Here is a 204,718-nt window from a genome sequence, read left to right on the forward strand (position 1 = left end):
CTAGGGGAAACACAAGTATAAATTTTGGCAGGGTAGGAGTCATCTTCGGCTAAGACAATTTTATTTTTCAAATAACATGGTTTGCCTGCGGAATGGGTTGTCTTTGGATGTTGTGGAGACAGTAAATTTGAATGAGTTTAAAATAAAACTTGATAACGATGTGAATTATAAAAGTTTACTTAAACTTTTTTTAATTTAATAATTTTAGTTTGGCTTAGAGGGTGGGGCAGCCGAAATGATCCAATAGGTCCCTTGGTGTCCCTGAATATTATCACATTTAGACCATACTTACTGCAATAAAATAACATTTAGTGTACACTTACTGAAGTAACACATGAAATGTATATATAGACTATATTTTGAGTGTGGACTAAATGTTATACATTACTATTTGGAGGGTATATTCAATGTATAACATTTAGTCTACACTTCCTGAAGTACTGCATAAAATCTAGTCTACACATACAACAGTAAACATTGAGTCTACAGTAACGTATAACATTTATTCAACTAGCAGCAAGGGAACCAGCAGGGATTGTTTGTTTTTGTTTTTTGAATTTCGTACAAAGCTACTTGAGGGCTATCTGCGTTAGCCGTCCCTAATTTTGCAGTGTAAGACTAAAGGGAAGGCAGCTAGTCATCACCACTCACCGCCAACTCTTGGGCTACTTTTACCAACGAATAGTGGGATTGACCGTCACTTATAACGCCCCCATGGCTGAAAAGGCGAGCATGTTTGGTGCGACGGACATGCGAACCCGCGACTCTCAGATTACGAGTCGCACGCCTTAACCCACCTGACCATGCCGGTCAGTTGTATTTTAACACCATGTATATCTAGCAGTGATGTGTATTAATTAACTCTTCAGTTAAATGCATGCTGACATTAAAGTATTCTGAAAGACTTAGACCACTTACGCCGAGTCTGTCTTTTCCAATATTATTTTTAAAATAAAATAAACCTTGTAGAACAGACAAATCTTTATATATTATCAAAAAACTGAACATGGTTAAAATTAAATAACAACAAACATAAACACCTTTCAAAATTATATATCGATGATAAAGTTTTTGTTGGTATTCTATTTTTCTTTCATTACATTGGAATTGTCTTGAGGTATGAAGGATACAGTGGTAAAGTGTAGCTTATGTATTCCTTAGAACAAAGATCACGAACTGTCACGTTCTTGAGTCTATGAGATTCAAGTCGTATGTGAACGTTCTCTAATATATATGTCATTCTACAGACGCATTGAAATGGAAATTCAGACGCAACAAGTTTACCAAAGTAACAATGTGTTTTCTCAACATCAGGGCACGCAACAAGCTTACCAAAGTAACAATGTGTTTTCCCAAAATCAGGGCACGCAACAAGCTTTCCAAAGTAACAATGTGTTTTCCCAAGATCATGGCACGCAACAAGCTTACCAAAGTAACAATGTGTTTTCCCAACATCAGGGCACGCAACAAGCTTACCAAAGTAACAATGTGTTTTCTCGACATCAGGGCACTGCATCAGAAACTAAACAAAATATAAACGTATTATTTTAAATTAAATTGTAATTTTATTTCATTGACTGATGAGCTAAAATTTAAGTTCAAAGTGAACCAACTGACAAATGTCGCTGTTATATGTGTAACTCTTATGATGCCAAGACAGAAAGAGAGAAAAAAAATTCAAAAACTATTTTTGGGAAATATAAGATACAGTGTTCATTAGTTCATTAGGAATTTATTGTAATAAATTAAAATCAGTGACTTGGTCTGTTGATATTCAACAAAGAAAATTCCATTAAAATAATTATATTGTTTTAATTTAATCCCAATTAATGATTTTTTCTCAGGAAAGTAAAATTGTTTAAGAATTTTCAAAGATATTCTTTGTTCCAAGTAACTGTGAAATTGTATCTCAGGACGGCTGGTATGGGTATTAACACTTTTACTAATAAAGCAGAAAACAACTTTTCGAACTTCTTAGACCATCTTCATTATTCACTCACAGTGCTAAAAAATCCAGGAGGGAAACGCACAACATTACTTTCGAAAAGAAAAAAGTCTAAGGCAGTTGCATTATATTACGAAAAGAGTTCACTATGTGTCTAGTAAGAATATGATGAAATATTCTATTTTCTAATTACTCACTAGGTTGATATGCTATGGAAAGTTTTCTCTGCGTTAAAGCTGCAATTAACGTGTATTTCGTTGGGTCTTCTTATGATTATCACAACTCACCCTTAATCCGTAATTTATAAATCGTGAATCAGGTGTAGCTCACTGGGGTTATCAAATTAAACACGAGCGGAACAGTCTAAAACGACACCTGTTGGTATAGATTCTAAACATCCCAATACAAAAATAGAACGAGAAAATTGGTGAACATTACACGTGAGTCACGTAACGATGCACATAAATATGATGGATTAGTAGCGAATGAAACCATGTCCTGATACTTCCTGGTCAATAGAGATTGAAGTCGACCCCTGACTCTTTTTACATGATTTCTCTTTCAACGAAATCAGTTTGCTTTCTGCTTAAACCGTAAAAAACCTTGATAATTCTTTTTTACATCTCAGTTACATTATCATCATGTTAGTATTCAAACAACCACAACAATAGATGTTGACAGGGCCAACTGGGTGGTGAGGGTGCATTTGTTAAGTTTTGAAACTTGTTTTCATGTGCCTGCCAATCAGTCCACCCTCATCTTAAGGTTGCAAATTATATATACAAAGTAAGTACTCAAGCCATATTTCACTTCTGGTAGGAGTTACTTTTGTCTAATTTTATTTTATTTTATTACAGAAGTGGCTCGGGTCTGAGAAAGCCTGGTTGTTACTGATACTGACTCTGGTATTTATAGATGTTGATACCACTTAAGGTTGTTTATATTGCATGTTGTCTAGCTATTCATTCAGTTGCAAGTTGACTAGACACCTTTATTGTTAAACCATAAATATTTACACACAAAAATGTAATAAGTAGTTTATCTATGAGAAATTTGTTCTTACGCTGTAAACATTTTTATGAAGTATTTGGTTTGGTTTGGTTTTTGGAATTTCGCACAAAGCTACTCGAGGGCTATTTGTGCTAGCCGTCCCTAATTTTGCAGTGTAAGACTAGAGGGAAGACAGATAGTCATCACCACCCACCGCCAACTCTTGGGCTACTCTTTTACCAACGAATAGTGGGATTGACCGTTACATTATAACGCCCCCACGGCTGGGAGGGCGAGCGTTTTGGCGCGACGCGGGCGCGAACCCGCGACCCTCGGATTACGAGTCGCACGCCTTACGCGCTTGGCGATGACAGGCCATTTTATGAGTAATACTATTTTTTTATTTTTGAAATTCTGGTGCAAATAACTGATAACTAATCGTGGAATTTCAAACAAAATTAAGACAGTTTTATTTTTGTTACAGGGTGGTTGCCCATTAGAATGTGTTACCTTTGGATGTTGTAGAAACATTCTTAATTTTGAAATTATTATTAAACTTTTTACACTTTAAAACTTCTAGCTATCTGATCTTTCCTGTACATCCACTTATCAATATATTCTCTCATTAATATGCAAGTGAAGTTTCTAACCTATAATTTTGTGAAGAAACTGTTTAACAGCCTCAAAGTCGGGCTGAATTCGATCCTGTACACGAGAAAGACTTTGGCAACTTTGGGAAATAACAAATAATAAACTGTGCATAAAATGTCAGAGGGCGCTTTTTTCGTTTTTAGCTACCAAATATACGATATTTCAAAAACGTTTGGATTACTGATATAATTATTATGTTCATGCTAACTTTAGGTCACATCAGTAGTAGAAACAGAAACAATTGTTTGTTTGTTTGTTTTGGAATTTCGCACAAAGCTACTCGAGGGCTATCTGTGCTAGCCGTCCCTAATTTAGCAGTGTAAGACTAGAGGGAAGGCAGCTAGTCATCACCACCCACCGCCAACTCTTGGGCTACTCTTTTACCAACGAATAGTGGGATTGACCGTCACATTATACACCCCCACGGCTGGGAGGGCGAGCATGTTTAGCGCGACGGGGGCGCGAACCCGCGACCCTCGGATTACGAGTCGCACGCCTTACGCGCTAGGCCATGCCGGGCCAACAGAAACAAATATGACGTATTACTAACAGGTAAGTGAATTAGTTCTCTTATGGAAAGCGTATGATTTATATATTCTAATCTTATCTAACACTAAACACCATAAGTGAAAATATTATACGATGTACAATGGTATAAATACCATTCGTAAACCCAGATGATAGATGAACTTAAAAGATATATTCTCGGAACTCAGTTCACGTATATAACCTAGAACCTATGTAATATAACTTATATAAAAATGTTATATACCCATAATTACTCTGCTTCATCCACAAACTTTTCTACTCTTTCGTAATGTTTGTGGTTATTTCGCCTTCCAGTTGACGCAGTTGAGATGATAAATTTATATAGGTGAATTTTAAAATCCCAATTTTTCAGTTGATGAGGATGCAGGTTTCATTATTAAATAAATATCTGAGCTACTTAATACTTAGTGCTGTACATGAACTTACAATTTCTGATGATTAATTGTTATTATAGATATACGAACATTAACGTGATAAATATCTAAAAGAATTGTAATATCAGAAATACTTAATTAACTGAATTCCGCGCTATTTAAACTTGTTCTGTCTTAATAGATGACGCAAAAGTTTCTTTCTCGTACAGAATCTGGACTCTTCGAGATTTTCTGCAGTTGGTCAGATAACGTTATTTTGCGAAGTGACTGTGCATATTTTTGTGTTTATGTTTTCCAATGCATTGTGGTAAGTTACTGTAAATATGACTGAAATACTGATTAAAATAGCTTCAATGAAAAATTAATTTTTCTTGTTTCAGAAAATATTTTAGTGTGGTAAAAATAAGAGATTAACCTAAGTAATTGTACTGCACAGACGCAAGATGGCAGATTACCTGCTTTATCCGTCGCTACACAATAGCCAAACACTAAGCCTAGCTCTAACTTATAAGGAATGTACAACAATTTTTTTTCTCTTTAGAATTTTCTTCATTGATAATACCATACGTATAATAAAGTACATATAATATCTCAGATTATTTCATTTCCTACATGAAACAAATGATAAGTTTATTAAAAAGAATAGCTCTCCCCTACTAATTTTATTTGACTTGCCGCCATTAAGGAATCCAAAACTTAAATATGGCGCAATTGCAAACGCTATTGGTGTTCGACACGTGCCTTAGATCCATTATTGCGACGGTTACTGAAGTGTTCGTAATCAGCTGTTGTTGTTTTTTTTGTTCTTTTTAAGTTTAAACAAATCACTTGCGGGGCCCAAGATGTAAACAACAGAAAAGAAAAAAAAAACACTTTTAAGAATGTGATGATTCCTCCATATTAGCACTTGCAACAAATTTCTACATCAACGTTGATAAAATTTTTAAAGTCAGTAAATAACAGTATAAAGGTACTGTAAATAAGGTACTGTGTGTCAGTACAAACACTTGAAGTTGAAACAAGAAAAATATTGGCAACCTAAACTATTGCAATTAGTGTAATTGGAAAACACTTGAGATAAATACAAAAGACATTTTCATTTAAACAAGTTATTTAACTAATTAATGTTTTCCAATTTATTTTAATATATTTAATTAAAATTGGAATTTATTAGCAAGTATAATAATCATTAAATTTTGTTTGTTATGCCATAACATTTTATTCCTGTTTACATTTGTTAACTTTATTTCAGAGAAAAGCCACATGTGGCTATTTCGTATGTCCACCTCCGATAATTGAGACCGCCTATTTTAGCGTTCTAACTTTATATACTTACTGCCTTTCCACTGGTTGAGGATGTCCCTGTGCCTCTGGTTGCTAAATATTATTATTTCTAGGTTATAGTTAGATTTCATATTTAAGTGAAATAACACTGGTGTACATATTACAGTCAAATTAAATCATCTATATTGTTTATTGGTGTTATTCTTTTGTAGTTTCATAATAAAGAAATGCTGTCGATCAGAAACATTCAAAGAAGGTCACAAGGATGGAAAAGAAATAATAAATCCACTTTTAAAACAGAACTCTGCCAATAAATCGAATAAACATCTAAAGAACAATAGTAAACCACATCACAATATAAAAAATAAACCAAGAAAAATACAGAATTTTCATCTGCCTCAAGTAAGTAGTGTGATGACAGAAAATGTCATCATATTATACTTTTCCATATCTCGAAGTGGCACAGCGGGATGTCTGAGGACTTACAACGCTAGAAACCGGGTCTCGAGAGTCGTGATAGGTAAAACACAGATAGATCACTGTGCTTAATTTCAAATAAACAAACGTAAGAATAATGTAATATACCTTCAGTCACGTATGTTAACTTACTTTCTATATATTTTTATGCTTGTGTTCTTCATGAAGTTTAGACTCCGTTATAAACATAATGTGTTAAGGTTATAAACTTTACTCTCTAATCTTTCACCTTAAAATAAAGTTTCAATTTGATGGCACGGTATCACTTTTTAGATGGAAATTGTAGACGGTTTGAATGGACACCTAATGATAACTACCTTCTCGAAACGTTGTATATATAATACAGGTTTCTTCTTTATTACTACAGCAGGTTCCAAACATGCACGAAATTTTTGTACTCACTTGACCCTGTTTATGCGTCATGTGTTTCCACAGTAAGTGCACAATTTACACAGCTACTGTTGAATCTTAACCAAGTTTGGTGTACAGCTTTCCTTTATAACAACAATCACTTTGTGTCATGTCTCTTAATAACAAATGTTATAACCTGACATTGTTGTAAGTCTATAAACTGAAGGTACATAATGAAATGTACAGACAACAAAAGTGGAAAAATTACACATTTTGTACTGTTTTAATATTTGGAAAGATATTTCTAACTTGACCATTTTAAAACACTTCCAATTGTATTGAAGTTGTTTTAAATGACAGCACTAAGCCTGCAACAGGGAGAGTTTTCTAAGTATTTACAGTGGTACCTCGGTTCTTGAACGACTCCCTTTTCCAAAAATTCGGTTTTCAAACATATTGTTTGAGAAAAAAATGTCTCGGTAGTCGAACATAAACTCGGTTCCCGAACCAAGCTGTCGTGGCCTGAACCCCCGAAATAACCCGACTGATTACCCAAACGACCCTTCGACCATTTTCGGCCCACGCCAAGCTTGCCCAAAACATTTTACCCGCACCTGTCATTCAGTCCACACCCCCGCTAAAACCTGCTGTGAACGTTCTCGTTTTTCTTTTTGTTTTTTTCTGTTGTTTTTCTAAATATTCTGATTAAATAAGCCATCATGGTGTCAAAGAAGGAAAATAAAAGCAGCAAACCAAAAAGAAAAGTTGTTAGAGCCACAATAGAGGTGAAAAAATATCTCATAGCGAAGTATGAGAGTGGTGTTCGCGTGTCTGATCTTGCTACACAGTTTGGTATGGTGAAGTCTACAGTCTGCACCATACTGAAAAATAAAGAGGTCAACAAAGTAGCTGATGTTGCAAAAGGAGTGACAGTGCTTACGAAACAGAGGTCGCAAACAATGGAAGAGGTAGAAAAACTGTTGTTGATTTGGGTAAACGAAAAACAGTTAGCTAGTCATAGCATTTCTGAAATCATCATTTGTGAGAAAGCAAAGCAGTTGCATGCTGACCTCCTGAAAAACACTCGTGGAACGAGTATTGATACAAGTGACGAGTTTAAGGCTAGTATGGGGTGTTTTGAGACATTTAGGAAGAGAAGTGGTATACATAGTGTGGTGAGACATGGGGAGGGTGCCAGGCAGAGACAAACCTCATTAGACAAGATTTTAGTGAGAAATAAGTCCAGTGAATCTCAAGCAGGTTGTAGCGGTTCAAAGAGACAGAAAAGAGAAAGAACCCCAGAAGAAGAGTTACCTGACGTTTTTATGGAAGGTGATTTCCCTTCCAAACAATAATAATCCTCCTACTTTCCACGTTCCTCACCACCTTCACTTACGCCATCAGCTCTCCTCAGCACAGGTAAAGTGCAGTTAAATTTGCATTTATTGTGTTTATAGTTTTTGTGGTTGACTTTATGCATGTAAGTATTATTATACAGGTATATATAAGTAATATTTTTACTTAAAATACTTAATAATGCGTAATTTTTGGAGGTCTGTAACGGATTAATTTAATTTACAGTATTTGTTATGGGAAAAATTGATTCGGTTTTCGAACAACCTTCTGGAACGGATTAAGTTCGAGAACAGAGGTACCACTGTGTAATAGTACTTTATTGTTGTTGTTCTTGTTCTTTTTCATTGCGTGAAAATTTGAATTTTATTATGAACCCCAGCATCTAGTTTCAGTTCATAAAGCAAATAATAGGAGTTGACTAGTACTTCACAACTCACCCAATTATAGAAAATTCTTTATTCGTATTTGCTGTTTAAAAAATCCGACATTTGCGAAATTGTTTTTGTTAGGACAATTGCAGGACTTTGATGTATCTTATCTAATATCCAAAAACCCGTTTCGTCATGCCAAATTTCGAAACAGCAGAAATTCGTCAACGAATTTACATTTATGTTAGCTAGGAAGTATTGGATTCTTTTACGGTGTACAAAAAGTTTAAATATGTTTGATTTCATTTTTTATAAAGCATCATTATTATCGTGTTCTTCTTCCTCTTGCGTCTTAATTCAAATCTATATTCTCGATGTTGATAAATATCGCAGCGCCATCTCGTGGCTAAACAACTTCCAGACAAACCTTCAATGTTAAAATATTGAAATGAAAAAGCAGTCACAGATTAAGGACCTCTGGTGGAACTCAGTAGTAAGACCGAGTGCTTATTACTCTAAGACTAGTTTTAATACTTGTGGCGAGTACAGTCAGATAGCCCATTTTGTAGCTTTCTGATAAAAACAAACAAATAAACCTAGAGGAAACTTACTGCCCTACAATTTTCTCAATATTTACAGTAAGCTTATTAAAATATAATCACACAATTTAACATTCTCAAAAGTAAAGATGTAAATACCGAAATCCTTTTTCATTTCAATTTCTTCTGTTATTTACTGCTTTTGAAATTGTCATATTTTTAATATCACTTTTGTTTACATTGTGTTCTCATTAGTACAAGAGGAATGTGACATTTTCCACAGACTATCCCCAAAATCACTAAAGTTGTAAATATTTTGATATATATAAGATAAACATTCCCCCATCCGTTTTACTTATTAAAAATTAATCATGGAGCCAATTAGTTTGTTTAAAATTTGGATATTTAAATAGAAATGTTGATTGAAGACGTGTTATTTTAACTGATATCCATTAAATTGATATAAACCAGTTATCAGTTGTTGCATTGTATTAATTTTCTATATAATGGTATTTAACGTTAACTTATTATGATTCTTGTTGTTTTTAGGAAGAAACAAAGAAAAAAAAGAAATCCACCAAATATAAAGCTTACCGACCTCCATATTATAAAAAATTGAAATATAAATTTAAGCAACTACCAATAACAGATTCCGATAGTCCATAGAACCAAACTGAAGATCTTTTCCATCCTCGACGATTTTCTCTACCAATTAGAGAGACTGGAGCTCGATTTATGTTTTCTTGTCCCGGATTTTTAGAAATTTCCCCTGGATGAAAAAAGTTAAAATAAAGCGTATGTTAACAGAAAAAAAGAAATATAAAACAACATAGTATATAAATTTGGCTGGTTTTACCCCGTTAAAAATTCCATGTTTGTTTTAAAGAAAGTGATTATAACGATATTGTAGACGCACATGTTGGGGAGGGAATAATTGGAAATTAAAAAAAATATATAATAAAAACAAACACCATTATTATATTATATAATATTATATACTTTCATTTGTTTTATAAAGATAGATGGGTGTTCCTATATACATAGTGTTATTACAGGTTTAGATACTCCTGATGGGCAGACGCAGATTGTCTATTATGTATGTGTGTGCTTAATTTTAAACAGAAAATAAGCAAATAGTTTTATATATGATTTACATGCACAGATTTGCATTTATAACGTTTCATACGTATAGCACTTGTTATTAACTTATTGCTTTACATTTCTACAATTAATATATTACATAACGTGTGTTTGTAATAAACGAAAACAAACACGTACAAAAATTTAAAAAAATGCTGCACCAATCAAATGCTCCACAGGGTAGAGACTGTAATGTTTGATATAAAATGTACTGTAGGTTTTGAAAGTGACTGCTGAAGTAGGATACACATTGCAGTGGAGATACACTGTCTATTAGTCTTAACTTCTGTTCGACAATCTCTCATGAAGAAATTCATAGATAACAAAATGAAATAGAAATTAGGAGAGCAAGACGTGGGTACTCAAGCCCAGAACACCCTACATCTATATCACCCTTCACTACCTGCAGACACTTGTGGAAAGCAAAGAAGAAGAAAATGAAAATAATAATATACTACCACTTGAAAGTAAGATAAACGTACTTCCTGAAGTAGGCATTATAGCTCCCTTATGGTGGTAAGGCACTAATTAGTAGCCCAGTAGACAAATTATACTGGTATAAAAGGATCCAACCAGTTATCTAAACTAACTAGTATAACTCCCAACTACCACACATTAAGTCCACTATAAAATCTAATTTTCAGCCATTGTAGAAAATAAGAAGTTAATTTGCATATACCTTGGGCGAAGTTGTTTAAATGGCTTTATTAATAACTAAAAGTACTTATCACAATCAGTAAAATATCCTCAATTTTTACTTATTTATATATTTTAATACATTTTATTTAATATTATATTTAATGAAGACTTGTTTAGATGCTCAAACGTATTTGTCAGAATCTGTTATTCATGAAATTTAATGTATCATAAAGTAGTAGGTTAGACATATTATTATCTGACATTTGTGTTATTGAAGTTCAGTTTTGTACTTAGTTACGTTTAGTGAAAATGTAGATAGAAATAAGATGGAGTTGACCTTTAGAACAAAAACTTTAGAGTGTAATTGTGAAGTGGAAATTTATAGTGAGTGTAGTGTCACATTACTCTGCATTCGATTAACTTTTATGTTGCTACGAAATAGTATGACATAATTCTGCAAACAAAATAAAATCATAACCTATATCTCCAGTATGTAACTTTATTAAGGCAATATTTCGCTCTTGTAAGAGTTATGGATATCCTACAAGTTCACCAACTGAGTTAAGTTTAATTGGAACACTGTCATTCGTGAATCGAACATTAATAAACGTTTCTAAAAAGCTCATATTACAATAAAATAATATTAAACATTTTACAACGTATATCGTTGAGATTAAAAACATTCGGAACATGGATTAAGATTAGAGAGATGTTATCGGAAAAAGAAACAACAATGAAAAGGAATTGGGAAACGTAAATCTTAAACCTTATTTAATAAATAGTCACGAAATATTGAACAATATAATTACATTCTGGATATTTAGGTCGTAATTTTACTTACGTTTATGGAAATGTCTCATAATAAATTCCTGTAAGGCAACAATAATGGTGTAGTTCCGGATGTTGTCACTAAAGGATATTTTATAGATTTTAATATATTGAACTTTGAAGTACTCTCTATATACATTCATGAAATAGAAATACATGTTCAGATAATGTTTTATGTATGTTTTAATAAAACATGATGAAATAATACCAATAAAAATATAAATAAGTGTCTAAGTATGTAACGTATTGTATTCTAAATCCAACTATGTTAATAGTTTACTTATCGGTTTACACATGCTATTTATATAGTATTGTTATAAGTTCAAATTGATATTGTTTTAATATAATACGAACTTTCTACACTAGCGTATGAATGTTTGATTAACGAATTGCCGAGTTCCAATTTAGATTTAACTGGATTAATGAACTTGAAGTATATCGGTAGTTCTGTAACAGTAAAATATTGATATAGGTCGTGATTATATTTACATTTGTAGAAGTATCTCATAATAAGTTCCACTTTATGTTAAACAAAATTAAGACATAATTATTTAACTAATAATATGTATATGGTATGAATTACAGTATATTAGATATACTGAAACCTGCAAAATATAAATTAATACATTCATGAAAACATTAAAAGCTTATATTTACATTTATGTCAGAATCATAACTGTTTTATAGAATTGTACCTTTCATAAAACGTCTAATTACAGCGATTTGTTTCATTAGTGACTTTTTATCTTACCTGAGAAGAACTTTGAATCACGATGACAACATTAACGTAAATACAGACAATAAATTGTTTATATGTTAATTTATACTCGTATTTTAGGTGTACTAACAAACATGATTATTTTTATGACACCTGCAGAATTCGTTATTTTAACATTATCTACAATATATATAATTTGTTGTTACCTTAGTAATGAAACAATAAGTTTCTGTATATTTACTACGTTGAAAGATTGAGAAACTTTAAAGAAACACTCGTGTATTTCAGTTTGATAAACATGAAGTTTCCTGAAACAGACATCTTCACTTTGTGATTTGGTTCATTTGCATTTACTAACAAAAGATGTCAGTGTTACCTAGTGTATTGTAAAGGAAACAAATATAACAGAGTAGTAAACATTGTAACACAACATATTTATAACATTTACACTTGGCACTGGAAAGTTTATAACTTCACAGTTAAAAATTTTTGTCTTAATGAGATCTTTAAACTTGAATGTTTATATCTAAATCTATATATTGTGCTTTGTTTCTAGAAAGATAGCTCTTTTTTCTAGAGCGAACTCTGGACTTGTACAGCTGTGTCTAAAATATCTTGATCATTTGGTAGAAAAATGTCATTTATATATCTTTACGTTTAACTAACGTCTAAAGCTGTGGTGATTTTTTTTTCAACTTATCATAGACACTGAATTTAAAACCATACAATAAAAAATTATTTTCTAATTGCTAGATGGAAATAAAGTTATCCTCAATAGATTCCATCAAGGAACATAGGGCCGCAATCGCTTGCGAATTCTTCAACAGGTATTTAAGGGAGTAGGTTGTTAGCCCGCTGGACCGAGCCGTCCCTAATTTAGTAGGGTAAGACTAGAGGAAAAGGCAGCTAGTCATCACCACCCACCGCCAACTCTTGGGCTACTCTTTTACCAACGAATAGTTGGATTGACCGTCACATAATAACGCCCCACGGCTGGGGGAGAGAGCATGTTTAGCGCGACGCGGGCTCGAACCCGCGACCCTCGGATTACGAGTCGCACGCCTTACGCGATCGGCCATGCCAGGCCCTAAAAATATCACGTAGACAACAACATTAGATCGAATAAGAAAATGAAGATCACAATTTTATAATTGAAGTTAATTGTAATGTATTTTGGCAACTAGATCATGTTACCTTTTGTTTTATTGAATAATCACACCTCTAATTTTAAAGCATACATAATTATATAAGAAAACATATTAACACTCTTTATTAGGGTTAAGTACAGTATTTGTAATTTTTTTCAGTACTACTGAATCAACTATATCAACTATATTCAGTACTATGTCAACTACTGTACCATTGAAGAGTAAAATCAATATCTACAGATCAATATGGAATTAAAACTTTCTTCCAGATTTTCTGTTAATTGAAGTGATTTTTAATTAATTTTTCAAATTATTTTAGCTGTTATTATGTTTGTTTGAATTAAGTACAAAGTAAATAGATTTAGTAAAACTTGCATATAAACTGTCGAGTGAGTAAACACATCGAACAACTTAAACTCAGATGTTAAACAATTTAACAAGGTAAACTCATTCATGTACATGGTAAAACCTCACATTAAGTTAACATCTCCTAAACTGTAACCAGTAGTGGGTAGGACAAGCACTTGTTTAAAGCACTTGGCTCGCAATTTGAGGGTCGTAGGCTCGATTCCCCGTCCCACCAAACATATTCGCCCCATTCAGCTGTACTGATGTTATTATATGATAGTTAATCCCACTATTGGTTGGAAAAAGAGAATATTTATTTATTGTCACATATTATATTTCTATAGTTTATCTCGGACGAGTCTCCGATTTGCCATGTTACCCACCACGGGTATCAAAACCCGGATTTTAGCGTTATAAGTCCGCAGACATGCCGCTAAGCCACTGGGGTGCAGCTATTGTTAATTATTGAATGATTTATAACATTGTTTTCTATTTTATGATTTTCATTTATTCACAAAACTGTTTTCACCAGTTGTTCTTGATTTTTAATAAACTTCCTACATTACTTTACTTATTTCTTAATTATCAACCAGACTATTTTACTTTTTCCTGATCTTTTCTATATTCTTAGTGTTTGCATGATGTTTAACAATATTACTTTGTGATAGTGAACTTATCTCAAAATATTCATTCAGAGATTCTGACTACTTCCTATCTGCATAATTTGTGTTGTACAATTTATAGAAACTCTCAAGTTAATCATAAGATGTACAAACATTTACTAAAAGAGTATTCTGAAATTTAACACCTATATCTTGGAAAATGTACAGAAGTACAGTGGAGCGTCGTTAAGCCGCGGTATTTGGGGGGTCAACCTGCTTAACCGCGGCTTAAACTTTTGTGACTGAAAAGCCGAAGTCGCCAACAGCTCCGCCGAGGAGTCTCATCCGGGCCATTGCGTGATCATTATATCGGATTATCGAATTAAAAATAATACTTTAATTATTGATCACTTTTTTCACGGATTTACCGTGTATGGAGAGGTGTGATTCGGTAACAATGACGGTCTCCATAAAGCTGACATAGAGAGCGGATAAGGTAGATTAACGGTCGATTTCTATTGTAATATATTTTATTTATTTCCCAAATTAAAGCAAATCCTTTTTAAATATCCCCTTGAAGTTATAAAGCCAGGATTAAATTCGTAAGCCGCGTTTTTACACGTTCTTAAATTAGCGGCGAGTATCAGGTATAATCCTAGCGATAATCCTCGCTCACATCGCTCACAAGACTTGCTACAGCGGCTTAAGCGATTTACCATAGAAAACACCCAAATACTAAATAAAGAAACAAACATAAACAAATGCAAAATTAAAGAAGCCATATTTATACAATGACTCAAGCCCAAAATAAACCAGTACAAAGGAACACCTTTATACCTATATTAATAAATATAATCCAACATCTAAGCACGCCTTCTACATTCCTACACTCAATTACACAACAGCCTTCAAACATGTGGTCAGCTATCAGTCAGTAACTCTTTCTTTCTTTGTGAACCTGACAACTGAAGAAGGACGAAACCTTGTTTGCTCCTCTACATGGAGCTTTCTGTACCCATACCAGCTGTGTTTACGTATATATATTTCTCTACAAGTGGGTTTTCTTGTCATCATGGACTAACTCAGTTCAGAATGTTTACTTTCTTGTAAAAGCGATGGCGAGAGTACTGAGGAAAGAAAACTTTATGATTCTGTTTAGCTATACAAGTTTTGTACATAGAGATACTAGTAAAGAATAAGAGTAAACCATTGCTGATAAGGAGACATCTGGATAGAATTGATAAAGTTTTTTAATTCGGATAAGTATGATAAACTGTGAACTAATTTGTGAATGAATGGTATCCTAAAATACCAGAGAATGAATTAAAGACCTGGTTAAAGATCATTTGATAAGTCAATTAAACATTATTTTAGTGCTTGTAGTAATTATTTGAATCCCATTCCAATATTAAAAGTAATTTTTAATCCAAACAAATGTTTGTTAATTTTTATTTTTTTTGCAGTTCTATCAACATTTCATAAATTTTTAAGGGGTTCAAAATAATCTTTGACTTTTTTAAGAGGGTTACTGGCCTGTTCTGTTTTGTGGATGGATCCATGTGATTAAACTACAGACAAAGGTTCCGTAAGTGTGTGGAACATGGTTAAAAATTGAATAAATTCATGGAGAACTTCTTTATGTCCACACACATTACAATAACTTACACAATATATATTACAAAAAGTACTTGTGGATCTTAAACAAGATCTAATCCTTTTGTCCACCTTGATATATTCAAAGTTTCTACTCCATAGAGAAGTAGTTAATCAGTACTATCTACTAATTATTCTGTGTGAATTAAAGTGAACTTTAAACAAGAACATTAAATTATATCTTAATCTGACTTCTAGTAGTTAACAAAGTCTTTTGGATTCTGTTTAGTTTGTTATGTATTTTATTTTATCTTATTTCTTTAGACATGTAGATGGATTAATTAACTGGTGAGTCCAACCTTCTTGTGTCTGAAGTTAAAGAGAAAGTGTTGTTGAGCTGTTTGAAAGAGATTTATGTTAATATTTGTGTAAGTACTAAATATAATAATAGTTAGCATTATTCTTTTATGGTTAACATAAAAAGGTATAAATTAAAAAATGTATTTCACTGTAATAATGAAATACTTCGGTTGATAGTTGCCTGTCCCTTAATATACAATGTATACCCACACATTAATATTTACATATATCCAGATATGAGTATATAGAACAGTACATTGCTAGGATCGTTAAACACCTGTATGAGTCCATTAATATGTATACCCACACAGTAATATTTACATATATCCAGATATGAGTATATAGAACAGTACATTGCTAGGATTGTTAAACACCTGTATAAGTCCATTAATATGTACACCAACACATTAATATTTACATATATCCAGATTTGAGTATATAGAACAGTACATTGCTAGGATTGTTAAACACCTGTATGAGTCCATTAATATGTACACCAACACATTAATATTTACATATATCCAGATTTGAGTATATAGAACAGGACTATGCTAGGATTGTTAAACACCTGTATGAGTCCATTAATATGTATACCAACACATTAATATTTACATATATCCAGATTTGAGTATATAGAACAGGACATTGCTAGGATTGTTAAACACCTGTATGAGTCCATTAATATGTATACCCACACATTAATATTTACATATATCCAGATTTGAGTATATAGAACAGGACATTGCTAGGATTGTTAAACACCTGTATGAGTCCATTAATATGTATACCCACACAGTAATATTTACATACATCCAGATTTGAGTATATAGAACAGTACATTGCTAGGATTGTTAAACACCTGTGTGAGTCCATTAATATGTATACCCACACATTAATATTTACATATATCCAGATTTGAGTATATAGAACAGGACATTGCTAGGATTGTTAAACACCTGTATGAGTCCATTAATATGTACACCAACACATTAATATTTACATATATCCAGATATGAGTATATAGAACAGTACATTGCTAGGATTGTTAAACACCTGTATGAGTCCACTAATATGTATACCAACACATTAATATTTACATATATCCAGATATGAGTATATAGAACAGTACATTGCTAGGATTGTTAAACACCTGTATGAGTCCATTAATATGTATACCCACACAGTAATATTTACATACATCCAGATTTGAGTATATAGAACAGGACATTGCTAGGATTGTTAAACACCTGTATGAGTCCATTAATATGTATACCCACACATTAATATTTACATATATCCAGATATGAGTATATAGAACAGGACATTGCTAGGATTGTTAAACACCTGTATGAGTCCATTGATATGTATACCCACACATTAATATTTACATATATCCAGATATGAGTATATAGAACAGTACATTGCTAGGATTGTTAAACACCTGTATGAGTCCATTAATATGTATACCCACACATTAATATTTGCAATGTATACCCACACATTAATATTTACATATATCCAGATATGAGTATATGGAACAGCACATTGCTAGGATTGTTAAACACCTGTATGAGTTTATTAATATGTATACCCACACAGTAATATTTACATATATCCAGATATGAGTATATAGAACAGCACATTGCTAGGATTGTTAAACACCTGTATGAGTCCATTAATATGTATACCCACACATTAATATTTACATATATCCAGATATGAGTATATAGAACAGGACATTGCTAGGATTGTTAAACACCTGTATGAGTCCATTAATATGTATACCCACACATTAATATTTACATATATCCAGATATGAGTATATAGAACAATACATTGCTAGGATTGTTAAACACCTGTATGAGTCCATTAATATGTATACCCACACATTAATATTTACATATATCCAGATATGAGTATATAGAACAGTACATTGCTAGGATTGTTAAACACCTGTATGAGTCCATTAATATGTATACCCACACATTAATATTTACATATATCCAGATATGAGTATATAGAACAGTACATTGCTAGGATTGTTAAACACCTGTATGAGTCCATTAATATGTATACCCACACATTAATATTTACATATATCCAGATATGAGTATATAGAACAGTACATTGCTAGGATTGTTATATTTATTCAATCATCATTTACAGGTCAGTGAACTTAGCTTTGATATAAATAACGATACAAGAAGTATGATAGTCAACATTGAACAGTGTTTAATGTTATCTTGTAATAAGTTCTCTAGAAATTATGAAATTTCTACATAAAGAAAGAAATCAGTAAATATGTGTTTCAACATATATTTGTAAACTTTAGATTAATAAGTTAAGAATTTTTATGTGGTATATAAAACTTTATCAACAGGTTTTTAGTACATATAGACACTGGAAAGGTTACATGTTGACAGGTGAATGTAGCTGGATAAAGGAACCGTATCAGTAGATTTGTTATATTGAGCAGAAAAAAATTATGTCAGATATGATCTGTGTCTGACATAATTAAGCTGAAAATATTTAATATTTGATCACGATATATACTTTTGGAAAGTTTAACATTATTTGTTTTTATGCAGGAAACATTAACAGTTCTAAACTAAATCATCATCGTTTGAAATTTGTAAGCAGCTTTTAATACATGTTACTGTAAATAATGAGTAACAGTTGTGTAGTTCTGATATATAGTTTATAAAATACAGATGCACGTACTACATGAGGGTATATGTGTATATTTTATAAATTATCTAGCTGTAAAAGGTAATGTTTATAAGGGGTGTTACTGTATCTGAATTATTAAGATAACAGAAATAGTAATTATTTTAGCCATAATGAAGGATACATTTTAAGTATATTAAACATTAATGAGAGAGTCTTCAAAAGTTGTTGTATTTGTGACTGTATACAATAATTGTTTTTTATTCTTTAGTCATCAGCTGTACATCTCTAGGAAGCATACAGAATGTTTGATGGTACTCTACAAGTAAGTGTATAAACTAGTTAGACAAAATATAATTCTGATCTAATATTATAAAGATGTTATACATCCATTGTTGGTTGCTTAAATACTATAAAGCTCTCCAAGATGGTAAGAAAAACAAGTTTACATTAGGTTAACATTTCCATAAGTTGTTGCTGATAGAGATGTGTAATAATTGCTTCTAAATTCTGTACACAAGTTCACAGTATGTGTTGACTTCTGATAGTGTTAATTTCTGTAGTTGTAAACATGTTCTTATAAATGTTTATGTTCATTTATGTTACATTTTGGTTGTTCTTTAGTTTCTTTCACATTTCAAATTACTCATTCTAATTTCCATTGTTAGGTAAGCTTCATGCAATGAGCCATTATATGTGTGTAGTTTTTATTAACATTAGAAAATTAAGAGTAATTGATTATATTATGTAACAGTAAGAGTATTTTTAAACCAGTATTGAAACACCCAAACATACCTATATTATAGTTGAATCTGTCAGGTTGTCAAATGATCTTTTCTTTAACAGTATTCCCAGTAGATATTTATACTTACTAATAATTGTGATGTGATATGAATAATGAGTAAAATCTGTAAACAAGACTGAGAACCAGAGTCAGTTTACCATTTTAAGTTTAATTAACACAATATCTGTGAGAACTGTAATCAGGTGTTTTCAGTTACTCTGAGTAGGTTTTATTTCATTGTTTCAGTTTCACATGCTTGTTACCAGAAACTTAATGTATAATAAACTGACTACATCATAAAAAGATATCATAAAATAACTTTACTAAATTCATTTAACAATACATGTTAGATTTGTTAATTTAACACACTAACTACTTATTTTCAGCTAATACTGATTATATAGTTTTGTATACAGGAAATGATAAAAAACAATAGATAGTGTGGGTATTTACAATGGAACTAAGATAATAGTCATAAATCACTGTAACTGTTGTGTGTTTTAAGAAAAGTAACTGAAATTTAAAGATTTATTTATAAATAGTAATAATATATATACATGTGTAATGTATTAGAACTGAATGTGATTGTATTATACAAAATACTGGTCCTCTAAAACAAAGGAAAAAGTTGTACTTATTAAAGGTCAGTTTTATACTGTTTTATATCAGCTGTAGTTGCATATAACTCACTGATTAGAAAATTTTGAAATTGAATTAAATAAAATATTCTGACATATTTTTTAAACCATGGTACAAAAACATAGCTTATGAATATCTTACATGTACACATTTCTTTATTCTTTTTTTCATGTTTATCATTGTACATACATGAATTTCTGGTGTGACTTGATGTGAATATCATGTTTTCTGTTGATTTTAGGTGTTTTTTTTATTTTTAAAGTTCCATTTTTCTATCTGGATATTGCAATAGATTGGTGATTTATAAACTTGTTTGTTCGCGAACCATTTTAATTTTGTTTCCTTTCTCAGGAACCTTTCATATGGCTCTTCTAATAACCACCTGAATGGAGCTTAAGAATTAAAGATTGAGAATTTGCAATAGATAACAGAGTGAAAAATTTTATAGTTTAAAAAACAACTCTCAAAACTGAGATTCTTCAGTACTTGGTTTTTAATTATATTTTTGTTCTACAGAATCTTCTATCTTTTGTGATAATATAACTGTAGCTCTATATGTTTATAGGACATGCACTTTTCTTGACCGATGGTCAGGATTACCTGTTTATGGATCAATCGAAAAACGTCATTTAACATATTTACAATCAAAACATACAACTGTACTGGTATCACGCAGAATGTAAACCTGTATAATTTTTTCCAGGTCATGAAAAGCCAGGTGATTAATGTTGCAGCTAAAGTATTGTCCACAACAAAAAACTGAACACAAAAATATTGACTTGAGATAAACGTGGGGTAAAAAGTAGATCTTTAAAGAACTATAGATAAAGTTCCTTCTGTATTTATGTGTAACTCCTTGTAATGCAAACTAAGAAACAACTTTATTCCGAATATGGTGATGATAAACTAGAATTCCGAATTCTTCGAGAGTTCTCAATTTATAAATGTATTCATACACTTATAACTCGGATTTATAAAGTTGAATGTCTAACTAATTGATTGATGGTTAATTGTGGATTTAGACCTTTGGTAGGAAAAGGTTTTTTTTTTAATCCAATGCTAACTTAGTGTATTTGTTGCTACAAAATATTTAGAATCATCATCAAACAGGCCATTATTATAAGAGGTGTTCAAATCATTTTGCCCCCCTATCCTAGTGGCTCAACAAGAAGTTAGCAAGCTTACCAATGCTAGAAATCGAATTTCACTATCGATTGTGCAGCTGTACGCTAAACAATCGACTGACCAACCAATCGAATCATTTTGTAAATATGAAGTTGTGGTTGTAACTTCTTTTTTCGTCTTTCTGTAACTAGGTTTTCGTGTGTTCTGTGCTGCACTTTTATAATTCGATTCCGAACAAACAGTAAGCCAGTGTAAGCACTGTATCGTAATGAATTGTGCATTCTCACATAAGATATAAGATTTTCTAATATACACACAGTTAAAATGAAGTTGGCTGTTCTTTGTAAATTTCAAGAAAGATTACTGGAAAGCAAACATTCCATATTATTATGAGCAATACTGGTATAAGACAGAGGCTAAGATGAGTTCTGGTGAGCTAATTATAAAGTTAATACGCACAAAGCGCCATAAAGTTTAGTAGTGGATAAGCGTATAATGACTTACGCATGCGTACTAATGATGGTTCACTCATGCTAAAATTACCAGCCTTAAATAATTACTTTTAAAGTAGTTAAATCAGCTCAAATGTTACACAGGTGACTTGATAACAATTTAAACCTATATAATCAGTACTCTAGCTGACATGTAGTTTGATAATGTTACGAAGTTTTAATGAACAGCCGTGGTTTTCAAGGGTTTTGTAAATGTCAGCGTGTTTGAATGTTTTTCAAGGAGTGTGCAATCAGTAGTAAGGTGTTCATTCACCAACCTCTTCAGTTGATTATCCAAACTTTTTAATTTGACTTGTAAGTAGGGTAACAAAAATGGCATCAACTCTTTTTCACATAGTTTTAGATGACTAAAGTACACCTTTCAACCCTAGTAACCAACAGCAGTTGATTTAGCAGATTTTCGTATTTAAAAAGCTTCCTAGCTTTTGAATTTTGACAGTTACAGGTGGCGACAGCTGTTAACGGATATGGCTGTAACCTTGACCCTCCAAAAGCTAATCACTTCTGAGTTATAAATCCTGTTGACACACACACACACACATAAATAAACACACTGGAATGAAAACATTACCTTCATCAACTTCAATGACAGATGTAATAATTGATTTAAACCCCAAGAAGTAACTTTCTATTTGCGGAGCAAATGGAATTCTGTAACGTTTCTTGTGTACAGGGAAACGTTTTGTTCACAACTTTGACTGAGGGTTTAAATGAAGAATCAGTACAGGATAAGATGTCAGTAATTTGGAATGTCTATGACAAACCAGTATTTTATCTTTCCGTCTATGTCCACAGATTTATCTGCTCTTTCATTAGTCTTTTTGACATAGAAACAATTTTGGATATTCCCGACACATAATATCCAGGTATTTTCAGTTACCTAGTTTTTATTGTTTAATATTGAAAGTACACAAAATTTAGATGTTTTCTAAAAGGCCGGGTGCACAGTGTCAGACTCGTTATTTTTCGTAATCTAGTCGAAGTTAAAGAACTGGTACAAAAACTATTAACTTGACCCAGATGAGTTCTATATAACCACCTTTACTTGGTTGGCAGTATTTAATGTGGGTAGATATTGTTCTGTACTTAAAGAGAAACGACTTACTTATTAGATTGTTTGATAACATTTACCAGATCTGTTAGTGTTAGGCCTAGATTGTGTGTTTGTTTGGGTAATTTCGCCCAAAGCTACACATGTGCTATTCACGCTAGCCGTCTCTAATTTACTAGTTTAAGACTAAAGGGCAGGCAGATGAGTATCACCACCCACAGCCAACTCTTGGGCTAGTTTTTTACCAACTAACACTGAGACTGATCTTCACATAATAACGCCACCACGGCTGAAAGGACCAGCATGTTTCGTGTGACAGGGATTCGAACCAGTCACTTTCATAATACAAATCGAGCACCCTAGCCACCATGCTATTCCGGGCTGTTACACCTAGAACCTAGTTCTAATTGTTTAACGTCGCAACGCTTGAATTCTAACATAACAGCACATTCAACTTTATATTTTATAGATCATATACTAGTAAACGTTTTAATGCAGGGGTTCCCAACCTTTTGGCACTCGCGACCCCTTACCTAAAAGTTTGAAACCCATGTGACCCCCAACTTAGGGCTTACTATCAGCAGCTAAATTTTTCTTTTATTTTCTGTGAAGAGGAGGGAAAGAAACATCTAAAAAAATATTTAAAAATTCTGTAATTATTTATAAATAAGTGATGTTGTAAGTATATACAACTGTGAGTGGTTGGAAAAGTCAAGTGATGTTGTTGTAAGTACATACAACACTGAGTTGTTGGAAGAGTCAAGTTATGTTGTTAGTATATACGACAGTGAGAAGTGGGAAGAGTGAAGTGAAGTTGTTTTTAGTATGTTCAATAATAAGGGTTGGAAGAGCTGGGTGATGTTGTTGTAAGTGTGTAGAACAGTAAGGGTTGGAAGAGTTGAATAATGTTGTTGTAATTGTGTAGAACAGTAAGAGTTGGAAGAGGTGGGTGATGTTGTTGTAAGTATGTAGAACAGTAAGGGTTGGAAGAGTTGAATAATGTTGTTGTAAGTATGTAGAACAGTAAGGGTTGGAAGAGTCAAGTGTTGTTGTTGTAAGTATGTAGAACAGTAAGGGTTGGAAGAGTCAAGTGTTGTTGTTGTAAGTATATAGAACAGTAAGGGTTGGAAGAGTTGAATAATGTTGTTGTAAGTATATAGAACAGTGAGTGGTTAGAAGGATCAAGTTATGTTGTACAAGTAAATAATTTTCCAACATTTGATTTTACTACATTGTTCTCCACAATTCTATTAAAAGCTTCATTTTCCGTTATAAATTCATTAATTGATCATGTGTATTATTCTTCCATATTACCGGAAGAAAGAAAATGTAGCTCCAAACGCATAAATGATATAGTGTTTTGGAGTTTATAATAATTATAAAATTTTTTAGTTCCTTTGGGTGCTGTCTATCCTACTTGTATTGCAAATTTATTTATTTATTTTTAGGAGAAAAGGTTTATTGAACAATACATAAGTCCAGGCATTTTTGCTTTAACTTACAGGTATATGGATAATTTAATTAGTTTAAAAAATCCTGAGATAAATAATGTAATTAACACTATTCATGCAGTAGAATAGAAATTGAAAATACTTCAATATCTAACATACAGACACATTATTTAGAGTTAGAAATTAAAATAATTGATAATAATATGAAGTTAAAATATTTTACTATTTACAATTATTCAGATTTCATAAAATTTGTAATAAATTACATTTTACTATTGATGTTGAATTATTGATGCGAAAATTAATATTTAATGAAATCAGTAAAGAAACTAAATAAACTTATTAATATGTTCTGTGATGAATATAAGAATGTATTAAATAAATATAAAAAAGTAAAAATTAAGGAAAGTTTAATGAAACTTTGTTATAAGTACCTTTAGTTATTAATAAGGTTACTGAAACAACTTGGGCCTTCTTTTATGCAGATGAACACCTTAACACGTATAAATGTTTGTTTAGAGTATGAAAACTGGTAGTTACAGTGGATGGTGGTTGAGAGTTATACTAGTTATTTTCGGTAACTGGTTGTGTCACTTTATACTAGTATAACTTGTCTACTAGGCTACTAATTAGTTCCTTACCATTATATTGGGAGCTGCCAATATCAGGAAGTGAGTTTGTCTTACTTACCTCCTGGTGGTGGTATCTTATTTTTGTTTTTCTTCTTCTTTACTTTGGGGAGTAGTTACTTTCCCAGAACTATTTGCAGGTAGTGAGGGATGATACAGATGTGGGATATTATGGGCTTGAATGCCCACATCTCACTCTCCTAATTTGAGTTTATTTTGATTATTTTAATGTTTATGAATTTCTTCATGTGAGACTGGCAAGTAGAGGTTAAGACTGACAGACAGTGTTTCCCCACCACAATGTGGATTCTACGTCATCAGTCACCTTCAAAATCTAGGATACATTTTATATTTCATATTATAGCTTGTACCCTGGGGATCCTTTTAATTGGTTCAGCGTCTTTGATTTTTGTTCGGACTAATTTTTGTTTATTATAAATATATGTAATATATAACAAATAATATACAATATATTAATTATAGAAATGTAAACTAATGTGTTATCGATAAGTGCTATACATATGAAACATTATAAATATAAAACTATGCCATGCAAATTAAATAGAAAACTGTTTATTTTTGTTTAAAGTTAACTACACAATGGGCTATTTGTGGCTGCTCATCACGCCTATCTAAATGTATTTTCTAACATTGTAAGTCCACAGAAATACAGAAGTGAAAGCCATAATCATATCATATTACGTATGAAATGAGTTAGTAACACAATGGCGTCTCTTATTGATTCTGTTTCTTTTGGACAACATATATGATGACAGTCAATCTTTTCTAGTTTCTTACCAGCACCATCTTTAGAAGTTGCTATTGCTGCTTCATATTGATATTTCTGCTGTTGCTTGTTAGTAATGGAGTTCTATTCCTTTGCAATGTTCCATATTTTACAACAAATATAACATTTCGTTTCCAATTTGTCTGTTAACCCTATGTCACCTTTTTGAAATGATAATATATATAAATTAATACAAACGTATGTACAAAAATTATTTACACTATGAAATATCACAGTTGTGTCCTATACTCAAAATAATTATCTTTTTTTGTGAAAGACCCACTTAGACTGATTCAGTTACTTTAGAATATAATTAACAGTATAAACTATTTTATCTAGTCTTATCACAGTACTATCAGTGAATTATTTACTTACAGTACCACAAGGGTTACCACAGTTGTATCCTAACTTTAAATAATTGTCATCTTCTCATAAAATTCCACAGAGAAAGGTTCAATTAATATAGATTCCCTTTTACAATACAAATTATTATCTTTATTAAACTTTGAAACTAACTTTATCATATCGCCCGATATGGTTAATTATTCTTACACCAGCTAACTTCACGTTTTCTTTCTGGGCCCGGTATGGCCAGGTGGTTAAGGCGTTCGAATCGTAATCTGAGAATAGCGGGTTCGAATCCCTGTCGCATCAAGCCTGCTTGCCTTTTCATCCGTGAGGGTGTTATAATGTGACGGTCAATCCCGTTATTCGTTGGTAAAATAGTAGCCCAAAAGTTGGTGGTGGGACTAAATTAGGGACGACTAGTGCAGACCTCGTGTAGCTTTGCGTAAAATTCAAATACAATGAAGATTAGAGTGTAAAGTTTATAACCTTAATACATTATATTTATAACGGTGTCTAAACTTCATGCAGAACACCAGCATAAAAATGTATAGAAAGTAAGTAAATATATGTGATTGAAGATATATTACATTATTGTTATGTTTGTTTATTTCAAGTTAAGCACAGTGATCTATGTGTGCTTTACCCACCACAACTGACAGTCAATCTTTTCTAGTTTCTCACCAGCACTATCTTTGGAAGTTGCTCCAGTTGTTTTATTCTGACATTTCTTCTGTTGCTTATTGGTAATGGACTCTCATTACTTTGCAATGTTCCTTATTTTATAACAAATATAACATATTTTTCTTATTTGTTTGTTAAACCCCTATCACATTTCGTAGACTCCGGTTTCTAGTCAGCTACAACCTTGTTTTGACATAATATATTCAAAATAAGACAAGCTTATTTAGAGAAATTCTTTACACTCTGAAATATAACAGTTTTATATAAAATTCTAAATATTTATCTTTTCTTGTCAAAGATCCTCTATTTTTCTCTAATCTTAAACAGTATTATCTGAAAATAATGGGTTACCATAGGTGTATCCTAACTTTAACTAATTGTCTTCTTTGCGTCAAAATCCACACAGAGGGATTCACTTAATACAGAACCCCCTTTAACTACACAAATTATTAAATTTATCTCTACTAAACTCTGAAATTCACTTCATCATATCTTCTGATATGGTTAATTACTCTAATTGTTTGTTTGTTTTGAATTTCGCTCAAAGCTACTCGAGGGCTATCTGCGCTAGCCATCCCTAATTTAGTAGTGTTAGACTAGAGGAAAGGCACCCACCATCAACTCTTGGGCTACTCTTTTACCAACGAATAGTGGGATTGACCGTAACATTATAACGCCCAAACGGCTGAAAAGACGAAAATGTTTGGTACGACGGGGATGCGGACCCGCGACCCTCAGTTTACGAGTCGCACGCCTGAACCCACCTGGCCATGACGGGCCAGTTACTCTCCTCCCGGCTAACTTTATATTTTCTTTCATTAACTAACTTTCCGATAGAACTGCACTTTTACTCAACCTAACTTGCACTCGCAAGGTAGCCTCTTTATTTATCAATTGTTCACTGAGGGTTTAAACTTTCTGTAAGCGACTTGTTGACGTTGTAGTGTAACAATACATATAAGACAAAAGTACAGAAGAATTCAGTAATTTGGTATAAATAATTGACTCACACTCTCACATGCACGAATCATACCATATTATACAACCAAACTTAAATAATACACTTTAACACTTCTTATGAAAACCAAAAAACACATATTAGCTCACCAAATAGAATGAATAATAACTCTTAAATTAAACAGTTTTGTTTTTTTAAAAAATGTTTGTTATAAAGTTGAAATCATTCCCACTCCTACATGTGTTTTTGCACTATCGTTATAATTTATGCAGCTTATGTAAAAAAATAATCACTTTGTTTGAAACAAACATGCACTTTTTAACGCGGTAAAAATGCCATTTTTATATTCTGTGCAAATTTTTATTTTCTATTTAAATATATTTTAATTTTTTCATCGATGTGAACGATAAAACGAACTCCAGTCTCTTTAATTAGTGGAGAAAATCGTCCGAGGATGGAAAAGATCTTCATGTTGGTTTTATGAACTGTCGGAATCTGTTATTGGTAGTTGTTTAAATTTATATTTCAATTCTTTGTAATACGGTGGTCTGTAAGCTTTATATTTGGTGAATTCCTTTTTTTCTTTGTTTCTTCCTAAAAACAACAAGAATCATAATAAGTTGACGTTAAATACCATTATATAGAAAATTAATACAATGCAACAACTGAGAACTGGTTTATATCAATTTAATGGATATAAGTTAAAATAACACGTCTTCAATCAACATTTCTATTTAAATATTCATATTTTAAACAAACTAATTGGCTCCATGATTAATTTTTAATTAGTAAAATGGGGGGGGGAATGCTTATCTTGTATATATCAAAATATTTACAACTTTAATGATTTTGGAAATAGTCTGTGGAAAATGTCACATTCCTCTTGTACTAATGAGAACAAAAATGTAAACAATTATTTATAAGTGATATTAAAAATATGAGAATTTCAAAAGCAATAAATAACAGAAGAAATTGAAATGAAAAAGGATTTCGGTATTTACATCTTTACGTTTGAGAATGTTAAATTGTGTGATTATATTTTAATTAGCTTACTGTAAATATTGAGACAATTGTGGGGCAGTAAGTTTCCTCTAGGTTTATTTGTTTGTTTTTATCAGAAAGCTACAAAATGGGCTATCTGACTGTACTCGCCACGAACATTAAAACTAGTCTTAGAGCAATAAGCAGTCGGTCTTACTACTGAGTTCCACCGAGTTCCACCAGAAGTCCTTAATCTATGACTGCTTTTTCATTTCAATATCTTAACATTGAAGGTTTGTCTGGAAGTTGTTTAGCTACGAGATGGCGCTGCGATATTTATCAACATCGAGAATATAGATTTGAATTAAGACGCAAGAGGAAGAAGAATACGATAATAATGATGCTTTATAAAAAATGAAATGAAACATTTCTGTGGACCATGCTGTCATTTGAAACAGCTTCAGTATAATTGGAAGTGTTTTAAAATGGCCAGGTTAGAAACATCTTCAAATATCTTTCCAAATATTAAAACAGTAGAAAATGTGTAATTTTTCCACTTTTGTTGTCTGTACATTTCATTATGTACTTTCAGTTTGTAGACTAACAACAATATCAGGTTATAACATTTGTTGTTAAGAGACATGACACAAAGTGGTTGTTGTTACAGAGGGAAGCTGTACACCAAACTTGGTTAAGATTCAACAGTAGCTGTGTAAATTGTGCACTTACTGTGGAAACACATGATGCATAAACAGGGTCAAGTGAGTATAAAAATTTCGTGCATGTTTGGAAACTGCTGTAATAATAAAGAAGAAACCTGTATTATATATACAACGTTTCGAGAAGGTAGTTATCATTAGGTGTCCATTCAAACCGTCTACAATTTCCATCTAAAAAGTGATACCGTGCCATCAAATTGAAACTTTATTTTAAGGTGAAAGATTAGAGAGTAAAGTTTATAACCTTAACACATTATGTTTATAACGGAGTCTAAATTTCATGAAGAACACAAGCATGAAAATGTATAGAAAGTAAGTTAACATACGTGACTGAAGGTATATTACATTATTCTTACGTTTGTTTATTTGAAATTAAGCACAGTGATCTATCTGTGTTTTACCTATCACGACTCTCGAGACCCGGTTTCTAGCGTTGTAAGTCCTCAGACATCCCGCTGTGCCACTTCGAGATATGGAAAAGTATAATATGATGACATTTTCTATCACACTACTTACTTGAGGCAGGTGAAAATTCTGCATTTTTCTTGGTTTATTTTTTATATTGTGGTGTGGTTTACTATTGTTCTTTAGATGTTTATTCGATTTATCGGCAGAGTTCTGTTTTAAAAGTGGATTTATTATCTCTTTTCCATCCTTGTGACCTTCTTTGAATGTTTCTGATCGACAGAATTTCTTTATTATGAAACTACAAAAAAAACCCACCAATAAACACATCAGTGTTATTTCAATTAAAAATGAAATTTCATTATAATCTAGAAATAATAATATTTAGCAATGAGAGGCATAAGAGCATCATCAACAAGTGGAAAGGCAGTAAGTATATAAAGTTAGAATACTAAAATAGGCGTGTTCAATTCCCTGCAATGGACAAATAGCTTCCTATGGCTTTTCTCTAAAATAATGTTAACAAATGTAAAGAAAATTTAAATATTATAACTCAAGAGGGAAAATTTAGTAATTATCGTACTTGCTAATAAATTCATTTTAATTAAATATCATATTAAAATAAGTTGGAAATCATTAATTGACTAAAGAATTTGTTTGAATGGAGATGCCTTTTAAATTTATTTCAAGTGTTTTACAATTAATCTAATTGTAATAGTTTAGGTTGCAAATATTTTACACGTTTCAACTTCAAATATTTGAACTGACACACAGTACCTTATTGTATTTACATATAAAACAGATTGAACAATAACATACTTAAAAGGAATGTTTTTTTATCAGAAGAACTTGTACTATTGTAAAAAGTGTTCCATAGTTTAAGTTCTAAATGATTTTCCACACTTAAAGTACAGTTTATTGTAAAATAATGATGCTCGTTTCCCTTATATATTTCTTGTTACTGCAAGTGTTTGTAACGTTTTAATTATTGATTATTTTAGTTAAAAGCAAAATAATTAATATTCTTTTAATTTTTGAGCCACTTTAAATTCATAATTAAGTATATAAACAAATGGTTAAACTATTATTACCTTAGAAATTATATTAAGATCTATTCAACTAGACATAAAAATATTATTTTTTCTTACTTTAAACAAATTATTAAAGGTTATTCCTGCTGCAGCAATCACGATAGGAATCGGGTTTTCTAATATTGAACCTACTGAAATGGAAATATATACAAGTTATAAAGAAAGTGAGTTAAGTGCAATTTGTTTTTGTTATATAATAGTATTGAAGGAGGTTACGTTTTGGTTTTTTTTTTGGTATACCTACAGTGAAAATAACAAGGTAATTACAGCGTTCTGAGTTACTGGAATCAAAAAAGTTCCACTGTCTATTCAAACGCGGATAAGTTTTAATAGGTATGGATAAAACAGTACGGGTAAGAAAGTGTAAACTATCCGGTTAGATTTACTTTCTTCCTTGATAATCCAAGTAAAAATATTTACTTGTCATATCTGATGACATCCAAATACACTGACTGTATTTTCATATCAGAACAGGATGATCATTTGATGCGTCACATGACTGAACACAATTATTTCAGATATACTTATAACAAGACAAAGGGCAAGAGTAACGTGTTCTCAGACTTTCAAAGATGCATGATTGTCGATACTGACATACGAACAATTTGTAAACTGAATACTGTTCAACGAAATCTGTAATTAGTGTCTACATGAACTACAAACGAAAGAGAATATATTGGAAAACTTTCTGTAACAATTGAAAGGGAAAGTGCGTGGACAGTCTTTTTGTTGTAAACAAATCTAAAACTCTGCTTTAGTCAACCAGTTTTTCTAAAATAATTAAAGTTTGAATAATACAACAATACTAGGAAGAGGAAAATACTTATGGCATACAATTATTGGTCCAAAAACTTACTTCAGACAACAGAAAAGCTCAAACTGTGAACAGTGAATTAGTGGAAATGATAGACGTGGTTTGGTGAATCATGTTTTACCTAAGTTGCTATGACTGGTGAAATGGTAAGATATTTATTATTTAGAATAGAAAATAATGTCCACAATGTACTGGAATATTATAAGAGATCGGGTCTTCACACATTACTACATTTTTTACCTTCATGAATAAGGGATTGAAGAAATTTAATGGGAAGAAAGAACAACACGCGTCAACACAAACATCGTCACAGTAATATTTTTCCATCACGACATTTTGTCACCAACCTTTCTACACATATCGTTTTAAGTTAAGGGTAAGTTTTGAAAAATCTTATTTGTAGTATAACTTACTTTTGCTTGGAGAAGGAACATACGTCTCTTCCTTGGTTCCTGGTTGACATGGATCTAAGAAAAAAGCTCTAGATGAAAATAGTGTTAAATTTGACAATTAATAATAAATTATAGGATGAAGTATATAATTAATAATTCACTGCTTAGTTTGTTCAAAACAGTTTCTCGTTTTGTGATTTAATTAATAATTAGAAGTCACAAATACTTCTTACACATACGCTTTGAAGGGAAGCACAACTTACAACAAAGGTTAAGTCTCATCGCGAATCCATCAGGACATTGTCTCTCTTTATTAGGTTGTACGTATGCTAAAATTAAGTATAGAATGGTTCATAGTTCAAGTATTGTTAGTATAAGAAATACTACTTTGCACTGTTTGTTTGGAATTTAGCATAAAACTGCATCATGGGCTACCTATGCTTTACCCATCACGGATATCGAAACCCGGTTTCTAACATTGAAAGTCCGCACACATATTACTGTGCCACTGGGGGAATGGTTGACCTGATATGATACTGATGTTATTTTACCGAAGTTCTAGAAGTCGATAAATATATTTTAAGTCCATAAATTATTATAAACTACTTTTCTTCATGAAAGCTCATAAATTGAAAATCCTGTTCGGTGTAAACAAAATCTAATAAATTTAGTTCATGGTTTATCTTGCTCTTTATCAATTGTATCGTAAGTAACAGAAGGTTTCAACCCTATATTTTCATAATTAGCGATAAGTAATGATTTACAATGTTAAAGTAAGGGTTCGATTTCCCTTCAGTAGTCATAGCGGATATCGGGTTTAGTTTGCTGTAAGAAAAACGCATATTTTCATAATTTAAAGAATGTAACGTGATTGGAAGGTAAAAATAAAGTGAAGCTTGAGAAAGAACTTGATTCAAAAAAATTAAAATTATTTATGAAATTTTGTGTGTATTCTGTTTTACGGAATAGCGAGTAAACAACATGCAGAGCTGTATTTATTATAGAACTTTGTCTTTTTCATTAATATATTACATGTTTAATATTAACTTCCAACAAATGAAGATATCTATCCAAATCAAAATTAAATATATGTTCAGTAATAGATATATAGTTAATAAAATAAGCTCTTCAAACTTTCGATTTAAAATGATTAGAATGTATTATTTCATCACTTAGATGTGAAAAGTGGCTAAATAATGGCCACAGAACACTGGAACTTGGCTGTGTGTTTGTTACAAAAGAAACATTTTTCTGGTGTAATGTAGCATTTTGTAATTTCAATATGAAAAATATATAACGTGACTGGTAGGAAAAATAAACTCAAATATTAGAAAAAAGATATTCCAAAAATATCAAAATTATTTACGAAATCGTGAGTTTATCCTCTTTTACGGAATAGAAAGTAAACAGGATCTGGCATGGCCAGATGGTTAAGGCAATCGACTCGAAATCCGAGGGTCGCGGGTTCGAAATACTGTCATACAAAACATGTTCGCCTTTTCTATTGTGGGGCCGTTATAGTGTTACGGTCAATCCCACTATTCATTGATAAAAGAGTAGCCCAAGAGTTGGCGGTGGGCGGTGATGACTAGTTGCCTTCCATCTAATCTTACACTGCTAAATTAGGGACAGATAGCCCTCGTGTAGCTCTACACGAAATGCAAACCAAACAAAAGGAGCAAATTCATCAGACTCACAATATATATACTATTATTTTGTATAAAATATTATTTTTCCAGTATTTCACCTGTATACTGTATTAGACCTGTTGTATAGTGTTAATTTCGAACGTTTTGTGTTTGATATTCCTTTTTAATGTCAATCATTCTAGTCTTTTAAATTTTAGAATTACCAGTGGAAGATCGTCCCAGCCCCATACATCGTGACTACTGGTTGAAAGTTAACAAATTCACACAATGGGCTATTTGTGCTCTGGTCATCACGGGTATCGAAACCAATTTTCTAGCTAATATTTGTTTTGCATTAGCTGTTTTATTGTGTTAAAAGTTTCCTTTTTTATTTTCGATCAATCAAGCATCGGCCCGGCATGGCCAAGCTTGTTAAGGCGTGCGACTCGTAATCTGAGAGTCGCGGGTTCGCATCCCCGTCACATGCTCACCCTTTCAGTCGTGGGGGCGTTATAATGTGACGGTTAATCTCACTATTCGTTGATAAAAGAGTAGCCCAAGAGTCGGCGGTGGGTGGTGATGACTAGCTGCCTTCCCTCTAGTCTTACACTGCTAAATTAGGGACGGCTAGCACAGATAACCCTCGAGTAGCTTTGTGCAAAATTCAAAAACAAACACTCAAGCATTGGTTAATCGAGTTATCAAAGTTTTATGGTTAGATTTAATTGGTTTCAACATGGAATTAACTTACCTTTGGAAATTATTTCTGAGTACTTTTCCTGTTAGATGTACGTTCTTTGTTTTACTTAAATCCATTTTAGCTTAGTTTAAATCCTTTACAAGCTATTCCTTTTTTGCTTTTGACATTAAGAATTACAATAGATCTCACTACAAACATAAACCCAATGTGTTTTCCTATCGTCATGAATATACCTCATTAAATAATCTCAGGAAATTAAATCAAATGCTCACAAACTGCTTGACCTCAGAGTTGTTTATAATATTAAGTTTGCAGATTGAAACACTACTTAGTGAAATATTCAATCAAGTGACGTTGTGTAAAAAAAACAACTGTAAAAATGAAAACAGGAACAATGTGTAAAATACAAACTTTATTTTAACAATGACTAATATTAAATGACTACTTATTTGTCAAGTTGCCCTCAACAGAAATAAAACATATATAACAACAGTAACTTTGTAGAGAAAATACTTGACTCATTATAAATTTTAAGGGCAGTGTTAATGTCATTTACAATAATTTAATATTTCTGTTCAAAACTGTGAATTAGTACTAACAAACAATTTATTTCACAATTTTTTGTGGGTACTGTAATATTAAATTCTCTTTCAGTATTAGATTCACATATAATTACTTTGTTCTGCCACTGTATCTAATGACCTTTCAGTAGTGTGTTTAGTAAGTGGAGAATTTAACATTTTGTTTTTTGTTATGTGCATAAGTCTTTTGTACATGAACTCATTATTTTATGTTATATTTAATTGTATCAATACATTTCTATTCATATATATATGCAAAAACGGCTCGTTTGGGTTGAGAAAATATTTTACGTAGAAGATCGAACAACGTTTCGACCTTCTTCGGTCATCGTCAGGTTCACAAACGAACCGTTTTTACACATATATATTTCTCTACAAGTGGGTTTTCTCGACATCACTGATTACATTTCTATTCAATTGACATCTAAGTTCAATAACATATATAATATTTTTAATACTAGGAAGTATTTCTTAATTTCATTCATTGTTTTGTTTTTTTAAATAGGAATAAAGTAATATTTACCGAATGCGTTGATGGTTTGATTAGTTATACATTACTGTACACAGTACTATTAGTAACGGTTATCTTGTGGACTAGAACACCGAGGAACGTGAGAATGTTATCGACTTAAGTTGTATAGAAAATTGAATACTGTTAAACTGACTGTCGAGATGAGAATGAAAAGTTTCGAATACTTCAAGTCGATAATTCCAGTTGTTGCAAGAAGACTCAAAGTATATACATTTTCTTTCATTATCATACAGTAATTTTCAATAACTGTGGTTATTAGAATTTAATGCTACAGGTAAATGTTCCTGGTTTCATCTAAATAAAGAACTTAAACATCTTGAGGTTTCCAGGAATAATTGTTATCCAAATGAAATAATTCAACGTGTGTTATATGGTTCATCTGTCTCCACTACTAACGAATCAGAAAATGTAACAAACACAACAAAAGGAAATAAACAACACCACAAACGTATCTTCCTTACATACTAGGCCTAGAATAATAAGCAAACTTAACATCATCACAGTTTTCTGAAGTTCTCCTACACTGAGGGAACACAGTTCCCGTTATACTGTAGGTAAGGTATTAAAAACTATACTATAAACACATCAACTATAGCTTTAGTGTTCACAAAAACAACCATATAATAGACCTAAAATGTAAAAATAATAGAAGAAAACACAAAATAGTGAAAAATCAAAGAAGCTCTTGCCATCCAAGCACAAGATAGTGGACTGTAAGTTGGTATTAATCAAAACAACGGCCAACAGTTACTCTGTACTGCGAGGACACCAATAATTTGTTTTAGTTTCGACATAAAATTAAGCCTTTTACAACACAATTTATTGTTTTAAGTATCAAAAATTTCCTTGTATTTACTTTTCTATGTTACATGTATATTTTTTTCTTATGTTTAGAATATTAACGTAATCGGTTTGTCTGCTATATTCATTATAATTATATATGGTTTTTAACCTTAGTACTGGATGTCAGTTATTGTTATGATTAGTAGTTAGATACCTATTTTAAAGCACTGTTCATTGTTTAACATATTTTTATCACTCATTATATTGTAACTAGATAACGGCTCCAGTAAGAGGACCGAAAGCTCACAAGTAAAAGTGTTTCAATGTAGAAAAAAAATTATGCATATTAATTTACTTACGTTAGAAATTATTTGGAGCTAATAAATCAAATTATTTTGCTGGTGGTCGTTCTAATGATTGGAAGCATACAGAACAGCTTTGTACATGTATGAAAATAGCGAAAATCATCGAAATATAATGATTTTATTGATAATGTGTACCCAAGGAAACAGCAAGGTTGACACTGACCTGGTCAAACAGCATGTTGTATACGATAAAAGTATTCTACAATAAATACTAGTTCTTATAAATTTTTCTAATCAAGTGTGAATTTTCATTTCAAGGAAGATTATTGGATCGTCTAACATTAGTAATTACTTGGTTGTACTAAAATTATTAGCTCGCTACGATACATTTCTTTCACAACACGCTAATCGTATTTGTCATCAACTATTTGAAAATAATTTATTTTTCTATTTGGACAATATTTGTTTAAGAATACATTGAATGAATTAAAATAATCAAAATTCTTCCAGCTCTCTGTTAATTCCACTCTCGACCCAGATCGTACTGAAAGCAATGACTAGAGATGAAATCTTAAAAAAAAAGATTCTGATATTGAAGAAGCAGTAATTGATGAACTATGCCATTTTTATAAAATTTTTATAAACTAATATAGCATTGAAAGAACCAAGTAAAACTCTACAAGGATTCGAAATGTGTATGTACAGTCTTTTTAATTACACGATTTGAGAGACTCATTTCCCAATACTGATGTTGTTTTACGTTTATCTTATGAAGTGAAACAGCTCACGAGAACGTTTATTTTCTGAAGCTAATAATGTATCAAAACAAACCATCTTAATATACTACCACTTCTGTTGTCCTTCAAACTACAAAGTTTAATGACATTATTTCTGACTAGATATGCATTTAGCTATGATGGTGGAATTACTTAATATATCTAAACAAACGTTATACAAAAAAGTTTGAACCATTAGAAACTACAGTAACTAAGGACCTTTTCAAACGTAAAGAGCAGTATAAGATAAAGTAAATAGAGGTGCTTATTGTGCAGAAACAGATAAACAGACAGACAGATATACATATAGAGACAGATAACTGTATAGATAGAGAGACACCTAAATGTGTTGTATAAACAGAGGATTGAAGTCAACGAAAGACAGATATACAAGGTAAACAGAGAGCTGTACTGATAGAGGTTTTGTTCTTGAATTAAGTAAAGACCTACACAAAGAGGTATCTGTGCTCTGTCTGCCACGAGTATCAAACTCGATTTATACCATTACAAGTCTGAAGATATACCGCTGTGCCACTGGGGGTCGTACTGATAAAGGGACGGCCATATATTTTGTATAAACGGAGAAATGGAATGAAAGAAGGACAAATATCCAAAATAGATATCAAGACAAAACCGTACTTACAGAGAGAGATAGCCAAATATGTTTTATAAACAAAAATATAGAGTGGCAGACAGATAGACTTACAAGATATATATAATCACTCGGTATGCAAGTTATTGTATAATGGCAGGCGGAGAGTTATTACGGAGATTATTTAATGTGACGGTAGAAGGAGAGTTATGTAGAGCAATTATTTAGAATGTATATAAAGGAAGATGAGAAGTTATGTGCAGCGATTAATTAAAGTGTATCACAAGGGATGAATGAGATAATACAAAATGTATCATGTGTGATATTAAATTCAGAATAACATACAGTAGTTATTTAAAGTGTATTCGGTTTGGTATAAGACTGGGATTTATTTACAGAGGTTATTCAACGAGTATCATATTTTAAGGCAGGTGGAGAGTTATGTGTAGTTATTATTTACAGATATTATTCAACGAGTTTATAATGTGTAATAGAATACAAAGAATTGTGTGCAGTTATTATTAAAAGAGTATCATGTGTGATGGAAGATAGAGAGATCTGTACAGTAATTATATTATATAATGTGTATATTGTGTGATGGCAGATATAAAGTAACGTACAGTGATTTTTACTGGTACCAGATTATGCTGAATACATATATTTTAAAGTAAAATTATTGTTGTGTGTTTTTTTTTTTTGGGGGGGGGTGACTTCTTCAATCTCTTAATACCTCAAACATAACATTTGTCCAATTATTTGAAGAACAATAAAATATTACATTGCTAAAATTAATCAAGACGAGAAAATATGTTTGTTGTTTTAATTAACCCCAAATTTTAATATTGGAAGTCTGTAAACTTGTGGCTGACCTAGCACGCTGCTACTTACGTGTAGTAACACGTTGTCGTTTTTAAGTAAACGTATTTTTCACACAGATGAACCCCTAAATACCTCTATTTTGATAAAGAGGTTAGTGGTGTCATAGAATATTACAATGATTTTTATACACGTGGACGTTTAATATAAGTAAAAATAGAATAAAGAACTTTATTATCCATTTACGATTTACTCCAATAAAGATAAAATTAAAAGCCTTAATCATCGCTTAATTCGCAGAATATTCAGCATTTGGATAATTAGAATAATCCGGCTTTTCTTGCAAGAGACACGTTAGATGTTTGAGTTTTAAGATTTTCAAAACTAGTGTTAAATTAGGTGTAAAAATATTTTCTTTAAGAAGTAACATTCAATCAAACATTCCGTTAATAAGAGTGTGGTTGTAGGTAGTGGTGACTTGCAACTCTTCTCCAAGTCTGTCAATTCAAAAACAACTAAACAAGTCTTATGCAGACACATGTATATAATGCCATCTATCAATATATGTTTCACTGTTGTTTTGCATGAAAAGTAAAATATACATACCATCAGTGGGAAGCGAAAAATATATACATAGCACCTGTAATTTACGTTCATATATACATATATGATATTAAATAATTTAATACTTTTTTCGTAATGGTATAATTATTTAGGATAAAATGGGAAATAAAATAAAATAATAACGTAATATTATATTTACAGACAAAGAGGACCTATTGGTCCGTCTCAGGTGTCACATCCTCTAAACAATTCCAAATAAAGATATTGCCAGTCTTTATCAAGACCCTTTTCTTTCATGACGCTGTTTTATTTATTCCCATCCACGTTATATTTATAATTCTAATTACGAAAAATCACATTCATTATTTTTTATTTATCATAATTAAATCCTATCTACCATTTATTTGGACAACTTACTAAATGATTTAAATCCTTTTGTAAGGCAGCAGCAGCATCTTCACAGCTAACAACACATAAGATCTTGATATCATCAACAAATTTAATACTTTATTGAACATTCTTTCATGTAGGTCATTGATGTATATCAAAAAAGCAATGTTTCGTAAGACAGCCCTGAGGTACACCACTTGTAACATTACTCCAGTTTGACTGAACTTCATTTATAAAAACCCTCTGCTTTATTCCGTCAAGCCACTCTTCTATCACATGAGTTAAATTATCTCCCACACCTGCCGAGATAAGTTCCTTTCAAGCATTTTATGTGTCACTTTATCAAATGCTTTCTGAAAATCCAGATACAACAAATTTACACTCTTATCTAGATATGCAGTAACATTTTGAAAAGATCTGCAAGGCAAGATGTTTCCTCAGTGAAACCGTGTTGAAAATTCAATAACATTCTGTACTTTGTTAAATGATTTTGCAAAATATTTTTATGAGAATTTTCACAACTGATGTAACACTAATAAGTATAATTACTGGAAAACTGCTAGTACCTCACCTGAAGATAGAAGAGATTAATTAATTTCCAATCTTTTGGTACTTGTCCACTATTCGAAAACTTACAAAAATTGTGCAAGTGGTTCACATATCCAATCTTTGACCTCCTATAAAATCATTGGGGAAATATTATCTTTCCCAAGAGCATTATCATTCTTTAAACTTCTCAATTTTATTTCAACAAGCTCAGGATTAATCCGGTTGTCTTCTTCAACTTTGTTTTCAACTATTATTGTTCAATATGAGGAGTACTGATGTCTTCATTGGTAAAAACAGAATGAAAAGCAGAATTTAATAACGTAGCTCTTTCGTAATCATCAGATACCAGATTTCCTTTATATTCCCTCAAGTGTGCTATCCCTATTGTAACATTTTGTTTACCCCTAATGTACTTTAAAATACCCTTGCTGTTAATGTTTTCAGACAAACGTTTTTCATAGATCCTTTTGGACATTCTAATTTCATATTTGACAAACTTTCTTGATCTTCTAAATCTTCTATGATAACAGTCAATTTAAAGTTCCTAAATTTATAATGATTTTCTTTAATTTTATTAAAAGAGTTTATAAAGCATTCTAACGTATGGTTTATCTCAAGTTTTTATTGATGTATAGGAGACCGGCAGAAGGAAAAACATGACGTACAAGAATAAAGAAAAACGATACATGTTTATATTCTGTTTAACATGATGTTCAACTGAAATATTTAATGATACTTAAAACGTCCAACAAACAACCACTTGATATAGAAAATTGTTTACAGTACAAATATAAGGTTATCAGATAGATGGAAAATTGTAGTTGGTTTTGAGAGCGATATTTTTGTTGTTTGTTTGTTTGTATTGAATGTTTTTTAGATTGTTCAAGGAAGAAGGCTAACTATCTTAAAATAACTGTAACGTTGTTGCGTTATGAGCTGTGACAACTAGTGTTATATTTTTCCTTTTTAATTCACACATTACAGCTGTTGTACTTGATTGTTTGTTTGTTTATTTTTTAATTTTGCGCAAAGCTACATGAGGGCTATCTGTGCTAGCCATCCCAAAAAGATTTGAATCCCCGTCACACCAAACTTGCTCGCACTTTCAGCCGTGGATTCAAATCTTCGACTCTCGGATTACGACTCGAGTGTCTTAACCACCTGGCCATGCCGGGCCCGTACTGCTTGATACAAGTCATTTTTCGATTAGCTGAAGATAAAATTGTTCCGATAGGGACCGCTAGGCGGAGATAGGCATAAGACGCATTTATTTGACCAAGGCAGAGAGTGTTCTGCCCACTACTTGTTTCGTACCACTATGGAGAATTTATCTCAATTTGACCCTATCATTGAATTACCTTTACATTTCAAAAGTAATTTCCTGATACACTAAATATAATAGATATCGGAAAAGGTTAGTTTTGTTTTCTATATCTCATTCTTATCCGTCATGTTGACGAAAAACACATTCATAATATTCTACGTTATGTACAAATATAATTCAAATAATAAGTCTTTGTATTATTCACGATGTCAGAAAAAACACGTAAGTTCAATAAGTGTTGGTACAAAATGGTAAAAAGCATTCTTTATATAAAGTACCGTATATAATGACGAGTTATACGTGGACTTGACAGACTCTGAGGTTTCAATATAAACTCGTACGTCTTTACGTTTTAAAGGTTGCCTGAAGTAAGTACGGCGTACAAGGTATGGAATGTTTGTTTAAGGAACACATTATATTGAAATATCAAAAGTTTTTATTTATTTATTTATGATGGCTAAAGAAAGATAGCCCTAATGAAGTTCTAATTTGTGATTCATAATTATGCTATAAAATGTTCAACGCATACACACAATGAAGATGTAAGTATTCGATTACATTAAGCTAAATGTCTGGCATAAATTAAAATTTATGGAACTGTGGCCTTTTCTAGTTTGTTTTCCGGAAAATGTAGATGCCAACAATCCTATATCTTTTAAGCATAAAATCACACGATTGCTGTTATTAACAAATACATAAGTATGTGGCAATCGTTGTGTAAGTAAATGATGTTACTTCATTGAATTAAAAATCTTGTAATACAGTTATAACAAAAATGTAGGTTCCATCCGGAATCTCAAAGATGGCTTCTTACCAGGAAACGCTTTCAGACGCAAAAAATACCATCAGGAATTTTATGAGAGTCCATAAACTAAGTATTTCAAACTTGGACAGCATCATGGAAACAATAGCAGTGAAGATTGAAGCGGTAGTAATTAATTTACATAACGAAACTCGTGGTGGTTTATTTATAGATTATATGTATTTGAAGTGTGAATGTTTCTTTGTTTTAAGCACAAAGTTGTACAATGGGCTACCTGCATTGTGTCTTATATAGGGATCGAATCTCTAATTTCAGCGTTATAATTTCTCATACCTACCTCTGAACCAGCGGAGTGAACCAATATAAATTAGACTCCAAATATTATATAGAATGAGAATCTTATGGATGACACTGTTAAAGTTTTTTTTAACATTTCTCTTTATTTTAAATTTAATGATATCAACAAACGCAGTCAGAATGTACAAAAAATATACACGGTCAGAAGTATGAGATTCATTACTGAGGTATTTTGCTGATCTCTGTATGAAATAAAAATGGACTTAATGGATAAGGTTGCACTAGCGCATCAAATTATTTTAAAATTAATATTCGTAGCTCAATACTTTATACCTTAAATAACTGTATAATTGTAGTGGTTACTGTGCTGATACCATGAAACTGAAGTTTAATGATTTTTAGTTCTGTTACCATAAAAAAAAACTTGGGTGCTCTTTAAGAGTGACGGCCAAAGCAAACAATTTTTTCAGACATTGATTGGTTTAAATGTTGGCAGTAGATTCTTTCGCCTTATTCTGTCAGTTTAAAATAAAGGATGTCTATACCAACGGAATACGTTCGTTGTGAAAGAAAGTGCTAAGTTTTGGCAAAATAAACGTGTTAAAACCTTGTATTTGTGTACATATATCATATAACTTCTTCATCGTCCACTGTTTACAGGTTTTTTATGTTTTGGAAAAAAAATAACTTTAACAGAAACTAAGCGATTCTTTCTCAAGTCTTATGATATCATTATTTAGACACATGAATTTTGGTTTAAGACTTTAGTTCCCTATCAACTACTAAATGTGTTACTTAAACTAACTTGGTTAATTCTGTTATACTATTTCCTACTGTAATTGTTGTACATTATTCGAGAAGATCAAGTTAAAGATTGACATCTTAGTTCCTGTGTTATGTGATCTTCTCTGACATGTATTAACTCATATCTGATAGTTATAAATATATTGGACATTCATTTAATTTCTCAATCATGACTATGTTTAGTTCAATGAGTTCATTATAGTAACTTTTTTCAGTTGTTAAGAATATCATTTATTTTTACAATTGTCTCTAGTGATTTACATTCATCTTTAGCTCCTTTAAATTATCTGTAGTTACAATACAGAATAAGAATTTTCGAGTACTTATTACTACATTATTGAACCTTCTCTTTTGCCTCCTTATATCAGAAATATATACACTGCTGGCCAAAATCTTAAGGCCACTGAACATAAAGAAAAAATATGCATTTTGCGTTGTTAGACTCAACCACTTATTTGCGCAGAGCTTCAAAAGATAAACATAAAAAAGTGAAAATTAAAAAAAACTCTTTTTAGCATTTAATAGGGAAAATGTGAACACTACGAAAGTACCTAAACATTAGCTTTCAAAAGTTTAAAACCATACCAAAAAGAAGTCCTAAACAGGGTAGGAAATGGCCAACAAGAGGTCTCAGTATTGTATGTTTGTTTGTTTTGAATTTCGCGCAAAGCTAGACGAGGGCTATCTGCGCTAGCCGTCTCTAATTTAGCAGTATAAGACTGGAAAGCAGGCAGCTAGTCATCACCACCCACCGCCAACTCTTGTACTACACTTTTACCAACGAATAGTGGAATTGACCGAAACATTATAATGCCCCAACTCTTGGGCTGCTCTTTTACTAATGAATAGTGGGATTGACCGAGCATATTTGGTGCGACGGGGATTCGATTTCGCGACCCTCAGATTACGAGTCGAACACCTTAACACACCTGGCCATGCCGGGCCCCGTTTCATAGTTAAATTTAACTTGTATGGAATTAATATATCATTTAAGTTCGTAGGAATTTTTCTTAGAAAAACCCACGTTGTGATTTTATGTTTGTCGCTATCATCAATGTGGCATGATATTAATTGAAAATTTTAACTTTTCAATTCATGTTAGCATAGATGGGAAACAATAATATCTACATTTATGAAATTTGTTGCTCTTGTTTCCACATGAAGTATTAAACTACAATTCAGTCACCTCAAATCAGAGAATACTATCATGAATACCCTGTCCCTCACTGATGACGTATAGGGTCAATTAGTTATGATTAATGAGGATGGCTCACAAGTACTGGCGCTCACGAAGCCTCCGAAAAAACCGTTTGGGTTTTTTATAGCTTGTGGTATATCAGAAACTCCAATGGTAAGCAGTTTTTTTGTTTATATCAATAGGAGGTTGAAATCCACCTGGAAGAGTTACCAGTTTTAACAGTTCGCACCGATATACAGTAGGGGTATTGCCTGTCAGTCAGTCAGTAGACTCTAAAATGATGTCAAATGGTGTAATTAAGAAAATTTAGAACTTTCCTAGAATAAACGTTGTTGTTATTTTTAATTTAATTATTCAGCTTAGAAAATATTTAACTAAGTAATGAGGCAAATATAGTTTATTTTAGGGAAAAGTAAAAATTACCACGTATTTATTAAATAGTTTATTTATAGATAGTTTAAATGTTTTGAAACAGTGAATTTTTATCTTAATGTTTTTGAATTATTCTTATTAGTTTTAACCAGTAAGCTAAAGAAAAAGGAAGGGCTTGTTTTACTACTAATAGACATAAAACATGAGAAGATATGAGATAACTACATATTTACGTCTACATAGCTATAACTCGCTTTTCCTTTTGTCTTACCAATTTTCGTTGACTCTGTTTTTATAATTTTTCATCTGTTGCTATTGTTTTTTTTATGTCAAAATAGTTCAACAATATTTACACAAAAATCAATGTAATTACTTTTATGGTTCATTTGTTATAAACATTTAATTGTCAATTTGTTAATATTAAATGTTAAAGTGTATTATGGAAAAAAACCTTTTTTGTACTGGTAACTGTCGAATGCTTAACGAAAATAAAATAATTTGATTCAAGAAGGATTTAAATTGGTTAAAACGATCTAAAACGTGATTATATTGATAGTTTCAGGAATCTTCGTGTCTCGAATGAGACTCAGAAACCATGACTTTGATCTTTGGATTATTAAGTACAGGAGACGAAATTTTAGAAGCAGATGGCGTGAATGTCAAACAAAAGGATATTACAGAAGTGAACAGCATAATAATAATAAAAAACAGAATATTCCTGACAACCTCACCATATTGTACTTGAAAGGAGTTTGAAAATGGAACCGCCATCTGCAAGTTATTCTCTATAAATTTGTCTTCTAATGTTATTTTTGTTATAATTCATATTATCTGTGTGTTTATATATGTGATGCATTAAAACTGATGATATAAAACAGCGAGTTAAGATAAACTTGATTGTATTCTTAATTTTATAATAAGTAATTCACAAAACTCTGTGTTGAATTTTTTAATGAATAAGTGGCATCTCCTGCAGAATAGCTATAGAAGAATCAATCCAGAAAGAAATATAGATTCTTTATAAAGCTACTCTGAATCTAGAAGTGTTTCCGCGCCTGTGGCCTGTTTGTTTAAACACAGAAATTGCCTTTAGATAATAAGTTGAAGCATCTTCAGAACACATTGATACCGTTGTGTCGCTAAAACCTTTCCCGTCTGACACCATGATCTGTCAGATTCTCTTTTTTTAATTTCAACTTTACTCCTTCCTTATAATAAATACAACAGAACTAGAACGAACTACATTATCGACTTGGCTAATCTACCCGAAGAAAGTTAAGAAAAGTTTTATCCTTCATAAGATTTGTTGTAGGTCCATATTATTATTTTACAACTATGAAACGCATTTGCAATACGTTCAAAGGTTTGGTTGGTTTTTCGCACAAAGCTACACCAGAGTTATCTGCTTAGCCGTCCCTAATTTAGCAGTGTAAGACTAGAGGGAAGGCAATTAGTCATCACCACCCACCCTCAACTCTTGAGCTATTACCACCGAATAGTGGAATTGATTGAGAACTTATTACACTTTCACTTTCGAAAGTGCGAGCATGTTTAATGTGACAGTAATTCGAAATCGCGACTCTCGGATCACGAGTCGAGCGTCCTAACCACCTGGCCATATCAATCTCTCAAAGGTTTGGACAGGATAAGACTGCAGCATATGTTACGTGGTTGGCATAGAAACCAATGTTGAAAAAATAAAACAAAACTGAAGTTTGTAAGATTGTTTATTTTTTGAATTTCGCACAAAGCTACTCAAGGGCTATCTGTACTAGCCGTTCCTGATTTAGCAGTGTAAGACTAGAGGGAAGGCAGCTAGTCATCACCACCCACCGCCAACTCTTGGGCTACTCTTTTACCAACAAATAGTGGGATTGGCCGTCACATTATAACGCCCCCACGGCTGACAGGGCGAGCATGTTTGGCGTGATGAGGATGCGAACCCGCGACTCTCAGATTACGAGTCGCACGCCTTAACACGCTTGGCCATGCCAGGCCAGTTTGTAAGAAAGACTTGTTTATACGTAAATATAAATATAAACCTTAAAAAGTTCGTAATATAAAACAATGTATAGAAAAACTTGTATTTAACTTTTAGCCCCAACGACAACTTCTAGATTTTTGTTGTTTGTTAAATATATTATTTGTACGACTTAATTTTAATCTGTTTTTAAACCTTTTCTTAAGTAGTATCTATCTTTGTGTAATAGTTAAAAAAGATATTAGGCCTACGTTGTTACATAGAAACAGTCCATTGTAATGCGAATAATTTTTTGATATAATATAAAAACACAGGCGTAGTAAAATGACTTTTTCCTTTTCGTGTTTATCATAAGAGAAATTGATCAAAATTGACTTCCTATCTGAATATATATTTTTATGTTTTGGGTATATGAATATTTTTCGTCAAACAAGAATGTGAAATACACTCAAATCGTCAATCTATGTTAAGATGTAATGTTCATAGATGCGCTTCCATGGTAACTTTGTATTAGCTGAGTTGCATATTCAGATATGTTTTAATATAACGTATTTATACATGTAGAAGTTTATTGCAGTCAGGTAAACGTTTAGTTAACATATTCGATGAGTTATTGTTAATATAGGTTCTCCAGGTGGGTCAACAGTAAGTTTACATAGTTAACACCATAAAATCTCGGTTCCGATTCCCCAGTGAGAGAGTATAAAGCCCATTCTGTAGCTTTGCGCTAAAACAATGACGATAACAAGAACTTAAATATAAATTAAAATCAGTCACAACATAATAAGTTATTAGGACTCATCAGGAAATGGTTTTAACAGAAGCGGAACTGAATACCTACATAAATATTTGTACCAGTATATAATCACGTATTCTGCAATAGGCGAAAAAAATAGATGAGAACTCTGAAATTTTGTAGTTTTAGAAGTATATTATAGAAATAAAAAGAACAACGTCAAACATTAACTTGTATACAATATCGTCAAAGAGGTACAATAATAAAAAAAAATATCTATCTTTCTAGACCCACGTAGGAACAACCTCTTGAATTGATCCACTTCCTAAACATAGTATATCAAAATTCAGCTGCACACTATAAATTTAGAGTTTTCAATTCACAATAGATGTATGATTACAGAAGTCCACTGTTCAAAATTCAGCTACACCAAAACTTGTGAAGTAACAAGACTTACAAATGTTACAAACATTTAACATTTATTCATAAGTTTATAAACTCTTCAGTGTCAAAACAACAACAACCTATGACAACTTACAATAAAACCCCAAAACTTATACGTAGGTTCATAATCTCTTCCAAATCTCTGTCTCAAAGGTCCACTTAAACTAAACTAAACTCAAAATCGACACTGTTTTCTTTGTCTCGTTATATTCTGAGAAGATCTTTCTATAAAGGCACCAAACATAAAGAAGTCCGTCAACTAAAAACCTTTATATAAAAAAGAAAAATTGTTTAGCTCATTCTGTGTCGGCATTTAAGTCCTTAAAAGACCGAGGTTTTTACGTTTAAAGTATCGATATTTAAGTTTTGTTGACCTGGGAGGATCAGGTTCGAGAAATCTCTTCCGCCCTCCGTCCTACATTAATATCTCTTGAATATTTATTTAATTACTACAAGAGGGACAGAATTTAACCAGTACACGTTTTCATTCTGAGCTCTTTCAGGGTCATTTCCACGTAATTATGTTAATATTGTTGTGTTAAATACACTTTCAGTTTATTTGATTATTTGGAACTCCACACTACACGAACTGTTCCAATTATACTTTTCACATTTTCCAATACTTTTAAATTTCGGCAAGATTATTTACATAGAAACAGCGAGAATTATAGAACTAGGGGACACAGATATAGAGTCAGTCAAGGAGAAGCCATTTCCGCCTAAAACAATTTTATTTTTCAAGTAGCGTGATTGGCCACTATATTATATCATATTATTTTTATTCTTCATCGGTATTCCATTCATGTTTTAGATCAGGTTCACCATAGACCTCTGACTCTCTCACTGGAATCGTTATTTTGTTTGCGCTGTAATTGAATCCCAGATAATAACCTTGTTACTGTGTTGTTGAATTACTCACAGTGTGTTAAATTTTGTCCACTGTTTGCACATTTAATTAACATGTCATTTTTGTGTCACGTCCAGTTTATTTTGTTACGTTTGCTGTTTTTAATTATCGGTATTTGGGTTTTTTGGGTAGACCTGGAAGGATCAGGTACAATCTTGACCTCTTTTTCCCAAACTTTTGGTGTTATTAATAATTTTATGTTTCGGGCAACTGTTACATGTAGAACGCAAGATAAAAGAGGATATTACTTTCACAAATGTTCATTGATATGAATTCAAAATTCCTATCAGGGCTATGTGCATTTACATTCGAACGTTCATCATTTCACTGCGACACACTCCCTGTAAAAATAGTCCATATATTCTAATATCTTTCATTTTGTTGGCTTATTTTAAATGCATTTACATAAATACCATTTTAATTCACTATATGATGAAACAACAAAATGATGAGTTATCAAAGTTTAGCAACAGTTGGTATATTAATAACCTTATAATAAATATTTAAGGGTAAAACGTACTTAGGCACATTTTCATAATGTTTACAGATAACATTTCGTTTTTACGGAAGGCTGTTTTTTTGTTTTTTTTCTGAAGTACGTGAATGGTACGCTTAGAAGTCTATCATGGAGTGGTTGTATGTTTGCATATTTATGTGGGAATTTAGACTTTGTTGAGCGGGAAGCTTTATATGCGCAAGTATTCCAGTTTGTTCTTTATTTGTTTTTAAAGTTTAATTTTAATTGTCTGATCAAATCTTAATGGCAATGATAAATATAACTTGAATTACAGTTTTAATTTATTTCAAATTTTGACTCTGATTCGACTCCCCAATTTATTACGTCACGTATTATTATTTATTTCTGATGAGACTCCGATTTATTATATTACGTATGTTAAGGTAATAACCGAAAATTTTAATTTGAATTCAGAAGTTAATTAAATGTTATTAGTATCGTATTTATTATATTTGCCAACAAGATTGGTACACACAATTTTATCTCTCAACATAAATATATCTTAATATACAAACAAAAACAATACAATCTATGATAAAAGTTATTGTTAATAGTTATTACAAACGATGATTTATATACGAAAACTTTACAATCATACAGACAATACTGAGTCTTATATCTGGTCTAGTACTAAATAGTTTATCGATGACCCAGGCCCATGACAAGCAAATTAATTCTGAGTTGATACTGTCACACCTCGCTTTAGTTAGCTAGCTTGCTCTTATTTGGCCTTATACCCTTACAATGTGACTTTTCTGGTGGAGATATTTAATGTCCTTCTAGAAATAATAACGTCCGAAGTAATACACTGAAGTTGAACGGTTTGTAATGTTAACAATCTATAAACGTTTGTTCCTGGTCCAATTCTATAGTTTTTCCGATTAATAGGCGTTAATTATAATTATAGGTTGTGAAGCCTTTAGCACACTGACTTTAGCTGTTCAATAATAACAATCATCATCTCTCTTGGCGCTTCGCTTTTATACGAATCACGCAAAACTCTAGAACGTTCACCAAAGTTCGCTTGGCAACAATACTGCCAATCACCAAAATTACATACACATCTAGTACACTGTTGGTTCTTATGCTCAAGAATCTTCTACAAATTTCGAGAACAGGTGGTCTTCCGCAAGATTCAGTTAAGAATATACGTCACATGAAAAAAAAAGAGAAAACTATACATCAACAAGCGTAGGGACTGAAATAAATGTACAACAGAAATTCTTTTACAAAACAAACAAACTAAGTAAGGCATATTTGTTAGCTGTGGCCTCTTGTAAAAACAAAAATAATTATTTATAAAAATAGTGAAAGACTTAGCATACATAAAACATAAACCATTGCAGTAAATCTCGTTATATACACGAGTGATAATTGTGAACCTAAATCTATACTAAACACATGTATACAGTCAGTACAACTCAATACTATTTTTTACATTCTTTAGGAAACCCAGTAAACCTTGATGTAAACACGCGCTGTTAATATTAATGAAATAAATTGGATGTTTCAAACAAAAGGAATTTTGTATGATTGTTATTCTTTCACGGAAAGACATTTCTTTCACCCTTTTAAAGTTAAAAATAAACACAAAAATGGAAAATTAAGAAGTCAAGTTTTTTAACACTGTAGCATTTCCTACTTGGTAAATATGGAATAAAATATGTAGCATGTATTATAAGCTTGAAGAGAAATGTTAAATATGTATATAGTTTTATTTCGTTATATGAGATTAACTAATCTCAAACTATACTCTTCAAAAAAAAACGCAAAAGGCAAAGTATGAGACAAATTGTTAACAAGTTTATTCCGGGTAGTTCTATATGACATGTGTGAAACTTTGCACATTCACTGCTGAACATCCACAGTCTGCAAAGGCGAAGTCCACGCTCACTAGGTGAAGTTTAACGTCACTCAACGTCAATAACAAGTATACCCCCCCGTGAGCATCAATAACTGCTTGGCATCTCCTGCCCATGGAAGCGATGAGATGACGAATCGCATTCTGTGCAATGGCTGTCCACTCAGCCTGTAAAGCTGCTGCAAGCTGAGGTAGAGTCTGCGGTTGAGGTTGTCGCCGTGGCAGACGTCGGTCCAACTCGTCCCAAAGATGTTCGATGGGGTTTAAATCTGGTGATCTGGAGGGCCAGGGAAAAACGTTGATGTTGTGGTGTCTCAAGAAGACAGTGGTGAGTCCGGCTGTGTGAGGACGGGCGTTGTCATGTTGAAAAATGTCGTTGACGTTCACCATGATGGGTTGCACATGGAGCCTAAGAATCTCGTCGACGTATTGTTGAGCCGTAAGATTCCTTCGAATGTGCAAAAGGTCTGTTCTGGCATTGTAGGCGATGGCAGCTTACATCATGTCGCTGCCACCACCAAATCTGTCAACATCCTGCACACAGTTTGCTGCAAAACGTTCACCTCGGCGATGGTAAACACGGGTTCTTTCATCCTGCCTACGAAGCATAAAACGTGATTTATCGCTGAACCAAACATGCCTCCATCGTCGATGAGGCCATACCCGATGTGCCCGAGTCCACTGCAGCCGTGTTTGACGATGTTGCTGGGTGAGGATGACGCCTCTGACTGGACGTCGAGGTCGGATTCCTGCATCTCGTAGACGGTTGCGTACGGTCTGATCGGAAATCCTACGCAGCCCTGTTATGGTTGAGGCAGTAGATGTCGCAGTGGTGGTCCTATCCCGAAGGTGACGTAACCGGATGTTGCGATCTTGTGCGGACGTGGTCACACGAGGTCTGCCAGATCGTGGACAGTCACGAGTTGATCCATGTTGTTGGTGACGATTCCATAGCCTTGTGATGGTGCTTGGGTGGACATTCACAGCTCTGGCAACATCTGATCGAGATTCGCCTGCTTCCAAGCGACCAATGGCGTTGTGCTTTAGTCAGTCTTGGCGTAACTGTATTGCGTGTCGGTGGCTTAACACTGAGCTATGGAAACCGAGAACCTGTCACTTTTATAGGGATTTTGCACATGTTGCACTTGCAGAACATGCAGATCTCTCAAACAAATTTATTGGACACGCATGCGTTTTGGCGAAAAAATCCGATGTTTTCCTCCGTTTTTAAAGTGCACAACTTTTATTGTCATTTTGATCTGACAATCAGTGCCTTAACACGTGTAACATCACATACTCTGAGCTTGTAATGTTATTACATATATTTCTCTTTAAAATAACAAAAATATCCCTTTTGCGTTTCTTGTTTTGAAGAGTATATATAGAAAAACACCTTTTATAAAACCGTCTTAAACTAGAGTAAATTTAACTGAAACTTTTTAAATATAACATAATTCGTTATAGCTTTCTTATGAGAAGCTATTTTATACAAGACAAAGATGATTTATGGACCCACAAAATGTTAAAAAAATGTGAATAATGAAAGATAATTGTTGAAGAGCACCTGGAACAAAAGGAAACGGAAAGTTGTGTCAACGACTTCATGAAGACGTGATTACTGTGGAGATTTTTTTACGACAGTATAAGACACTATCTTGTAATTTAAAAGTCAATTAGTTTAAACATTGATGTAAAATGTAGCACAAACATTATTATAAAACCTAATAACATGACTTATAATTGAGTTACGAGATAACATTGAACATAAATCTTGACTAAACCATTATACAAAATTGTTGAATCTTGCGCACATTTTTCATTAGGTAGTAAGATTCAGTCGTAACAGTTTTAGGAATCTAAAATCCTTGATGAAAAATACAATGGGACTATTTTTAAAATACATTCGGTATTTAACACTCAATCATTTAGTGTGATGTATTCAGTAATATTATTATCATTTTATTGAAACTAATACATTTGATTATCTTTTTTTATTCTTAAATAACAAATAAAACAAATAAGAAGTTAATAAGCTAATTTTTCCGTATGATATTTTTTAAAAATGTATTAATATTTTATAGTAAGCTTCATAAGTTCGAAAATAAATGTTAAATAAATGTGTGATATTGTGATTAATTTGAATATTCTCAAAAAAGTTTATATTCCTCTTCATAATAAAAATAATTATTAGTTTGGGTGAACTTTATTATTTAAATAGATCATAGCCTAACTTTGATAGAATTATAGTTCATTATTTTACTCGTAGAAAACTATACTGTTTTAACAGTTTATTTGGAGTTCGTTATTAAAGAATATGTATGTAAAATAAATATAGTTTCTTCAATACAAACTATTTACTAACTAAAGTTACAAAATGACAGATAATATAATTTGTCTTTTAATTCGTGATTTCATGATTTTAAAATTTTCTAATATCTTAAACTGCTAACCAGATTTAAACGAAAAGACAATTATTTCTTGACTTTGTACATAACATGTACCACTAGTTTCTTCTTATATTATCATCTGAGGGTTGAGCTAACTGAAGTAGAACCAGCGGAAGACTTTTGAAAGAAATATAACGGTCGGCAGATCTGAGTAAAAAATTTGGGAACGGAATGTTTCACATATTTCCTACACATGTTAAAAATACAGGTGCGGTAACTATCCAATATCAATCAAAACGTTCTGTCTGTCTGTCTATGAAGGTATTTCCTCCTAAATGAGTTGATCCATCCAGACTAAACTTGATATACTAACTGAATCCAACGGTAAACAAAATTAATATTAACCTTTTTCTAAATGTTGAAATATTAAAAGATTTTTTGGATTAAATATTATATCATTATAGCATTGGTTATTGCAAATAGTTGAGTTCGAACAAAACTGATAGTGTAACAAATTTCTAGAAGTCAAGGATTGCAAATAAAATTTTCGGTATTTTACCTTGTTTCCCATAATAACTACAGTAACACAATATCAAGCAATAATGCGGAGAGAAAAGATATTGTTACTTTTCACGTGTACCACTCTTTCTTCGTTTACATCATTTATCTTCAAATTTATACTAGAGACTGATTGATTATTATAAAATTTTATGCATTAAAAGTACAAAGATAGTAGAAATCTTGACCACATCTCTACTGTAAAGAGGGCTGCTTTGAACAAGAAGTGACGCAACTACAATGCTATTTTTTTTAAGTTTGTCGGCTCGAGTTACAATAACGGGCCTGGCATGGCCAAGCGCGTAAGGCGTGCGACTCGTAATCCGAGGGTCGTGGGTTCGCGCTCGCGTCGCGCTAAACATGCTTGCCCTCCCAGTCGTGGGGGCGTATAATGTGACAGTCACTTCCACTATTCGTTGGTAAAAGAGTAGCCTAAGAGTTGGCGGTGGGTGGTGATGAATATCTGCCTTCCCTCTAGTCTTACACTGCTAAATTAGGGACGGCTAGCACAGATAGCCCTCGTGTAGCTTTGTGCGAAATTTCAAAAAAACAAAACAAAGTTGCAACAATGTTCTTAGAGAAAAAATGCGATTGAAAATTCTCGCACCCTTTTTTTCCTAACTTGTTTCTGTTTTCCGTGTTTTTATTGTATTTAGCACAAAGCTACACAATAGGCTATCTGTGCTCTGCCCACCACGGGTATCAAAACCCGGTTTTTAGCGTTGTAAGTCCGCGGACATACCGCTGAGCCACTGGGAGACCCGTATTTTTAAGATAATAAAGATGAAGAATGTAGTCTCCTTAAAATAAGTTGTAATTTTTTAAGAAAATAATTAAAGTGCAATAAAAGTATTTCAAAGAGAAAACCTATTATATACTGAGAATATCTACATTGATACGTGACAAGATATACACAGAGGTAACTAATTTTTTGCTTCACAGTTTGTAATAATTATTTCAAGGTCATCTGTTGTTCGTCTACGTGAATGATGAAGATAACTTCAAATACTCGTACAGATATATTGTTGTATTGTTTAATTAGAAATTGAATCAACATCACACAAAACTATTGCATTTAACTAATATAGGAATACTTTAAACATATGTTAACAGACACATTAAAACGTGCTTTGAAAAGTATTTATATTGTTATCATATCGAATCGAAGTTTATCATGTTACAAAAATAAACAAAATATTCATATAAAAGACATATAAGAACAGTGTTTAAAAAGATTGTGCTAAAATTTAAGTTTGTAGCAGAAAGAAATAAAAAATAATAAATAGATAGCTAAATATTTCAAAATTAATACAATTAGAACAGGAGTGGATGTAACCTAGAGTTATTTACCTTTTTACAATAAAACACTTTTAGTTATTTGGAATCATGGGTGCGTTATAAGACTGAACTGCCAACCTCACTATTCAGATTGGTAGTAGAAACCCAAGAGTTTGAGCACAAAGTTAGGGACGCTTATGGTCAGGTAAACTCTATCTAGAGCTGCACGAAATGATTAAAACAACATAATTTCCAAATCGTTCAGCAAAAACAAAATTTTAATGGAAATTTGTCCTCACAACATAAACACTAACCATCCTTTGATCCCTAGTTGTTTCTCTTTGTGTTCTCTAAACATACATTGTATCAACTGTCATCGTCACTTCGTGTTGGACGTCAATGGGGAGTCTGTTTGTTTGTTTGTTTGTTTTAATTTCGCACAAAGCTACTCGAGGGCTATCTGTGCTAGCCGTCCCTAATTTAGCAGTGTAAGACTAGAGGGAAGGCAGCTAGTCATCACCACCCACCGCTAACTTTTGGGCTTCTCTTTTACCAACGAATAGTGGGATTGACCGTCACATTATACGCCCCCATGGCTGGGAGGGCGAGCATGTTTAGCGCGACTCCGGCGCGAACCCTCGGATTACGAGTCGCACGCCTTACGCGCTTGGTCATGCCAGGCCCAATGGGGAGTCACCTTTCACCTCTGCTTTGTTTAGTTTCGAGTTTCATCTTGTAGAAATTGTCTTATTACAATTACAAAAGTACCATTTTTATCAGACTGTACCTGACATTATCTTATCCTGAATGAGTATATTCTGGCGAAAAGTGCTAAACAAAGGTTGGATATGTCTAAATCTTAACAGTAATCGATCTGGTATCTTATCCCGAGGAACAAATGAACAAAATGTGTTTAAATTATCAAACTACAATAAACTGCTATTGTTATGTCACACAGCTAACGTACAACAGCTGATATAATCACATATTCTTAAATATTTATTACGCACATTTTAAAAGTTGCATATTAGCATTGTTGTGAAGATTATTTTACCAGGCTATTTGTCACGGTTCAAGTTTCATAGAAAAGTGAAGCAGTCGTAATCAAGTAAGTTGAAGCAATAACAGAAAAAAAATATCTACATAATAACATTTTTCACAGAATAAATTACAGCGGATTAGAACCACCATATAAATGTTTACATTTCTTTATTAGACATGAAATTTACTGCTGAGAAATATCTTCGTTGAATATCAAAACACCTTAGTAGACTGGGTTACATCATATAAAGTTCTAGTCGAAAGTTGTATATTAGACATGAGTTCTTTCAGGGTACAACGGATTAATTAGTAGGAACCAAGTCATATTGTTTTGCACGTTTAATAGTTGTGCATTAAAAGTAACTTTGAACAATAACAATGAGAGAAAGTTCCAAATATAGCTCTTGTATTTTTGTTTCATATGTAAAACCTGTTAGGTTTAAACACCCGTAATTCACACAACACAGGTAATTCATTGCACAGCTTTGAGCTCACAGACAAACAAACAAATCAAAGTTTAAAATCTTATGTATCGTTAAAGACATGAAACCGAACAATAATATTTTAAAAAGGATAATAGCCCAGTTACTTTTAAAATATACAATCAAATATGTAATCAAATTGGTAATTATAGCCCACATGCTTCAATATCACTTTGTTAAACTACAAAAGTTTATTGTAGAAATTATTTTGTTATACCTGCAGATAAGTTCATTATTATATATTTTTTTCATAAACAGATACTGTTAGCTTCTTTTTTTTTTCTGTCTCATTTGGTTTTTCTTAAGATAAGACTTACGACATCTAGTGGAAGAATTTGATTTATCCACGGATGAACTTTAACTCTTCACTGCAAAATCTAATCATTTTACGAACTTCTTGAACATTCTATATTAATTTTACCTTTACATTATATTTATGGACTGACGACGAGATTATTCTTAAACCATTACATTTACAAAAACTTGCTTTACATGATCGAACTCCTTAATTTATTCTAATCTCTAATATAGTACTTTATGTCATAAACACAATACTGATCTTATGCGATCTTTAAAATATTTTAACAAAATATCAGTTCACAAATTTCATTCACAATAATATACCTAAAGATAGTTTCAAAATTAATAACTTATTAAGTTATTCAACTTTTGACTCATATCATCAGATGTTTATGAGCATATGTGTTTGTTTAGTTACAAAAATGTAACATATTTCAAATTGTTCAATAATTAAAAATAATCTTTAAGGGAAGAAAAACAGAAACTTTCAAACAATAATAAAATAAGATATTCAGGTTTTGCAGGCAAGATAGAATTCAGTTACTTTGTCTGGATATTAGAACATTTATCAATTTTAATACGAAGTAAATTATGAAGTTATTTTTAGAGTTGGTGTTGTAGGGACTTTCAGAACAATTTATTTATAATTCTCGAAAAAGATTTAAACTCAAAACAGTTAACGAAAATCTTTAAATAAACGTGTTGGAAACAAGACATAGATTTAGTTTCTTCGTAAGAGCTTTCTTCTGAAAACTGTTTTCCAAAGACATTCGTCAAAAATAATTATTAGAATTTTGTTTAAAATTAGCGATATTTGAACAATATCTTCTCAATATGTATTTAAAAGACATCCATGAACTTTCTTTTATTATGAAGTTAGATCACTTTGGAAAACGAACTTCACTAACGTTCAAGTGAACCATAATGCTTCAGAAGATAGAAATATTATGTACCTGCATATGTTTAACGGGAACTTTTCTAAGAGGTTTTTTGTGGCAGGAGAAACATCTGATGCTTTCCGGTATATCTTAAAGGACATCTTGGATGTTTTACCCACGACAATGCGGAGAATGGTTAATCTTGTTAAAGAAAGGTTGAAAAGTCAGTTTTATTGAATTTAAGAATATTTACAATTCACTTTTTTTCCTAAGCTAAGCAGATACGGGTATTCTGAAGTATTGGGTCTGTTTCATGAAATTTAAATTATTTTATTATATATTAGTTTCAGAATATGAAGATTAGATTTAATTGTTAACACATAAACAAGCGTATTTATCAATGGATAAGTTTATGTATATAATTAAACGTTAAAATAACGATAACGGCAATTAATGGAAAATAATTTGTAAGATCTACATAATGGATAAATGTGAAATCCTAAAGATAAATGAAAAATTAGAATTAAACTCTAGATAAAAGAAAAGGTGGAACGTATTTAAATTTCAACTGTTGATGTAAGCTAAAGGTACATTTACGTCATCTGGAAACAAGACATGTGTCAACTCAACAATGTCCACAGACTGTGAAGATTTTGAGGCTATGTTGAGAGTACTGAGAAACTAATTAGATAAGGTAAGTCATTAAAATATTTTTATGTAATTTATTGTTTCTTTTATTATATTTATCTCAAATTATATTAACGATTGATTAGAAAACAGAAATTTGATAATTTTTTCTTTACTGAAGATTATCCAATGCCGTGGATATAACAATGATAAACCACAGGATTTCAACCAATCTTGATATCAGTATAGTGTAGGATTTGGTACACTGAACGAAGATATTTGGGTTGATTAGTATGATTTTTGTTACAAATGGAATGTTTATGTGTGGAAAAAATCATACACGTAATGCCTTCTAACAACAGAGCGTAATTTTATAGAAAACTGTACTTCTGTATTAACTACTCTTATATAACATCTCATGGTAAACCTAGAAGGAAAAATTCTCAGAAACAAATATCTCTTTGTAATATGTGGTGGAAAGTTAAATATCTTAAAAGTTTAATATTAATATAATGAATATACTGATACTGTAATTATCAAGCTATTTTTGGGAACACTTTGACTGTGTAGTTTACATTCATCTGTACTTTTAACAAGAACTTGCTGTTAAAATTACGGTTAAATCCATTATTTAGGATGTTGGCTAATTTTGTCACATTTAACAAAAATACTTGTTGTAAAGTGAGAAAAATTGTTTTATTTTATACATAATTCTTTTTAATCTTATAATTATTAAAATATTTTACATTTTATACGTGTGTACAAAAATAAGTTGTTCATTATCCAAGTTTTACTTCAGATAAATATTGAATCACCAGAGAAATATCATTACAACTTATTGTCCTAATTATCTGTACCAACATTTGACAAACGTTTGTGTGTCTGTATCTGTTATACCTGGTGAACCTCTGGGTTAATTTTCCCAAAGCTAGTATGTCCCCATACTGATATGAGATATCAGGGTTAATGTTAGACCTGTCTATGCAACGCACAGAGCACCTGTATCCTCTCCATACTTTGAACGGGTACGCCAGCTACTACTCTAGAATTGTAGATTGTCCCATTTGTAGAGCTCTGGATTTTGGCGCTTACGAGCTGGCAATGAATCCGTATGATAGAAACAAATAATACAAGCCATAAAAAGCATAGTCCCTCGCAAAACAATCACCCCGAACATTAATTTGGTAACTAATCCCTGAAATACATAATACTAGAAAAAAGAAACATCCGTCATTATTCATAAAAACACGTGACTATACCCTTAAACATGCCATTAATAAAGCGAATAACAAAGTCCACAAACTCATTAAAATTCAGTAACTGAATAACTGGATCGTAGTTTATAAATCAATTGATTTTGCGAAATCTAACCCGCGGTCTTCTGGCGTAAATTTAAAATCGTAAGTAACAGAAACAGTTTATCAGCCAACATTACTTATAACAACACCACGATACCCACAGATGACGATAAAGCCAAACTCTTAACATTCAGCACACCCAGTTAACCCACCTTTGACAGACAATATTACACTTTCATCACTAATAGTGTCAACAGTAATAATTAACTATATACGTCGTCATTTCCTGTCAATATAATAGGCTGTCTAAACCAGCACACCCATAATACCATGTGCTCATCACAACTTAATCAGAAACCTTTCTGACAAGATTCTAGATCACCTAGTAGCCCAATGTATTTATCTCTATCATGCGGTCATTATCCGTCAATCTAGAAATCCGCAACAATAAAAGTAATTCCCCAAAAAGACGCAAACCTTAATTTACCAAACGGCCATAGACCCATTAACCTTCTTAACGCATTAGGCAAACTGACGGAAAATCATTTCTAAATTCGTAATGCACTTTCTAGAAAGTAATAATATTATAATCAATATTCAAAATGCCAGCAGAAACCAAATACAAACAACTGACCATCTGGTTAGAATAATCGAGTCGGAATATAAAGGATTTAACAGCAAACACACAACAATAACATCAAGCAGGCCTTTGACTTCTAGGTTCAAAATATATAAATATAATGTACCGTAAATGAGTTGTTATCTAGTTTTCTCACGAACAGAACCGCTAAAGTTAAAAGGAACAACCTCATTGCTGACTTTGTCCTGTTAAAAGCGCGAGTTCTACAAGGTTCCGTTCTCGGTCCGCTACTACATATCCTATTTGTAAGTCATATTATAATGAAACTCTTCTTACATGACTCTGGAAAATCTTTTTCTTACCGATATGCATCCCCTAACTTCGCAATTTCTTTTATTCTATGTACATGTAGGTTTGCAATAAGGGTCGCGATTTTCCCGTTTTACCTCCGTTTCTCGTCACAGAGAACTTTATTTTCTCCATTCTTAGGGTGAATATATGACGTCATGAATACGTCTCACGCTGATCTAATTCACTGGCACCATCTATATAATTATAATAATACTGTCTGTTGTATCCATGCAAGTACTTCGCAGAGTGTGGATAAATGAGTGTTTTTGTGGGTGTTTTTTTACCACTGCTTCGCTCCTGTTGATGTATCTTCACAAAAACATACGATTTCACATTTTGTATTTTGCTCACTTTTTCAGCCGTGGAGTGTTATAATGTGACGGTCAATCCATTATTCATTGGTAAAAGAGTTGCATAAGAGTTGGTGGTGGGTGATGATAAATAACTGCCTTCCATCTAGTCATGCATTGATAAATTAGGAACGGCTAGCGCAGATAGCCCTTGTGTAGCTTTGCGCGAAATTCAAAACAAACTGTATTACAGTCTGGAGTTCGTCACGTGGTCCATTAACATTCTTATTCATTAATGCAATAAGTGGAGAGTACCTAAGACACAACCCATAGCGTTTCACAGAAGGATAGAAAAACACACACAAAAAAACTCAGAAAAATTAAACTCATAATGTATAACATCTCTATCACACTTAAAAAAACGGCCAGACTTCCAGAAATGACTTTCAACTCACGCATTATCTGGGACACGTGGTCTAACAATGCCCTAAACAACACCAGAAAAATATTAGCATACTTACGCCGCATCGGAGCATGAACAAAGGGTCCGACAGTGTCTCTGTCTTGACAGTATATAGTGTTTATTAGACCACTATACGAATATGGACGCCTGATACCATACACAACAAAATACGTCAGCATTAACACACAGCTATTGAAACACTTTCAGACTACCAGCCTATACGTCAGCGATATCACCGATGTACCAATAATAAAAAAACAAATCCAAAAACTTGTCCAGAAATATTACATTAAAGCAAACACACGAAATATTTCGTTAGACCAAAACCTTCCAGACACTAGCAGCTACACGGGTAACCTACATATCACCATTAAGTTATATAAAATCACAATAACAAAGTTTCTAACAATATATACCAATAACTTATATCAGTCTTATATCTCCGGCACGGGTCAGGTGGAATACACGTCCGGTTAGTGTTGGTCCTTCTTTAAGTCCAACAGATTAATTATAATCCCACTTCAATTTAACATCTTCACTTTCATTAAATCAGTTAATTACATATAAACTTTTATCTTTTCAACCAGTCTGCACCTCTCTGTTCAACTTCTCAGCAACTAATGTCACCACCAGGTGGATGATAAAAATAAGAGCTTCTACCACGGCTTCCATTTGACGGTCTTATCATGGTTGTCTCGGCGGCTTCGGTCCGGCATCTTACAATGTCTTATTCCGTTTCTCAACAGTAAACTCACTGAATACAATCAAAATTAAGCCCAAATGCTTTTCCGTATAACGTTTAGCTTAAGCATTTTTACCGTACGGGACGAAGAGAAACAAAAGTTTCTGAACATTCCGGGTTATCTTTCCCGTCCCAAACTTTCTTAGAGACTTGAAAGATCTTAAACCTAAGTTAGGGGGACGGATTGGATTAGTCCTGCATATTAACCCGTGGATGACAGTCAGTCAGTCCCTTAGCATGAATGTGGGTGATAGGGTGATGCTTATAGACTGTCATTCTGTCAAAATTAGGGACGGTGACAGATAAGAGTTCCAGCTTTGCAACAAATAAAAGTGTAAATTCGTCCTGATCATCAAGTCAGACCCAAATTATAATATGATAGACAAAGTTAATTTTTATTTTTACAATCGAAGTTTGTGTTTGAATTTCGCGCAAAGCTACACGATAACTATCTACGCTAGCCGTCCCTAATTTAACTGTATAAGACTAGAGGGAAAGCAGCTAGTTATCACCACCCACCACCAACTCTTGGGCTACTCTTTCACCAACGAATAGTGGGATTCATTGTTATGATATAACACCCTCACAGCTGAAAGGGTGAGCATGTTTGATGTGACAGGGGGTAAGATTACGAGTCGAACATCTGACCACCTGGCTATGCCCGGCCTTTACAATAGAAAGATCGTAAATTGTGTATTTGTGTTATAATGTCTTAGACGGTTAATTTTCATGTTCATTTTTCATGATTTTGAAGGAGCTTTTACAAACAAAAATTATTTAGTCTTATTCTTATATAATGGATGATAAGTTTGGTTTTTGGAATTTCGCGCAAAGCTACTCGAGGGCTATCTGCGCTAGCCGTCCCTAATTTAGCAGTGTAAGACTAGAAGGAAGGCAGCTAGTCATCACCACCCACCACCAACTCTTGAGCTACTCTTTTACCAACGAATAGTGGGATTGACTGTCACATATTAACGCCCCACGGCTGAAAGGGCGAGCATGTTTGGCGCGACGGGGACGCAAACCCACATCCTCAGATTACGAGTCGCACGCCTTAACACGCTTGGCCATGCCGGGCCTAATAGATGATAAATTCAGTTAGTTGTCACCATGTACTAAGTATATGAAAGTATCAAAAGTTGGTTCATTATTTGGAAAATATTTAACCAACATGCGAAATTCTGCTTCATAACCTGTTACTTTAAGAATATACAGTGTTATATCCATTGTTCGTGATCTCAACGTGGAAGAATTGTAGAGCTGCAAGAGCAAGGTCTCTCTCAACGTACCATCGCTGGTGAGATTGGGCGTAGTAAAACTGCTGTTGCAAATTTCTTAAAAGACCCTGAGGGATACGGAACGAGAATTTCAAGTGGTCGGCCCAAGAAAATTTCGCCGGCGTTGAGCAGAAGGATTCGACGAGTTGTCCGACAAGACACCAGCCGATTGTCGAACCAGATTAAGGCCCTTACGGACGCAGAATGAAGCTCAAGAACGATAAGACAGCATATACAGGAAAAAGGCTTTTAAAACCGTAAACTTTTTCAAAGGCCACGCCTTCTTCCACACCACGAAACAGCTCGGTTAAACTTTGCTGAGAAGCACCAAACATGGGACGTAGAAAAGTGGACGAAGGTTTTGTTCTCTGATGAGAAAAAATTTAACCTTGATAGTCCAGATAGCTTCCAACGTTACTGGCACGATAAGGATATCCCACCGGAAACATTTTCTACATGATACAGTGGAGGAGGTTCCATAATGATCTGGAGTGCTTTCTCCTTCCATAGAAGAATGGAGCTTCTGGTTATACAGGGGCGTCAAAGAGCAGCTGGCTACATTGGCATGATGGAGAGAGCATCCTTATTGACTGAAGGTCCTCACTTGTGTGGAAATGACTGGATCTTTCAGCAGGACAACGCTGCAATCTACAATGCCAGCAGTACAAAATGACTTTTTCATGGCAAATAACGTGATTCTTTTGGACCATCCAGCATGTTTGCCCGAACTGAACCCCATTAGATATGTTTGGGGGTGAATGGCAAGGGAAGTCTATAGAAATGGACATCAGTTGCAAACAGTGCATGATCTTCGTGAAGCCATCTTCATCACTTGGAATAACATTCCAGCCAGCTTTCTGCAAACTCTTATATCGACCATGCCAAAGCAAATGTTTGAAGTTATTCGCAATGACGGCCGTGCAACTCACTACTGAGATCTCTTGTTGGGCATTTTCTACCCTGCTTAGGACTTCTTTTTGGCATGGTCTTAAACTTTTGACCAGGTAGTGTTTAGGCTAATTTCTTAGTGTTCACATATTTCCTATTAAATGCTGAAAAGGGTTTTTTTCCCCTTTTCTTATTTTCATTTTTCAAAGCTCTACTCAAATAAGTGGTTGAGTCTAACAACCCAAAATGCATATTTTTTCCTTATGTTTATTGGCCTTAAGATTTTGAGCAACAGTGTATATACATGCATTTACTCAAGAGTAAAAAAATGAACCAATCTTTCAGGGATAAGTAAATTTAAATAAATAAAGATCTTTATACTAAGAAGATGCAATTCAAAGAATGAACATAAATTTTGAGAAATAATATAAAATAAAGGAAAACAATCTAACGTGTTTCAATAACAATTCAGGTTGGCAATATTTGAAGATTTCAGGTTATTACTAAATTCGTATGTTATATCAATAATCTAAGATAATGTTCATCAATATAATAAAAAAGTATATTACAAAGGCGGATAGGTAGATGGAAATGTACCAACAATTAAGTTAATGTATCTACATCTAAATAGTAGTCGTAATGTATGAAAATAAGAAGAAAAACAGCTTTTCGTATTCTCTATACCATTTTACTTTTACAGGTTTCTGTTATTGTTTAATCTTTAATACGAAACACTTTTAACACATTTCAGTAATTACAACCAAGTCTAAAGAAACAAACCTAGTGTTCTTAATAAAATGTTGAAACAAACTAATCATTTTGTAGTATATAAAATAAAAATAACATTTTATTTCAATAGTATAATAATTGCCCACCTCAGTAGGCTGTAATCCTGGAAGTTATATGGGGCTTAGTTTTATAGTGTTAACGTGACTTTCAGTATATAGTATGTTTAAACCTCGCAAAATATTGTGTTTCAAAATAGTTACCGGAAATCTTTAAATACATGTTTTGGCAACAAGATGTAGTTTTAGTTCCTCTGTAAAGGATTTTTCTGCAAACTGTTTACAAAGACAGTCATTAATCAATACTTCTCAGAACCTTGTTTAAAATGAGTGATGTTTGAATGATATTTTTATATACAAGATAAGTATTTAAAGGATATTCATGAGCATCTTCGTATCACTGGATATTATAAACCTACATCATTAACGTTTTACTGAGCAGAAAAACCATGAATAGTTGCAGAAATAAAAAGGTTATGTTCCATCTGATTTGTATATGGTTAACTGGAATACTTTTAACAGTGTCAGTAGAAGGAAAAACTTCTGATGTTTCCCGCTATGACTTGAAGGACATCTTAGATGCTTTACCTACAACTGTATGGGGAATGGTGAATCTGGTTAAGGAAAAGTTGAAAGGTTAGTTTTTAGTCTTAAAGAGTATTTGTTATTCTCTTTTCTACTTAAGCTAAACAAATACGTTTGTATATTTTGAGAAGTCCTAAACCAAAAGATGAATTATAATAAACTATAGATAAAAGGTGAAACATGTTTTAAATTCGTCTATTGATATAATTTAAAGATATATTGCCGCCACCTGAAAACAAGACTTCTGCCAACACAACAATGTTTACAGACTGTGCAGATTTGAGGCATGAAGGTTATGCTGAAAGTAACCGGGTCTACACTATCTGGCCACGGTTCTTAAATGAACCAATTAAGGTTGTATGTGACATGGACACGGAAGGTGGTGGATGGACGGTAGGAGTGTTTTCTACATTTGTAAACTTCTTGTTAACAGCTGAAAATTTTTTTCCACTATTTTATTCAGATAGAGGTGTTGCACAAAAATAATTAGATAAACTTAACATATATAATATTGAAAAATTAATTATCTAAGGAAACGTAGAAAGCAGTTGTTTGTTTGTTAAACCAAATTTACCTTGAAATATCTGCTTTGTCCACCACGGGTAATCGAGCTCTAAGTTTCAGCGTTTTAAGTTCGTAAACTTACCACTGTTCCACAAGGCTACACTTTGAAAGTTAAACAAAAAAGAAAGTTGAAATATTTTATATAGATATCGTTTTTATTAAACTATGCCTGGTATAGCAAGGTGGTTAGAGCACTTAACTCGTGATTTGCTGCTTAAGAGCTCAAAACCCCATCCAACGAAATATGCTCGCCCTTTCAGCCGTAGGGCGTCATATATGCGGTAAATTCCAATATTAGTTGATAAAAGAATGGCCCAAGAGTTGGTGCTGAGAAGTAATTATCTTTGATAAACTACTAACTCTGATAGTCCTCCTGTAGTATTCCACAAATTTCAAAGTAAATCTTTCTAAATATTTTCGTTTGTTTTTTTTGTAAACTTGAAGAACTATTTTTGATTTATAGAGGATCTCTTGGTTTATGTTGTACAACTTTCTCTTATAAAACTAGTGAACACCCCTTTGCGCAAACTTCAAACTAATAATCCGAAAATAATTAGTTTCGCTTGGTTGTAGCATTAAATATTTTATACTTATGTTCAATATACTTAACTTTAAATGTATTCAATAGTGTCTAAATGCTAAATCACAATGTATTTTCGCTATTAAAGATAATACAACGTCGCGGATACTACGACGATAAACCCCAGGATTTCAATCAATCTTGGTATCACTACAGTGTTGGATTTGGATCACTGAACGAAGATTTTTGGCTCGGTTTGTATGCTTTTTAAACCAAAGAATATTTAAAGGTGGGAAATAGAATGCACATAAAGCAAATTATTTCTTTTACTTAGACAAAGTGGAGTTTTAAACAAAACAGTATTTTGTCTCTGTCGTTTAACTAATAAACAGTATACATCAAGAAGTAAAACATATGTTGTTGGTGTTTCTTAGTCAAATTTGTGTTCTAAACTTGACTGACCTTATTAAAACAATTCTTCATGTTTACTTTATGTAATATATTTACTTCATGAACGGCTGTTTCGTTTTTTACTAACTCTTGTTAAGATAAACTATCAAAATTCGTGAAATTATTAATGTTTCAGAATAATTTCAATATACATTTATGTTTAAGGAAATGACAATATATATGCTTTGACAAATCATAAAGATGTGGAGCTTAGAGTGGATTTAGAAGATTTCTCAGGGAAAACAGTCTATGCTAAGTTTTCACATTTTCTTGTAATGAGTGAGAGAAGAAAATATCAGATGTTTCTTGGTGCCTATAGTGGTAATGCAGGTAAGAATATGTTTTAAATTGTATTTCTACATTAACACTTTTTCGAAGTAAAAAATATCCCTAGCTCCAGTTTATTATAATTATTTCCAACATTTCGAAAACTACAGTTCTATGGTTGAGCGGAATAAACACTTTACAGGAATCATTATGTTAGATATTGAACATTAACGTTTTACTTTCTTGAACATTTCCTGTACTGGTAATCATTGTTGTAATACTAGAGAAAGTAAATATTTCATAAACCCAAACTTTGCACGTAAGCTATGTGTACGACAGTTGTTCGAACAGTTCGTAGCCTAATTTAAAACAAAATTGGGGTGTATAATTTTTGTCATAAGTATTAATATTGAACCATTTAATAGGTGAACAACACGTGACACATAACTTAATCAGCTATGGGTTTCTAAAGAAAAGAAGTGATCAGAATTAAACTTCAAGGAGAATATTGATCTTCTTAACATGTTCAAGTACTTTGTTGAAAAGTAAATATCACCATAGAAATTTTCCAGAAAATGGATGCAGCATTAGAAGAGAATTCTCTGGCATACTCATCTGTGAAAATGCGTTATGTTAAGTTGAAGTGAAGATGAACCAAGGTCAAATACATAGCGGTATAGTGGCTCATAGAATGACTTTAAGTTTTTCTCAACACAAACTTTTGTCTACCAACCGATTTAATTGTTGTCACGGCTATTGATAATTCCAGTTGTTAATTTTTATATTTATGAAAAACCTAAATTACAAGTTTTTTTTTAAGCACAAAGCTACACCAGGGGCTACCCGTGCCCACCACGGGTATCGAAACCCGGATTGTGGCGTTGTAAGTCCGCAGATATACCGCTGAGCCACTGGGAGACAAGTTATAATTTTCAGTTTTAGCTTTTCAGATAATATGTAGTCTATGAAAGTCTTAGCTATGTGCGGTATTTTGCGGCTTATAACACTTAAACAAACACACTAAAAACCCTTATAACACAAAAAAAAAAACTCATTAAATCACCTTTATATCGAAGGTCTGTGTTTAGCTTACGCTAGCCTAGGCCTAGCCTAAATCTATTTCGAATGGCATCATACTGATACCTTTTGTGTTACTTTTTTTTATCTGTTAATTATTAAGCAATGCTATAGGTCTATTTCTACCATCCTTCAGTAAATTTTAGAAATTTGGATTCATGACAACACCATGCACGATGAATTTTAATAAGAGGTATAAATATAATTTCGCCAAAATACACAGCAACAGAGCTTTAGAGGGGGAATTTTTGCCCTCCAAGAAAATGATTAGACTAAGAGGGCAAATTGAGGGCCACTCAGAATAGCAAATATAATTTTTGTAAGAAACCAGCAAGGTGACCAAAACTAGAAAAAAAGGTTAAGGATTGTGTAATGAATGAAAGGAAGCATAGTAATTCTGTGTCGACAAAAACATTAATGAATGAGCTAGAACCAGGAACACACTAAACGGATTAACGATTGTTCAGTAACTCCAAGCTGGTGTTACAGATTCATGAAACGACATGGACTGGCCATAGGAACCCGCACACGGATCACCCAGAGGATGTCAGATGAATATGAAAGCAAGAGCGTAGAATTCCATAAATTTGTTTTCAATTATGAGGTAAGTCAAGTTGGAAATACAGACATAGTTCTCTGATCTGTGACGTCCTTTTGAATAAGACCGTGGACATGCTTGGTACAAAAACCGTGACTATTAAGACATTTGGGAGTGAAAAAGTCACAATAGAGCAGTTCTGTTTTGTTGATGGAACAAAACTCCTACCATTTCTGAATTTTAAGCGAAAAACCTTTGCCAAAGGACAAAATTATGGCAGGAATTTTTCTTCGCGTTCACCAGAAAGGTGGATGGATGAAGACGGAGTCAAATTCTGGCTTGAAAACGTTTGGGAATGAAGACCAGGCATAGGAAACCAGCTCTATTAGTATGGGACCAGGTTAGGGCTCATAAAACTAAAACCAAGGTGATAGAGAGAAAGTATAGAAAATAAAAACACACATTTCTGTCATTCCAAGAGACCTGATATCCCAACTACAACCACTGGATGTATCTATTAATAAGCTTTTCAAAGCTTTTATGAGAGACGAATGGAGTCAGTGGATGGAGGGCACACATGGATTTACACTCACTGGCCGTAAGCAAAAAATAAAATAAAATTATAGAAGTGTGCCACATGGTTAAAACTGCTTTAGAAGCAGTTAAGACAGATACAATTATTATGTTCTTCAATAAATGTGGTATCAGTAATTCAATGGATGGTACAGAAGATGACCTATTTGAGTGGAGCGAGAGTACTGATGATTCTGAAGGTATTGATGACTTTGATAGTAATTGTTGAAAAGATGAAGAAAGTGGTTATTTTTCTGGGTTCGAAGGTGAGTGAAGACTTAAATCTATTTCCCATTATTCCGAAAATTGTCGTATTTTGAAATTTATTTCAGTATTGGTGTTATCTATGTGTTTTATTATTAAATATTATTGTTTGGACAATAAAGAGTTGTTAAATATAGGTGTGGATTTTAACGAAACATTTAAAAGTTGGGCTTTGTTGATGTAAGTATTACTTGTTATTCTGTCTCAAACGTTTCTTCTGAATATTACCTTACAAAATTTGGATGCGTCTTATAAGCCGTAAAATATGATATGTTCAATGTTATTTTAAAATTATTTCATATTCTAGATTATTGGGACACATTATATCCAACTGGCAGATTGTTATGCTTTCACTAGACAATGTTAGTAATTACTTTTGTGTATGATTCGCAGGTGATTCACTAAAATATCACAACGGCTCACGTTTCTCGACCAAAGATCAAGACAACGACGAAAATTCAAAAAGTTGTTCCACCGGATATGGAGGACATGGTGGATGGTGGTTTAAAAGTTGTGTCCAGAGCACCTTAAACGGTATTTACCACAAGACTGCAAAAGCTACAAAATCTTGGGTGGGAATCGCTTGGAATACTTTTGGTGGTTCAGCTGCTTCTCTGAAAAGAACAGAGATGAAAATCAGACCATCGTATTTTGTTATTCCTCATTGAATTTGTCTTGTTTGAGAAAAATTAAAATTATTATTGAAATACAAATGATGTATGTTCTCTTTTTGGTCTGAATTTTGAAACTAAACCATATGTGAACTTTATATTTCTCTCCATATGCAGAATAAAACAATCAATTAGCAGAATTTTCAATTAATTATTATCATCAAATTCTACACTACATGATACGTTGATCTAAGATTCACAGTTGTGACCACGTGGAATTTGGTGAAAGTAACTTGACTAATGACTCTGTTTTCCATATTGTTTTTATTGTTGGCAACAATACTCAACTATTGGTGTATACAAACTTTACACAGCAGCCGTAATGTTATGATTCTATGAAATTTATAAAGTTTATTATAATTTACTTTTGATGGTTTCTAAATGTGACTTTATTCAAAATAATAATCTTAATGGGTTTTTCTTTTCAAAGACCCAGAAAATAGGAATAGTTTAATTATTCAAGAGAATTTATATATGTGTTTGTGTGTTACACAATATTTAAAGTAATAATAAATAGAGTAGCTAAAAATCAAAAGAATGTAGTTATTAGAGAAAGATTTTAATGAAACATATTAGTTTTAATTAAGAAAGGTTCAGAAGGTGAGATTCTCAGTCTTGGTAGAATTTCTAGTTTCTGGAATTTATTTCGATTTTGCTTAAAGTTTCTTGTTATTTTGAAATAAATAAATCTATTCATCATCAATTTTCTGTATAATAGGAATCTAAGCACAAGCGTCAGTCTAACTGGTAGCAATGTCTAGAAATAGTTATGCTACATAATGGAATATTTGGGTATGAGGATAAGAACAGTGACAGTAAAGCTACAAATATGAAGGAGTTTAATTTTAATGATTCATTTTACAACAGGGAAAATAAGGGTTTGAGCGATATATTTCTTGTATTTGACATTGCTGATTTCGTATACTGTTATTGTTACTACATATAGTTACTAGTACCAGACAGAACAAAAATATTTAACATAAAATCCTCTAATTACATACAGATGAAAATATATTTCAAACAGAGAAAGAAATCTGAAGAACTATTTTAGGTTAAACACGTCGTTTCGTTATGTCTATTATAGTCATAAGTCTAAGTAATTCTGCCTAAAGAATAATTAATTAAACAAGCTTGCTAATTACTCAAAGACAGTAAATCATGTTACTTCTCTTCGTAGTTGCAAGATGCATTTTCTGTTTTGTGCAAAAACGGCTCTCTCAGTAGGTTTAAAAGTCATATTTGATCTCCATCTTCACATCAAAATTACTGTAATTTAGTATGTTTAGTCTGTTAACAAAAACATAAATAAATTAATTTCAAGTCATTTTATTATTAACCACGTCCATTAGTGTTTACAAATGTATAAAGGTACATAACACTTACCTGGTATAGCAATATGTCTCAAAACATTCAAGTAGTAGCGACATGGAAACTGTATCATTTGAAATTCAATCTTATCTAGCACTGCTGTCATTTCACTCGGTACAATTGGATACAAAGGGGTATAGCTTTGTTTTTTCACTGCGGAGCACACAAGGCTAATTTAATAATGCAACATGCAGTTAACGCTTACGAATATGTTCGAGATTATGTCCAGTGAACTTGGCGTCTTGCTTCAGAGGTCAGGTAAATACAAGACAATCTTTGAAAATATTGTATCATTAGACAGCCACAATGGTTTAGTTAAATACATCAGCCCACTGTATCCAACACGCTGGTTGTGCCGCCTATCTGCAATTACATGTGCTAATGATCACTACAGTGACATTGTTGATTCTTTGTCTGAATTAGCAAATGTAAAATCAGATGTAGCAGTGAAAGCACGAGGTTTGCTGGACAGATTTGACAAAGGAAAGATAGTTTTAGGATTGTTGATGGCTCAGCATCCATTAGCTGCATTAGAGGAACTAAACCGTGCATTCCAAGCAAAATCAGCGACAGTGTCTGGCATGATTGAAGCATCTGCAATGACAATTGAGCAATTGCGGGTATTATGAACAGAGGAAAATTACAACAAGATATTTGATGAAGCTGAAAAAAAGGTAACTTCCCTAGATCTGGTGCCTATTGAACTACCACGCATTCGCAGATCCCCCAGAAGGATCACAGGTTATGGCTCAGCACACCATTCTGCAACAGTTAGAGATTACTGCAGAAGCCAATATTTTGAATTTGTGGACACAGTCATGGAACATCTGACCACTAGATTCAATGCAGACAACAATGACTTGAGGCAATATCTGGCACTTGAGAACATGATCATATCTAGCAAGACTGACAACTCGGTTATAAACTTCTATCCAGAAATTTCTGCACAACGGCTCGAGTTTCAGTTGCCCATGTTCAAAGGAACAACAAAAGCAGTATCTCTGAAAGGTGCGAAGGATGCTTACTGTAAAATGCATGAAACAAGCCAGCAGATGTTTAGTGAAGTGTTTCTTCTCATGAAAATTTTGCTTGTATGTCCAACATCCAGCTGCGAATGTGAACGCAGCTTTTCTGCATTAAGACGGTTAAAGAAAGATCAACTATGTCTCAGTGCCGCCTCAACCATGTGGCAAATTGTCACACTCACAAAGATGAGGTCGACAAGATAAATATAGATTATCACAAAGGAGGTCTATGTTTGGGAACATATAGACCAGAGGACTAAATGAATCTTACTTCAATGAAAAGTATGAATAATTTTGTGCTACATTGTATTGATGTGTAATTTTCAAGAGTTCGCAAAGACATTTTAATTATTTTTATCAAACAACATGAACAGTTTTTCAGTAGATATAAACTTATCAAGGGTAATTACTAATTTTATTAATATTTGAAAACGTAATTCATGCAATGAAAGTTATTAGTAACCTTGTCAAGTATAATGGCCATCTTTTATACTGTGCAGTGTGTAGGAATAAATTCATGTGGCAGTTAATTTGTGACACATTTGTCTTTATTCTATTAACATTTTGAAAACTGTTCACAACACCTCACTTATACAAACCTACATGGAAACCTTGAAGTATCGTGGCAACAAGATTACTCTGTGACTGCATGTTTACAGCTTTCAGGTTCACGTAATCAGAGATCAGCAATTTGCAAATTTAACAGTCCACATAAGTGGTTGCAAAAATCATCCCTCCCCCATCGCGTGTAAAAAATCTACGCCCCTGGATAAGTCAGTACTGTATAATAGAAACTGATGATTATAAAATCCGAGTGAACAAAGATACTGGTGACTTAATATTCTATAAATTTGATATTTCTGATACCGGTATACACAAAGTGCACTGTCAAGAAGGTGCGGGATAAAAGTACAGAAACCACTCATTTCTTGGATGGTAAATACTTATAAGAATCAAATTTGGTAGTGTTTAGAAATTAGAAAACTTTGAATTATGAACTGGATTCTATCCATTTTTACTATAAATTATGCAAAGTATTACGAGTTTGATATTTGTTTAATGATTATATATTAATTTTTCAAAACTCATGAAATCGCCTTTTCAACTACCTACATACAGTTCACTGCTATTGTTTCTGCTCTAAGCCTGAGGTCTCATGTTGAAAATCAAACTTGTCTGAAGATATAAATTTATCATCACGAAATAGATATTAGTTAATTATTATTATATACAATAACTAAATATGTGCATATATATGGAGAAATTTACATAATTAATAAAATTAGACATTCCGTGAAGCCAGAAAACGATATAACATTATGTTAGAAATTGAAAAGGTTTTGTTGTTTTCTTTACAAGTCATACAAAAAATAATTTAAAAAATTCTAAAGTGCTGAGTGTTTCCGTAATGTTTTCCTTAATCGTTTGTGAAAATACTGAAATAACAAAATGCCAATTACAAGAGAAAAATGTTTCTTTTCTCACAAACAGTCAAATTTCAGTATTCTGCGACATTGTTTAGCTCGTCCTATCGACTCGTCTTGTAAATTCAGCGGCCTTGGGTTACCGCTTCAGCAAGCTCATTTCTCGTAGTATTCGGGTTATGCGCTTTTCGTGACTCATTCTTAGGTAAGTGTCGTAGCAAACGTACGTTTCACTATATTTTGTTTGTGCGTTCTTGAACCAGTACAATACTTTTCTCACAGCGTTCTGTGTTTTACATTTTCAGATCCTGTTTTCTTTCACCCATCGTTATGACTGCTTTTAAAAAAAGAAAAGTGGACTCTGAGTGTCAATGAAGAATGAGGAGAAAAGTACTTCTTTGTGGAAACAAAAAACAGAAAGCTACTTGTGTGATATGTACTGAAAGTGTTGCCGTTTTGAAAGAGTACAATCTTCGGCGTCACTATGAAACAAAGCATCTATCAACATATTTGAAATTTTCAGGAAAGTTCCGTTCTGAGAAATTTGAATCCATGAAACATGTTTTTGAATCTTAAAAGAATCTCTTCACGAGAAAGTTTGCTGACAATGAATCTGTCACTCATACAAGTTACAAAATAGTGCATAGGATGGCAGAGCGAGGAAAACCTTTTACTGACGACAACTTCATCAAATAGTGTATGACGGAAGCAGCAAATGAGCTGTGTCCTGAAAAAGACAATTTCTTTGAAAGTATCAGCCTTTCAGCAACTTCAGTTGCACGGAGAGCAGAAGAACTTGGAGAGAACATCGCATCACAGATACGCCAAAAAGCTAGAAACTTCCTATGGTATTCTCTGGCACTGGATGAGTCAACTGGTCTCTCGAGTACACACAACTTCTCGTGTTCATTCGTGGAGTTAATTTGGACTTTCAGATCACGGAAGAGTTGGCATCAGATTGCAGCATGCACGGAAGAACAACTGGAGAAGACATTTTCATGGAAGTGCATAAAACTTTGCAAGGCTATAGCCTTCAGTGGAATCAGCTTAGAGGTGTAACAGTTGATGGAGGAAAAAACATGGCTGGAGTAAAGAAGGGTCTGGTGGGGCTGATCAGGAAACAGTTGGAAGATCTTCAACTCCCAAGCGCTCTGTTCATACACTGCATCATACATCAGCAAGCACTCTGTGGAAAAGACTTAAATATTTCATGCGTACTGAAACCAGTCATTTCTGAGTGAACTTCATTCGCGGTCATGCACTTAATCATCGCCAGTTCAAGGTGTTTCTTGAGCAAATTGATTCGGATTTCTGTGACTTGCCTTATCACACGGCGGTGAGGTGGCTCAGCTGCGGTAAAGTCTTGTTTCGTTTTTATAAGCTGGGAAGAGAAATAGATATACACATTTAACAATATTTGTTACATGCATTAAAATGAAACAAACGTAGATATTAAAATCAATGTATAAGAGTAAATCCGTTACACTGGTCAACAAAATAACGTAATATTTACCTATTAATCTTAAATAAAAAACACGTCTATTTTACCTTTTCTTATAAACATAAACTAACATATACTAAAGTCACACTTCAATAAGCCTCTACCACTTCATTATAAAGATAATCTAATCAAATTTTGTGTGTATCATGCTTAAAATATTAAAATTACCTTTTCAGCTCTTTTGAAAGTACAGCAAAATTTATGATAAATTAATTAATTTACCAAAACGTTCGTAAAATCTAATATTGAAGAAAAATGGTAAAACAACTATACATTTATTTGCAAATACATTTTCATGTTCCAAACCTGCCAGTCAAATCAAACGGAAATTGAATGGCATTGCAAAGAAATTTTATCCAGAAATTGAGCCAACATGTGTTTAATTCCCAATCGGATTAAAATTTTTCTCACTAAAAGGTAATATTTGTTTGTGTTTATTTTAGCGCAAAACTACAAAATGGATTATCTGTATTGCGTCCACCGAGAGGAGTCTGATTTCGAATTTTAATGTTGTAAGTCTGTAAACTTATTGCTGTTCCAGCGAGGAGCTAATGTTTATATTTTTCAATGATTCTTTGTGACTTGTGAATTATTTTGCCCGTCATGTGAAGATGCTTATATCAGTTCCAAAATAAAAAGACAATGCTAGCCAGAGATCCGCAATTAAAGTTCGGAACCCAGACTATCTTTTAATTTATCAGCTTTTTCACAGAATTAAATATTAAATAAGGGTGGTATGATATATATATATAAAAGAGTTCAGAATTTCGAGATCTAAAGATAATTCACAAATTGTTCAACGTGCGCTAACTCATTGTTATACGGTGGTATCTCAAAGTGGGTTCAAAATAACTGGAAATGCAGAGAACGAGGCACTGCGTAGAATAAAAGAAATTATTCTCATTTGACACAAGAAGCCCATAAGCCCAGCATGGCCAGGTGAATTAAGCATTCGACTCGTAATCCGAGGGTCGCAGGTTCGAATCCCCGTCGTACCAAACATGCTCGTCCTTTCAGCCGTGGGGCGTTATAATGTTAGGTCAATCCCACTATTAGTTGGTAAAAGAGTAGTCCAAGAGTTGGCGGTGGGTGGTGATGACTAGCTGCCTTCCCTCTAGTCTTACACTGCTAAATTAGAGACGGTTAACGCAGATAGCCCTCGGGTAGCTTTACGCGAAATTAAAAAAACAAACACAAGAAGCTAGCTTTAAACGAACATAAGAATGCTACAAAAATTGTAATCTTAAAATATATTAATGTTTACAAATGTTGGCAACTCTTTCAGAAGTAAAAACGATATTTAACAAGTAGTAAAAAAAAGATTTTTGTAAAGTTGTAAAATAAATTATGTGGAGATGACAGCAATGTTCCCTTTAATTTTTTCAATCCATGTGCGGAATGAATTTTTTCATGGACACCATTATCAAGGAAATGTGCGCTATCAGTTTGTTTAGGTAATGCAATTTTTAGACCATCGACCCAATTGAATTATTAGGTCGCTTTGCAATGCTACCAGTTATTGGGCTTTAGGCCTCTCAACTGCCAAGGTACTTGGCCATCAACGTGTTGAGACTTCTCGCCATTACTGAGGATGTGCGCGCCATTTGATTGTTTGTCGTGCGGCCACACAGCTGACAGGGAACACTGAACGGCAATGCCAAAAATAATGCAAACAAGAATATGGGAATGATACACAGATCACTCCTTCGTAACTTTCATTATTAAAAGTTAATGTAACACTGTAAAATGCACACAAAATGGGTACGAGGTCGGTCAATTTGACGGAGGGAGAATCTGTAATAATAAAAACATATTTTGACTCAACTTGTTTGTTTTCTACGTAAATTCTGGGCTCTTAGATACACTATACAGATACCTACCGTGATATGACCATTATTATTATAAACAAACTGCATACCAACAGTCAGGAATATTTAAATTCCAGCTGCAGTAACATTAAAGTCAAATATGCACTTTTCCACATTGTAATTAATAATCAGGGGGTTCGATTCCCCTCGGTGGACTCAGCAGATAGCCCAATGTGGCTTTGCTATAAGTAAACACAGACACACATTAAATTTTAATATTGAAAGTGATGTAGAAATAGTAATATATAAATGTATCATAATCATATTCTTGTTTGCATTCTTAGCGCTGCTGTCCCTATCATTTACAAAATGTTTATTACTTCTTTTGTGACGTCTTTAACTGACTGCAAATAAATATATTCTATGAATTTGTGCAATAACATTTAATATTATGTGTATTAGCTTTTTTATTCCTTCACTTCGTACGTGATATAGGGATTGGTTCCCTAAAACCATCGATTGTATAGTGTACAAAGCATTAAGTATTATATATGTTACAGTCATCTAATATTAATCTAATTACTGTTATACCCTTTATTTAATTTTCATATTTCGGTAAACTAACCGAAACCTAACTTCAAGAGGTACACTAAAATTACGATTAAAAACATACACTACCTATAACGACTAAGGAATGACATCATGCACTGCCCAGGAACACAGAGAGTGGACTTAGGTTTATAGTGATGTTAGCGATAAAGTAGTGAGAGAGTTATCTCGATTCAAACAAGAAAAATAAAGATGAACAATTTGGTTGTTTGGTCAGTTTTTTTTTTTTGGTTGCTACTTTAGTGATTGTTTATTTCGTATATTTTGGGCTTGTTGGGTAAAGAAAGAAATGGAAGTGAGTGGCAATCATCATTTAAAATAAAACTTTTTACCATTGCTGATTTTTAGCATACATATTTTTATTATACCTACACATTGAGTAACTTGGCTATTCATACGTATACAGTCTACTGACTATATGATACAATTACTACTCCTAGGTCTGTAAAGCTTCAACGTTGTTGCTAGGATAAACAACCTAGAAAAACTTTGAACTTTATTTAATGATAAAAAATTATTTATTCATGACTGTGATGTTTAACTTTTCTTACGAAAGTTTTAATCAAGACAGGGAAACCTTGTCAATCAGTAATAATCACCTTTGTCGGAAATTATAGTCCAAAGTTCTCTTTCATCTTGGAACTTTCAGTGTGACCCTCAGACAAAATAGTTAACTACATGATTGTTGCCTTATAAATAGGAACAATGGAAAGTCGAGATTATGTATAATACACTTTCGCTTCAATGTACATCACAACGATTGTATTATTTGTTGTTGATATACACTAAATGCAGTGCTCTTATTTTTAATCGTGGTTTCTTAAGCAATATCTATAATACTTTTTATTCGATTACTTATCACTTCAAAATCAAATCTGTGACCTGTGACACACAAAGACCCTAGAAAAAGGCGTAGCAAAAAGCAAGTTATACATATATATATGTATATTTATGATACAGTTTGTCTCTTAAAATATGATTTCAACTTGCACTAAGATTCTTAAGAACGTATGAAAACTAGTTGCTTTTCTGTCATAACTTTCTCGAATAGTTTATTTCGATGAATTATTGAAAATGAAGAATCATTTTTTAAATATGTAATCGTAATTAAAGTCGAACAGTTGAAAATTGTAACTAGTTTTAGAATAATGTATGATAGGAACTAATATGTTTTTATGAAGTTTAAGTAAGTTATGTGTTTAAGATGTAGTTAGACCTACAGAGTATCTGGTACATGAGTGTAAATGTAGTTATATGGGGACTACTAATAACACTATGTAGCACATTTTGTTCGTGTATATTATGTTATTTCTTAATTTCTTATGTTGTGAAAATACAGAACATGACCATTATTCCCTTCAAACTTTGCTTTTGTGACCTGGACAATGAAATTTAGAAATTAACCTATTTTCTATGTAAAAACGGGCAAATTTGAACATTTTCATTTACATAAGGTCTGAATAAAACAACAAATGAATCAAGATTTGCATGTATTTATACTAAAGTTATACAAATATGTTTAGAAGTGAGTAGTTTTTCGAGATTTGCGACTGTAATGTAAGTCACTTTCGAGTAGCAGCCCCCAGATATAGTCGCCCATCACGTTTTCGTTATACGCTCCTTGATAGCGGCGTTCAAAGTCCAGTATATCTTGGTGGAAGCGCTCGCCTTGCTCCTCTGAGTATGCTCCCATGTTCTCCTTGAATGTATCAAGATGAGCGTCAAGGATATGAACTTTCAGGGACATCCTGCAGCCCATTTTGCCGTAGTTCTTCACCAGAGCCTCAACCAGTTCCACATAATTTTCGGCCTTGTTGCCCAAGAAGCCCCTAATCACTGCGACAAAGCTGCCCCAAACTTCTTTCCTTCCTACTGAGCTTCTTGGGGAATTCTGTGCACTCCAGTATCTTCTTTGTTTGTGGTCCAACGAAGACACCACCTTTGACCTTTTCCTCAGACAGCTTAGGGAAGAAGTCTCGAAGGTACTTGAAGGCTGCAGACTCCTTATCAAGAGCTGTGAAAAACTGTTTCATAAGACCCAATTTTATGTGCAATGGTGGGAACACCTTCTGGAGGTCCACTAGTGGCTCACACTTGACATTGTGCCTCCCTACAGAGAACTCGGTCCGTTGTGGCCAGAGCTTCCTGTTATAGTGCATTGCAGTGTCATTGCTGTCCCAAAGGCAAAGATAACAGGGAAACTTGGTAAAGCCTCCTTGGAGACCCATCAGGAATGCCACCATTTTAAAGTCTCCGATAACCTCCCAGCCATACTCATCATACTTCAAGGCTTCTAGCAAGGTCTTGACGCTGTTGTATTCCTCTTTGAGGTGCAATGAATGAGCCAGGGGAAGAGACGGATACTTATTCTCGTTATGGAGCAGCATAGCTTTGAGGCTTCTGGATGAGCTACCAATGAAGATGCGTCACTCGTTCGGGTTACAGTTTGTTTGTTTTGGAATTTCGCACAAAGCTACTCGAGGGCTATCTGTGCTAGCCGTCCCTAATTTTGCAGTGTAAGACTAGAGGGAAGGCAGCTAGTCATCACCATCCACCGCCAACTCTTGGTCTACTCTTTTACCAACGAATAGTGGGATTGACCGTCACATTATACGCCCCCACGGCTGGGAGGGCGAGCATGTTTGGTATGAGGGGGATTCGAACACGCGACCCTCCGCTTACGAGTCGAGTACTTTAACCACTTGGTCTTGCTGGGCCTACAAAAAGGAATTGAATATGCAGAATTTAGACGTTTATGCATATTATATTTTCTTACTGCATGTCAGTTATTCTGAAATATTTCGTTTACTTCTAAATATATATATATGAGCAGTTTTCTCATGGCTAGTTGTCATGAAAAACGTTGTTGTCGTTTTAGTTAATTTTGATTTCGTAATTCTCTTGGGAATAGATAACACCTGGTGGTATAACTGTAAAGCTGCACCTTTTGCATATACACCAATAGAAGTGTCCTTGAATGATAAATCAGATTTCACAAAGTAACGCGAGATTTAGACAATCTGGAACGTGTTGAGAAGTTTGTCTTCAAATATTAGAGTCGACCTGACAGATTCACTGCTCCCTTAAAAGCGTCTTTCTAGCGTCGACGCTACTACAGACAGAATTTTGATACCAATAACAAGTGTTTTCATTGCATTTCACCAGTATATTTCTAATCGTAGAGTTAGTGAAACTTGTGTTACTTCGTAACATATGTTTACAAACTTCTCGTTCTATGCGTGGTTTACGCCACTTACCTAATTTGATCTTTAATCCACAAATTAGTATACCTGAAAATACTATACATAAAAAAGTAATCTTAACTTCTCAAGAAGAAAAAGGGACCTGTTTCTTATGAAAATAAAAAAAAAATACTAGTTATCTTATACAGTTACGGAGATCATTTTAATATCATTCATGAAAAAAAGCTTGTTTATGAACTGTTATGAAGCTATAATTTATACAACTAAGCTGCAATCAATGTATTGCCCTTATTTCTTGTACGAAGTCAAATAGAACAAATTTTGTTGTTAAGTATAGTAGATAAGAGTTTTTACTCACAGAGGCTGCTATCCGTAGTCTATATACAAACACAACCAGATATTTGAAATGTCAAACACAAAACTAGAGTAGATAACCTTGAGATAATAGTATTACAAAGTTTCGATCACAGCTGTCAGAAGCATATTTTATCTTTCGCTATTTCTCTTATGTTAAAAACCAAATTTGTAACATTGAGTGAACATCAAATAAGGCAGTTACTGAGAATTTATTTTGAAAAGGAGTAACGGTCGTTACGTATTACGATTTCAAATAACCGGAAATTTTAATTTAAATTTAGAAGTTAATTAAATGTCAATGTACATCAAATTTATGATATTTGCCGACACGATTGATACACATAATTTTCTTTTTTAACACAAATATATTTTAATTTACAAACTATAATACAATTTATAAAAACAGTTATTACAAATAGTGATATTTGTACAAGAGTTTTACAAACTTACAAACAATAGTGTCTCGTATCTGATCTGAAACTGAATATTTAACGACGGTTCAGGGAGAGCGAATTAATTCTAATTTATACGCAAACGTTTTACAAATTTACAAACAATATTGAGTACTCTATCCGGTCTGAAACTGAATACTTTGTCGACGGTTTACGCGATGCAAATTACTTTTATGTTTAAAAGCTTCGTCTGACGGGAATGCTAGCTATTCTTCACACGTGAGTTTTTCCCGGCGAAAATATCTAATGTTCTCGTAGACATACTAACGTTCGAAGGTAATTCTCTGAGGTAAAACGGTTTATAAGTTTCGAAATTATAAACGTTCGTGATCAAATTCTGCAGTTTTTACGATTGGTAACTGTTAGTCACAGTCATAGCTTTCGGGTCTTTTTGTATATTGACTGCAGCGACCAAACAACATTGTTGCCTCTTGGCGTGTCAATTTATAAAGTTTAAGGTGGTGTTCTATAAAATTCAGTTGGCCCAACAACAATGCTATATACGTATATATATATATACATTGTTGACTGTTAAGCTTAATAATCTTATACAAATTTAGAGAACAGGCGGGACTTTCACAATACACATTTAATAATATACGTTACTTTCATTTCTAATATTTATTAAACTGAAACAAACAAATATATTAAAATAAATGTATAGGAGTAAATCCGTTATAAAACCAATTTATTAATTTCTATTCGTTTGGAGGAAACATTATTTACTAGCCTGGTCAAACCTATGACATTATTTCTCTAGAAACCGAACGAGAAATATCCCAACGTTAAGAAAAATGCACATTCGTCACTCAAGGATCTTGAATCCAAGGTTATTCTTTTGTGCCTCTAATCTTCCTCACTTTCTGATGGCGTCCTTGACATCTGTCAGGTGCCTGTTTGTACTTCTTTCTTTGCTTTTTTAACGATTTAAGTTAGGCCAGTATTTCACTGGAATTATTAACTGATTCTTTAAATGCATCTGGCAAACACTAATACTATTATTTAATTTCTACACTGACAAAAATCCCAAATATCCACAATTTCTAAAGTGTAATTGTGACTTATTTTAAATTAATTTTCTGTTTATACTTTTACGTATTTAGTCAAATTTCTTGCGCATTAAAAACTAAAATTTACTAAACTGTCTTTTTCTTTACTGACTAATTTTTAAAGAAAAAACTGACTTTTGTGGAATGTTTTTCATAACAATTTCCCCACTTGTATCACAACGAAGTATTATAATTTATCTCGGACGAGAATCTGATTTATTATGTTACGTATTATAATTTAACTCGGAAGAGTCTCCGATTTATTATATTATAGACACGACGTATATTTTAAAGAACCAAAAATTTTAATTTTTCTCTCGACTGCTTGAAGCACACGTACGTTTTTCACCAACGACAATATCTAATATCCTCTTAGGAATACTAACGTCCGAAGTTAATTATCTAAAGTTGAACGGTTCGTAATGTTTAAAATCTATAAATGTTCCTGGTCAAATTCTGTAGTTGTTCCATTAATAAGCTTTTCCATAATAAGAGCTCCCATGGTATGTAGTACACTGACTGCAGCTGACCGACAGTATTATATTAGTGTCTCCTGGCGCCTTGTGATTGTTTTTGGTTTTTTTATGTACTCATTAGGCAAGATTTTCGAAAGTTCATGAATGTTCAAAGACACGCTAGTACTTTCGTAAAACGTATATTGTTGATTCTTATTCTCGAGAATATTCTATAAATTTGGAAAACAAGAGGGACTTGCGCAATACACCTCCAACAATACACATCACATGCATCACACTAAATCAAACGCATATATTAAAATAAATATATAATGGTAAATCTCTTACAGTCAGTAAACACTTAAACGACGTCACATAAGAAACGCTTAACAATGTAATTTGTACTGTCGTGACGTCAGTAGAACGTGCGCGTGCAATGAATCACGAGAAGAATTATGTATAATATACGAATTTCAAAAGCAAGGAATTAAAATATTTGTTTCTCTTAATTTATGTTTTATCTTTTATTGCAACAGAATGCTTTCGAAAACCCAGTAAACATATAATCTTTGAAGAAACGTCCCATGGTGAGGCAGTGGTAAGTCTACGGACTTCAGCTTATTCCGTACCGGGATTTAAATTTTACAAGACCAAGGAGGGTCAGGTGTGTATGACCTCTTTCTCCCTCCTGTGCTATGGTTTAACGTTGCTGTTGAATGTGGGCATTGATACGACAGGAAGGTCAGAGTAGACCTGACTTACTTCGACACCTTCCAGAACAATGTCCATTCTTGTGTTGTGTATACTAATATTCGGTATTATAATGTTCTGCACTAAGCGAAGGGTTCAGCGTATAACAAACAACACAATTCACCACTTCTAATACTAATTCAAGAACATTCTACATGAACTACCCTTTAAATATTTCCATCTAAGTCTAAAACTAACGCAAGTTTTTGGATTGGTATCCGATCGCCTGGTTAATTCCTTATTTTTAAAATATATGTTAACAGACAAGTGTATCGATACTTAGGCCTACTTCTACTGTGTATGTCGTAGCGATCTAGCTCACATTAATTAGTAGGTCGTTCTTTTGCATATCTTTCGTAAAAGTAATTCAAAAAAATATGCAAGGATCTATCAGTGATGATTTGTACGTTCACGTAGTTGAACATAAATTGGAATATGTGGTACGGGGAATTTTATATACTGTAGTAAGCAGGCCTGACGAGAGGGGGGTCACAGTCCCGGGGGAAATATGGGATAAACAATAATGTACTATTATTTTAATACACTTAGAGAAAAGTCGCAGTACTGTGGGAAAACGCTTTGCCTAAAAAAAATACCATTTTATCCAAAATGTGTAAATTCTCAACACGTTTGGCTTCCACCCACCAGAAAAATTCTTCATACACCCATAAAAATGAAGACTTCCAAAAGGGGCCCGGGAACATAATTCTTCTCTGAGTCCAACCTGCCTCTCGACGCCCCTGGTAGTAAGTAGCGAGTTTTGTATCGATTGTAGGTCACTAACATGTTTGGGTACTATGTTTGTCCATGCGGGGGCATGCGTGTTCTATAACAGGACGTAAATATGTTTTATATAGTTTGATAACATTGCCTGATGAAGTTCTATATTTTTACCAGTTAGATTCTTTGCATAATTTTTACGTTTCACAATTTTTGTTAATATATTATTTATATATTAACCCACATTAATAGAGAAGTGTTCCATTCGTATATAGTTTCGGTGGGTCATTTGCATATCTTGTCTGTTTTGTGAAAACTACTAATTGATTTTTGGGAACACATTTCCAGACCGCAACATTGTCTGCGAATTGCGATGAGAATCCTAAATTTGGGTATACGGACTTACAACGCTAAAATCCGGGGTTTGTTTTTTCGCATTGCAAACAACATGACTATATTTTAAATCAAGATTTACATAAGATAGATCTATTGTGTGTATACATCTATATTATACAACCATCATCGTGTTAAATATTTGCATTAAAACGTACACTAAATGCTCAGGATCAAGTTCATAGCACGTTATGCTGCCACTAAGTACACTGAAATTATATAACTCGCACAAGTATTATTCCTATAAAGACTAACATTATGAAAAAGCAATTTATTTTTATTATTCTTTTTTTATTTTTTTTTTGCTGTTTGTTTGTGCACAGCCACCCAATGGATTCATGCAGCGTCCATTCCAAGTTGAAACCCAAAAACCTTCGAAGGTCACGAACGGCAAGCGTGTTTTTCTACCTTTTCGCTGTCTTTCATTTTCTAAGCCTAACAGCTTAAGACTAGTTTATAGCAGTCATAAGTGTATTTGTGTAAGTTTAACAATTACGTGAGTACTCACTCTGAAAATCTTTTTTTTCGTTTCACTTCAATATCAAGCAAAATGTGCAACTTAAACGTACATATTTCATAAAACTTGAGAGGCCTAAGAGGTCTCTCGGTAACGTAAATATTACACGAAACAACACATAACTATATTACCTTTGTGCATATAATCACAGCGTCGTTTCTCATTTCAAGAATACTGATATGAACGAAAAAACGCATATTAATATAAAGAAACTGCGCAGAAAAAATATAATGCATACTTCTTTCAAATCAAAGATTTGTATGGCAGTCCGAATTATATATTCCAATTTTACTTATACATGTATCAGGACAAATACTGATTTTGTCAGTTGTTGCCGATCGTAATACCGTCCATCAACAAATAACAAAACCTATTGTTTAGTTTTCTCATCGTAGGCACAGGATAATTTTTGTGTTTGATTCTTGAAATAATTGTTTTACAAAATTTGATAGAAAATAACGAATGTAGTTATTTGGTCAAAAGTATGGGTCGTCGTATACAGTGTATGCTTTTACAACTGAAATAAAATTTTGTAGAAAAAGGTATCTTGTAAAAATTGTAACTCTCAAGTTGCCAACATTTTGTGTGATGTCAATATAAAACTAGTAATTTTACAATGGGAGCAGTATTGTTACAAGAACAACACATAAAATAACACAAAACTGCTTACTTGAGCAAGGCAGTGAATGTCACAAAAAAAAGATATTGTATAACTCAGATAGACTACGCGTATCATTCAAGCCCCGAGTTATTTCCACATAATCCACAAAATATAACTTACACTGTAAGCAAAAAAGGTCCATAGAAAAGAAAGTACAAACAGCAACAGCAGTATTGTGGATTCAAGCACCATTTGGTAGAGTTCTTGTTGAGCTGCTTGGGTCCTCTGCTATAGAGTAACTATGGAAATACGTAAATCATGGTTGTAATGAACGATTGCACTAATAGATCAAAAGCATATACAGCTCTTAACCAGAAAGCAGAAACTCCAGTAAGGAAACTTGTTAATGAATTAGTTTCAAGATTTTAGGCACCTATGGAACTTTAAATCAGATGTGGCAGATTCTTGGAATAAAACATATCAAAGCAACAGCCTTTCACTCATCTTCTAATTGCATGGTGGAAAGATACAACTATACTGTTAAACCAATTAGGTGCTTATGTACATAACCATCTGAAAATATGGGGTTAAGACCTCGCACCTGTTCTGTTTTAGTTACTAGGTTTCTTGTTTTTCTGTAAAAGTTAGTTTAATTAGACATGCATCTAATAGTTTATACTGAAATATTATAACTGAAGTTGGTCCTAGATTCAGTTGTGGGGTTAGTGTTAAATCATTGTTTGTACATTTATGTTTACTACTTGTGTCAAAGTAAATGTAGCCTGTAGAAGCATCAAAAAGAAATTACTTTATCATTACATGGATGGGGGCTCAAATTATTTTTACCAAATAATCCAAACTCATCTGTCCAACAACAGAATGTTATAACAATAAATATTGTGCCTGATCAGTCCTGGGAATAGATGAAAAGTCTTGTTGGCATTGAATATAGCAGATATAACACAATTTACATGTGCTTTCACTCGTGGGTTCTTACAATTACTAATGAGGATTTTTTCCATTGACACTGTGATTTCCTTAATCTGTTCTGACACCAAGACTAGCTTGATGGTTTGCCAGTTCTTGTTGATTAAAATAATGTTGATTAATAAACAAAGTAATAAATATAAATAACTAATTGGTATAAAATTTAAAATAAGTAACATTGTGTTATTAGTTCTAGCCCTAATAATCTGACTAGTGGGAAAACTTGTGCTTTACGCATGAAGCGTTTTTTTTATTGTGGTATTTGAATGCACAAAGTTAATAAAATAAAAAGGCAGTGCTGTGTATTCAAAGCAATTAAAACAGTTAAGTGAGCTGTCAAAATTACTCATGTAAGAGATTAGGTAGACAAAGTTCTGAACAAATCTGACTGCTGTGAAGGACATTTCAATAAATATAAATAAAACCTACTAAATGTCTAGTACGAAAAAGACACTTTGAGCTGAGTGGTTTGTTAAAAAATGATAAAACAATCAATTCTTATAGTAAGAGACAGAAGATACACATATGTTGTCTGGTTAACAGGGGAAAGTATTAAAGCTCAGTAAGGAAATGGTACTGCTACTCTAAGATCTTAAAAAACAATGAAAACATTCACATAGAAGACCTTGAAACACAGTCACCACTATCTAATATGAAGCTCTGAGGGATGACGCATCCATTCCCCAAAAACCACCACTTGACCACAAATGTTTACATGTGAACTGGACTAAGTTGGTGAAATAATGTTTTTTTTCATCAATCTTATATTTAACACATTAATTAGGGTAAGGATTTATTATCACTAGCAAACAAACAAAATCACACCTCTACAGCCCAACAGTTCAAGTAATCACAGCATCAGTAGAAGAAACAAGTAATTATTGATAAAACTTCTGTTGGCCTTCATTGAAGAAGGTCAGGGCAACAACTAGAGATCAAAGGACAGGGAAAAGTATGACCATGCCCGATGACCCTACAAGGAGAACTAGTAAAACCTTTTAGTAGTTTTAGCTACTTAATTTTCAAAGACTTTAACAAATATTTGTTTCAAAATGATACTAATTGAAATGCATCATTTTCCTATTCTTTCCAGAAGGGTAACTCAATGAAAAATAAATATACTGTATAAATGTTACACCAAATCATTACACCTAACGAGAAGAAATATGTTCAAGTTTTCTGGATTATTACAGTATTAGTTGCTATAACGTGTGTTGTGAACATTAAATCAGTAACTTATATTAATTACTTATCAGATAAGTTATTTAAAAATTATTATTATAAAACTGTTTAATTTGTAATATTTACAAATTTCATCTTTAATCAGTGATACAGGTCCATACCATGTGTTTTCTACCCCTTATTGTAGTTTGTATATTTTGTAATAGATTTTCTGCATTTCCAGTTTTGTTCTAAGGTTTCTCAAGTAGAGATCAACTCCATTTAACGGTACAGATTTATTAATTAGTAATTAACTTTGTTTCAGGAAGAGTAACATATGACATCCAGAAATAGAAAGATGTTTCTCAGTGAATTTTTAAACCCTTAGCTCACAGTGTACAAGATTTATGTGTGGATGACATATTTCTATGCAAACCTGGCTTTTTAAGTGCTACATGACTATTATATGAAGCCAGTTTTGTCACTGTAAGAGGACTTTAAACTTTTTTGACCAAGTCTTAAACTCAAACTTGTATTTCCAGGATAACCTTTGTTACAAGTCAGACTCATGTAACTAGTAAAACCTACTAGAGAAAAGTTTTAGTTTTTTTGTTGTTTTTTTTATATAAGTTTAATTTTAGATTTTGTTTCAGTAGTAATTTGGCATTGGTTTTGCTCAGCTTGCAAAGAGAAACAGTAACAAGTTTAATTTCTACTGACTTTGCATTTGGTTCATTTTTGAGTACAGTGTTTGTTAGAACATATACAGTTTTAAATATTAGTTTTGACCTTTAAATTTTGCTTAACAATAAGTTTGAGGATTTTGCGTTTATTTTTAGTTTAGAGATTTTAATTAAAAGGAGAGTACAATGAATATGTAAGAACCTTGAATAGCGGTTTTAGTTTGTTTTTTTGTTCTCTTGTTAATTAACCTCACTGCCACAAACACACCCACATTTTGTTTTTATAAATAAATATTTTTGTTCTGTATGTATTGTTTGGCTTCTTCCAGTCAAACCAAATTGGAAATTAGAAAGAAACTCTGTACTCGCCACCATCTGATATCCTACAAACCTACAATTAGTTGCACTCTTACATTTTAAATCAACACTTCCTGATAACCTAAACTGTTACAGATAGGTACTAAACTGTGACTATGGAAGAAACAACTGCTGAAAAAAATGCATGCAAACCAACTGCTAGTTGAACAAAAATGTTTACACCATCAAATACAATTTTGGTTGTTTTCAGTATTATTTTTTAATTATTTCAGTAAATTATTTGTCCAAATCTGTGATAAACTAGATTTTAGACATTATTTTAAAAAAGCATCAACATCAATATAATCAAATAATTCTATCTTCAAATTTAAACAAATCAATGTTAGTGTACTACATACAGGTACACTGTAATGGCAGTGAATTATAACTTATTTTTAATAAAATTATTATAAAAACCTCCCATTACAACACCAGCTGTCATGCCAACCAAGCCACCTGACAGAGCTCCATGTCCCATTGCTACTCCAAGACCAGTTCCTCCTAGTCCACCTAATATTGACAAGCGGTCAACTGTTACTTGACCCTCATTATAACGCAATCTGTAGCAACGATCAAATATACCATCCTGTTCTAAATTTCTGACCCGTCCATAAGTCATGAGAGGTCCTACAACTAAGCCAGTAGCTGCCCCATATTTGCCACCATTCAAAGCTGCTTGTCGTAGATTTCCCACAGAACGATGACCTCTGACTACTGCCACTAGTGGGCCAATAATACCCATTCCTAAAATGGTGAAAGCTTGCACATCCTTCATGGTTATGTGAATGCCTAGTTCAAAGGATGGGTAAGGAATGTTCTGCATCTCCTCATCAGTTAGCTTCATGCCCAGAAGGTTCTTGAACCATGATGAACTCATGTTATTTTCTCTGCATAATTAAAAGTTAACTCATTATATTTACTTAAATTTATTCATATAAATCTTACTGAAATGAGTAGCTCAAACTGACCTCAAAGCACAAATATACTCTGAAAATATCAATTTATTTAACTAAAAACTCTGATGCTACTAATTTTCTTCTAAACTATTCAGTAATCATTATTCACAAGATAACTTTTCTTGTTTTTACTTAAATGCCATAACTGCAAATTTTGGTTAGAAAACAACAAACAGCTCAATTCATTTGTGGACTAAGCTATTTATCAATGAGTCATACAGGTTTCTAATACTTTCAACCCAAATCAAAGAAATGAGGCTTCACAAAAAACAAACAAAAAAATAACAACCTAGTCTTCGTTTTCAATTTATATATGTTGCGAGTTATTTATGATGGACTAATTTTTCAACTCTCTTTCAGTGTCAAGTGAAGAGTCAACAAGAACCTTACTTTTTTTTTTTTAATCAAAGTATTCAAATTTGATGTCCACAGATAAAAGCATCTACTTTTAAGAAGAAATAACCAACAATACATCTATATATATAACATACATGAAGTACAAGGTAGATTTAATAGGAATTTGACCTACTTGCAATTCCTATTATATTTTTACTAATTAGTTAATCCTAAATCATTCTATGCATAACATTACAGAAGAATGATCATACTATAGTAAATCAGGTCATTATGAATTTATCAAGAAGCTAACCAAATACTCTTCTATGGATTAAGGTCCTGTAAGCAATTTATAAAGACTACACTTACAAGTCACCCATCTTCAAGATATTTTCAATTTCACCTTATTATTTTTGTTACTGGCTTTAAACCTTCATAAAATTAATATGCCACAAAAAATTTAATATTTTCAGATTTGTAACAAAAGTCAAAATTTTAAACTTTTCAATTATGGCAACAATTTCTAATAGAAAGATAATTAAAGCTACATTTTCACATCCATAAAATTTGCATACCTTAACAGCCTTTTCAATAATTATCAAGTTCAAATGCCAGAATATGAAAAGAGAAAAACTATTAAGAAAATAAAAGCACCAAAATGCGATAAAAGACAATGTCTAACGCTATATATTATACAAAATACTAAAATTTTCCATGATCCTTAACAATCTGACAAGCGCGTTTAAGAAAATAACTAATTAATAAATATTTGGAAGGCAAGGCTACGTTAAGTGATCATTATTATATTCATTCTAAATGGTTGAATATCGATAAGGGTATCCTTGTTTGCTCAATGGTCCCTAAACGCCCCATACTTGAAATATTAGCACATAAATGTTATCTTTTTAGTAGTGGTGTCACAATCACTTGGTTATTACAAACACATTCGAACCTTTCCTGGTACAAAATGATCCCGTTGCTACTTAAACTCGAAACTATACTTCCATGTTTTACTTCATAGCTAGTTATATTTATATTACCAAAATTCGATTTCAGCCAAACTGTGGTTAAACTTATTTACTTAAACGAGAAATACTACATTAGGATAAGAAGGTATAAAACAAATGGCATACCTGTATACAGTATACCCTCACCTATTCGCGGTTCCCCATTCGCGGGTTAGGCTCTTAACCCTATCGCATCGTATGCCGGTATACCAGGCTAACGTCATAAAAAACGAATGCTCGGTAAACCGGGTTTTTGTAGGTCAGAGACTAAAAGCGCTTTTCGAGGGTATGTCTGTATTTACTCTCTCAAGCAGTTTTATCGATTGACGTCTTTATCGAACAATTATTACTGAATTGTACTGTACTGTATTATTATTACCTGAACTGTGAGTACTGTATTTATCTGTCTAAGTTTGCCTTTAAATTTGTTCCACTTTCTGTCAATTCTAATACATGTGTTGTACGCATAGAAAATGACTTTACGGTACAGTAATACAGTATGGGTAACTATACTATGTACGTTTCTTTTTTGATTAAAATATTGTTGCAGTACAAAATTAAAATGTGTTTACATTATCATTACTACATTAGTGAAATACATGACTGCATGCAATATTACTACATTATTACTGTATTAATGAGTAAGAGTGTCTTTAGAAAGTGTCTGGGAAGCATTTAGTACCGTATATAATCTCATACATAGAAGTTTTAAAACTGCATCCAATATTCGCGGTTTTTCGCTATTCGCGGGGGTTAAAGAACGTAACCCCCGCGTATAGCGAGGGAATACTGTAAACCGAAATTCCTATGTGAGAAACAGCACAAACAAAGATTACGATGTTTTACATCACGCGAGAAGTACATAAATTACATGCGTGAAGAACTACTTTTTATCTCGTTCTGTATATATGAACTAAGGCGGTAATTTTAATAAGTTAGCTAATCTGAATTATTTCTTTATTTTTTTTTATTCAATAACTGGCTAATATATAAAATGCTTTCCTTTTAATATACGAGTGAATAACCAAAACTCAATCCTATAAACGACGTAGACTCCGGAGCCGAGGGCTGCTCAGGTTTTAGCGTGTCAAACTGTTTATCCAAGTTTGCGTCCCATTACCGCTAAAGAAAAACAAAACAGAGCTCTACACTATGAATATGAGGCCCAAGAAAATTTCAAAAACCAGTTTTAAATACATAGAGAGGAAATTTGAAAGCTTTTACCAATTAAATGTCTTGAATTACCATAAAAGTAATCTCAGAATGGTAAAATATTCTGAAACAGATATATTTGAGATAACTCAAATTTCAACTGAAATGCTTGTTTTGGAGTATGCTTTTAAAGTTTTAGTTTTACTATTTAAAAATCATAACAGCTTTGACCATAAATATAAATGAATCTCTTAAAAACTTTATCCAGTGATAACCACCTTTCATTTTATAAGCGTATATTAATATATTGTCCCCTAATTTCAGATATGCATTCTTCAGTTTTAATCAAGCTTATTTATTGCTATTGCCAGTTTCATAACAAGGGTAATGAAATGTAAAGGAAAAAACATTTTACTTTTTTTTCTGCTAGATAGACGTACAAAACAACAAAGAAACACGAATTATTACTTTACCATAGTTTCCAAAATTTATGATATAAACCTTGTCGATGTTCAAATTATTTTAACAATACGTCAGATTACAATAATTATGAAAACATTTATTTTTGTAATGTTTAAACATCTGTCTTGTTTTATATTAAAATCATAATTAATCATTTACGTAATGTACAGTAATTAACCATGAATTAATACTACTGTTACTAGAAATAAACGTTCTTTTACTGCTATTACACCAAATTTATTTTTCTTAATTTATAATGTTGTTTATCTCTACTAGTAGTATTAAAATGCCTTCTGTGCACTACAGAAATTAAACTGTGAAGTAATTTCAACATATGTCACAGATGAAAATGGAATCTGATGTTTTCCACCTTAATAAAAACCTTGGCTTAATCTATTCACATTTATTTATTCCAATAATTTTGTATGAGGTCTTCCGCAATTATTAGCTTTCCACAAGTATAAACAATGTGTTTATGGGAAAGGAGAGAATTTCTTACAGTTTTTTCTTCTGAGATTTTTTATTCCTTCCAGGTCCACGAAATTTTATTAGAGAAATAACAGATCACGTTTTCATACAAGTGTTTTCAACTTTTTGTAAAAGTACATCCGAGAAACATTATTTAATACTTAACGTTCTTAACTACTCTGATATAAACAACGAAATTTCAAGGATACGTTTTTTAACACCATATCACTCCTACCCTTTGAACTACCTATAAGAGATTGATAGTAAGTTGCATTTTTCATAGTGTTTTTGATATTACTGTTCAGTTACAATGTAAATAAAGTGATGTGTTGAAATTTAAAGATGTAAAATTAATTTTTTCCGTGTAATTTTTACGTATTTTGTATATAATCAGATGTCGGATGTATTACAGATCTTATATATAAACCTTATGAATTTATGAAACATTCAGCTACAGAATGTGGTTGTACTCGCGAATACTTATCTTGGCCAAACGCCAAAATACGTTACTTGCAAGGGATCGAAGAATGTAGAAGGTGCGCTAATTTAGTTAAAATAAATAACTACGGACGACAAGTTTAGGTTCACTTTTACTAATCAGCTACAGGGGATAGCTGTTTCGCAAATTTATATTTATACATTTATTTCAATTTCATTGCATTTAGAAAACATGTTTTATTTTTAAAAATGAAAGTCAAAAATATAAAATACTTTAACGAGTACTTTCGAAATAAAAGGGAGACCTTTCTTTTATTATAGTTTTACTTTTAATACAGAAAGGCCCATCTTTCGAAAACATTTGAGTTACAGTTTTCTATTTTCGCCTTAATCTTATAAGTTAATGTATAATGTATTTAGCTGTATTTTGTAATAAGATCAGTCATCTATATGGGCAGAAGAAAAACACGATCGGGATAAACGTACTTGTAATGTAAAATACGTTTGAGGTTTTTATGCTAATTATTCCTAATATTAATAATAAATGAATAATATCACGATAAAGAGTAACTTCATATTCCTCTAAAATACAAATATACTTACCAAAACGGATAAAGCACGCAACGACAATAAAGAAAATGTGGAAAATACATACAATATCAGTATTTTTCTATTCTTAAAATTTAAGCTAACCCCAAAACTATACAGTAACGAACAACCATAAACTGATAACACTAACCTTAATCTGACGTTTAAGTTTATCTGAACTAAACGGTTAGAGTCGCCCACATCCGTTGTTGCTAACCCCAACTGGTAAAGTATGTAATATGTCTGAGCTTGTCATTGGTCTGTTTTGCTATTCAATCACTTTTACCGCCATTTTATAATTTTCATTTTTCAGTACTGACATACATTTATAAATTGATCTACCAAATGCTTAACACTTATGTCTTAATCTGAGAAAGTAGGTTCATTATGACTCATTATTCAGTTATAAATCAAACATGAGTTATTTAAATTAACAGTAAATGGTCAAATTCTTAACTTAAGATTAAAATCACACATATCCGAAACTAGTTTTACGGAGAAAAATTTACACGATTTTTCAACGATTAACAACAGACAAAAAACAACTGGTCATAAAATGTGAATGGATGACTTTGTGTTTTTGAAACATGTTCTTCTAAAGCTGTGGAATAATTACTTGGCAGGAGTGATTACTGTAATAGCTATATTGACCAATGTCAAGCATCAAACAGAAATATCTGTTATGCCAAGGTTGTGATAGGTAAACATACGGTTTCCGTCATTTGTTTACACCTGAACGATAGCTACTACAGCCCCACTGTAATCTGTGAAAATTAAATAAAAAAACAACAAAAAACATCTGTTTTCATTCAGATTTTCCGTAAGAAAGATAATTACTTACCTGATCTCATCGATCAGTCCATGTATCACATGATGCTTTGTTTATTGTCAGAAATACAAAATACTTTAAGAAAATCGTCAGTGCCTCACTTCTTCTGAGATCGATTCCAGGGACAGAATTCAATAAGGCGTTCCAGATATACAATATTCTGACATTTCTATTTCCTCAGTTTGCGGTCGCAACGATAGTTTGTTTGTTTTTTGGAATTTCGCACAAAGCTACTCGAGGGCTATCTGTGCTAGCCGTCCCTAATTTAGCAGTGTAAGACTAGAGGGAAGGCAGCTAGTCATCACCACCCACCGCCAACTCTTGGGCTACTCTTTTACCAACGAATAGTGGGATTGACCGTCACATTATAACGCCCCCATGGCTGGGAGGGCGAGAAAACTCATAAACCTACGCAACATCGGCGAAAGGCCGATGTCGAGGGAAGGACTTCTCTAAGATGTAACTTCTCTTTCATACAATCAATCGTCTCTAATCAGTAAAGCTCGTCATGGCCAGGTGGGTTAAAGTGTTGGACGCGTAATCCGAGGGTTGCGGTTTCGAATCCCCGTCGCACCAAACATGCTCGCCCTTTCAGCCTTGGGGCCGTTATAATGTAACGGTCAATTCCACTGTTTGTTGATAAAAGAGTAGCACAAGAGTTAGCGGTGATGACCAGCTGCCTTCCTTCTAGTCTTACACTGCGAACTCAGGGACGGCTAGCGCAGATAGCCTTTGCGTAGCTTTGCGCGAAATTCAAAACAAACCAATCAGTAACTAATTTTTTCTATTGGTCGTAAGTATTTCAACTCATGGTCTAAAAACCGTTTCTTCAGGAAAGGATTAGTTAGTTGATTGTTGGTAAAAGCAAAGTTACGTAATAGGATATCTATGCTCTGACCACAACAGGTATCAAAATCAAATTTTATGGTGTCGTAAGCCTGAATATTTGCCGCTGAACTATTGAGAAGGAGGACTTTAAGGTTAGATAAAGTTAAAAAGGGTGACCAGATTTCCAAACCTAAAAAACCCATACAGCTTAGCCCGTGTTCCCTGATTTCAGAATTGTTATTAAAATTTTGAACTAATTTAATTTACTTTAAATTTATTGAATTCTTCCAAAACATTTCCAAATATATTAACACTAACATCGTTTTTGAAATAGTTTAAAGAATTTTTCTGGTGTTATATAAACATACACATACACAAAGAGAGTAAAATAATCATCCCATATGTCAAAGAAATATTTAATTATTCAGCTTATTCAATTTATCTTAAAATAGTATAATTCATACCTGCATTCATTTAAGATTCCACATTTTTTTTTAAATTACTTGTATTTTTGTTCGTAGTTTATACACAAAGCGACACAAAGGGATATCAAAAACTCGGTTCCTAGTGTTGCAAGTCTCCAGACATACAATTGTGGCACCAGAGGCTTTTAATATATTACTTTTGGGTTTTAGCATTACTTTGAAACTCTTTAGGCATATTTGTGTTAGGAACGAATGCAATGTAGAAATTCTGTTTTTTTATTAGATAGCCATAAAAATTAGTACATGACTGTGTAATGTGTATTTTGACGATGAGCGCTGTTTTAATCAACCGTGCCCACATTTAGAACTGGGTTTCTCACCACGCAAAGACAGAGCTTCGAAAGTTTGACAGCAGGAGAGTACGTGTTACAAAAACGAAAAAGCCAAATATAGACAGTTTGATGCCTTTTAAATTAAATTGGGACATTTTGAGCGTTCCAAGAACTTTTGTCAGGACACTGGAAAATACAAAATATGGAGTGCTTCAGCAAAACCAGAACGTTTTATCACCCATTAAAGAATGAAGCCTTATAAGGCTTCGTAATTCAAAAATTAAAATGTGTGTTTTTCTTGTAGCAAAGTCACATGATGTTAATTAGAAAGTACAGGGAAATACAATCGTAAGAAGAAAAGTCTAAATGGTTAATTTATTTATTTCTGGTGTACCTGCTACAAACTTATATTTTGTGACGTGTTCCGGGCCTGGCATGGCCTAGCGCGTTAAGACGTGCGCTTCATAATCTGAGGGTCGCGGGTTCGCGCCCGAGTCGTGCCAAGCATGCTCGACCTCCCAGCCGTGGGGGCGTTATAATGTGACAGTCAATCCCACTATTCGTTGGTAAAAGAGTAGCCCAAGAGTTGGCGAACGGTGGTGATGACTAGCTGCCTTCCCTCTAGTCTTACACTGCTAAATTAGGGACGGCTAGCACAGATAGCCCTCGAGTAGCTTTGTGCGAAATTCTAAAAACAAACAACAGTGACGTGTCCCATCATCATCTATATTTTTTGTGCTGCCATCTGTTAGAGGGTGCTTCAGATAACAAGTAGTACAAGTTCACGCCCGAAACTCAACTTTACTCTAGTGCAAAATTCTGTTTTTATCATACATTTTAGTTACAACAAAGTTTACTCTTTCAGTATCATTCTCATTTCATATACATATTGTTTACCATGTAATTGAAAACAACAACAACGTTTATATTTTAAATATATATGTACATTGCTGGTCAAAATCTTAAGGCCAATAAACATAAAGAAAAAAATATGCATTTTGCCTTGTTAGACTCAACTACCAATTTGAGTAGAGCTTTGAAAGATAAAAATAAGAAAAGGGAAAATAAAAATTAAAACCTTTTTCAGCATTCAATAGGAAAAATGTGAACACAATGAAATTAGTCTAAATACTAGCTGGTCAAAAGTTTAAGACCATACTGAAACGAAGCGGTAATCAGTAAACACGTAATAAAATTTAGTCATTTGTGTTCAAGCATTAACGTTGTCAACATCTCCTGTGTTACATTGGGTAAAAACATGGTAAAGACTAAAAAGTTGACAGAGTTTGAATCTGGCAGAATTGTCAACCTGCAAAAGCAAGCTCACTCTTAATGTGCCATCTCTGGTGAGATTGGGCGTAATAAAACTGCTGTTGCAAATTTCTTAAAAGACCCTGAGGGATACCTAACGAGAATTTCAAGTGATCGGCCCAAGAAAATTTCGCCGGGGTTGAGCAGGATTCGACGGGTTGTCCGGCAAGACACCAGCCGATCGCCGAACCAGATTAAGGCCCTTACGGACGCAGAATGCAGCTCAAGAACAATAAGACAGCATCTACGAGAGAAAGTCTTTAAAAGCCGTAAACGTATTCAAAGGCCACGCCTTCTTCCACACCACTAAACAGCTCGGTTAAACTTTGCTGAAAGCATCAAACATGGGATGTAGAAAAGTAGATGGTTTTGTTCTCTGATGAGAAGAAATTTAACCTGGATGGCATGTTGGAGAGAGCATCCTTATTGACTAAAGGCCCTCGCTTATGTGGAAATGACTGGATCTTTCAGCAGGACAACGCTGCAATCTACAATGCCAGCAGTACAAAATGACTTTTTCATGGCAAATAACGTGATTCTTTTGGACCATCCAGCATGTTCGCCCGAACTGAGCCACATTGAAAATGTTTGGGGGTGGGTGGCAAGGAAGTCTATAGAAATGGACGTCAATTCCAAACAGTGCATAATCTTCGTGAAGCCATCTTCACCACTTCGAGTAACATTCCAGCCAGCCTTCTGCAAACGCTTATATCGACCATGCCAAAGCGAATGTTTGAAGTTATTCGCAATAACGGCCGTGCAACTCACTACCGAGACCTCTTGTTGGGCATTTTCTACCCTGCTTAGGACTTCTTTTTGGTATGGTCTTAAAATTTTGACCAGCTAGTATTTAGGCCAATTTCATAGTGTTCACATTTTTCTTATTAAATACTAAAACGTTTTTTTATTTTTATTTTCCCTTTTCTTATTTTCGTCTTTCGAAGCTCTACTCAAATAAGTGGTTGAGTCAAACAACGCAAAATGCATACTTTTTCTTTATGTTCATTGGCTAAAAGTGTGCAGACACCCGACCATCACACCCATATGTACTTGTTGAGCATCTCATTCCAAAACCATGGGCGTTAATATGAAGTTGGTCCCCATTTGCTGCTATAACAGCCTCCACTCTTCTGGGAAGGTTTTTCACTAGATCTTGGAACATGGTTGCGGGCGTTCGCTCCTATTTAGCCACAAGAACATTAGTGAGGTCGGACACTGAGGTTGGGCGAGAAGGCCTGGCTCGCAGTTGGCGTTCCAATTCATCCCAAAGCTGTTCGATGGGGGTTGAGGTCAGGGTTCTGTGCAGGCCAATCAAGTTCTTCCACACCACCCTCGGTAAAAAATGTCTTTATGGACCTCGTTTTGTGCACGAGGCCATTGTCATGCTGAAACAAAAAGGGCTTTCCTCAAACTGCTCCCACAAAGTTAGAAGCTCACAATTCTCTAGAATGTCATTGTATGCTGTAACATCAAGATTTCCTTTCACTAGAACTAAAGAGCCTAGCCAAAACCATGAAAAATAGCCCTTGACCATCATCCCTCCTCCACAGTTTAAATGTTTCCATTCAGACAGTCAGCGTTCTCCTGGCATCTGCCAAATCCAGATTTGTCCATCAGACTGCCAGATAGTGAATGTTAGTTTTATTTTCATCACTGGTTAAACATATATATTTACTGTAATTAATTTCATTTATTTTACACATTTTTTAAAATTAGGACTATTTTGAATTGTGCATTTTAGTTATTTTATTGGCCACATACTAATTTATATAAAAAGATGAAAAAGAATGCTTGTGTAGTCAAGAAAAGAGCTTGATAAAGTTTAGTTTTTGTTGGATACCTTCTTCTTCTAAAGTTTTTAAAGTTAGCTCTCAAGGTCAAACTATTGATGATAGCAGTAGCTATGTTACATTTTCTATATTTTTGTTAAAAGTCATAACTCTTGATGCAAGAAAAAAATTGTTTTCAATCTATAATGCATGGAAACATTTAATTTTATCAATTTGAAAAACTTCTATATGCAACCTGTATCACACTATTCAGGCATAGTTTTAAAATTTAACCACAAAGGCACATGTAAAATATTGTATGTTTAAATAACTTAATTATAAATGGTTTCTTCAGTAAGATAAATGAATTCTCCTAAGATTGTTTAGAGATACTTGCAGGTTCTCACTTTTGGTTCTCTTTCGTTTTCAAGAAGGATACATTATAAAGAAAAAGTTACCATACCACATATTACTGAACCTACAGAATGCTACAGATGGTTAAATTGGAAAGTTTTTGAGCTGTACAGAAAGTTGTTGTAAGTCCTCAAATACAAGGGTCCCACAGCTTTTAAACCAACTGCAAGTTTCTTAAATTAATCCTTTTTTTGCAGATAAACAAAAAATAGCATTTTTTAGATCTTATAAGTGAAAGTAAAGAAAAATATGTTATAATAAATCAATCACACTATATATGTCATATCAAGCACTGACAAGGCCTCTGGACCACAGCTCGTCAGGCTAGACATAGTAGTGACATTGATTGTGTTGTGAAATACCCTTTGCAGATGATCATCTTTATTTACAATACAAACAGAACCATGATGAAAGATAATTGAAAGAAATTTAAAAACTGAGAACTTAGACAAAACACTATAATCATAGCTTTTATTAAAATGAATGAAAACACAATGGATAAAATACAAGATTTTAATTACATAAAATGTTCTCAAATCACAAAATGTATTTTTCACGCATCACTTAGAAACTGTAACATGTACAACTCATTCAACACCATTTGAACTTATTCAATTCCAAAAAAATTATTGATGGCATCAATGATGTCAGCTTTCTTGGTTCCTGCTTTGATTCCATGTTTTTTACAGAATTCTTTCAGTACGTTTACTGTCAATCGACCCAGCTAAATAGGGAAAAAGAAAACTTTAACAACTACTGTTATAAAAATTTTAGAGTTATAAACACATGTTAATTAAATAAAATCAATCCAATGCTGGTTAAATGTACATTGAGCTCACAACAAAATATAAAACTTCACAAAAATACTGAAAAGGCACTCAAAATGTTTTATCATGCTATAAGAAATTTTAACAGTATTTACTATATTACCAATACCACACAAATGTGTTAAGTCAAACTACAAGTACTACGTAATTCACAACATTACCTGACCAGCATCAGCCTCGTGTTTAATGTCCACATTGATGAGCTCTTCTGACTTTGCTCGCTTAGCACCACCACCAGTTGATGCACCCTAAAAAAACATGCACACGTATGTAAAACCATAGAAATATTGTTAAGCACATCATGCCACAGTAGAAGGACTAGATTTTATGTAAGGTTTTTCCTATGTTGTTGTTTTTTTTCATCTCCTCGTTTGTAAAAGTTTACATGGCTGTTTAATGCTTAAAACTGCATAAATACTTCCACATATATTCAGAGTATTTGTGTCTATATGTCTTAAATATTTCCTTTTCAGTGTAACTTAATGGAATGAACAACAAACAAATATTTTGATAGTGTCAAGCAAGGCTAGGAGGTTATAAATGATAATACCACACAACTATCACATTTAAGGTTTTATGTGCTTCTCTGTCTGTTTCCTGACTGAATAAGTCCACACAGAGACCTGGAACCCTTTGCCAGTAAACAGATATTTATCAAGTATTAGGACTTAGTGGCTGAAAAAATTCAATGAAAATAATACAATGTTAAAAAGAAAAACCATTATTTAACAGTATACAATAAACATTTTAAAATGTGACTGTCCTAAAATAAAATAAAACACTTAGTCTATAATTTAAAGTGTAAATATAAAAATAAACCTGAACTTTAAGTGAGTAAAACACTTTTCAGTCTCAGGTGTTTTTTTTAAATACAGTACATATACAATATTTTTTCAATCTCATTTTTTTTAATCTTTATACAGTAAGTACATATAAGACTTCTAATTTTTAATATCTTGGGTAATTCATGGGAACAACATGGCTATTCCACTTCTGTAACATTAAACAAACTATTAGAATGACATTATATGGCAGACATTCCATAAGAAAAGCAAAATTTTACTTTCATGTAATCTTGGTTAGAAATTATTTTACAATGGAAATATACACTTCATAAAAATAATATCTATCAAATACTAATTGGCTTATAAATAAAGAAAGAAATACACCATTTTGTAGAGGAACATACAATTTAATAATATGCCACTGCATCAGTTGCCAGTGATACCAGTATTTTGTTCCACAATAATGTCTGCTTGTTTAGAATTAAGCACAAAGCTACATGATGGGCTATCTGTGCTCTGCCCACCACAGGTATTGAAACTCAGGTTTTAGTGGTGTGAGTGTGCAGACATACCACTGTGCCACTGGGGAATGCCACAATAGGGATACTAATTGTAGTATTATGATACTACCCAAAAAAACAAACATAAGTAGATCAACAACAAAAAACATTTAAAATAACAAAAACAGTTATGCTGAAATTCACAGTAACTAGAAACAGAGCAAATTTTGTTATAAGATGAAATTACAAATTTAAAATATTTGTCCACATGCATTCACAAAAAAAAATAAATAATTACCAAAAATCCATGAAATAAGCTAAGTTTCATTACATTTGAAAACAGTTTAAGCAAACAATGCATAGCTCATTTTATGTCTTTTAACATGATATAGTATAAGGTTGTTTGAATATCAGCAGGGGTTTTACATGAAACACAAAAATATGCATAATTTCTTGTCGTAGGCATGCCTGGTAATTCAGTTATCTCCCTTTCTTTTGTAACTTCATGGTGGGTCGCAGACTTTCAAGCCAAGGTTTTGATTCCTCTTCTTGTCTGGCTCATCTATCTTTTCATCAATTTTTTTCTGTTTCCATAGCTCGAGTTGGATCACTGGTGTAATTTTGAATATGCTTGACTTCTTACTGATTTGAAAAAAGTGTCATTAAAATGTGAGAAAAGATAAGATGCAAGACTGAGAATGTTTTACTAGTCCATAACCTCATACTCCCATTTCAAATTATTTTTTCTTCATTTATCCTGATATGCTGTCCATATCAATACATATGTGTAAATAAGTCGTCTTAGAGGAGAAACAGAACAAAAGAGTGGAACGTTTCTTTCTACATAAGTGAGTGTTAAAAAGAAAAGGGGTCGTTTGTGTGTGTGGGGAACAGCTGCAAAGTGTAACACTTTTTGTCTGTATTTACTGAAGTAAAGCCATGAACTAGTAATCTCATCAATTACCCTATGAGCAGAAATTAATATTAATAAGTGTCATGTAAATTAACTGGTTAATCAAAATTATGATTAAATCAATTGATCAAAATTAGTATTTTCAGTTACTACCATTTTAAACTATTCCAACAACTGACTAATCTAAATTAAAATTATATTGACTGTAATAGAAATAATCAACATAAAGTTACTAAGGCTATCTGCAACTACCACTAATGATGGCTAGGGGAAAAGCATAAACCTAGCACTAACAACCATTAGCTGTTTTTTCTTGCAGTTGGCTGCTGACAAGAAGGAAGACCAACCTCTCTGACAGACCCATTGCCAATTATTCTTTTTTTTGCTATATACACACACACCATGGTTCGAGGAACATTGTGTTATTGAGTAATGGGACTGATTAATATATTAACACCCAGATCTACTATTGATGAGATAACAGTCATTTTCATTCCTGCACCATGCAACAGTCTATGCTTGTATTTTTGAGAATATCTTGTTAATCTAAAAGAGTAGTAATTCACTTCTCTCGCAGTTATGGGTTATCCTACAGTCAGTGAGGGTGACAGTGTTGACAAACATCAACATAAAATTCATGTCTGACCAGTCAAGAGCTGGCTAGTTGAAATGGTGACCTTTATTTGAGCTGTTGGCATAGCATAAATAATCTAGTACAGCTGTTTCTTATACGTGAAAGTAATGGTTACATATTATATTAATAAAAAGTTTGTGTGTTTGTCTATTCTCACATGTTTAAAATCCTCATTATTTATACAAATAATACACTTGCATTTGTTTGCTTAGAACTTTTCTATGAAACAATACAATTACCCAATTACTCCTATGTCCAAGTAGTGCAGGTTGCATATTAACTTTGCAATGCAATAAGTATGGTACATCAAAGCACAATGTCATTACCAACACATGATTACTAGCTTCAGTTTCAAGCTTAGTTTTTTCATATGCAAGGTATTTCATTTTATATAAACAGCATTTAACCCATGTGTTATTTCCAGAAAGAAAAAAAAAAACCAAAAAAATATTACACTAAATACAATTTCTATGGACTTTCTCAACTTATTTAGGTATAAAATACATCTGGATAGGTCCTTCAAAACTATATGTTTATCACTTTACTTTAAAATAATTTAGCTTTGATTCATTCAGTAGAATGCTATGAACACTTTTTAACTACTTCATTTTGGTGTTTCTTTGTATCAGTTCATAACACTGTGTGACACACTGAACACTTGTCCTTTTTTACACTCTGTGTGCTATATAAATATCATTATTTTACTGTCTACTTTACACGCATTTTTATTAATAAAGTTTTGTCTGTGTAAGATTGTTTCTCTGACTTCATAACATTTTTTAAAAACCAGACCAGGATTTATTGATCTAACACATAATGCCTGTCAGAAATTGATGCTAAAATGGTGCAGATGGAAATTACCACAAATGTTTTGTGGGTTGTGGCTAGTATTTCTAATATTCCTTATATACATAAAAAAAAAAGATGCTGATGTGGGAAACACTAACCTTGGACTTTGGTTAATACTCTACCTGCTTCCTTTTACCAGTATTTTCTTCCTGTAATCCACCAGGAAATAGAGCTTTAAATTCTTCTATTAATGTTCCTGCTCTGTTTTCAATGGCTTCTTGGTCAGGCACTTATAAACAAAATTTTCTTAATTAATTGTTTGGAAACAATAAGAAATGAAGAACTCAGTATCTGATGGGTCATGCCATCTAAAATACAGTACTTAGTTGATTTTTGTATGAATTTTGTTATCTATTACACTGTAGTATTCAGCTGGTCATAGTGTACATGTTACTAATCATACAGCGTTATTCAACTGGTCATAAGTGTACACGATATCTATCATACTGTGGTATTCAGTTGATCATAATGTACATGATATCTATCATATTGTTGTATTCAGTTGGGCATGGTGTGCATATTATCTACTATACTGTAGCATTCAGCTGGTCATAGTGTACGTTATCTATCATACTGCAGTATTCAGCTAACTTCTCATGGTGTACATGTTACAGTACTCACCTGGTCATTAGTTGGTTGATTTGGCATTTTATGGTACAAAGCAACTAGACTATCTGCACCAAATGTCCAGTAAAAAGTTAAAAGTAAAGTAAAAGTATTAAAATTCAAAAAAGAATCAAGATACAACAAGACAAAGTTCAATTATTGAATTAAAAACTTAAACAGCATGAAATCCAATTTTCACATCTAATGTACAGCAGTAAGAGAAAAACTACAGTAACACAAGTTGTAAAGGACTTTCTTTAGTATAATTTTAATTATTACAACTCACCAGGATGACTAATGGGTAAATTCAAACATCAGCATTAGTCACCTGAAGTTGGCCTTTCCACTCCTTGTTGAGTTATTTGATGTTAGGGCCATTTTCTAATTTCATATCAAACTAGTTGTATTTCAAAAAGGAAACATAAAAAAAGGTCTAATTTATGAATTAAAAACTTTATATAGGTTAAAAAGGTCAATGGATTTTAATAAACTAAAAACATTTCTAAGATGGACAGTGTCCCATGACTGATGACACTGTCTAACATTATGGACAAACCTTGGGACAGAACATGTTTAAAATGGTTCCGTTGTTGAGATTTGTGACGATGGAAGGAAAATGAAATGTGGCTTATTGTGACCTATGTGTTACACAGGCTGCACACTAGTGCATCAGTTCCAGATAAAAGAAAATGATGAGTAAAAAAAACTGTGACCAATGCGTAGTCTAATTAGAACAACTTCCTCTTTCTGATTCTTACGGAAGAAGGACAGCCAAAGTCCAATATAGGGTTTTATTTGGAAAAGCTTGTTATCACTTTGCTCACTCCAAGTCAACTGCTAGCTGGCATGGAGCTGAGCCTTGAATACAGGACCATAGTCCATGAATGGAACAGGCACAGTAATAGTAGTGATAGTGCCAGAACAGATAGATTTAGCTGCAGTGTCAGCAAGCTCATTCCTGTGAATACCAACATGGCCTGGTATCCAGGAAAACTGTAAAGAAGTAGATGTTAAAGAAGAATGGGCCAGTCAGTTTTGAATATTGGTGAGAAGAGGGCATGAACTAATGTGAAGTGATTTCAGGGCCAGTAGAGAACTAAGTGAGTCAGTATAAATCACAGATGATCACTGTGTATATATCACTATCATATTATACTATTCAGCTGGTCATAGTGCATGTGTCACCTATCATACTGTTGTAATCAGCTTGTAATAGTATGTGTTATCTATGATACAGTATTATTCTGATGGTCATAGTGTCTATGTGATCTACCATACTGTGCTATTCAGCTGGTCGTAGTGTACGTTATCTATCATATTGCACTATTCAGCTGGTCATAGTGTGCATGTTATCTATCATACTGTACTATTCAGCTGGTCATAGTGTATGCATTATCTATCATACTGTGGTCATATGGTATATCCCCAATTGCCTTTGAATGCAAGAGGAGTTCACTATGTTGAGATGTGGATGTTTCCACCAATAGGTCACCAGATTGATTTCAGGGCCAGTAGAGAACTAAGTGAGTCAGTATAAATCGTGCACTTTGAGTACTGCTTAGCTTCTATGTGATCCAGGACATGAGAAATGGCATACAGTTCAGCAGTGAAAACAAGCTGTAGAGAGGATTCTGCACACAACCACCAAACCACAACAAACCATGATGTCTTTAAGTGACTGAACTGACACTGGAAACATCGGAGAGGGTTTGAAATGTATGGCTGTATTCTGCAATTAAGATAACCTGACTTGATGGTGGCGGGTAGACATGGTGACGTAAATGTGAGAATGAGGACACTGGTTGGCATAATAATTCTGACACAGGGATGTTCTTCAAATCCTTCTCAACAATAACTCCTTGTGATGAATTCAAAGTAGCATGAGGTGTAACCTCATTTGGTATATCCCCAATTGCCTTTGAATGCAAGCGGAGTTCACTGTGTTGAGATGTGGATGTTTCCACCAATATGTCACCAGATTGAAGCTTCTTTACTGACTTTGAATAGCCCGCAAGTCCCTTCTGAATGAAAAAGGGAAACATTTGCCCTAAAGGTTTGTTTGAAAGTGAATGCAATATAAGAAAATGAGGTACAACAGGTGGTACAGATGGTGAGAATTGCTGCACAGAATCTTCAAGACATGGTTGTTTACCTATAAATTGTTTTTTCACTATTTTAAGATTTTTAATTAGAGTATCCATAATAAAGAAAGGGAAATTTCGGTGCCCATTCACCCCACCCACCATGGAGCCCTACAAAGGAACACATTAGCAGCAACACCAGGATTTCATGAGCATAATACCCAAACACCAGCATCAGATAGAATGTCAACAACACCTGATGAGAACATCCAACACTAGTACTTGGTTGACCCTAGCCCGAGTGAACCAGTAGATTGACCCAACGATGGCCACCACAAGAACGACTGTATACAGGAATCGAGGCCAAAGTGGTGTGTTAAAGTTGCACCCCTCAACCACCAGGATCCTCTCCTCCTCTTCACGGGTTACATTGGACGGCAAACACGTGGGTGGATGTTTAGATCCCAGAGAAGGAAAACTGAAGGAACAGAACCTTCCCTGGAAGGTCCCCCTCACCACATATAGGAATCCACACCAAGGGGTATTCATCTGGTCATAGTTTATATGTTATCTATCATATTGTAGTATTCAGCTGGTCATAGCCTACATGTTATCTATCATACTGTAGTATTCAGATGATCACTGTGTATATGTCACTATCATATTATAGTATTCAGCTGGTCATAGTGCATGTGTCACCTATTATACTGTGGTAATCAGCTTGTAATAGTGTATGTGTTATCTATGGTACTGTATTATTCTGATGGTCATAGTGTGTATGTGATCTACCATTCTGTGCTATTGAACTGGTCGTAGTGTACATTATCTATCATATTGCACTATTCAGCTGGTCATAGTGTGCATGTTATCTATCATACTGCACTATTCAGCTGGTCATATTGTACATGTTATCTATCATATTGCACTATTCAGCTGGTCATAGTGTACATGTTATCTATCATATTGTACTATTCAGCTGGTCATACTGTATTTGTTATCTATCACACTGTGGTATTCAGCTGGTCATAGTGTATATGTTATCTATCATACTGTAGTATTCAGCTAGTCATAGTGCATGTGTCATCTATCATAATGTGGTAATCAGCTTGTAATAGTGTATGTGTCATCTATGATACTGTATTATTCTGATGGTCATAGTGTGTATGTGATCTACCATACTGTGCTATTGAGCTGGTCGTAGTGTACATTATCTATCATATTGCACTATTCAGCTGGTTGTAGTGTACGGTATCTATCATATTGCACTATTCAACTGGTCACAGTGTGCATGTTGTCTATCATATTGTACTATTCAGCTGGTCAGTGTATGTGTTATCTATCATACTGTGGTATTCAGCTGGTCATAGTGAATTTGTTATCTATCATACTGTAGTATTCAGCTGGTCGTAGTGTACGAGTTATCTATCATACTGTAGTATTCAGCTGGTCGTAGTGTACGAGTTATCTATCATATTGCACTATTCAGCTGGTCATAGTGTGCATGTTGTCTATCATATTGTACTATTCAGCTGGTCAGTGTATGTGTTATCTATCATACTGTGGTATTCAGCTGGTCATAGTGAATTTGTTATCTATCATACTGTAGTATTCAGCTGGTCGTAGTAACGAGTTATCTATCATACTGTAGTATTCAGATGATCAATGTGTATGTCACTATCATATTATACTATTCAACTGGTCATAGTGCATGTGTCACCTATTATACTGTGATAATCAGATTGTAATAGTGTATGTGTTATCTATGATACTGTATTATTCTCATGGTCATAGTGTGTATGTGATCCACCATACTGTGCTATTGAGCTGATCATAGTGCACGCCATCTATCATATTGCACTATTCAGCTGGTCATAGTGTGCATGTTGTCTATCATATTGTACTATTCAGCTGGTCAGAGTGTATGTATTATCTATCATACTGTGGTATTCAGCTGGTCATAGTGAATTTGTTATCTATCATACTGTAGTATTCACCTGGTCGTAGTGTACTAGTTATCTATCATATTGCACTATTCAGCTGGTCATAGTGTGCATGTTGTCTATCATATTGTACTATTCAGCTGGTCAGTGTATGTGTTACCTATCATACTGTGGTATTCAGCTGGTCATAGTGAATTTGTTATCTATCATACTGTAGTATTCAGATGATCACTGTGTATATGTCACTATCATATTATACTATTCAACTGGTCATAGGGCATGTGTCACCTATTATACTGTGATAATCAGCTTGTAATAGTGTATGTGTTATCTATGATACTGTATTATCCTGATGGTCATAGTGTGTATGTGATCTACCATACTGTGCTATTGAGCTGATCGTACTGTATGTTATCTATCATATTGTTCTATTCAGCTGGTCAGAGTGTATGTGTTATCTATCATACTGTGGTATTCAGTTGGTCAGAGTGTATGTGTTATCTATCATACTGTGGTATTCAGCTGGTCATAGTGTATTTCTTATCTATCATACTGTAGTATTAAGCTGGTTATAGTGTAATGAGGTATCTATCATACTGTAGTATTCAGATGATCACTGTGTGTATGTCACTATCATATTATAGTATTCGGCTGGTCATAGTGTATATGTTATCTATCATACTGTAGTATTCAGCTTGTAACAGTGTATGTGTTATCTATGGTACTGTATTATTATGATGGTCATAGCGTGTATGTTATCTATCATACTACACTACTCAGCTGGTCATAGTGTGCATGTTATCTATCATACTGTACTATTCAGCTGGTCATACTGTATGCATTATCTATCACACTGTGGTATTCAGCTGGTCAGTGTATATGATATCTATCATACTGTAGTATTCAGATGACCACTGTGTATACGTCACTATCATATTCTAGTATAGAGCTGGTCATATTGCATGTGTCATCTATCATACTGTAGTATTCAGATGATCACTGTGTATGTGTTACTATCATATAGTATTGAGCTGGTCATAGTGCATGTGTCATCTATCATACTGTGGTAATCAGCTTGTTATAGTGTATGTGTCATCTATGATACTGTATTATTCTGATGGTCATAGTGTGTATGTGATCTACCATACTGTGCTATTGAGCTGGTCGTAGTGTACATTATCTATCATATTGCACTATTCAGCTGGTTGTAGTGTACGGTATCTATCATATTGCACTATTCAACTGGTCACAGTGTGCATGTTGTCTATCATATTGTACTATTCAGCTGGTCAGTGTATGTGTTATCTATCACACTGTGGTATTCAGCTGGTCAGTGTATGTGTTATCTATCACACTGTGGTATTCAGCTGGTCAGTGTATGTGTTATCTATCACACTGTGGTATTCAGCTGGTCATAGTGTATGTGTTATCTATCATACTGTGGTATTCAGCTGGTCATAGTGAATTTGTTATTTATTATACTGTAGTATTCAGCTGGTCGTAGTGAATTTGTTATCTATTATACTGTAGTATTCAGCTGGTCGTAGTGTACGAGTTATCTATCATATTGCACTATTCAGCTGGTCATAGTGTGCATGTTGTCTATCATATTGTACTATTCAGCTGGTCAGTGTATGTGTTATCTATCATACTGTGGTATTCAGCTGGTCATAGTGAATTTGTTATCTATCATACTGTAGTATTCAGCTGGTCGTAGTGTACGAGTTATCTATCATACTGTAGTATTCAGATGATCAATGTGTATGTCACTATCATATTATACTATTCAACTGGTCATAGTGCATGTGTCACCTATTATACTGTGATAATCAGATTGTAATAGTGTATGTGTTATCTATGATACTGTATTATTCTCATGGTCATAGTGTGTATGTGATCCACCATACTGTGCTATTGAGCTGATCATAGTGCACGTCATCTATCATATTGCACTATTCAGCTGGTCATAGTGTGCATGTTGTCTATCATATTGTACTATTCAGCTGGTCAGAGTGTATGTATTATCTATCATACTGTGGTATTCAGCTGGTCATAGTGAATTTGTTATCTATCATACTGTAGTATTCACCTGGTCGTAGTGTACGAGTTATCTATCATATTGCACTATTCAGCTGGTCATAGTGTGCATGTTGTCTATCATATTGTACTATTCAGCTGGTCAGTGTATGTGTTACCTATCATACTGTGGTATTCAGCTGGTCATAGTGAATTTGTTATCTATCATACTGTAGTATTCAGCTGGTCGTAGTTACGAGTTATCTATCATACTGTAGTATTCAGATGATCACTGTGTATATGTCACTATCATATTATACTATTCAACTGGTCATAGGGCATGTGTCACCTATTATACTGTGATAATCAGCTTGTAATAGTGTATGTGTTATCTATGATACTGTATTATCCTGATGGTCATAGTGTGTATGTGATCTACCATACTGTGCTATTGAGCTGATCGTACTGTATGTTATCTATCATATTGTTCTATTCAGCTGGTCAGAGTGTATGTGTTATCTATCATACTGTGGTATTCAGTTGGTCAGAGTGTATGTGTTATCTATCATACTGTGGTATTCAGCTGGTCATAGTGTATTTCTTATCTATCATACTGTAGTATTAAGCTGGTTATAGTGTACGAGGTATCTATCATACTGTAGTATTCAGATGATCACTGTGTGTATGTCACTATCATATTATAGTATTCGGCTGGTCATAGTGTATATGTTATCTATCATACTGTAGTATTCAGCTTGTAACAGTGTATGTGTTATCTATGGTACTGTATTATTATGATGGTCATAGCGTGTATGTTATCTATCATACTACACTATTCAGCTGGTCATAGTGTGCATGTTATCTATCATACTGTACTATTCAGCTGGTCATACTGTATGCATTATCTATCACACTGTGGTATTCAGCTGGTCAGTGTATATGATATCTATCATACTGTAGTATTCAGATGACCACTGTGTATACGTCACTATCATATTCTAGTATAGAGCTGGTCATATTGCATGTGTCATCTATCATACTGTAGTATTCAGATGATCACTGTGTATGTGTTACTATCATATAGTATTGAGCTGGTCATAGTGCATGTGTCATCTATCATACTGTGGTAATCAGCTTGTTATAGTGTATGTGTCATCTATGATACTGTATTATTCTGATGGTCATAGTGTGTATGTGATCTACCATACTGTGCTATTGAGCTGGTCGTAGTGTACATTATCTATCATATTGCACTATTCAGCTGGTTGTAGTGTGCGGTATCTATCATATTGCACTATTCAACTGGTCACAGTGTGCATGTTGTCTATCATATTGTACTATTCAGCTGGTCAGTGTATGTGTTATCTATCACACTGTGGTATTCAGCTGGTCAGTGTATGTGTTATCTATCACACTGTGGTATTCAGCTGGTCAGTGTATGTGTTATCTATCACACTGTGGTATTCAGCAGGTCATAGTGTATGTGTTATCTATCATACTGTGGTATTCAGCTGGTCATAGTGAATTTGTTATCTATTATACTGTAGTATTCAGCTGGTCGTAGTGAATTTGTTATCTATTATACTGTAGTATTCAGCTGGTCGTAGTGTAATGCAGTTATCTATCATATTGCACTATTCAGCTGGTCATAGTGTGCATGTTGTCTATCATATTGTACTATTCAGCTGGTCAGTGTATGTGTTATCTATCATACTGTGGTATTCAGCTGGTCATAGTGAATTTGTTATCTATCATACTGTAGTATTCAGCTGGTCGTAGTAATTAATGCGAGTTATCTATCATACTGTAGTATTCAGATGATCAATGTGTATGTCACTATCATATTATACTATTCAACTGGTCATAGTGCATGTGTCACCTATTATACTGTGATAATCAGATTGTAATAGTGTATGTGTTATCTATGATACTGTATTATTCTCATGGTCATAGTGTGTATGTGATCCACCATACTGTGCTATTGAGCTGATCATAGTGCACGTCATCTATCATATTGCACTATTCAGCTGGTCATAGTGTGCATGTTGTCTATCATATTGTACTATTCAGCTGGTCAGAGTGTATGTATTATCTATCATACTGTGGTATTCAGCTGGTCATAGTGAATTTGTTATCTATCATACTGTAGTATTCACCTGGTCGTAGTGTACGAGTTATCTATCATATTGCACTATTCAGCTGGTCATAGTGTGCATGTTGTCTATCATATTGTACTATTCAGCTGGTCAGTGTATGTGTTACCTATCATACTGTGGTATTCAGCTGGTCATAGTGAATTTGTTATCTATCATACTGTAGTATTCAGATGATCACTGTGTATATGTCACTATCATATTATACTATTCAACTGGTCATAGGGCATGTGTCACCTATTATACTGTGATAATCAGCTTGTAATAGTGTATGTGTTATCTATGATACTGTATTATCCTGATGGTCATAGTGTGTATGTGATCTACCATACTGTGCTATTGAGCTGATCGTACTGTATGTTATCTATCATATTGTTCTATTCAGCTGGTCAGAGTGTATGTGTTATCTATCATACTGTGGTATTCAGCTGGTCAGAGTGTATGTGTTATCTATCATACTGTGGTATTCAGCTGGTCATAGTGTATTTCTTATCTATCATACTGTAGTATTAAGCTGGTTATAGTGTACGAGGTATCTATCATACTGTAGTATTCAGATGATCACTGTGTGTATGTCACTATCATATTATAGTATTCGGCTGGTCATAGTGTATGTGTTATCTATCATACTGTAGTATTCAGCTTGTAACAGTGTATGTGTTATCTATGGTACTGTATTATTATGATGGTCATAGCGTGTATGTTATCTATCATACTACACTATTCAGCTGGTCATAGTGTGCATGTTATCTATCATACTGTACTATTCAGCTGGTCATACTGTATGCATTATCTATCACACTGTGGTATTCAGCTGGTCAGTGTATATGATATCTATCATACTGTAGTATTCAGATGACCACTGTGTATACGTCACTATCATATTCTAGTATAGAGCTGGTCATATTGCATGTGTCATCTATCATACTGTAGTATTCAGATGATCACTGTGTATGTGTTACTATCATATAGTATTGAGCTGGTCATAGTGCATGTGTCATCTATCATACTGTGGTAATCAGCTTGTTATAGTGTATGTGTTATCTATGACACTGTATTATTCTGATGGTCATAGTGAGATCTACCATACTGTGCTATTCAGCTGGTCGTAGTGTACGTTATCTATCATATTGTACTATTCAGCTGGTCAGAGTGTATGTGTTATCTATCATACTGTGGTGTTCAGCTGGTCATAGTGTATTTGTTATCTATCATACTGTAGTATTAAGTTGGTCATAGTGTACGAGTTATCTATCATACTGTAGTATTCAGATGATCACTGTGTGTATGTCACTATCATATTGTAGTATTCAGCCGATCATAGTGTATGTGTTATCTATCATACTGTGGTAATCAGATTGTTATAGTGTATGTGTTATCTATGACACTGTATTATTCTGATGGTCATAGCGTGTATGTGATCTACCATACTATGCTATTCAGCTGGTCGTAGTGTACATTATCTATCATATTGCACTATTCAGCTGGTCATAGTGTGCATGTTATCTATCATATTGTACTATTCAGCTGGTCATAGTGTGCATGTTATCTATCATATTGTACTATTCAGCTGGTCATAGTGTGCATGTTATCTATCATATTGTACTATTCAGCTGGTCATACTGTATGCGTTATCTATCACACTGTGGTATTCAGCTGGTCATAGTGTATATGTTATCTATCATACTGTAGTATTCAGCTAGTCATAGTGCATGTGTCATCTATCATACTGTGGTAATCAGCTTGTAATAGTGTATGTGTCATCTATGATACTGTATTATTCTGATGGTCATAGTGTGTATGTAATCCACCATACTGTGCTATTGAGCTGATCGTAATGTACGTCATCTATCATATTGCACTATTCAGCTGGTCATAGTGTGCATGTTGTCTATCATATTGTACTATTCAGCTGGTCAGAGTGTATGTATTATCTATCATACTGTGGTATTCAGCTGGTCATAGTGAATTTGTTATCTATCATACTGTAGTATTCAGCTGGTCGTGTAATTATCGCGAGTTATCTATCATATTGCACTATTCAGCTGGTCATAGTGTGCATGTTGTCTATCATATTGTACTATTCAGCTGGTCAGTGTATGTGTTATCTATCATACTGTGGTATTCAGCTGGACATAGTGAATTTGTTATCTATCATACTGTAGTATTCAGCTGGTCGTAGTGTACAAGTTATCTATCATACTGTAGTATTCAGATGATCACTGTGTATATGTCACTATCATATTATACTATTCAACTGGTCATAGTGCATGTGTCACCTATTATACTGTGATAATCAGATTGTAAGAGTGTATGTGTTATCTATGATACTGTATTATCGTGATGGTCATAGTGTGTATGTGATCCACCATACTGTGCTATTGAGCTGGTCGTAGTGTACATTATCTATCATTTTGCACTATTCAGCTGGTTGTAGTGTACGGTATCTATCATATTGCACTATTCAGCTGGTCACAGTGTGCATGTTGTCTATCATATTGTACTATTCAGCTGGTCAGAGTGTATGTGTTATCTATCATACTGTAGTATTCATCTGGTAATAGTGTACGAGTTATCTATCATACTGTAGTATTCAGATGATCACTGTGTATATGTCACTATCATATTATAGTATTCGGCTGGTCATAGCGTGTGTTATCTATCATACTGTGGTAATCAGATTGTAATAGTGTATGTGTTATCTATGATAATGTATTATTCTGATGGTCATAGTGTGTATGTAATCCACCATACTGTGCTATTGAGCTGATCGTAGTGTACGTCATCTATCATATTGCACTATTCAGCTGGTCATAGTGTGCATGTTGTCTATCATATTGTACTATTCAGCTGGTCAGAGTGTATGTGTTATCTATCATACTGTGGTATTCAGCTGGTCATAGTGAATTTGTTATCTATCATACTGTAGTATTCAGCTGGTCGTAGTGTACGAGTTATCTATCATATTGCACTATTCAGCTGGTCATAGTGTGCATGTTGTCTATCATATTGTACTATTCAGCTGGTCAGTGTATGTGTTATCTATCATACTGTGGTATTCAGCTGGTCATAGTGAATTTGTTATCTATCATACTGTAGTATTCAGCTGGTCGTAGTGTACAAGTTATCTATCATACTGTAGTATTCAGATGGTCACTGTGTATATGTCACTATCATATTATACTATTCAACTGGTCATAGTGCATGTGTCACCTATTATACTGTGATAATCAGATTGTAAGAGTGTATGTGTTATCTATGATACTGTATTATCCTGATGGTCATAGTGTGTATGTGATCTACCATACTGTGCTATTGAGCTGATCATAGTGTATGTTATCTATCATATTGTTCTATTCAGCTGGTCAGAGTGTATGTGTTATCTATCATACTGTGGTATTCAGCTGGTCAGAGTGTACGTGTTATCTATCATACTGTGGTATTCAGCTGCTCATAGTGTATTTGTTATGTATCATACTGTAGTATTAAGCTGGTCAGAGTGTACGAGTTATCTATCATACTGTAGTATTCAGATGATCACTGTGTGTATGTCACTATCATATTATAGTATTTGGCTGGTCGTAGTGTATGTGTTTTCTGTAATACTGTAGTATTCAGCTGGTCATAGTGTACGAGTTATGTCATACTGTAGTATTCAGCTGGTCATAGTGTACGAGTTATGTCATACTGTAGTATTCAGCTGGTCATAGTGTACGAGTTATGTCATACTGTAGTATTCAGCTGGTCATAGTGTACGAGTTATGTCATACTGTAATATGCAGATGATCTCTGTGTATATGTCACTATCATATTATAGTACTCAGCCAGATGATCACTGTGTGTATGTCACTATCATATTATAGTATTCGGCTGGTCGTAGTGTATGTTATCTATAATACTGTAGTATTCAGCTGGTCATAGTGTACGAGTTATCTGTCATACTGTAGTATTCAGATGATCTCTGTGTATATGTCACTATCATATTATAGTACTCAGCCAGTCATAGTGTATATGTTATCTATCATACTGTAGTATTTAGCTTGTAACAGTGTATGTGTTATCTATGGTACTGTATTATTCTGATGGTCATGGTATGTATGTGATCTACCATAGCTGATATGTGATCAGCTGGTCGTAGTGTACATTATCTATCATATTGCACAATTCAGCTGGTCATAGTGTGCATGTTATCTATCACATTGTACTATTCAACTGGTCATAGTGTATGCATTATCTATCATACTGTGGTATTCAGCTGGTCATAGTGTACATGTTATTTATCATATTGTAGTAATCAGGTGGTTATAGTGTACTTGTTATCTATCATACTGTAGAATTCAGCTGGTCATAGTGTACATGTTATATATCATTGTTATCTCATGTTACAGTATTCAGCTGGTCATGGTGTGTGTGTTCTCTAATTTTGTTGTATTGAGCTGGTAACAGTGTACGTGTTTTCCATCACATTGTAGTACTCAACTGGTTAGTGTATGGGTGTTCTTAACTACTGCTTGTTTCATTCACCAATACAACATATTTGATCAGTTCTTTTTTCATTTAATTTTATAATACACTGTATGCAAAACTAACCTTTTAACAGTAAGATAAAGTTGTTTTTATGTATTTTACCTCTTATAATAAAACAAATATTTACAATTATATCAGCCTAAACCCAAACACACGCACAGATATACATAACTGATACTGATGTGTTCCATACTAATTAGTCATTTATGAGTATTTTTTATGATACCACACAGTGTGTTGTAATTTATTGTATATTGACAGTATTGATATTTTTAATATGGGTAATTTATCTTTATTATACAGATCAACTTTTATCTACACATGGATACATTTAGTCTAGTACTTTATAACATTTCATTCATTTTTCAAACATCACAGATATATAACTTTAAAACAATTAACAGCAGTGTACAAAAATCATATTGGATACTTGTATTTTCATTATTTAAAGATTAATCAGTCTTTAGTTTTCACTGTTAAACAATATGCATACACCTTATTTCAGTTACAAAACATTATCTTGTTAGAAGTTTCAAATGAAACATAAAACGTAGACACATTATAAATACATTTATTTCTGAAACAATGTAGCAAACTTCAAATAACACTGATATTTTACTCTAAGATGTAAAACTTCACTAATATATTGAACATAATTAAATGAAAAGTGCTTGAAACTGTTTTCTGAAACTAGTCAGATTAGTTGGTTAGTTGTTTGGCATTTTATGATGCAAAGCAACTAGGCTATCTATGATAAACAACTGATAAAAAAATAAAATTCATAAAAATAAATCATGTTAAAACAAAGTCTAATTTTTGAATTAAAAACTTAAGTTGCATTAAAAAGGCCAATGGCCCTTAAAAAAACTAAAAACTTTTGTAAGTTGAACAGTGTCACCATTGCCACTGATACTGCCCAGCATCAGGGGTAAATCATGGGACTAATTGTCTAAAATGGTTCAGTTGTTGAGTCGTAATGACAGCAAAATGTGGACTATTGTAACATCAGTGTCACACTGACCAACAAACCATACAATGGTGCATCAGTCTTAGATAAAAGAAAACGATGAGTTAAAAAAAACTGTGACCAACGTGTAGTTTAGTTAGAACAACTTCTTCCCTATCCTTAGACAACCAAAGTCCAATAGAGGTTTATATTGGAAAAGTTTGTTTTCATGTTGCTCACTCCAAGTCAACTGCCAACTGGCACAGAGCCAAGACTTGTATACAGGACCATAGTCCATGTATGGAACAGCCACAGCAGTGATAGTGCCACAGCTGACAAACTTATCTATGCTGTGAGTGACCTGATTCCCACAAATACCAACATAGCATGGGATCCAGAAGAACTGGATAGAAGTTTGTTTTTGAATTTTGTGCAAAGCTACTCGAGGGCTATCTGCAACTGGATAGAAGTAGATGATAAAGAGAAATTGGAAAGTTAGTTTTGAATATTGGCGTGAACAGGGTGAGATCTAACGTGAAGCAATTCCAGGGCCAGTAGGGAGCTAAGTAAGTCAGTATAATTAGTACAATTTGAGTACTGCTTAGCTTCTATGTGATCCAGGGCAAGAGAAATGGAGTACACTCCAGCAGTGAACATAGAAACTATAGAGGGGATTCAGTACAACTACCAGACCACAACATGGCAGAGCTCACAGAGTCACCTGATTTTGAACCATCCATATAAATGGGAATGGAAGGATGGTTTGAAAGATGTTTAGCAAATAGAAGATGGTACTTCCAATCAGGAGTATCTGCTTTTCTCAGATGAATTAAATAAAGGTCACATTCGGGGATGGTAATAAGCCATGGTGGGATGGACTGACCAGTGGATACACTGACCAATTCATCCAACTGTGTGTGGATACAAAGGCCAAAAAAACAATGGAAGATCGTCTGTTCTAAAAAAGCATGGTCCAATGTGAAAGGAAAACACAACCCCATGTGGGACACTGTGATAAGGATCAAAGTTTCAAAGCAAACAGTATAGACAGTGGCAAATGGAGGAAGTGTAAAGGAGGTTCATGAGACTGTGTACAAGCTCAGAACTGGGGAAGTGCAAAAAGCCCTGGTGCAAAGCCGAAGTCCCTGATGATGAATGGGGTCCAGCATCTACAAAGCTGAGATCCTGGCAAGGCCATAGACCAGTGATCTATAGTCTAGCTTTGATTGAATAAGAGCATGATACATCTTCAGCACAGAACATCACTCCACTCCCCAAGTAGTGGAAGAGAGGACACAGAGGATGTTCAGTGTTTTTGCACATTTGACTAGAAGCTGTTTGATGTGTGATATAAAGGTCAGCTTAAAGTCAAAAATAAGCCCCAAGAACTTTGTCTCAGGGACCATGAATGGCACAACTTCACCAACATGGTGAATACCCCATTGGCAACAAAAGTGCATACAAACAGTATTAGAGAGAGAAGTTAAAACTGTTTGCTGTGGTCCAATCCAGTAAATTATTGAGGGCAAGTCTGTAGCTGCCACTCAATGTAACTAATGTTCGACAACTGACATGAGATGTGAAAGTTAACAAACACCCTTGTGCAAATTAATTGAAACAAATGGTTATTTTACAATATTTTCAGCATGGCAGCTGGTGTAGGCTCACTGGACCCGCTGATTTCTTTTAATAGTCATTTTTTTTTAGAAAGGTGGCGTCATTAGCTGTGTTTTGCAGTATAGTCGATCTATTTTTGGGATATATGATGAAATTTTGAGGAATATTATGTCATTTGAAATTGCTTTGGAAGGGCATGGAGACCACTCAAAAAACAACTTCTTACCAACTCAATGAGCAAAAAACGGTATCAATGGGGTCCAAAACACAAGAACTGGATGCAAGAACAATGGAGGAAGGTGTTATTCAGTGATGAGACTCACTTCTTCGTACAGAGTCAAAGAAGTCTGCATGTTCACAGATCTCCAGGTGAGAAACTTCGAGAATCTCACATCAATATGTTCGTAAAACATCTCTTGAAGGAGATGTTTGGGGGCTTTTTCAGCTACTATGGCATCAGAGGCTTACATATCATATAAGGTATGATGCGAGGACCACAGTACATCGAAGTTTTGCAGAGAAGAGTCGTTCCAGAATTGAAAAAGAGATTTCCAGATGGATCTGGCATTTTTCAGCAAGATCTGGCTCCGTGCCACACATCAAAATTTGTAAAGAATTTTATTATGACTACCATGCAAATAAAGATGCTGGACTGGCCTGGAAACTCTCTGGACTTAAATCCTTTTGAAAATCTTTGGGCAATTTATAAAGAAAGACTTTGGGAAAAGACTGTACTACGAAAGATAAGCTAATTGAGGCCATAATTGAGGTGTGGTACCGCAATCCAAAAATTAGTAAAGATTGCAGTCAACTCGTGGACTCGATGCCAAAACAGATAAATGATATTCTGAAAAATAAGGCGGTCATATCATGTATTAATTTGTGAGTAATTTTTGGATTCTCAGAAATAAAACGTAAAAAACTGAGAAAAACGTAATTTTCCATCTTGTTTTAATTAATTTGGACAAGGGCATAGATCCAATTTGCAACAGTAAGAAGGAGTTTTTCAGTGATAGCATTAATCTTTATGCTGAAAAGTGCAACACTCAAAACAAGCCCTGAGGGACTGAAAGTTCCTGTAGAAAAGAATGGGAATGTGTTGAACTTTTATGAACTCGGAATTGCCTGTCGATTAAAATTTTTGTTATAAAAATGGGCAAATGACCACGTAACTGATACAAATGAAAGTTTTGCAAAATGCCATACTTCCATACTGTATCATAAGCCTTTTCAAGGTCAAAAAATAATGATACAAAATATTGTCGTTTGAGAGAGGCTTTTCTGATTGATATTTCAAGTCGAATCAGGTGGTCCACAGTGGAGCACTGTTATCAGAACCCACACTGGGTGGGCAAGAGAAGGTTGTTTGATTCAAGAAAACAAACAAGATGAGTAATAACCATCCTCTCCGAGGTTTTTACAGAGACAGCTCATCAAAGCAACTGGACGGTAATTTGAAGGAATCTTGGGATCCTTCTCAGGCTTAGAGAAAGATAGGACAACAGTCTGGTGCCATGCATCAGGAAAAACATTTTCCTGCCAGATGAAGTAGAAAACGAGAGAAATAGCAAGAAAAGCAGGAGAGAGATGGTGCAGCATCTTGTAGTGTATACCAACAGGCCCAACTAATAAAGAACCAGTTTGAAGGTGTGATTGTAGTCATAGAGATGACCAGCTCTAAAGGAAAGAGGTGACTGCTGTGCCTGAGTCTTGATGGTTAAGAAGGTAGAGGATGAAGCAGAAATGCTTGATACCCAGCAAAAGCTTTCACTGAGAGTACCGGTGATGCTCTGGGCATCAGTTACTTCATGGCCATCAAAGAGCAATATCAAAAGGAGGGTGGAATTACACTATCCGCTGACCTTCCACCAAATCTTGTCCCATATAACTTTGGAACTGGTGGTAAAAGAGAAACTTGTTGGAAATTTAATTCCAAGATTCCTTCTAGCTTTGATGTCTTACCTGTGGAGCAAGTGCACAGGCCCACTGAAAAGCGATTCAGTTTGAGAGGCATCCCAAACCCATTTTTGATCCTTCCGTGCCATGTGGCAGAGAGGATTCTACTACAGACCAGGGTGGTAAGAATCAATCAGTGCTTTTATGTCATCCAGATTAGAATGTAAAGCTCAAAAGTTCCAGTGTACAAAAGTGGCCACTTTTACTCATGTGTAAGCAAACTGGTTGGAAAGCATTTCAATTTTCAAGCATATCTTTTTTCTCTTTATTCAAGGGAGATTACCTACCTTTATGGATCTTGCTCTGGGTCGACTGGACAGGTCTCTGTCATTGGAAGAAGATTCCAGCAACTGAGAGCATGAATGAATGATTGTTCTGCATCTCGGGGCTGGAGAAGAAGATGGACCCAAGGAAATGCCCGTACCCGGAACCAAAAGAAGTGGATCTGGGGGTCTGCTGGAATGCATGATAGGGACAGAAATGGGTGTTGACATTGATTCATCAACTTTTTTAACCATGGAGGTCAAAAGACTTTTCACATAGTTTGAAAACAATTCTTTTTTAGGCATAGAGAGATCCATTTGCACTTCCACATCCAAGATGGAGTGGTGGCTAGTAACTTTCGAGCCTTGGGGTAAGAAATGTTTTGAATCTTTTTCAAACTCTGTATCTCTTTCTCTTCTACCCACCTTGGGCATGAATGAAAATAAGATGGGAGAGAGACACTGCAATTAATGAAGGTCTATTTCACACTCACAGGCTCGTGGTCCTTGCCACCACAATGAATACACATTAAGGAACCACGACACAATGTCTTTGAGTGACCAAACTGCTGAATTGGAAACACCTGAGAGGATTCAAAATATATGGCCTGTACCTTGCAATTACGATAACCTACCTTGATGATGGCAGGTGGACGTGGTGATATAAATGTCAAAATTAGAACATTGGACAGCATAATAATTCCTCTTTGCAAGTGGAGATATGCCTCACTGCAGAACTTCCTTGGGTGAAGAAACAAGCGAGGATCTCTGAATCCGGGGATATTCTTCAAATCCCTCTCAACAATAACTCCTTGTGATGAATCCAAAGTAGCATGGGGAATAACCTCAATGGATATATCCCCAATGGCCTTCAAATGTTTAGGAGTGGATGTTTCCATCAATATGTCACCTGAATGAAGCTTTTTTGACTGACTTAGGAGAGCTAGCAAGTCCCTCTAATCCCTTCTGAATAAAAAAGGGAGACATTTGCCCGAAAGGTTTGTTTAATAAAGAATATAAGAAAATGAGTTACAGGTGTTGAAAAAGTTGAAAATTGCTGTTCAGAATCTTCAAGACAGTCAATTACCTATAAACTGTTTTTTCACTATTTTATTTGGAGGATCCATAATAAAAAAATAATGTTTCAGAGTCCACTAACCCCACCCACCATGAAGCTCTATGAGGGGATGCACAACAATGTCAAACAAGGACACTGTAGCAATACCAGGGTTTTGTGAGCACTATACCCAAACACCAACATCACATACAATGTCCACAACACCTGTTGAGAACATCCAACACTGGTACTTGGTTAGCCCTAGCTCAAGTATACCAGCTGATTGACCCTGTGGGGAACCACCCCAAAGCCTCCTGTTTACAGGAATTCAAGGCCAAAGTGGTTTATTATGGTTGAACCCATCAACCACCAGGATCCAATTCATCCCTTCACGGGTCGCCATGCAAGGCAAACACATGAATGGATGTTTAAATCTCAGAGAAGGTAAGCTGAAAGAACAGAACCTTCTCTGGGAGGTACTCTCACCATGTACAGGAATCCACACTGAGAGGAAACTAGTCAGCACAGGTAAAACAATATTAACTTTTCACTAGAAAACATAATTCCATAAGAATATTAAACAGAGAGGGAAAGAAAAAATCTACATTTACTATAAACATCACTGTTTATAAAACCAATCAGCAGATTTGGAACAAGGTTAACATTTTGTTGAACAACATAAAATCTACATTTACTATAAACTCAATTGTTTATAAAACTAATCAGCAGGTTTGGAATAAGGTTAAATTTTTATTAGACAACTAGTATTAACTTTCTAGCCATGTTAAATAGAACAAAAAGTGAAAGTAAAATTTAAAAAATATTATTAAAGAGGTATGGGCAAATACAGTACATCTCCATAACGTAATCCCTACACAGCCGACTTGGATATCAGAAGAACCAGAAACAGTTTGCATCATTTCTTGGGACCTGCAAGAAGATATCTTTGTAGCAAATCCCATGTAAATTGGTCAAAATATGGTGAAGTAATTGTCAAACCTAAATTATACTTTTCGTGGCATCTTTAATCCTATAATTACTAAAGATAAGTTCACCATTTTTATTTTTGTTCATCTGTAATACTCATGGGAAAGTTTTTTGTACCATATCTCATGTAAATTAGTCAAAATATGGCCAAGTAATTAACAAAAAACCTCATAACTATTATTTTTTTTTGTAAGATCTGTTCCTTTCCTCCCCAAAGACTTAAAATAAGCAAACTTATTTTATTTCAACATGGTGGGCACATTAAAATTTGTATTTGTGCCAATTTTCATCTTAATTACAGGAGCTAAAATATATATTTTTCAGTTGTTTTACCTCTGACCTTTATAATTCTTAAAAAGCCTAAATCAAAAAAATGAAAAAAATGTTGAGGCATACTGGACCAATGCACAACTCAACCAAGTTTCAAGTCAGTCTTCTGAGAAATGAAGTGGCAGTTGACTGAGAAGTGTTTGGAAGAAAGAAAGAAATATAAAAACAGCATGTCTCTCATGAGAGACATAATAATCTAAAGATAATCAGATTATTAGAAATAATGTTAACTTTTTACTAGAAAACTATATTGAAAACATTAAAGTCTCTTCATGATGATATGATACAAGTAAATATACTACACTCACTTGTGTGGTCTTCCATATCATCAGGTTTATCCCTGTCTAAGGCCAAGGCTTCAATATTACGCCAATGTTTCTGAATAGCTGTAAATAAAGGGTAGCAATCTATGATTGTATTCTCCAGTTTGAGATTGGATACACTTATCTAAGAAAATTACAATATAGAGCTAAAAACCTTTAAACAGATAAAGTTGTGGAAAACTTCCCCAAAAGAGACATTTCTGGAGCTGGAAACCAACTGAGCTAACTTCAAGAAAATCTCTTGTAATGGAACTTTAACTGAGGAGAATGGCCACAATAAAATATATCATTTTGAATTTTTAAAAAAAAAGACTATAAGAAGAGAGTATTTGACTTTTGAAAAAATATATACATAGTATATTCAATTGACTTTCTTTCTACAATTGGCTTTTGGTTATGGAAAAACTGCTATTAACCAATACTGATAACTGGGAAACCTAACCCTAACATATTAATGTCTGTATGATTTGCAAGAAACATTCTTAATTATACTGTACATAAATCTGTATATAATTTAAAAAATACATAAAAAATTTTCAACCCAAACCAGCCATTTTTAGCATATATAGTGAGGATAACACTATATTGGTTTAAAATTAGAGACAGTGTATCCCCACAGTGTGTGTTCTGGTAATTTCATTCATTTTGCTTATGCAGTGTTATATTTTTGTAAAGGCTTGTTTTAAATTTGTTTAGTTCTCCACCTATGAATAATTTTTTTTTTTTAAAGTATTTAAGCCTAACTTAGTAACTATAATTTTCAGTTCATATTCTATATTCTTCCTTATCTTTATTTCAACTGTCAAAGACAAGGTTGAACATTTCTCTGCCATTAACAAATACAATTGGGCTTTTTTTTTTTTTTAAAGTAGACCAGGTCAAATAGTTCAATTTCATTTAAATTAACAAAGTTCAAATATTTCACTGCCACATTTTTCTTAACATTTTTATTGGGTGTAAATGAGTAAAATCACAATTTGGACAACATAGTCCTACATTTAATCACAGTTAAGCCAACATATAACTTTAGATGCAAGGTATTTATAGGTGTCTTGGTTTACCTTTTGGGTAATAACTACAGATAATAAAACGAGCTTGAAGCAAGAGAGAAGACTGAATATAATGTTAAAGTAAAAAGCAAAGCCAGTGGTTTATGGAAGATGTTTCTGAATAACAGAAAAAGGGAATTAAATTATTTATCTTATGTTGAAAAGACTATTCTAAACTGAGAGCATATTATGTGAAGGAAAAATGTCATTATTCTCAGTGTACTGTTGCCACTTGCATAACTGAAAGAAAGGAGGACATTCCTCTAGATATTTCTGACCTTAGATGCATCATTTTTGCTAACAATAATAGATATAAGATCAAAACTAGGTCTCCAACAACATTACTCAAAAGAAAGCTTAAAAACATTCAAGTGGTAGACATGCCCAATGGCAAATGAAAATAAACGAGTAGTTTACTAGGTAGATTACTGATACATGAAAGTCCACCAGCTCTCCCAACATACAACTATTTGATAAATTTTGGAAATTTCAGTGAACTAAACAGTTTACCTTTCTAAACTATGAGAGAAAATATAGTCTTTTCAAAGTACTATGTACTATCTTCAAATTAAATTTGGTACTATTACATTAGTGTGGATTTTAAAAAAAAACTTGTAAATTACTTTACGCTGGATTGTGTATTTACATATTTTTAATATTCATTTAATTAGTTTAGATATACTACAATATCCTTTAACAAAAGCACTCAGTTACAATAAGTTAAAATAGAATTACTGACAATGATATTACTATAAATTAATAAAATCAGATGCAATGCTTTTTAACCACTATTATACATCAGACCAACAAATGTTAGTAATCAATTATTTACTTAAATACAAAATGGGAAATTAATGCATACACAGTGTAAAATGGTCCTCAAAATCTCATTGGACACTTAATAATTTTAAAGATGCACCAAACTGAAACTAAAAACACTGTAGTAATTGTTCCATATATAATAAATAAATCAACATTTTTTGGTTTAAAAAGTGAAATGTACTCTGCACATCAATCAAGTAGTAGCAGACGTAAGGCAGGAATATGGCAGACTTTTAATACATGAAGTTGGTAAGTGTTCTGAAAGTGCATATATCCAAAAAATTTGAGTACAGTTTTTAGTTAACTGTTTAAGCTGAGGGAGAAATAAGGTAACTTTTGAAGTATCACTTTTGTTTTCTAACACTGAAGAAGTTTTCAATTTTATGTATTGTTTTTCATTGTTAAAAAGTTCAGGTTTCCAAGTTGTTTATAATATTTGCAGAGGGAAGCACATTATGCTAGGAGACTTGTATACACAAGACAAAAATTTGTAAGCATAATGAAATATTTTAATACAAACATGTTTTGACACAGCACCAGTTTGCTTCCTTCAGGTGTGATACAAGTCCAAATTGAGGTTTATGCAAAGAACAAAAACGTTTCTTGGGAATATGGGTGAAAGAATGTAACAACAGGGTGTTATCATGTGATGACAATAAATTGTGAGAGTTATTACCTATAGGAAGATCAGAGGAAGGGAAACTTAGTTGGATAAACTTTGTAAAAATTTGTTAATGTCACCTGTTTTCATAATCTCATCACTTTGAAGATTATCTTGTTCTATTTCACATTTTGGTTTGCGTAATAGGGATATTTTCTTGCAAATAATCCTAGGACTGGTTTCAAATTGATGACATGTTGTGACAGATTTTTCAAAATCCCCTCTAAGCAAATGACTTTAGTGCTCTTTTTGTCTCATTCTGAAAGAGAGCTCGTGCAATATATTTATTACCACATTTATATTCTATGTTACACATACCTTGTTTTAAGGTGGGTAATAAAACAGTTACGTGAAGGGTTATATACAATTTTTACTTTAGGTTTTTAGTTGTTAAATAAGTGGTTATTTCAGTAGAGATTTCAGAAGCAAAAGAAAATTAGACAAACTTGTTATGATTTATATTATCTAATAAGGGAAAGGATGGGATTAGTGCAGAATTTTGTGATTTTTTAGTTTGATAAAAATTCTGTTTATGATACCTGGGCTGAAACCCTTAGACACAACAACATTTTTGAAGTAATTAAGTTAAATTTGTAAGTCCATATTGTGAGTACATAATTTTATTACATGGTTTATGAGAGTTCAGTATACAGAAATTCTTTGTGGTAGATATGTGGTAAAGTAAGTGTTGTTGACACAGTAGTTAGTTAGGCTGGTAAGATGGTTTATAATATTAGGATCAAGGTTAGTTCATTTCAGTTTGGCTTTTAAACAGATTAGGGTCTGTTCTACAAGTACAGAAATGAAGAGATTTTATGTCAAAGGATAATAAAATGTATTCTTTTTCTAGGTTTTGTTTTTCTTATATTGTTTGCAAAATCTTCAGAATTTTGGAAGGAGAGAAAGTTAGTAAATTTTTAAAATAACAATCTAGCAACATTTTGTACAGGTGAGTTTATTCTAGATCATTATGGTGTATTCTCCTTGTGTATTTTTGGAAGAACATAGATATAGGGGGAGGGTAATGCGAGAATGCTGGTAAAAACTTTACTAGTAGGGTCATTTCTTAGTAACATGTGTGAGCCATCATTTAGTAGTGTTGATTCCTTGTGTGTAATGGGATTTATCAATGACAATCACATAGCTACCTTTGTCTTCTTTAGTTATGTGTATTTTACTGTTAGACTGTTAGATTAGCTTTAAGCTTATTCTCCTTACATTTTGATAGGGTAGAAAATACATTGGTGGTAATTTTTTTCAGCTTGATTAGAGTTTAAGGTTGTTGATGTTAATTTCAGTGGTACATAATATTTGTTCAGTTGGTATAGAACTATGCTTAACAGCAAAATTTAAACCAAATTTTGAGATACACATTTGCTCACTACTTAATGGTTCCCTCGAAAGGTTTACAACAGATGGCAGAAATATTAATGCAGATTGTTTACTTCTCTTTTCTGCTTTTCTTTTTGAAACATTTCTTGGTTCCTCTCCTCTTTTGTAGTTTTTGAATAGAAGATTAACCAGGAAAACCATACACAAATAAGTTCATACATGCAGCTCCACATATAGCATGCTTAAATTCTAAAAACATTCCTAAGTATAAGGCACATTTTTTTTGTTTACTTGTATACATAATATGTTTGAATTTTAAAAGTAGTCTTAACTACAAGGTACAACTTACCTTGAAAATCACACTAAAATATTGAACTTAAAAAGTGTGCAACAAACACTTACTCCATTACTATAAACAACTTATGTTAAGTTCAATACTGTCATTATTACTTCAATTATTCAAATTCATTACACTATATACTCTGATGGTTCTAAATCACTCACAATATGATAGTAAAACCTGAATATTACAGTACAGTCTCACAATTTGAGAAACACAATGTACCCAACAATGAAAAAAGTATTACATTACATACTTAATTGAAATATGTGAGAATGCATTGCTGCTAACTACTTTACACTGTTCACATCAACAAATCTGACTAACATTTGGACACTAAAAACTTTAAAATGTCAGTGTTATCATACAAACATTTAATACATATTTTAGTCGAAGTAAAATCCACTTTTATTGCTCTGTTTGGCCAATTTAGACACAATTTATCCTTTTTGATGTCCGACTTTCATAAATGCGATACATTTTTCACACACACATCCTAACATCACCTGATAGCTAATATACATATTGATTTATCATGTATGTGCTTCTCAAATTTAAGCTACAGACATTTGTGGAAAATAAATTGTAACATTTTAACATTAATACTTTTAATATCTGTAACACTAATCTTAGATAACGTTATTACTATTTCAGTTACAAGTTCATTTAGAATTTTCTTATTAAATTTACTGAAATTTAAAATCCCAAGTTTCTTCTTTATTTTTCAGCTCTGATAAGTAATTTGTTGAATGTTAGTTGTTCATTACAGTGTAATATCATATTTTATTAGTCTTAAAATCATACCAAAAATCTATTTGAGCAGAAATTTAGAATATTTTGTACTTTATTATTGAGAATATAGCAAGTCACATTTTTCAGTACTTAACAAGTTTGTTATTTAGTAAAAACACTTTGCCACAACTTACTTCCTCTAGGAGAATAACGTTTGCAAACTTCCAAACAACTTACCTAATGAAACACCTAAGAAGTAAACAATATAATGGATGTAAAACTGCCAATAAATATTGCAGTAACTGAATAATGGACTGATTTTTGCCAGTACCATTCATCATATAACTTCAGCATGAAGAAGTTAAAAACACAGCATTAAAAATATGGTATGTATTAAATAGACATAAAAATGAGATCTGATTGTGTTAAACAGAACCATCTCTGAGGTGTTTATCATTTTAACACCTACCACAGGAGTCAGCCTGGCATCTTGATGTGGATCCATAAAATGAGGCATTCCAGAAAGGGTTGGGTCATTCTGATTGGACAAAAAGAAGATATTTGGTAGTGTTTTTGAGGTCCAGGTTGCTGGAAAGGACTTGTTACTGGACCCAAGACCACAAGAGCCAATAAAGAGAAGTTAACTTGTGAATGTAAAACAAAACTATGTAGCAATAAAACATGCTTGAGATATTCTAAATGTAGTTGTGTATGTGATGGTTTAAGTGCAACAATTAGAGTAAACAATGGGTCCAGGTGATACAAGGAAAAACAATTGTTTGAAAATATCTTAATAAATTTGACATAATACTGAATTTGTCAATTGGTTACTACATTGATTGCAAGACATGAAACAACAAGCACAACAGTACTGTTATGTTCCAAAAAGGAAGATTAGAACCATATTTAATAAATCATTAGTTTCAATATTTTATGAAACTAACAGCACAGTGAAACCCAAAGATGCAGTGTGGAAGCAGATGCACAATACAAGATTTCTGTAGTAATTCTCACATTAAAAATCACATTTTTTCAATGAAGAGTAAATATATGAAGGATAATATAATGCCAAGTGTGGTACCACTACAGCGTAATCCATATAGATTTAATCATTTCATATTTCTCTTAATATTTAGTATTTGTTTTCATTTTAAAAGTTGCACCAAGCCTTATCTTTTGAGACATGTCAAAATAACTCTAAATCATCTGTTTCTGGCAAGATCCCCCCCCATCGATCATCCTAGGCTTAGGTAGTACAAGATGGTGGGCTGACTTGCACGGCACGAGCTAAGAGTATTGTGGAGCAAACAAAAACAGTGCAAGTGTTTAAAGTGAAGAAAACATACACTAAACTCAGCATAGTTTTTAATTTTTTGAAGAATTTCTGAGCTGAGCACAGTTTTGTGTATTACCTGGATTGTCAAAGTTTTCAGGATGGTATCTAAACTTCAGTTTTTTGATAATTTCCTTAGCTTTATCAATCATATGCTCAGAGGGTTCTTGTTTACTTTCCAAGTTCAGCTTTCGGAGATCCTCTGAAAATGGAAGAAATACCAGCTGAAACCCTGGCGGTATGTCTTGGACTCCTACTTCATCTTTCTCTTCTTTCTGTCACAAAATAATTGTTAAAATTACTAAGAGCCAATGAATTATCTTCAACAAGAGCATGAAAATTCCAATGTTTTTGTAAGGCAGCATTACCCACTTGTATGGGTTTAAAATACCCACAAAATACTTATTAGTCATTCAGTCCTCTGACATGAGCATGTCAACTTCAGGCATATCAGTCATTTGTCTACTGAAGACATGCATAAAATATTTTGAAAGCCAAAATTTTACCAACAATGATGTTATTTAACAATATACTACTCTGTAGCCTCACTACAATGTGCTCCAAAGAGACAAATATCATGAGACCATGTTATAAGTGAGACCACATTATGGTGACATCCTTTCAAAAGCACCAAGCCAATATAATTGGCTGAAACCATTAAATATTTATGAGGCTGCCATCTCATTGGTTTTCTCTAAATCTAACTATATTAGATTATTAAAATACATTATCAAAACAACAATAAATGTGAACTGATAATCCAGCGGTTAATAAATAATACAGTGTTTTGAATATTGAATATCATATTTGTTTAAAATCATATTTTTACATAAAGTGCAACATGAAATGAGAAAGTTTGACAGTAAAGTTTCATTTGGCAATAAGTATTATATGACAGAAGTTAGCCATTTGTGATGCATTTATATTTTAACATTTTGTGAAAAAGACTGGAAATGTGTTCTGAAAGAATAAATTTAAATTTAAATTTTGGGGTCTAAGAAGGACTTGCATTATTCCAAGTTCTGTGCTATAGTGAACTAAGGACTTGTTTTATACCAATTTCTGTGCTGTAGTGAACTGCTTCATAGTGGGCTTCCAGTGTATCCAATTTCTGTTTTATGTTTATTTTTTGCTATAATAAGAAAAACAAAACAAGCATAGATGCAAATAGTTAACATTATTCAAAAGGAACAGACCATTTCTAACATTTTTAGTGAATGCAAGAATGATCAAGGTATTTAAACAAAAACAATGTCAGACTAAACTTGCAGAGATTAAACCTGGATAAGAAAAGATAAAATGCATTTATTATGTTGTTGGGAAAATGGTAAGAAAGTTTGTTCACTTTTACAATACAAAGTTGGATGAGCCATTGAATTAAAAAAACAACAGATAAATAAGGGCCCAAACAGATCATCAGACAAACTACACATCTTAATGCAAGTTTAAAATATCATACCTGTGGAACTAAGGCCACCAATCTTGGAGGTGTGTTCTTTCGTGGAATGTATCGGCAGATGATCACCTTTTCTCGTTCTAAACAACACTGCAGTAAAGATGAAAATAATCTTGTACTACCAGATATGCTTTTCTCATCAGGATAAATAAACTGGCCTGGTCGGATATGGTGATGAAACTTTAATGACGATTTTGGCTTGAAGCCAATCAGCATCAGTCCTTTAAACGATATAAGACAAATAACATTAACATATCAATAATAAACATAGCTTTAACATATTAACTACAGCTTTACACAAACTGATATGCCACATTACATACAAGTTTAAAGTTTCAATTAAGTTTTCAGGGCTTAATAATTCATAAGATAGCTTATTCTTTAGAATTTGATTAACTCTGACTACAGGTAGGTGCATTGCACCTACTACATGATCACAAAAGCAACCATGATAAAAGTTACACTATAGCTTTTGATAATGTATGTGCATCTTCATGAAATTTTGCAGACTATCAATAGACACTGCAAGGCCTTTTCACAAAATAACAGATATTTTAATTAAAGATTTACTTATGAATGTTTTCGGAATGTTGGCTGGAAGTGCAAAGTTATTTTAAGATTAAAAATCTTTCTTTTATCTAAAAATTGCCAATTTTAATTTACCTAATTTACAAAACTCCTAAATAAACAGCTAGGAAGATTAAACTACTAATGTAATCTTACACAATATCAAGAAAGTCTTTTACAAAACATGAAGGCAGAGATGTTGAACTTCACAATATAAATACTTTAAAACTTAATGAAAATTACATATTAGCTGTCACTGGAAATTAGTGTGAGCAACACATATTAATATAGTCTAACCTATATAAAATGTATTTTTATTTGCTCAGTCACATTGTTTATATTATCACACAACATAGCAACAATGACTGTGAATTTACATTTAATTATTTTGTTAATAAGTATAATAAGAACTCCAACCTAGCACGTACAGTTGAGCAAAAATATAATGAAGCTTTAGGAATGACTAAAGATTTTTTATTTCAGGCACAATTAGTTATAGTTATTGTGAACATTAATTGGTAAATAATAAGTGCAGTAGACCAGTGTCTTATTTTTACATAAATTTATAATAAAGTTACTGTAAAGTGTTTGTTTTGTGAATATCATGCAAAGCTACATGAGGACCATCTATGCTTGCCATCCCTAATTTAGCAGTGTAAGACCAGAGTGAAGGCAGCTAGTTATCACCACCCACTTCCAACTCTTGGGCTACTTTTTACCAATGAATAGTGGGATTGACCGTCACATTATAATGCTCTCATGACCGAAAGAGCAAACATGTTTGGAGTGATAAGGATTCAAACACACAACCCTTAGATTACACGTCAAGTGCCCTAAATACCTGGCCAGGCCAGGCCTACTGTAAAGTGAATGTAAATGTATTACATTCCAGTTTAGATTTTCAATACCTAATGCAGTACATATCTAAATAGTTATGGTGTATAAACTTACATCAGTGTACAGCATAGATAGCTTTTAGGATGAGTACTTTGCATATTTATGCTATTTTGATTGCCATTGGTGCAGAATAACCATTCGACTGCATACCAGTTCTTGAAAAAAAAGAAAAAAAGGTATACAATCTAATTTTTATGTGCCACCCTTTAAAATAAATGATGTTGTAACAATAAATCATGATCATAACCAAAACAATCTGAACAGTAATTTTGCTTATTTGGATATACAAAGGAATGTGACTGGCTGCATTATGACATCATTTCATTTTGCAACAGATTTCATTCCATTGATGTTATGGAATATTGATGACTGAAAATGTTGGACAAAAATGAAAGGTCCAAAGATGGTCAAGTAGTAGTTAATTTTCAAAAAATTACCAATTTCCCCATCAATGATGCAAAAACAGAAATAAAGAAAAATGGCACAGAGAAGATGACTGCAATGCAAGTTTTTTCAGTGAATGAGTAGATATTCACAGTACACACAAAAATGAAACAAATTACAATGACTGAATTTATGGTTTCTTCAAATAAATAAGTTATTTGTTGTGCTTTTATGACTCATGACTGATACTGACTTCATTATGTGGATGACCACTTTCTGAAAATCAATGAGATTCGGCCCACTTGAGAAAAATCTTAGAAGTAACAATAAGTATACTTGTGAAGTCAATGTTAACAATACATACATAAAATACATTTCATCAACAGAAAACAAGCATAAAGTTTTATGATTATTTCATGTGAAGAAATCTTCAACTCTTCATTAGTGATTTATTATAACTGGTCTGTTTGAGTGTTGATATATAATTTAGACATGCCCACATTAACACTGTACAGGCACAAAAATAATAACTATTCCCAGTCATTTCCACATGCTTAAAAAGTGTTGATTATTTATAAGAAAATATACTGAATATCACAATAGAAATTAATTTTTCCTATTTTGAGACTTGAATGTTACTTACATATGCCTAATTTTGTTATGTCAATGTTCATTATAATTTTGAAAATATTACATTTTCCTCATGGACAGCTAATTGTTTTCTTACCAAATAGTTGTTATAGCTATGACTTCGATATATACACTTGTTACAAAAGTTTTAAACTGTATGAATTTTAACCATCAACTTCAACACACGTGAGGACTTATGGTGATTGGTTCAGCTCTAAATCCAAAACTCAACCATTGAAAGCCAACATACATGAAGGAGTAGGATGAGAGATCACAATAAAAAAAGTGAAATGCATTTATGTGATCACACTACATGTATAAGGACATCACATTGATTGATTCAGCTCTGAATCCAAAATTAAACTGCTGTGAACTGATTTTTGTGCAGTGGGTAGGATGAGGAATCCCAATCATAATGACACAGCATGCTAAAGCTTCATTCCCTAAAAAAAATTTATGCAGTAATGAAGCACCCATTTTCTACAGCAGTAGAAAACCACAGCCCTACTCCAAACTGGTTGGATGACTGGTTTGGTGTTTTATGACACAAAGCAACTAGGCTATCTGCACCAAATATCTGGGAAAAAGTTTAAATTAAAGTATTAACATTCATAAGAGGAAATTAAGGTGAAACAAGTCAAAGTTTAATTTTAAAATTAAAAATATAAATAGCATTAAATCAAAATTACATCTAGTCTACAGCAGTAAGAGAAAAACTACAGTAACACAAGTTGTAAAGGACTTTCTGTAGCATAATTGTAATTATCATAATTCGCCAGGATGACTAACGGGTATGTTCAAAAATCAGCATTAGTCACCTGAAGTTGGCCTTTCCAGTCCTGGTTTTGAGTTATTTGACATTATGCCCATTTTCAGAAACTAAAGTAATACAAATTTTAAAAGACTTCTAGCAAAAATTTAATTATCACAACTTGCCAGGATGACTAACGGGTGGTTCAAACAGCAGCGTTAGTCACGTGAAGTTAGCCTTTCCAGTTCTGGTTTCGAGTTATTTGATGTTATGGCCATTTTTTAATTTCAAATCAAACAAGATGTACTTTGATTCTTAGAAGGGAATCATAAAAAAAAAGTGTTTAATGTACATATTAAAGACTTAAATAGCACTAAAAAGATTAATGGCTTTTAAAAACTAAAAACATTTCTAATGTGGACAATGTCACCATCCACAAAAACACTAACGTTATGGATAAACATTGGGACAGAACATTTTTAAAATGGTGCTGTCTTTGAGAGTCCTAACAATGGCAAGACAGTAAAACCTGGCTTAATGTGACCTGAGTGTTACACAGACAACAGATTGGTGCATTAGTCCCAGATAAAAGAAAACAATGAGTTAAAAAACTGTGGCCAATGAGTAGTTTAGTTAGAACAACTTTCTCTTTCTGATCCTTATTAAAGCAAGACAGCCAAAGTCCAATAGAAGGTTTTATTTGGAAAAGCTTGTTTTCACATTGCTCACTCCAAGTTGACTGCCAACTGGCACAGAGCTGAGCCTTGAATACAGGACCATAGTCCATGTATGAAACAGGAACAGAAGTGATAGTGCCAGAGCAGACAGATTTAGCTGTGGTATTGGGAAACTCGTTCCTGCAAATACCAACGTGGTAAGTATCTAGAAAAACTGGATAGAAGTAGATGTTAAAGAGAAATAGGCCAATCGGTTTTGAATATCGGCAAGAACAGGGAGTGAACTAATGTGAAGCGATTCCAAGGCCAGTAGAGAACTAAGCAAATCAGTATAAATAGTGCAATTTGAGTACTGCTAAGCTTCTATGTGATCCAGAGCAAGAGAAATGGAGTACAGTTCAGCAAAAGGGAGTTGTTCAAAGATGGCATTAATTTTTACACTGAAAAGTGTGACACTCAAAATACAGCCCTGATGGACTCCAAGTTCCTGTAGAAGAGAAAGTGTTGAACCCACAAAAAATTGGAATCGCCTATCCATTAAAAAATGTTTAATAAAAATGGGCAAATGACCACGTAACCCATAAAAACCAAGGTCTCGCAAAATATCATACCTCCATGCTTTATCATAAGCCTTTTCAAGGTCAAAGAATATTGTACAAGATGTCTTTTGAGAAAGGCTCCTCTGGTTGATGTTTAAAGTTGAATCAGGTGGTCCATAGTGGAGCACTGTTGTCGGAACCGACACTGGGTGGGCAAGAGGAGATTGTTCAATTGGGCAAGTCTTTGTTGTTGGAAGAGGATTCCAGTGACAGAGAGTATGAACGAATGATCATTTTGCATCTTGAGGTGGGAGAAGAAAATATACCTGAGGAAATACCCATACCCAAAACCAAAGGAAGTGGATCTTGCAGTTTGTTGGAATGTAGGTTTGGGACAGAGATGGGTGTTGAAGTTGATTCATTGAGAAAAACTCTTTTTGGAAGCACAAAGAGATCTGTCTGCACTCCCACTGTGGTAGAGAAACAAAGTGCAGCAGCATACGTTCGACACAAAGTGGTGAACAGCAACTTTTGAGCCTCAGGATAAGTAATGTTTTGAATTGTTTTCAAATGCTGTACCTTTTTTTCTTCCAATCATTTAAGCCAAGAACGTAAGTAGGATGGGTGACAGCCATTGCACTTGATGCAATGAGAGTTCATTTCACACTCATAGACATCATGGTCCTTGCCACTGCAACGAGCACACATCAAGGAACCACAACATGACGTCTTTGAGTGACCAAACTACTGACACTGGAAATATCTGAGAGGGTTTGGAATGTATGGCCATACCTTGCAATTAAAATAACCTGCCTTGATGGTGGCAAGTGCACGTGGAGATATGCCTCACTGCAGAAACTCCTTGAGTGGAGAAACTAGCAAGAATCTCTGACTCAGAGATATTCTTCAAATCCCTCTCAATAATAACTCCTCGTGACGTATTCAAAGTAGCATGAGGCATAATCTCAATAGGTATATCCCCAATTGTCTTTGAATGCAAAAGGTATTCACTGTGTTGAGATGTGGATGTTTCCATTAATATGTCACTAGAGTGAAGCTTCTTTACTGACTCTGGAGAGCCAGCAGGTCCCTCTAGTCCCTTTTGAATGAAAAAGGAAGACATTTGCCCTAAAGGTTTGTCTGAACGAGAAAGTAGTACAAGAAAATGAGGTACAGGTGTTACAGATGTTGAAGATTGCTGCTCAGAATCTTCAAGATGTAGTCATTTACCTATGGACTGTTTTTCATTATTTTATTTAAGTTTTTTTTGGAAGATCCATAATAAAAAAGAGAATATTTCGGTGCCCACTGACCCCACCCACCATGGAGCCCAACAATGTTAAACAAGGACACAGCAGCAACACCAGGCTGTTGTGAGCACTATACCCAAACACCAACATCAGATACAATGTCCACAACACCTGTTGAGAACACTGAACACTGGAACTCGGTTGACCCTAACTCGAGTGGACCAGCCGACTGACCCAAGAGGGGCCACCCCAAGGCTGCCTGTCTATAGGAATTCAAGGCCAAAGTGGTGTGTTAGGGTTGGACCCCTCAACCACCAGGATCCTCTCCTCCCCTTCATGGGTTGCCACGCATGGCAAACATGTGAGTGGATGTTTAGATCCCAGAGGAGGTAACCAGAAAGAACAGAACCTTCCCTTGGAGGTACCCTCACCACATACAGGAATCTGCACCAAGGGGACTCCAAACTGAATGGAGTCTTTATCATTTATGTTGTATGTATATCTCATCCATGACACTTCCACTTTTCACTACCCCAGTGGCAATGGACAGTATTAAGCAATCTCTTGCTCCATCGGAGGAAATACAGAGAGATAGTGCAATGGGTGACCACAAAAACCCTACACTGAAAAGCAGACCATACCACATAAATCAAGGGCTGTGTAGGAGGGAAAACTTTTGGCATGCAAAAAACCTCTTCGTAAATAGATGACAGCAGTGAATGAAAATTGCTATGTATGTGAGCAGGACTTTGCCAGAAATTCAATTTTGATCATTTTCAGAAAGAGTAAAAGCAATATTTCTAAACATCTGAAAATAATTTCTTTTTTGGTTGGTGTCATTAAAATCTTCTTGAACAATGTTAAATATGTTTTATTGAACATATTCTTAAGTAAAAAATAGCCATTTGGAACATCTTAAAGGCCTTAAGTTTCCACTGTGATTCCCAAACATCTACACCTTTTTTCTCACCCTGTACATAGCCAATCTTCTCTTGCACCACAATCTTCAAATCTATTCAAAGCCTCTAGTCAAAAAGGGTAAGACAATATACACCAATGAATCACTCACAATTGGGTACAATTCATAAACAAAAGAAAAAATACTGGAAAACAAAGTAATCAGTTAATCTTTAAAATCTCAGAAAGGAAGTTCACTATCATTCTTTTCCTCAAATAACAAGTCTTATTACATATTATTGTAAACAATAATAATATTACACATTTACTTATGACATATTACTCAAAAGTCTAATTGTATTCACTACAATAATAGATTGATTTGTTAAAAAAGACCAACCAGTATATGAAAATATTTTCATCTACTGACATTCATACTTACCTGGATCATCAAAATGTTTTATCTGATTAATATCATCTATTTCCATAAAAATTTTCTGGCCACCATATTCTTGGTACTTTTTCATATCAGATGGCATTAGTATTTCCCCATTATCCTACAAAACACAAAAAAAAATGTTTAAAATGTGTCCTTTAGCTTTTTCATTGATACTAAATTAGAATGTGCACCTAGCACAAAAATTATGTTTTTATTTTTCTGTACGAGAAGCCAAATGAAAAACTGCAAAAGAAATGTTTGTTGAATTTTCCAAAATGCTTCTCAAAAGCTATTCTGTATTAGCCCACTCTTAGGAGAAGGCAACTAGTCAACCTATCAACCACAAACTCTTGGGCTACTTTTCACTGATGAATAGGAGGAGTAACTATTACATTATTGCTCCCATACGGCTGAAAGAGACAGAAGTTTATGCTACAGATTTTGATTCTAGCTACCTAACCAACAGTCAATGCAAGCTCAGTAGTAGTAGGACATGAATGCTTATATTTTTGAATATGAATAATTATAATTTTTTATCTTTTAACACAAACACTTACACCCTTGTGCAAATTAATTGAAACAAATGGTCATTTTACAATATTTTCAGCATGGTGGCCGAGTGTAGGCTCGCTGGACCTGCTGATTTCCTTTAATAGTCATTTTTTCACACAGACGGCATCATTAGCTGTGTTTTGCAGTACAAATGATCTATTTTTGGGATAGATGACAAAAATTTGAAGAATATTACGTCATTCGAAATTGTGTTAGAAGGGCAAGGAGACCAGTCAAAAAACAACTTCTTACCAACTCAATGAAAAAAAAAACGGTATTAATGGGGTTTGAAATACAAGAACTGGATGCAAGAACAATGGAGGAAGGTGTTATTCAGTGATGATACTCATTTCTTCGTACAGAATCAAAGAAGTCTGCATGTTCACAGATCTCCAGGTGAGAAACCGAGAATCTCACATCAATCAGTTCATAAAACATCCCTTGAAGAAGATGTTTTGGGGCTTTTTCAGCTTATATGGCATCGGAGGCTTACATATTGTAGAAGTTATGATGCGAGGACCACAGTACATTGAAGTTTTACAGAGAAGAGTCGTTCCAGAATTGAAAAAGAGATTTCCAGATGGATTTGGCATTTTTTCAGCAAGATCTGGCTCCGTGCCACACATCGAAACTTGTGAAGAATTTTATAACTAGAATGCAAATAAAGGTGCTGGACTAGGCCTGGAAACTCTCCAGACTTACATCCTATTGAAAATCTTTGGGCAATGTGTAAAGAAAGACTTCGGGAAAAAGACTATACTATGAAAGATTAGCTAATTGATGTGTTGCACCGTGATCCAAAAATTAGTAAAAATTGCAGTCAACCCGTGGACTCGATGCGAAAGCAGATTAATGATCTTCTGAAAAATAAAGATGGTCATATCATGTATTAATTTGCGAGTAATTTTTGCATTCTCAGAAATAAAACGCAAAAAATTAAAAAAATCATAATTTTCCGTCTTGTTTCAATTAATTTGCACAAGGGTGTAATCTTCAAGTCCATGATTCAAATATTAGAACAAAAAAATTATAAAATAACAGTAAAAAATAATAACTTATCGAAAGAAAAATTTCAATATTACATTGATATTCTGTAACTCACAGAAAAAAAGAACTTCAAATTATTAGGGCCTTATAAAACTTATTTCTGCAATCTTGAACAATGGTAAAAATATTAGTTTCATTTAAACAGACTTTTAAGTGAAGATTTAGTCCCAGGTTTCATGACAAATGCAACTAATTTTCTACTGCACTGTCAACTTATGAAGTCACATTATTATCCCATGTGGTGAAGATGAAAAAAAACCATGAAATCATGCACAATCCATTTTGCTGTCTTGATAACCTGTTTTTCTTGCCATTAAGGAAGTCAGCCTGAGGAAACAGACATAGGCAATGCGGTGCACCATACAGCAAACAGGTTTAGTTTGGCTTATTTTGAATTTTACACAAAGGTACACAAGGGGTATCTGCACTAGCCATCTCTAACTTAGCAATTATGGACTAGAGGGAAGGCAGCTAGTCAACACAACTCACCACCAACTCTTAGGCTACTCTTTTACCAATGAATAGTGGAATTGAATATCACATTGTAATGCACTCATGGCTGAAAGGACAAGCATGTTTGGTTCAAAAATGTTTCATATCTGCAGAATGCAAGTTAAGCACCCTAATCACCAGGCAGCAGACAGGAAAAGTTCAATGGTATATCACACAAACATAGGCAAGAGAGAACAATAAAAGATCCATTTAAGGGGTCAATATTTCCACTTTCATTATCATGAATACAAAACATTTTGGATGAAATATTCCAACACTGACAATATGGAAGCTAAGTGTTTCTTGTTTTCTTTTTATTCTGATAAAGTAAGTATTTGAAACATTTTTTTTTACTGCAACTGGAATTATATGAATTATAAACCATTGTTTCTGTGATTAGAACTGCTTAATAGAGGATTTAGAAAAAATTGTTTAAACCAGTTCAAGCATGCAAATTAGATAGATTAACTTACACACTAAATTGAGATTTTCACTTTAGTCAAAAACTTCTAATAACAATTAAAGATATATACAAGTACTACAGTCTAACACAAAGGTTTAAATTAAAAATAAAAGTTTACAGAAATTTTTATATAGATTAACTAGACTGATAGTCTAGAGATAACTGCTCTAACAGTAAGTAAATGTCTCTGAAAATCTAACATATTGCATCAACCTTGATATCAGTCATGCTTCCTGCATATTATTTGTGATAAGATGTTCCAATTATTGAAGTACTTTTCAAATGTCACATTTAAATTATTCATAGTTTGAAAAAGCTATTCAAAATTTTCTCTCAAAAGTTCATAAAATAGCTACATAAGAATTAAAATAGGAGGAGTCAGAAGCTAGTAAAGAATAAGGTGTTTAAAGTTACATTCTACTACTCACCTCTGCATAAGTTTTGGTCATATTTCGTAATTCTGCATTGTTACTTTTTGCCAGTTTTACTGCATAAGGTTTGGTTGTTGCACGAACTAAGTTGTAAACATTTACTGCTAGTTCAATGTGTTTTCCAAGATTTAGAGTTAAGTGTCCCAAAGATCGCTTTTTGTGATCTTTTATTCGAACTCTACAAAGAAAAAATGCAATAAATACAAGTACAGATTAAGATGTCTTTAACTCTTATCATATACCATTTATTTTTAAGTGGATAATTTTTATAAAACATGCTTACAGCATAATTTCCAAAGTGCAAATGAACCATTAAAGACAACAAAAGTCAAACTTCAAGAGTTCATTTCAGCAAGGCTGAAAACACAACCTCTGTTGTAGTTGTTTTATCCCACAAATGCACTGCCCATACTTCATGAATAAAAAACATACCAGAGAAATGTAGAAAAATATACATGAATAAAGTTAAAAACTAATTTCCCACACTACATTTGTAATGTAAAGTGAAAATGTTGTAGAGTTGAGACAAAAATCAAACACATTAAATGTAAATCACAGAAGCAAAATACATGACTATATTAAAGACGCTGAATTTAACATTCACAAAATGTTAAAAATACAACATGGAATTAGTAACAGACATGTTTGCACAATCTCATTAACTTGTGAGCCATAATTTTCATTACATATTAAATGTTCTATTTAAAGCTATCAAAAATATTCTGTATAACCTAGAAAAGTTTTTTTTTTTTTCAAAATCTAAATCTTAAATGTTTTTGGTTCATATATTCACAATAACTGAGGAAAAACATGCTTTACAATAATAGTTCTCAATTTTCACTTGGGAAAATTGATAGCAAGTTGTGATTTTGTAAATAGCCTTAGTGAATAGAAAAAAAAAAACACTTGGCTGACTTAATAAATGTGTACCTAAATAAAAATTCATAAACTTATCTATTTAAATACTCAAAAAAAAGTTAATTTTTCTTTGAGGAGGTTTAACTTTGTCACTTTCAATATTATCTTATTATCAGAAGGAAATGCAATTAATGAAAAACATAAACAAGATCATTCTACTGATGTCAACAATGATTGGATAACAGAATAAATTTTGTTTCTGGTTTCCCTTCACCTTTACAGGGTAGATTATACAGTTATTTTTTGAAAACCTGTTGCAATGGGAAAATGTTTGCAATTTGATCGTTTTTAAAAATACAATAAAATTTAAACTTCTGACAAACTTACAAAATTGGAAAAATATTGCATTATATGCTTTTTGTGCCAAAACACTATATGCAGTATTTAGAATTGTGAAAGTAAATCATGTCTAAAAATACATGATCAACAATTTCCTCACAACCACAGAATAAGATTTATTATAATAAGAATAATAAATTCAAATTATTTTCAGCTTATTCAAACTTCAAACAATTTACATTTAAGACTAATAATTTTTATGTTTAGATATAAAACATTTCATATTTGGAAGAAAACTTTCTTCCCTTCTCCACACGTTTTGCAAGGCAGTTTTAAAATATCAGTGATAGATGTTATAGCAAAGATAAGATTTAATACTCACCTTGCTAGAAGTTCTTCAATCTTTTCAGAAGCAGGAAGTTTCTCATACTGTTCATCTTCTGGTAAAAACTCTATATCCTAGAAAAAACAACAAACAGGAGCTCTTAAAAATATGTTTTAAAATACTAATCATTAATCAAATTTGTGTCTGAAAATAAAGAGCATGAACTGAAATAGCAGCTATTCAAATTTAATGACTTCCCAGTTTAAACATATTACTATTACTACTAACTTTTGACTACTTAATTGGTATCTGACCAAGGGCAAACCTTTGTATCTTAGAAAGGTTGGTATAGGTATTAACACTTTTATTGATAAGCAGAGAACGTTTTTACCTTCCTTGGTCATCTTCAGGTTAACAAAGAAGATGTATTAACACTTTTATTGATAATCAGAGAACAATGTTTCAACCTAGGAAGGTCAAAATGTTGTTCTCTGATTATCAATAAAAGTGTTAATACCCATACCACAAGTTCTGAGATACATTTTTATTTCAAGTGGTTTTCTCGTCATCAAGTGAACCTTTGGCTTGTAATTATATTGACAACATTTTTATACAAAATACACAATAATTTAGACTTCAAATTATTGATTTTTGGATGCATATAGAACACTGCAATAATTTGTGGGATTACAAATTACAATATGGATGAAATTTTAATTATTTTATTGACTTGCATATTAACCAATATATTTGTAAACCCACAAGCAATTATACACACAGATAAGTAGGAAAAAAAACGTGTTTTAAAAGCAAATAAGGCCTACTTGTAATTTATAGTAGGTTTAAACAACTGGAATGTTTTAACTACAATTTCTATAATTGAATTTACTGAGGTTTTAAAATGATACTTCCTTCTCTACAGGTATTAAGTCAGGAATCATTTAGGACTTTAGATGATTCTCTGCAGATGTTAACCTGCAAATCACTTAATGCTTTATATGTTTATTTGCAGATATTAAACCATGGAAATGTATTACAAGTCAGAATAAATAATAGTACAAGGAAATCTTACTTCTACCCATATCTTTTTCTAGCTATTTTCATTAGAAAGTTCTGTTCAATAAATCAATCCTACATCAATTTACAAATGTAGAAAATGAAAGGTGATTGTCTGTTTTACAGACTTCAACTGTTTTTTTTCTTTTTTTAATACATATGATAGAAATTTTTGATATTAGTGCACATATACTATTCTATATACACCAACTCTAATGAAACATGTTAGTTTTTGTAGCTTGACAAGTCAAGGAACTTATCCATTTTTTTTTATTATTATTATTAGGAAGTTGTATTGTGTCCTCCTTGGCCTTCTGTTTGTGGAGAATATTTTACAGTTGTCACTTAGAGAAGAGATATTTCCACATTTTGATGCACTTTTTCCAAAAGGTCAGTTACAGAAAGAATGTGTCTTGTAAATGTAGGTTGGTATGTTCAAAGATTCATTCTGACATCTATGAAGTGTAGATTTCTTCCTCTCCTGAAGGAGCCAAAGGTTTTGTTCATTCATTCAACTTCTCTGGTAATTGTGCAGGTTAATCCTTAGATTCAATTTTACTTTATTTTAATTTCATCTTGTCAGCTTGGAAGATAAGCAATAAAATTATATAGTTGGGAAGTGAAATAAAAGGTAATTTGTTGCATTTGTCACACTTTTTTTCTTCTCTTCTGGAATTATTCTCATGTTATCTGATTTCCTATTACATGGGGGTAGTTTACCCATCTGTCGTTATTCCTCTAAACTAAGAATAACACACTGTTTCTCTTGATTTTGTATTCCAATCTAAATTCAAGGAATGTCTTGCTTTCACTTTCATCAACTGGAACATCTACATCAACACTTAGCATATCATGATTAAAATTCTAATTTCTTTATATTTAAAATTAAAATCACAGACAACTCTAAAATATCATCAAGAATGTTTCATGATGCCATGGACAAATTTTTGTACTTGTCTTGGAATACCAGCAGTAAACAATTGTTGGAGTTTTGAATTGTTAAGCTCAAAAGCAAAATTTTCAACATTAAAAACATATTAAAAACCTGTCCATCACTACCATGGATTGAGGCCTAAACAATCACCTAAACCTAAATATAAATTAATTACTAATTAGTTTTATCATACATTCTGATTGATGATAAGCTACTGTCTTCACCAAATGGCAGAATTAAATTCTTGGTCTTCTCAATAGAGAGGCTGGTGTGTTACCCACTCACTCTCTTTATAGAATGCCAGAATTCTATTCTGGGTCTTCTCAATAAAAAGGCTAGTGTGTTGGCTACTCATCAGGTATCTTCCCATTAAGGAATATATGTTACACTGGCTGAATACTTTCAAGAAGGTTATCCAGGTTTTGCTGAATTTTATGCAATGTTTGTTAAGAGGATGTAGAAGGCTTCTTTACTATTTAGTTTTTCAATGTGTTGCATGATAGGCTGTAGCAGACATTTTGATATCAGAAACTCTTGTATGTCTATTGTGTTAATAATTAAAGTACAAATAAGAAAAAATTAATTATGAGACTTACTGATAACAAGTTACAAATCATGACACTGACCAATCATCATAATCTCAGTGTGAGTAGTTAAAAACCTGTAGAATATTCACACTGACTTACTTGATAGAACTCTGTGATGTCAAAACTGACTCCTGGCTTCTTGATGTGGAGGATATCAATCTCAATGCCTAAATCAAATAAATCTTTTGCTCTGATTTTAGCCTGCTGTTGAAGTTGCTTGTTTTCAGCATGAGGATTGTCAGTGTTAGTAAATAGCAGCACCCTCTTGTGACTGAGATTCATTTTACTGAAATAATAAATGTTTGTCGTCTCAAAAAAAATTCCTACTGCTTAGATTCATGATACATTAATTTGGTGCAATTACTTAAGTCACTTTACAACTTTATGCTAATTTCTTTTTTTGAAGGAATTTGCAGAGGAAACTGAAAAGGTAAACAGAAACACACTTCAGTGCAGAGTTTTTGGCAAGTTCCAATACTTTAATGCATTGGATAACTGTTGAAAATTATTTTGGGAAGTTTTGTACTTAATTTCAAGATGTAAGAAAATTTAAATTACATAAATGTTACCTCTAATACATTTTACATATAAATAAATCTCACTATCTATATTAACTCTTTCAGCACAGGCTTAGTCTCTGGGACCAACCTCGTAACTCTTTTGTGTTTGTTATTGTTTTCACAATACAATTTCTAAGTTACTAAGTGTATCTTAACAAAATTTGGCACACTATCAGAAAAATAAGGCTTTTACAAGCAAAGCATTTTTTTTTAATATTAGGTCTTAAGGTTTGTTGAGCAATGTTGTTCTCATGCCTTTTTTCTTCATGTATGTTACCTATTCAAAATGCAAAGTATTTTTCATTTGATGATCAAAAGTACTTTTATGCATTAGAAAATTTTCAAATTTCACATGCAAAATACTTGTAGTGTCTAGATGGTTGTGAGTGTTTCTTTAGAAAAAAAAATGTATTTTGTTATTTTCACTAATAATGCCCTGTGCAGGTTGAGTCAATTTGACTGATCTTATAACTCCCATACAAAATTAAGATATACATACAAAATATGCCTTATCTGTTTCAGAATGACTACAAGTTATAACATGAAAATATAAATGTTCAGACTAATAGTTTAAATCTCATAATATTATATATTTATTGATTTTATTGCAATGACCTGACAGACATGCTTGGCTTACAATACAGTGGTTACAATGACATGGTGCACATGCATTTATTTACTATATCCAAGAATATAAAACTAACCTTTAGTCTTTACAAATTGACTGTCTAGGCTGTGTTTTAGTAACAAGTATTTTGTAAATACAATCAAATTTAAATTATAATATCTTATATATGTATTGTTACTATTTATAAACAAGTTAAGTTTACTTTACTTAAAACACACAACAGTAAATAAAGAAAATCAAACAATTATCTAGTTACAACCTTTGTACTCGGGTTACCATTAGTTATAGCTTGCTTAACCTTACAGAATTTTGCACTTGGAGGATGTGAAAACGTTTTTTTAGGGTTTATATGTATATTTTAATAACCAAAAAATCACTAATTATTTTACTGATACAGCAGAATTTTATTATAATTTCTCAAGTTCAGTAACTAAGCTGTATTTGTGTGTAAAAAAAATGAAATTTCAAACAGGCTAAATACTCAACTTATCAGCACAAAGGTTTGTCTTAAAAAATATAGAAGAGACTGTTATATTTGAAAATGGCTGAAAAAAATCATTAAAGGGACATTGCTTTAAATTGGTTATTCATATATCATATATAGAAATAAGTATACATAAAGGACTGTTTCCAAAAATGTAAAGAGATGACCAGAGCTATTGCATTTGATTCAATATGTGATCAATATTTCAGCATATAGAAAGGTATTAGTTTCTTATTTCATATTCTAGCTTGTTAATATCTATTATTTGAGTTTCTACATCATACAAGACAAAAGACTTTGTACCTTAAAATCATAAACATGTAATATGAATTAGTGCTGGATTCAACACACCATGACACAAAAATCGATGTTCAGATATGTTTTTTAATATTTACTTTTAACTTAAAACATTACATAACATAATATTAAACTTTCAATTATAATCTAAAATTTGAGAAGAAACTTAATGACATTAATTCATCAAATAGTAGTTTGATAAAAGTTTGAACAAATCAACAAACACAATAATATGGTCTTTCATCTGTGACCCATTTAGAAAGGGTTAAGACTTGTCACAACACACAAGTTAATCATACTATAATAATAATTTTCTAATTCTTTCAAATACAATGATTTCTGATTTGATTTTACTGCTCTTTCAATCCTGAAATTCCTCTTGCTACAAACAAATTAAACATCATTAAAAACTGTCATGAACAATGAATTGAATAGATTTTCTGAATGACAAATTTGAATTATTAAGGAGCAGTCATTTATTCCACCCACAATAATCAGTCTGTTTATATAAGAACATGTTTTGAATAATAATAATAAACAAATTTGTGTTAAAAAACAAGTTGATTTTAAGCCTACAAATCTTAATAATTTGTTTCCACAGTTTCTTTACAGCTGCTAATAATTGCAGAGGTGAATATAATTGATATCTTTTGAGAACTGATTACGAAATGCAAATTTTAGCATTAAGAAAACAACTGAGGATCACAATACAATCTGAAATGCTACTGGTTCAACTTCAGACTAAGCAAACTACACAAAGAGCATGTCTTCTATTTCACTGAAAAGTAAGGCATCATAAACATCCAGCGATGATGATGAGTGACAAACATCTTATTACACGTTAACAAAGTTTTTTTTGTTTTTTTTAATGAGACTTCTTTGAAATGAACTGAAGTCCTTACAAAATGTGTAATCTTTGTATTATTAAAAATGTGAAATTATAATGAAGGATTTTCTCTTTAGTTAATTACATTTTTTATACTTCCTCTCAATGTTATATATTCCTTGTTTTGTTTGGGAGATTATGGTTTGAGTTTCCCTAAGGTACCATACGTTAAATAATTCTCATTTGGAATCTGTAGAGTTTTGTTACAAAAACACTCACCAGTTTGAGAAAACTGTTGAACATGTCCAGAGTGCATCAGAAAGGGAAAAATTGTTACTATGTCCAAATTTATCTTTAAATGTCTTGATGTCATCTAGTAGTAAAGAAAGTTTATAACAATCATCAATTGATCTTTTTATTAAGCTACATACATAAAAAAGTAAGATTTAATATGCAATTCAGATACATTTTTTAATTCCAATCTAAGATTCTAAATTTCATTAGTTACTTCATTAGCAATGTGTAGTTGCAGTAATATATTTAGGTTCACTGATTCATGTTTCAGGAGTTAACTGAAAATAAAAAAGGAAAGACCTATTTTACCAACAAGATTTATGCTACATTATACTAAACCAAACTTTCATAAAAAGCTTCATCCATGGATACAAGAAAATGGTAGAACATATCTAGCAAATTGTAAAAAATATGAAATTAAAAAAAACATATAGTTTGATTTGTTTGGAATTTCATACAAAGCTACACAAGAATGAGTCAGCTGTAGTTAATTTAGCAGTGAAAAACTATAATGGGGAAAACCTAATCACCACCCACTGTCAACTCTTGGGCTACTCTTATCAAAGAATACTGAGATTGACCATTATATTGCAATGCTCCCATGACTGAAATGGTGAGCATACTTGGTAGAAAAGGGGTTTGAACTAAGGCGAAAAATATGAAATTGTTATTAATTAAAAACAACAGCCTCAGCTAGCATCGATAATTCATTTTTGGGAATAATCATTTTCAAATGAAAGAGAATACTGTGCAGTGAACTCTATGGTCTGACAATAAAAAAAACTAAAAAACAACAAGAACAACAAAAAAATAGAGAATAAAAATATGTCACATCCAACCAAGGTACTAATACTACTATATAACTTCATTCTTGCACTAATCTGCTATGAACTGAACTCTCATACCGATATAATTTTTAAAAAAATAGCTATATGATAAAAAAAGAATAAGAGAAGAAAAATAAGTAAAATGGGGGAAAAGCCGTTTTATGCCTCAAACATTATTGTGACACGAGAAATGTTTTCTTAAATGCATCACAAATTGCTTGCTTACTATTAATCTATTACTTACAAAATCTGCACTACCAAAAGTCATCTGATTATCAAATGGTTAGCCTAATATTAAAGAAATCTCCTTAAGCTTTAGATACTATGTTGCAGTGGTTGTAAAACCTGAAGGCTTCCTTTCAGGAGATCTGTAGAAAAATTAAACAATTACAGAAGGAAAGTAGCAGCATAATGTATAGATTCCTCTATGGTCTGCTGAGTTCTAGAAAAAAGGGACAATGAAAGTCTGAGAACCATGGCTATGTATGATGCATAGATTTAGAAATAATAATAAAACGAAAATAAATATATAATCAAAAGATGTTCACATGAATATTAAATGTCCCTGTTATCTTTAGCACAAAACATATTTTGTTTGTTTGGTTTTGAATTTCATGCAAAGTTACATGAGAGTTATCTGTGCCACCACAAAAGATGGATAGAGTAATGTTTCAATTATTGTTTGTGTGTTTGTCAGAAAGATTTCTCAAAAATGACTGATTGTACTTGGACAAAAGTTGGTATACAATTGAACTAATGGGCCAACTTAGAAGTGATTAGTTTCCAGGCCACAGCAAGGTCAAGAAAAACAGAAAACAAATTCTCTTTCTTAACATGAGGGTCAATTTTTCCACAATATTTTTGCTCTGCAACTCGGTAAAAAATGATCATAGTTTGGTGAAACTTAGTGTACATATGTAGAATATTGTCCTGTCAAAAACAATCCATGTCTGTTGATAACAACAAACATACAGATACATTTTCATATGTTCTGAAAACCAAATAGGGCCAACACTAAGTGGTAGAGGTATGTTCTCTACTCAGTAACTCTAGTATTTCAGAGTTTACATTCAGATCTAATCTAGTTTGAGAACAATAAAAAAATATATACATATTAAATGTTCATATAAGCAAACAAAAATCATATCCAGAGCAATACAGTAAACATACAAACACATGTTGAATAACATACCAAGCACTTGAATTGTGAAAAGTTAGCAAGGGGGGACTCCTGAAATCTGAGGAATGTTCTTAGAATTTGATATTTGACAGTCAGTTTTAAGTTTCTTTCCATTAATAAGAAAAAAAGATGTTCTCCAATGCTGTCCTTCACTTTGAGCAGTGCATATAACCATTAAAATAAATTACAACTCAGCATTCCATATTTTTTGTATGAACAGTAACATATAAAATGCCAGAAAAAATGCTTTTTATATTACACTCCATAGCACTGAAAGGTTGATCAATCCATACAAAAATTAATACCATGAAACCATTTTACCAACCACCAAAAAGTTCTTCAACTTCCAAAATCCTCTCACGTCCAGGTTGATCTAAATCTTGAAACACATAGATGTGCTTGAATTCATTGGGGTTTTTGTCTTTTTCCTAATAAATATATTTTCAAAAGCTACAAAACTTTGTAATGCAAGCAATAATCAGTACTAGTCATGAGCATCCTAAATTAAACTAACAAAGACACTGTCTTCTATTGGTTCTTTAACTGAAATGAGTATCTAAAAGAAGCAGTTTATTCTGTGAAGCTTTATGTTCAGTTTCAAATTAAACTAATAAGTATTTCCCTTTATGTTTGTTATGCTAAGACTATTTTAAATGTTTAAATTTCCAATTTCAAAACTTAGTTAAAATTTTAAGTTTAAACAAGGAAGATATTTTTTCATTCCTATTAGTTGTTAAAGATGAAAAAAGGAGGAATTCATGACATTCCACTGTTGTGATCACGTATCAAACATTTTGAAAGGAAAAATCTTTTATTTTGAAGAGTGAAACTAGCTTAACTCATTTACAGGCAAAATTTTGAACTACTAGCATGGATCAGGACTTCAGCGTAAGAAGGTTAATTAGTAGAACATAGATACCATTGGCTATCGAACCTCATGCTCCTAATCCGTCTCACAGGTCCAGATAGATTCCATTACACTATGTAACAAAATTTTTACTTTTTCTTGTTCCTGGGCAGAAAGCCTTATTTCCCAATTGTTTATGTGTAAAGTAAATGGAAAAAACCTGTTTTTCTCTTCAAACTTTGTTTTCATGACATTTTAAAATTTACCCATTTTCCAGAACATTCCAGGTAGATTTAGTGCTGAGTAGCTGATAGAGAATTTTCTCAAACTTCTAAGAATTTTCAAGAACCTTTTAGAATTTTCTAGAACTTTCCATAGTAATATATATACATGAGCTCACCACTCACCACTTCAGTTTAGTTATAGATGCCTAAGTGAACACACAGACCTATCTGATTTTATCAGAGATGGCATCAAGAAGCTGCAAGCATTCTCCAGATGTATTCTGCTATGTATGTGGCCAATTTATCAAGGCAAGAGCAAAAAGGTGGTCTGTGAAAGCATCTGCTAAAATATATGAAGCCTACAAGGCATATTTTGGCATGCCTGTCAGGGATCAAGACAAACTCTGGGTACCTCATTTTACTTGCAAACACTGCAAAAAAACTCTAGAAGGTAAGATGGACAATTTTTGCTTGCTCGAATAGTAAGATTTTATATTATACAAATTTCAGACCTTTTAAAATTTAAATACTTGTTCATATATTTTTTTAATTTCCAATAATATAGAAAAAATATCAAAATCTTGCATGAACCTCTTACACATTAGTTGTAGATGAAATAAATTTATTCTTCATAATAACTTCATTTTACTCTTTTGCAGAATGGTACAGAAGGTGAAAGAGAGCCATGAAGTTTGCTATTTCAAGAATTTGGCATGAACCCACTGACCATTCAAAGCAATTGCTACTTCTGCATGGAGGACCCTTCCAAACGTCGGGCTGGCAAAAATGCATCCGAACCTTCCATCAACCATTGCCACAGTGCCGCACTGCCATGAGCTCCCTGTACCCATTCCACCAGAGAGAAAGCAGCCATCCTCAGAAGAGAGTAGCAAATCAGAAGAGGAGATAGACGCTGAAGATCTAGATTACAATTTCAAAGGTGTAGCTGGTGAGAGAAACCCGTTCTACCCCAACTCAATGACTTGATCAGAAATCTTGGTCAAACAAAGTTGAATGCTGAAACTATATTTGGGGGCTGATACGCGAAAGTGATTTACATTACAGTTGCAAATCTTGAAAAACTACTCACTTCTAAACATTTTTGTACAAATACATGTGAATCTTGATTTATGTTTTATTCAGATCTTATGTAAATGAAAATGTGCAAATCTGCCTCTTTTAACACAGAAAATAGATTACTTTAGAAATTTCATTATCCTGGTCACAAAAGCAAATTTTGAAGGAAATAATGGCCATTTCCTCTACTTTTACAACACAAGAAATTAAGAACTAACACACACTATGCAGGAACAAAATTTGTGTTACATAGCATTATTTAGTCCAATATCCTTATCTTTATTTGATGGTGGTCTACAACAGCTGTTAAAAAGTAAAGTTATGTTCAAAATATAACAAATGGATTATGTTCCTTATCTATAAAAGTACTATTACTGACAAATCACTTATTCTTGATGACAAGGAAGGTCAAAACGCTGTTCTCTGCTTATCAATAAAAGTGTTGATACCTGTACCAGCAGTTCTGAGATACAAATCACACTTATCTACTGACTAATAAAGTTTGAAGAAAACACAAGTACAGTTTTATCTTGGTTAAATGAGCTGTAATATGATCAACAGCTTACTTATACAGGAAATTCTCGTTATATACCATTTCATTATATGCTATATAGGCATTTGAAACTTGTGTTACTGACTTTTTTAAAAACACAGCCAAATTTCCCTGCACATACATCATTTATAATTTTCAGCTTAGTTCAGCTTAATTCTGTCAACACATGCTAGGTTAATTTAACACACCATGCAACCTCGTTGTACGAGTTTAACTCTGAGCATGGATTCAGTTCCTGGGACCAACCTTGTACCATTTTGTACTTGTTATAGTTTTCATGCTATAACTTCTAAATTACTATGTGTATCTTAACAAAATTTGACAAATTATCAGAATAAAATACAAGGCTTTCATATGCAAAATATTAGATATTTTTATTGAATCTTTAGGTTTGTTACGCAATGTTTTTCTTATGCTTTTTTCTTTTTGCATGCTGCATATTCAACATGCAAAATAATTTTCAAATTTCACAAGTGAAATCTTTATAATATCCACAAAGTTATCAAATATTTCTTAAGAAAAAACTTTATATTTCCACCACAGACAAGGATATTGTGGAAAACTTGTTAAGGTTTTAGGAAAACACTGAGCAGCTGCCTGTACAATACAGTCAATTACTGATCCCACACAGTCATCTACTGATGGCTAACAGATGATGGCAGGATCAAATTCTGCAAGAACAGTGAAAGAGGGCCAATTTGCTTGAGCCAGGGGGCATGCAGGTCAGATACCATCAACCATGTCAGATGTCTGTCTCAAAATTATAGGAAATGATCCCTGCCTCATGGATTATTGTCAATCCTCCATGAAAAGTGGGAAAATAGTGAAGGGGAGCAAATTGAGAGATCAATAGCAGTAAAGGACAAACAAGGTGCACGAAAATAAGTATAAGAACCACTATTGAAAAAGAGAAAGGTTGTGATCAGAGAGCATACTTTCTACAGAGCAACCCCTTCCTATCAATATCAGCACTTCCCCAGAGGGGATGATGTCCATTAAAGTTCCCAAGGAATAAAGAGAGAGATGGCAACTGCTGAATGATAGCATCAAGGTCTTAATGATTATAGGTCTCTCCAGGTGACAGGTAGAGAGAACAAACAGTATTGGTATGACCCAAGGAAACATAGATGGCTACAGCCTCCAAGGGTGTGTAGAGTGGCAAAGACAGGGTGGGCTGATCAACCAACAATGCCACCCCTCCATGCACTTGTCCCTCATACAGCCTGTCATTTCTGTACAAAGAAAATTGCCAAAACGTGACTGTACCGGTAGGTTTCAGAAATGCTTCCTGTAAGAAAAGACGTACAGAATGGTAGGAAGCAATCAGTGTTTTGATGTCATCCAGATTAGAACGTAAACTTCGACAGTTCCATTGTATTTATTTATGTGTAGGCAAATTGGATGTAGAACCCTTCTGTTTATGACCATGTCTTTTTTCCTTACTGTCCTTATTCAAGGGAGGTCTATCGACCTCCATGGATCCTGCCCTAGGTCGATTGGGCAGGTCTTTGCTGTTGAAAGAGGATACCAGTGACTGAGGACTTGAATGAATGATCATTTTGCATCATGGGGTGGAAGAAGATGTATCCAAAGAAATGCCTGAACCCAAAACCAAAGGAAGGGGATCTTAGGATTTGTTGGAATGTATGGAAAAGACAGAGATAGATGTTAAGTTGATTCATCAAACTTTTTAACCATAGAGATCAAAAGACTTTTCATTTGGTTTGAGAATGATTCTTTTGGAGGCACAGAGAAATCTGTCTTCACTCCCACTATAGTGGTGGAATGAAGTACATGCCTGAGATGAAGTGGTGGACAGCAATTTGTGAGCCTCAGGATAAGTAATGTTATAAATTGTTTTAAAATGTTGCACCTCTTTTTTGTCCAACCATTTACAGCAAGAACAAAAGTAGGATGGGTGAGAGCCATTGTAATTGACGCAATGAGGGTCCGTTTCGCACTCATTTGGCAACAAGCACACTTCAAAGAACCACAACATGACGTCTTCAAGTGACCAAACTGCTGACACTGGAAACATCTGAGAGGATTTGGAATGTATGGCCATACCTTGCAATTAAGATAGCCTGCCTTGATGGTGGCAGGTGGGTGTGGTGATGTAAATGTCAGAATGAGAACCTGGATCGGCATTATAATTCCATCTATGCGAGTGGAGACACACCTCACTGTAGAAACTCCTTGGGTGGAGAAACCAGTGAAAATATCTGACTCAGGGATGTTCTTCAAATCCCTCTCAATAATAACTCTTCATGACAAATTCAAAGTAGCATGAGGCATAACCTCAATAGGTATATACCCAATCACTTTTGAATGCAAGAGGAGTTGAATGTGTTGAGATGTGGATGTTTCCACTAATATGTCACCAGAGTGAAGCTTCTTTACTGACTCTGGAGAGCCAGCAGGTCCCTCTAGTCCCTTTTGAATGAAAAAGGAAGACATTTGCCCTAAATGTTTGTCTGAACGAGAAAGTAGTACAAGAAAATGAGGTACAGGTGTTACAGATGTTGAAGATTGCTGCTCAGAATCTTCAAGATGTAATCATTTACCTATGGACTGTTTTCATTATTTTATTTAAGTTTTTTTTTGGAAGATCCATAATAAAAAAGAGAATATTTCGGTGCCCACTGACCCCACCCACCATGGAGCCCTATGAGGGGATGCACTACAATGTCAAATGAGGACACTGCAGCAATGCCAGGGTTTTGTGAGCACTATACCCAAACACCAGCATCAGATACAATGTCCATAACACCTGTTAAGAACATCCAACACTGGTACTTGGTTGACCCTAGCCCATTAGGACCAGCCGACTGACCCAAGGGGGACTACCCATCTGCAGGAATTCTAGTGCACTAGGGTCGGACCCCTCAACCACCATGATCCTCTCCTCTCCTTCACGGGTCACCACACACAGCAAACACGTGGGTGGATGTTTAGTTCCCAGAGGAGGTAAAGTAAAAGAACAGAACGTTCCCTGGGAGATCCCCTCACCACATACAAGAATCCACTCCGAGGAGTCCAGTGACATAAAACTGACCTTTAGTCCTTATGCAAGGAGGAATTCCTTAAATCTTGATATGTTCTCATAATTTGGTATTTAACAGTTTCAGCTTTCTTTCCATTAACAAGAAAAGAGAATGTTTTCCAATGCAGTCCTTCACCTTGAGCAGTACATATACTCACAAGAAAAAAGTTACAAATCAGCCACATACATACTACCCTAAAAATTTTGACAAAGTAAAATTTCTGAACTCCACCTATTAATTTACAAAATGATGTTAAACAGAAGTTAAAACCTTATCTTAATAGTTCTTAAAACCTGCTTATTAGAGCTTTATATACACATCTAAAGTCTGGGCACATTCTTGATGTGCACTTTTCTACTTTGTCGCATACACTTGTTATTATAATTACTTTTTTTAAAGATCTTTTGAGGATTATTATAAACTTGTACAAATGAATTAAATTATTTTATATTCTCATATTTTTCTGAGAATGGAGAGGTTTTTTTTCACAGTTTTGTGCATCATATCTCGTGAAGGATGTTGCATAAGAAGGTTAAATTGAACAGGGATATTAAAAGCATCATGCAGGTTCAAAAGCTAAAACTGTCACATGTTGCCTGGAGGGGCAATCACTGTGGGTTTATTTCAAACAGCTTCCATGGGTACGGAAAGTCATCATTATACGTCAGAATCACAGACCAGAAAGTTGCAACTTTCAATGGAATGACATACAAAGGGGAATTTTCCTTTATAAAATTAATAAGAAATGGGTAGGGAATAAGTATCATATTAAAGTAAACTTTGTCTATGTGATGCAAAATGGAACAATTTATCCTACAAGAAACAATAAAATATGGTATGAAATAGAAACCATAGCTTAAGAAAATGCTTTTTCATACCTAAAACTAAAATACATACAGTACCAGTATTATATTAAAAAACAAATCTTTTCAAACTTTACTTCTGAGTTCAAGTGCCTTTAAACAGCATTTATATTTACCAAACACTTCATTGAGAATCATTTCTATGAGCATTCTGAATCAGCATTGTACACTGAAACATTTTCCTGTTTCAGTATAAAACATTTGACAATTTTTAGCAATGACCCCAACAGAAAACTATTTTTAGTGTAAATGATCACAGCATTTTAAAAATAATTTACTATAATGTTTAATTTTTATGTTCTTGTATGCATTGTACTTGATTTACTTGACTGAAAATATTAGGAAAGGATGTGACAGAGACTGAAGATGCAGCTGTAAATTCATCAACATCACTGAAATCTGCTGTCTTTATTTCAAAAGACATGCACTCAAGATTTTCCTTCACAAACAGTAGCTCCACCCACCTCTTTCCATTTCTGGGACACTTATTTATATACTTCTGTCCAATCAAAAGCTCAGGATGTCCCCTAGTGGCTTACTCAACCATTTTCATGTCATACAATGCCATCTTGTTCTTTCAATACAAAACTTCAAGCTGGTAAGTTGAGTCTTTAGTATGCTCAAAACTTTGTAGACCCTAAAACATCTTAGTTACAAAGCAGCAATCAAAGTGCAAATGTCAGAGCTAGAAGAGATAATCATTTGCTTTACTTCTTTATACACTTTTCTGTTTTGCAAAAAATGAGTTTAAGAACTTATCTGTGAATAGTAATAATGTATATATATATACAAATTAATTGAAATGTAACAGTATTGTACAAATTACTAGTCCACTAAAACACAGCCATTTTACATGCTTATACATTCATACATCAATCTTGTAAAAAATGGTGTAGTTTGGTAGTTTTACTTTGTAGAAATTTCAGGGCAATATTATTTCTTTAAGGTTATGTCTGAGTATTATGGGTAACCACCTTCCCATAACTGGATACAGAATCAAAAGGCACTAGGAACTGAGATGTTGTGGGTGTAAGAATTCGTCTCCAAACCCTCATCAAATTTTTAATAACTGTTTTCTTGTTTACCATCAGTGACTGGATTTTATACGATAGGTGGAATATCCACAATGCACTTGGGTGCTATGACTACAGATATTACCCGTTATGAATGTTGACAACTAGGACTAATAATGAAAAATAATTGTTTAATTTTAGTTATATTCTAATGGTTGTTATATATGTATTAGTTTAACCCTTTCCAGATGGGTCATGGGTCAAAGGCTATGTCATTATGTTTATTGACTAGCATTCAAAATTTTATTGAACTACTATTTCTTGAATTTATGTCACTGAGTTTGGTATCAAATTATAAATTATAATTTAAGTTTTGATGTATGTTATTCAGTTTCTTAATTTAAAAGTAAATATTGAATGCTGAAAAGGTAGACAATAAGAACCGCAAATCTTTACATTGTACTGAAATATCTCTTACACACTAAATCACACACAGAGTCGCTGCTCACCTCTTTCCACGTTTGAAAATGGTCTCTTGTATACATTTACGTCAATATATGGTACATGAATAACCGGGTGAAAGCTCAAAATGTACTCTTGTGGTTTTCTCAACCATTTTAATGTTTTTCTAACATAGATTTCAAGCAGGTAGGTTTGTCTTCAGCATGCTCAAAATTTCACTTTTTACACCAAGATACAGCTAAGTTAATAAGCTCAATAAATTATAATTATAAAGTAGTTCTATGGTATCAATATAGTAATTTGTGATTTTTTTGGTTATATAAATATATAAATAAAAATATTTGATTTCATATCCACCACATGCACAATTTTAAAAGGCTTAATTAGCAGCCTACAGCAAGCAGCAACTGAGTACACAGGTTGTAACAATAAGAGATAATTGTTTGCTTTACTTCTTTATTTGCTATTCCATGCTTTATGAAAGATAAGTTTAATAACTTTTTTCTAAACAGTAATAATCTATATGCATATACAATGCATAATAATTGAAACGTGACTGTACTGTACAATATACTTGTCTACTAAAACACAGCCAAGATAGGTTCACTTTGTAAAGATTAAAGGTCACTTTTATATTACTGAATATGATAACATGAGTGCATGTGCACCAAGTCATTGTAACTCCTGTGCTGTTAGCCAGGCATGGCTAATAGGTCAATATAATAAAGTAATATGTACAAATCAGATTTAAGTTATTTTGTGTAAACATTTATGCTTTCTGATATAATTTTTTGTCATCCTAAAACAAAATAATAATAATAAGTTGGTGGTTATGAGGTTCGTCAAACCTAACAAATCAATACATAGATTTGTTAGTGAAAATAACAGATAAAATATAAAGTTTGTTTTCATTAAAAAACATTCAGTACTATATGGACACTAAAGATTTCACCTGTGAAATTAGAAAAACTTTATGATACAGTATTTTTAACCTTAAAAGGCAAATTACTTTCCATGTTGGATGGGCATCATGTGAAAAGAAAAAAAAAAGCAGGAGAAAACATTGCTTAACAAACCTTAACACTCAACAGAAAAAAAATATTTTGCATATAAAAGAACTGTAATGTCTATTGATAATTTGCCAAATTTTGTTAACATATGCTTATGATTTAAAAGTCACAGCATGAAAACTATAACAAGTACAAAATGATTACAAGGTTGGTCCCAGAGACCAAGTCCATTCCAAAAGAATTAACTTTATTAAAAACAGAATCAATGCACTTCCTACAACACAAAATTAAATTAATAGCAAGTTTATACACAAAATAGTACTTACAGAGCCAAAAAAAATAACTCCAATTAAATCTTTCTCACTACTGATGATCTTGTTTTCTAATGTTGTCTTCAAACACTACAATAAAGAATAACATTGTTAACATTTTTTAATTCCACATTTCAAGTAATAAATACCAAATAATGCATTAGTGATGCAATTTACCATTTTTATCCTGGGATGAAACAGTGAATCTTTCACTCTAAACTTCATTTCATTAAAAGTTCCTACAGTGCAAACTATTCCATAATGTGTCAAGGTTTACAAGTTTAAACAAAGAATAAAACTTATACTAAAGAAAAAGTAGCTAAAAAGTGTTTATGGCAGTCTACAAGATGAAATAAAGCTAAATTATTGTACAGTAAATGCAAAACTGTAATGGAGGTAAACTTAGCTGAAGATGTAATGACTGGATGGATGTTAAAGTGATAAGCATGTATATTGTTTTACCAAAATAAATCATGAAAGCTCACAAAAATTGTAATTAGCAAAATATTAATTTTTTAGAACATTACATGCGAGATGAGTGTTGTTTGTATGAAATACTTTGCAAATTAAAAACTTGAAATTGAAACCAGTTGTCACACACTGACAACACTACTTCATGATCATCTGATATATTAGTTGCATCAAAGTTTAACAAAGCAAAAAAAAAAACCAAGTGATCCTGAATGAAAAAACTAATATGTAACCCAGATGCATTACAAAGTCCTTTTTATCAGCATGTGAGTTGTTGCATTTGATCATGAAATTTGCAGGAAATATTCCAGATAGACAAATGCAAGTGTATTATTTATATAGATATTACACATGTATTATTATTATTAAACATCACGAGCTAAGGTGTTCTGTACCCTGAGATTTAGAAAAATATTGAAGCATTTGCAGTAAATGTATTTGTTTATTTTTGCAACAATGTTGAGGAACTTTTTAGTTTCATCATCAAGTTTTAATCATTGTTATACTTGAAACTCTACTCTCTAACTTTAATATGAAAACATTATAGTTTTCTTTAATATAAATCAGGTTACTAGTTAATCTCTCTCTACATTAGTGAAACAGCCATTTCCACATAAAATAACTTTTTATCTCAAACTACTATCACTACATTTTACTACTTCCACAACCCATGATTTGGTCTCACAAATATAGTTAAAAAAACTTAATATTTTCTTAAATTTAAAATATATTTCCAATAACATTTACCTCTTCTGACACTTACAGCAATTACTTTACTTTACCACCAGGGCTTCTTTGTCCATCTATTCATTAAACTGATTTTTCTTGTTTGCTCCAGTCTTTTATACATCATTCAATTGCCCTTGGTGATCATTATCTTGCCATACACTTCACCTATATCAATACACCCTCTATCTTGATACTGTATAAATGTACTTCATTCAGATAATTGTATTACTTTCTTGAGGCTGCTACAGTCTAACACCAGCTTTTAGTGGGGAGGAAGGGTGGGAGAGTATCAGCAGAGATAAGCATTATTAAAATATATTTTTGATTTGGGAAAATGTTAACTTCCAAAACATACTTATCTCTGCTGCCACTTATAGCTAGAATCCCACACTGAGGGGTAAGTGAGAGCATTATTCATACAGAAAGAATCTGAACAGGTCAAGGCTATACCAAAATAAGAGTGGTACCTGAGTGCACTATTTCCAGAAGAGGTATGCTCTTCACCTTAAATTTAGTTTATGTATCAAAGATGGAATTGTACGTGAGTGATCATTACTATAGGCCAGACCCAACCAGTTAGACAAAGATACACTCTTCTGGATTGGAATTTAAGGGTCTCGATCCGTATATCCCACATTGGTGGTTAGAATAGTTGGACCCCAACATTATATATAGATATACTTTTGACTGGATCCCAACCCATAATCATAGAGAAATATGTTAAACTACTGGAATCATGATGAAAAAGTAAGCAATATCAAAGTGAACAAACCTTCTCCTCCATCTGCAGACTGAATGGCATTGTGTGTCTTACTCAACCAAAGGAATAGAAGAAAAAGAAATCAAGGACAGCTTATCCCAAAATGATCTCCATTTCCTTTTTTCTAAAGTCTTTTAAAGACCTTGATAAATTGTTTTGTAAGAGTGAAATACATGCGAGTCTACTGCTGCGTCCACCCAAGGGAATCGAACCCTGGAGCTGCGAGTCTGTAAACTTTCCACCGATCCACAGGAGTGCTGAAAATCCAACAGATTGAAAGAAGGGATAGGATAAGTTACTCAAAAGTATCTCCAAAATGTCAATGATTGCTTTCAAATACAGCCCCAGAGCCCCCCATAGATTTGAATATATGTCTCCATCTCATTATGAATAAGATCACAGATAGTTTCAACTATCAGTGACCTTCCCCAACTGTTGTGCAACACTAGAGAGAAGTGGAAGAGACTCAACTCTTTGTTTTTGTTTTATTCTTATTATTGTTACAAACCAACTAGATAACAAAATTCAAAATATCTCAGAACAATTATAATACTGAGAAATCTGTTAGAGATGCTTTGCTGAGAAAAAGTGATAAAATTATCTGAATGAGGTGCTTATATACAGTACCAGGATAGAGGGCACACTGACATAGGTGGAGAGTATTACAAAACAGTTATTGCCAAGAGCAGTTGAGGAGGGTATAAAAGTTTGGAATAAGCAAGAAAAAAACCAGAATAATGTTCAGACTGGTAAAGAAGAAACTTTGGCAGTAGGGTAATCGTTAGTGGTAGTGGAGATAAATATGTTTTGGAACTTCAAGCATTTTCAATACTGTGAGACAAATTTTCAATCTTACTCGTAGAAAATAAAAGGTACTCGGTTTCATCATTAATCATCAGAACAGGTTTTGAAATACGGTTCAAAATTTTATTATAAATCAATAAAAAGTTTAAAATACGTTGTAATATTATTTTCATTCTAACCCAAATTTCTTATGAGGAATAATAAAACCAATGAAGTAGCATCAGAAATTGAATGTAACTTTTTTGAATAATTTGCTTCTATCACACAATTCCAGTGACACAACACAGCCAGTTAATCAGTGCAGCAGTGTATATTCAGGTCATGGTTTTAAACAGTTAACATCAAATATTTTAGTAGACACACATTCTCTCCAAGCCTCCATTTACTAACAGTAAGCACTAGTTGTAAAATATTAATAATTTATTAAAGTTGTATTTATTTAAATGTTACATCTCATAATAACTTTATCACCATTTTTGTTGCAATTGTTTATTTGAAAAATTTTGAATTCACTTAAAAGATAAAATGATGTTAACATTTTTAGTTGTTACATGGTGGCTCACAGAATGGCCGAGTTTATCAAGTACAAAGTTTTAGCTCATAGCTCCATTATCTCTTGACTGATTTAAGATTATCTCTAATTACAGGTTTTTGGACTTGAGAGGTCAAACCCTTTCAAGTGACATATTTGACCACACCCAAAGTGTTGCTGGTGTACAAAAATATAGCTAATAAAACTAAAAACAGGCCTTTCAGATTAATTTACTCTAACCGTGCCTAAGAGAATTTCAAGTTCTGCAGCAATTAAGGATTCCCTCTTGTTTTACTGAGAACTTATTCAACATACTTTGCCACAGTTTTTTTAAACTGTAAAAAAACATATGTCAAACATTACAGAACATCAGCCTCTTATAAGTTGTAACTGCAAAGTGAAAAAGTTCTTTAAGTACAGTACAAGAAATTATGTGTATATAGCCATGAGATAGCCAAGAGAAGAAAGCTAAAAATATGGTAAGAAAGTTTCCAAAAAAAATTGCAGAAAAAAGAAAAGTTTGCATTTCAACAGCAAAAACTGCTAATGCCTAGAACCTTGAATATGGTTAATCAAATTTTAATGTTGAAATTGTTGAAAACATTTAAAATCCATTAAATATGTTTGGAAGAACACAAAAGACTGTGGATAAGAAACCACAGAATACCAGTAAAACATCATGTGAAGATGCTTCAAAGATAAGGAAAATATCAAAGATTCTTTGGATAATCCAGTGAATATCTAAAGTCTATGAAGTGGAGAAGTTTTTCTATGATAAATTAACTAGGCAAACCATTAAAAATTTTTTTTTTTAAAAAAAAGGTCATGAATTGGATGTTCTTACACGAGAAATTATTCTTTTGTTGTAAAAGAGCAAAAAAAACAAAAAAACACGAGTTACATAAAAAATATTAAATGTGAAGTTGCTTCAGAGAAATAATCCACTGAAAATCTATCATTTGGGCTGTGTTGTATCAGTTGACACCTTGATATACAAACAATTTTCAGTATTTAGTGAAGATATTAAACTGGTGGTCAAGACTAAGTGAAACATTGTACCCAAGTATTCATACTATGTAGGGCTACAAAGTTTAAACTACTGAAGACAGAGTTGAACTAATTTTCATCAGATGTCCAATGTAATATTTTTGTAAATAAATTTTTTTATCCTTGTTCATGAAAGCAGGAGTTTACCTTTTTTCATTTGTTTCAATAAAACTATTAGTTAAAGTGTTACCAGAATTAAAATGATTAAACAAATTTAGATTGTTATTATTTAATATTTAAATCACAATAAAAGCATTTGTTTGAAAAGTACCTTTATGCTCAAATAAAAAGGAATATTCCCAGTTTCTTCACTTTTCACAAACATGCTCTCTGTCACATCAATCAGGAAAATCAAGCTGTCTCGTCCAGTCTGAATATACTGAAAAATAGGTTTTGAGAATGTAAGACAACATGCCATATACTGTCTCATTTACCTCATTTTATAGTTACAAACTACTTTCTTCACTCCAATAAAATTATTTATATTAACCTGAAACCTTTTCTTAATGAATATTGATGAAACTTTGTAGAATGGACAGCAGCTGCCTGTTGTGAAGACACAAATGTAGAGGATGATGTTTCAAAAGTCTACCGCCTTTTGTCTTCAAGTCAGTGTGTGTGTGTGTGTGTGTGTGTGTGTGTGTAGGTGTTGTTGGTCTTTTATAGTGTCTTGGTAGATTGTGGAGAGAATGCTAGGATTGGTTGGATTATCACTGTTTCTGATTGGGGAAAGTTTTCCTGTAGATTTAATCAATGGTAGCCACAGGTTACTCACCTCTAATCCAGAATCTCTGTTTAATGAAGGTTAAATAGTGTTAATATAAAATGATTCTTTGATTTTTCTTGCCTTCCAGAATTTGTCTGTGTCGATGATTCTAGTTTTCTACCTGTTTATTCTGTGTCCAGTTGACATTGAATGCTCTGCAATGGCTGAATTTTGTGTTTTCATGAGCCTTGTGCCATCTTTAATCCACCAGAACACTATAAAAGACTGACAACACCAACACACACACTGACTTGAAGAGAGAAGGCGGAAGACTTTTGAAACATTCTCTATGCTTGTGTCTCCACGTCGGGCAGTTGTCGTCCATTCTAAAATTTTCATCATGAATATTCTGCCTAAATAATCTATCAAAGAATGAATATTGATGTTACAAGTAACAAAATTCATATCTATCTCTGTGTGTTTATGGGTGGGTGGGTGTTATGTGTATGGATATACTAAGGTTTGAAAAATATATCAATGTTCATATTAATTCAAATTCCTTTGTCAAACAAAGCATAACTTTAGGATTATAAGATTTTGATTATACTTTCCTAGCTGGTTTGTTCTACTTTTTTTTTTCAGTCCTTAAGTTAATAAAGCAACAATTTTGGTATCAAATTACATTCCTCCTCCCTTCCCAAATGAAATGACAGGCATGTTCTTTAAAAAATACGAAATCTAATAGTATATTTTGAAATGGCTGATATGGGTAAAGAAAGCACTAGTGAACCTGACAATGACTGAAGAAGGTCAAAACTTTTTTTGTTCCTCTACTAGTACTTTCTCTACCCATACCAGCCATTTTTAAACATATAATGTTCTCTACAAATGGGTTTTCTCATCAATACAGTTTACAATCTAATGGTGTTTGTAATGTAAGTCTGTTTTATATCCTTTTATTGACTCATTTATTTGCAAATGATAACTTATTACTTTTAATTTAAACATTTTTATTGGTTCATAGAAAAAATAAAGTATGATGTTTTAATACAATGTGAATTTCTCATATTTTGAAATCACAGAATATGTTTTACAGAGCTGCTTAAATTAATTCACAAGACTTTAATATGTTTATTCAATGTAAATATATTATAATTTTACATTTAATGCTCCATTTTCTTCCTCTTCATCTTCATCTCGATCTCTCCAGTTTCCATCCATTTAAAATGCTAAGAATAGCAGCCTGTATACCAAAGATAAACATTATAAAAATTTAATAAATTACAAAACATTTAGAAACACAACAGAAACATGTTAAATTCACCAATTACACATAATATTTAAACTTATTAATAACTACTCTCTAGCTAACTACCATTAAAGCACTTAGCTTTAGAAAAGGTTATTTTTGCAAACAGTTAAACAGAAATTCATATTAATGTAATAAAATAAATACCCATCCTTGCAGAATATATCTTCATTTTCTCAATAGTTTGTTATTACAATTCATCACAAGATAGATATTCTACAAGTTCACTAATTCACTTGAAATTAAATTTGATTTCAACAGGACTAGTGAACCTATAGGTTAGTAATGTATCCTCACAAAACTGTAACAGTGAGATACTGAACTAATAAAATCAAATTCTGGAAATACACAGTTTATTATTTTATTTACATTAATAGCTACTATGAGGGAAACTCGTGCTTTGGGTATAAAATGTTTTGTTCCTTATGTTATTTTATATTTATATGCACAAAATTTATAAAACATAAAGGTAGTGTTGTGTGAGTGATGAGACACTCCACATTCACCCATGCATTGTTACATAATCATATTTGTCTATCCCTTCACAATATATTGATAAAATTATTTATATTAATGAGCATTGGAAGACTAGGACTATAAGTTGTTTGCCAGATCCTAAATACAAGACATCATAGGGTATGATGACAGTTTAGTTGCTGGAACACTTTCTTTTTGTAGCATAGGTACAAGAAAATGAGATGAAAACTGTAAGTCAAAAGAAGTTCTTTAAAAGTATACAGATAGAAACATACATATGGTCTCTTTTTACAGTTGTGGGAGTGATCTCTCAGAATAGATGCAAGATTAAGTTACTTAGCAAGAGTGAAAGCTTAAATGATAGATTGTTAGAGGTATGCTAAATGAAACAGGTTAGACCTGCTGGGTAGTTTTCAGGGTAATAGTTAATTAAATGCTAGTATAGGGCTACAATTTCTATCAAGTTAGGTTAAAGGAAATTTGTGGAAGCACTAAATATATTCATTGAAGATAGATTAATCTTGCACCTAGAATATTCAGACCATAGGTTCAATAACAGTCTTGAAGACAAGTTTTCTCAGATTTGAAGAACATAACTGATCTAATAATAAACTTAAATGCTGTTGTTATAATGTTAAGCATATACAGAAATAAATGTTTAAAATAAACACTACTATATAATGAGACTTAGAAGTAATTATAAATAATTATAAAAATAAATTTGAAATTCAAGGTTACAACTTGTTTTTTTTAACAGTGATGCTTTTACAAAGAAGAAATGGAGGAATAAACTGCAGCTTGTTGGGATTGAAAACAAAAAACTGTAGTCAAATGATTGAATATATTTGGCTAAAATCTGGAATTTTAAGGGTAGAAAGTTCATGATTAACGATTCTTATAAGACACTTGGTCAGAACTGTTGAGATAAATTGTAAAACTGGGTTGCTACTAATAACACTAACACAATAATTATGAAAAGCTCTGATTTTAAACTCACAATGATTGGGTTTGTATCAGTCAAGTATTGAGGAAAAGTGATTTCTTGAAATAATTCAGGATGGTTTTCTTTATCAAATTGTCAGAAAACCAACAGAAGGCAATTCAATTTTAGATTTACTGCTAACAATTAATAGAGATGTGATTTCAAAAACTGAAGTATGGAACATTTGGGAAAGGATGATCATTTTATAATTAGATTTGAACTTGAACTACATGTATGTTGAATAAAAAAATGAAATTTTATTTCCTAATTCAATGATAATTTAATGATCCAGAAAATTTTAAATGTAAACGTTTAATTAAAGATAAGTATGATCCTAAACAGATATCTAAAACAATAACAGGGAAGGTCAAGGGTAAAACTGGATTACTGAAGATAAAAAAAACACAAAACAGTAGTAACCATCATAAAAACATGAAAGGACAGATACATTTAAAGATTTACAAAAACAGGGTTGTGCATGAGATCTGGTTAAAAATAAAAAAGGCAATCCAAATTGATTTATAAGAAACAGCAATTTAATAATGTTAAAAAACTGGATGTTTTTTCAAGTACAGTTTTTATAAAGGAGAAACCATTATCAATTCACACCATCAGAGGACAAGAATGTATAATTCCAGGTTTATGATTGGTTTGGTGTTTTATGGCACAAAGCAATTAAGTTATCTCTGTCAAAAATCCAGTAAAAAGTTAAAGTAAAATTAGTAAAATTCACAAAAGGAAATTAAAGTAAAACAAAACAAAGTTTTTAAAAAAAGCATTAAAACCAATTTTTACTTCTAGTCTATACCAGTAAGAGAAAAACTACAGTAATACAAGTTGTACAAGACTTTCTGTAGCATAACTGTAATTATCATAACTTGCCAGGAAGACTAACAGGTAAGTTCAACAACCACCGTTAGTCACCTGAAGTTGGTCTTTCCAGTCCTGGTTCCAAGTAATTTGGCATTATGGTTATTTTCAGAAAGTAAGGTAATTAAAGTTTTAAAAGACTTGTAGCAAAATTTTAATTATAACTCCCCAGGATGATTTACAGCATTAGTCACCTGAAGTTGGTCTTTCCAACTGGCATGGAGCTGACCCTTGAATACAGGACCATAGTCCATGTATGGAACAGGCACAGCAGTGATAGTGCCAGAGCAGTTAAATCTATATGCAGTGTTGGCAAGTTCATTCCTGCAGATACCAATGTGGCCTGGTATCCAGAAAAAATGTAGATATTAAAGTGAAATGGGCCAGTTCGTTTTGAATGTTGGTTGGTTGATTTAGTGTTTCACGACACAAAGCAGCTAGGCTATCTGCGCCAAACATCCAGTAAAAAAGGTAAAAGTAAATTCAGTAAAATTCATAAAAGGAAATTAAGGTAAAACAAGACAAAGTTAAAAAATAGCATAAAACCAATGTTTACATCTAGTCTACAACATCAAGAGAAAAACCACAGTAAGTCAAGTTGTAAAGGACTTTCTTTAGCGTGACTGTAATAATAACAACTCACCAGAAAGACTAACATGCAAATACAAAAACCACCAGCAGTCACCTGAAGTTGGCTTTTCCAGTCCTGGTTTCGAGTTACTTAATGTTACGGTCAGTTTTTAATTTCAAATTAAACTATATGAACTGCAATTTTTTAAAAGGGAGCCACATTAAAAAGGCATAAAGTATAAATTAAAAAACTTAAATGGCATTAAAAAGATTAATGGCCTTTAAAAAACTAAAAACACTACCAAGGTGGACAGTGTCACCATCACCAATAACACCAACATTATAAACAAACCTTGGGACAGAACATGCTTAGAATGGTGCCGTCGTTGTGAATCATAAGGGTGACAAGCAAAATGTGGCTTATTGTGACCTGAGTGTTACACAGACTACACATTGGTGCATCAGTTCCAGATAAAAGAACACAATGAGTTAAACAACTGTGACCAATGCATAGTCTAGTTAGAACAACTTCCTCTTTCCGATCCTTATGGGAACAAGACGAAGTCCAATATAGGATTTTATTTGGAAAAGCTTGTTTTCGCATTGCTCACTCCAAGTTGACTGCCAGCTGGCATGGAGCTGAGTCTTGAATTCAGGACCATAGTTCATGTATGGTACAGGCACAGTAATGATAGTGCCAGAGCAGATACACTTAGCTACAGTGTCGGCGAGCTCATTCCTGTGAATACCAATGTGGCCTGGTATCCAGAAAAACTGGATAGAAGTAGATGTTAAAGAGAAATGGGCCAGTCGGTTTTGAATATCGGCGAGAACAGGGTGTGAACCAACGTGAAGCAATTCCAGGGCCAGTTGAGAACTAAGCGAGTCAGTATAAATCGTGCAGTTTGAGTACTGCTTAGCTTCTATGTGATCCAGGGCAAGAGAAATGGCATACAGTTCAGCAGTGAACATAGAAGCTGTAGAGGGGATTCTATGTGCAACCACTGAACCACAACAAACCAGAGCAGAGTCCACACAGTCACCTGATTTCAAACCATCTGTATAAATAGGAATGGAAAGATGGTTCAAAAGATATTCAGCAAATAACAGACAGTATTTCCAATTGGGGTGTCTGCTTTTGTCAGATAACACAAAGATAAGTCACATTTGGGTACTGTACAAAGCCATGGTGGGATGGGCTGACCAGTGGATATAGCAATGTTATCCAAGGGCAGACCCAATCCATCCAACTGCGCGCCTAGATACGAAGGCCAAAAGGAGAAATGGCGGATCGTCTGTTCTGAAAAAGTATGGCCCACTGAGAAAACAAAACACAACCCCAGGTGGGATGCTTTGGTAAGAAATGAAGTTTTGAAGCATATAGTAAAGACAGTTGCAAACAGCAAAGGTGTAAAGAAGGTTCATGAGACTCTGGGTATAAGCTCTGAACTGGGAAAGTGTGAAAAGTCCCAGTGCAATGCCAAAGTTCTTGATGATGAATGGGGTCCTGCATCTTTAAGGCTGAGGTCCTGGCAGAGCCATATATCAGTGATCCATAGTCAAGTTTCGATCAAATTAGAGCACAATGTATTTTTAGCATAGAACATCAATCTGCTTCCCAAGTGGTAGAAGAGAGGACATAGAGGATGTTCAGTGCTCTTGTACATTTGATCTGAAGCTGTTTGATGTGTTGTATACAAAGGTCAGCTCACAGTCATAAATAAGTCCTAAGAACTTTGTCTCAGGGACCACATGCACCACAATTTTACTGGTTCGGGAGTTCAGAATCAGGGTGAATACTCCATTGGCAGCAAAACTACATGCAAACAGTTTTAGAAAGAAATAAGTTAAAGCCTTTTGCTGTGGTCCACTTCAGTAAATGACTAAGGACAGTCTGTAGCTGCTGCTCAATATATCCTATGTTCGATGACTGACACAAGATGTGAAAGTTGTTGAAATAGAGCCCGTTTGCAACAATAAGAGGGAGTTCTTCAGAGATGGCATTAATCTTTATACTGATATGTGTGACACTTAAAACACAGCCCTGAGGGAGTCCAAGTTCCTGTAGAGGAGAATTGGAAAGTATTGAACCCACATAAACTTGAAATTGCCTGCCCATAAAATATGTTTAATAAACATGGGCAAATGGCCACACAACTCATATAAATGGAGGTCTCGCAAAATGCCATACCTCCATGTTGTATCATAAGGCTTGTCAAAGTCAAAGAATATTGGTACAAAATGTTTTTGTTTGAGAAAGGCTTCTCTCATTGAAGTTTCAAGTCGAATGAGGTGGCCCATGGTGAAGCTCTGTCGTTGGAACCCACACTGAATTAGCGACAGGAGGTTGTTTGATTCAAGGAACCAAATGAGACAAACATTAACCATCCTCTCTAAGGTCTTACAGAGACAGCTTGTTAAAGCAATTGTATGGTAGTTTGAATGAATCTTGGTAGGACAATTGCATGCCACCAGGCATCAGGAAAAACATTCTTCTGCCAGATCCAGTTAAAACCAATCAGAAAAATAGCAAGAGAAGCAGGAGATAGGTGGAGCAGCATTTCATTGTGTACATCATCAGGTCCAACAGATTTACTGCCAGACCAATGAAGGGCCAGTTTGAGTTCCATAAGTGTAAAGGGATGATTATAGTTGTAGAGACAATCAGTGAAAGGAAAGAGGTGATTGCTCTGCCCGAGTCTTGATGGCTAAGAAGGTAGAGGAAGAAGCAGAAGTGCTAGATACCTGGCAAAAGCTTTCACCTAAAATATCAGCAATGCTCTGGATATCAGCTAAGTCCTGGCCATCAGAGAGCAAAATAGAGAGGGAGACAGAATTATATTGTTCATTGACCTTTTGAATCTTGTCCCATAAGACTCTGGAACTGGTGGTAGAAGATATGCTGGTTGTGAACTTAATCAAAAATTCCTTCTGGCTTTGATGTCTTACCTACCAACATGTGCATGGGCCTGCTGGAGCCATGAAGGGATAAGGAATAACAGAATTGAGTACTAGTCCATGAGAATCACCTATCATTCTTTTGAAAAAGGATGTATCCATAAGCATAAACTACTGGAAGGTGAATGAATGTAGGATACCTACCGATTAACACAGATCAAATTTACTTTGGATGCTCTTCGTGACTTGAAATGGATTTCAACATTGGATCTGAAGAGCAAATACTGAGAAGTTCAAGTTGACAAAGCCAGTAGAGAGAGAAGGCAGTTTTTATTGCAGAAAGGTCATTGTGGCAATTTGTTATATTACTGTTTGAATTATGTAATACACTTTGTAATTTCAAGGATTAACAGAGTATATTCTTTCACACTTTTCTATTTTCTTCTACTCTGATAAAAACCATTTAGTTAGCTTTCTTTACAACATCACACTTTACATGTATTTGCTATGGGAAAACCTTTTTCCACTCATTTTTTATTCTTTTTTCAAGAATGTACTTGATACTTGGAGGATATAAAAGGTTTGGACTTTGTGTTTTTGGATTCTCAAAAATGTTTGATAAGGTGACACAAAAGATTAGCTTAGAAAACCACACTGGTCACTGTGAAAAGACCAATTTATCAAACTGTAGGATGGTTGTTTGGCATTTATTGATGCAAAGCAACTAGGCTATCTGCACCAAACAACCAGTAAAAAATAAAAGTAAAATTGTTAAAATATGTAAAAAGGAATCACGTTAAAACAAAGCAAAGGCCAATTTTTGAATTAAAAACTTAAATAGAAATAAAAAGGCCAATGGACCTCAAAAATTTAAAAACACAACTAAGGTGAACAGTGTCACCATCAACAATGACACTGTCCAACATCAGGGGTGAACCCATGGTAAAAATATGTTTAAAATGGTGTCATCGTTCATGGTCGTAACAATGGCAGGACAGTAAAATTTGGGGTATTGTAATTAGAGTGTCATACAGACCACACATTGGTACATCAACTCCAGACAAAAGAAAATGATGAGTTAAAAAACTGTTACCAATGTGTAGTCTAACCAGGACAACCTGCTTCTTCCGAACTTTATGAAAGTAAAACAGCCAAACAGTAACAGAATGTTTGATCTGGAAAAGCTTATTATCATGTTGCTCACTCCAAGTCAACTGCCAACTGATGTGGAGTTGAGCTTTTAATACATAACAGTAGTCCTTGTATAAGACAGACATGGTCATGATAGCACTAGAACAGACAGACTTAACAGTGGTGTCAGCAAACTTGTTCCCATGAATACCGACATGGCCATGTATCCAAAAGAATTAAATAGAAATGGGCCAGTCAGTTTTGAATATCAATGAGAATAAGGTGAGAACTAATGTGAAGTGATTCCAGAGTCAACAGAGAGCTAAGAGAGTCAGTATAAATAGTACAATTTGTGTACTGCATAGCTTCTACATGATCCAGAGCAAGAAAAATGGCATGCAGTTCAGCAGTGAACACAAACTGTAGAGGGGATCCTGTGTGTAACAACCAAGACACAACATATTATGCCAGAGCCCACAGAATCACCTAATTTCGAACCATTGATATAAATGGGAATGGAATGATGGTTCAAAATTTGTATGGCAAACAGAAGATGGTATTTCCAATCAGAAGTATCTACCTTCCTCAGATGACTCAAAGAAAGGTCACATTTGGGGATAGTAATAAGCCATGGTTGGATGGGCTGACCAATGGAAACAGCAACATCATCCAAGGTCAAACCCAATTCATCCAGCTGTGCCTGGATACAAAGGCTAAAATAAACAATAGCAGATCACTTATTCTGAAAAAGCACAGCCTACTTGAGGAAGTAAAACACAACCCCAGGTGGGATGCTGTGGTAAGGATTGAAGTTTTGAAGTTTAAAGGCAGTTGCAAATTGCAGAGGAGGTTCATGTGAATCAGTGTACAAACTTAGGACTGGAGAAGAGTGGTAAGCCCCTATACAGAGCTGAAACACCTGATGGTGAATGGGGTCCAAAAGTTTTGAGACAAAGGTCTCAAAAGCATCTGTGGCAGAGCCACAGACCAGAGACCCATAGATCAGTTTTGATTGAATGAGGGCACAACAGATCTTTAGCATAGTAAACTGAGGACACAGAAGATGTTCAGTGCCCTTGTACCCCTTGACATGTGGAATGAAAATTAGCTTACAATGTACTGCTAGAGTGATGAAGAGCAAATTTGAGTTCCACCAGTGTAAAGGGGGCAATTATAGTCATAGATACAATCAGCCTGAAAGTAAAGAGGTGATCACTCTGCCCAAGTCTTGATAGCTAAAAAAGTGGGAGGTGAAGCAGAAGTGCGAGATGCATGAGAAAAACTTCTGCCAAGAGATCAGTGATGCTCTAGGCATCAGCAACTTCCTGGCTATTGGGAAGCAAGATTGAAAAAGGCAGAAGTATACTGCCCACTGATCTTCCAATTCTTGTCTCATATCACTTTGAAACTGGTAGTAAAATGAGATGCTAGTTGTGAACTTAATCCAAGGTTCCTTCTGGCTTTGATGTCTTACTTGTTGAGCATGTGTATGGGACCACTGAAAAGCCATGTAGTTTGAAAGCATGGGATACTACAAAATATGTTCCAGGCCCATTTTTTAGCTTTTTGTGTCACGAGGCAGGCAAGATTCCACCAAGGATGAGGTACCATGGAAAACATATCAATGTTTTAGGAATACACTGAGCAGCTGCCTGAATAATACAGTCAGTGACTGCTGCCCAGTCTTCTATCAACGGCTTACACATGATGGCAGGATCAAGAGCAGTGAAAGAGGGCCAGTTAGCCTGGTCCAGCTTCAACTAAGGCACATGGGTCAAGGTAGCATTGACAGAGTGCAAACAATAACTTCTGTGCCTCTGGGTAGGAGATACTGTTCACAGCCTTCATGTGTTGTACCTTTTTCTCCTCCACCCACATAGGGCAAGAGGGGGTATACCACCACAGTCAACAGTGTGGTTTCAGTTTGTGTCGTAGTCTTTCCCAGCACAGCAAGCACATTAAAGAACCACAACATAATGTCTTCAAGTGAACTAACTGCTGACACTTGAAACATCTAAGAGGGTTGGGAATGTATAGCCATACCTTACAGTTCAAATAACCTGCCTTGACTATGGCAAGTTGACATGGTAATGTAAGTGTGAAGATCAGAATATTAGTACACAACATAATTCCAAACAAGGACATTGCAGCAACACCAGAGTTATAAGAGCACTATATCCAATCACCAATATCAGACACAATATTCACAATATCTGGTTGATCCTAGCCCAAGTGGACCAGCCAGATGACCCTGGAGAGTCACTTCAAGGCTGTCCATCTACAGGAATTCAAGGCCAAAGTGGCATGCCAGGATTTTAACCCACAACCAACAGGATCCCCTCCTTTCCTTCAAGGGTTGCCATGCACAGCTAACATGTGGGTAGACGTTCAGATCCCAGAGGAAGTAAACTGAAAGTACAGAACCTTCTCTGAAAGATCCTCTCACCACGTACAAGAATCCACTTTGAGGAGCTAATCTTGGAAAGTCACAACCAGATCCAATCTATATTGATTATGTCCCCAGCATCTTTCTACATACACCTCTAACAGTACTTCAGTCAAATTTTAAAAACATTAGAAGGTATAATATAAAGAAGAAAAGGAAAGAAAAAAGGAAAATGTTCATCATGCAAGTGTCAAACTTATTAAAGTCTCAGACACTAGTGAAAATATGTCTAACATTTTAATGGAGACCTGTCCTCGTGCTCATGATGCAATTAGGACACAAACACTTGCATCAAATGACAGTTCCCTTGCTAGCAAAGCAACATTCATACATGATAGTATAAGAGCAGGATATTTACACTTCTTGATAGTGCAACCAATGCACTAAACATGTAAACATTGTGAAAACTACAGATGGAGGTAAGCTCTCTGAGGATGGAGAGATAAAGCCAAGAATTAAGTGCATGAATTAAGCAGAACTAAGTTGTCAACAATAACTGTTTGAAATGAGAAAAGTCAATATTCTGTAGTCGTCTGAAGTGGAATGTTTTCTTTAAGACTTTCATCTTTATGAATCAGTTCTCTCAAAACATGATAATGAACAGTATGCCATTTATTGATTTTTTAACATTAACAAAGCTTTAACTCAATTTCACTTTTGAATTGTTAGCACATCAAACAGACTATGGAGAAACTACAATCTGTGGATATTTCTGAAAATACATTGTTACCATACATAGAAAAATAGGATTTTTACTTAGAAAGCCTGATACAGAAAATGTACAACAAACCACCTACCAGAAATCAAGCAAAATTTCCCATTTTCTTACTTCAATATGACTGCTTTGAAATATTTGTTGATTAACCTCAGTCACTTCTTGCCCGAGTACAAGCTTACTCATGATACAAACCTCACTCTAATGAAAAAGTTTAGTTGCATTCTTTTAGGAATAATTTCTTTTCTATCCAAAGCACCAGTGGATGAACATCAGTCAGTTTTGATAAGATTGAGTAGATTTACAGACCCTAACCAACACATTCCACAACTTCAAATACTCGTTCATATAATATTCACATTAAACAGGGACTTTGCAAGCTCATATATGTGAAGCAGAAATAATTATTCTCCCTTTTACAAAATATATGGTTCAACTACCTTTTCCGGAAATTCAAGTTTCATGTAAAATGTCCAACGAATGGTTTCATATTGAATGTATCTAGGGGCTAGCAAAGAACAGATACTATACAAGTCAAGGTCCATTTCTTATTAGCATTGTTTAAGAATTAAGTAATTGGCAAATGAAGTATTATTAAAATATTGCTTGTGCCTTTCTGATAAGCTTAGATTATAGTATTGTACATCAAGTGTAATTTTCTACAATGATAATTGTATTTTTCAAGATGAATTTTTTCTATCAATACAGTATCTTAAGTCTTACTTTTTAATATACTTTGTCCAAAAATGTCTAAAACAAGGAAATGGTGTTAATTGGTACTGCAAAGCTATGTCCCTTACACTGAATAACACTGATATAATTTAAATATTTTGCCAAGAACTCTGGTGTCTAATATAAAGTTTTGTGCTTAGCTGTTTAATGTTCGATACATCATTCCATGTAAATGTTATTGTTTTCATACTGCATTACTGTTTGTTGTCCTTCAATAAAATGTGCTGGGATATTGATAAGCATACACAAGTAAGAAAAATTACTACTTTTTTATGATCTTTGTAATTAAGAAAATGTAAACAAGTTCAAATAAATCTAAGAAATGATGTGCAGATAAGTGGAAACAAAAAGATTTTGACACTAATTTACGAGTTTATGAAAGTTTTGTTACTTCAAAATCTTTCTGAAAAATGAAACAAAATCTTGCTGCACTAAAAATATTATATTCAAAAACTGTTTAAAGAGCTCAAACTTCACATTATACATAATCACATAATGTTCCATGTTAAACTTAGAAAAAATAGTTCAAGTACACACAACCAATCATGTATAATAATTGTGCATCATGTTGTTTAGAAAACAACAGTTTCACAATGAGATAATGTATAACTTTGTTTTCACCAAACAATAATAGCAATCCAAATTTTTAACAGGACATGATGCCACAATGTGGTCAACAACTGAGAAATAAACTTTCAGTTATGACTTACATAAATTAAAGGAATTTATTTGTGTAGTGATGTAGTAATTGCAAAATCAGTAAATGAAATCACAAGTAAAATAGATATTTACTGATAAAATGAGGAGATTTCAGATGTTTTACCCATTGGTACACGTAAGTTACAGCATGGACATGAAAGTTATAAGGATCAGATTACTAATACTAGTTATCTATTAATTGTTAACAAAGGTGGGCATAAAATGTTTCTTATCTTACAAAGAGCCCAAAAGTTAAGTTATGATACAAACTTACTGCTACAGACAATTCAAAATGTAACAATAGCGTGTGCACTGTCGTTCAGTGCTTATCACAAAGCAGTCACAGTTTACTACCTTGTACAGAATTACCAACTTATAGGAATCTGCTTCAGTGAGGCTTTAGAAAAAACAAAATTTTACCGCGCATTAGTGATGCAAGCTTAGAAAATATCAAATCGTGTGGACAAATGCTCTAAGATTTCTTTTTTCAGTTGAATGAGGTAAAATGATGCAATCTGATCATTTTCTTGCTCAATTTGATCTGTACAAAGTCGGTCAAACAACCACGAATAGTTGGACAAAGCTGCTAAATTGACTAAAACGCAATTTTTTATTTATTTATTTTTAACGCAAGCTTGTAACCGTGAGATACGCCGGAACAAATGTGCAAAGTCAACAAAGTGCGATAATTGTTTGTTAATACTTATAGTTAAAAAATATTGTAAAAGTTAATCATAAAAAATTAGGAAATATTGTTACCGTTATGTTAGTTTGATAATTTGGCTTAGACTTACTTTAATTTCCAAATTAACCTTCTAATTCCTACAAACGCAAACTAACTCCAACAGTAATAGCACTTGTAAAACTAAACAGCTCCGCACACGAGTTAAACTCATGATCAATCTTAACGCGTAGCGCGTAGAACAAAGAGACCTCTTTCGGAGATAATTGTTATAAGTATTTTTTCATTTCTAGATATTTATTAACGTTTCTGTTTCTCAGATAAAAATACTTATTCTGTAAATGTACAGCTTTACAAGAACCAGTATAAAAGAAGCGTTTAAATATTAATATTTAGTTTAGTTGATACCATTGAATAGAAAAAAACAATTTGTTATTTTTAAGTTTGTTTAACTGAAATTAGATTTTATTACGAGACATTATTTTTATAAATATAAATAGAATCAAGACCTATATCTTCAGAATGTAACTTTATCATCTCAATGTTTTGCCATTACAGCTTCAGTAGGAACTATCGATATCTTACATGTCTCTAACTTAGTTAGATTTAAGTTTATGTATTCAGTGATGATGAGAAAGCTCGCTTGTAGAGAAAAATTTATATATAAAAACGGCTGGTTTGGGTTGAGAACATTTTTTATGTAGAGAAGCGAACAACGTTTCGACCTTCTTCGGTCATCGTCAGGTTCACAAAGAAAGAAAGAGGTAACTGACCAATAGCTGACCACATATTTGAAGGGGATTGTGTAACTGGGTGTAGAAATGTAGAGGGCGTACTTCTATGTTTGATTATATTTATTAATATAGATATAAAGGTGTTTCTTTGTATTGGTTTATTTTGGGCTTGAGTTGTTGTATAAGTAAGGCTTCTTTAATTTTGCGTTTGTTTATGTTTGTTTCTTTATTTAGTATTTTAGTGTTTTCTATGGTTATATTGTGTTTATTTGATTTGCAGAGTTCTAAAACGTGTGAAGGTGTCTTTTTGTGTTCTTTGAATCTGGTTTCCATTTTTCTACTTGTTTCTCCAATATAGAAGTCGTGGTAGTTATCACATTGTATTTTATAAATAAAGTAGGTGTGGTGTTTGTCAGTATAGTTTTTGCATAGTGTAGACCTTAGTTTTGTGACTGGTTTTGAATACATTTGGTATTAACTGGAATGTTATATTTTGTTTTTAGTTTTTGCGAAATGCTGATTGTTTTTCTGTTGATGTCGGGAATATATGACACACAGCAGTATATAGTTTCGTGATTTTTTGATTCGTGAGATATATTTACTTTTGTTAGTTGATTTTGCTTTTTGTCTAGGTGTGTATGTATAATGTTTTCTACGGTTTGTGGTGGAAACTTGTTGTTGATGAAGTATTGTTTTATTTTGTCTAATTCGTCGTTAATTTTATCTTGCGAGCATAGTTTTATGGCTGTGTTTATTTGGTTTCTTTGTATGTTGAGATTTTGTTTTGTTTCATGTGCTGAGTCCCAAGGAATGTATAGTCCAGTGTGGGTGATTTTTCTGTTTTAAATTGTGTATCGGTACTTGTAATTTTGAGGTTAAGAAATGATATTTGATTGCTTTCTTCCTGTTCACATGTGAAGTTAATGTTGGGATGTATAGAGTTTATGTGATTGAAAACTTAAGTTGTGTTCTGTAGATGTGAATCCCGCAATCGTGTCGTCTACATATCTGTACCAGTATAGTGATGGATGTAATGCTGTGCTAATCGCTTGTATTTCAACTTCTATCATAAAAATATTCGCTAAAACTAGTGATACTGGGTTGCCCATGCTTAGGCCATTTGTTTGTATATAGTTCTGGTTGTTGAACATGAAGTTTGTCTTCATCGTGGTGAATTCTATGAGGGTTGCTAATTGGTTGCTGGGAATGTCTATTGATGGGTTAGGGTCTCGGATATAGAGTTCCAAGGCTATCTTGCAGGCTTCAGCGGTTGGGACTTCTATAAAGAGGGATATAACATCGAAACTGGCCATTAAGGCTCTATGATTAAGTTGATTAAGATTAGACTTGAAATTAAAAGAGTCTTTGATGAATGAGCTGGCTGATGTTATATATTTGGAGAATGCTCACGCTATGCATTTACCAAGATTGTAATTAAACGATTTGTATGTGGACATTATTGGTCGTAATGGACAATCTAGCTTATGAGGTTTGGGAATGCCGTACATTTGTAGTATGCGTGAGTCGGTCTTGCGTCGGTAAGAATAAACCAATACAAAGGAACACTTGTATACATATATAAATAAATATAACCAAACAGCTAAGCACACTCTCTACATTCCTACACTCAGTTACACAATCCCCTTCAAACATGTGGTCAGCTATCGGTCAGTTACCTCTTTCTTTGTGAGCCTTACGATGATCGAATAAGGTCGAAACGTTGTTCGCTTCTCCACATAAAAATATTCTCAACCCAGACCAGCCGTTTTCACATAAGTTTACATATAGTTCAAACAGCACAACTGCAAGCTTAATGTGTACTCACACCTGTTGGAGACCATAAAATATGTGTCCAGAAAATTTTACTGTTCTACTCTTCTCATTTATTATTTATTACCATTCTTTCATTCTGTGTGGTTGTTTTATTTTGTTTAAAACATCTATGTAGGGATCTGTGTAATGTTTTGAAGTTGTATATGGTGCAACTGTATCACGTGTGTGTGCAGTCTTATCCATTTTTATGCTTCGTCAAATAATCTTGTTGTAAATAGAGTTCATTCCAGCTGCTGCATGAACCACTTTAGTAACGTTTGAGTCATCTGTCAAGGCTACACTCTGTAGCAAAGATAACATCATCCAAGAGCAGTCAAAATCAAGTACATTTTATTTCAGGCTTTGTAAAGTAAACAATCATTGACAAAATTAAGAAGGAATAAGGTTTGGAACTAAAAGTTTAATTTTCTCGAAACATTGGAGAATGTTTTGAATTAGAAAATTTATTTAGATTTTGTTTGGAAATAATCACAAAGCTACGCAAATGGGATTTCTGTACTCTGCTACCACGGGTATCGAAACTCGGTTTCTAGCGGTGTGAGCCTGCAAACATACCGCTGTGCCACTGGGGGGGGGCGTTTTGTTAAGGAAACAAGGGTCACAGTGCCCTTTTAATCACATGATCGTTCTAACTCTTTATAATCGAGCAATAATTCTACAATGTGGCACATATATTGCATATCAACATTACTTGATAGCCAGGAAAGTAAGGAGTACTATTTCTTTTCAGTGCGCGTTTGTATAAATAAGTGATTACTGAACATGCTAAATTTCCTATAAACAGCCCGAATGATGAAGTTCACACTTTATACTACACAATTACTGATGATAGTGTTTGCGAGAGTCAAGTGTCATATGCAACTCTTTCTTTATCGGACAGTATTTGAACTTTGGATCCACGAGTGTACGACTAGTGTGCATGATTACAAATCCTACGCCATCCTGCAATTGCAATAACAATAACACTGCTCTCACTCCATTGTCACTGACATTGGTAACCAAAAGAAATTCATATTCTTGTCATGGGAAGACCACCACTGGAGCATCTACTAGGGCAACCTTTAGAGATCATAATGCTTCATTATATTTTTCACTCCATCCGTTCTTTTGTTAGAGTCACTCACAAACAGAGCAGTTATCTGTGAAACGTTGGCTACAAACTTTGATAATAAGATCTGAAACAAGTAAATTGTAGGTTTATAGCTTTGTCACTGGTCAAAGCCACTCTCTTAGCACAGTTATTTTAACTACCTCCATAGAGACTTCACATCTCTCCACAATGTGACCAAAAAAACTCCACGTTCTTTCACATGAACGAATATTTTGCTGGCTTTAGTTTAAATCTTGCCTTTCTTAATTGCTGGAGCATCACATTCAGGTTATAAAACCTAAGCAGAAAGGTGTGACCAGACACCGCAATATATATCAGAAATCTTTCCCATTGCAACTTTTTAAGTGTAAGCTTTAGCAGTCACTCTAAAGTAGCTAGCGCATTACACAGACTGAATGTACGGTAATGCATTCATATAGGCCAACTCTCATGCTAAAAGTAATATATTAGCTTTTTTTTCACCATCTAGCTCGACTTGCTAGTATAAGAATGCCAAATCAGTTGTGTTAAACCAACGAGAGCCTTCTTACACATCGAGAAATTCAACAGTTTTCGCTAAGGTAAAATGTTAATGCGAAGTACTGCGTTCACACTATTAAATCAACATAGTGTGTTGATGTATATCCTTTCGTCTTGACTCTTACTACTGGAGGTGATCAAGCGCTATTGAAAGGTTGTATAACTTCATCCTGCATCATACACTATGTTTTGACACTAGCGGCTTCCCTTGTGATCCAAGAAAAGTGTGTGTTTTCTTAGAGCAAAGCCACATCGGGCTATTTGCTGAGCCCACCTAGGGGACTTGAACCCCTGATTTTAGCGTTGTAAATCCAGAGACATACCGCTATACTAGCGGGGGGCGTGTGATCCAAGTAAGCCAACTCAATGGTTACTTTATTTTGCGTGCATTGTTTTCTATATGATAAAGATTACCCATTGTTTAACTCAATGGACCATTTAGTCTCACAAATATATATGTTCACCCAACAAGTCGTTGAATTGTTTTAAGAAAAATAGATCTACGTTGTTAGTACTCAATAATTTAAAATTTTCAAAACTCAGCAGTTTGATATTATTCTTTTGGCCTTCCCCTTTCCATTCAGGTAGCTATAATATCTTCTATAAGTAAAGTATGACTATTGGAGCTTCCCGTTCCACTTCAGACACCAAACACCCCGTTATAATATCATGCATTTCGTTAGTGTCATGTAATTGAATAACATACATGTATCTTTACTTTGTTGCTGAAATAAAGTTTGAAACAGAGAAATTTAGCTATATATATGGTTTTGACTAAGTTTGAGTAATTACCAAGTTACAAAAAAGCAAACCAAGTAGGAAGAAGCAAAACGATGCCACACCCACTTTGAGGTTACACCACATCCAAGTATTATGAGGTTATCCCGTTTATTTCTACGTTGTTTTCATACTTTTGGTTCGGTGCACTCATTCTTACTTCCTATTTTTTTTATTTAAAAACATTACACTTCTCAACATTTATATCTAATTATAACTATAACTGGGATTGCCTTTCCCACTGGCACAGTGGTATCTCTGTAGATTTACAATGCTATAAACAAGGTTTCAATACTCCTGTTGAGCAGAGCACAGATAGTCCATTGCGTAGCTTTGTGCTTAATTACAAAAAAAATGATTTTAATATAATTATCTCAGCTATCCTAGCTGTATAGCTACCGAGATGTGTGCAGTCTCTTTAATTGATATTATGTTACAACTCATATATGTAGAAACGCTCACAAAACCTTTGATTAATGTCTTTCTACTAAATATTGCTCAGTTTCTCAAAAAAATGTAACTGTCTTTGAAATAACTACTGACCATCACATGATGGTAGCTTAGAAGACAACGTATGCCACCACTTCCTTTTAGTCCCTAATTTTTGAATCAACAAACAATTCTAACTACTGGTTAACCACTTAATTCCAACAATAATGAATAGGGGGTCGTCATCGTGACCTCAGCCAATCATCATAGCAGACAGACTTCCTTTGTTGGCATTTCTTTACTTTATTGTTAATGTATTACTATTTCTACCTCCTTATCAATTAATAACAGCTCAAACATAAACTGCTTATTCTTAGCTGATTCTTGGAGAATCAGTTCTCAAGTGGTCTATAACTGATGTAAAGTATTAATATACATTCCACTTGATAGTCGAAACTATAAAGTGATTCTTTATGTTTCTTTTGCTAGAATTCATGGCATTTCTCATTTGCTTCTAGAAAAGATTCTACAAGTTTTTCTCTTTGAATTACGTGCCTAAGAACTTGTCTCAGCTTATTCTTAAATCATGGTGTCTTGGTGTAAAATACAATTGTAGTTAATACGTTTAGATATATTTGTTATGATGTTTAGATCTTATAAAATAACAGCCAACTGTTAATAAAGTGGAATATTTCTTTGAAAAATGTACAACAATGCTACAAAAGTGAACCCATTTTATTACACATGATGTTCAAGGATAACTAGGGACCTATTGTCAATTTAGGCTGTTCCATTCACTAAACAAAACTAAAACTGTTAATTAAAAAAACAACCTCAAACTCAGCTGTTATCTATGTACATATGGGCGAAATGAGTGTTTGTTTGCTCGCACACTAACTCTTCTGAGATTATTGGATCAACTACAACCAAAATTTGTATGTAAACACTGTGAGCTATGGGAATATCCAAAGGAGGTCAAAATTAAATTTAATCCCATTTTACTTTTGTGAAGCTTATTAGATAATAACTCATAGCCTATTGAGTCCAACTCAAATAATCTAAGTAGGTTGACACTTTAGTTTGTTTGGTTTGAATTTCGGGCAGTGCATGTGATATTAAAGGTGAATTTTCAACAAATTTAATAATTGCCTTATAAACTGTACTTTGGTTAGGTATAATTCCTGTGTGGTTGCCATATTTTTAAACACTTTAGTTTTTGAGTAAAAAATAAAACAAAATATGCGGGTCCTCGAACTCAAGTTCCTCTCGGTTTCCGTGACGTTTTACAACTATGACGTAATAGTTGCTAAACACACTTCGTTGCGAGCCGACCATTTTCTTCCTTTCAGTGCTGGTGTTTCATGTAAATCTATCGGTGCTTTTTTCGGATTACATACTTTGTGAAACTATTTTTGTCTTGATATTGCTACTTTATGTTTGCTTTATAACATGGTTTACTGCGTTGCTTATGTTTGTAAAAACGGTTCAGCATCGGGCAAAAGCTTCTTTTCGTTTCCGTGCAAGCAAAAGGAACCGGCAAGGTGGTGACAGTGGGTGCGGATGGTCAATCGGAAGAACTGGACACCTTCACACCATGCAAAGCGTTGTCAATATCACTTTGAACGCTTATGTTTTGTGTCGGATCCCACTGCTTTGGATTCCGTGGGTTTCAAGCCAGGCAGTTTGAGACTGAAAAAACCGTCAGCAGTAGACAGGATCGTCCCCACCATCTTTTCTCGTGTAGAACTGAGGACTGATCTCAACCTGCTGCGTAGAGGTTCCACCCCTCTAAAGCCATCCCTTGCCATCACAAAAAGAACAAACTAAAGGTATGTGTGCAGTATAAAGCGATAAACAATAACTAGAATAATATAATAATTTAAAAAGTACAAGTTTTTGAAGAATGTAACTAAACATACACATTTCACATTCATGAGCATGTTTTACATAAAAGCTGGTAGATAATTCTGTAGATGTTTTTGTATCATTTTCACATATGGAAAGGTTTGAAGAATACCATTTTTCAAATTTAACATTTCAAGATAAATTGAAATAAGACTGTTTTGAACATGTTGAAGTAATCAAGTACAAAAGAGTTGTCTGAGGCCTTCAGAAAGAAATTTTTAGTAGTTTATGAGTCTGGTAAGGGATTTAGAAAGATTCCAAAAGATTTTGAAATCAGCCATTCCACTGTCCGGAAAATAGTCAACAAGTGGAGGGCTTTCAAAACAACTGCCAACATGCCCAGGTCTGGTCGTCCAAGCAAGTTCACCCCGAGAGCTGACCACAAGATACTAAAAGAGGTCTCCAAACACCCTAACATGTCATCACGGGACCTACAGCAGGCACTGGCTACTGTTGATGGGGCCTGGCATGGCCAAGTGCGTAAGGCGTGCGACTCGTAATCCGAGGGTCGCGGGTTTGCGCCCGCATCGCGCCAAACATGCTCGCCCTCCCAGCCGTGGGGGCGTTATAATGTGACGGTCAATCCCACTATTCGTTGGTACAAGAGTAGCCCAAGAGTAGGCGGTGGGTGGTGATGACTAGCTGTCTTCCCTCTAGTCTTACACTGCTAAATTAGGGACGGCTAGCACAGATAGCCCTCGAGTAGTGTTGTGCGAAATTCCAAAACAAACAAACAAAATACTGTTGATGTGAAAATGCATGCCTCTACAATCAGGAAGAGACTGCACAAGTTTAACTTGCATGGAAGGTATGCAAGGAGGAAACCTTTGCTCTCTAAGAGAAACATCAAGGCCAGACTGAAGTTTGCCAGAGAGAATGTAGACAAAGACCAGGGGGTTCTGGAATAATGTTCTTTGGACAAATAAGTTCAAAATTGAATTATTTGGACACCACAACAGAGGACATGTTTGACGTAAACCAAATACAACCTTTCAGTAAAAGGACCTCATTCCAACTGTGAAGCATGGAGGTGGTGGAAGTGTCACGGTTTGGGGCTTCTTTGCTGCAGCGAGACTTGGATAGCTCACAGTCATAGAATCCACCATGAATTCTATCGTGTATCAGAGGGTGCTTGATGATCATGTGAGACCATCTGTACGAAAATTAAAGCTGAAGCGGAGCTGGACCCTGCAACACGACAATGACCCAAAACATACCAGTAAATCCACCAAGGACTGGCTGAAAACTAAGAAATGGAGTGTCCTGGAATGGCTGAGTCAAAGCCCAGATCTTAATTCCATTGAGATGCTGTAGGGTGACTTAAAACAGGCTGTACATGCAAGAAACCCCTCAAACATCTCACAACTGAAAGAATTCTGCATTGAGAAGTGGGGCAAACTTTCTTCAGACCGATGTCAGACACTGATAGATGGCTACAAGAAGCGTCTCACTGCAGTTATTTCAGCCAAAGGGGGTAACACTAGCTATTAGGGGGTAGGGTGTTCTAACTTTTTCCTCAGTTAGAATATGTATTTTTGTAGAATTACATTTACAGTAAAGTATCTTGAAAAGTCTTTCCTTCAGTTTTAATTGTGTAGTTGTATTCCTATAATCTCTCAGTATTGTTGAAATTGAGATTAAATATCTATATATCCAAAAATGTTACAAAAATACAAAGGCTTTCATAGGGTGTCCTAACTTTTTCACATGACTGTAAGCAAAGAAATAAACAGATTAGACACAATGTATAATGCAACAAGAAGATAGTCTTTGTTTTTAACCAAGAAAAAATACATAATTTTCTATGTGATTTTTCGACTCCTGACTCGTGAAGCGATGGACTGGCTATCATTCCTTAAGATATGTTTTTGTTAACCAAATCATTTGATATCCTAATTTCTTACCGAACAGAAAACGTTATATTTATCCACGCAACTAGCGTTACACAGGTTATTTTTATTCAATGTAAGGGAGGCTATAATGTCTGGTCATCTTATCAATGAAGGACACTGCTGTTATTTACATTCTTCCATAAAGTGTAGTTACAATAAAATCAACTCTACATTTTTTTCAAGATCACGTACTAGGTGAAAATTGCATGGACTCAAGTCAGAATGATGAAACCTCTACATTAAAATAAGAATATAAACGAGGTATGGTAGGTTTACATTCCATATGAGTAGAGTTTATTGTGTTGTCTTCATGTAACTGGAAGGTGTTGTGTATGTGTATGGTTGCGTCAGTAGTCATCAAAGAAAAAAAAAAAACACCTCTAAGGCTTGTAAATAAGAGGCTTTAAAAGTTTTTTTTACATACGTAAAATGCTATAAATATTTTGTGGTGACTAAGGGACAGAAAAATTAGAAACTATTTGTCACAAACAGACGGACGTACAGACAATACTAGTATTGATTTCTAGCCGTAACATCAATGTAATATCACATGAGATGAGACCAACTGAGACTTAAATTTGTCCGAAATCCATAATACTATTATGTTACTAAACTAATATAACACGGTAAGCATAAAAGTAATTTAGAAAAATTGTTTGAACATGATAAAAAGTAAAACTAAATGAAACGAAGTGTAAACATAAACAGTGTAGGTTGCGAAACACGTAACACGAGTTATTTCATTTTAAGACCATTTCAGCTTAACAATACGGAAAACGTGGATTTAGTGTGAAGTTAATATACTAGAAGCTTTTGGCAATTTACAGAAGATAGTGCTATCCAACAGTGAAAATCTAATGGAAGATTTAACTTACAGAAGATAGTGCTATCCAACAGTGAAAATCTAATGGAAGATTTAATTTACAGAAGATAGTGCTATCCAACAGTGAAAATCTAATGGAAGATTTAATTTACAGAAGATAGTGCTATCCAACAGTGAAAATCTATTGGAAGATTTAATTTACAGAAGATAGTGCTATCCAACAGTGAAAATCTAATAGAAGATTTAATTTACAGAAGATAGTGCGATCCAACAGTGAAAATCTAATGGAAGATTTAATTTACAGAAGATAGTGCTATCCAACAGTGAAAACCTAATGGGAGATTTAATTTACAGAAGATAGTGCTATCCAACAGTGAAAATCTAATGGAAGATTTAATTTACAGAAGATAGTGCTATCCAACAGTGAAAATCTAATAGAAGATTTAATTTACAGAAGATAGTGCTATCCAACAGTGAAAATCTAATGGAAGATTTAATTTACAGAAGATAGTGTGATCCAACAGTGAAAATCTAATGGAAGATTTAATTTACAGAAGGTAGTGCTATCCAACAGTGAAAATCTAATGGAAGATTTAATTTACAGAAGATAGTGCTATCCAACAGTGAAAATCTAATGGGAGATTTAATTTACAGAAGATAGTGCTATCCAATAGTGAAAATCTAATGGAAGATTTAATTTACAGAAGATAGTGCTATCCAACAGTGAAAATCTAATGGAAGATTTAATTTACAGAAGATAGTGCTATCCAACAGTGAAAATCTAATGGAAGATTTAATTTACAGAAGATAGTGCTATCCAACAGTGAAAATCTAATGGAAGATTTAATTTACAGAAGATAGTGCCATCCAACAGTGAAAATCTAATGGAAGATTTAATTTACAGAAGATAGTGCTATCCAACAGTGAAAATCTAATGGAAGATTTAATTTACAGAAGATAGTGCCATCCAACAGTGAAAATGTAATGGAAGATTTAATAAAATGAATATTAATGTTGTTTTTTAAAATATTCATATTAAAATGACACGAACCAGGTAACCGTTCTTTCATTTGTGAATCAGAGTTTTTAATGATGAAGCTATCTTAACTTATCGTCAACAATAATGAAATAATGTGCATCAGAAATTGCCTTTGACATGGAAGGTAACCAATGAAATCAATTCTAACCATTGTTAAAACTTTAAACATGTATTTACCACTTGGTGAAACCAAAGGCCTTTTTATTCGAAACAATCGTAACACTGTCGTTTAGAAAACACACACTAAAATAAACATTAATGGTGCTTAGAAAATGCGATTATTTGGAATTAAGCACAATGCTACCCAATGGGCTCTCTGTGCTCTGCCTACCACGGGTATCGAATGTATAACCTTTTTTTTTAAAGAATTTATTTGAAACAAAACATATAAGTAAATAACAATATATATATATATGTGTGTGTGTGTGTGAGAGAGAGAGAGAGAGAGAGAGAATGAATTATTTATGGACTTTGTATCTAAGGTAAGTAAACCCTAGCTTAAGATTTCTGAAACTTTCATATCTAGTTAGTTAACCGGATATTGAAGTTTGAATTGTGATAGCTGCGTAAAGTATGAAGAAAAAACGATCGCAGATATAGTAGCTGAATTCAACAACCTCTGATGCTGTACGCTTTTAAAACATAAAAAAACAAGATAAAATGAAAAAGAATATATGGATTTCCGGGAATAGGAGGCACTAGAGAAATTGGGCGTAATCATGATATTGTTCTGAAACTGGCTTATTTAGGTCATACGCATCACGATCTTTCTTCTAGTCAACCTGCCGTTTGTACGAAACTTCCTTGTTAAGATACAAAATATTTAATTCCGCTCGTTTCTTCACTGGTATCTGGTTTTGTTGTAATATTAGTGTCACGCTTATCTATTTGTTTGTTTGGGATATTCGCGCAAAGCTACACAGGGCTATCTGCACAAGCCATCTCGAATTATGAACTGGTATACTAGAGGGAATGAATGCAGCTACTCAACAACATCCACCGCCAAATTTTGGAATAGTTTAATTCTACTAGTGGAATTCGACCGTCGCTGTTATAACTTACACATGGTCCTAAATTGCAGAACAGCAACGGGACGCAAGCCATTGACCCTCGGATTCACAGTCCAACAAGCTAACATCTAGGCCACGCCCAGCCACAGTCCTGCGCCTACCTGCATGTAAATCCATGTATGGAAGTATATGTTTGAAACTTTAAATCATGGTGACGCAATTTATACCAGTCTTTCTCTACGATATAATAAACGTACTACGACTATATTTTATGCAAATATGAAAGTTTAATTTGACTAATTGAAAAATTAATATAAAAATTTGGAAAACAATCTTAAGACTGATTAATGGTAACTACGGGAGGGAATAATTGTGAATCTTTTTCCTTCGATAAGATATATACACTACAGAGTAAAATCTAAAATGATGTTTCTGTACAGTGCTCTTAAAAAGTTCTTGAAGAACTTTAAACTGCAATTCTCAAGGTCTTATTGTAAGACGTAAGTAAAACTGCTTCTGTATTTGCAACGCTAAAATCAGGAGTTCGATTCCCCTCGATGGGCTCAGCAGATAGCCCAATGTGGCTTTGCTATAAGACAACACACACACGCGCTTCTCTGTTAAATGTTAAAAAAAAACTGTATACATAATTCAGTGAAAGTAGAGATTAAATTATTAATGATACGAAAGAAATCGAATAAACGTTTCTAAAATGTTTGTATTTTTACATAAATAGGTTACATAATGTTTATCGAGCGAGAGGACTAACTTCATAAATAAACATTAAACAGTCACTGACTTGCAACATTCTGTCGAATGTAGGCGAGGTTGCTGAACACAGGACGCGTTCCTAAGTGTCTTGAAGACATTTTAAAGTTTTATGTAAACTGTAATATATTACATCGCAAATATGTTTTTATTAATTATTTTCAATAGTAGTTGTTTCTGAAGACGCAAGATCAAAATCTTTTCGATAGTTAAAGACGTCCCTGTTTTATTTATACTAAATTTTCTTAACTCTCACACTTCGTTGTAACATAAACTCAATATTCACACTTCAAGCAGAAGTAACAGATAAACTGATTAACATATTCACTAAGTCAATAATCAAGCCCTTAGTAACAGACTCTCCAACGTAACACTTAACTTACTTCACAGAGTCACGTTTCACACGTCTTTTGAAACTATTTTCTAAAACGTTTAGAAAACGTTATGGTCATTAAACCACCCGTTTATCACGTTATCTTTTTGTCCATCCAGTTCAACAGTATACGATGTCCACATACTATACACCATTATTAAAAACAATAAAATAAAATATCAAGAAATAATGATAAACCAATCCCACTCCGTATGAGTCAATATTTTGAGTGTGTGTATTTTGCAAATAGCAAATTCACACAACGCTATCTGTTGTGTTTTCCGAGGGGTATCTAATTTTTTATTTTAGGTTAAGCACGTCTAGGTAGTTAGGGTGTTCGACTCGTGATCCGAGTGCCACGGGTTCGAATCTTCGTCATACCAAACATGTACGCCCTTTCAGCCGTGGGGGCGTTATAATGTGGCGGTCAATCCCACTATTCGTTGGTAAAAGAGTAGCCCAAGATTTGGCGGTGGGTAATGATGACTAGCGGCCTTCCATCTGGTCTTACACTGCTAAGTTATAGACAGCTACCGCAGATAGCCCTCGTGTAACTTTGCGTTAAATTAAAAAAATCAAACAAATCATTTATTTTAATGGTTTAAGTCCGTACACTCAAAGCTTTCCTCCCGGTGGACCGATATCTTGGACTACTATAAGCCTGTTTGAAATATTATTTTCCTTTTTTTGATTATTGCTTCAATATCATTGATGTTTGTTTGGTTGGTCTTTTTTTTTTAATTAAGCACAAAGATACAAAATAGGCTATCGGCGTTCTACCAACAACGGGTATCAAAACGCGGTTTTTATCGCTGTTAGTCCGCAGACATGTCGCTGTGCCACTGGAGGGCATTACATTTGGTAAGTTTTACTTCAAAGTTAAAACATGACATTGTATTTCGCCACAGTATTTAGAGAGTAGGGTAAACTTTTTAGGTATGGTGAAGAGCAATATTGCTGTCGAATAAGTAAATACCTCTAAAATTTTTCTACTTCATTCAGAGAATTTACAGAATAGATAAAAATTAATTATGTTTTGCTTTCTTTCATTTTTTTTTCATTTCCTAAGTAGAGATAAAGCTTCAAACCCATTCAAAACTTCAGTAACTGGAGGACTTCTTTTTTTCGCGGACTCCCAAACCTATCCATTTTTTGTTTTATTTTTAAAAGATTCCGTGTACATGATAAGCTATATTCCAAAATTAAATGTTTTTAATTAATATAAAACTAATTTTACGAAGCCTTTTTTTATTCTATATATCATATTTTTAAATGTCTTTTCGGATATGACGCGCAGATCTAAGTTTGAGAAACGCTGGTTTAGATTAACATGTTAACAGGTGTTTCTGACAATCAAAGACTGTATTGTACGTCCGTATAGACACTCACACGCGTATACGAATACTTTACATTTTACAAATAATAATATAGTATTTGAGAAGGCAGAACGAAAAATAGTTAAATAATTACTGAGTAGGCATTTACTTGAAGAAATTTTTTAAATTTCCAGCTTCTAAAAAGACATTTAATTTACTAACTAAATAAGTGGACTTACTGCCCTAAGATCTCTAATGCAGCTGGGACACCAACTTTTAAAATATTTACTGTAATCAATATAGGTTGGGGTATTAAAATAGCATTTTCTGTTATACAGATATTTCAGTTTTGGATTATATATATTCCACTGGGAAATAGAGCATGTGTTCTCTTGAAGGTTTCAGGGTTAGATGACATTGTTAAAGTGTTGTATTCACAATCTGACTTAAAGATAATTTCTTCTAACTTGAGGGTGCTCCGTCCATATTGTTTTCATCCCATTGTAAATGTATGTGCTCTACTGAAAACTTCAGTAATTGTGTTAGTAGTTACAATTTGATAACTTATAGCTAATGTTCTTCACGTTGTGATACAAATATTCCAAACTGTCAGTAATCACAAAATGCTCTTTGCAAAAAGTGCTCACCAAATTTATTTAAACACTGTTTTGGAGCAGAGCCATCTAGTGTATGGCTATTGTTAATTCGGAGATCTAGGCATGTGCAGATGTTAGGTATTATGTATGTTGTTACACCATAATTGTGGTATCTTACTTTATTTATTCCAGAGTAACAAAAACATAATTAGCATATTTTTAAGCGTAATAAATTAAACAAGTATTGTTCCTTTCCCTATATTCACGCCCAGCGAACTTACAAACCTAAAAATAGGGTTCCGATACCCGACGTGGGCAGAGCACATATAGTCCATTGTGTAGCATTATGTTTAATTAGATACAAACTGTATATTTACTAGAAATATTGTTTTCAAGTCGTTAAGCATAAAGTTATGCAATGGGCTATCTTGACCTGCTACGAATATGGAAACTTAGTTTTTAGAGCGCTAAACCCTCAAGAATCACCGCTGAACTACTGACGGACATCGAAATATTAAACCAGGAAAAATAACTAATCAATTATAAGGAAGGAAAAGAATTGTCGAAATAAGTATAAATCACGACAATTTGGTTTCTATTTTATTTGTTTACAGACAATGGACCAAGAGAAAAGAAAGTTGCATGATCACGAGGTAGATATGCTCAACTGATATGTGACGTTTTCTTTGTTTGAAACTCGCGACCCATTCTAAAAATTTTGCAGAACTACAATTTTGACCAATTTTGATTTTGAGACAGGTATTTTATACTGTAGAAATTTGCCTTGAAACTTGAAAACCTGGCTATATGTCCGGTTTTTATTTACCCAGTCCGTGTCTCTTTTTTAAATCAGAGTATTAATTATTAATTTGACAATTTAAAGAAAAAAGTAAAAAAAGGACAATAATAGGGAGTAGTGCGGGTATCTGACCTTCATAATAAAGTCAAGCTTGCAGAAAATCGTTTCGATGACTGAAAAAGGCTACAGAAATGAAGACAGAAAATTTATGTATACTTTATATATTTTATGCTTATAATATTAATATTTGTGCTAAATTTAAATAAAAATGTTTTACCTGAAGAGTTTCTGGGAAATTTGCACAGCGGGTAACCCAATTTCAGTCTACGAGTCGAGGGTTCTAATCCAAGTCAAATCAAACATGCTCGCCCTTTCAGCTGTGGGGGCGTTATAATGTAACAGTTAATCCCACTATTAGTTGATAGAAGAGTATCTTGAAGTTTACAGTGGGTGGTTTTAACTAGCTCCCTTTCATCTCGACTTTCACTTGAAAATTAAGGAGGGCTATCGCAGACTGCCCTAGCGTATCTTTGCGCGAAAATTAAAATAAACAAATAAAAAAAAATAACAAGACAATAATTCTCATTTCTAAATTGTACATTATATGGGTAATTTAGAACTAGACGTTAGCCTATCAGAATTGCGTATTATGTGATGAACTGTATACTAATTTATTCCCTTAAGATGTAATTAGGTAAGATTTCATAATATAATGTTTTAGGTATGATTTGTTTAATAATTTATTTTTAAACGATTTTTAAGCTATAACTTTTCTAACTTTACAATTTCATTCATCAAACATGATAGATTAAAATTAGTCTGTACTTCCCGAAGGATACACTGACCATTTAATTTTTGACGGCCTTGTCGCTTCCAAAAAATCGCTGATTGTGAATGAAAATGTATTAACCAGCAATTCTTGATGATTTATCCATAACCGTTTATAATTCTGAACTACTGATCAGAAAAAGGGCAACTAGTCAAATGCACGTGTCGCCAAACAAGATTTAGTAAAAAGACTGAATATCTATTTTATAATGCGTCTAAGATGATAGGGCAAAGTGTATTAAGTGTTTTCACAGCTCAATCCTATTTATTGAAAACCTGATACGCTGTCTGCTAGGTTACGCCCAGCCATTTATGCTAGGCATCGTGTCGACTTCTAGGGATTAATACCGTAAGGTTCGTGAACAAGAAACAACTTGAAAATAGTTTGTTTTTCGTCTCTATAAATGTTAAGCGTTTAACAATAAAATTGTTATGAACTACTGCTTCCATGACAGAAACTTTGTCTGTTTAAAGAATTTAAATCTCTCACTTTCACGTGCAGGAACACATACATCCATCCTACAAATGAAACCTCCAAGATGATCTACATTTTTTTTTTTATTTCGGACTTAACGCTCAGTCTCGGAAAAAGTTCGACTCAAAGTGCTGAAATAGGTGTTATATACGCTTTATTTTTTTTTCAATATTTTCATCGACTTTGTATTATACATATTATTATTACGTTATTTTGAGCGTCATACAAACACTGAATCGTTACGTTTTGTTTGTTTGTTTAGAATTAAGCACAAAGCTACACAATGGGCTATCTGTGCTCTGCCCACCACGGGTATCGAAACCCAGATCTTAGTGTGTAAGTCCGCAGACATACCACTGTGCCACTGGGGGGGGGAATCGTTACGAAAGTTTATTAGTTATTATTATGTTTAGTCCTTCATTCAATGAAGGTAAATAAGCACATTAGTGAAATATTTAAAAATAGAACACTGATATTCTGCAAAAATGTATGCGTGTATATTTGTGTGTGATGTGTTTGTTACCGGGCTTGGCCTTGTAAATAGCGTAGTTGGGCAGTGAATTTGAGGAGTCCTTGTACGAGTCTTTGTTACAGAATTGCATTCCGCACTATCGGTTCGTCGGTGTACTTTAAGAGAGACGGTCAAGTCCCACTATCTGGTCGGATGAAGAGAAGCCTAAAAGTTGGCGGTGGGGATCGTTGACAAATTGCTTTTCCCCCAGCCTATTAGTTAAAAATTAGGGATGGACATACACAAGTTTATTTATTATACTTACTATTGTGCAGCTATATAATGTGAATGGCCAACGACACATTTTCTTCACTTCACTTGTCCGGTATGTAGGTTTTTCTCATTGCTTTTATAAAGCATGCTCATACCAACAATATGCTTGAAATGAATGTGTTTTGTTTTTGAATTTCGCGCAAAGCTACACGTGGGCTATCTGCGTTAGCCGTACCTAATTTAGCAGTGTAAGACTAGAGGGAAGACAGCTAATCATCACCACCCACCGCCAACTCTTGGGCTACTCCTTTACCCACGAATAGTGGGATTGACCGTCACTTTATAACGGCCCCACGGCTAAAAGGGCGAGCATGTTTGGTGCGACGAGGATTGGAACCCGCGACCTTCGGATTACGAGTGGAACACGTTAACCCGCCTGGCCATGCCAGGCGTGTGTATATGTATTTACAGTAGTGCCAGATTTAGAGGGGATGCAACCCATGTGATTGTATGGGGACTTCAATTTTGAATCACCCGGAAGGAGGCCTCAACTGGTTTAAATACAGCCCTGACGTACAAATAGATTTGTGAGTTTGATGAATAGGTTGAAAGGAGGTAGAATACACAACACTGGCAAAGTATTGCTGGAGATTGATGCCTCGTTATGACGTACAGAGGTAAAAAACAACACTAACAAAACTCGTTCTGGTTAAATCAAATTATTTATATTAATTTACAAAAGAAAAAATATTTTCCACATTTATTCTTTAGATTATAACTTGCTGACATTTTTACTATAATAGCCTTAAAGAGCTGTGATTGGCCGATTTATCATATTATTTGACTTCATTCACACGTTGTCCGTAGTCGGTTAAACGGTATAATGAAGCTGCTAATTCTAATAAACACTTATTATATAAAATATAACATTTACACTTAAATTTTTAACAAAACTAATAATATCTGCTTTGTGACATTCATATATACCGTAGTTTGTTTGTTTTTCAACTGCGATTCCACAATAAGAATTTTAATAAATAACACGCAGCGTTGGTTTTAATAATATGATCACTCAATTAAGTGGTTAGCTATTTCTTACAAATGTGCGTGAATGTACGAGAGCACTATAATGGAGTGGACGATGGGTAAAGCATTAACTTCATAGACCAAATCGCTATCAACAAATGATGGAAATCTATTTGGAAAGTGTGTATGACTTAAACATTTTTTGCCAAACTAAACTCTATCTAAAATAAAGATGGAGTCGAATAGATACACGTGGTTTATGTATGCACTGTAATGTCACCCAAAAGAATAATAAATATATAGAAAACAGTATCACAGACCAATAACATTGTAAGCTGACTGCCAGTCAAGGGACAGTCACAAAACTATTATACTGTTGAAGGACAATGATAAAATGCCTAGAGACAGTAATTATCCTATGATATTGTTGGAAGACATTTATAACCAACCGAGAGGCGGTCACACAATAATGGTGTTGCTCGAAAACATACATAACCTGCCAAGAGATAGTTACAAAACTGTTATATTGTTCAAGGACATTGATAACCCGCCGAGAGACAGTCACAGACCTATGATGTTGTTGGAAGATATTGATAACCTGCTGAGAGACAGTTACAAGAATATGATATAGTTTAAAGGTATTAATCACCTGCCGAGAGAGAGTAATTATACTATGATACTGTTGGAAGGCTGATAACAAGCCGAGAGGCGTTCACAAAATTATAGTGTTGCTGGAAAACATTAATACTCCCCCCCCGAGAAACAGTCACAAAAATATAATATTGTTGAAGAACATTGATAAACTGCCGAAAGAGGGTAAAAAATATTATATTATTATAAGGCATCAATCACCTGCCGAGAGACAATAATTAAACTATGATATTGTTGGAAGACATTGATAACCAGCCGAGAGACAATAACAAAACAATAAGAATGTTCCAGAACATTGATAACCAGGCGAAACACAATAACAAAATTATGGTGTTGCTGGAAAACACCTATAACCCGCTGAGAGAGGGTCACAAAACTATGGTTTTGTTGGAAGACACTGATAATGTGCCAAGAGACAGTAATTAAATTTGATATGGTTTGAAAACATTGATAACAAGCTGATATGCTGTCAGAAAGTCATGGTGTTGCTGGAAAACATTAATAACCCGCCGAGAGACATTCACAAAAATATGATTTTTTTGAAGAACTTTGATAACCTGCCAAGAGACTGTAAAAAAAACTATTACATTGTTTTAAGGCATTAACCACCTGCCGAGAGACAGTAGTTAAACTATGATATTGTTACAATACATTGATAACCAGCCGATAGGCGGTCACAGAATTATGGTGTTGTTGGAAAACATTGATAACCCGCCAAGAGACAGTCATAAAACTATGATAGTGTTTCATAACATTGATAACTCGCCGAGAGACAATCACAAAACTATTATATTTTTGTAAGCCATTAATCACGGATAAAAATCCGAGAGGCGGTCACAATATTATGGTGTTGCTGGAAAACATTGATAACCTGTCGAGTGGCATTCACAAAAATATAATATTGTTGAAGAACATTGTTAATCTGCCGAGAGACTGTAAAAAATATAATATTGTTGTAACGCATTAATCACCTGCCAAGATACAGCAATTAAACTATGATATTGTTGGAATATATTGGTAACCAGCCGAGAGACAATAGCAAAATTATGTTGTTGCTGGAAAATATTGATAACTCGCTGACAGACAGGCCGAAAAATATGATATTGTTTGAATGCATTATTTCCCCCCGAGAGACAATAATTAAACTGCAATATTGCTGGAAGACATGGATAACCAGTCGAGAGACAATAACAGAATTTTGCAGTTGCTGGAAAATATTGATAACTTAACGAGATACTGTCCCAAAAATATGATATTGTTTGACGGCATTAATCACCTGCAGAGACACAGTAATTAAACTATGATACTGTTGGAAGACATTAATTATCAGGAGAGAGGCGGTCACAGAACTATGGTGTTGTTGGAAGAACTTAATAATTTGCCGAGACACAGTCACTAATACATGATATTATTTGAAGGTATTAATCAGCAGCCGAGAGACAGTAATTAAAGAACGATATTATTATGAAGCATTACTCGCCTGCCGAGATTCAGTAATTAAACTACGATATTGTTGGAAGACATTGGTAACCAGCCGACAGACAATAACAAAATGATGGCTTTGCTGGAAAACAAGGAAAAACAGCTGAGAGACAGTCACAAAAATATGATATTGTTGAAGAACATTGAAAACCTGCCGAGACACGGTAATTAAATTATGATATTGTTTTAAGACATTGATAACCAAACTATAGGCGGTCACAAAATTAAAGTGTTTATGGAAAACTTTGATAACCCACCTAGAGGTAGCCACAATACCATGATGTTGCTGGAAAACATTGATAACCATCTGAGTGACAGTCACAGATTTATGGTGCTGTTGGTAGACACTGATAACCAGCCGAAAGACAATAACAAAGTTATAGTGTTGCTGAAAAACATTGATAACCATCTGAGTGACAGTCACAGATTTATGGTGCTGTTGGAAGACACTGATAACCAGCCGAGAGACAATAACAAAGATATGATGTTGCTGGAAAACTTTGATAACCATGTGAATGACAGTCACAGATTTATGGCGCTGTTTGGAGACATTAGTCATCTGACGGGAGACAGTAATTAAACCATGAAATTGTTAACCAGGAGAGAGGCAGTCACAAAATTATAGTGTTGCTGGAAGACATTGATAACGAGCCGAAAGATAATCACAAAACTATTATATTGTTGTAAGGCATTAATCTCCTGCTGAGAGACAATAATTAAACTATGATACTGTTCAAAAACATTAATAATCCGGCGAGAAACAGTATTGAAATTATGATGTTGTTTGAAGGCATTAATCATGCACCGAGAGACAGTAATTAAACTATAATATTGTTGGAAGACTTTAATAATCAGCCTAGAGGCGGTCACAAAACTATGATATTGTTGAAGGACATTAATCACTCGCCGAGTGGAAGAACAATGTTTTATGAAACATATTTCTTGCAAGAAACCAAAATACGAGCTGCGTTGTTGAGTTAGGCTTTCTGACATTACAGACAGACTTTGCAATGAAAAGAAAAACTTTCAAAACTAAAATTTTATAGCGTTGAAAACCTCTGTGAGGTTTATTAGTCGTAGATCAAAACGTTTGAAAAAGATTTCTATATATACATATTTTTAAATCCATACATGAAATTATTTTGTGAATGTACTCGAAATATAAAGAGATATTTTCAAGAGATTCAATTGCACTCGGTGGTCTCAGCAGATGAT

The 204,718-nt window shown here is 33.5% G+C and overlaps 4 protein-coding genes and 1 long non-coding RNA gene across 14 annotated transcripts; 2 read left to right on the forward strand and 3 right to left on the reverse strand.

Annotated features, from left to right (window-relative positions):
- The first annotated feature begins 4,107 nt into the window (after window positions 1-4,107).
- LOC143246108 (uncharacterized) lies at window positions 4,108-9,832 on the forward strand. The gene is made up of 3 exons (XR_013025783.1): window positions 4,108-4,138; window positions 4,719-4,816; window positions 9,434-9,832. It is a non-coding gene; the product is annotated as an uncharacterized LOC143246108 (long non-coding RNA).
- Window positions 9,833-66,335: 56,503 nt separating this feature from the next.
- LOC143247334 (techylectin-5B-like) lies at window positions 66,336-71,487 on the forward strand. 2 transcript variants are annotated; one of them, XM_076495196.1, is made up of 5 exons: window positions 66,336-66,575; window positions 66,739-66,917; window positions 67,757-67,862; window positions 68,224-68,388; window positions 71,171-71,487. In XM_076495196.1, the coding sequence occupies exons 1-5, from the start codon at window positions 66,389-66,391 to the stop codon at window positions 71,443-71,445; spliced, it is 912 nt and encodes a 303-aa protein (XP_076351311.1). In that variant the 5' UTR covers window positions 66,336-66,388; the 3' UTR covers window positions 71,446-71,487. The 2 variants fall into 2 exon arrangements, with proteins under 2 accessions (XP_076351311.1, XP_076351312.1); XM_076495197.1 differs by having other exon boundaries at window positions 68,260-68,388.
- An 8,236-nt stretch (window positions 71,488-79,723) lies between these two features.
- On the reverse strand, window positions 79,724-90,932 carry LOC143247336 (uncharacterized). The gene is made up of 2 exons (XM_076495206.1): window positions 87,861-90,932; window positions 79,724-81,900 (listed from the first exon to the last, which is right to left on the reverse strand). Exon 2 carries the CDS (start codon window positions 81,568-81,570, stop codon window positions 81,013-81,015), a length of 558 nt encoding a protein of 185 aa, XP_076351321.1. The 5' UTR covers window positions 81,571-81,900; window positions 87,861-90,932; the 3' UTR covers window positions 79,724-81,012.
- Window positions 90,933-91,069: 137 nt separating this feature from the next.
- LOC143247335 (uncharacterized) lies at window positions 91,070-96,578 on the reverse strand. Of its 7 annotated transcripts, none has more exons than XM_076495202.1 (2): window positions 96,427-96,578; window positions 91,070-91,755 (listed from the first exon to the last, which is right to left on the reverse strand). In XM_076495202.1, exon 2 carries the CDS (start codon window positions 91,743-91,745, stop codon window positions 91,251-91,253), a length of 495 nt encoding a protein of 164 aa, XP_076351317.1. In that variant the 5' UTR covers window positions 91,746-91,755; window positions 96,427-96,578; the 3' UTR covers window positions 91,070-91,250. The 7 variants fall into 7 exon arrangements, with proteins under 7 accessions (XP_076351317.1, XP_076351316.1, XP_076351314.1 ...); XM_076495201.1 differs by having other exon boundaries at window positions 96,291-96,428; XM_076495199.1 differs by lacking the exon at window positions 96,427-96,578 and adding an exon at window positions 93,315-93,613.
- Window positions 96,579-102,637: 6,059 nt separating this feature from the next.
- Window positions 102,638-182,645, reverse strand: Irbp (Inverted repeat-binding protein). 3 transcript variants are annotated; one of them, XM_076495207.1, is made up of 16 exons: window positions 182,506-182,645; window positions 170,044-170,125; window positions 168,448-168,555; window positions 163,849-163,923; window positions 154,755-154,857; window positions 152,408-152,501; window positions 149,433-149,619; window positions 146,814-146,890; window positions 145,232-145,412; window positions 142,253-142,367; window positions 135,222-135,439; window positions 133,842-134,037; window positions 127,479-127,556; window positions 106,814-106,920; window positions 103,172-103,258; window positions 102,638-102,907 (listed from the first exon to the last, which is right to left on the reverse strand). In XM_076495207.1, exons 2-16 carry the CDS (start codon window positions 170,101-170,103, stop codon window positions 102,791-102,793), a joined length of 1,803 nt encoding a protein of 600 aa, XP_076351322.1. In that variant the 5' UTR covers window positions 170,104-170,125; window positions 182,506-182,645; the 3' UTR covers window positions 102,638-102,790. The 3 variants fall into 3 exon arrangements, with proteins under 3 accessions (XP_076351322.1, XP_076351324.1, XP_076351325.1); XM_076495209.1 differs by having other exon boundaries at window positions 182,471-182,608; XM_076495210.1 differs by lacking the exons at window positions 102,638-102,907; window positions 103,172-103,258; window positions 106,814-106,920 and adding an exon at window positions 126,755-126,783.
- Window positions 182,646-204,718: the final 22,073 nt, after the last annotated feature.

The sequence above is a fragment of the Tachypleus tridentatus genome, chromosome 3 (assembly GCF_004210375.1).
Source record: "Tachypleus tridentatus isolate NWPU-2018 chromosome 3, ASM421037v1, whole genome shotgun sequence".
Taxonomy (NCBI): domain Eukaryota; kingdom Metazoa; phylum Arthropoda; class Merostomata; order Xiphosura; family Limulidae; genus Tachypleus; species Tachypleus tridentatus.

Coding starts and splice junctions, on each gene's coding strand:
- Irbp (XM_076495207.1), bottom strand. CDS start 170,103: ATGGATGGAAACTGGAGAGATCGAGATGAAGATGAAGAGGAAGAAAAT. Junction 146,891..149,432: donor ACATCACAGAGTTCTATCAA/GTAAGTCAGTGT, acceptor TGTTTTTTCTAG/GATATAGAGTTTTTACCAGA. Junction 135,440..142,252: donor AAAACATTTTGATGATCCAG/GTAAGTATGAAT, acceptor TATCGTTTAAAG/GACTGATGCTGATTGGCTTC.
- LOC143247335 (XM_076495199.1), bottom strand. CDS start 93,391: ATGACGTTAGCCTGGTATACCGGCATACGATGCGATAGGGTTAAGAGC. Junction 91,756..93,314: donor GAATGGGGAACCGCGAATAG/GTGAGGGTATAC, acceptor TTAATTATGCAG/AGAAAATAACATGAGTTCAT.
- LOC143247334 (XM_076495196.1), top strand. CDS start 66,389: ATGAATAGTTGCAGAAATAAAAAGGTTATGTTCCATCTGATTTGTATA. Junction 66,918..67,756: donor CGGAAGGTGGTGGATGGACG/GTAGGAGTGTTT, acceptor TCGCTATTAAAG/ATAATACAACGTCGCGGATA. Junction 67,863..68,223: donor GAACGAAGATTTTTGGCTCG/GTTTGTATGCTT, acceptor TTTATGTTTAAG/GAAATGACAATATATATGCT.
- LOC143247336 (XM_076495206.1), bottom strand. CDS start 81,570: ATGCTGCTCCATAACGAGAATAAGTATCCGTCTCTTCCCCTGGCTCAT.